At 44.6% G+C, this 288,358-nt stretch overlaps 9 protein-coding genes across 13 annotated transcripts in view; 5 read left to right on the top strand and 4 right to left on the bottom strand.

Annotated features, from left to right (window-relative positions):
- Positions 1-9,974: 9,974 nt before the first annotated feature.
- Positions 9,975-19,610, bottom strand: suds3 (SDS3 homolog, SIN3A corepressor complex component). Its single transcript, XM_056419283.1, has 12 exons — positions 19,212-19,610; positions 17,594-17,663; positions 17,443-17,498; positions 16,890-16,961; positions 15,872-15,891; positions 15,613-15,769; positions 15,299-15,394; positions 15,109-15,170; positions 14,987-15,008; positions 12,367-12,490; positions 11,346-11,430; positions 9,975-10,722 (listed from the first exon to the last, which is right to left on the bottom strand). Exons 1-12 carry the CDS (start codon positions 19,321-19,323, stop codon positions 10,624-10,626), a joined length of 975 nt encoding a protein of 324 aa, XP_056275258.1. The 5' UTR covers positions 19,324-19,610; the 3' UTR covers positions 9,975-10,623.
- Positions 19,611-21,413: 1,803 nt separating this feature from the next.
- taok3a (TAO kinase 3a) lies at positions 21,414-101,737 on the top strand. 5 transcript variants are annotated; one of them, XM_056418189.1, is made up of 21 exons: positions 21,414-21,599; positions 56,723-56,838; positions 68,126-68,371; positions 71,179-71,250; positions 72,515-72,616; positions 72,878-72,923; positions 74,190-74,286; positions 74,651-74,764; positions 75,848-75,939; positions 76,102-76,195; positions 78,484-78,565; positions 81,349-81,516; positions 81,861-82,049; positions 82,985-83,104; positions 90,533-90,769; positions 96,072-96,200; positions 96,958-97,161; positions 97,748-97,987; positions 98,598-98,810; positions 99,155-99,337; positions 100,470-101,737. In XM_056418189.1, exons 3-21 carry the CDS (start codon positions 68,237-68,239, stop codon positions 100,629-100,631), a joined length of 2,679 nt encoding a protein of 892 aa, XP_056274164.1. In that variant the 5' UTR covers positions 21,414-21,599; positions 56,723-56,838; positions 68,126-68,236; the 3' UTR covers positions 100,632-101,737. The 5 variants fall into 5 exon arrangements, with proteins under 5 accessions (XP_056274164.1, XP_056274169.1, XP_056274166.1 ...); XM_056418191.1 differs by lacking the exon at positions 21,414-21,599 and adding an exon at positions 21,672-21,894; XM_056418193.1 differs by lacking the exon at positions 21,414-21,599 and adding an exon at positions 21,963-22,311.
- Positions 101,738-103,897: 2,160 nt separating this feature from the next.
- Positions 103,898-105,914, bottom strand: LOC130196835 (phosphatidylethanolamine-binding protein 1-like). Its single transcript, XM_056419222.1, has 4 exons — positions 105,722-105,914; positions 105,333-105,442; positions 104,794-104,894; positions 103,898-104,254 (listed from the first exon to the last, which is right to left on the bottom strand). Exons 1-4 carry the CDS (start codon positions 105,854-105,856, stop codon positions 104,037-104,039), a joined length of 564 nt encoding a protein of 187 aa, XP_056275197.1. The 5' UTR covers positions 105,857-105,914; the 3' UTR covers positions 103,898-104,036.
- A 4,055-nt stretch (positions 105,915-109,969) lies between these two features.
- On the bottom strand, positions 109,970-113,360 carry LOC130197033 (kelch-like protein 10). Its single transcript, XM_056419492.1, has 5 exons — positions 113,212-113,360; positions 112,015-112,498; positions 111,292-111,909; positions 110,580-110,729; positions 109,970-110,474 (listed from the first exon to the last, which is right to left on the bottom strand). Exons 1-5 carry the CDS (start codon positions 113,358-113,360, stop codon positions 110,121-110,123), a joined length of 1,755 nt encoding a protein of 584 aa, XP_056275467.1. The 3' UTR covers positions 109,970-110,120.
- Positions 113,361-116,067: 2,707 nt separating this feature from the next.
- On the top strand, positions 116,068-124,882 carry vsig10 (V-set and immunoglobulin domain containing 10). Its single transcript, XM_056418539.1, has 9 exons — positions 116,068-116,346; positions 116,425-116,736; positions 118,499-118,804; positions 120,075-120,350; positions 121,571-121,855; positions 122,498-122,611; positions 122,845-122,857; positions 123,888-124,024; positions 124,108-124,882. Exons 1-9 carry the CDS (start codon positions 116,295-116,297, stop codon positions 124,206-124,208), a joined length of 1,596 nt encoding a protein of 531 aa, XP_056274514.1. The 5' UTR covers positions 116,068-116,294; the 3' UTR covers positions 124,209-124,882.
- A 420-nt stretch (positions 124,883-125,302) lies between these two features.
- wsb2 (WD repeat and SOCS box containing 2) lies at positions 125,303-135,419 on the top strand. The gene is made up of 9 exons (XM_056418540.1): positions 125,303-125,650; positions 125,746-125,914; positions 127,111-127,313; positions 127,402-127,533; positions 131,970-132,070; positions 133,485-133,681; positions 134,014-134,103; positions 134,194-134,310; positions 134,868-135,419. Exons 1-9 carry the CDS (start codon positions 125,617-125,619, stop codon positions 135,076-135,078), a joined length of 1,254 nt encoding a protein of 417 aa, XP_056274515.1. The 5' UTR covers positions 125,303-125,616; the 3' UTR covers positions 135,079-135,419.
- On the bottom strand, positions 135,385-141,388 carry rfc5 (replication factor C (activator 1) 5). Its single transcript, XM_056418542.1, has 11 exons — positions 141,260-141,388; positions 140,822-140,886; positions 139,737-139,873; positions 139,557-139,636; positions 139,393-139,466; positions 138,815-138,974; positions 136,632-136,713; positions 136,397-136,526; positions 136,140-136,217; positions 135,856-135,910; positions 135,385-135,762 (listed from the first exon to the last, which is right to left on the bottom strand). Exons 1-11 carry the CDS (start codon positions 141,304-141,306, stop codon positions 135,663-135,665), a joined length of 1,008 nt encoding a protein of 335 aa, XP_056274517.1. The 5' UTR covers positions 141,307-141,388; the 3' UTR covers positions 135,385-135,662.
- A 2,882-nt stretch (positions 141,389-144,270) lies between these two features.
- Positions 144,271-233,973, top strand: ksr2 (kinase suppressor of ras 2). Its single transcript, XM_056419209.1, has 22 exons — positions 144,271-144,456; positions 144,601-144,813; positions 164,994-165,134; positions 166,632-166,782; positions 174,231-174,266; positions 175,190-175,688; positions 190,278-190,441; positions 201,019-201,088; positions 202,721-202,804; positions 203,081-203,166; positions 205,047-205,067; positions 205,307-205,416; positions 210,365-210,533; positions 211,443-211,484; positions 213,815-213,884; positions 220,775-220,823; positions 221,649-222,013; positions 226,163-226,259; positions 226,327-226,460; positions 227,881-228,015; positions 230,049-230,178; positions 231,105-233,973. The coding sequence occupies exons 2-22, from the start codon at positions 144,637-144,639 to the stop codon at positions 231,249-231,251; spliced, it is 2,877 nt and encodes a 958-aa protein (XP_056275184.1). The 5' UTR covers positions 144,271-144,456; positions 144,601-144,636; the 3' UTR covers positions 231,252-233,973.
- Positions 233,974-259,151: 25,178 nt separating this feature from the next.
- nos1 (nitric oxide synthase 1 (neuronal)) overlaps positions 259,152-288,358 on the top strand; it is a 43,028-nt gene continuing 13,821 nt past the window's right edge. Inside the window, exons 1-18 of the mRNA XM_056417956.1 lie at positions 259,152-259,212; positions 263,706-264,440; positions 267,116-267,221; positions 269,118-269,225; positions 271,672-271,817; positions 272,776-272,938; positions 273,526-273,617; positions 276,046-276,187; positions 276,295-276,434; positions 277,600-277,774; positions 278,336-278,437; positions 278,887-279,081; positions 279,499-279,584; positions 283,426-283,570; positions 284,301-284,405; positions 284,494-284,552; positions 284,638-284,754; positions 285,473-285,647. Of these exons, the coding sequence (XP_056273931.1) occupies positions 263,749-264,440; positions 267,116-267,221; positions 269,118-269,225; positions 271,672-271,817; positions 272,776-272,938; positions 273,526-273,617; positions 276,046-276,187; positions 276,295-276,434; positions 277,600-277,774; positions 278,336-278,437; positions 278,887-279,081; positions 279,499-279,584; positions 283,426-283,570; positions 284,301-284,405; positions 284,494-284,552; positions 284,638-284,754; positions 285,473-285,647 (2,748 nt within the window). The 5' untranslated portion in view covers positions 259,152-259,212; positions 263,706-263,748. The remainder of the gene's footprint in view (positions 259,213-263,705; positions 264,441-267,115; positions 267,222-269,117; positions 269,226-271,671; positions 271,818-272,775; positions 272,939-273,525; positions 273,618-276,045; positions 276,188-276,294; positions 276,435-277,599; positions 277,775-278,335; positions 278,438-278,886; positions 279,082-279,498; positions 279,585-283,425; positions 283,571-284,300; positions 284,406-284,493; positions 284,553-284,637; positions 284,755-285,472; positions 285,648-288,358) is intronic.

Here is a 288,358-nt window from a genome sequence, read left to right on the forward strand (position 1 = left end):
CCATCCACATCCGTCAGGCTCCCACCCTACCAATACTTAAAGCCCCATGATGTAGTTTTTCCCTTTTAGCGCCCCCTTCAGTTTTTGAGGTATTTAACGTTTACTTCAGTGTCGTAAATACCCAGTTACGATAGATGCAGCCCGGTAGAAGCAATCCGGCGACTGTTTCTATTTTGGATTTATACCAACGGGCGGGATCACTAATACGAAGACTGCGCAGGAACACTGAACTGGGCCCAGCACCTACCGGACTAGGGTGAAGTAGCGCGGGGATTGAACGCGGCGCCTCGCCACGTTTCCGCCTGGTCGGTCAGCTGTTTGCCGGCTTTTGGGGGGAGGGGGGTGTGTGTGCGCATGCAGTCATTTACTTTTGTTTTGGGGGAATGCAAAGACTTTGGGGACTGTCGGGATCCGGGGATTATACGTCGTTTTGAGTGGGTTTGATTGTTTGTAGTGTATGTGTTCATTTTGGGGGCTTGCAGATGCATTGAATTTGATTTAATATAATAACATTTGGGTTTCCGCATATCGACTGTGTGTTTTTCTTTTATGACCATTTGAGCAGAGAGTTAACACCAGCATTCGCAGATCCGCCCATTCCCTTTTCCCCTTGATTGAGTTGCTAAGGGCGAATTGTTACAACATAACCAAAAGAATGACAACATTTAGTTTAGATGAAATACCGATCGCGTTTTCAGCCTATATACGTTGTTTTCTAAATGTTTGAATGTGGAGTACGTGTGATCGAATACAATATTGTTGACAACACCAAAAAGCTACATAAAAAAGCTACCCTGATACTGTAGCTGCGAGCGTGGATTGGCACTTTATGACATTGCGTAATCACTGCCAGAAAGCAGGTCGAAGTACATCCGCCCCGGAGCGGGCGGCTCCAGAATCCTACATAGCGGAGTTATTTCCCTACAGACACCCGATGACAATGGCGGAGCCGCAAATCGCCATATTAAAAGTCATTGTAGCGGCACAATTTTTTTCAAGCTGTTATTTTAAGTTACAATTGTTACATAATGTTACTTTAAGCAAGCCCTCAAAACACACCTCTTCCAACTCGCTTTCACCTGCTAACCCCTTGCCCCCGATATGACCAACACAGCTTCTCCAGTTTGCTTTCCTTTCTTATTGTTGCCTTACGTCCTGTTTGTTTGTTATGTCTGCTTTCTTTTTGTTTTGTTCTGTTTGTCTCTTGTCCCCTGTAAAGCGTCTTTGTGTACTAGAAAAGCGCTCTAGAAGTCTAAATTATTATTACTATAATTATTTAGTTCTGAGAAGAAAACAGTCAGTGAACAAGAAGAAGAAGAAGAAGAAGAACACACACACACCAGGTAGTCTTGACGGCGTTTCTCAATATGCGTACTTGTGCGTACTTTCCTCTACTTGTGTTCTCGTGACTCGTGAAACGTCATCAGTCGCAGCCCGAGTACATGTTCACATTAAAAGTTCGCTTCTCGCAAAGCACGGTCAAAATACCCGGATGTGACTTGATCCTCCCACTTTCCGGAGGATGCATCAGAGGAGACTTGTGCGTACTCTGGCAAGCCGATATCCCAGAATGCATTTCACCAGCAACCGGAAACAGTAGCGGAGGAGAAAATAAACAACTGACAGTTGACTTTTTATAAATACTACTGTTGTTGAGTCACGGAATGTAATTTTAGGATGTTTTGTTTATTTGACTGTAAAAAATAATTTACAGTGAATAATTAGAGTAAACTCAGGAGCAAGAACAGCTGATGTGGTGACGTCATCAAGTCAGCTGCTGTTCCAATCGCAGAAAGACCGTCCTCCCGTTCTCCCGTCCTCCGGAGTCTGGACTCCCAAGTCCAGACTCCAAAAGAACACAAGTCTGTACTCGTGTACTTTGAATTGAGAAACGCCGTGAGTCTCTGGAGTTTTGTGGAAAGTTTTTTCTCTTCACATTTTAAATCAACTCTTTCCTCAAAGAGAGACGAGGCCGTCATGTCCACACAACAGACGGCTTTGTCAGGATGTTCGGGAATCCTTTTCGCGCTCCACTTTCAAACCTCGTGCTTTGCCTCAGAGACTCAGTAGTGTGACCAAAGAAATGAGTTTATACTGGCGGGAGGAGGGTGGTGCTGCCTCCGTCGCTGGGCTGGGTTAAAACAGGTTCAAGAATATATATAAAAACTAACTTTTGAAATGTATTGAGGTGAAGAAGAAGAAGAAGAAGAAGAAGAACTAGAACTAGAACTCCTGTTCAACCGCTCACTTCCTCAAGTCTGGGACTATATATTTACATTAGAAATAGTTATTTTATGCCTTATTAATGCTACAATTAGTTATAACAGAAGGTTTTTGGGGGAACTCTGGGCATGCATGATGTGAGTCCCTGAAGGCATCGTTGATCATCTCTCTCTGACCTGAAGATCCCTGGTGGGGATCAGAGGGGCTCAGTTGTTCATCTTGTGCAGACTGATGGCACTGCACTTCTTTCCTCCCGATCCCCTGAACACAACACGGATGCAGAAGGATGCGGTCCTCATGCGGGCGATGCAGTTTGGTTTATCTTGAAATTCGTTTGACAGTCGACGTCATCAAAAGGTCTGCGTCCACGTCTCGGCTCTTTATTCCGCAGTTCAACGACATTTTACTTTTATTAAATATATATATATATATCTCTAAACGGGTCATAAGAGGCGTGAGAAAAGGTTGCGGCACGTTTCTATCCAGGCGCCAGATAAGAAAAGGACTCATCGTGTATTCCTCAAGTTTTCGTCTCTCATGGCCAGCAGAGGGTCTCCAGAGTTCTCAATGTCCTCATCAAACGGGACAAGATATTTCCTCTCATGTAATGAAATAAGGCAGCATTAGATGTTTACGGTCACAGCTACGGTCACAGTTACGGTCACTTGTTACGGTCACAGTTACGGTCACCTGTTACGGTCACAGTTACGGTCACCATTACGGTCACCTGTTACGGTCACCATTACGGTCACCTGTTACGGTCACAGTTACGGTCACCGTTACGGTCACCTGTTACGGTCACAGTTACGGTCACCTGTTACGGTCACCTGTTACGGTCACAGTTACGGTCACCTGTTACGGTCACAGTTACGGTCACCTGTTACAGTCACAGTTATGGTCACAGTTACTGTGAGAGTTACGGTCACCTGTTACGGTCACAGTTACGGTCACCGTTACATTCACAGTTACGGTCACCTGTTACGGTCACAGTTACGGTCACCGTTACATTCACAGTTACGGTCACCTGTTACGGTCACAGTTACGGTCACCTGTTACAGTCACAGTTATGGTCACAGTTACTGTGAGAGTTACGGTCACCTGTTACGGTCACAGTTACGGTCACCGTTACATTCACAGTTACGGTCACCTGTTACGGTCACAGTTACGGTCACCGTTACATTCACAGTTACGGTCATAGTTATGGTCACAGTTACTGTGACAGTTACGGTCACCTGTTACGGTCACAGTTACGGTCACCGTTGCATTCACAGTTACGGTCACCTGTTACGGTCATCTGTTGCGGTCATCTGTTACGGTCATAGTTACGGTCATCTGTTGTGGTGACCGTTATGGTCATAGTTACAGTCACCGGCAATACACTGCCCCTAAATCCAAAGTGTGACAGACCTACTGAGCCTAGTTACGCTCTTATTTCTTATTTCTTAGCTCCTGACGCATGATGCTGTAATCGTGTTGAATAAATAGAAGCTGCTAAACCAACAGAGTGATATGTCAGCGTTGCCTTTCCTGTGAACTCCTCACACACAACTTGAGGGCTGGATCCCAAACATCCTCAAGAGGAACCTCAGATTAAGCTCCGCTCGCTTGTAAGTTACGTGATTTGCGTTTAACTCTCCGGTGAATTGGACGTTTTTCTTTCGCCATTACTCAAAAGCGTTGGCAGACGGGACGTGAAGTCGTCATCACGTGCCGCCGCCTGAGCTCAAGTGGATGCATCCTGAGGTCTGTATGATCGGACCTGATGGAAACAGATGTCGTGGTTTCCACGGGGACGCGGCCGCACGCCGGCTGCCAGAGACGTCACGCTGCTTCTCATCTCCGTCGCATAACATAACAACAACAACGATAAATATTAAACTTCACTACAGCCTTCTCATTGTCAGAAAGGTCATATTTAACCAGACACCTGAATATTTATCCAATCAGTTTCAATATTCATGAAACAGACATGAGCCTCACACAAGGAGCTCGTCCAGGTCTCCTGATATAAACCCCAAGAACCAACCTCCTCAGACCGTATTACTCATGTGAAAGTGATGGAATGTACGACCTCATCACATCTCACACAGGTGATGATGTCATTTAAACACTATTAAAGCCACACCTCCGGCTTCACATGAATTACTAGACATGTTGCATCCCTTTTGTAACCATTTGATCTTTATTTGTATAAATTACTGCACAATATAAACATCCTAGTCCTCCACTTCATTTGTTTTATTCACTGTTTGTTTCATGTCATGTTTACATGTTTCTATGTTTTACATGTCTTAGATGTTTGTATGTTTTATATGTTTTACATGTTTGTATGTTTTACATGTTTCTATGTTTTACATGTTTCTATGTTTTACATGTTTCTATGTTTTACATGTTTACATATTTTACATGTTTCTATGTTTTACATGTTTCTATGTTTTACATGTTTACATATCTTACATTTTTCTATGTTTTACATGTTTTATAAGTTGTCCTTTCTGTGGACTCCATAAGATTAGCGGCCGCTCAGGCGTCAGCTAACTGGGACAAGTTAATAAACTAAATAACAACCGTGTGCTCGCTAACTGAAGCAAAGTGTCAAACAAGAAAGGAACCTAAACACATCACATCTAAACATCTTGTATTTTATTCTGTTTTTTCTTTTCTTCCTGCTCGGTGCAACAACACAGAAAGTAAGAAACTAAATTGCCTTCCTCAACAGGAAGTAGCTGCTCAGATGTTGCCTCTGAAAGGCCGAGAGAGGCAAAACAATTTACTGACAAGTGCAAACGCAGTGGGTGGGAATGTGTGTGCTGAGAGACAAAATAATATTACCATGCATAGCCGGCGTGTTGTTTAGGAAACTCTAATTGGGAGTAATCTTTGCACTCAGCTCAAATAAAGCTAATGGAAGCCGAGCTATCCTCTTTTCATCAGCTTCAATCTCAGGAAGCAGGGCGTGTCTCTCAGGGCTCAAATTTTAAAATGGTTATGTCCAGGCCTGTTCATTGGTCACCATGTGTATGAACCCTGTTCATTGGTCACCATGTGGATGAACCCTGTTCATTGGTCACCATGTGTATGAACCCTGTTCATTGGTCACCATGTGGATGAACCATGTTCATTGGTCACCATGTGGATGAACCCTGTTCATTGGTCATCATGTGGATGAACCATGTTCATTGGTCACCATGTGGATGAACCCTGTTCATTGGTCATGTGTATGAACCCTGTTCATTGGTCACCATGTGGATGAACCCTGTTCATTGGTCACCATGTGGATGAACCATGTTCATTGGTCATGTGTATGAACCCTGTTCATTGGTCATGTGGATGAACCCTGTTCATTGGTCATGTGGATGAACCCTGTTCATTGGTCATGTGTATGAACCCTGTTCATTGGTCATGTGTATGAACCCTGTTCATTGGTCACCATGTGTATGAACCCTGTTCATTGGTCACCATGTGGATGAACCCTGTTCATTGGTCACCATGTGTATGAACCCTGTTCATTGGTCATGTGTATGAACCCTGTTCATTGGTCACCATGTGGATGAACCCTGTTCATTGGTCACCATGTGTATGAACCATGTTCATTGGTCACTATGTGGATGAACCCTGTTCATTGGTCATGTGTATGAACCCTGTTCATTGGTCATGTGTATGAACCCTGTTCATTGGTCACCATGTGGATGAACCCTGTTCATTGGTCACCATGTGTATGAACCCTGTTCATTGGTCATGTGTATGAACCCTGTTCATTGGTCACCATGTGGATGAACCCTGTTCATTGGTCACCATGTGTATGAACCATGTTCATTGGTCACTATGTGGATGAACCCTGTTCATTGGTCATGTGTATGAACCCTGTTCATTGGTCACCATGTGGATGAACCCTGTTCATTGGTCATGTGTATGAACCCTGTTCATTGGTCATGTGTATGAACCCTGTTCATTGGTCACCATGTGGATGAACCCTGTTCATTGGTCACCATGTGTATGAACCCTGTTCATTGGTCATGTGTATGAACCCTGTTCATTGGTCACCATGTGGATGAACCCTGTTCATTGGTCATGTGGATGAACCTGTTCATTGGTCATGTGTATGAACCCTGTTCATTGGTCACCATGTGGATGAACCCTGTTCATTGGTCATGTGGATGAACCCTGTTCATTGGTCATGTGGATGAACCCTGTTCATTGGTCATGTGGATGAACCCTGTTCATTGGTCATGTGGATGAACCCTGTTCATTGGTCATGTGGATGAACCCTGTTCATTGGTCATGTGGATGAACCCTGTTCATTGGTCATGTGGATGAACCCTGTTCATTGGTCACCATGTGGATGAACCCTGTTCATTGGTCATGTGGATGAACCCTGTTCATTGGTCATGTGGATGAACCCTGTTCATTGGTCACCATGTGGATGAACCCTGTTCATTGGTCACCATGTGGATGAACCCTGTTCATTGTTCATGTGGATGAACCCTGTTCATTGGTCACCATGTGTATGAACCCTGTTCATTGGTCATGTGGATGAACCCTGTTCATTGATCACCATGTGGATGAACCCTGTTCATTGATCACCATTTTATAAACACTTTGGCAGGTTTTAAAATCAGGTGTCAAATTCATTGAGCTCATTTCAGTAGCGACTTTTTGTTTCACTCTCCGCTGAGTGGAAATTATTGATCAGAGGTCATGAATAAGCAGTGTGTAATCGATGCACTGGGGGCATTAACAGCAAGAGAGAGAGAGAGAGACATGTTGAATCTCCCTCAGCGATTCATTCATCACGTTCTTCATGTTGAGTCTCAGGCGGTTGAGGATTCTTCTTCTGTCGAATCAGGACAGACATCTTGGCAGCAGCTCGTCGTCGTTTCGCTGGACGTCTCTGACTCATCATGTTGTGTCTTCTCATCAGATAAGATGTTAAACATCTGGACACGTTGTGCTTCACGAGGAGGACGGAGACCTCTTCTCATATTGGAACTATACGCATGCTACGTCAGCTTCGCATAAAGAATGGAAACGAGGGGAATAACATGTTTCACATTTTTTATTTACACGTGTTTGATTTGTAAAAAAAAAAGTGAAAATCATTTATTTAGAAAGGATGTCATTTGAAGGCCAGAGTGAACGAAACCCTCATGAAGCAACACGAGAGTCCGGCTCATAATCCCTTCCTGCCCTGTCGTGACCCCTTTTCCCAGAATTCCCATCACCTGAACCCCCCCCCCCCACACACACACACTGGACACCCCTGCTTCCCATAATCCCCTCGTGGTATACCGGCGCGCTCCTTCCCTGCAGTGGCCTGTTCCCCCCAGCGGCTCTAAGGAGCGAGAGGATTCTCCACAAGATGCTCTCACCTTGAACAACAAGCCAAGGTCATGGTTGTCTCCAGTGGCTCTCGACCTGAGGAGCGATGCGTGGAGACGCGTCACCACGTCAGTTAATCAAAGCAGAACGCACAAACGCTGTCGCACACACGTCCTCTGTCGTGCGGTTATGAAGGTCATGAAGGTCATGAACTCTCTCGCTCAACTCTTCGTCGCTCTGTTTTTAGACTCTGGCACATTTACAGAAATGTGTTTATGAATGTTCTCCGTCCCGTATCAAATACAGCAAATAAGTCTTTAAACTAATGAAGCCCCAGGGGCCACGCCCCAGAGGCCCCGTCCCCTCGTTGGGAAACTAAGAGTAGAACCCTAAAGCAAGGCAGTCTGGTTAATCACATGTATGTAGACAGTATGTTGTGTGTTAAAATACCTCAAAATCCCTTTAAGGTCAGATTTGAGTAGACATGACACGACATTAACAGTGGATTAAGACCAGGTGTTGTCTGCTTTGACATCGTGTGATTGGGCGGCGCCTTGTGAGAGAAAATTAAATCGTGCCGACTCTGCCGAGTTAGCGCCGCATCACACTGTGACGGAGAAGACGTGCAAAGAAATGCCTAACATAGACGCTAAAGGAGAGCATCACCATTAAGACCTCTTTGAGCCAGCAGGGGGGCAGAGACACACACACACACGAGAGAGATGGGTAGAATGAGGGAGGGAGGGGTAGAATTAGGGATGGGTAGAATTAGAGAGAGGAGTAAAATGAGAGAGATAGAGGGGTAGAATGACACACACACACACACACAGGTTTTCTCTCCTCAGAACCACCGGAGTCTGGACGCCACTCGGCTCCACCAGATCGCGGTGTCTCCGCCCACTGCGGCCACACCCCCTGCTGCTACCATGCAGTGGAGGAATGCTCCATGATGTGAGGGACAGAGGATGAAAGAAGGAAGTCGGGTTGGTGGAAGATAGCAAGTTTTTTTTATTGACGCTCCGGGTGAATTTATATTTTTTTCTTTTTTTTTAATGCACACAAGCAATAAGAATATAACGGCTCCACTGAGACGTACCACCGAACCCTAAACCCTCAGCCGGAGGGCCGTAAGCTTCCCTTTCTTTTCTCACCATATTGAGTCAGCAGCTGTTTCACAGACGTGGAGCACGAGGACGACTGACGACCACCAGAGAACCGCTGACATGCAGCGGGAAGCCAGAGGAGCCAGATGGGATCACTGGAAGGGGGCGTGGCCGTGGAGAAGGGGGCGTGGCCGTGAAGGAAGTTGATCGACATCATTAAAAAACTGGACTTGAGAGCCGGTGCAGCTCTTGAGGGCCCGCCGCTCTGTCCCCGCACCCCCGGGGCGGCTTTAGCTCAGTGGGGTAAGAGGGCCGTCCTGCAACCGCAGGGTTGTGGGTTCGATCCCCGCTCTCCCCATTAGTTGCAAGTCGAAGTGTCCTTGAGCAAGGCACTGAACCCCCAGTTGCTTCCCGGGCGCTTCACCGCAGCCCACTGCTCCTTAATAACTAAGGATGGGTTAAATGCAGAGAACTAATTTCCCCTTGGGGATTAATAAAAGTGTATATTCTATATTCTGACTCCAGATCCAATAAGATCGGCAGTGATGAAACACATCGAGTTAGACACAGTAAAGGACCTCACGTCCTCCAAACCCCGATGTAGACCACCATTAGGGCCTCAGGGTCTCTCATTACGGCCTCGACCCAACACAGTACCTTCGCAGGCGGGCCGAGGTGGAACCCGGCTAGAGCGAGAGGATACACAAGAGAGGGGGGGGGGGACCTGAGCTGAATGTCTAATAATGCAGCTGTTTACTAAGTGGAGGGCGGTGTGTGTGTGGCTGTGAGATGAGTCAGGTTGATTACATCCTGGTCATTGAATCCAACAGATATAAACACTGAAGTGGCAAAATACCCTTCAAATCCATTTCTTCACCCTATTATTAACATGACTATTAGAGATTTTATCATAAATATATGATCATACATGTTCCCCACAGCATCTGTGGCTTTTCGCCCCATCAGGGTCGACGTCATGTCAGTGGAAGAGCTTTTGAAGACACATTCTATACACTCAAGTTTACTCATTTAAAGCAGCTATGAGTAATATTTCTATTTTAACGATGCTTCAACAAGCGCGTACGTGATGCTTGTAATAACCGTCGTCGTAACTACCGCTGGACTCCCAGCTCAGGGTTTTGGGTTTTCTGGCCCACAGCTTTCCATCTTGAATGATTGTCAGTGAAAAACAAGAAAACTCAAGAAACTCGCTGAGCGTTTGAACCGAATCAGCAATATAAGCCCGTAACACGAGCATTATCGACTACGATGAGGACTTCAATGCCAACTTGTGTGTATGTAAGAAATCTCACAGCAACGAGTCTTCCATTCAAATTAATAAAATGCAGAAAACATTTTAATAAAATGTAACGGTACAAATCAGTCGACTCGTCAGGTCGGATCTCACAACGGCAAAAGAAATTACACTGTTTTTTCAAAATAAAAAGTCGGGTTTTATACAGAGGACTTTCAAATATGTGTTTTGAGGACAAGCCGCCTGCGCATCGAGCCGTCTGCGCATCGAGCCGTCTGCGCATCGAGCCGCCGGTTCCCGATGACGAAGAAGGCATCGTTTGGAAAAAAACGACAACTTTGTTTACGGACACTCGAGTTCTTTCGTCGAGGGATTTCTGAGAATCATCCCAAACCTGCAGCAGCTACAGCTTCATTTCCCGCTCAGCAGAGACACTTTGAAAGGTTGACAGATTGTTCCGGTGGGTCAACGCGAGGCGGTTGAACAATAATAAGTTAAAGGTGAAAGTGAAGAGCGTGGTGACCGCCGGCTGCCTTCACGAGCCACACAGTGACAAATAACGCCGGGAAGAACAGCCGGTTCCACTTTCACTGGGTATCATTTGTGGAGAGAGATTTTATTCGTGGCCACGGAAGACTGCGCTGACGATGAAGAGCAAGACGGTCTGTGTGAGACGTGGCAAAGCGGGGGAATCAGCAGATGGATAAATGAAGAGGGGGGATTTCACGCGGCCGACCGCCGGCGGATGACAAACGCTCCCCTCTGCAGCTGCCCCAGGTAGATCCTCATCTTCGTACTGTCACTCGTCTTCCTCACCCAAATCTGGAGAACAGAGATGAGACATTTAGAGACACGTCTTCCAGAAAGTAGCCGTCATCTGCTCTCCTTCCTCCTCAGTGGTGTTGAGCGAGGGTGAAACACGTCTGCGGCCTTCCACCCACACAGAACGCTACGGCGGCTACTCTTAAGCTAGCTTCTCATTTTATAATGAAAGTAGCATCAGCTCCAGAGGAGTGGACAGGCCAATCACAGTCCAGAGACACAATTTGTTTTCCCTCTCTTTTTTTTGGGGGGGGGGGGGGGGGGGGGAGTGGGGTCAGATACTTTCCTTTTTTTAACATTAGTATCCCCCGTTGGCGCTATTGTTGTAAAAATCCCTCTTGAATAACCAAACTGACAAATAGGCTCAAACAGGAGCGACTACTTCCCGTTTCCAGCTGTGGATGAAAACACAGCAGCAGGAGGACTCTTCATGAACAGTGTGTGAGTGTTCATGTGATGGAGGAACATGTCACTCATTGTGTCTTTCATGGGGACGGTAACATGCATCAAGCTCCGGCTTCACCGACGTTAGTGGGGTCAATTCATGGGATCCATTGATAATAAAGGACCATATACTAACGCAGAACACCCGGTTCTATGTGCAACCGGAGTCACAAACTCACCTCGTTGGTCCCCACTGAGCTGATTACACAGCTGATCTTTGTGTTGTCCTTTGACTCCAGATAGATGGCCTGGCTCTTGTGGTACCTGTCGGCGTAAATCACAGAAACACCAACAAAAACAGAATTAATTTGGCACTCGAGGTGAGAAGCATGAGACGGGGGAGGAGAGAGGTTCATTATACACAAGCTGAATCAACCAGCCTCCTCCTGAGACGCCACTAAATAGATAATTGGGACTGGAAAGTGTAAACAAAAGAAAAGGTCTGGGGATTTATTCTATTTTTCTTTAATGGCTCTAAAAGTGTCAAGAGGACAGAAGCAGCCCGGGGGACGGGCCGACAACCCAAAGCGTCTGATCGTTAAGGGCCCGCTGGGGGACAATGGCGCCCGCCTCCCCGAAGGCTTCCGGAGACGTTGCCTTGAAAAGAAAATTGCGCATTCACAAGCTCGCTGCTCAACTTCCTCCCGCCTGCATCAGCGGCTCACACGACAGAGCGCTGTGATGGCTCCACGTGACTCACGGTGCACACGAGTCTGATGCAGAAATAAAGGTCACCGAGCGGCGTCTGGTCAAGGACTTAAAGTCTCTGTGTCTCTGCGTCAGCCTCTCTGAATGGGTTTTTATATATTTTTATTGTGGCTTCAAGCTCCTGAAGGAAGATCTCTTTACTGAAGAAAAAACGTCTCACATCAAAGTGTCTTTGACCAAAGCAAACGCCAGACACATGGCAACGTGGCCATCTAGTGGCCTCACGAGCTGTGTGTGTGTGTGTGTGTGTGTGTGTTGGGGGGGGGGGCAGTGATGAGACGCTCTCCTGAAGGCTTCTCCCCCTTTTCCCCCCTTGAAAGGGTTTTTCCTATTTCTTGGGAGTTTTTCCTGATCCGATGTGAGGTCAAAAGTTCAAAGGTCAGAGATGTCTATGTGTACAGATTGTAAAGCCCTCTGAGGCACATTCTTAATTTGTGATATTGGGCTAAACAAAATAAACGTCACTTTTTTAGCGTGACGCCAAATACTCACCATCGCTTGTCATAGTAGAGCTTTCCCTCCTCGATGCGGGCCTCGTAGCGCTGGGAGGGGCTCTCGATGGGGGCGGAGGGGACGTGCTCTGGGGACGAGGGGGACACCGGAGAGGGCGAGACCCCTGGGGAGCAGAACACATGTACACATAGTTTCATGATTTTATGGCGCACTTCGGAGGAAAATAGGCTCATTCGCTTTATTGCTGAGCGATGAGAAGATCGACCCCCCCCCACCCCGTTTCACATGAAGCTACAACCACCAGCTGGTTAGCTTAGCTTAGCATAAAGACTGGAACCACGTGGGACCCCTCTTAGTCAATTAGTCGATGTAAAGGTCGTTTTGATCTTTTAATGACAATAAAAGACAGTATTTGACTAAATTATTCATTTCCAAAAATAATTATGAGCACAACTGATAAACAAAACGTTTAAAGTGGTGCTTTCGTGAGGCAAGTTTTAGAGATCTAGAAAGAGGCCGGCTCACTAATGAACCAGCTGCCGTTAGTATAGAAACCTCATGTTGCTCGTGATTTTGGGGATTATATGATGACCTCATTCTCTGAAGCCTCCGCTGGTCGCGGTGGAAGTTACAGACAAGAACGAGTCCATCCATCGTTTACGTTTGGACTAGGGATGGGTATCGTTTGGGTTTTTTCCGATACCGATGCTAAACCGGTACTTTTAAAACGATACCGGTGCCTAAACGGTGCCTGGACCGATACTTTTTTTTATTTAAACGCACAATGAGGACATTAAAAGCCTCTTTGGCCATATTCCCTGTAGAAGCCGTTATCATGGAGCACTGACAAACAACGGATATCAGACTGTTAACATACACAATACATGTTCTCCATTATATGATGTGTGTATATATTAGGGCTGTCAGCGTTAACGCGTTAATCTATGAGATTAATTTGGCCGCGATTAACGCACTAAAATATTTTAGCGCAATTAACGCAACTTTGTTTACTTCCGGTGTGGGTTGAAGTTGTTGCACTCCTCTGAGTGTCAAGCCGCCTCCTTCCTCCCGTCTGCTCCTCGATTCACAGAGAAGCAGAGGGCGACGTGTCGGTGACGCGGGGCGGAAGGTGCAGGTGACTTTTTTTTCTTCTCCACCCCGATGCGCGCGCAGACACGCCGGCATGGAGCTCTGCCGCGTGCGAGACGGCGAGCCGAGAAATGTTAACGCGACACGTCGAGACAGAATGACATGCTGAATATATGTTGATGGAATGGTGGGGCAAACACTGGGATGTGTCACATGCAAAAGCCTTTTAAAGGTGAATTTACATTTTTTTGTAAAATCGAGAAAATGAGCCCAGCCTCCAGAGGGTTAACATGACATATTTGTCAGTTACCAAGGCCACTGGTTCTGCTGCTGTTCAGTGTTCAAGATGACAGGACCAATGGGGTCTCAATATACACCTTTTCTTACTAATCTGATGTTTCACTGAAGAAACAATTTATCATCCACGATATTAAATACCTCGCTGGCACTTTATAGGTAGGAGCCTCTTTGAAAACACAGCTGTGTGGTTTTGTCTTTAAAAAATAATACAATTAAACAAGTGTCTGAAATACACACTGTCTGAAGGGATTACTCGTTCATTTAGAAGATTTAGTCTTTATCAGAAAAAAAACCTTTTAATCGCGATTAATGAATTTCAAAATGTGCGATTAATTAAGTTACATTTTTTTTAATCGATTGACAGCCCTAGTATATATATATATATATGTATTGTCATGTGCAGACTTTATAGGGTTAATCCTGTCACTGTTTTGATGGGCAAAGAGAACAACCAATCAGAGGGACTGAAGATGACACGTGACAAATAAAGTTTTGCTTCCGACAGCGAGAGTTACACTGAAACTAAGTGACGCCCCACGGTCTTTATTCCTCCGTCATTATATTCCCGGTAACATCGGGTATACAGCCGGGACCGCTGGACATCAACACATCTGCTAGCAGACTGTCACGCTGGTAGCTAGCGCTAGCTACGAGCTAGCTTAAACATGGTTATAATGGCTAATTTATTATTTGTTGGCCTACTTTTATGAATGCAAGACTTGCAATCAACGTTCCGGTACTAATCTGAGTTCAGGCTGCTCGTCATCATCGGTCTCCACGTGTTCAGGGGGACCGGTGACGGTCTCCCCATCGCGCCCAGCCTGACGCTGATGTGCTCGGGCTCACGCAGTCACACACCGCGCAGCCTCCGCTGTCAGAGTTCAATGAGAGGCTCGTAACCTGCTGACAGGGCGGAGTCACCAGAGAAGTTCAAAACAATAGTCTTTTTCAATTTCGATCGGCTCAGGCACCGAAAGGTGCGTTGCGTTTCGGTTCGGGTGGCACCGGTTGTATTGGAACCGGTGCCACATTGGCACCGGTTCTCGGAACCCAACCCTAGTCTGGACCGAGCCGATCCAGCAAGGCTAACCCCGTTTCAAGTCGTTATGCTAAGCTAAACTAACCAGCTGTAGCTTCATATTGAGGAAACAGAAGTGGGAGTGGTGGCCATGTTTTCATCAGACTCAGCAGAAAGGGTCATTACTATTTATGTCATTGTGCATTTCAAGAGGAGATAAACTGCAGAAGAAACACGGTGCCGTTCACTTACCTGGCCGTTTAGGTGATTTAAGCTGCAAGAGAGGAGCGTGAACATTTTAGAAGACATCATTGGAACATGAATACTAATCCGCGGGGGACATGCAGGATATGGAGACGTTCAGCAGCACGTACCTTATTAAGTATTCTTAAATCATCCATTATCTGTTCGTCTGTTAACAAATAATTGAGCTGAGGTGTGAAGAGTTAAGGAAGACTTAAACACAACACGGTGGGGAGGTGTCACCAGGTCAACAAACATATCTATCGTGAGAATATTCTACCAGTACGAGTAATGTTGAATAGAAGTGGATGTGAAGGATATCTGGTGCAGGTTTTCTCCGCTTGTCTGGTATTGGCACCGGATCGTTGGGCCGCCTCCTCAGTTTCCGAGTCATGATCGGTTTGACCTCCATCGAGTCTGTACGCAAGAAACAACAAAATGAGATCAACAACAACGTACACAACTGTGTCACAACGCTCTCAGAAAGCAAAACCTTTGTAGTCTGTGAAAAACAAACACCCTAAACAGAAAATTAAAGAACGAGTGAATCTGTCCTATTTTCAATCAGACAACGTATCATTAAAACGAGAGAGAACATGAGAGAACTCTCTCTTCCCTGATTGATGATCTCTTACCGCCCGTCAGCTCCATCGTTAACTTTTCATTCTCGATCATCTTCTTCTTCTCCTCCAACTCTGCAATCAGGTTTTCCTTCAGCTCCACCTTCTTATCGTCGAACTCTTTTACCGCCGCCTTCTTCTCCTTGATGTAGTTCCTCTCCACCTGCTCCGTCTGCAGGAGACGAGGACACAAAGAGACGCTCAGCTTGTAACGGCAACATACAAATTAAATAAATCATCTCCATAGAAACTGTATCAGAAGAAATGGACTAACCTCTAGTTGGAGGAACAGATCTGTGAAGGGAACAAACACATTAATATTGACCGAGTGCAAACAGTTCTGTCACGCACTCAAAGAAGCCGATGAGTCACCAACTATATGGAAACCAACATAATTAAAGCGGTAGAATGGTGGAAAAGAGACGGGTTGGAAGGGAGGAGAGAGAACAACTGATTAGATCTGTGAGTTCACTAAATGAGGACGTCTGGTAGACACCACGCAACGTCACTGATCCCGCATCTTGTGTTCAGTCACATCGGTTTTAGTTAAATCGACTTGTTAGAGCTCACTAACTGTTTGGTCTGTCAACAAATATTTATTAAAACAAGATGGTTTGGGTGAGTCCAATGTTTCCCTCACCATTCTACCAGGGTGGCGGCCCGCCCCCCTGAGATCTCCGCCCGCCACCCTGTAATTTTCTCTGTAGCGTCAGATTACAGCAGAAGTAATTTAAGGTTCCTTTTCTTAAAGACGTCTTTGTTCTTTTATTAAACTAAACAGCCGTCTGTTATTGATCGTCTCTACACAACAGCATGTCATTTCTGTCTCTACGTGTCGCGTTAACACTTCTCGGCTCGCCGTCTCGCGCGCCGCAGAGCTCCGATGCCGGCGTGTTTGCGCATTGCCGCTCCGGCCCGAACGTAAACCTAGGGGAAACACTGGAGTCTATAATAAAATAATTTTAAAAGGCCACGCCAAGACTAGTCATACCTCAATATGTACATTAGTACTGCAATAACACTCAAACACGTTCCCTACAGTTTATAACTCATGTTTATGAACATACTTCCATGGCCAACTCTAATATGTGATTATCCATGAGCTCTGGCATTGGGGAAAGTCTCTTCCCCTATTCCCACCTCCCAGATCGGTGTTTACCACACAGTTTATCACCAAAGTTCTTCACCGGCAAAAACAAACAAACAAACAAAAGCAGGAGGAACTCCACAGGTGTGTGTGGCGTGCTGAATGCACCAGAAGCAAAGAGAGTTCTGCCTCATTAAATACTTGCCGGCGTTTCGGAGTCTCTCTTTGTACTGCTGGTCGAGCTTCTTCATCCTCTTCTGATACTCCTGCAGCGTACCTGCAGAGAGCACACCTGTTATAACCCAACACTGAGAGCTATGGAATCAAGACTTTAGCTTTTAGAGGTTTGTGGAATTTATCTTATTGTGACTTAGTTTTTTTTGTTGGGTGAGAGCCGGTAACTTCAGAAGTTATTGAACTCTAACGCGAGTTGTTTATTTTCAATGCGTCGCCAATATGTATAGAGCACAAAATCTACGCGTCAACTCCCTGTACAGAAACAGTTTGAATCAGGAAACAGACTTCACTATTCAGAGAAGAGCAGATGAGAGCTACAGCTGAAACGGTCACATCAATAGTGGCCTGTTGATGTAATGCCAAGCCAACATTAGTCATCAGTTAAACTTAACTCAAACGAAAAACCCTAATGAAAAGGGAATTATAATGATCACTTAAAATCCCATCCAGCTAAAGGAAGAGTAGCAGTAAATTCCCAACACACTTCAGATTTAAGAAAATAAATAAATCCCATGGATTACCTTCTTGTAATTGCTGCAACTGTCTTTTCAGAGAGGCCAGTTTGTCTTGGTACATTCTGCAATGACATAAACCAGAGCTGATATCACATTCAAAACATATATGTTCTTAATGAAAAGGTAAAAACAGCTGATCCAGGATTGAAGCACTTACTGCTCTTTGATTTCCACAAAGTCATCCTCATCGTGCTTGGCAAGGTCTGTTTCACTGGCATCTTCCGTGTCTGGAGAAAGGTCATGAAATGTCACGGCAGGACAACAAATGACTCAATAGTCAAAAAGCACTTCTCAACTAAACTCTAAAGCCGATTTTATAAAAAGATTCCAAAAGGTAGATGCACGCTGTACCACGAGATGTTCATATCGTTATTTTTGTTCAGCCTTAATGCATTCGAGTATAGGCTGCAGAGCTCTGTGCCAGTCAAAGGACGTGCGTGGCACCTGTCAGGTAATGGTGCCCACCGGTTAGACCTCGCCACGGACGATCGTGCATTATTAATTCTCGCAGCAGAAGAAAAACACGAAAAGTTTAACTCGACAAAAGCTAATGCTGATGAATGTCAAAATCAGACAGGAATCGAGATATAATTCACTCATTTTGCCGCATGGTGAGATTAACCTGAGCCGGTGCCCGGCTAACTTCGTACTGTCAGCCCAACCTCTCTCTCCCTCTCTCTCCCTCTCGGGACGAAGCTAGCATGGTTGTGCTCGCGTGATGTGGCACAACTTGAGAGGCGAGTTGTTATAAAGCGCCTGTTAACCATCGGTTACCTTTTCCTTTTAAAACACACACACGAGAAAGCGAAAGAGAGGAGGACAAGGCCCCCGGCCGGGTTAAAGCTGACACAGCAGCTTTCATTTTCGGTTAGCATTCACGTGCTAGCTTAAAGTTAGCTCGCCCGTTTAAAACAGTAGGGCGATTCTTTTTTTCCCTTTTTTTTTTTAAAAAGCACAACGGAACCGCAGACGTGCACCGGGGGGAGGAGGAGGAGAGGGTGGTACACAAGTCCGGCTGGGTCCGATGTGGCGAGAGAAGCTAGCTAACCTTGCAGCGCTGTCATCGCCTGGCTTCGCTCCTCTGGTCGGGTCTCCCGTGTCTCTCTCTCGCCGCTCGCCGTCTCATCGAGGGCAGCGGACACAGCTCGACCCGTCAGTGCTCGGGGCTAACGTCACGAAGCTGGCTCTAAAAAAATGTGACGTGCCTAAAAGATTAGATAACGTCGACGAGAAAGTGTATTCCACAATAACGTGAAGCCAACGTGGTTAAAAAAGCTCCGCAGTGATGCTGCCTCGCGCGTAACGTCGGTATTCATAAATTGCCAGCTAACTTTTTAGTTAGCTTGAATATAAATGTTTCGTTGTTTGCGTTATTATCGTTAACCGCGTTTGGGCTTCAGTTGTCTATCTGCAGCGGAGCCGCGAGTTTATGTGACGGTAGTTTACGCCACCTGCTGCTCCTGGAACGTGTCCAAGAAACTCGAGTCTTCGGTAGTCGGGTTAGCTAACTTGTTATGTAGCTCGCGAGCTAAGTGCGCGTGACGGCGGTTAGCTGCCAAGTTTAAAGGGGGAGGCAGTCGAGAGTTTGGGTTTCGGAAGCGCACAATAAAAAAAAAATTCTAAAGTCGAGCGTAAATCTGAAGATCGCTTCAAAACGCGGTGTTTAAAATTAACTACATTTACGAAATAATCGCGCGCTTCCGTTCCTCGAACAGACGGAGCCAGACTGTCAGGGAGCTTTTTGTTGTTGTTGGCTCAATTCGTTTAAACGTTACCTTCTTCCGAGTCTCTTCCCCTGAAACTTCGGTCATCGTCGTCTTCCACGCTGTCCAGTTCTTCTTCGTCGTTGTAATAATCCACCATGGGCGATAACAAAGTCGTAGCCATTTGTTCGCTTGGAAAATGTAAACAAACACAAAATTAACAATCGATTTGTGTTTTGCAGCTTGCTTGGAACAGCGCCTACAACTGCCAGGACCCCCGACTAACAAGCTGCCGAACTTTATGCCTGTATACAATGTATATAATAATAACTTTTAAAGTGTGTGAAAATATATTCAATTAGATTTTTTGAATTGGAACATGGAGTAAATATATACATGTCAATAATCGGCTCGTTGTTCTTATGTGCATTGCAAAATACAGTAAAACATTTGATCAGGCATATTGCCGAACATGAGGAGTTGTGGGGTCTCTTTGTTTTGGCTCCCGGTTTTCTCGCTATCGATTTAGTTTTTCAACACCAGAGGAAAGTCGGTGGGTGGTCGTTTGTGAAATCGAGAGTTTTTCCAATTAAGCAATCTTGTATTTTCCTGCGTCCTGTCTGTACAATGCAGGCTGCATTTATAAAATACAAAGATTACTAAAACCGTAACAGATAACTCATGCAACATATCATAATTGCAACAACCATAGCTTACATTCGGTTTCAATATACATGATTTCAACATAACAATTCACAATCCAGTCTTAATACTGCTTTCTTGAGAGGCCTGGGGACACAATAAAACAAAAACTATACAAAACAACACTACATGAGAAAGCCTAAAGCCCTCCGATACAGATTGAGCTTTTCAAATAGGAAAATGGCTTTTTTCTTTTTGATATATAATTATATACATTCAGTTTTTTGGAACTGTAGACATTTTAGTTTACTTTTGCCTTTCATTTGACATATAAAAAATAAAAGGTGCAACTTTCAGGAGGCAATATACATGGAGCCTCCGAGGCCTAATGGATAAGACACTGGCCTCTTAAACCAGGCATTGCGAGTTTGAGTCCCATGAGTGTGTATCAGAGTGGTGCACCTGAAGCCCATGATCCAGAGGTAACAATGGTAGAATACAATTACACAAAGTACATTTGGGTTTTGGAAGATTTAGAATCTGTCTCTGTTTGATTGTATTAAGTCACAGAGACATTTAAGAAACTGAGCTAGCATCTACTGTATAAACAAACACAGACAACGTGCACGGCAAAATACAACATCCGGGCTACCAAGGGTACTTTCTGCCCTCGTAGTCTATTTCAGGCAGATAAGATATTTAGATCATATTTCTGACAAATATATAACCTGTGTAGGACAAATGTTGGATCAATTCCCTTCAGCCTCAGCAGCGTTATCCCTGGTTGGGTCTAAATTCCACCGATCAGATTTTAAAGACCACACTTGAGTTTTAGGTTCAGTATTTGATTTATTAAACTGAGGAATTTGGAAACATTTTAAAAATCTGAATTTTTGAAAAGCATTTATGTAAAATCTTCAAATACGAGGAATTCATTGGTATTTGAATATAACAAAAATATTCAGTTGCCTATATAATTCAACTAATGCTTATTGGTTCAATAGCTTAAGTAGTTCATAAATACTATAATGGAAAAATAATCAAATAAAATAGTGTTTTTTCACCCTAATGACCCTCCTCAAATATTTTACTTTCGTCCATAATTGCAGGTACTTCCTTGAGTTTAAAAAAGGTGTGCAGTCTATATACATTGCTGATATTGTATTAATAAACACACAGTAGCCTACATTGCTCTTATGACATTTGTAAATTTTCCCGCTGCGGGACTAATAAAGTATTATTATTATTATGACTATAGTGTCCCAGTTAAACAGCAGGTGGCAGCCTTGTATTGCCTTACATCCAAGAGACGACCTGGATTGCCAATACTGAAGTTGCAACAGAATCTGTGTGACTCAGTCCATGCATCTTTAATGATTAGCAAAGGATATAAGGGTCCGTATTGTCACTTTTACTTTTACACAAGGGCTTGTTATTTGAACATATAGTCAACGCTATATACATATGTATTTTTAATATTTGATTTGGGTTAAACAATTATGTAAAAGATGCAAAACAATACATTTGGCATTTATTATGTTAAAAAAAAAAAAAAAAAAAACACGCATCGGAAAGTGCACGTGCCTTCAAGCGCGCCTTCACCGCGCGAGACAACTTTATTTCCGCCCGTCTGTCAAGTGGAGCTGTCAAACCCGGGCGAGGGGTTGTGCTCCCGCTGTGCCGTCATTCAGGAAGTCCACACTTCACTGACAGCACCTCCGCAAAGTCACACCGACGTCCACAGACCCGGACTAAATGTTCCCGGAGAGAGGACGCTCTTCAACAACGACGACGACGGGTTTTTTTACCGAGGAAAAGGTGAGCTTCTCGTCTCCTCTGCTGTGGCGCTGTCACCGTTTGTGACCAGAACCGCCGTTAACAGCGCGCGCGCGCCTCTCTCTCTCTCTCTCTCTCTCGCTCGCGCTCTCTCTAGCGCTCTGAAATTACACTCCCTCTCGTCTCAGCGGCTAAAGCTAGCAAAGCTAACCGCAAACGCACTTATTGAGTGAATTAGTCGCGTCGGTTCGCACCTGAAGTTTTTTTAAATGAGCCCCGTCGCCTGGCTTCGCCGTTGTTTCGGCGTGTGGCTTCACCGCCGCTCCGCTCAGAGGGGGTGAGTACCCGGGGGAGGAGGAGGAGGAGGAGGAGGAGACAAGCGGCGGCCACTCGCTCGGGGTTAGAAGTGCGTAGTTTTAGCTTTTTATTGTAAAGCTCTCGAGCCAAGAAGCGCGCGCTGACGTTGATTGGCGTGTTTTGTGCACCTGCTGAAACCCCCAAACTGCGATGTGGATATTTTCGCGGCGAACTGTCAGGACAGACGCTCCAGTTGGTTTGTTCCGGTTGGGGGGTGGCACGGAGAGCAACGGATACCGCTTTTGCTTTATTTCTGGAGCCGACGAGGACGTTTGGACACTGTAAACTTCTCTTATGTGTTTTTAATTCATTAATTCATTTGTCATCGCGTTGTCATGCGGTCTACGTGAGTGTGTCACACACACAATAAGGTGGTGGTACCGTCCATTGCATTGTTGTGAGTGAGATTTTTTACTATCAACGCACAGACACAATGGCGTTGAGACGGTGTAACGTCCGCTACACACGACTCCGAACCACATCATTTATTTTGACTACATTTTACTACGTCGCTCTGCACTTGTTAATCAGTCGAGCATTGGCTGCATCCTCGACACTATTGTGTCCCCGACACACACACACACACACACAATTTCTATTGTAACACTGGCTTGCGTTCATTTTCTAATCCAAAGACAATAGTCGTCATGGATCTTTAGTCCTTCCAGGCGTGAAGGCTCCACGAGGTCATTACCTGCGTGCAGCATGGACAGAGATGTTAAATAACCAGCGTGCAAAGAAACTGCAGGATAACATGACGCGCTCCAAATGGCAGATGTAGATAGCAAGCCGAGCTCAAAAAACCCAAGCTGACCCGACATGATGTCATCTCTCGGGCACGTGTGCGCGTGTCTGTGTCTGTGTGTGTCTGTGTGTGTGTGTGGCGCATGAGTGACAGGCTGCTAGCAGACCTGTATGTTTCACTTGGTAAATGCATATTCTAAATAAGCTTGGTTGTTAAAGAGAGGATCACCATATTTTAATCTCATATTATGATGTTGCACCTGCATGTCAATCAAATCGATCAATACTACGGGCTGATTTAGTATTGCACAGTAGGTTTCATTCATTTAGATTTTTTGGCAGAATTAAGTTTGCAATAATGCTGCCACCACGAAGAGTACCTGGGTCCTTGTTACAGCTCTGCTGCAGACATGCGTTTTGTTGGAAGTGCACACTGTTGAGCAAGTCCCCTCCTTGTGTTTACATCACCCAGAGCTAGCAGGCTCATTTGCAACCTATTGACCAATAAACTGTGAGAGGGAACTGAAAAAGGAGCACACTTCCTTATTAGCGCTGGTATCTAAAGGCAGTTCAGCGTTTGTCGTGGGCCATTTTCAGGTAAATGTTTGACTGGAGCAGTCTGTTTGGACTGAGAGGGAACGGGTGTGTTTATGTCAGACGCTAGAGGTAGAGGCAGATTATACACGGGTCACTACATTTATTGTGCATCTCTTGACCCAAGAGAGGCTCGTCATGTCTGGTGAGGTAAACATCTTCTCGGACGGCATGTTGTGAGATGTGAGTAAAAAGGCCCAAAAATGTAAGCAGTTCCTTTTTATTTTTTATTTTTTTTAAATATAATATAAATAGGCACTTAAGTGTTTTTGGTGAATTATCATGCATTGATTTGTCCTTTTTGTTTAACACTGGTACAGGGCTCCATCAGGTCAACAGTCATGTATCGTTATGGAGCTGAGAGAGAGGCTGAGAGAGAGAGGCTGAGAGAGAGAGGCAGAGAGACAGGCAGAGAGGGAGAGGGAGAGAGAGCACACATGTGACCTGTTTAAATCGGGTTCAGGATCAGCCTTCAGGCCACATTTCCAGAGCATACGACGTGCTATGGAGAACATTTGTCACTTCGAAATCCTTGATCTTTACAAGGCAGATGATGTCACTCTAGCCAATTAAGGGCTCGCAGCATTTGATACCTCACTGATTCTGTGTTCACTTACAGGCGGCCTATATTGAATTATATTAGCTAAACAGGATTATGAGGCACATGTGGAATATGTTGTTGTTTTTTTATGAGGCTTGCATGTACAAGTGTTCCACGTGGAATTCACCAACCTCTCTTAACGGCACACACTTGTCATTAAGGGCTACTCGTATATTTTTAGGGGGGAGAGAGAGAGAGGGAGGAGAGGAGAGGGGAGGAGAAGAGGGGAGAGGGAGAGGAGAGAGGCAATAAGAAAACAAGTAAATGCCACACATTCTCTTAAATCACTTGAACATGTCACATTAGAACAAACCAGGTTTTATGAGGTCAATATTTTCCATTTTCTGATGACTCTTAGATTCAGTTGGGAGCTTGGTGTGCATGCCTTGGTTTAATAAAACCATTGGCCATATTCAATTAGATTGGTTATTAGTGATTAGATTAAATAATGCTATAATTAGCCACGCCAGATCCTGTGCAGTTTGATGAGCTGTGGACAGACAGTGAGCTGCTCGCGCATATGAGGTGACCGGTCACATGATCATTCTGCCGGAGATAATGATTTGTGTTTTTTAGAATTGTTACATATGATACCCAATTGTAGCTTGTTTTCTAACACCTCTAGTAATCTCTGTTTTGGCATTAAATGTGACAGAAAGTTGGCGTCTTTATCGTTTCATCCATCATGTCCAACACATTCTTTTTTTCACATTTATCCCCTCTGGAGAGCATGATCAAGATGCACCCTGTTTGGAGCATGTGACATGCTGGCTTAAGCGTGATTGGAGGGCCAAAATTAAGGAGATAAAAAAGGTAAGTATTTCAGATTTAGCCAGCTTACTGTGGCCATGACCTGACACCAGTAGACTCAACGGTGACGCGGGGAGGTTTAAAACCCCTGGCAGCAGCATGCTCTGGGAAGGGGTTTGGGTTCTCTGGGTGTAGGTAAAGTTTAAACTCTAAAGCAGAATGGGAGTGGGGTGCCACTCAGCTCAGTAGGGTTGTTTACCTTTAAACTAGCAGTTATGGCCACGATATCTAGTCCCACAGCTATGTGATCTGAACAGTGATCTGTCAATGCAGTAAATCAGTGGTCCCCAAACTACGGCCCGCGGGCCGGATCCGGCCTGCCTCCCCATTTGGACCGGCCCCCTGAACAATACTAGAGACGCGTTCCGATTTATTATTTTTTTCACCTGGCCCGCTGCCGTTGAGATTGGAGTGAGATGCGGAAAAAATGTGATGTGGTGCTCTTCGCAATAAAACATCTTTGATGGGACGTGTCGAGTCTCGGCCAATCAGCGTTCAGATGTCCACAGCGTTTGGGAAGTTAGGTTAGCTTGAATGTTAGTCCGCTACATCTGCTGCTGTCACGGTGCACGGTGTAGCGATACTAACAAAGTACCCGTACGATAAAAACGATGTGATTTAGCATATTTTTAGTATCGATACTTCATTAAAAGAGCGATCAGAGCGCACGCGCTGCTCCGCTCCGTTAAATGCTGTCTGCACGCTCAGCGCTCACAGCGAGTGGTGCGCGCATCGCTCAGCCGTGATGCGCGCACACAGGTGAGCACACTCTCATTAGCACCCCCCCCCCCGAGTTTGGGGACCCCTGCAGTAAATCCACGATAAGAAAAACTAGCATGGTATTGAATATGGTCATCTCCAAATGTAGTGACTGGATTCATACCAACGCCGTGGCAAGTATCCAACATGCTGCAAAGTGTCTCTCAGAAAGACTCTAAGTGTGGCATCTGTCTCTAATGCAGCATTCATGATGGACGCAAAGAAATGGCGTCTGGTCGACTTTCTCTGCGGGCCACAAGCACGTCTGACAAGAAAACACACTCAGAACTACACCCATAAGAAAAGTATACTTATATATATGATATGAATGAACTCATTCTCAATGAATACTACCACACTTTGAACTTCCTTCACCTAGTGTCAGCGCGGTCTGTGATTGGGCTTTTCACGTTTTTATTCCACGTCTTCGCAGAGCAAGCGCGACGAGTAAACCTACACCCCTCACAGACAGGCAGGAAGGCAGACAGGCAGACAGACATATATTTGATACAATAGCAGAGCAGCACAATGCACTTCTGGCTTGAGAGAAGCCAGGCTACTGCCTCCCCGCCCCACATGGAGCCCGGCGTAAGTTTGTCCAGTTGCTGAGCCGAACCTCTGACCACGATGAGGGAGTTTCCATGGTTACGTTCATTCACCAACACGCTTGTTCCTGCACAGAGCCTGTCCACATGTCATTGATATGCACTGAAGGCGCCGGACCTTTACCTGCACCACACATCGTGGTCGTCTGTAAAACTGGTGACGGGGAGTTACATTGCCGGCGTGACCTCTGTGTGCCTGTTTTAGCTTCCCCTCGACGGCTCTTCTGACGTGCTGCAGCGCCTAATGCTATTGAATCCAGACTTGTCTAATTTAAGAACAACCAGAAGGCGTTTGGCCTTTTTATTTATTTTTTATTGGCACTAAAAACAGTTCTTCGGACAGCCGACTATGTCTCTGTAATGACTTGGTAAGGGATGTCTTATACAGTGTGTGACTCTTCTCTTGGCAGGCGGGCTGGCCCACTGGTATAGGAATATATATATATATATTAGTGCTGTGAAAAATAACGCGTTATGATTAAATTACAGGATTAATTAGTTAATTTATTTTAACGCATGCGCAGAATGAGCTTCCATTATGTCTGTTGTTGGTCGTCTCTAACCAGCAGCATGTCATCTCTGTCTCTACGTGTCGCATTAACGCGACTCAGATCTCCGTCTCGCGCGCCGCAGAGCTTCGATGCCGGCGTGTGCGCGCACATCGGGACGAAAAAAAGTCCCTTGCCCCCCCCCCCGTCAACAACTCTTCTCGGCTCGCGCGTGGCAGAGCTCCGATGTCGGCGCGCGCACACTGGTGAGCAAGTTATGTGCACCCCTGTGTATAAATGTATATATCCGTCTTTTGTCATAAATCTTTATGTTCTCACAAAAATATACCGAGAATATCGGTAATATGTGATTAATCATGATTAATCCACAGAAACCTGTGATTAATTTGATTAAAATTTTAATCGTTTCACAGCCCTAATATATATATATATATAACCCCATAATGAGCTTACTAGCTAGGTCAGCTCTACATATCTGTGAGACAGCCATTATGATATAATCCAAAAGTTACTAAGATGGCGCGGCTGTGTCCAGACGCCGTCGAGGTAGCTCCGCGGAGATTGTGCGCTCTTTTAGTTTTTGTGTTTATTTTTAATGTTTTCTTTGCCACAAACACATCGACACTAACAGCATACGACCGCAGCACACTTTTGGACATAAACTTTTGCGCAAAACAAGGGTTTTTGTCCACTTTTTCCATCGATCCAGCGTGGCCGGCAGAGATTGTACGAGCGAACCACAACAACAACAGTGGAGCCGCTACTACGGGGAGACGACGAAAACATCGAGGGAAACGGAGCGGAATTCGGAACAGACAGAGTTCAAGCCCACCGTCCACCTCTGCCCAGCATCCTTCTTGCTAACGTCCAGTCTCTGGAAAATAAGATGGATGATGTTAGGGCAAGGATCAGATTCCAACGGGACATGAGGGACTGTAACATCTTTTGTCTGACGGAAACATGGCTGACCCCGCTGGTGCCGGATCGAGTCATATGCCCAACCGAGTCCTTCTCTGTTTTCCGTGCAGACAGAACGGAAGAGTCTGGTAAATCTAAGGGTGGAGGGGTTTGCTTCATGACTAACAACAAATGGTGCGACCCCAAGGACATTAAGACTCTTTCGTTCCTGCTGCGAACCTGGAACATCTGACGATCTCATGCCGTCCATTCTACCTTCCCGGAGTTCAGCTCGGTCATCACCACAGCCGCTACATACCACCACAAGCGGACACCGACGTAGCACTATCGGACCTACATGATGTGTTATGTCGGCATCAGAACAAGTATCCCGACGCGGCTGTGGTGGTGGCTGGGGACTTTAATAGGGCAAACCTAAAAAAAGTCATGCCGAACTTTCACCAGCACATTACGTGTGCTACCAGAGGGGAAAGAACGTTGGACCACTGCTATACGCCATTCAAGAGAGGCTACAAGGCTGTCTCTCTCCTCCGTTCAGCAAATCAGACCATGCCGCCATTTTTTTGCTTCCGGAGTACCCGCAAAAAAACGCGCGGGAAGCGGGAGTGACGAGGAACGAAGCGGTGGTCTGACCAATCAGAGGCTGAGCTACAGGACGCTCTGCGTGTCGCCGACTGGGACATGATCCAATCCAGTTCCAGTGACGTCAGCGAGTTCTTGGAAGTAGCAATGAGCCTCATAGCAACGCTTAGCGGACACCATCGCCCCACGGTAAAAGTTAGGGTCTTTCCTAACCAAAAGCCGTGGGTTGATAGATCCATCCGTGAAGCTGTGAACGCCCGTTGCTGCCTATAACTCCGGTCTTGTATCCGCAACATGGACGAGTACAAGGCAGCGGTCTATGGACTGAGGAGGCGGTGAAGGACGCCAAAAGGAGGTACCGAGACAGAGTGGAATCACAGATGGAGCAGCGCGACACCAGGCGCCTATGGCAGGGGCTACGGACTATCACAAACTACCAGAGCAGACCCGCGCAATGGTGAGTGCCGACGCATCCCTAGCGGACGACCTGAACTCATTTTATGCACGGTTTGAGGCTAGCAACAACAGCGCTAGCTCGCCGGCTAACAACAACACCGTTAAGCGTGGCCGAGGTGAGTTCTACCGCTGGGGATGAACACACACTCTCTGTGACCGAGCACAGTGTGAGGAGGGCTCTGTTGAGGGTGAACACCAGGAAAGCTGCAGGTCCAGATGGCATATCTGGGCGAGTACTGAAGACCTGTGCTAACCAGCTAGCTCCAGTGTTCACCACAATATTCAACCTCTCCTGGCTGAGTCCGTGGTCCCCGCCTGCTTCAAGAGATCCACTATTGTCCCTGTGCCCAAGAATGCTTCTCCAGCATGTATGAATGACTACCGACCGTGGCCCTCACCTCGGTGGTCATGAAATGCTTTGAGAGGCTGATAAAGGACTACATCTGCGCCTTCCTCCCTTCCTCCATGGACCCGCTGCAGTTTGCTTATCGCCCAAACAGATCCACGGATGATGCTGTCTCCCAGGTACCGTGACACCACACTCTCTCATCTGGACAGCCAGAGGGGGCTATGTGAGACTGCTGTTCATTGATTATAGTTCAGCTTTCAACACCATAGTCCCTCCAGACTGGCCGGCAAGCTGATTGAGCTGGGACTGAACACCCCTGTGTGCTTGGATCCTGGACTTCCTGACCGCCAGGCCACAGGTGGTCAGGTGGGCAGACACACCTCCAAATCCCTCACCCTGAACACAGGATCCCCAGGGTTGCGCCTCAGCCCCTACTGTACTCCCTGTACACACATGACTGTGTGGCCAGGTTCAGCTCCAACACCATCATCAAGTTTGCGGATGACACAGTGGTGGTGGGCCTGATCTCCGACAACGGCGAGAAGGCCTACCTGGAGGAAGTTGCTGATCTGTCACTCTGGTGCCGGGACAACAGCCTCATCATGAATGTCACCAAAACTAAGGAGCTGATTGTGGACTTTAGGAGGGTACAACAACAGAGGACGTACTCACCACTGGGGATTAACGGGACTACTGTGGAGAGGGTGAGCGGTATAAATACCTGGGAGTCCACATCACCGAGGATCTGACATGGTCAACGAACACAGACACTCTGGTGAGAAAGGCAAGGCAGCGCCTACCACCTCAGGCAGCTGAGGAAATTTAAAGTTTCCCAGAGGATCCTTCAGTCCTTCTACTCTGGAGCTGTAGAGAGCGTCCTGACAGGAAGCATCACAGCCTGGTTTGGCAACTGCTCCGCTCAGGACAGGAAGGTTGCAGAGAGTAGTGCTCGGCTGAACGCACTATTGGAACTACACTCCCACCCTGCAGGACTTGTACACCAGGAGGTGCAGAACCAGAGCCGCAGGATCATGAAGGATCCTCACCACCCCAACAACAGACTGTTTCAGCTGCTGCGGTCAGGCAGGCGCCTCCGTAGTCACGCTGCAAGAACAGAGAGACTGAGACGGAGTTTCTTTCCTCAGGCCATCAGGATTGTGAACTCCGACCTCACCAGGACCCCCACATAGACCCACACAACTGCCCCTCTTAGACACACACACACACACACACACACACACTTACTGTAAATATTGTGTTGTTTTTTATTGTAAATAGTGTGTACTTGTTGCCCTTGCACATTCCTGCTGAGCATTGCCACTTTCATTTCACTGCACACCCTGTGTGTGTATGTGACAAATAAAACATCTTGAATCTTGAATCTTGAAGTTGGACCCCTTGATGCCCGTGGAGATGAACCTTGGCAGGTTTTCTTCCTCATCTGTGGCGACTTGTTGAAGGCGACAGCGGGAGCCAAAACCTATATTTCTCTTCCCAGCTGACTAATCCATCTCAGCATCTCCCCAGCATCTCCCCAGTTTGGGGAGTTTATGCCACGGTGGCATCAAATATTAAAGCACTGCAGTCGGGCTTAATGTTCTGCAGCGATCTGGTTCAACATGTCTAATATGGGGATACTGTCTCCCCCCCCCACACACACACACACACCTCTTGCATATGTGTTAATGCGTACAGCTTTTAATGATTTCATAAGACAGGACAAACTCTTCAATGCTGTGAGATCATGGTGATGTGAAGCCAACGAGAGAGAGGGAGCACCAGTACATATATTTGGTAACGGGCTTAACTAGCAGTCGTTAAATTAATTGCCCCATCATGCTGAATGCGTGCCCATGTTCACAAAGGCCTTCACCTTTCTTTGGCATTGTTTGCACCCAAGACCCGACTCAACTATCTCGCATTGCGATTCAATTAAACGTGTGAAAATATTCAGTTCCACCACAAACATCTCGTCTCTGATCCACCAGAAAGGCCCAGAATGCCAAGTCATCATTGGAAGCTCTTACATCTGCATTTACTTCTGGATTTGATGGAAATTGATTATTTGCACCAATGGCCGTGATTGGTGTCACTGGGAAACATGTGAAATGGAGCCAGTCATGGCCGAGCAGCTGGGCCAGACCTGAGTCACGGCCTCAGACGACTGGAAGCCGTCTGGAAGGGGAGGAAGTCCCGGCCCAACAGATGTCTCATCAACAAATGCCTCCCTCGTGTTGGTGACACTCCGGCTGTTCACTCGCCGCCGCGCACTGCTGAGAAACGGTTGTAAAGTAGTTCTGAAACTGGGCACTTCGCAAATGATGGAAAACAGGCTTCCGGACGCGCGTGAATTAAGTTATCAAGATTTAATGGCAGGAAGTGTAAACAAACATTCAAGGCTCACGATCGTGCTCTTCATCGGCTCCTCCGCCCAGCGTCGAGAATACCTGTGGAAGAGACCCGATTTCTCTAATCCACGGAGTTTTATACTCGATGTCCCTGGCCCCGGTCAAAACGTCACTTCCGGTCAAGTCGCTAAACAAGTATTTTCACACTAAGAGTCCCGTCTTGTTATTGTCCGCATTAAAGTCACTTTCACAAAAGTCCCTTTTTATTGTAAGTCACTTGACGGAATTCAACCGGCCTCGTCAATCTATAATACTAACATAGTCACTCTCATGCAATATACATTAATTCTTGCCATTTACATTTGCATCGAGTAAACATTACCCCTATGCTTCATAATACATTAATAACAATATCAATATTCTCCCTAATATTTTCTATTATATCTTTCTATATGTATTAATTTAAAACATAAGACCTCTGCAGATGTTATCAAAATAAACTATTACAACCTAACACGGTCTTTCTCTTACCAAAAATAAACTAGGATTTTTCTCTTCACACCTTTTTATAGGCTCTCTGTTCATGTGACATCTGGCTTAACTTGTTTACCGCACGCTACACCGACACGCCAAAATGCAGAACAGATTGGCTGTTAAATGTGTCATTCTGCTCGTTCATTGCATCGGACTGCTCTTCCCTTCATTGTTTTCTCCCTCCAGCATACTACACCCTCTTGTCATGAGAGAGGCATTTTGGCAAGTCGGCCTCGCTGGGTGTAGGAGGCTAGCATGAGCCACTTGATTACAGCCCTTCATCAGCAGCGCTCCTCCAATCCTCAGGAGAGGTAGCAGCTACCCCCCCCCCCCTTTCCTTCAGACCCCCATTATGTCGGGCTACATCTGTCTCAGCTCTTCGTGTAGGTCTCTCTGCTCTTCCATGACAAGGCCAAAAGTGGAAGTGCTGGGCAATGAAGAGCCGCCGTCGTCATCATCATCATCACCCAAAGGGACAATACCAGTGCCGATGGCCACGGCCACTCGTCCTGGTTCTTGAGCTTAATTTAGCACAGCAGAATGAAGGGAAGGGCTCATGAGTATTTTTAGACCTACATGGTGCACTGTAATAATGGTCTTTAAAAAAAAGAAAGAAGAAGGAAAACCAAATTGAAAGTGTCACGTCGTACATAGCCGACAATGTGTGTCCGTTCTGCAGCCGGCTAGCTTAACCCTTGTGTTGCCTTAGGGTCATTTTGACCCGAATCAATATTACACCCTCCCCCCGCCTTAGGATTAATTTGACCCCATTCAATGTTTAATGTCGGTGTTCTTTCGGTAGTCAACAAACAAACATAAAGTGCCTAACACTTAAACTTGGAAAACAATATTAATTCAAATAATTTTCTGGAGGTTTTAATTGCTGGCGTCAAATTGAACCCAAAGGGTAAAATATGTTAGTAAATATAAAGGTAACAGGAGGGTGAAACATTGAATCGGGTCAAAATGACCCAAAGGCGGGGGGAGGGTGTAATATTGATTCGGGTCAAAATGACCCTACGGCAACACAAGGGTTAACAGAGTGGGGCATGTCAGCAAGGCTTAGCATGTGTGAATGTGATGGACACGTGGGGGGGGTAATACACTGCCCCACACGGGTCTATTTTGAGAGCTTCCTCCGCGGCCCAAAGCGCTTCTTGTGTCTCACAGTTCTACGTCATAATTTCTACTCTGCCGTTCATCTCAATACATTTGTTGTTTTTTGTGTCATTGCCCACGTCACCGGTGTGTTAATTGAGCACTTTCATAGCTTCACTTTTGCCAGTATTAGTATGTAATAGCTGCTGACGAGCTTTCAGTCTGCATAGCGCTAACAAAAGATCAAAGTCTTTTACGGGTGATGTCGCCTGGCGAGATTGTGCAGAACCTTTTCTCTGTCTGGCTGGCACAGAGCCTGACGTGAAGGCTGGATAACTCCTCGTCTGTGCAGAACCCCCCCCCCAGGTCCAAGAGAAAGTAGGCCTCTGCCCAAGCTCTACGGAGCCTTAATGCTGTGACTGGACCGCCTCCATTGGGTCAAGTGGAGCTTTGCCTCCGATGAGTCTGGGGGAGATTGTGTTGCGCTCCAGCCAGCCAGCAGTGATTCAGGCTAAATGTGACTTAGTTTATTTTGTAGTTAAGTCTGGCAACATGAAGGCGAACCAATGATGTTCAACAATTGGACAACGTGGCTACTTTCTTTATATTTCAGCCTCCTCCCATAGTGGCTTCCATTCTGTCTTTAAACTGAGCATTCAGCGGAGCCTTTGATTCCTCAGCCTGGAGGTGAAATGTGTTTTAATATTGCACACGGGAACCTAGCAGCTTCTCTGGAGGCGACTCCTGCCACCCTTCTGTTGCTTCACAGTCCACGCTGGGACCGCTTTGTGAGCCTCTTGTGAACCAACAGAGCCTCCAGGCTGAACTGAACAAATGTCCAATAAACTGTAACTCGTGGAAACGCCCCGCCCCTCTCTTTCCCCTCGCTCATTCGTGTTCTCGCTTTCCTTCTCATCACACACAAACCAACCAGATGTGCAGCGCTGCAAAGCCAGGAGGCCACAAACCCTTTGGATCGTTGCGGGGAAGATACCGTCCCAGAGGACAGGCGAAGGAAACGGTTCAGTCACCGGGCCGGAAGCGTATCAAAGACGCTGACGCGTGCACACACGCCCTGCCTGGCTTTTCATAGACGGCGGCCTTTCGTGACCCACGTCCAGCTATTGTTTCCTGGCGTGATACACACAGCGAAGGAGCAGGAAGCAGGCCAATGTCCGTTTCTAGACGCCACGGTTCAAGTGACTGTTCTCACCCATTATCGCGGGCTGGGTTTTACTGCTGGTACAATTTGTTATCGCTGTAACACGCAGCAATAACTACACTCAAAAAAATATTTAAGCCCAAAAGTTAAAATGGATGCATTTCAATTACATGACAATTTTCCATCTATTTTGATCACATAGCTCTAATGTAAAAAATCAAATTTCAATCCATGTTTCTTAATCATGTTCATTCAACATGAATAAATTAGATAACTCAACATTAAATCAATTAAATTGCACTTACTCAGGTATTATGCATAAACCCAATGTATTTGGATTAACCTAATATTTTCAATCCGTTTCTTAATCATGTTCATTCAACATGACTAAATTAGATAACTCAACATTAAATCAATTAAATTGCACTTACTCAGGTCGTATGCATAAACCCAATGTATTTGGTTAGATTACATGAACCTAATATTTTGAAAAAGCCACACATGTCAAATTAAAGTCAAACATTTATTTATTAAACATTTATTAACATCACAACTCTTCAGGTTTTTTTTTGCCTCGCCATACCACTTAAATGAACACAATTTGAAAGCTTCTGGAATAAATGGCAGGCCTCAGTGAGGGAATAATATTGACCACCGAACATTAGCACCAGGCATCAGTGAAAGGGAATGATCTTGACCCATGAACAAGATTTGTCTGAATATACCACTATCTAACACAAATAATATTGTTAATGAGCAAATGTCAATACAAATTAAAGTTTGTTTTGGTTCCTTAAGTGGGGAGAGAGAAAAAGGCAATCCTCTTTAAGATCTAAAATAAAATGTAAAACAAAACATGAGGCCTTCAGACCTATAAGTGAGTTTACTGGAGCATCTTAATTTTAAGTGCTTGAACCTTAGGAGAAAGATTGTTGCCATCCAAGTTCATCAGCACCTTCTGGAGGAACTCAAATGTGAATTTGAGCCCTTGTGGGTAGCTCATGTTGAGACAGTAAATCAGTCCAAAAAGCATGGAAAATCCAAAAGAAACGCTTCCCAGGTTGCTCAGCAGCTCCACACCCTCGATCACCACTCCGACATGTTCAGGCTCTTCCCCTGCATCAGCACCCTCTTTCCGAACGATATGAAGTCCCATGGTGGCCGACTCCCTGTCCGCTTCTTCCAAGTTGCGGTTCTATGGGCAAGAAACCACAAATTGACCCGAGTGCCGCTTAAATACTAAAAAGATTCCAACAAGTAGGATCAGTCGTCAAAGACCAGAGTGAAATAACATCGACTTACCATGTATTCCTTGATGAGAGTTTCATCATCCTCATTGAGGTAGACACAGAGGCTTCTTAGGACACGTTCTCGTCTGGAGTTTATGTCATCACACTGCAATTTAACAGAGAATATCTATGATTACTATCCCATAAAAAACAAGGCAGGTGCCAGGGCAGGTACCAGGGCAGCCAGCAAGAAGAGAAAGACCTGGGAGGCACATGGAGCTGCAGAAGGGGACAGCAGATATCAGGCTTAACCTATTATGAATTACCGACCAACATGCTGGTGAATTTCTCTCAACTCACTAAGGCCGACTTGTCTTTTGTCCAGAAGAACTGAAAGAGGACTAAGCTGGAGTGCTGTTGTTTCCTGGAGACGGTAACAACACACTGGACTGAGCTTGACTAAGAAGATATCCAACTCTACTTTTGAAGTAAACATCGCCATTTACAAAAACATTCGTTAAATATCATTTTGCGAAGAAATTAGAAGGTAGGACATACATTAGAGCGATTCAACATATTTATGAGACAACAAGGAACCATATAATCAAGGAATTTGGAAAAGAAACAAAAAACCAGTTTTGATTCATGCTCTGTTGGTTACCTTTAAGTGATTGATTATTCTTATTATTTAGATGCCTACCTGTCTTCGTGCAACAAACATATCTCGGCATTTTAACCCCGACTTTGCCTTCCGTGTTCCATGTTTGGACAGGCTAGGCTCTTACAGTGTCAACTACTAAATGGCAAAGTTCATATACCTGAGGCGTCCTCTCCATGATGCGTCTAATCTTCTTTCCAGCAGTCCCGCCTCTCTTGCTGAAGAGCTTGGTTAGGTCAGCGGAGTATCTGTCAAGTTGTGCCATGAACTTGGTTTGTAGAGGCATAGTTGTGATCCGCATGAATTCTGCATTAACCTGAGAAAAGTAACAAAGAAAAAGGCAGCATTGGAGTTATTATAATATATTGCATTAAAAAACCTTTCCATTAATAAGATGCTCAAAGCGCTGTGAGAAAGAGGTTGTGGGGGAAGAGGAAAGTGGGTACACCTTATCACAACTAAGAATGTAAACTATTCATCAGATAATGAATTGAGAACTGAAACATTTTAACTTTTGAATTGTTATATAACTTACTTACTTCGCTCATTGTAAACAGGGCAGGCCATCTGTTTTGGAATTCAGCTACCATTGGCATGTCCTGAACCACTTCCTGTCGCCTGTAGGAGAAGGTCTGATGCATTTTGCCCTTGATCACAGCCTCATTGTTCTTCTTTTCACCTCGGTCAAGAGGGCAACTCTTTCTTCCTCCAGGCTTGCAGTGGTTGCTCCTTTGGGAGGCTAGGAAGGAAGTTGACCTCTGCTTTTCGAGGTTTTTTTATGTTTGCAGCTGATTTCCCCTGACCTTTGCGCTTATTCTTGAGTGAGTTAACACTGACTTCAGGGTGTCCAAGACGGCCAAGTTTTGTGCGAAAATTAGCCATCTTGATCTTTAAATAGTGCTTCCATCCCTCATGGCCGGTGCGCGTTCCTCTCTCACTCAAGTACGGGTGGGCTTTTACCAAGGCAGCAGCAGCTTCCTCAAGCTGACGATCACTGGCATATGCCGTGTATGTTACAATCTCTTCAACCATTCCTTGAAGAATATCCGATCTGAGTTTTGGCGGAGGGATAAGAAGAGTACCATTTGTGCTGAACTCTGTATTTGCTTGTTGTAGCTGAATTTCAGCAGAATAAGAAAACGTAGGTACACTAAAGACTTCAGGCCAAGAATAGGTCCTTGACTCTGGAGAGGACATGCGTTCAACTGGAGAAGAGGACATGGGAGGAGGGGACATGTGTGCCTCTGCAAGAAAAGATGCCAATTCCCCTGGAGGAGGGCTCAGTGACTCTGGAGGAAGAATGTGTAAAATAATTGTGTCACTGCTACTATTTAATGAGCAGTCTTGGTCTTGGAGGTGAGATTCAATGTCCCAGGGGCTGTTGGCACTACTAACTGGAGTCACAGACATGGATGTCCCCGGAATGCTAGAGATAGAGTCGTCACATGAAAAGAATATCAATTTCAATGTACTTCGGTCTTGAATTTCGCTGGTGGACATCAGATTCATGAACTCGTTTCCAAAGTCCACGTCTTTATACTGGACCCTGAACTGCTCTTTCAGTCCAAATTCAGTCTTTATCTCAAGAAGAAGTTCATCCAAAGATGTTGGAATTCCTGAGGTAAGGGTTAGTTTCCTAGAGTCGTCATCCCCTCCGAAAAGGATCCTCAGGTTGACTGGACATGACATCTTTCTCTCGTTCTAGACAGCAAGGGGGGGGGGGGTGACAGCAGTTAGTAAAGAGCACAACACCATCGCTGCAGGTTCATCTGAATATCGTAAACCAACCTTATATGAGGATGTGCCTTTTCAAGGTAACCATTCGATGTGCTCCTACTGCGTAGTCAGACAGTGGATATGCATCTGTTAGCTGTTCAAGACTGACCAAGGCAACCTCTTTATCAGGAGATACAGTCAACTCAAATGCTCCAAAGTGTTCTCTATACCATGCACACAAAACTCGCACCACAAAACTCAAACTGTTGTTGACAATGCACATTTGAATGATTTCCGCAAACTCTGGCAGTCCACCAGCTGACCCATGTGCTATTAGCATGCCAACTCTGTAATTGATGCCTCCGCTTGTCACATTTTTAGCAAGATGAACCTCACTGATGTTTGGGTATTTCTGCTTTAGACTTGCCCCTACCTCCTTGTTTAGAACATCCACAGGAAGTGTGGAGACTTTTGTAACGACCAATGTGGACTTCTTAAGACTACGAGAATGGAGATGATAAGCAATCATTTGCTGATGTTTGGCTGCTAGTGTGAGTGCAATGTTCTTGAAACAGTTCGTCTGACGAGCAACTTGTTTGAAGAAGCTATGTTTAGCTTCAAACCTCATGGTCCATTGCCCCACTAAAGGACCAAAACACTGAATCATTTGAGGGTAATGTTCAATATAGTGGTGCTTTGGCCGGAGACGCTCAGGGAAGAGCTCTAGGAACCTGAGTCTGTGGTCTGCAATTTTGCAGTTCAAATATGCAACCGTCTCTTGATTATGAACAGGGGCAACAGAAAGTTCAACTATCTCTCTCAAATCAAGGAGGACAAGCCAGGCTGGCTCAGCCTCTGGTATCAAGTCTCCAATAATGAATGGAAGTAACCTCAATAAATTCCAATTTTCATGAGCATTACCTCCAATGGTCCTCTTGGAGGCATATGTGTGTGGTACAATATGAGGTCTATTAGTTCTATCCCCCCACTTATACGGGAAGTTAAGGATTGCCGTGTTCAGAGAATTGAGAGAGAGATACTTCTTGGAAATGAATACACTTACACAGAGAGCAATCTCAACTGGAACGATGCCCTCAAATAAGTCGTGCACAATGTCAGGAGGGTAGCCACGAGTAACGTGAAAATGAGATAGCTTCTCTGTCAACACACACCCTCGCTTTACTCCGAAACAAAAAGCTGCGTTTTCCTTTGCAGACTTAATGTGTGCCTCATGTATGTCTTTGGTCCGAAGGTCAAAAGAACCAGACTGAACAGATTTAGCCTTAATATCTAATCTATGACCTGTACAAAACCTACAGTAGTACTCACCCGAGAAGCTTTCCACAAAGCCTGCTATCCCGTGGGCCCCTAAGTTATCTGCTATGACAGTCTGGACTGTTCCTTTCACAAAGCACCCAAGTCCTGAAATGAAAACACCATGTTCCTCTAAAGTAATCAAATCTTGTAGAAGGGGCTCAAGAACCTTTTCGTAGCCATATGCCTTAACATCATCACTTTTGCATAAGACTGCTAGATAGATAGAAGAAAGTGCTGAATGAGACCCAGGTGGTAAATTATTCAAAATCCAGTATACACCACAAAGTTTGTGTCTTTCTCGACGTGCCTATGGGGTTGCAGACTTCAAAATCGTCAACGTACAAGGATATAGCTATTTTGAAGTCCTCCCCGGAGAAAAAACTGTTTTCCCTGAAATAAAGGCCGTCTCTGATTGACCTATACTGCTGTTCATTCGCTAATCCTGTATTTTGTGTCTTGAGGTTATCAGTAGCACTCTCTAAAATGACCCTACAATTAAAGAGCTTCTGCAGAGTAGGTAAAATAGGAATATACTGAAAGGTCCTATTTTTGGGGCGATCAAGAATGAACTCAATGGGTTCTACCACATTAAAATGTTCTTTGTAGTACTTCTTGCGCTTAAAAGCTGTAGCCAGAGGACCCTCTTTGCTTATGGCTTTGCCCAAAGGATTTGACTTGCAAACTACTTCAGCAAGCTCTTTAATGATTGACTCATCAATCTGGAGGCTGTGATCTCTAAGAATGTTTGAAATACTGTTATGGGTTACTGGAACAGATGCTGAGTTTAATAAATAGTGCAGTTCCTGAAGTAATTCGTCAATAGCTGTGGCTGGAACGTGCAAAATATTTTCCAGTTTCAATAAAACAGAGGCAATATTCTGTTCTATTGACGTAGTGAGATCTTCAACATTATTGCCATCAGTATCTTCATCTGAATCTACATCTGAATCTAAACCTACATCTGTGTCAGCAGAACAGGATGGACCATCAGCTACAGGACTGTCTGATTCTTGTAACTTAGCTGTGCCAGTGAGAACATCAGATTTAAAATCATTTAAAGTATGGGGATTGTGTTTCCTATTTTTGTGGGAGTGAAATGTACTATAAATGTTAGTTTGAAACATACATCCTTCAAACATACAAGTGACGGTTTCTTGGCTTCGTAAATGTTCATTAATATGACTAAAATAATCTCTCTCATTCAAAAGCTCATGACATGCACATAACTTACAAGAAAATGAGCATTGCTCAACTGACTTTGGAGGTGCTTCAGGACTGTGGGTTCTGTATATGTGACTTAATAACTTGCTATAGGATTTAAATGTGCAAGGACACTTAGTGTACACACAATGATGCCTCTGACTATATTGCCCGTGTTTAAGCTTATAATGTTTTAATATTTCATACCTGCTTGATACTGGTGATATGTCACAAAGTTTACACTCCCACATTCACACAAACCTGCAGAAGAAAAAAAGTGGGGAAGAGACAGATTAGCTGATCAATATTTTAGGAGAGAAAAACCAACAAAAAATGCGACTCATACTTACTATAAAGAGGTTGCCCTGGTTTTCAAGTGCTGCAAATCCAAAGAGAGAATGCCTGAATGTCAAATTTGAGGAAAAGTTGGCTATAAGTGACGTTTTCACCTCAGTTACGGTCACTGTAGATGAAAAAAGAAGAAGAAAACAATATATATAAAAACATTATAAACCAAATAATTTAAATAATAAATATACCGTGTTGACGCGCTAAATGTGTGTGGAGACAGTAAGCCCTGTCAACAACCACTTAAGTTAAATGTGACCAAAGATAATATATGCCACTCATCATCACGGAGAAGCCCCGCCCTTTACGGGCGCTGGACTAACGTGTGTACGGCTGCCTGCGGCAAGGGCGGATGAAACGTGAATCTCCGGGCGCAGAAATGTGCCCTGGCTAATGACATTGTTTTATTCTGTCACGTGCATGGACTATTCGTCGAATCAGAGACCGGTATCGTTCCCTCAGCCCAGAGAGCGCCACGGAGCTACAAGTTACAAGTTACAAGTCTTTTATTGTCAGATGCACAGAATGACACAGGGTCAGACTGGGCACTGAAATTCTTAGGACAAGGCACCACACAACAACTACCATAGCAAACATAATATAACATAACATAACATGACATACACTCTGTACAAGTACTCTGAACATAATTTACATGTAATAACATATAATAACCTTACTAAATATCCAAGATACATATACAATACAATATGCTAAAACATAAACCAACCTATACATATAATACTAACATATATACATATAACATATCATACACATATGGTAACATATAACAAACTAAACTACAGACAAATGGGAGTAGCAGGTAGTGCAATAATTCTGATAAGTATGTATTTGTCGTGTAAGAGACAGAGTCCTCTCCGAGTGCAAATCTGATCTCCATAAGTGTCTGCTGGTCATATTGAATTAACGACACTGCAACATTAACGTAACAAACTACTAACAGTAACAAAACAAACAAAACGCTAGATAGTTTTGACGGAGCTCTCGTCAGTGCGACCATTGTGCAATACTGGACTACAACGGGCTGAGGGGTCTAAAGAGCTGCAGACAAGTGTAAACGAATCTTGCCGCAGCCATCTAGCTAACAGCATGAAGCTAACGCGCTAACAACATGAAGCTAACCCTGCATCTCTTTCTGACTATTCTGCTCTGAACCTCTTTTATTCTGTAAACCTCTGAAACCCAGCCCCATGTTTCTTAAAGCTGCTCTGAACCTCTCATGCTAATGTTACAGTGTGTTGATAGTTGTTATTGGACAGTGTTGAGCACGCTGTGTTCTTGAAATAAAGCTTTGTTTTTTTACAATATTCTACTCAAAACCTCTTTTCTTCTTATTGTTGAGTGATATTTAAACCGCACAATAAATGTCACCAGCCGCCACTGGTTACGGTGCATGTCCAATAGCACAATTCACACGCGACGATCGATGTTAATCCATGGGCATGAATTCCCCCCCGTTTGTGTTCGCAACCACCGCCATTACCAACTCTCGTCAACAACTGTGTAATATGCCATGCTTTGGCAGAGCTCATTGTCGTTAACTAGTGCGAGCCACCTGACGTAAACCATGCCAAAATACTAAGGGCACAAGCCATTGCACAACATAAGCCAAGGGATTTGTGATACCATTGTGAAAGCAATGCATAGCATATTTATGGTGTTTCATGACTATTTTCCCAGCCAGGTTACCCAGCTAGTTAGCTAGCTAAATCATTCGCGCTAGCTAAATCGTTAGCTAGTGCTAGTTACAGTGCTAGATAACTCGCCTTAATGAAAAAAGAAACGCTTATATTTCAGCAAATCTATTCTAACGTTACCCATTAAGCATGTGGACATCTAATAATCGGTTTCTAGTTAACTAAAACGGATAAAAAGCTTACCAAACTCGGTCCTTCCATCAGCACGAGGTCTGTTGCTCTGCCGGTTCTGGGATGAAAGAATGGTGCCCGTGCCTGCCTCAGGTTGATCGAATTAAATCCAGTGAAACAATTAAATAGACTTAATGTGAATAAATCAAATTTCATTTCCGATTGAACTGGTTTATGTTGTATTTAATGTATATGGATGGATATAATATATGATGTATTTACTTTAAATCATTTTTTTGAGTGTAGGCAGCCGGTCATTGATTAGCTTTTAAACAGTTGATTGCCTCTTGGTCCAGAGGGTCGATGTCAAGAGGTTTATAGTTCTACAGTCGTATCAGAGACATGTACTGCATGGAGAAGGCTGCTACTTCCCCACTATAGGGATGGGCAACGTTTTTTTTCCAAATGTACCGGTGTCTAAACGGTGCCTGAACCGATGCTTTAAAAAAAAGGAAAAAAAGCACAAAACGCCGATTGACAAAGACGACCTCTTCGGCCGTCCTCCCTGGAAAAGCCGTTCACATGGAGCTCTGACAAACAACCGATATCAGACGGTCGCGCTCGTAGCTAGCTTAAACATGGCTAATTTATTATTTGCTGGCCTGCTTTTATGAATGCAAGACTTGCAATCAATGTAATGGTGCTAATCTGAGTTCAGGCTGCTCTGGTCATCACCGGTCTCCACGTGGTCAGGGGGACCGTCTCCCCATCGCACCCAGCCTGACGCTGATGTGCACGGCAGCGCTTTCAAAGCTAAGTGATAGGCTCGTAACCTGCTGACAGGGCGGAGTCACCAGAGAAGTTCAATATCTTAGTTTTTTTCTATTTCAATCGGCTCAGGCACCGAAATGTGCGTTGCGTCACGGTGCGGTCTGCACCGCTCGTATAGGTACCCAACTCTATTCCCCTCACATGACGGTTATGAGTCGAGATAATAAACATGATTGAGGGCCACAGCCAATCTGGATGAATACGTCATGTCACCTCAGCGCATCTGCATAGCACACATTCTCCCTCTCTGATTGATTGTGCTATGTGTTATAAATAAAGTGTTCCCATTATTAGAGACGCAGTATAAAGATTTACCTGATTAATTATTGATGGGCAACACACGGGACTAAGTGGTCCGTGTGAGATCAGACTGCACAGCTAAAGCTCTTTCCATTCCCAAAGAGACTGTGAGAGGCTGTAGAAGTTAATAGATCCCACCAGGATCCACCAGCAGGCCTGCAGCAACGAGGATCGTCCCAAAAGAAATGAATACAGCAGGACTGGATAAAGAACCGGCAGCAGGGCGATCTCGTTGTCGGGCTGATGCTGTCTCATTATGAAACTTGGCTCGTCCATACAGCATATTGTTTTTCTTCTGTATGCGTCTCAGAGGGAGGAACTGAACTCCTCAGCCAGTAAAGAAATTAATATCAGTGTTTCTAAGACGCCACTGTTGGCTTTCAGAACCTCATCAGAATGTACTGAAATGGAGAAAATGGAAAGGTTGGAAATGTTAAATATGGGTAAAATATAAGCAGGACTGTCATAAACACAAGAAGTGAAACAAAAGTGAATATATACACTACCGTTCAAAAGTTTGGGATCACCCAGACAATTTCGTGTTTTCCATGAAAACTCACACTTATTTATCAAATGAGTTGCAAAATGTATAGAAAATATAGTCAAGACATTTACAAGGTTAGAAATAATGATTTGTATTTGAAGTATTAATTTTTTTCTTCAAACTTTGCTTTCGTCGATGAATGCTCCTTTTGCAGCAATTACAGCATTGCAGACCTTTGGCATTCTAGCTGTTAATTTGTTGAGGTAATCTGTTGAAATGTCACCCCACGCTTCCTGAAGCACCTGCCACAAGTTGGATTGGCTTGATGGGCACTTCTTGCGGACCATACGGTCACGCTGCTCCCACAACAGCTCAATGGGGTTGAGATCTGGTGACTGTGCTGGCCACTCCATTACAGACAGCATACCAGCTGCCTGCTTCTTCCCTCAATAGTTCTTGCACAATGTGGAGGTGTGCTTTGGGTCATTGTCCTGTTGGAGGAGGAAATTGGCTCCAATCAAGCGCTGCCCACAGGGTATGGCATGGCGTTGCAAAATGGAGTGATAGCCTTCCTTATTTAAAATCCCTTTTACCTGGTACAAATCTCCCACTTTACCAGCACCAAAGCAGCCCCAGACCATCACATTACCTCCACCATGCTTGACAGATGGTGTCAGGCACTCTTCCAGCATCTTTTCACCTGTTCTGCGTCTCACAAATGTTCTTCTGTGTGATCCAAACACCTCAAACTTGGATTCATCTGTCCATAACACCTTTTCCAATCTTCCTCTGTCCAATGCCTGTGTTCTTTTGCCCATTCCAATCTTTTCTTTTATTGGCCAGTCTCAGATATGGCTTTTCTTTGCCACTCTGCCTAGAAGGCCAGCATCCAGGAGTCGCCTCTTCACTGTCGACGTTGACACTGGCGTTTGGGTACCATTTAAAGAAGCTGCCAGTTGAGGACCTGTGAGGCGTCTATTTCTCAAACTAGAGACTCTAATGTACTTGTCTTCTTGCTGAGTTGTGCACGGGGCCTCCACTTCTCTTTCTGCTCTGGTTAGAGCCCGTTTGTGCTGTTCTCTGAAGGGAGTAGTACACACCGCTGTAGGACATTTTCAGTTTCTTTGCAATTTCTCGCATGGAATAGCCTTCATTTCTAAGAACAAGAATAGACTGGCGAGTTTCACATGAAACTTCTTTTTTTCTCGCCATTTTGAGTTATCGAACCCACAAATGTGATGCTCCAGATGATCAACTAGCTCAAAGGAAGGCCAGTTTTATAGCTTCTCTCATCAGCAAAACAGTTTTCAGCTGTGCTAACATAATTGCACAAGGGTTTTCAAGGGTTTTCTAATCATCCATTAGTCTTCTAAGGCGATTAGCAAACACAATGTACCATTAGAACACTGGAGTGATAGTTGATGGAAATGGGCCTCTATACACCTATGGAGATATTTCATTAGAAACCAGACGTTTCCACCTCGAATAGTCATTTACCACATTAACAATGTATAGAGTGTATTTCTGATTGATTTAATGTTATCTTCATTGAAAAAAACAATGCTTTTCTTTGAAAAATAAGGACATTTCTAAGTGATCCCAAACTTTTGAACGGTAGTGTATAGATATATGTATATATAATACATATATATATATACATGTATATATACATATGTGTATATATATATATATATAAATACAGAGCTGTACAATGACTGTTATGGCAGCAGTGAGTATCTTGGTGTGATTGGTTCACCGGCGGGAGCAGACTGCTCTTGTGTTCGGTTGTTTTGGTGCTTTCATAATAAATAATAAATAAAAAGATATATTGACAGTTCAGTTCATCATGAAAGTAATCCTTCTCAACTCAAAACTATTTAGAAGTCTTTATCTGACAGTCTGTCCAATCCAAGTCAGCTTTGTTTCTATTGGATAGTTTCACAAACCGCTTGATGAGCAGAACTCGTCAATACTTAAGAGGCCGGGCTCTAAAGACCCAACGCTTTAGTTCAGTGGCTTATTGATGCGTATTGATCCTGTTTATGTAATTGGTCTGACTACAGAGATGTCTCGCTCTCACTCACTCAGCATGGATTTAGCAAATGTGTTGTTTTAGGTTAGTGACTAGTATTCTGACATATTACTTGTGTGTGTGTGTCAGATCTAAAAGAGCAAAAGGGGAGGCTAAGTTCTGAGCCTGAATTAATTCTCAAACTAATTGCGGGCAGACTTTACAGCGGATAAAAAGCTGAAATGCTAAGTCCTAAAACCCACGGGCCCTCTCCCCTCCGTGTAAACCTCAGTGATGATGTACATAATTTATACTGTCTGTGTATATTTGAAAAAGAAGAAGAGGAAGAGGAAGAGGCAAAAACACAAGGGAAATGACTCAGTGGCCTAGATGCATGTTTCCTTTTTGGGGTTTCCGCTGCTAACTGTCCTCCCTGTCTCTTTGGTTGGCTGGTCGTTCTCTCTTTTCTTTTCAAGAGGTTGTATGTTCGTCTTCTCAGGCTTATCCAGTGAGGAGCGACTGTTAGATTACTGCTCAGCCCTGTCTCCTATAACACAAGTTCCCATACTACTGAACTCTGTCTTCGGTAGAAGGAACCCATCATGGTCTGCTTTAATAAATGGCGTAATTCATAATGCAGTTCGGGCCGTGTGCAGGGCATCGATGATCAAACCATTTCCATGTCGACACGCCGACACTGATCACACATCCCATTTATTCTTTTTGTCTTTTCTCCACGGTCAACTGAAAGCCACTGGCGGCTCCCTCCAGAAGACGTCTCCCTGTGATACACTAGTGGTTGCAGGATGTTTTTATCGACTCTATTATGGAGCTGCTGACAGCTGTGGGAGTCCTAGCCATAAATGTATAACCCTGAATCGCATCAACATCCCCCCGCCGTCCCGCGAGGCCCCGGCCGATGAGTGCATGACATCATGGTTTTCCCTCCAAGAAAACAGCCTCCATGAAAGTCAGAGCCGGCGTTAGGCGTCTTGCATGGAATCCATTCGGCGAGAGCTTTAGAGCGGGCTCATGATCACTGCGTCGGCTTTAGTCGTCGTAGCTCTGAATCTGGCAAACCTCCAAAGGAGAAGAAGGGACGTGGAAAAGCTTCCTCAGGCGAGGAGCTCTAAATCCTTCTTCTCTGTCCGGGGCCCCAGATCACAGAATCAGGATAAACATGGCTCCTCACTGGGAACGGTGAGCACATGCAAGGCCCGTGGGAGCTGGAGCACCATTTGAGCCTCTATAATATTTAATTCCCACAAAAAAAACTCCATGTAAGTTATCGAACTGTGGAACATGCACTAGATTCATCTCTCTGCTGCTCTTGATTGGAAAATCCTGTTGGGTTAGAGTAGCACTTCATTCTCAGCCCTCCTACCTACACGCACACACACACACAGGACATGAAACCAGATCAGATGGTGTGCACCTCCCCAGTGTGTGTGGCTGCATCTCCGTGATCAATGTGCTCATATGTGTGTTTGCACATCTTTCTCTGGTGCACTATAACTCTCTCCGGTACTCTCATGCATGTTGCACGGCCTTGTGGGATTTGGGGCTTCAACAGAGAGATGACTCACGAGCCAGTGTCGGCATTTGCCCACCAGCACGAGGGTCCTCTCAGACCCCACGTGCAAAGAGTTCTTCACACAGAATGGTTGATGCTGGGGGGGTACAACCTCAGCCCAACACAGTGGGAGCAGATCCTGTTTAATTCATACTGGCTGTGGCCTTGATGTCAAGCCCCAGATCGCTCTGTGCCACTATCTGGCACCCCCCCATTTATGAGCTCATGGACGTGTGTACGAGCCTAAATATACATCGCTCAGCATTAGCGTCAGTGTATGAAATACACGAGGGCAAATCTGCCCCCAAGAAATATAATGTTGCCCCTTATATCACTAGGAGAGGAGTAAAAATATGCCCCCCATAATTTAGATAATTTAATAGCATTTTATTTGTATATATTTATATTTATATATATATGCCCATTGGCCACGTCCACCAGCTGAGGCTGGCTGGACGTGGCCAATGGGAAGTGAGCGTTACACACATTGATGGAAACACCAGCACTTATTGACATTCACATGGCAGTTTAGCACCAGCAGCAGCCGACTACGCGTTACCCAGTCGATAGAAGCCAACAGCGTCGATAGAAATCCAACGTTGTCGATAGAAATGAGAATTGTATTATGATCAAAGGGTAAATGTCATGTCTGGTGTGATGGGTGCAAATACTGATGAGGTTAAAGTCTCTTGTTGTGTATTTTTTATTTTATTCAGTCAATCATTGTAATAAAATACAAAATTATTCTATATAATATACAAAACAGAAAGACTGAAAGGGTATAGGTAGAAGCAAAACATGCTTATATTTTCTTATGCTAAATTATTACAATCAAATAAATCAGAAAATTAATTTAAAATACAGAAAATAATATATATATTTTTATTTATTTTATTATATATAATTTTTCTTTTTATCTAAGTGTTCTGTTTTATTTGATTATAATAATTTAAAATGTGTATATATATTATTTTCTTTGTTTTTCTTTATATTAATTTTCTGATTTATTTGATTATAATAATTACATTTTATTTATTTATATATATATATCCACATACATACGTTTCAATCACACTTATAACCGTCAAAATTTGTTTTATACATCTTTTCTTTGGCATTGTTGAATTCCTCCTCATGATCACGGCGATATCAATACAACGCTAACGATTGACACTGTACAGAAACGCCGTTCACCGTGGCGGTGGTGTCCTCCTCCCGTGGTTACGGTCTGCAGGTAATTGATCTGACAAAGTGCCGACAGGACACATTTTGCCACGTCATGGTAGGACGCGCTCATGCTAATAACCCTAATGAAGTCTTTCATCAAGTGTTCCTGCAGCTGGCACCGAGATGCGCTCCCGTCATTATTAATGATGTTAATTACAGCGGCGCTTGCCAGAGTAGTAATGTGAATGGAATGGCGACGTGGCGGCGTCGCTGGTAGAAAACGACGTACTCGACCGAGACGTTGCCCTCGGCGCTCTGCGTTGCCCTCTGTGGTCCTGGACACTCCCTGAAGGTCGCGCTGTAATTCCCAGTGGTCGTGAAGTCATTTAACTGGACAGAAAAGAAGAACGGAAATTGGCAAGTAAAAAAAAAATCAGTATTTAAAACAATTTGAGGACAACATGCTGTTGAGTTGAAGTCTTGTAAACACACGTGGACGCTGCTTTGTTTTACAGTGGACTCGCACTGAGATACAACCGTGTTGCATTCCACAGGTTTCATTGGGAGGAAGTGATTCTAGTGAAACGCATTTCCCCCGGTACTGTAGTGTGCACTCCATCGCTCCCACCTGCCCGATACCTCGTCTTCTCTCTTTCACCCTCGACCTCTCCTCGTGACCTTTGTCTCTCCCTTACATTTGAATCAACATTTGCATTATTGGCACCCAAACCTATGAAATCTAGGTCGCGACGTGTCTAGCAGAGGGGCAAGAAATGCCCCCATAATTTCCTCTAATTATGATAATTTAACAGCCTTTTGTTTTTGTTGTGTGTGTCCCATCTGTACACACACAAAATCAATAAATATAATTTAAAATTATAAAAAATGAAGAAATAAGTTATAATTGTTAATAGTTGTTTAAAGAACAATAAATAACTACAAAGAAATAATAATAACATTGCATATGATTTATGTTTTCTGTTTGTTTTGTGTTAAAAAAATCGAGGAAAACATTTTGAATCTGTAGACTGCCTAATAGTCTTACTGCCATTTTTATGACAATTGCTCATATACTGTAAGCCTATATAAGTATATTTATTATTTTCTAAAGTGCCCCCAATTTATTTTTCAATGTCCCTGGATTTCAGTCACTGGGTGCAAAAGTTACCCCCCCAAAAAGATGTACATTTCCTACCCTGGCCTGGACTGATTCATTTGTTATTTAAGGTTTTAAATGTTTCACATTTTAGTTTCCCCTCCTGAAAGTGACGAGGGAATTCTTTCCAAGGCGCACACGTCTGTGCAAACCTCCTCAGATTAATTCAGTGGTTTTCGGACATGATTTGCACCTGACGGCCATGTTGGTGTGTAGAACAATGACTGGTGGAGTCGTGCTTTTTAAATAACAAACAGGTTAAAAAAACTAAAATAAACTCCTACATTTGGACATGTGCTTTACTGCAGGCATGTCCAGGAGTCACATGACATGTCTCAGGAGTGTGTCTGTGTGTGTGTGTGGTTCATCAGGTACAAATATGTGTATCCTCTGATTACCTGTGTTGGCTAAGGTGCTGCTTGCCTGCTCTTCAGCTCTCTAACCTGTGTAATCTGTTGATTCTTATAACACTCGCTCCCTGCAAGTGGAACCCACAAACAACCTCCCTCCCTCCTCCTCCCTCACTTTCTCTGATGTGCAAATGGTCTGTAAAGGACGGTTGAATAATTGAGCAGCCGGGTGACGACGCTCTGTGATACTTAATGTGTTCGCTTGTCTCATTCTGTGTGTGTGTTTATATTTGAGGGGGAGGAGTTTGCAGGGCTCTCAAGTGTCACGCATTGAGCGTGAGACTCACGCATTTCGGTCTTAAGTCACGCACTCCCGCCACACATCGTATTTCTCACGCTGAAAAAAACCTCTCGGCTATTTAATGGGGGGTTCTGATGGAAATGTCACTCTTGCCTGTCTTCAAAACTTGAGAGCCCTGAGTTTGTTTGAGTGACTGTAGGTTTGGAAAAAGCAAATACAGTAGACCACACACACACACACACACACCCACCCCTCTGGATTCATGGGATTGCTCTAAAAAAAAGTTTCCACGCTAAATGAGGTGTGTGTGTGTGTGTAACTCATACTCTTTATCTTTTTAACGGTTATCTTTTTCTTATCCTCTGGAATGATCTTTCTCTGTTTTCTTTTCTCACCATTACTGATCCTCGAGGCACTGAGATGTCCAATTGGAAATCCATCTGAAAGAAACACTTTATTTGGAGTGTGTGTGTGTGTGTGTGTGACATATGACTGCTTCCTTGCAGACTCCCCAAAGGAACTGTTCAGTGTGAGGCATTCATTTACTTCATTTATTTTGCAGCTTGTGGGAGTTGCAAAAAAAATGTAAATACTTGTTTTTTGATCCTTGTATATCATAGTGTGCATTATCATCAATAAAGTATATATATATATATATATATTTAAAAAACAGTTTATATATCATTTAAAAAAAGTTTTTATGTATATATATATATAATTTTTAAAAAGTTTACAATATTTATATGTGATTTAAAAAAAAGTTTACACGGGTACTGCTTCGGCCTGTGAAGGCTCCATAATGGATGGAGGGCATCTTATCTCGGCTTCTCCTCCCAAAGAGTTTAATATTGCAGAGCTGCCTCTTTCCACATGGCCGTGTGTGAGGGTGTAAAAACGTTCCTCACGTGTGAAGGCGATCTGTCACGTGGCCGGACACACCAGCTGCTCGCTGTCTTCTGCGTGTTCTGGAGAATCAGATAGACGTTGACCTCAAGCTTTGGGGCAGAAGAGGAGCGTCGTCTGGTGCTGTGAATACTCTGACTTCAGGGTGGAGTTGGTGTGTTACTAGGCGGGTCGCTGCACCTTGCAGGTTGTCGTGGTTGGACTGTGGCGGTGCAGCAGTTCACTGCTCAGCAGCTGTTTTATGGCCGTGATGGATCTGATACTGTGGTTCATGAATTGAGCTGGACGACGTCAACACGGCTAAAACAAAGTCCAACCAATAAATACATATGATCTCATTTAACTGATTTATTAATGTATATAATAATAAATCACACTCCAGCAGCTCGGTAAAACATCTTCAACATTAACAGGAACGACAAGTGAAGCGTAAACCTTCTGAATGCAGCAACACATCGGTGACTACAACAATACAAATGCACAAAATGCAAACATGTAATGGTGACTGACCCTTGGTTACAGCTCACCCCTCAAACACAGACTAGCCAATCAAAGCGCAGCATGGGACCCCCGACCGGAGTCTGATGGCTAACCCAGAAACAGAAATAGTAAGTTATTAGAGGCAGTTCAGTGAGTTGAGGGTGTAGATAATGGTAATTTATTTGTCTGACTCCTTGGAGAACTGGGCTGGGCTTAGCCAAGGGTCAATAATGTCCCAAACAACTGCAAATACATATTTAAAATACTTCACATCTACCGCATGACGTGCTACACAGACGTGCAATCGGATGCATCTCTAAGCCGATGCGCATCAATATTTAAACATGTGAACAGCATTCCATCTTTTCTTCATCTTCAACGACGCCTTGACCGAAAGCTTTCTGCTCTGAAAAACCCAAATCGCTGAGAGCACCTGGGCAGGAGCATGACCACTGTGCAGCGCCCCGCGAGACGGCGAGCTGGTGGTCAGACTCAGATCATTGCTCATCTTTACACATCATTAGGTCTCTCTCCGGAGTTGAAGTCAGGATTGAAAGCGACGCTTCATGGCTAGCACTTCCTCCCCTCCGTGCTCCAGCAGGAGGGGACTGTAGCACCATCAAAGGCCCTTGGTCGTAGCCATTGTGAGGTTGTAGGGCTGTTTTTTCTTTTAATGCAACAAGAAGAAAATCACTTCACATAAACTCCAGATCTAGAGGCGCATAGGCCACTTCTCTGTCTCGCATTGGTCCCACCAACACCCATATTTATGTTGGCATTAGCCATAAACTAATCTGAAGATGTGTGTGTTTGTATGCATGCATGTCTCAATAGTTTCACTAAGCTGTGATGAGAGCTGCCCCCTAGTCTCCAAATCCTGTATTAGAGTGTTGTGTGTTTTTTGTGTGTGTGTGTGAATGTGTATTCTTCGCTCTGTGAAAATGAGTCACACTGCTATAATAATCCACGCCATGCGGCCCTGGCAGGGTAATCAGGACATCATGTTTAGTTCCCTTTAATCAGTTTATATTCATCCGGTGAGAATCTTTGGATATTGAGGAAATTGCCTCATATTTGGTTGTCTCAGCTTTATTTAAAGCAGCATTTCCCTAAAGGGACGTGTGCTTTTCTTTTTTAAAGCACACCTACCTCCCAGCATGACTCATCAGAAGCCTCCAGCCACCGCCGGGCTCCCTGGGAGCCACTGACTTACATCTGTGACCATCGAGTCTCATGATCAAGCATCAGATTCAGGCCGATCGAGGCTCAAAGCAATTAAAGACAAAGTCGTTCAACCAGTTGTTTGTTTAAGTGCACATTGGAACAGGTTCACGACACACTGGCGGGTCATAATCGGCTGTTTAGTGCCCTGCTCAACGGCTGCTGGTGAATAACTCCCTTCAGGAGGTCGTCACCCAGGAAGTGATGTCATCATGGATACCGGCGACAGCCTGTCTGCTGCTCGGCGTCTCGTGAACTCTTGGAAGTCCGTCTGTCTCCATGAAGAGGCCTGACTGTTCCACCCTCTGAAAGCTGCTCCAGGGGAACGTCTGAAGGATTCTGCTTTTCCAAACCGGTTGCTCGTGCCTCGGGAAAAATTGGCGGCTCATGACTCACGATTCGTGATTCATATCTCATGTGTCATCCAACGGGAGGAACGGAGAGTAGGAGTTGGATATCTAGATTTTAATTATGAGCCAAGGCGACTGACGGACTGCTGCTCCCAGAGAGGGTGTGGTGTTGATGGGGAGCCTGCAGGGCCGGACCCTGGCCCCACGGAGAGAACACCACCAATAAAACAACCACGACATCCTGATTCTTATCAAGTCCTTCACTCATTCTCACAAAGTTCTTTTGATAAGCAATCCATTGCTTTTCTTCCCCAAGTAATGCATTTCATTTAGAAACTTATCATAAACCGACATCTTGTAAACGCTTCGGCTTTGATCTCTTGTAAAGTTGTGATGGGATGTGCCATCAATCCACTGATCAGGAAATGAATTGGAAGGTTCATTGATGATGAAGAATAAGAGTGAGTTGCAGCTCTTAAAGTAGTTTATGTTCAGCTGGTACATCTGAAATAAGAAGCATGTAAAAGAGTTAAACACACAATCTCACCCGACACTCTCACTCACGCCGCTCTCTTGAGGGTTGGTCACAAATGACAGTGGGAGGTGGGAGTGACGAAGAGGTGGAGGGAGGAAGGAGGAAGGAAGAGAAAGGAGGTAAGGAAGAGGAAGAGGAAGGAAGCAGAAGGAAGGAGAAAGGAAGCAGGAGGAGGTAGGGGCAGGAGGAAGAGGAAGGAAGCAGGAGAAGGAAGGAGAAAGGAAGAGAGAGAGGAAGGAGGAAGAAAGAGGGGGGAGGAAGAGGAAGGAAGCAGGAGGAGGATAAAGGAGGGAGAGGAGGAGGAAGGAAGCAGGAGGAGGAAGGGGAAGGAAGAGAAAGGAGGTAAGGAGGAGGAAAAGGAAGAGGAAGGAAGCAGGAAGAAGGAAGGGGAAGGAGAAAGGAAGCAGGAGGAGGTAGGGGCAGGAGGAAGAGAAAGGAAGAGAGAGAGGGAGGGGGAAGAGGAAGGAAGCAGGAAGGAGGAAGGAAGCAGGAGGAGGTAGATGGAGGAGGAAGGGGAAGGAATGAGGATAAAGGAGGTAGAGGAGGAGGGAGGAGGAAGGGGAAGGAAGAGAAAGGAGGAGGATTGCAGCAACTTCCCCAGAGGCTCATGCTAGCGTCAGTTTGTGTTATAAATCATTCAGGGACACTCGGACAGGGCCCAATACATGTTTATCCTCCTTCCCTCATCCCTCCATCCTCTCTCCTTTTTTATTATTGATTGCGGTTCCGCTGAGAACTCAATCTGCCACTCGACATAATCAAAGGGAGGAGGAGGAGGAGGAGGAGGAATGTGTCTGAAAGTAAAGGTCACGGGGTCACCGTGAGGTTGAGCTGCTGGTGGTCAGCTCATGTACATGAGGGTTGGTAACGTGATGGCTGCTGCTCCACCTGCTGCTCCACCTGCTGCTCCACCTGCCTGTCAAGACATCACAACACACAGTCCAGGAGCCGACGGCGCTTTCAGAGCAACTTGCTCACAGTGTGTGTGTGTGTGTGTGTGTGTGTGTAGTTGTCCCTGCTTGTGTGTGGTGTCCTTGAACTCTTGCGTCTGTCTGTAAACATGAAGCACTTCCCTTACATGAAATGCCAAGTCATTTAATTTTGAGATAGCGTTGGCCCAATGCATTCTGGGAGAGACGTCGGGCTCCCTGCTGTCAGCCGGTGGATCAGTGAACACGGAGCGTAGCTTTGACTGTCCTCTGCTCAGGAAAGGGACTCGTGCAGCTGGAAGACATCGACACTGTTGGTAATACTTGTCAGAAGTATCACTTCCTGTTGTGGTCGTGTGATTCAATCAATGATCATCGCTGTGGATCAGAGGAGAATAACTGAGGCTCACTGGGGAGACGTTTGTTCCTCCAGCAACACATTGTGCTGTAAACACCTTATAACGTCTGAGTCTGTGGCTCGTGATGTATGTGTGTGTGTGTGTGTGTATATATATATATTAGGGCTGTGAAACTATTACAATTTTTAATCAAATTAATCACAGGTTTCTGTGGATTAATCATTAATCACATATTACCGATATTCTCAGTATATTTTTGTGAGAACATAATGACAAATTGTGAAAAAAGACAGATAAATACATTTATACATTCTTTTTTTATTCATAAAAAAAACAATGGTGCTGCACTCAGCAGTTATTTAGCAGTTCTCTTCCATATGGAACATTAATATATCTTCATCCTAAACAGAATGTTTAAACAGAACATTTTTCTCTTTTTTGTCAACCATTAACTCCACCATGACACAATCTAAAGGCCTCTAGTCTTCCTCTAGCAGCTGCTGAGGCAAACTGACTCTGGGTTTTCTTCATGAACTGGGGCCGTGATGAAAGGGACGGGGACATTCGGATTGAGCCGCTAGAGGTGACATTCTTGGACCGGCGCCAGACGGACGAAAGCGAAAGCATTTGTCAATAATGTTTTCATTAATCAAGAACGAAAGTCGGAGGTTGGAAGACGAACCTGCGGAAGGATCATTACCGATGAACAGCACGACCGTCTGCATTAGAGCGGGAAATAGTTCAGATTAAATGGGTATATTGGAAGCTCATTTTGCGCATGCGTTAAAAGCAAATAACTAATTAATCCTGTAATTTAATCATAACGCGTTATTTTTCACGGCACTAATATATATATATATATATTTATATGTATATTAATATATATTTATATGTATATTAATATATATTAATATATTTATATGTATATTAATATATATATGTGTATGTATAAATACATGTATATATAATATGTATATATATTATGTATATATATATATACATGTATATTGATATGTGTGTGTGTATATATATGTATGTGTATATATATATGAGGTTATTGCAGTGCATATTCTTGTTGTGGCTGCTCGTCTTGTGTTTGGTTGTATTTCCGAAAAAAGGCAAATATAATATACACGAAAATAGAAAAAAGGGAAGGGAACTATATTTTTGGCATTTAGTTGTTGGCAGAAGTTTCTCATCAGAGCCTAAACAAAAGGACTGAAGTTAAAGGCTCATATTTAAAATATATATTATTTCAAGTGACATTTGGCAACGAATGATGATATTTTCCGATTCTTTTATTTCCTGTCAATTTTCCATGAAATATTTATTTAAATGATCAACCAATTATCAAACAGTTGCTCATTTATTATTATTACCAGTTCAGTTCTAGTCACATTAGCACAGCTGCAACTTTCTGACCCGAATGACTCATCTGAGCCCCCTTCCTCTCTTCCTCTCTTCTCTCTTCCCCTCTTCCTCTCTTCCCCAGGTACAGTGTTTTTCCAATCACGATGGAAGTCTGAAACTAAAGAAAGAGAACGAGAAGGAGACGGAGGCTAATCTGACCATTCCCCTTTTAACATTTCCTTCTGGTGTTTCCTTCTGGTAAGACACACACACACACACACACTAATTTGTCTGATTCAAGTGAAGACGGCAGCAGTTGTGTTTGTTAAATGATTAGAAATTAAATCCTTCAGTATTCCTTGTTGTCCACGGGAAGTTGTCTTGCTCTTTGAAGAGCAGAAGGTTTGTCTGAGTCTTTTGGTCTTGGGTAACATTGTAAATCCGCCGTCGGTGAACTGCTGCTGAGTCACACCCCGGTGGGCCGGAGAGCCGGAAGGGGGGGGGGATGGTGTGTGGGGTCTTTTTGGGGAACAGTACAACCCATAGGGCAAAACAACAGTGTGCACATACATGGAATTAACCCCGGATTAACGTACGCTCTCCTCCTACATACATGGGATTTACAATATAACAGGATACATTGAAGACAGCAGAAAAGCAACATGTATGTACAATAAAACAACAGTGACCGTGAAGTAGGGCAGTGGATGTGTCTGGTTACTGTTCACCAGAGACACAGCGGGAAGAAGCTGGACTCGTCTATTTGAATGAGTACGACACATAAAATCAACCAGAGATAAAACAACAGAAATTCTGACAGAGACATTTTCATCCATCACGAGTCACTTTACTCTAGTCAGCACATTTAGAACAAAAGTCACTGACAACCAGAATAAGGAATGAAGCGTATATAATACACACGCTTGTGTGTGTGTGTGTGTGTGAATACACACGTGGATACTTGTAACCTAGTCATGCATCAGTGTGTATTTGCTTCACAAGAGGAGGAAACGCCACTTAAGCTTTTTCATTGACAAACAGCTGTGTACCTGTCATCACCGTGCAGCCTGGCACTGTGCACGTAATCAGGCTTCTATATTATTCATAACGGGGCTGACCCATTTAATGTCATGCAGGAGACACACACACACACTGCCCCTCACTATGTCTCAACGCACAGTTTAGCGGCTTTACCAGTTTTCCCGTTTCTTATTAGAGCTGGTGATTATAATCCCAGTAAGAATTCACACAGCCTAATTCCTGTTAGGGGGGCCAGTGAGCCGCTAAATATTATTAATTTAAATATATATATAATTATAAATATATTTCATTTAATTATAATTTTATATATATATACACAATTATAATTAAATTAATATATATATTTCTTATTCTTGCATATTATTGGCCGAGAGGAGACAATGGATGTCCCATTTAACTGTCTGCTGCAGCTTGATGGACTCGGTCCTGCAACATGTTGGTTCATATAGTCATAGCAGAACCAACGGGGGGCCCTGGGGGGGGGGCAGTTAGTGTGTGTCTATGTATGTGTGTGTTTGTCTGTTTCTTGCGTTAAACTTTGGCCCAATGCACGTGCTACAACTGTCAGAAGTCCCGGGAGAGGAAAATGTGTGTGTGTGTGTGTTTCCATTCACCAACATGAACATGATGTTTGCTGATTTTTTTCTCAAACGCTGCTAGAACAAAATTTACAAGAAAAGTTTATTTTAAAATTGACCAAGAATTTATCAACAAGGTGCAAAATCCTTTTTATTGTCCGTTGACTTCAGATGTTTTTTTGTGTTGCACATACGATGATCTTTACTGGTGCAAGACACTAAACGCTGTGCAGTAGCATGAGACATCCTTCAATAAAGATATGCACACATGTAGAATAGTCATAAATAAACTATACATGGTATTTAAGAGTTATGTGTCTATTCAAAGAGAAGTGTTGCAGGGATGTGTAACCGTTGTGTGTTTCTAACCCGGATTACCATAAACTGTATAATCTCTTTCAAATATCTTCTTCTTTTTAATCATGTATTGTACAAACAAACCTTTAAGCACCATTACCCCCCCCCCCCCCCCCCCCCCCCACACACACACACACAGTTACCCTCGGACACTAGTGTGTGCATGCAAGGCACACTAATGCACACTTACACATACAGTAGGTAGTGTCATGCAGTGGAGCAGTGCACTTCTATAAGAATACACACACACAGTCACAAACAGTAATATCGGTCCAAACGCCGGTCTTTGCCGGACTAGTGATGGCTTTACCAAGCTGCCCCCCCCCCCCCTTGCAACCTGTTGTTGCCACATTGCGTCACACATCTTAGTGGAGGAGGAAGAGTGAACCAGAGGGAGTGAGTGACTGAGTGTGTGTGATCTGATGTGTCAGGCTTTATTTCTAGCTATCTGTAGAGATGAGAGACGACCAGCGCTGACGTAACCAGGAGACACACACACAGCTTCACTAAACGCACTCATGGGCTGTGTCTACTACCGGACACTTTACGAAGTGCACTGCAATACAGTGCACTGACATCTGTAGTGCACTGCGTCTGATAAGTGCTGTATCAAATGGAACACTTACGTTAACCACTTGGCGGAAGTGACGGACGCAAATCTGTTCACGGCACCCGCGAAATTAAGCCGGGAGTGACGTACGCAAATCTGCTTGCGATACCCGCGAAACTTAGTGACAAAATGAATGCACTTCTTGCCCTCTTTGTGTCCCTTGTTTACCCCTTTCTCCACCCCATGTGGAAACTGCGATACCTCCACAATCGCGGCAGGAGTCTCCGTGGTCGACCGCTTGTGCTACCGTAGCCATCTCGTCCGCCATTGTTTTAGAAATAAAATGAAAAGCTGGCGAAAGGGCTCCTCATCTTCCGCCACGTAGCCAAGATGGCGCCCGTTTAGGGCCAGTAGTGTCCATCGTTTGACACTGCATGTTTTGCCCGTTTGCAGTGCGCCATCCGGGTACTTTCAGTGCACTGAATTCTGCTGGTTTTGTCAGTGTGGCGCCCGAAGCACTGAAAGTCAGTGCTCAAGTGTCCGGTAGTAGACACAGCCATGGTCACACACAAGCTCTTATTGTTGGTAAACAGCCAAAGAACACACACACACACACAAGTAATAAACAAAGACACAGAAATGTGACCTTGCTCCTAAACAAACCGACTTTCAGTGTTTTTAAAGAGGTAATTGGATCTGAAGAACCAGAAGTACACAAAGCATCTGATGAAACCCTTTAAGTACCGAGTAGCGGTATGCTAGTACCCATGAAGTGTGTGTGTGTGTGTGTGTGCGCAGAGCCAGACTGCTGCTTCTGGCCGCTGTGCACATGGATGTCATGGTAGAGAGAGAGCGCCCGCAACGAGAGAGATGGCGTGCGACTTTGTGCGTGAGCGTGTGTGCAGCGAAGCTAACGAGAGCAGGGTGTCCAGGATGCGCACACGCTTCACAGCCCGGCTGCAGCCTCGTGATGCACACACACTAAATGTTTTGTGTGTGCATGCAGGCAGGCAACTGTTACACTTAGTGTAACCTGTGGCTCAATTTCAAGAGTTAATTTCTAATATCTAAAATGTTGTCTCCAGATTCGGCTGCGGAGCTCAAGTCGTGTGTGAAAAACCACAAAATCAAATAGTTGAGGTTTAAGGCTTTTTACTGAACATAAACATAAATCCAGTAAACATATGTATAATCAAAAGAAACTTTTCACAGTGGGCATGTTATTCATCCATCTCGTGGGTAGCTCGCCATCTTCCTTGGATACAAAGTGGGTATCCCAAAAACCTGACCTGTACACAAGGTCACACAAAACAGTTGATTCAAAACACAAACAAATGTAACAGCAGTAACCAAAAGCGCTGACATAGTCAGGGAAATACAAAAGAAAAGGATAAAACCATGTAATATAACAAAATGGAGGTCTAACATTTACACAAAATATTCTCAGCACATTGCACAGACTACAACACAAAATTAACTTAAAAGTAATGGAGGTAAACTCTCGCTGCACTCACCGCTGTCTGCACCCACACGAGAACAGGAAGTGACCTCCCTTGACCCGGATATTTATCAGGACTCAGGTCCTGGATTGGCCAATTGAAAGTCTTTCCTCCCTGAGCCAATCAGTGGGTTACACTTTCCCCCCCTAATCTCATGTACGTCCCGTTACATGGAACTGGTTGGGTGTCAATTGGATGTTGTGCAACAAAGGATCTTCTAAATCTGTTAGGACATGTGAAAAAACGGTAGTTAACCCATGAAACAGTGACTGAATAGTATTCAATACTGGGTGTCCAAGTTTTGCATATTGAAGTCGCTCTGGTGGTTTCCTGGTTCTAACTGGACGTCGTATAGGAAGCTCATCATCTTCCATATCCGGAGGTTCAAGGGAAATGTTTGAATCCCTGTCGGTAGGAGAATATGCTGTTTCCTCCACAGCATCGTTCGTGGTTAGGTTTAACTCAGGGTCTAGGCTTCCTGCTGGGACTGAGCCCTCCGGGCTGTTGGCTTTATCAGGTAAAGCAGATAGATCAGCATCATTCCCACCTGCCACTTGGTTCGTATCCTCAGAGGCTGTGCACTGTGTGCTCTCTGGGGTGGTAGGAACCACGTTCAGAGGTGCCATAATAGGATCCCTTGGAATGCTAATCATAGTTTTGAATTTGGCAAGTTCTGAGCTAGGTGGACCACTGTACCAGTGATCTGGAATATTTTCTTCTTCATCCGAGAGTGGGTCCATCTCCATATGATTGTCAGGAGGGTCAAGATTTGCGGAACGGGTTTGTCTGGGGGTTCGGTTCATAGAGCGGGTAGTTTTTGGGGAAGTCAAGTACCCACAGGGTAACAGAAGGTCCCTGTGTAGTGTTCGTAGAGGCTTGTCTTTATTCTCAGGCCGGACTGTGTAGACCGGAAGATTACCAGCTCTCTTTACAACAATGTATGCATCAGATTCCCACTTGTCAGCAAGTTTGTGTTTCCCTCTGAGACGAACATTCCTGACCAACACACGATCTCCCACAGTTAGGTCCGAGGCAGTCACATGCCTGTCAAATCTGGACTTGTTTCTTTGCATGACCTTTTCAGCCTTTCCTGTTGCTATTTTATAGCTTTCTTCCAGATGAGCTTTGAGGTCTTGCACATACTGAGAATGCGATGTGCGCTGGTTTTGGGCAGATAGTCCAAAAGCTAGATCAACTGGCAGTCGTGGTTGTCGTCCAAACATGAGTTCATAAGGAGAAAATCCAGTGACATCATTTTTGGTGCAATTGTATGCATGTACAAGGGGTTTCACAAAATCCTTCCAGTGAGTTTTGTCCTGATTTGGTAAGGTTCCTAGCATGTTCAACAGAGTACGATTGAACCGCTCAACCGGGTTTCCTCTCGGGTGGTATGGAGTTGTCCTTATTTTGTGAATTCCAGCCATTTCACATAGTTCTTTTATTGTCCGTGACTCAAAGTCAGGTCCTTGATCACTGAAGTTTTTCCGGGATTCCATAGTGAATAAGGAAGTTGTCCCATAGACATTTTGCGACTGTCCTGGCTTTTTGATTGGCCGTAGGAATGGCAACTGCATATTTTGTGAAATGGTCTGTGATAACCAGAATGTCTTTTATTCTGCTTCTGTCTGGTTCCAGTGATAAGAAGTCCATACAAACAAGTTCCAAAGGTCTTGTTGTTTTTATATTCACAAGGGGTGCGGCTTTCTGAGGCAATGCTTTCCTTTTGACACACCTTTCACATGATTTGATCTTTTTGTAAACTTCAGCAGCCATTCTTGGCCAATAAAATCTGTTTCGAACAAGATCAAGGGTTCTATCAAGTCCTAGGTGACCCATATGATCATGTAGACTGGTAAGAACTTTGTCTCTAAGTTCCTGTGGCAGGACAAGTTGATAAGAGCATTGAGATCCTATTTGCCTCTTCCTCACAAGAATATTGTTCTGGAGCTCCAACCGGTTTAATTCTCGGAGGAGGAGAGGCAGATCAGGAAGCTCTTCCCTCAACGTAGGGGGCGGTGTCCTTCCATGTTCCAATTGTGATATGACATGTCTGATGGTTTGGTCTGCTCGCTGCTTTTCAGCCATTTCCACTGCTGAAAGTGGAAGAATGATTGAGGTTCCAAACTGACCGTCATTCACAAAACTGTCAGGTAGTGCATCAATGGAAGTAGAAAGTGATTGAACAAGAGCAAAAGGATAATCACAAGAATCTATATTTGCACTATAAATGAGATGTCTGTCACAGATTGCCTGAATGGTCTGTTGGTCAATAGAGACTGTTACCGGGTCAGACATATGCTGTTGAATGAATTTCCCGATTCGTTCACTCTCTTTTTGAGACTTGTGATCATCTGCCAGATCACCATGAGGTCTCCGAGAAAGACCATCGGCATCGGCATTTTGCTTGCCTGGACGATACAAGATTTTGAAGGAAAAGGTGGATAATCCAGCAAGCCACCTGTAACTGGTTGCATCCAGTTTAGCAGATGTCAAGAGGTAGGTAAGGGGGTTGTTGTCAGTTACCACCGTGAAATTGTTTCCATACAAATAGTCACTGAATTTTTCAGTCACTGACCATTTGAGAGCAAGGAATTCAAGCTTATGAGCAGGATAACGGGATTCGCTACGAGATAGCCCTCTGCTGGCATAAGCAATGACTCTGTCTGTTCCTTCTTGCTCCTGATACAACACAGCTCCAAGACCAGTGGAGCTGGCATCTGTATGCAGAAGGTAAGGCTTTTGCGGATCAGCAAAAGCAAGAATTGGTGCAGTAGTGAGTTTCTGAATAATAGTTTCAAAAGACTGCTGACAAGCAGATGACCACCGAGCACCAAGCTGCTCTTTTGGGTTCAAGTATTTCCCTGGTTTTAATGTTGGTTTCAATTTCTTCTGCGTTGGTGGATACCCAGAGGTAAGGTTATGAAGAGGTCTGACAATACCAGCATAATTCTTTACGAACCTTCGATAGTACCCAGCAAAACCAAGAAACGACCTGAGGTCTTTCAACGTTTTGGGTACTGGCCATGATGAGAGGGTAGAAATCTTTTCTGGGTCCGTTTCAACACCGTTTTGGGAAACTACGTGTCCCAGGTAACGGACTGATGGTTGGAAGAATATGCATTTTTCCAAAGACAGCTTCAGACCAAACTCTTTCAGCCGAGCCAACACCTTCATTAGCCTTGCTTCATGTTCTTCCAAGGTTGGTGCAAAAATAATCAAGTCATCAATGAAGACAAGGACTTCTTTCAGGTTCATTTCACCCATGCACTTCTCCATAAGACGTTGGAAAGTGCTTGGTGCATTCGTTATGCCTTGTGGCATGCGATTAAACTCCCAGAATCCTAAAGGACATACAAAGGCAGTTTTAGGTTTGTCTGCTTCTTCCATTTCAATTTGATAGTAACCAGACTTTAGGTCAAGTACTGAGAACCACTTAGACCCAGAGAGTGCAGTGAAAGTGTCCTCAAGCTTAGGAAGAGCATAAGCATCTTTGATGGTTTGCAAGTTCAGCTTACGATAGTCAATACAAAGTCGCACACTGCCGTTCCTTTTCCTGACCACCACAATAGGTGATGAAAAAGGAGATTCAGATTCACGAATGACTCCGCTTTCCAGGAGTTCCTGAATATGTTTACGGACAGCGTCAATGTCATGGGGATGAATAGGTCTTGGTCTGTGCTTGAACGGGGTTTCATCTGTAAGTTTGATGTGGTGAGTCACTTTCTCAGTTCTGCCGAAGTCAAGATCATGTTGTGCAAAAACCTCCGGCATACTGCCGAGTTTGGTTGCAATGCGATCTTTCCATTCGGGTGAAAGTGGGGAGTCGCCAAAATTGAAACTCACCCCTGGTTTTAGGGATGTATGCTGCGATTCGCCTGTGTCACCAACCATGTGTTCGCGGGAAATTATGTTCTGGATTGCACTCATCTCTGCAATAACAGCTCTAGCAGGGATGATAATATCATGATCAGATTCATTGGTTACAATAACCGGCAACTGACATGGCTGAGATTTGGGAATATCAACAAGACATGATTTGATTGTTAACCCGCCAGGCAAAGAAAAGGAAGACGGATGCTCAACAATGACATTTCTTTCCGATTGCCAAGATGTAGCTGTAATCCCTTCCAACACAACAGTTCTCCCAGCTGGGATAGTTTGTGGGGTTATTCCATGCATTCTGATAACGTCATGATGACTGTTAAGTGTCTGTTTATGTCTAAATTCCAGAATGTTCAAGACTGCTCTGTATCCATATGGAAGCGGGTGATGAACGGACATGTTGTCTTCCACGTACTTCTCATAAAGGACATCAAGTGTGTTCGTGCCAATAAGCACAGGAGACGGAGTCGTCTTAACATCAGGCACCACCAAGGCAAGAGTATGTACCTCAACTGATGTACCAAGGAACTCAGTTGGGAATGTGATATCAAGCTCAATGTAACCCATATAGGGCACAGCTTGGCCGTTAGCCGCCTCTACTTCAAGAATGTCATTCAAAGGCTTAATTTCCTGATCAAATAGGTTCCTACAGTAAAAAGAATGTGGGACCGTAGTCACCTGTGAACCTGTATCCAATAAACAATTGAATACGGTTCCTTTCATCTTCACTTGTGCTGTGCTTTTGGTGCCAATTAGTCCTTTTGGTAACTTGCACAGATAAGTGCACTGTGATTGAGGCCATTTTCTGGGACGTTGAGTCACTGCAGCCTCTGCCTGTCCCTCTGCAGAAGCTGCCTTCAGTTTGATGGGTTGCGGGAAGTGTTTTTTTCATCCCACATGTGTTGCTTTTGTTGCAACTCCTTTCGTTTTGACATCACCAGATCTGGGTTGGCTGCGTTGTCGCATAATGTAGAGATGTGCCCATCTTCACCACACTTAAAACAGTACCATGGTCTTGGTTTGCTAAGTTTCTTTGGTGCAAAAGTTGGAGCAGCTCCAGACCGTGATGCATTCACTTGATACGGTTCATACCGTGGCACAGAGTGCGTCTTATTCTGAGAAATCAGAGATGTTAGTTGGCTCTGCAACTTCTTCATTTGATTTCTGAGATCTTCCATCTCATTTGAATGGTGCTCTGAGTTTGCAGCACAAGTAGTTTGTGAATTCAAGTTAATTCGTTGTTTGGATGAGCTCATGTGTTTCTTCATGCGTGTCTCTTTTGAAAGCTGTCTATCTTCCTCGGTGCGCAACAAAAGTAGTAATTCAGCAAAAGATGGAGGATTTCCTTTTCTCTGTTCGAGTTGCAGATTGGAAATAACTGTGTTGTCCCAACATCCACGGCAGAATTGTTTCATTAGGTGTGTTTCCATTTCACTTACTTCAATGCCTCCTCTTTTGACAGCAGAAATTCCATTGAGCTGCAGCCGTTGTAGGTAGGCCGAGGGCTTTTCACCAGGGTCTTGAAGGGTATTCAGGAATCGAGCAAAAAGCTCCTCTCCATCTTGGACAGTAGCAAAGGCTGAGTCAAGAACCTGCAAGTACATGGTAGGCAGGGAATCAGGACCAAGACCTTTGACTACATCAGCTGCAGGAGACAGCAGGCTCTCCAGAATCCGTCTGGTGATTTGTAAAGGAGACAGACTAGGATCAGCGAGAAGTAAATCAATGTGAGAGCGCCAAGTTTCATAGACTTCATTACTGGGTTTAGGATATCTCCCAGAGAAAGAGCGAAGTCGCAGTGGAGCCAGTGAGTGAGAACTTATGTCTTCCCTCCTCACAATATGTTCAACCACAACTCTTTGCACATCAGGTGGGTACAAGTCATTTTGAGAGAGAGACAGTTCTTCTGCGATTTGGGTTTGTTTGGGGGATGGGCTGGGCAGACCCTGATGCCTGAGGTTCTGGGGAGTCCAATATTTGAACTGATGGCTCTCCAGTGTCACTGATGCTACCTTCCGGCTCATCCAGTTCCTCACTCATCCTACTAATCATGGTTTTTAATACTCCCTCAAAACTCTGTCCACCCTCCCTTGCTAGTCGTCTTAACTCATTCAGGTAGTTTGCTGTGCAGCTTCTACCAACTGTAGCGGTATACTCTTCTAAAAACGTATTGACGCTATATATGACGTTTGGCACATCACGTGAAGGATGTGTGTACGGCAACAGTGGCTCTAAAGCTGCTAAAGCAGAACTAGATTCAAATTCAACGATCAGGTTTTTGTAATATACACTGGTGGAATCATCAACTGTACATACTTTCTTAATAGACCCATATCTTTTTAAACACTCAATGATTTCATCATCTGTGCTTGTATTGGTAACACCACTAATAATCACAGAACTTCTTACATCCACCCCTAACTGCTGAATAGACTCCATCTTGGTTGCCAATATTCACCATCAAAACACACACACAAAAATTCCCACACGAATTGAGCTCCTGGCTAGCTCGCCACGTTTGTAACCTGTGGCTCAATTTCAAGAGTTAATTTCTAATATCTAAAATGTTGTCTCCAGATTCGGCTGCGGAGCTCAAGTCGTGTGTGAAAAACCACAAAATCAAATAGTTGAGGTTTAAGGCTTTTTACTGAACATAAACATAAATCCAGTAAACATATGTATAATCAAAAGAAACTTTTCACAGTGGGCATGTTATTCATCCATCTCGTGGGTAGCTCGCCATCTTCCTTGGATACAAAGTGGGTATCCCAAAACCTGACCTGTACACAAGGTCACACAAAACAGTTGATTCAAAACACAAACAAATGTAACAGCAGTAACCAAAAGCGCTGACATAGTCAGGGAAATACAAAAGAAAAGGATAAAACCATGTAATATAACAAAATGGAGGTCTAACATTTACACAAAATATTCTCAGCACATTGCACAGACTACAACACAAAATTAACTTAAAAGTAATGGAGGTAAACTCTCGCTGCACTCACCGCTGTCTGCACCCACACGAGAACAGGAAGTGACCTCCCTTGACCCGGATATTTATCAGGACTCAGGTCCTGGATTGGCCAATTGAAAGTCTTTCCTCCCTGAGCCAATCAGTGGGTTACACTTAGTGCATGTGTAGAAAAGATGATCGGTGACTCAGCGTCGGCTCTAAAGTGTGTGTACGTGTGTACGTGTGTGTGTACGTGTGTGTACGCATGTTTACGTGAGCAAGTGTGTCAATTGGATGAGCAGCAGGACCAGACGGCGAGCGCCATCCTTGAACTGTCTTTTTTTCCCATCTCGTGTCCGCACAAATGCACAGTAGAAACACACACACACACACACACACACACACACACACACACACACACAATGTAGATATTCTTCAACAGGGTGTAATATTGGATTCAAACTGTGTCTGGATGCGTCCTGGTGGCCAGCCTGGTGTAGTGTTGTCAGTGTAATTCTTGTAATTAGTAATTAATATGATACCGATGACTTGAACAGTAAATCAGTCCACACGAATTTAAATAGTTTAAATATTTGCATCCGTGCAGGTCCTGCACACAGAGTGATGTGTTCCAGTGTCTCTGTTGAAGAGGATCTCACTGCACATGTCCGTGGTTTCTCCCCAGGTCTGGCTGGCCGATGCCGGCCCCGTCGTGGACGTCAGGCGGCGGCAGCAGCAGCAGCGGTAGCGGTGTGCACGTGAGCGTCGCCCCCGGCGCCTAGCTCATGTCCAGCCCATGATGCCGTCGTCCACGCGCAAAGGAGTGCCGAAGGACCCCGAGCTGGTCGACCTCTTCTTCAAAGATGACCCCGAGGACGTCTTCTCCGACCTGCACGAGATCGGGCATGGCAGCTTCGGGGCCGTCTACTTCGTGAGTTCACCTTCTGGTTTTTGTTTTGTTGCTTTCACAAACGCTCCCGAAGGTCGTCGGAGGACCGCCATGGAACCGGAGTTCAGCCGCTGCAGACATGTCAGCCGAGGACTGTTGGGGAGGAGCTGCTGCAGCCTGTTCATACTAACTTCATCTATTTGAATATAAGACTTGGGCCCTGAACATTCGTCAAGGTATCGTCTCCTGATGAAGTGGAGATGTGTCGTCTTGTTAGAGTTCACTGTAAAGAAGAGAGACGGCATGTGACCGTTAAATATACACCATTCTGCCATTGAGCAAGGCACTCTGAGCCCTTCACTACATGCTCATTGTTAAATGCACGAGTATGGCTTTGATTTATCCGTGAGCAAGTCTCCTTGTCTCTCCTCTCCATGTCTCTCCTCGTCTCTCCTCTCCTTGTCTCTCCTCGTCTCTCCTTGTCTCTCCTCTCCTTGTCTCTCCTCTCCTTGTCTCTCCTCTCCTTATCTCCCCTCTCCTCGTCTCTCCTCGTCTCTCCTCTCCTCGTCTCTCCTCTCCTCTCCTCGTCTCTCCTTGTCTCTCCTCTCCTTGTCTCTCCTCTCCTCGTCTCTCCTTGTCTCTCCTCTCCTCGTCTCTCCTCTCCTTGTCTCTCCTTGTCTCTCCTCTCCTCGTCTCCTCTCCTCGTCTCTCCTTGTCTCTCCTCTCCTCGTCTCTCCTTGTCTCTCCTCTCCTCGTCTCTCCTTGTCTCTCCTCGTCTCTCCTCTCCTCGTCTCTCCTTACCTCTCCTCGTCTCTCCTCTCCTCGTCTCTCCTTGGCTCTCCTCTCCTCATCTCTCCTCTCCTCGTCTCTCCTCTCCTCGTCTCTCCTTACCTCTCCTCTCCTTGTCTCTCCTCTCCTCGTCTCTCCTCTCCTCGTCTCTCCTCTCCATGTCTCTCCTCTCCTCGTCTCTCCTCTTCTATTGTCTCCTCTCCTGTCCCCTCTCCTCTCCTCCAGATGCAGGGCTGGGGGGCGATAAGCCTCCTCCCTCCCTCCCTCCCTCCCTCCTAAGACAGCTGTTTCCTTGGTATAGAAACACAGAGGTTGTCCATAGTGGGGCAGGATATTCTTGGCTGGCAGGCTTTTACCATCCTCTTCCCTGCCATGACATTCACACACACACACACACACACACACAGCCTCGGTACATCACCAGTAACCCTGGTCCATGTCGAGTGTGCGTCTAAACCCTGATGTGCTCGCTGACACACTTCTGCTGTCCGCATTACAACCGGCACGCCGTTAGCCGTTAGCTGTTAGCCTGGGCAGCTTTAGTGATGATGAAACACACTTCTTGCAGAAACACATACTGACATGACTGAGCATGCACGTAGCATAATAACACCTCCTGATGACATCATACTGGTGTAACAGAACAACACCGATAAGCTGTTCTTTTAAAGCTCTTTGATCTGAAATCATCTAAAATGTTGCAATACTAAAACTATGACGGATAACAGCAGGAGAGATGCGTTTCCTCTTGTCAAGGCGTGCGTACGCACAGCCAATCACACGGACGGAGGGCTATGCATGCTACGATGAGTGAGGAACTCCATTATAGAAGAGTACAAGGGGAATCCCCCCTGCTGGGAATGCCCCCCCACACACACCCCACTATACTGTATCGTGCATGTTGAACGCATTAGCCTCTTGTAATTATCGATGCATCCCTTTTCTTCTGCTATGACAATTAGCCTGAGTGTAGTTCAATATTTCAGTGTTACACGATCCCCCCCCCCCCCATAGCCATCTATCTATAGATCACTCTAGAGGGAAGGACTATCACGCATGACCTACCTGCATCACAGGGCTGGGATGAATCTGAATGAATCTGTTGCTGTTAATTCCTTCTGAATCTCAACATTGAGATTCCCGTTCCTGTGGAAGTGGGATGAAGGCGTAGCGATGAGGGCTCAGGCTGAGCTCCCCTGAGGCCACGTGCTTTGAGGTTAACACCAGGCTTTAGCGCGGGCCTGTGTGGATCCAACACTAACAGGAGCTGGTGAACAACACCACGCATCACGTGACCTGCCGCCCCCGTGTGGAGCACGGTGATCAACCAGGAAGAGTTTTAAACTCAAAGGAGAGAATCCGTTTCTTCACTCGGACGTTACGATGCGTCACATGACCGAGTTTATCGCTCACATCTGGATCCCCTACACGAGCTGGTAGCACGTTACTTTAACCTGTTAAGCATTCACACGTGTATATATACACACTTAAAATGGTTTATCACACTCCATAACGTAGGTGTGAACAGGAATAAGTGTTTACACGTCCCATCAAAGATGTTTTATTGCGAAGAGCACCACTTCACATTTTTTCCGCGTCTCACTGCAATCTCAACGGCAGCGGGCCAGGTGAAAAAAATAATAAATCTGAACGCGTCTCTGGTATTGTTCAGGGGGCCACATGGGGACCACTGCTCAGGAGAGGAAAGCTGTCAGTCTGTTTGTGACGGTTCATCACCATGGTGACCAGTGAACAGGTTCATCTACATGCTGACCAGTGAAACTCTGTCTATACGTGACAGTGAGAAGATGTAGTATTTAAACTAACAATGAGAATTCCAAAGCATACCGTATATATACCGTGTAAATTAACATTTGAATAAAACAAATTTGCAATACTTTTCCAAATATTTTAGGATTTTATTTTTTGCAATTACTTTTCTAGGCCTGCTAAAGTAAAGCTTATAAATGCTCCATAAGGAGGTTAAAGTAAAGTGTGAGAGTTGTCATGTTTTACATGTCACATGACTACATTGAGACGTCTCTGTTCTTCTTCTCCAGGCCCGTAACGCCTTCTCCAACGAGGTGGTGGCCATCAAGAAGATGTCCTACAATGGCAAGCAGACGACTGAAGTAAGACGGGCGAATGATACCAGACTGGACCGCAGGCGCAGAACTTTAGTTTCTCTTTGTTGTCTCGCTTTGGCACCAGTCCAGTAACACTGAGGACACACGCTGCACTTTATGGGATGGTTGTGACCCTAAAGGGAAGAAAAGAAAAGTGAAAATAGTTAGAAATATACACAACCGTTAAAAATGTGGGTCACCCAGACAATTTGGTGTTTTCCATGAAAACTCACTTTTATTAATCAAATGAATATTAAATATAGCCAAGACATGGACGAGGTTATATCTAATGATTTTTATTGTAAATATTAATCTTGTTCTTCTTGTATCTCAAAGGAAGGCCAGTTTTATAGCTTCACCTGCATAACTGTTTTCAGCTGCGCTTGCATAAAAAGGGTTTTCAAGGTTTTCTACCCCTCCGTTAGTCTTCTAAGGCTATAACACAATGTACCATCAGAACACTGGAGATGGGCTTCATTAAACACCAGAGAATAGTCATGAACCACATTAACTATGTATAGAGTTTATGATTCATTTAATGAATCTTCATTGATAAAAACAGTGCTTTTACTTTGAAAAACAAGGACATTTCAAGGTGACTGCAAACCTTTGAACAGTAGTGTATAAAGTAAACATGTAAGAAACAAACCTGTTCCTCCCTGAAGCCTGGAGGAAGTTCACGCAGCAGCATGTCAGACGGCGTCACCTCAGCTTCTCTGGTTTACTTAACTTTCTTCCCTTTTATAATCATTTGGAGTGATGCTCTAGCTAACTTTTTAAATCTTTGCATTTTATTGAAGTGTTCATCGTTTACAGAGGGTATGGAAAGTATTCAGACGTTTAAAGGTTCACGCTTTGTTTCATTGCAGCCATTTGATAAAATCTAAAAAGTTCATTTTATTTCTCATTAATCACTACTAAACAAAAACTGATGTAGACTTTTTTTTTTTTACTGACATATCACATGGTCATAAGTATTCAGAGCCTTTGCTCAGTATATTTAATTTGCAAAAAATGTCTACATTTGTGTTTTTTCCTGTCAAGATGGAGCTGAGTGACATTAATGAGACATCAAATTAACTGTTTTGATTTGATCAAACGGCTGCAATGAAACAAAGAGAACATTTTAAAGGTCTGAATACTTCCCTCTGTATGTTTCTGTGCAGTTTTACAACCCTCTGTCTCTACAGCGGTGACACATGGATGACGTCCCTCTGAAGTGTGTCTCAACATCTGAGGGTCTGATTTCTGTTTTTCTCTTTCATGGCAGAAGTGGCAGGACATCATTAAGGAGGTGAAGTTCCTGGGTCAGCTGCGCCACCCGAACATCATCGAGTACAAAGGCTGCTACCTGAAGGAGAACACGGCCTGGGTTAGTGGCTCCCTGTCCCACTCTGTGTCTCTTGCGCCATGGTTTGTTCATCCTCCTCTTCCTCTTCCCTCCTCTTGGTCCTTTTATTCATGTTCATGTTCTACGTTACTGGCTGTTTTCTTACTGCTGTTCTGTACCACCTCCATCCAGACCCCCCGATGTGATGTTATCCCTCTCATGTAAAGTATTCACACGCGTGACCTGAAGCTTTGAGCTGAGGGTCACTGACGTGTTACTCAGCTGCGGCCTGTTGTGTTTCAGCTGGTGATGGAGTACTGCCTGGGCTCAGCCTCAGACCTGCTGGAGGGTAGGAGTATTACACGCACAGACACACACACACACACACACACACATACATACACACACATACACACTCGCATACACACACACGCAAGCGCACAGACACACACTCAGAGACACACACACGCACGCGCGCACACAGACAGACAGAAAGACACACCGACAGACACACACACACACACACAGACAGACAGACACACACACTCAGACACGCACACACAAACACAGACAGGAAGACACACAGACACACACACACACACAGAGACACACATGCATCAATTAAAAAATCCTTTTAAAAATAGTCATTCAAAAATATTGACTCAAACACGATTATGTGGGATCATAAACTAAATGTTCTATACTCATGTTGAATCAGACACCGATGGCACAGCGCTGGGATACAGTTTTATCTTGTCCAGCCCAAATGTTTTTGGGGTCCTTGGCCAGAGGACAGAGGGGCACGTCTCTGGAAAGAGGTAGAGAGCCGCTGCTCTGCGCCTCCTCCACCTACCGTGTTATTCTCAGCACCTCCGTGTGAGCCGTCACTGACGTAGTCACCACACTGGGCTCCGGCCTGTTTTGGGGACTTTTTGAGTCTCTGTTACTGCAGCCGTCCACAGGGAGGCGCTCCTTCTGGAGCAGCCGTCACTCCCATGTCAGAGGGACACGTTGGGATCTTCTTTTTATCACTTAAACTATTAGCTTTGGGAATTTGATCATGAAAGAAGTTTAAACTTTATTTATTCTGAATGTGTTTGTAGTGGTTAAGTTCATTATTATCAGGGTTCGTACGGTCATTGAAAACCTAACCCTGGTTATTTGCAGGCCTGGAAAAGTCATTGAAATAAATAAAATCCCAAAAGTTTTGGAAAATTCATGGAACATGTTTTTATTCATACGTGTCATATACGCTGTGTTTATATCAGGGGAGACATTTACAGATTTTTTTGGGGGGCAATTTTTGCCCCACTGACTAAAATCCAGGGTCATTTAAAAGTAAATTGGACATTTAACCTTTGTCTAAAATAATAAATACACTTATTAAGATAGGCCACGATGTTCTTGACAAGTTCATTAAATTATCATAATTATTAGAGGACATTCTGGGGGAATTTGCTGCCTCTCCTAGTGATATCAGAGGCATAATTATATTTCTTAAGAGCAGCTTTGCCCTGGTGTATTTCTGACACTGGGGTATACTGTATGCTCTGGAATTCTCATGGTTAGTATAAATATTACATCTTCTCAATTTTTCATTCATTTCTCCCACCAGTTCATAAGAAACCACTGCAAGAGATGGAAATTGCTGCCATTACCCATGGTGCCTTGCTAGGACTGGCCTACCTACATTCCCACAACATGATTCACAGGTGAGTGCGTTGGTTTCCTCGAGCGTCATCAGGAACACTGAGCGCCTGAAGCACGGCCGCGAGGAGACGAGAGGCGCTCGTTAAGCCGTAAAGCCTCACCTGTACGTTGTCTCCTCTGCTGGGAGGAGGTAACAACCCTCCTGTCCGACTCGAGGCATGATGTCATTGTTTATGTGTGAAGCTTCCAACATGGCGCCTGTTGCAGAGATGTTTTAAACCCATTGAAATCAACATATAGCATCTATAAATACAGCATGTAGTTATACACTATAGACCCTTTGGAACTAACGTGGTTCCTCTTGGTTGCCATGCCTACACATGCTCACAGTCTCCCCCCCCCCCCCCTCTCCTTCTCCTCATCCAGAGACGTAAAAGCTGGAAACATTCTGCTGACGGAGCTGGGTCAGGTCAAACTGGCCGACTTTGGCTCCGCCTCCCTCGCCTCACCTGCCAACTCCTTTGTGGGAACACCTTACTGGTGCGTGTAAAGGACACGCACACACACATGCACCACTACATGTGGCGAGAAGACGAGCTTGGACTTACATATTTTGCCTGCTTACATAACTGTTTTTCACGAGTTTGCAGCTTTCATGTCTTCATGCTCTGTTTGCATCGTGCTCCTGACGTCAGGCTGTCAGTTTTTTTTTTCTCATTTTCACACCTGAAGTCAACCTCATAAATCTCAGGAGGTTTGTTGTTCTGCGTTGGGGTTAGCGGCGTCGGCCCGGGCGTCATGTTTTCAGGTTGTCCCATTTGGTCAGGTGAATAGAAACTGCAACTTGTTTTTTAAATTATTATCTTTATTTAATAGGGACCATGTACAGCTAAATGTCTCCATTTGATGCTCTGAATCACGTTGTAGCTACACAGATAATATGCATTTGTAGCCCCCTGACAGACTATAATAAACATAAAACAATAACAAACACAAAACAATAACAAACACAAAACAATAACAAACATGAAACAATAACAAACATGAAACAATTACAAACATAAAACAATAACAAACAGTACAGGATGAGACACACAACAACAGTAAATGTGGTAGAAGAACACAAGATAAACACAATGTCAAGCTACAGTACAGCACATTAAAGTAAGTAATGAAAACTATGTAAAGTAAGTAATACATACTATTAAAAGTAAGTAATCAACACTATTAAAGTTATTACGAGCCATAATAATCTTGCTCAATGTCTCTGAGCAGCTGATTCTTTAGATTATTTCTGCTGACAGACTGCAGTTCCTCACCACGGCCAGCAGGGCGTCCGCTCCATAACACTCACACGCTTCATGTGGCGTTGATGGAGAATGAATTCATGGACCGCTGATGGATTCTCTTGAAGCCAGAAGGCAGCACACGTTTGTCTCACTTGTTAAACTCGAGTTGTCCCTTTCCACGTTTACAGAAACTCAAATGTTCCTAAAACTGAGCTATCACAGCACACCAGAGTCTGTAAAAGCTCTGAGGGGTTTAGCAGATTATAACGTCTTCATGGATCCCCCCCGCCGGCCATCCTTAATAAACTAAGCGTGTGCATCTGCATGTCCTTAGGATGGCTCCAGAAGTGATCCTCGCCATGGATGAGGGCCAGTACGAGGGGAAGGTGGACATCTGGTCCCTGGGGATCACCTGCATTGAACTGGGTGAGTACACATCGTACCTGCTGGTCAACGCATGTATAGGCCTCCATTGAAGGAGAAGCTGATTGGTGGTTGTGAACATGTGGCTCTCCTCCTCCATCCTTCTCTGACTTCTCTTCTCTGACTTCTCTTCTCTGACTTCTCGCCATCTTTTCTTATTTTTAGCGGAGCGCAAACCCCCCTTGTTCAACATGAATGCCATGAGTGCCTTATATCACATCGCACAGAACGACTCTCCCACGCTACAGTCCAATGAGTGGTAAGTTTCAAACACACCAAATATTACAGTACTTAATTTTCTTGTTATCCTTTTTTTTTTTAAAGAACTCTTTGCAGAATACTGTCCAATATTTAACACTACACACTTTTAATTGAGCTAAAAAAATCTCCGCCAACCAAGAAAATCCAGTGAAACTGCAAATACCTGCTGACCTGAAAAGAATTGATCAAACATTGTAAAGAGCAATTGATGACCCCTTATTCATTTAATTTCTATATATTTTCTACTGGTGGTAGGTCTTTTTCTTTTTACATATTTAAAAACGTATTTAAAATTATTTTTTCATCTATTTTAAATGCATTTAAATTTAATTTAATTTGTATTTTTTATATATTTTTAATCTTTTTAATTCATTTTAAATGTATTTGTAATAATTTGTGATAATTTTTTGGGATTTATTTTTAATTTCAAGAAATAATACATTTTTATTTTTTGAAATGTATTTGAAATCTTTTTTAAATTTATTTTCTATTTATTTTCTATTTTATTTAAGTTTTTCTTGTCATTGATGTTGTTTTGTTGCGTTCTGTAAAAAAAAAATCGATAAAAAAAAAAAAAAAGAACCTGCGGACACGATCTTTCCAGCTGCGAGCCTGATGCCCAATCGGATCGCGGCTCAGCCGCCGCGGTGAGACATCCCCGTGTTAATCTGCACGACCTCTGATCCCTGCCCAGCGGGCCGTGTGCAGGTCACTCTCTATAAGTCTCTTGTGTAATTACCTGGGAACCTCACCAGAGCAACGCAGTGTGAACAACACGTCGTTACACAGCTTCATGAGCATCAACACAGCAGTTTGATTATTCAGGTTTCTGCTGGTTTCTTGTGTTTGCCATCATAACGGGTGTTTCTTTGTTCTCGGGGTATTATGGGAAAACAGCCAAAGCTGATGTTGCTTTTCTCAGCATCGCAGCTTATGATGGTGGACCCTAATAGATTCTCGAGAGAGTCCTTCAAGAACCAAAACTATTTGATTTAGGCCAGCAGGTTTTTAAAAAGCTCTTTGCAACAGCATCCCACCCACGAGGCTGATGTGCAGCTTTTTAAAATTAATAAACCCTTTTAAAATATATTTATAGCATCATGGGTATTCATTGTGACTCGGAGGACTAATTTAGGAAGATTAATTATTTAATAAACAAGTTATTCCAGGTGGAACAATAATATATAAATATATATATATAAAATAATAATTCACTTATTGTATACTCTAAGTTTGCCACCATACCCAACTAATTAATGTTATTTATATATATATATATATTTATAATATTATATATATATTTTATTTATGTATATTATATATATATATATCACTCTGAATAGTCCATCTTCATCCTCATTATTACTTACATTACTTATTACTAACATGAATTGTTTGATGTTCTCCCTGCGTGTTCTTCCATCGCCGTCGCGGTATGAAAGTGAAGCTTGCAGAGTCATGTCCCTTTTGATTTGTACACACAGAACAACGAAGGTTCTTAAATGGTTCTTTAAAAGGCTTTGTGGTTCTACGAGGAACCATCACCTACTGGAGAACCATTAAGGAAATGGTGCCTTAAATAACCATGTTTAAAGGTTCTTTGGGGCACCTTTATAGGTTCTTTAAAGAACTGTTTAAGGAAATGGTTCTTTAAGGAACCCTGGTTTGAAAGGTTCTTTGAAAAACCTATAAAGGTACTTCAAAGAACCTTTATAGGTTCTTTAAAGAACCTATATAGTTATAGTTAATATAGTTCTTTGAAGAACCTCTTCAGGTTTGTGGTATTTTTGGAGGAGCTCCAGCGGCCCGAGGCGCGAGCAACAACCCGCCAGATGAGACTCGTAAGAGACGCCCACTCCGTAGTTTAACTTCAGGAGGAGGGAGGAAGAGAAAAGAAAGGAGGAGGAGGAGGAAGGAGGAAGGAAGAGAAGGATGGAGGAATAAGAGGAAGTAAGCGTTACTTCAATAATGCCACGAGGAGGATCTTACTGACCCCGACATGTTTAAATAGCACGTGTTTTACGTTAATGTTCCCCAAACATACAGGACACATCCACACTGTGTCCTGTAAGGATGTCTTTAGATCCTTTATTCTTATGTCCTTATTTACATCATCACACACGGTTGTGCATCGGGAGGTTTAGAGGATTGTTCCTGTTGATGTGAGGAAGGTAACAGAAGGTTCCTCATGGAGTTAACCCTCACTGACCGTCAGCTGGCCTATCAGAGACACAGCCCTCTAAGTGACTGTGATGACCAATGAGAGCTCCCTGTCCTCTCCTCCAGGTCGGACCCCTTCCGGAGCTTCGTGGACTACTGCCTCCTGAAACCCCCTCAGGACAGACCCTCCTCGGGGGAGCTGCTGCGAGTGAGTGGGCTTCCTCTGTCACCCTCCAGCTGTGACCTCATTTCCTGTCTCACTCAGTCTCTGAGCCATGTGGATGAGTCACACACACACACACACACACACACACACACACACACACACACACAGTGTCTTCTTCATGCGCCCCCTGCTGAAAGTTGCTTATTCTCTCTCTCTCTCTCTCTCTCTCTCTCTCTCTCTCTCTTGTCGCTCTAGTTGTTCGGGCCTGGAGGCTTGATTATGGGATGTTGTAGCTCTGCCAGGTTTAGGCAACACATCAATATGATATCAGAATAGATGATGTCATAGATGTTGGGTATCGTCACATAGCGCGAGCATTGTTGAAGTAAAGTGATGATCATTCATCAATAAATCTCTCTCTGTAAATATTTCGGGTGACCAACCCAACGACATCGTCGTAGTAACGATATCATGATATCTGGTAAACATTAAACACTTCCACATCCGCCCAGTGACACCAAATCACAACTCACGCAGCGTTGCTCCGATGTGTTCGCTGTGTTTTCATCGAGGGGGTTGATCTTTTAGTGTGTGGCTAACGGGTCATCCTATTGGCCCACAGAGTCTTTAGGGGGTCTTAGGGGGGCGTCTTCACACCGGTGTGAGGGTAGGTGGTGGTTACATAATGGGCTCTGGACTGTCGTCTGGTAGGTCAGACGTTTAGATTCTCTTGGCCCGTCACCGTCATCGTGACAACCTACATCCTGTTCAAACCCCATTAAACATCATGGATATGTACCAACTGACTTGAGATCTTTATGCTAAGCTAACCAGCTATCTCAGTTTATTTACTTACATGTCGCTGACTCTTTTATCCAGAGCGACTTACAGTCACGATACATTCACACACCGGAGACACAGCTACAGGGAGCAGCTCAGGGTTAAGGGTCTTGCTCAAGGACACATGGGCTAGGGTGGGGATTGAACCGCCAACCCCCTGACTGACAGTTTATCTCGTCTAAAAGTGTATTTCCACCAAATGTTGAGCTGTCCCTTTAATACAGCGAGCATAACCTCTGCTCCCTGAACCACAGGAGGAGTAAACAAGATGGACTCCACCCAAACAGTGAGATACAGCATCTCACAATAAACCAAATACATACGTGTCATCGGCAGGAGGCCATGTTTTGACTTAACAACTTAAATCATGGACCTAATGGTCATCACATACACACAGCTAACGGAGAGGAGGCTGCTGAAGCCTTATGGTGCGTTCAGGGACTAAAGATGATGTCTCTGGTGAAGCTTCATGGTGCGTTCAGGGACTGAAGATGCTGTCTCTAGTGAAGCTTCATGGTGCGTTCAGGGACTGAAGATGCTGTCTCTGGTGACTCTTCATGGTGCATTCAGGGACTGAAAATGCTGTCTGGTGAAGCTTCACGGTGCGTTCAGGGACTGAAAATGCTGTCTGGTGAAGCTTCACGGTGCGTTCAGGGACTGAAGATGCTGTTTCTGGTGACGCTTCATGGTGCATTCAGGGACTGAAGATGCTGTCTCTGGTGAAGCTTCATGGTGCGTTCAAGGACTGAAAATGCTGTCTCTGGTGAAGCTTCATGGTGCATTCAGGGACTGAAAATGCTGTCTGGTGAAACTTCACGGTGCGTTCAGGGACTGAAGATGCTGTTTCTGGTGACGCTTCATGGTGCGTTCAGGGACTGAAGATGCTGTCTCTGGTGAAGCTTCACGGTGCATTCAGGGACTGAAGATGCTGTCTTCGTGAGGATGGAGGCCGTATTCGCTCTGGTGGAGCCGTCAGAGCGGGACAGATCACTCCAGCTCTATTTCCAGGGATGATGTCATCGCCGTGTCCCGAATAACCCGAAACAGCAGCACCCGTCACGTGGGGCGTGGAAATAGAATAACAGAGTTTTATACACTATCTATAGTTCAGGCCTGGACTAGATGTTTTATGAATGAGAGTGACGCATGAAGAAGACACTGTGTGTGTGCGTGTGCGTGTGCGTGCGTGTGCGTGCGTGCGTGCGTGCGTGCGTGTGCGTAATTTCTTGCTGTTGGACTTTCTTCAAATACATTTTAAAATTCTTTATTCATTGAGGTTTTAGAGACTATTTAATCCCACCGATTATGCTATTAAATTACAACTGTTCCCTTCAGTAGTTTCTCTCAGAGGTGAAGAACATCGTAACGTAAAGACTGAAACACGTCCGTAACCAGGGTTACTAGACGTTCATTAATCTGAAGTTTAACTCGAACACAGTTCACACTTCATATGTTCAAATGAAATGATTTGGAGTGTGAGTGGAACTCGATGTTCATGGACTGCACAGCTCCCCATGTGCTGAGTGAAGAGGAGGAGGAAGAGTGGCTCCCAGGGTGGCACAGCAACCCACAGGCGCCCTCTAGTGGTGGACACGGCTGGTGCTCTGAGATGATTGGATTGGATTTTGTTTATTTTTTCAAAGAAATGTTTATTTTTTGCCATTAATATCATGTCTGTCATAGATTTAATGTGTTTAAATGGTAACGTGTAGTGTGTAACATTATCTTCAGGTGAAGTACACAAATACAGAACAACACAGAGACATAGTAGCTATCCAGGTGTTTTGGGGGGAAAACGGACATTAGCATACTGTAGTAAAAAAACTTAAAATAAAAACCTACCAACCCTGCTAACGATCTCTCCCTCCCTCCCTCAACCCCCCGCTTTCTCTCCCTCTCTCTCTCTGTCTCTCCCTATATCCCTCCATCTCTCCACCCCTCTCTCTCTCTCTCCCTCTCTCTCTGTCTCTCTCTCTCTTTTCCAGCATGACTTTGTGCGGCGGGACCGCTCTCCTCGTATCCTCCTCGAGCTCATCCAGAGGACGAAGGACGCGGTGCGCGAGCTGGACAACCTGCAGTACCGCAAGATGAAGAAGATCCTCTACCAGGAGAAGCACAATGGACCAATGGGAGAGAGCCAGGACGAAGAGGAGGTGGGAGGAAGAGGAGGGAGAGGTTGATGTTTGAACTCCATCAGGAGAACAAGGGGTTGAATACATGAACTCCTACATGAGCTCTATTTAAAGTCTTAGTCATTATTTTTTACATTTGTTTATGAATTTTGTGTAAAAAAAACCAACAACTTTAGTATCAACACACACATTACGAGTTAAAGTAGATTCACTTTATATAATGTTAAGCAGCATAAATCATCATATCTTCACATCGGAGATGCTGGAACGACCAAGTTGACCCAAACAATCAGTGATGAACATCAACTTTTCAAACTTTATTTGGTTGACTCTAATAATCATCCGGATGCCCCCCCCCCCTGCAGGACAGCGAGGCCGCCAGCTGTAAGATGAACAGCCTGGGCAGCAACCACTCCGTCCCCAGCACCTCGGTGAGCAGCCAGAGCAGCAGCGTGAGCAGCATGCAGGAGGTGCTGGACGACAGCCTCTCCGACATGACGGCCACGCAGCCGCTGGACTACGGCTCGCTGGAGTCCTGCGCGCACGCCAAGAAGGTCAGAGGTCAAGGGGGGTCACGATATACCAAACCAGAGCCTTCCCAGAATCATTTGCGGGCCACGTCGTCCACACCACTCACAGTCCATGAGGATGTCACACCTTTTAAAGTGTTTGAAAATGAGCGAGTATAATCAGCACGTGCTGTTACTCCAGTATTATAAAAGTCTCGATAACTCTCACTACGGGCACGCTGCTGCAAACATCAGCTGGGTCTCTCTTCCTGTTTACAAGCATATGGGTAACCCCACACACACACACACACACACACACACTGCCCTGTAACCATGGAAACCATCAACACAGTCCTCGCTGTTCGGCAGATTGCTTCAAGTCCATAACAAACACCCAGAGAACAAAGACTGTACATGTCGACACACACACACATTCAGTACACACACACACACACACACATTCAGTACACACACACATTCAGTACATACACACATTCAGTACATACACACACACACACACACACATTCAGTACACACACAAATTCAATACACACACATTCCGTACACACACAAATTCAATACACACACATTCAGTACACACACAAACCAGGTCCACAGCATGTGTGTGTGTTAACCCTCTGCTTGACGTCTGCTGTGTGTCATGAACACGTCTTCATGACAGCGTGTTGCTGAGCGGAGAACAATAGGAAGTGACACGCATTGTTTCAGCTGTGAAGTTCCCTCCTCACACGGGGGGGGTCATCATCATCATCATGTTCTGTAAGGTTACAGCTGACACACATTTTAGCAAACGCTGAACATTCGATAGCTGAAGGTTTCCTTTAGAAGTTTAGACATCGTACGCCTTTTAAGTCAAGAGAAAATGTAGTTATTCAAAATATAAGTGAAGAGTTTAAACACTAGTGTTAAAGTGTACGTTCATTATTAACCACTGCTGTGTGTGTGTGTGTGTGTCACAGGACCACGGGATCCACAGGGACCACCTTCAAGGGCTGCGGCCGTCGTCCTCCGACAAGAGCAGCCAGGCCCAGAACTACAAGAACCAGAGCCGCTTCGCCACCATCAAGTCGGCCTCGCTGGTACGTCAGAGCGTCTGCTCTCCTTCAGTCACCGGCCGTCTGCTCCTCAGTCACCACGTGTTCATGTTTCAGGGGTTTCAGGATCAATATGTTCATTCAGCTCGGAGAGGAAAGCTTTCTGCAGAAGAATGTCTCCGTGCTAACGACGTGGCAGCGTGGCCTGGTTGTTGTTGTTGTTTCTATTGTCATGGCGTCTGAGTGACGTAGCGTCTCCTTCGGTGGGGAACGTGATGTGCCTCCATATTGGAACCACCTGATGTTTCAGACACTTAAAGAAGCAGCAGCTGCTCTTTGAGGAGGTGTGTTCACCTGTCTGGGCTTCCTTTGTTTACATATCTGTTTTCCTCCGTCTGGCTCTGTGTCCTTATTATCTCTCTTTCTCTGCTTCTCTTCCACTCTTTCACCTCTCCCTCTTTTTTGTTTTCTCCACTACACCTCCTCCTTTGTTTCTTCCTCTCACCTCATCATCCATCATTCTTACATCTGACTCTATAACCTTGGATAAAGGGTTGGAATTCTCTCTCTCTCTCTCTCTCTCTCTCTCCCCGTCTGTTGTCATGGAAACCAGCTCTAGTAACTAGTAAGGTGTGTGTGTCCATCCATGTCGGGTCTTAAACATGAGCGTCTTTGTCCTTGAGTTAAATAGTATTAATGATGTCCTTGAGAGAACCAATGAGAGTCCAGCACTGTTTTTTAAAATATATATATATTTATTTTTAATGCGAACAGGTAGTTTTTATCTGTTTTCATTACTACGGGATGATTCAGTGTTAGTCTGACAGGCTTTGTCCTCCAGAGGAGATTCAGTGCAGTTCTAGCGTGTATCTTTTTTTACTTCATTTTGAGGCATAGATAAAGAAACGGATACCTGAAGTGAGACAATGAACACAAATAATTTACCCATAATGCATCTGTGGTGATGAACCTCATCTCATGGTTATCCTTTTGTGAGGAACACGTTCCTATGGTTATCAGCTGGCCTGTAAGCCTCCTGCCTCCTCCGTCTCCACTCACTGCATATTCATGGTGAGAAGCTCCCTGGTCTCAAACCTCATGTCAACAGGAAGTCTGGTGTTCCTACCAGAGAGAAGGGATGGGGCACATCCCGTTGCTTCACTGGCGTACAGTTATACGCATGCACGACCTTAACTAACGAGTTCCTCCAATCGGACTTTGCATCTTCCGTCAGATATCTGAGCAGAGAAAGGATTCCATTAAATCCCACCTGACCGTTTCCAGCTGAAGTTTAGCTAAGTTAGCTACCAGCTACGTCCCTAGAGCGGGAACCAAGTTCTGCCAAACGTTGTGAAACTCTAACGAGACTGTTTATGTTCAGCTTTGATCCGGTAGTGGCTGAGGTTAGGACGGGTCGTCAGTGGCTTACGATGCACAAACAATACACAAACACATACACAAACATATATAACAATATACAATAATATATACAAATATATATACAAACATATACATAAATATATACATAAATATATACATAAAATATATACATAACATATACATATACACAAATATATATAAATATATACATAAATATTTATAAATATATACATATACAAATATATACATAAATATATATCTATACATATATATATAAATATAATAAATATATATATAAATAATACAAAATATATATATAATAAATATATAAAATATATAAATATATATATAATATATATATATAAATATATATATAAATATATACATATAAATAATATATAAATATATATACAAATATATACATAAATAATATAAAATATATATAAATAATATATAAATATATATATAAATATATACATAAATATATATAAATATACATACATAAATATATACACACATATATATAAATAATATATAAACATATACACAAACATATACACAAACAATATAAACATATACACAAACATATACACAAACATATACACAAACAATACACAAACATATACACAAACATATACACAAACATATACACAAACAATACACAAACATATACACAAACAATATACAAACATATACACAAACATATACACAAACATACACAAACATATACACAAACAATACACAAACAATACACAAACATATACACAAACATATACACAAACAATACACAAACATATACACAAACATATACACAAACATATACACAAACTAGAACGGGCACTCGGTAGAGCACATACCTTGGCATATCACAAGATTTGGCATTGAATTATGAACATGTTGGCATTAGTTGCATGCCAATTGGATAAAAATTGACCGTGCTATGGTAAAAAGAAGATGTTGACCTTTTGATGACCTTGACCTTTGACCCGATCGATCCCAAAATCTAATCAAATGGTCCCCGGATAATAACCAATCATCCCACCAAATTTCATGCGATTCGGTTTAAAACTTTTTTTGTTATGCGAGGAACACGCATACAAATAAATTAATAATTAATAACAAATTAAACAACACCACCTCATAAGTGAAGTAAATTCTGGAGCGACGCCTTTATTTGGTCACACTTCCAAAAGACAAAGGAGTTGATCATCGAGATGGAGGGAGATGAAAGAGGGAAGGAATGAAAGAGTTCATGGTGGCAGCAGGAGGTAAAGTCGAGGTGGACGCCCGACGGCAGATAACAGGGGGATGAGAAGGACAGAGAAACAAACAGAGGAGAGACGAGAGAGCAGATTGAAATCTAGAACGGGACAGGGGAAGAGAGAGGAAGGGAGATCGAGAGAGAGGGAGAGAGAGCTGATGTCGAGGAGGGAAAACATGGAAAGAGAGAGGACGCCAACAAAGCCGATTGAATTGAAAAGGATGGAATTAAAGGAGAGCTGAACGATGATGGTCAAGAAAAGGGGAAATAAAGAGGAGAGCAGGAAGAAAAATCAAGAGAGATGGAAGGAAAAAGGAGGACCGGGGGGGGTGGGTAAATGGCAGAAAGAGATGGATGTGGAGTGAGAAGGAGAACACGTGTGAGAAATAACTAGTGGATGAGTGGGGGGGAGGGGCGGGGGCGGGGCTTATTTTAGGTCAGACGAACCGACTGAAGACATTTCACCTCGTCTGCCGTCTGACTCGTCAACAGCAGAGCTTCTTATTCTCCTTCTTTTTCTTCTTCTTCTCCTTCTTCTTTTTCTTCTTCTTCTCCTTCTTCTTCTTCTTCTCGTTCTTCTATCTCAGAGTTCAGGCTTTAAACATGGTGCAGAGCAGTAAAGAAGTAGAACTTCTCTCGCTCATATCGTTGTCCTGAGTTCATTCAGTGAACATTCTGTTCTCAAAGGTTGATGCTCAAATCAGAACCACAGGAGTATAACATCGTACGACCTTGAAGCCGTTCATGAGGATCAGCTTCAGCACCAGACCCCTGCTGGTCACGAGCGGGATGACGTTATTCATCTGACGAGAACAGAAAGACGCTGATTGGTTCTTACAGCACGGAGATTCCTCTGCTGAGCCACATGAAGACCATGAAGATGTTGAGCTGCAACACAAGAGTTACTCAAGTTCATCTGATCTCACTGGATTATTGACCTGTAGCCTCCATCACCCCTCCCCCCTCCCCCTCTTTTCGCCCTGAATATGATCTCCTTTCCCTTGCTGAGCCTTGTGTGAAAGAGGTCGTCACATGACGTGACTTGGCCCTTTGTGGCAGCGAGGGGGTGGGGGGGGAGACTGGGATTGGGAGCTGCTGTTACAGTGGGGTATTGATTCAGCACAGATTAAGGAGGAGGAGGAGAGGGGGGGGCTCAACCTCCACCTGTTCCCACGTCAAGTGATCCAGATTCTTATCCAGATTATCTTATTTTTACTTCTCATTCTTTAAATGTTTCCCTCTCACTCGTTCCCACTCTCTCTATTTGCTGTTTCTCTTCTGCAATGCCCCCCCCCCCCCCCCCAAAGTTCTCTGACTCCTTCTCAATGAGGTATTCATGTGACCCACCTGCTGTCCGCCGCTTACCGTTAGCGCCACTGAAGAGGCGCTCTGTGCTCGTGTTGGCCCGCGGCCGCCTGCCTCATTCACAGTTCACACGCCTGCCTCGGCCCCACCGGGGGGGGTGGGGGGGGTCATCCAGTGAGGGTGGGTCTCGGGGTGCCGTCGGCAGCGCAGGGCGTTCTGCCGGGCATGGGGTGCTGCACGAGGCTCCTGGATGCTGCTGCGCTTGGCTAAAGTTGCCATCATGTTTGGCCTCCGGAGTTCAGGTGGAAGTTATGAGAAGATGCGGAGCGAGTACTACCTGAACGTGGAGAACCCGTTCTGCCCTCAGGTTGGTGGGAGAGAAGAAGAGATGGATGGCATGCTGCTAAGACATGAGTTTGGTCTTCGTCTTGGATTAAATTATGTAACTATTTGATATAGTTTTTGTAATTTGACTCTAACACACTGTGTGTGTGTGTGTGTGTGTGTGTGTGTGTGTGTGTGTGTGTGTGTGTGTGTGTGTGTGTGTGTGTGTGTGTGTGTGTGTGTGTGTGTGTGTGTGTGTGTGTGTGTGTGTGTGTGTGTGTGTGTGTGTGTGTGTGTGTGTGTGTGTGTGTGTGTGGAGCTTTTGTTCCTCTAAAGCAGGGGTACTCAACTTCGGAGGCCAAGAGGGCCACATTTAAACCACAACAGGTGCAAAGGGCCACAAATTATTATTAACATATATTTGTACCATTTTATTCACTACTGCTGTTTAATATGCTGTCTTGCTAGTCATTTTTAATGCATTCCAAAGCATCATGGAATATTTAACAAATATTCTCAATTTCAGGAACAAATGTAGTGTAGCGACTGCGTTTCCAAGGATGACAAGTGTTGGTCAAGCTGATGTTTTATTAACACTGGAGTGAATAGCTTTGCATTGATGACATTGATAAAGTTTGCAATTGCTACTTTTCCTATTGAGAGCTCTGAGTCTGCATTTCACAAATATGAATAACAATATAACAAACAACTGTTTACTTATTCCTAGTGAGAGCTCTGAGTCTGCATTCTTTTCACAAGTTCTTTCAGATCTGGTTGTTGCTCAGTTGTAGCTGCTCTGAGAGTCTGCCAAATGTCTGTCAATTAGACGGGAACGCTGCTTTGATTTTATTATTCCCATGGCAGAGAAGGAGCTTTCACACACATAAGTAGATCCAAAACAGGTCAGGATTTTCTGAGCACAGGATTAATGCAGGGTTTGTGTTCCTCAGAACACAGGATATCCAGAATGTGTCAATGCTCTCCTCCTTGTGTCTTTCTTTGAGGATGTTGTTGTGCTGCAGCTCTATGAGTTGTTCCTCAAACGCAGCCCTTTCGACTCCAAATTGCCCAGATGTGACTGAGACTGAAGTAGCCTGTACGTCACAAGCAAAGGGATTCTCTGTGAATGCCAGCACGGGTTCCAAGGATTTAACGTCCGCGAACCGGGAGGAAAACTCCTCTTTCAATTCCATGAGGTAGGCGCAGTAAGGGGTGGGTGAAAATGAACCTGGTTGTGACACTTGGGCCTGTAGAACAGGAAAGTGTGTGAAATTGACTGTTCGTGTCACAGAGTCCATTGTCACTTTGAGCTCTCCACCTCTCAGCTTGCTGCACAATTGCTCTTGATGCAAAATGCAGTGATATGAGAAGAAGTCCGGCGTTTCAGGATCTTTTCTGAGCAAAGCAATTAATCCTTTCTCCTTTCCTACCATGGAAGGAGCCCCATCAGTAGTCAGAGAAACCAGCTTTTTTAAGTTGATGTTTTTGCCTGGTCCGTGAAAAAAGCTCATCATTGCAGAATAAATATCCTCTCCCCGTGTTTGCCCTGTTAGCGGTAGCAAAGCCAGCATTTCCTCGGCAAATGTGTCCCCTTTGAGAAAGCGCACCCAGACTATAAGCTGCGCGATGTCTGTGCGGTCGATGGATTCATCGAATGCTAGACTAAAGTACTTGGCACTTTCAATGTCTTTGAGCAACTTTGATAAAAGATCGTCTGAAATGACTTCCACTCTCCTGGTCACGGTAGAATCAGACAACTGCAGCTTTGAGATTTGTCTGATGATGTCGTCCTTGTTGTTAAATTCCGAAAACAGTGATTCCGCACAGTCCGCAAATGTATTTTTAAGAAATTCTCCCTCTGTAGCTGGCTTCTTGGCTTTCGCAATATTCCAGGCGATGTTGAGCGAGGCCTCTGTAACGTTGTCGCTGCTTTTAACAACGCTGCGGAACATGGATTGCTGGGCTTGAAACCCACTGAGCAACGTTTGTATTTTGTTTCTCCTCAGGTCGCTGCCAGGTGGATAGGCATCTTTAAACTCCGGGTGAAGCTGTTCGTGATGGCGTTGTAAATTTGCTCGCTTTGAGACAGATTGTTTTTTGACAGAGGAGACACATTGGTTTCCCGTGTATCTCCGCAAAAGCAAATTCACTTTTCCATGCAGAGTTGAAAACCCTGTTTTCGTCATCCACTTTCCTTTTCTTTTTCGCCATCATTAATTAAGGTGCAAAATATTTTAACAGATGAGCTGGCGCGATAAAAAGGCGGGAACTTAAATTAAAGGCGCACTACCTAATTTTCACATGATTTTGGTTGACTAATTATAATTATTATGCATTTATTTTAAGAGGGCCACTGCTCCTTAATAACTAAGGATGGGTTAAATGCAGAGAACTAATTTCCCCTTGGGGATTAATAAAAGTGTATTAAAAAAAATAAAAATAAACTAGGCATGTCGGAGGCCACAAAATAAGCGTCCGCGGGCCGCCTGTTGAGTAAGTCTGCTCTGAAGGATGTGGAAACATCTCTCAGTATGTGTTGTTCTTCCGGTCGTATAGTTTTCTGGGTGAAGGTGTTTGATTGACCGTTGAGCTGCGACGCTTCAGTGTCGAGTGTTTGTCTCTGAACAGATGAATCGATGCATCAAATTAAAAAAGGACGGGTGCCATGTTGAAAAGATGCTTTTTTGGATGTAAACTTTTTTTTCTGTTTTTGCTAATATTGACGGGTACATAACACGTGAACTGACATCTACATTGTTTTTCATATTGTTGTTGACATATACTACCAGATAAAAAAAACTCCCACGGTCCACCTAGAGGACAGGAACAAAAAGACATACGGATACAGAGAGGTCATGAGAGGTCACCTCATGTCACCAGACGTCTACACATGCAGCTACACAAACACACACACACCTGTACACCTGTGTGTAGACACACCTGCATCCCTCTCCAGAGTAAACACAGTCATCACATGACACAAGTACAATAAACCCATCACATGACAACAGGACGGCCAGTAGGCAGAAACCAGAGCGCCAAATGGTCTTTATCAGTCGGATTAATACAGGAATGAAAAAATAGGAAAAAAAATTGCCTATTGTGCGCCTCGTGATTTCAGGACTAGACCAAGAAACACTGCACACTATATTTGAATAACTCTTTGTGTTCAATCACATCTCCTAACTCCTCGTCCTCCACAGGTGACCAAGCAGATCCAGGAGCATGAGCAGGAGAGCGAGCTGCGCGAGCAGATGTCGGGCTACAAGCGCATGCGGCGGCAGCACCAGAAGCAGCTCATCGCCCTGGAGAACAAGCTGAAGGCCGAGATGGACGAGCACCGGCTCAAGCTGCAGAAGGAGGTGGAGACGCAGGCCAACAACGCCTACATCGAGCTGGAGAAGCTGGCTAAGCGCCACGCCGCGCACGCCGACAAGGAGGTGGGGCTCCGCAATGGGGGGTCGCCGGGGGGTCCAGGGCGTGAGATGGATGAGGGACCTGATGCTACAGTTATGGAGGGAAGTGAGTTCCCTCTGATAATGAAGGGTTCCCCTTTAACCCCGCGGTCCTGCATCCAATGCCAGGGGAAGTTTGCTCAGACTTTAAGCTCCGCCCACTTGTATTTTATTTTATTTGCAGAACATCAACAGCAACATAAATTAAACTCCACATTAAACAGAAAATCATTGATTAAATGCTGGTTTAACATGCGGTTCTTTACATGCGGTTCTTTACATGCGGTTCTTTACATGCGGTTCTTTACATGCGGTTCTTTACATGTGGTTCTTTACATGTGGTTCTTTACATGCGGTTCTTTACATGCGGTTCTTTACATGTGGTTCTTTACATGTGGTTCTGTACATGCGGTTCTTTACATGCGGTTCTTTACATGTGGTTCTTTAAAATGCGGTTTTTAACATGAGGTTCTTTACATGCGGTTCTTTACATGTGGTTCTTTACATGCGGTTCTTTAACATGCAGTTCTTTACATGCGGTTCTTCACATGTGGTTCTTCACATGCATTTTTTAACATGCGGTTCTTTAACATGCGGTTCTTTAAATGTGGTTCTTTAAATGTGGTTCTTTACATGCGGTTCTTTACATGCAGTTCTTTACATGCAGTTCTTTACATGCGGTTCTTTACATGTGGTTCTTTACATGTGGTTCTTAACATGCAGTTCTTTACATGCGGTTCTTTAACATGCGGTTCTTTACATGCGGTTCTTCACATGCGCTTTTTAACATGCGGTTCTTTACATGCGGTTCTTCACATGCGCTTTTTAACATGTGGTTCTTTACATGCTGTTCTTCACATGTGGCTCTTCACATGCATTTTTAACATGCGGTTCTTTAACATGCGGTTCTTTAAATGCGGTTCTTTACATACGGTTCGTTACATGCGTTTTTTTACATGTGGTTCTTTACATGCGGTTCTTTAACATGCGGTTCTTCACATGTGGTTCTTCACATGCGTTTTTTAACATGCGGTTCTTTAAATGCGGTTCTTTACATGCGGTTCATTACATGCGTTTTTTACATGTGGTTCTTTAAATGCGGTTCTTTACATGCAGTTCTTTACATGCGTTTTTTACATGTGGTTATTTACATGCGATTCTTTAACATGCGGTTCTTTACATGCGGTTCTTTAACATGCAATTCTTTACATGCGGTTCTTCACATGTGGTTCTTCACATGCGTTTTTTAACATGCGGTTCTTTACATGCGGTTCTTTACATGCTGTTCTTTACATTCATTACATCTTTACATGCGGTTCTTCACATGTGTTTTTAACATGCGGTTCTTTACATGCGGTTCTTTAACATGCGGTTCTTTAACATGCGGTTTTTTAACATACGGTTCTTTAAATGCGGTTCTTTATATGCGTTTTTTACATGCGGTTCTTTAAATGCGGTTCTTTATATGCGGTTCTTTATATGCATTTTTTACATGCGGTTCTTTAAATGTGGTTCTTTACATGCGTTTTATAACATGCAGTTTTTTACATGCGGTTCTTTACATGCTGTTCTTTACATTCTTTACATGTGGTTCTTTAACATGAGGTTCTCTACATGCGGTTCTTTACATGCGGTTCTTTACATGCGGTTCTTTACATGCAGTTCTTTACATGCGGTTCTTTAACATGTGGTTCTTTACATGCGGTTCTTCACATGCGCTTTTTAATATGCAGTTCTTTACATGCGGTTCGTTACATGCGTTTTTTTACATGTGGTTCTTTACATGCGGTTTTGTAACATACGGTTCTTTACATGCGGTTCTTTAACATGCGGTTCTTTACATACGGTTCGTTACATGCGTTTTTTACATGTGGTTCTTTACATGCGGTTCTTTACATGCGGTTCTTTAACATGCGGTTCTTCACATGTGGTTCTTCACATGCGTTTTTTAACACGCGGTTCTTTAACATGCAGTTCTTTACATGCGGTTCGTTACATGCGTTTTTTTACATGTGGTTCTTTAAATGCGGTTCTTTACATGCAGTTCTTTACTTGCATGTTTTACATGTGGTTCTTTACATGCGGTTCTTTAACATGCGGTTCTTTAACATGCAATTCTTTACATGCGGTTCTTCACATGCGTTCTTTAACATGCGGTTCTTCACATGTGGTTCTTCACATGCGTTTTTTAACATGCGGTTCTTTAAATGCGGTTCTTTACATGCGGTTCATTACATGCGTTTTTTTACATGTGGTTCTTTAAATGCGGTTCTTTACATGCAGTTCTTTACATGCGTTTTTTTACATGTGGTTCTTTACATGCGATTCTTTAACATGCGGTTCTTTACATGCGGTTCTTTAACATGCAATTCTTTACATGCGGTTCTTCACATGTGGTTCTTCACATGCGTTTTTTAACATGCGGTTCTTTACATGCGGTTCTTTACATGCTGTTCTTTACATTCATTACATCTTTACATGCGGTTCTTCACATGCGTTTTTAACATGCGGTTCTTTAACATGCGGTTCTTTAACATGCGATTCTTTAACATGCGGTTTTTTAACATACGGTTCTTTACATGAGGTTCTTTAAATGCGGTTCTTTATATGCGTTTTTTACATGCGGTTCTTTAAATGCGGTTCTTTATATGCATTTTTACATGCGGTTCTTTAAATGTGGTTCTTTACATGCGTTTTATAACATGCAGTTTTTTACATGCGGTTCTTTACATGCTGTTCTTTACATTCTTTACATGTGGTTCTTTAACATGAGGTTCTCTACATGCGGTTCTTTACATGCGGTTCTTTACATGCAGTTCTTTACATGCGGTTCTTTACATGCAGTTCTTTACATGCGGTTCTTTAACATGTGGTTCTTTACATGCGGTTCTTCACATGCGCTTTTTAATATGCAGTTCTTTACATGCGGTTCTTTACATTCTTTACATGCGTTTTATAACATGCAGTTTTTTTACATGCGGTTCTTTACATGCTGTTCTTTACATTCTTTACATGTGGTTCTTTAACATGAGGTTCTCTACATGCGGTTCTTTACATGCGGTTCTTTACATGCAGTTCTTTACATGCGGTTCTTTACATGCAGTTCTTTACATGCGGTTCTTTAACATGTGGTTCTTTACATGCGGTTCTTCACATGCGCTTTTTAATATGCAGTTCTTTACATGCGGTTCGTTACATGCGTTTTTTTACATGTGGTTCTTTACATGCGGTTTTGTAACATGCAGTTCTTTACATGCGGTTCTTTACATACGGTTCGTTACATGCGTTTTTTACATGTGGTTCTTTACATGCGGTTCTTTACATGCGGTTCTTTAACATGCGGTTCTTCACATGTGGTTCTTCACATGCGTTTTTTAACACGCGGTTCTTTAACATGCAGTTCTTTACATGCGGTTCGTTACATGCGTTTTTTTACATGTGGTTCTTTAAATGCGGTTCTTTACATGCAGTTCTTTACTTGCATTTTTTACATGTGGTTCTTTACATGCGGTTCTTTATATGCGTTTTTTACATGCGGTTCTTTAAATGCGGTTCTTTATATGCATTTTTTACATGCGGTTCTTTAAATGTGGTTCTTTACATGCGTTTTATAACATGCAGTTTTTTACATGCGGTTCTTTACATGCTGTTCTTTACATTCTTTACATGTGGTTCTTTAACATGAGGTTCTCTACATGCGGTTCTTTACATGCGGTTCTTTACATGCAGTTCTTTACATGCGGTTCTTTACATGCAGTTCTTTACATGCGGTTCTTTAACATGTGGTTCTTTACATGCGGTTCTTCACATGCGCTTTTTAATATGCAGTTCTTTACATGCGGTTCTTTACATGCTGTTCTTTACATTCTTTACATGCGTTTTATAACATGCAGTTTTTTACATGCGGTTCTTTACATGCTGTTCTTTACATTCTTTACATGTGGTTCTTTAACATGAGGTTCTCTACATGCGGTTCTTTACATGCGGTTCTTTACATGCAGTTATTTACATGCGGTTCTTTACATGCAGTTCTTTACATGCGGTTCTTTAACATGTGGTTCTTTACATGCGGTTCTTCACATGCGCTTTTTAATATGCAGTTCTTTACATGCGGTTCGTTACATGCGTTTTTTTACATGTGGTTCTTTACATGCGGTTTTGTAACATACGGTTCTTTACATGCGGTTCTTTAACATGCGGTTCTTCACATGCATTTTTTAACATGCAGTTCTTTAAATGCGGTTCTTTACATACGGTTCGTTACATGCGTTTTTTACATGTGGTTCTTTACATGCGGTTCTTTACATGCGGTTCTTTAACATGCGGTTCTTCACATGTGGTTCTTCACATGCGTTTTTTAACACGCGGTTCTTTAACATGCAGTTCTTTACATGCGGTTCGTTACATGCGTTTTTTTACATGTGGTTCTTTAAATGCGGTTCTTTACATGCAGTTCTTTACTTGAATTTTTTTACATGTGGTTCTTTACATGCGGTTCTTTAACATGCGGTTCTTTAACATGCAATTCTTTACATGCGGTTCTTCACATGCGTTTTTTAACATGCGGTTCTTTACATCTTTTCATGCGGTTCTTTACATGCTGTTCTTTACATTCTTTACATATTTACATGCAGTTCTTTACATGCGGTTCTTTACATGCGGTTCTTTAACATGTGGTTCTTTACATGCGGTTCTTCACATGCGTTTTGTAACATGCGGTTCTTTACATGCGGTTCTTTAACATGCGGTTTTTTAACATACGGTTCTTTACATGAGGTTCTTTACATGAGGTTCTTTAAATGCGGTTCTTTATATGCATTTTTAACATGCGGTTCTTTAAATGTGGTTCTTTAAATGCGGTTCTTTATATGCATTTTTTACATGCAGTTCTTTAAATGCGGTTCTTTACATGCGTTTTATAACATGCAGTTTTTTTACATGCGGTTCTTTACATGCGGTTCTTTAACATGCGGTTTTCTACATGCGGTTCTTTATATGCGGTTCTTGATGTGTTTTTTCTACATGCGGTTCTTTACATGCTGTTCTTTACATCTTTACATGCGGTTCATAACATGCAGTTCTTTAACATGCGGTTCTTAACATACGGTTCATTGTTAGTTTAAATAGAAAATGTTCTCACTTTTTCATGTTTACAATGAGATTTCACAAAATGTTTGTTCATGTGAATGTGGTTTAAGGTCCTGGAACCGCCAGGTCACCTTGAGCCCCGTCAGAGGGTCACCAACGTGCTACGCTAACAGCTAACAGCTCGTCTCCGTTGTCCCAGATGAAGACGGCGCTGACCGATGAGAAGAAGTTCCAGCAGCAGATCGCGGCGCAGCAGAAGAAGGAGCTGACCACCTTCCTGGACAACCAGAAGAAGCAGTACAAGCTCTGCAAGGAGAAGATCAAGGAGGTGGGCCTTGTTGGGTTGGTTACCCTGGTGACTCCGCCCTCCTCCACACACACGCACACACAGACAGAAAGACACACCGACAGACAGCACCACCACCCAAAGCTGTGTGGAGTCACTCGCTGCAGGGTTCAACGGTCATGGAATGTGTGTGTCATTATGACGCTGTGTGTGTCATTATGACGCTGTGTGTGTGTGTGTGTGTGGCGCCACAGAGAACGAGGGTCATGTTGAGTGGAGGTGTAGAACCGTAAAGCCCATGAAAGAGAGGGAGGAGGATGTTAATTGTTAATGTTAATTTTCACATTCTAAATATACACGACTGTTCAAAAGTTTGGGGTCATCCAGACAAAGTTGTGTTTTCCATGAAAACTCAAACTTTTATTTATCAAATGAATATAAAATCTAGTCAAGACATTGATGAGGTTATAAATAATGATGTTTATTGTAAATATTAATGTACCATCAGAACACTGGAGATGGGCCTCTATACACCTCTGTAGAGACTTCATTAAACACCAGAGAACAGTCATTTACACAATAACCATGTAGAGAGTTCATGATTCATTTCATGTGATCTTCCTTGGTAAAAACAGTGCTTTTACTTTGAAAAATAAGGAAATTTCTACGTGATCCCAAACTTTTGAAGAGCAGTGTATATTCATACATGAAGAGACATGAAGCTCGTCATGTCTCTGGTTCTAATATCTCCTCACACCATCAAGTCCCATAACAGCATCTCTCCCCCCCCCCCCCTCAGGAGATGAACGAGGACTACAGCACACCCAAGAAGGAGAAGCAGGAGCACCTGTCCAAGCACAAGGAGAACATGCAGCACTCCCAGGCCGAGGAGGAGGCGCAGCTCCTGGCCCAGCAGAGGGACTTCTACGACAGGAACTGCCGTGCCTTCAAGCGCAAAGTCACCATGAAGCGTCACGACCTGGAGCAGGAGCAGATCAGAGAGGTCCTCACAACACCGACACGACGCTTAGCTGTTAGAGGCTCCTGGAGTTCACCAGAGAGACGTCATGATGCTCCCGTTACTCCCACGTGTTCTTAGAAAAGATTACTACAGAGTATAAGAAGCCAGCTATGTCGCAATCTGAAAAGATGTTGCGTAACTCTGGATGTCTTGGAAAGAAGAAGAAGCTCAAAACTCAAGTCACTCGATGAGTTTTAATGTTTTGGTTAATGGAAAAAACAAATAAGTGTTTAAATGATGGAAAGCTGAGCTAACAATGTTCATCAATAGCATCCAAGTCCAGCCACAGGGTTCGTATGGAAAAGCTGGAAAAGTCCTGGAATTAAAAAATATATTTTTCAAGGCCTGGAAAAGTCCGTAAAAAATTAAATTCCAAAAGTTTTGGAAAAGTGATGAAAATAATTTATATTCATATGTTCATTCACGCTGAGTTTGATTAAAAGAATAAACATTTATATATAAATATTATTTAACCAACATGTTGGTCATGGATATTTGGTTTAAAGTCCTGTAAATCCAACATGGCCGACGTGGTTATGAAGCCCCGCCTCCTCCTCCATCCTCCCAGGAGCTGAACAAGAAGAAGACCCAGAAGGAGATGGAGCACGCCATGCTGACCCGCCACGACGAGTCCATGCAGGAGCTGGAGTACCGGCAGCTGAAGGTCCTGCAGAAGCTGCGCATGGACCTGATCCGCCTGCAGCACCAGACGGAGCTGGACAACCAGATCGAGTACAACAACCGGCGCGAGCGAGAGCTGCGCCGCAAACACGTGCTGGAGCTGCGGCAGCAGCCCAAGAACCTCAAGGTGAGTCGCCGTGGACGAACATCAGGCGTCACCGAGGGGGCGTGGAACAAAGGTCTTGATGAAGCAGTGATGCAACGTGGAGGTAACACATTAATCTGGAAGAAACGGTGCGAGAACAACGGGCCTCCTCCTGACCTTTGACCCCTCTCACAGGGTTCAGTCATGGAAAACCTGGAAAAGTCCTGGAATTTTAAAATGGTTATTTCCAGACCTGAAAATGTTGTTTTATCCATATGTTCATTCACGCTGAGTTTTAAATAATTTACTTGCTGTTAAAAGAAAGACGCTCAAAATATAATCCGCCTTTCACTCTTTCATACTCGCACATTTTTCCGCGCTGCAAGTGAACGCACCTTAACTGAAAGACAAATATGTTTCTTCTTTTAATCTAAACTATTGTCTCATTCATTTGAGTCATTTAAGGTTTTATACTGTATGCTTTGGAATTTTAATACGATATCTTCTCACTTTTTCATGGATACACTGAGATAAAAAAAAAAAAGTTTGGTCATGGAAATGTGTTTTCAACTCCTGGAAACCAATCACCATGTGTATGAACCCTGTTCATTGGTCTCTCTTTCTCTCTCTCTCGCTCCCTCTCTCCCTCCAGGCCTTGGAGCTGCAGATCAAGAAGCAGTTCCAGGACACGTGCAAGGTGCAGACCAAGCAGTACAAGGCGCTGCGCCACCACCAGATGGAGGTCACGCCCAAGGCGGAGCACAAGGCGGTGCTCAAGGCCTTGAAGGACGAGCAGACCCGCAAGCTGGCCATCCTGGCGGAGCAGTACGAGCAGAGCATCAACGAGATGATGGCGTCGCAGGCGGTGAGTGGAGGGGCCCCGTGAGGCCCCAGGAGGCCCCGTATGGAGGCCTCATCCTGAGAGGAGGAGTTATTATCTAGCTTTGGAGACGACCACAAGGTCTTTCTCTCTCGATCATGAATTAACTTTTTTTCTTCTCCCTTGTTTGTCCTCCTCTACTCTTTTTTTTGTGTTGCCCTTCCATTTTCTTTCATCCCTTCACCGCTCCTCCCCTACTTTCTACCTCTTTCCTCCCTCTCATCTCTTCTGGGTGTCTTATCACCTCCACCCTCCCCCATTCTACCCATCACTCTCTCTCCCTCATTCTCCCCATCTCTCTCTCTCCTCATTCTCTCCCCCTCCCTCAGCTGCGTCTGGATGAGTCCCAGGAGGCCGAGTGCCAGGCCCTGAGGCAGCAGCTGCAGCAGGAGATGGAGCTGCTGCACGCCTACCAGAGCAAGATCCAGCTGCAGACGCAGGCGCAGCACGAGCGGGAGCAGCTGAAGCTGGAGCAGAAGGTGTCGCTGCGCCGCGCGCACCTGGAGCAGAAGGTGAGCACGACCACCGGGAGCACCGGACCGCTCCACGGGGTGAGGGGGTCTGAGGTGATGAACACCGACCACTTCAAGGAGACGACGTGAGGGAAGGAACACGTCCTGGAGGCCGTCTGCTCCTGAACAGGACTCATCATGTGGTGTTCAGGAACCCGTTAATCAGAGAACTTCTCCCCTCAGTGTGAACACTTCTGATCTTCACAGTTTGACTGTTTACCTTTTTAAATAGTAACTTCTCCGTGATGATACGGGAACAGAACTACGTTTAAAGAGTCGTAATGTTTCCTCTTCCAGATCTTCACAACCTTCATTTATTGATCAGTTTTATTGAAACACAACTCAGATCATCAAACGACTAAAGAAGGAAAACATTCAAATATCACTCATTCTGACCAGTAGACAGATGAACACAGACGTGACGTCATGGACACAGTTCAGGGCCAGTGACTCATCGTGTGTAGATGTCGTCGGTCCATTCGGTGACATCATCACTCACAGGTAACACCCCTTACTTGTTGTTTGCGTACACAACAACACACAAACAAAGAGCTTCAGATTATCGCCAGAATAAAACGTTATGAATCCGACTTACTGCCCAGAAAAAGCAACGACGTGAATGACTGCCACGAGTTATTATTAAACCCCTAGAAATGTTTTCCATATTAAATGCTCCCATAAGACCCGTAAAGGACCCAGTCAGTCCTGATCCGTATGAAATCCTCATGGTGACGCACTTCAGACTCTTCACACTAGTGTTTCACATTTCTCCGAGCGCGTTCCTTCAGCTCCGGACTAAGCGAGCTGCTGTAGAGCGCGACGTCATCGCCACGGTCTCGTAGACAGCACTCCGACAACAAAGAGAGATGTTTGAAATGTAGCCCCCCCCCCATATGATCCAGTTCTGCTGGGGCCCAGTGGAGCTCCGCGGTGGTCTGTCGCCATCTCCTGGCCGCGTCCGGGATCAGACGCTGACGGAGATGATGTCATGTTTAGAAGCTCTGTTGTCCTCCGGCTCGGAGGGTTTTCAGTGCTCAGGAGTCGGCCAGATGTGTGTGTGTGTGTGTGTGTGGGGGGGTGTGTGTGTGTGTGACCATGCTAAAGTAAAGTAAACCCCCCTCCTCCTCTTCAGATTGAAGAGGAGCTGGTTTCCGTCCAGAAGGAGCGGACCGAGCGTATCAAACATCTTCTGGAGCGTCAGGAGCGCGAGACGGACGGCTTCGACATGGAGAGCATGCGGCTGGGCTTCTGCAACCTGGGCTCCCTGGACCTCCCCAAGGAGGACTACAGATGAGGCCCAGCCTCAGCACCTCCCCAAGGAGGACTACAGATGAGGCCCAGCCTCAGCACCTCCCCAAGGAGGACTACAGATGAGCCCCAGCCTCAGCACCTCCTCCTCTCACCTGCTGCTGGACCCTCAGTCACACTCAACTGGATGAGAAATGAGCGTCTCCCGGCCGGTCAGAGGCAGGCGATGGCGCCATGGGTTTTAGTAACTCTCCCTCCTCCCACCGCCCCCCCGACACCCATCACAAAAACCGCCTCCCCCGCCTTGCCTCTTGTGGTGTCACAACAACAACATGCCGGATAACTTCCTGTTGTCATGTTTTTTGTGTGTAAGAATAACGATGACGTAATCACAGTGTTTGTTGCGCAATGATCTCGTGATGAGAGGAGGGAGAGAGAATGCGTGTGTGTGTGTGTGTCTGAGTGTGTCTGTGTTTGTGTGTGTGTCTGTATCTGTGTGTGTCTGTACATGTGTGTGTATGGAGCGATAAATCAAACAGCCAATCAGATCGTCTCAGCTTTTAGTTTCTGAGCTGTAATCTTTTGGTATTTATTCATCAGGACATTTTTATGAACCATTTGAATACTTAATAGTTTGATACTTTGAGATACAAACCAGCTGTTCACACAGGTACGATACCACAGGTGTGGGGGGTGATTTGATTACTGGGGGGGGGGGGTGACCACGGTACTGATTCCTCTGCACTGGCAGCCAATGTGAATAATAGACACGTGAAGTCTCCAGCAGGCGAGCACAAAGGGCTTCATGGGGGGGGGGGGGGGGGGGGGCTTGTGTATAGATGGATTTATGGAGAGCTTTTACTTATTTTCGTATTGTATTTTAACTTGTCACTTCGAATCAAAAGATAATTTTTTAAAAGGCGCTTGTCCCCCCCGCCCTCAGATGGTATCTAAGGGTCCGTCATGTTTCGATGGGTTTTTCATCTGATCTTTTTTTGGGGCTCTACACGACGCTGTGTGTCGTCTCCAGTGTGACGCGTCATCGTTGCATGCACTTTAATTTATTTTCTTTTTTTCCAGATTAAGAGAAAGCATGAATCTGTCAGAGCTTTTAAATATATTTGAAAATAAAGTGCTTGTCACACAAAGTAAGGGCGTGTCTTAATATACATATATATATATGTCTAATATTAATCGTCATATTCAGTGTGAACTACGGTAAAAATCAGATACGATTCACAAACTATGAGATTAAAGAAGTTTGAGCTTTGATTTAAATGTTTTACAAACTCTAACGTCACACTAAAGATCTCTGACCTTTGACCTCTTATCGAATCACTTAAACTGTGATGACGTGGCAAACTTAAACCAGCGGCAACTACTTATATTACTAATATGTCGTGTGACAGATCCTCGTCTCGTCTCCAGCTGGTAGACAAGCTGAGATCCAACGATGGCAAAGGTCAAAACTAAATAATTTGGATATATATATTTATTTATATATGTATATATTTATATATATGTGTATATATTTAGATATGTGTATATATATATATATTTGTGTGTATATATATATATGCATATTTATTTATATATATTTATATTGCACCTTGAAAGGTGCTTTATTTTCATTGGTTGCTGGATTAAATCTTACCCAGATACGGGTTTTTTTCTGATTGGCTATTGTGTAGCCCATTTCTTCTTTTTGATTGGCTGATAAGTGGCTCCTCACAGCAGAACTCCAGGGGAGCGCTTGATTCCTCCACGGTGAGGGCAGCGCGGCCAGCTCATGTTTGCGTGCTGCGGCACATTAAAACATTAAAGCCGAGTTTTTTTCCGCGTGAGAAATACGATGTGTGGCGGGAGTACGTGACTTAAGACCGAAATGCGTGAGTCTCACGCTCAATGCGTGACACTTGATTGCCCTGCGTTTGTCACCTGTAAAGACCTGACAAACTCGCATCAACAGCTGCGTCACTGTCTGACATGCTGGTCTAACTTGTTTGTTTAAGACGGACAATAATTACGGCACCAGTCATGGCAAAACCCGCTACTGCCCCCTATTGGCGAACATGAGTATAACATTTAAAAATCATTCAAATTAGGAAAAATGGAAAAGCAGCACATGTTCTAATTTAAGAAGCTGGAACCATAAAATATATATTTTTAATTATTTAAAAGTGAAATTATTAGGGCTGTCAGCGTTAACGCGTTAATCTATGCGATTAATTTGGCCGCGTTAACGCACTAAAATATTTTAACGCAATTAACGCAATTTTTTTTTAAACCGCGGCAGTACGGTTTGACACTGTTTCCGTTTTTAAAACAATCATTTCTCCGCGAAAATAAGGAGCAGAAATCAGTTTAAACTCGTGGATGAATCAGTCGGGTTTCCTCCTGCTCCTCCTTCCTCCCGTCTCCCCCTCTGATACACAGAGGAACGGAGGGGCGACGTGTCGGGTGACGCGGCGCGGAAAGAACTCGTCACACGAAACCTTCAACGTGATTTGTCAATCCGTTTGTCTGTCAACATTTCGGGGAAAAAAAACCCAATGAACACTCAGTAAATCACAAAGGACCTCCCACCTCACAGGTTAGGCTCATTTAGCAGCCTGTCAGTCAGAGAGCAGAGACCACAGCGCGAGGACAATGAGCCTTATTACAGAGCTGAGATTGTTCTGGAATGTTTGATGTATAACACGTGGGGGTGTGTCACATGCAAAAGGCTTTAAACGGTGAATTTAATTTATTTTGTAAAATGTATAAAATGCCCCCAGCCTCCAGAAGGTTAACGTGACATATTTGAATGTCAGTCAGTTACCAAGGCCACTGGTTCTGCTGTGTTCAATGTTAAAGATAACAGGACCAATGGGGTCTCAATATACTTCTTTTTTTTTACTAATCTGATGTTTCACTGAAGAAACAATTTATCATCCACGATATTAAATACCTCGCTGGCACTGTATATGTAGGAGCCTCTTTGAAAACACAGCTCTGTGTGAAGTTTTGTTTTTAAAAAGAAGGAAAAAACTTTTAAACGCGATTAATTAATCGCAATTTCAAAATGTGCGATTAATTAGTTACATTTTTTAAATCGATTGACAGCCCTAGAAATTATTATCAAAATGTATTTTATTTTTTTCTCTTAAGCAACTAATTGATTAATAATATTTTTAGCTGAACTTTGGTAGTTTTAAAACTAAATGTATAAAGTAGAACTATTATTCATCAGTGTAGTTTGATTAACAATGAGCCGTTGTGAACGGTCTCTGATCTTCTACCGGCCACCACAGGAGCAGAGAGACTCAGTCAGAGTTTTGACTCATTTATTGCAGACGAGTGGGTGACGTCATCGAGAGGAGCCGTTTGCACCGCGATGAAAGGCAACGGTGGGAAAAATAATATTCAGCGCCACAGAAATAAGTTGCCGGGAGTCGGTGGGTCCTCTGGTTTACTTCCCGGCGAGCTGCTCGTAGAGTTTGGGCACGTAGACGTCCCATTCTGCCTGGTAGCAGGTCCCGGCCCTCGGGGGCCCCAGGCCGTACTTCTGCCTGAAACTCTGGATCTTGAACTGTCCACGGCCGTCTCCGGACCGGTTGGTGAGGACGGGCTCGCTGCAGGACAGGAGGCCCGGCTGCTCGTACACCAGCCACACGTACCGGTGCAGACCTGCAGGGGGCGAGCAGCGGTTAAAGGAGTTGCACAGATTCTTTAGGGGGCACTGCAGGGGCATTTAGAAGAAATTGGGGCACCTGGGGCATTTAACCTTTCTTCAAAAATAAATATACTTATTTAGGCTCATAGTATATGAGCCAGTCATACAAATGGTAATAATAAGACTATTAGGGAGTCGTCTACAGATTCAAAGTTTTCTTAGATTTTTTTGAATAATCATATTCAATTGTATTAATTTTGGTTATTTATTGTTATATCAAAAAAACCTTAACAATTATAAGTTATTTCTTTTTTTAAATAATTCTAACATTTATTGTTTTTTTGTGTACAGGCAATACAGGAAATGCTGGGGGCATTTTCTGCCTCTCCTGGTGATATCAGGGGCAACATTATCTTTCTTAGGGGCAGTGTTGCCCTGGTGTATTCCTGACAGTGCAGAAATCCACCTTCAGTTCTGGAGGTTTATCAGAACATGGACACAAATCCATCCAATTAAATGGGTTTCGCTGGTCCCACTAAAGACGTGGTCTCACCTGTGCCCTTTGGAGGACCCGAGCCCACGTAGTCCGAGAGCACGCAGCCGGAGGACACGTCGTTCCCCTTCATGTTGACCACCAGAAAGTGGTGCCACTCCCTACAATGACAGGTAAACACAACAACAACAACACAAACTTGAATGCAGCCGTGTCAATGCACAGAAGCTGGGTGGGAGGCAGATAAATGGGGCCCAATATGAGGTTCCCCTGAAACCTGCACAGCATTGAGTCCACCAAGGGGCCGACGTCCCCATACGACCACAGAACCAGGCCCTTATGGTTCCTCACAATGTAGTGATGGTTCTCTTAGCAGATGGGAACAACAAAGACTGGACTACCCTTCATATACTATTATAATATGGGGAGAAGAAATCAAGCATTCTGATTGGTTGAGACTGAGCCTGTTCGAGGGTTTGCCTAACACCCTTACAGGACATTATTGACGATACAGTGCTGCCTCTTATCTTTTTCTTAACCTTCATTTTAACAACAATATTTAATAAATAAATAATAATGGGACTATCCTGCCTTCTCACCTGAATTTGGGGTCCTTCCTGCTGGGAGCATCCGGGTCGGTCAGGGCCAATGTGTACAGCTTACTGGAGTCGCATCCTTCCCACTCGACACAGGTGGGTCGACTCTGCACCTGCAGGCGTTGACATGTTTGACAACCGGTTGACGGCTGCGCTGTCACCTCCCACCGCGAGGGGCGTGAATATCCACCTCTTAAAAACTACAGACACGCTGGAGACATTATTTAAAACCCGATTCATTGTTTGTAGAACAGGCAGAACCCAAAATATGAATTGCAAAAGCAGTGCTTCATAATAATAATGAAATATAAATAATAGTGATGGCCGCAAGGTATTTTAAGATAACAAAGAAACGAGGCTAATGTTCGCTTAGCTAGCGCTAGCTGACGAACCTGTGTCGGCGTGAGCACTTTCCCGAGTTCTTCTACTTCCACGGACTCGTATCTAACAGTCAGCGGCTCCGCCGGCTGCTCGTCGACCTCCTGCAGGGCGAGAGGCCCGCTCCACCGGCTCACATCGGCCGGCATGTTGACAGTCCGGTGTCAGACGCTGCTTGAAGAAAACCTAAATAAACCGCAGAAAGTGCTGCGTTCACTGACTGCTGGGAGATTACAGAGACGGGCGAATAATGTGTGCGATGAGCGAACAAGTTCTTCTTCTTCTTCTTCTTCTTTTTAAGTTTTTAGGCGGATGGCATCCAGTGAACGGTGCATTTCCGCCACCTGCTGTAGTGCAGTGTGGACCAGAGTACCCTATCCCCTTACAAAACCAAACAAACAAAACCAAACTCAAAACAAAACAAAAACCACAAAACCAATAAAACAAACAAAACAAAAGGGAGATTCAAAAATGTCAGTGCTTTAAATTCTATTACTTAATCCTGTTTCTTTCAAATATTGTAATACCTGTCCTGCCCCCAATAACGCATCTGTTAGATTTAGTTCCTCCACTCCCAGCTTCCTCTTCAACCTGTGTCTCTCAAGCGTGTATTTCTGACAATGACAAATTATATGCTCTACAGATTCTGGTACTTGACAGTCTCACATAGTCCTGTTGGGTGTTTATTTACGAGATGCATTGTTTTGTTCAGCCTTGTGTGCCCGATCCTCAGCCTGGTTACTATGTGTTCTTCTGCGGTGCTTCTTCTAGCTGGCCTCCCTTTGCCAACTTCCCTCTGCACAGCATACAGATGTCTTCCTGTTTCCCCTACATCCCAACTATGCTGCCATTCCTTAATAATGTTTCTTTTGATAATTGTTTTAACTTCAGCTTTACTGTGTAAAATGTCCATCTTGTGCTGCCTTTCTAACGCTTGTTTTGCTTGTGTATCTGCTCTTTCGTTTCCTTGCACCCCCCTGTGTGCTGGTACCATGGACGGATTAAGAAACCACGGGCCCCTGGGCCTGGACGTGTCAAGGGCCCCCCCCCCCACCCGCAAAAAAAAAAAAAGTCAACCAAAAAAAGTCACATTTTTTTTATATAATTTTTTTTTTTTTTACATCGCTAACAAAACAGTCCGTATGGAACAACGATACCGGAGCTGAGCAGACAACATAACGCGAATTATATGACCATGACATGAATGACTTAAGCCTAGCATATACCGGCTATGGCGCATCGTGTCATATCATCATATCAATACAAAGTTAATAACAGCTACTTCACGCAGAGGCTCTGGATTAGGGGCCCCCTGAGCTCATGGGCCCCTGGTGCCGGTAGGCTCGTTCGGTAATCCATCCTCAGTAGGACTATTGGGGCCCTGTTACTGACATGAATGACTTAAGCCCAGCATATACCGCCACGGCGCATCGTGTCATATCATCATATTCATATCAATACAATGTTAATCACAGCGACGTCACACGAGGAGGCTCAGGCCAGGGGCCCTGAGCTCATGGGCCCCCTGAGCTCATGGGCCCTTGAGCTCATGGGCCCCCTGGGCTCACGGGCCCCCTGAACTCACGGGCCCCTGAGCTCATGGGCCCCTGGGCTCACGGGCCCCTGGTGCCGGTAGGCTCGTTCGGTAATCCATCCCTCAGTAGGACTATTGGGGCCCTGTTACTGACATGAATGACTTAAGCCTAGCATATACCGGCTACGGCGCATCGTGTCATATCATCATATTCATATCAATACAATGTTAATAACAGCGACGTCACGCGCGGAGGCTCAGGCCCAGGGGCCCCCTGAGCTCATGGGCCCCTGGGCCTGGGCCCGGTAGGCCCGTTGGTTAATCCATCCCTGGCTGGTACCCACATAAATGCTACGACAATACCCATATCCTTTAGACGGAACAGTGTTTCATATATTTCATTAATTAAATCCTGCCTGCTATGTGAAGTGAATGATTGTAATGAGGATAGTGCTGAACTAGAGTCTGAACAGACAATGACTTTTTCGACCCGAACCTCCTCTACCCACTGCAGTGCTGTTAAAATGGCCAACGTCTCCACTGTATACACAGACAGATGCTCTGAGGTTCTCTTTTTAACTTCATATCTTAGGGATGGTATGGTGACTGCAAACCCAGTTCTCCCTGTATCAGGGTCTTTTGATCCATCTGTAAATGCTGGAATAAATGATAAGTATGTCGTCTCCAGTCTATCCTCCACCATTCCTGCCATGTTATTATTGTCTTTAAATGCTTGGGCTTTGTCTAAAAAATAAAGATCAACTGACACTGAGGGAAATAGCCATGGTGGTGTAATTGATAGCGGTATTGCAGGGGTGAATGTTATCTGATCCAATGACATATCTTTGGCTAATTTTTCACTGCTCCATGCGAAACACTCCTGCTTGGCCCCGTCTCTTTCCCAACATGGCAGAAGCACTTTTTTTGTTGGATGATTATCTCCAGAATGCCCTTGCAGGTTGGCGAGCGAACAAGTTGGGTCTCTGAAGCCAAAATATCGTTTTAGATTACCATTAAACAAACGTAAGTGATACTAGTGTTTTGAAAGTTAATTCCATACTGTAGTTAGTGGCTAGTTTTGATCTAAACTCCCGACTAGATAATAACCACGTTTGTTTTCAACGTAAACAATCATATTATTTGGTAATAATACGCTCCTAGTAATGTATGCTTATATATAAGGCCTGTGTCTGATAGTCCTTTGTCAATAAGTGGGAGGTAGATTAACTCATTCTTCTTGTGTGTTCATGTGTTGTACAATAAATATAATTTCCGAGCAATCCGACGACCCGTGAACGACTCAAACGCCAGGCGCTGCAGATGGCCGCCAGAGGGCACCTCCTGTGGATTGTGATTGGATTGGATTCAATTTATTGTCATTGCTAGAGTCCAGGTACAGAGGCAACGAAATGGCAATTGGCTGAAATTCCCGTCAATCATACCACAGCGCGTCTCTCCTCCGTTGACACAGAAGCCGTTTCTCAATTCAAAGTCCACTGAGTCCAGACTTGTGTTCTTTTGGAGTCTGGTCTTCGGAGTCCAGACTCCAAAGGACGAGAGAACGGGAGGAGAGTCTTTCTGCGATTGAACAGCAGCTTACTTGATGACGTCACCAAATCAGCTGTTCTTGCTCCTGAGTTTACTCCAATTGTTCACAGTAAATTATTTTTTACAGTCAAACAAAATATGACAACCCTGATTTTCTCATTATTCTTTAAATATAATTATTTTATTTTGAATTGTGTGTGTGGATATATATATATATATACTTAAAAATAAAATAATCATACATATATAATTGTATTAATATTTTGTACAAAATAAAAACATTTATATATATTGTTTATAAATAGAGATTATATATAAATATGTATATATATATTATAAATATGTTATATACATATATATATATATATGTATATATAGCTATATTACACATGTAATTGCAAACAATTCGGTCTGAAAGAAAAAGACAGCACTATAGTTCAACGTTAAAGTTTAATTAAAATATTAAGTTATGAATCTTAACCCTCAGTCAAACTAATGTAACGTTATCTGTGAATAAATAATAAGCTCTTTGTGCTCGTTAGATCCTTCAAACCAAATTATATCTCATGTTAAACCGCTACGGAGACGTCAGAGCCAGCGGAGCATTTCAAAAAGTCCTGCCGAGATCAGGCTGCTGTCGGCGGCCACACAGCGCGCTGACCGCCCGGCGCTGTGGAGTAGAGCCTCAAATCTACGGCGCAGATCTTTATTGGGCTGAATCATAACAAACCGACCACAGATTTGATTTTTAAACTACTAACTTCTCACCTGAAAACATCATAAAATTACATTCCGTGACTCAACAGTAGTATTTAGAAAAAGTCATCAAGTCTCCTCTGATGCATCCTCCGGAAAGTGGGAGGATCAAGTCACATCCGGGCATTTTGACCGTGCTTTGCGAGAAGCGAACATTGAATGTGAACATGTACTCGGGCTGCGACTGATGACGTTTCACGAGCCCACGAGGACACAAGTAGAGGAAAGTACGCACAAGAACGCATATTGAGAAACGCCGACCTTCTGTCTCTACTTATTAGAGCAGCCTGATAATAAAGAGTTGCAGTTTTCTAAATCCTGACTGAAACTCCTCAAATGAACTAATATGATGAAGAAAGTCACACAACTGGTGTGAGACCACTTCCTCAAGGACCTTAGAGAGGAAGGGGGGTTAGAGGTCTGAAATGAGCCAACACCTCTGGATGTGTGTTTTCTTTGTATTTGCCGGCAGCTAGCAGCCGGGTTATCTGGAGTGACAGCAGATTAACGCACAAAGACATTTTATTTCTCTTTTGTAGTTTTAGGTCCTAAAACCGTGTGGATGATGGCACGGTTCAGGAGTGTTCGTCCGAGTCTGCATCCTCGTGTATCAGCAGCAGGACGTCCCGGGGAACAGCGTAGTCGGCCATGTTGGGGAGCCCGGACACCACGCTGCAGCTCAGGGCACTGCGGGAAATGTCCATGTCACAAGCCTCGGTCCACTCAGCGGTCATCTCGTCGTAGCTCTCCACGTTGTAGCAGGTGGTGTTGCCGTTGTCGCCCCCGACAACAAAGAGACGATCGTCCAGCACTTCGATGCCGAAGTTGCTGCGGGGCGTCACCATGGGCGTCACTTCCTGCCAGCTGTTGTTCACGGGGTCGTACGCCTCGGCAGTGTTCAGAAGGTTGTTGTCATCAAAGCCGCCAACCTTTGGGGCAGAAAGTGACATATATGTGAAAGAAAAGAAACTCACACTCAACTCCTTCTGATTCATCTGTTGACTGAACGTCAAACGAGTTTCATGTGAACTTACTGCATACACGAGACCTGCATATGCAGCGGTGCCAGTTCCGCTGCGTGGGATGCTCATGGGGGCGATCATCGTCCACTGGTCGGCCTCCGGGAGGTAGCATTCAGCCGTCTGCAGGTACTCTCTTCCATTGAAGCCCCCACAGATGTAAAGCTGGAAAGAACAGGAGGGGTTAAGTAAAGAATCACTTCCTTTGGCTTCAACTCCTTATAAATTATACCGAGATCTTTCTACTCTAGCAGGATGATTCCCATCGCCCAACTATTGGTGTTGGTCTCTAATATCTAATACGTTGCATCATCTTACTAAAGTTTCTTTAAATCATGATTACAAACCTGAGACAAGCTACAAACAAACTGTCTAAAAAAGAAAGGGGATTCTTGTTTATGTCAGTGCCATCCAGATAATAAGTGTTTACATGTTTTTCTACTTGACCATCCACATACAAATTAACCACAGTGTGCAATAGTGACACACACACACACACACTAACTCACACATGCACCTCTTTTCACTTCCATGCACACAACATCACAGATTCTCTAGAGCCCATAGGTCTCTGAAGACCTTCCGTCTGACACACTTCCCTCTGGCCAATTACTCAATGCACCTCAAGACATCTGCATCAGGTCCCATGGAAACAAGGTAAACAACAGGTACACATTTACTCTGTTGCCCTTAAATAACTCCCAGACACTTTCCCCCTCCACACCACCTTGTTGTCCAGCGTCGTGCTGCTGGCGTCGCTCCGGCGCTCTTGCATCGGCGCGATGAGACTCCACTGGTTGGCCTCGGGCCTGTAGCGCTCGGCGGTGCAGAGCCACGAGTTCCCATCGAAGCCTCCCATGGCGTAGATGCATCCGTCCAGCGCGGTGACGCTCACGGAGCAGCGGCGGTGGCACATGGGGGCGGCCTCGTGCCAGACGCGCGTCCTCAGGTCGAACCTGCGCACGCTGTTAAAATACTCCGCCCGGTCGAAGCCGCCGATGCAGTAGAGGCTCCCGTTGAGGACGGCGGTGCCGTGGTTGGCGCGGGGACGCTCGCAATTGTCTGTCATGTTCATCCAGTGGTCGGCGCGGAAGTCGTACGCCTCGATGCCGTTGGTTGGATTGCTGCTGCTCCAGCCTCCGATGGCCAACAGGACGGCGTTCGGGAGGCGAGGGCGGAGGAGAGGGTTGCTGAGCTGAGCAACAGAGGGCCTGCTGGTCCGGATGTGACCGATGGCCTCAAGGACACTCTGGACCATTGACTGGCACTCAGTGCTGGTGCTCACCAGCTCATTGGACAGAACCTTGAGCCGCATGTAGTTCAAACTCGTCAAGGCCAGTCGCACCTACGCAGAGAGAAAGGGACAGGAGTGTTGAATTGAATCTGGTCAACACCATCAGCCAAATGCTGAAGGTGCAAGTCCAAACGAAGTGACCGAAGGTTATCATACCTTTGAAAAGAGCACCGCTACGTGTGCTTTCCGTGTTTCGGGCGTGTGGTCGATCCAGCGAAGGACGGCCTCGAAGGCGACGCTCTCGTTCCTCACGTTGAGGTCGTCTCTTTCGAGGAGGTCGATGAGTCGCTGCAGGGGCAGCTGCAGGAACTCTTCGTGGTGAGCCACCTCCTCGAAGTGCTCCACCACGTAGCTGTAGGCCCTGCGCTGCAGTTCGGGGCAGAAGACGATGTCGGTGAACTCAAAGATGCCGATGCAGTTCTCCGCTCTGAGCCGCTCCCCGAGGAAGTCGCAGCAAGTCTGCACGACGTCCATCACGTTGAGCTGGTCAGCCGCCAGCAGCAGCTCCCGCACGTGTTCTTCAGTCACTGAAACGGAGCCGGTGTACGCAAACTCAATGATGAGCCGCATGGCGTCGGGAGACACTCCCGGTATGACGAAGACCTTCTTGTCTGCTGGGCACCAGCGTCCGAAGAGAGCACTGAGGGTGATACATAGAAGCAAAGAGTTGGAAACAGACTTCAGATCTTTGAATTTTTTATTTTATTTTAAATTTATTTAACCAGGAAATGCCTCATTGAGATTAAAAATCTCCTTTACAAGAGTGTCCTGGCCAAGACAGCAGCACGTCACACAAAGTTCCAGACAATACAACATAAAACAGTGACAGACAATATTTAAAAAAAGAAGAAAAAAAATCACAGCATGAATAAAACCAAAACTAAGACTCAAGTCAACACAACCCAGCTTACACAGGAGCACATACCTCCGTCATATAAAACATCTACAGCTAGATGAATTTCCCTCCAATAAAATCGACACACGACCCCATTTAGTATTAAAGGGTTAGGGTATGTCTCAAATATTTCATGTTACATTTTGTATTTAATTTTGTTTTGTGATCTCAATTCATCTCCGTGTTGTGCAGCTTCTCCGTTGTGCGTTGAGTCGAGCATCTCAAGTTGCATTAAAGTAATCTGGTCACTTTTCTGAACACACAAAATACTCAATGCTACTGTGTTGATCTGCAAATCTAGTTGCTATGGAACTGAGGGAGCACTGTAGCATTCAAATAATAATAATACAATAATAATCATAAATAACTGCACTCTGCAATCAATGTAGCATACAACACTTCATGGAAGTTTATAATTATTGTTGATTAGACGTTCACAAGCTTCAGATACAACTCACATGAAGTATTCGCTGCATTTACACAGGATGACCCTGTGGACGTCAAACGCCACGTTCTCCACGTTGATGACCGCGTCGCAAAACTGTCCCTCCAGACGGAGGTCGTTGAACACGGAGCGCCTGAGCGAAGATTCGGCCTTGTTGCTCATCTCGAGTTCCTGGAGTACGAGAGTTTCTTGAAGGTCGACTGGTCTCTTGGGTCCCGAGAGGTGTTTTGAGTCCATGGAGATAATGTGAAGGAGCAAGAATTCTAGAATGGATTCATATCTCAACGACCAACTGACGTCGTCCAATTCAACCGGTAGACTGGAGAACACTTTACTCATTTAAATATTGAAGCCACAGGGGGCGCACGGGAGAACATGTTGGGACGCGCGTTGAATACAATTGCAAAACATTACACACAACACAGGATCCTGTCGACCACGTCAACACGGCCACGGTCCAAAGCGGTAGGCCTCCCATCCACACCTGTTCTCATCAGAGAACTTACCTGAAGGCCTTTTTAATGTCACCGTGTCATCCTGTGTTCAATTCAATTCAATTCAGTTTATTTGTATAGCCCAATTTCACAAATTACAAATTTGTCTCGGAGTGCTTTACAATCTGTACATATAGACCTCCCTGCCCCAAAACCTCACATCGGACCAGGAAAAACTCACAAATAACCCTTCAGGGGGAGAAAAATGGAAGAAACCTTCAGGAGAGCAACAGAGGAGGATCCCTCTCCAGGATGGACAGATGCAATAGATCAGCGATTCCCAAAGTGTGGGCCGCGGCCCACTGGTGGGCCGTGAAGGTACTGCAGGTGGGCCGCGAGAGGTTATCTGACCTATTTTTCTGACCGCCAAACAAAACAATGTCAAATGGGGCGCCCTCTTGTAGTATTAAAGTAAATATATATGAGCTCCGGAGAAAATGGAATACAAAACATACATTGTCGGTTAATACATTTTTAATCGGTTAAATTCTGAAGGTCATTTAATCATCCCTAGTTTATGTTTTGATCAGAGTTGTGATCAGCGCCGCCGCTCCCATAACGCTCACGACGCGCTGCGCGTAGGGCACCAAGTCCTGAGGGGGCACCACAAAATAGGCAATTAAAAAAATCCTCATAGTTATAAAAATTATAATGCCGATATAATTTCAGTCTAGAAATATTAGGCGCCTATTAGGCATGTATATCACAAAACAGGCAGAACAAGAGATATATTTAATCGCTCAGCACCCCCCCCCTTAACACTTCTCGGGTCGCATCGCTCTGCCGTGATGCGCGCCGACACATCCGCGCACACAGGTGAACACACTCTCACTAGCACCCCCCGTCGACAACGCTGGTTGTGATTAAAGGTTTGGGTGGGCCGCAGAAGATTTTCAGATTTCAAATTGGGCCGCGGCATTCTTGAGTTTGGGAACCGCTGCAATAGATGTAATGTGTACAGAAGGACAGATTCAAATGTAGGAACTTCATGTCCCAGTTCACCCGGTGTTTCCCTCAAAGATAGCAGAAAACAACAGAACTACCTTTAGGCTCCAACACACCGGCCCCCGAATGTTAATGTCAGGAGGGCAAAAACAATTCAATCCATACAGGTAGACCCCGAGTGGTGCTCAAGCTCCTCCCCTTTTCCCCTGGATGAGGAGTGCCCTTTCTGCTGGAGACACATTGTTTCTTCATTAATAAGTATTTAAGGATAAAAGTTACTCTCTCTGTCATCAATTCCCCCCAAATGTGTTTTGATATCTGACGGGGAATTTATTTGAGTTCTTGTGAGAATATCGCCCGACATGCTCCGCGGCGCTCACAAGCCCAAAACCCAAGGATAGGAAGTTGCGTATGTGTCCGCTTCTTATAGAAGACGTTTGCTCACTGCTCTGCCCAGCGTGATAGACTTAGTTTGCACATGTGCAGATCGCACCAGTCCTTCCAGAAAGGTCTTGAGGACTCTTCCTAGTTACCAGGATCTTTGTGACGCTGGAGCATTTACAACAAGTCCAATGTCTCCATGAACGAGACTTTCTTTCCATCCTCCACCTTTACCGCTCCTTTAGCAAAGGCAAGTATTCTTTTAGCCAGAGCTTCCAGAAGAGGTTGGAGATGTCCTGAACTTGTTTCCATCTTCTTTTGATATTGAGACCTCTCAAACAGTCCAGTGTTTTTACTGTTAACCCTGGTGGCAGTAGCGGCGGGTAGTCTCTCCCACACAGCGGGCGTTCACCAACACACTCCAACTGCATCAGGCGGGATGGCTGATAATCGGAGGTAAGCATGTCATTTGGTTTTTAAATTGAATGTATTATTGGATTATTTTTTACTAAACACACTAAACACTCACACGAAAACAGTCCTGTGGTCCACATGCTCTACAATTTAGTCAAAATAATGTTTCAATTGTAAAATGTTTATTTAACAAAATAAGTAGGAAATCACAAAAAAATAAGAAGTTGAAATACACTATGTTCTATCAGTTCCCAGGAGTATATATATATATTTGTATGTTTATATATACATATATATGTGTATATATGTATGCATATATATATACATATATATGTATGCAAATATATACATATGTATATATATATGTGTATATATGTATGCATATATATACATATATATATATATGTATGCATTTATTATTATTATTATATACATATATATATGTATGCATATATATATATATATTTATGTATGCATATATATATATATATCCTGCTATGGTGATGAGAAATATCCTTGCAGTGTACCTGAAGGGTGTAACTGTCCCTTTAACAAGGTGAGGTCGGGGTGTGGTTTATTCCTGCCAAAGTTTCCACATTAGCATGCTCTAGTAAACAAAGCCTCACATCCTCAGCGCAGAGCCCGAAGCCACACCATGTCCGACTGGTCACCTGTGTAGTGTGTGTGTGCGTTTGTGTGTGTGCTGTGGTTTAGAATGGGCGGACTGGTGTCGCTGTGCGCTGCAGACAGGCTCACACAGGTGGAACAGGTGGACTAGTCGGACAGGTTTCACAAACCCTCTTGTTTCCTTTCCTTCCTCCTGTTCCGTCCGTGAGGCCATGTAGACGGAGGAACACCTGTAATGGCGGCCGTGACCGCCGCGGCGTTTCTACACCTTTGTCTGTGCGCCACAGGTGAGTTGTCGATTGTGTGCGTGCGCAGGTAACACAGGTGAGAACTTAACCCTCCCTTCTTCCCCTCTGGTCTCAAAGCGGTGGTTTCGGACACCGGCCCCACGGACACGGCCGTGGCGGCGACCCCGGGCGACGTCGTTATACTTCCGTGTTACACCGACGGTGACGTCACACCGACCCTCACGACGTGGGAGAAAGATGGACGCGAGGTGGCGAGAGGCGACGCCTTCTCCCCGAGCCCCCCGCCCGCGGGGCGGCGCGTCGCGGTGACGTCAGACGGCAGCCTGAACTTCGGAGGGGTCGCGCGCGGGGACGAGGGCGCGTACCTGTGCAGCTCCACGCTGCCGGGCAACAACGTCTTCCACGCACGCGTCTCGCTGCAAGTGACCAGTGAGTGACCACGTGGTCCACGTAGACCACGTGACCCGACCAGTTTGAACATCCTCCATTCATTCACTTTTTATTCATATTAAGTAAACTACAAACTGGTTGTGCAACTCGGGGACAGGTGATGCAGGACCGTGTTCTGTTCAGGGTTTAAACTGTATTTAATACTAAAGAACATTATTCAACATGATGTACTTGAAGTGAATAGTGTTACTGTTCCCTTAATGGGAGGTGGGGTGCACACCTGTACGTGAGTATTTACATCTTAATGTTATTTTATACTCTTCTGCATTTACTTTCCCTGATGTATGCTGCATATTTAGATTATTATGACACAATACATGATTATTATTATTATTGTGGATTAAGCTGCCAAGCAGTATAAAGTACATTGTTATTGTTGCCTCATGAATTATAATTCAGTTATAAAACTATAATTTCCATTCTGCATCCTGAGTACTTTATGTTTAGTACTAGAAGTAGAATGTCATGCTTTTTGGTGAGTAACATTTTACATGTTACATTCATCCACCTGTCTACTGGGAAAAACTCAGGGTTAAGTGTGTAGCTCAAGGACACATCGACTAGAGTGGGGATTGAACCGCCAACCCCCTGATTGAAAATTAATCAACTATATATATATATATATAAACTGCAAGCTGACCTCATAAACACATCTCACTCCCGGTAATTTTATACATGCTTATAATATACATGTACACTACCGTTCAAAAGTTTGGGGTCATCCAGACAATTTAGTGTCTTCCATGAAAACTCACTTTTATTTATCAAATGAATTGAAAATTGAATAGAAAATATAGTCAAGACATTGACAAGGTTAGAAATAATGATTAATATTTGAAGTATACATTTTGTTCTTAAAACTTCAAGCTCAAAGGAAGGCCAGTTGTATAGCTTATATCACCAGCATAACTGTTTTCAGCTGTGCTAACATAATTGCACAAGGGTTTTCGAATCAGATATTAGTCTTCTAAGGCGATTAGCAAACACAATGTACCATTAGAACACTGGAGTGATAGTTGATGGAAATGGGCCTCTATACACCTATGGAGATATTTCATTAGAAACCAGACACTTCCACCTAGAATAGTCATTTACCACATTAACAATGTATAGAGTGTATTTTCGATTAATGTTATCTTTATTGAAAAAACAGTGCTTTTCTTTGAAAAATAAAGACATTTCTAAGTGACCCCAAACTTTTGAACGGTAGTGTATATAAACACCTCTCGGTAGAAGCCACACCATATACATTTCTTGTGAAATTTTCTAGTTTCTCAATGTCCTTTTGAAATTAAAGCATAGAACAAATAAACAATTGGAGATAAAACATAAATGATGTAATCATTTAGTTTTGATGTGATTACGTGTTTGACTCATTGTGCAGATGAAACATCTGAACTCGCCCGTAGAGCCTCTTTATCGTATAAAGTTTATACAATGGAAACCAGATATACTTCATACAGTTCCTCCAGCTGTTGTTAGTTATCACTTGTTCCCCGAAGAAGGACTTTAGTATAACTGACACGTTCATTATTTGACAGTTTTTGCTAACCTAACTTTTTAGTTTGACCTCTGGCAGTTGGCCGCTGACCTCTGGGCCACTTCCGGTTCTTCACTTCGACTCCTTACGCTTCAATAACACTGTTAAGATGGGGAAGAGTTCTAAAGCTTCTGACCGGTGGTGGAGTAGAAGTATAAAACGGGGCGTGAGTTGTTTGTGAACACTGGTTCTCCTCTTCAGGCGGTCCAGATAACGTGTCGGCGTCCATCAGCCCGGCCACGGCGCTGGCCAACGGGTCGCTCGTGGTGGTCCGGGGTTCCAGCGTCTCCCTCCGCTGCTCCGGCTCCTCCTACCCGGCCCAGCAGCTCACCTGGAGCTTCAGAGGAGCGGCGGCCGTCGACCGGTCGCTGGCGTCCTCCTCCGGGCCCCGGCTGGACTTCAGCATCCAACACGTGCAGCCCGCCGCTCAGGGCCTCTACAGCTGCACGGCCCGCAACCCGGCCTCGGGTCAGGAGGTCAACACCAGCACTCAGCTGCTGGTGTACTGTAAGTACCGCGCGGAGCACAATACCCAGAATGCTCCTCTCCGACTCGAGGGAGGATGTTTGAAAAGGTATGTTTAGAGCTGGAGTCAGTCTGGATTTTATAACGCCATGAAGATAATAATAATGTATAGAGAGAATATACCTTCTATATATTTCTTATTATTTATCAGTTTATTTATCAACACATGTTTTGCTACCTCATGCCCCTTCCTATGAGTGAGAAGTGAGACGGCTCACTCGTTACGTATATTATTATATCGAAATTTTGTTAGGAAAATGATGTCGCCTCGATTTGAATTATGCACTTGAGATAATCTTTCAGCAGCAGCAGATCTCTCCAAAAACAAAACCTGTCAAGACTGAAGCCAACACTCAATACAAACGAGTGAATGGATTCCAGTCGTGTAGTTAAACAGTAATATTGATAACCTTGTCGCGATGTTTTCACTTTGGCATCAATGGATCTTTTTCCCTTCTGGCCGAACTGAAAAAAATCACGTTTAATACCCTTTAAAAAAAATGTAACCAACATTTTGGACGTTTCATTTGGTGGAATATGGGAGTTTAGATGTTAAAATAAACTCCGTTAACGGGTGCATCAAAGGACAATGAGCCCGCAGATGAGGGTTAATAATACTCGTGAAATGGATTATTACTTAAAACCGACACTGTTCACGATGTTTTTATCGTTATTCCTTCTGTCTCCTTTGTTTAAATACTACAGAGCAGGCACGTGCACACACATTACGGGGGGGCAGGTGCTCAAACCACAAAAGATGGCACCCATCGCCCCCAAAATTGTAAACATTTCAAGTTGAAACATAAGCAGCTTTACACTAGTGATGCTGTCCTCGACCTGTGTCTCCTTTGGGCAGGATTACACAGCTAGCTTACATTTTCCTTATGAATAAATATGAATTATTACATGGCAACGACAGTACAAGCATTCTGATTGGCTAACGGGTACTCATGTTAAAAAAAAAAAAGCCCCGTCAGATATCAAAACACATTTGGAGGGAATTGATGACGGAGAAAGTCGTTTTTATTAAATACTGATGAATGAGGAAAAAATGTGTCTCCAGAAAAAGGGGCAGTTTTCTCATCCAGGGCAAAAGGGGAGGAGCTTGAGCACCACTAGGGGTCTACCTGTGCAGGTGCCTGCTAAAGAGAGGGTTCACCTGAGTCCCAGAGTACTAACACACCGATGGAGCCTGATGTGGCTCTATGTTCAGCTTCCTGTAACCGGTTCCTCTCTGACGTTTCTCCTCTAGACGTCCCGGACCGGCACCCTGAGTGCATGTGGGCGCCGGCACAGGACCCCTCCCACACCCAGTTCAACTGCAGCTGGTTGGGCGCGTACCCCCCCCCGACGCTCCGCTGGTTGGGGGGCGAGGGGAGCCAGGGAGGCGTGTACGCATCGGACTCCACGGAGAGCCTGTCGGTGACGCTGAACCGCTCCGTGCTGGCGGACGGGCAGACGCTGAGGTGCGCCGCCCGGCACCAGGCGCTGGCCCCGGGGACGGCGCCGTCGTGCTCCTTCACCCTCAGTAAGAACCCTGAGAGCTGAGCCTCCATGTGCTTCCACTCGCAGTCACTGACGCTCTTCAGTCAGACTGTTGTTCACTTGTACTCGGCATTCTGAGCATTGATCTTAATTTGATTTTAAGGGTTCATCCAAATACAAAACCAATATGTTTTGCAATAACCACAAGTCGAATATAATTTGTGCCTCCTCACCAGTGTTTGGTGTTCTCATCATTGCAGACTTAACATTGGAAGACATATCTTAAACAGAGACATGCTGTATCTGACCATGGAGCTAGTTCACGACGCTCGGGGTTGATGTGACTTCATCTGCCGAGGCTTCATGATGACCGTCTGCTTTATATATATATATCTATATATATCTCAAAAGCTTCAAAGCAGATCCCCGTGTTAACTGTCGGCTGCATATCAAACAATATTTACACCAACAGAAACATTGAGAGTAATTGATCCGGTGCAGCGTCCCGTCATCCTTTGCTACTGGTTGTCGGTTCCATTTCCCCCAATCGGCTCCGGCTAAACGCCACGACTCCCCAGAGGTGATTGGTTCTTCAGACCACCTGCTGTGCAGGATGTGAGGACCAGCTCCTCATTAGGAACCGAGAGCAGCTTGGTGCATTTCCAATCTCGACCAATCAGTGTGTCGACTCCTTTCCTTTAGGGCTTAGAGAAGTGGTGCAGGACGTCCTCGTCCTCGCTCCATGTAACAAAGACCTGATCTAAGCAGATTCACACGTAGACTCTGGTCTGCTTTCAGGAAACGCTGCTGTCCTAACTCTTCTGATTGAGGTGGTTTTGGACTTTCTTAAACCAAGTGTGAATATTTGAGCAGACCTTCAGATTAAAAAATATATATATATATTTATTTATTTATATATATTTATTTTTCATATGTATATATTTATTTATTCATATATACATATATATATATGTAATCATATATTAATACAGTATATATTTTAAAAGATATATATATATATGTGTGTGTGTGTGTGTACATATACTTAGAACGTACCGATGTTAGAGAAATGTTATTGGATTATTATACTTCCTGTCTCATGGGTGTGGACGACTTAGTTCCTCCTCTGAAGGAAACACTGAGTCGAAACTCTCACATGTCCCAGCTCTTAATCATCACACACACACACACACACTGATGACTCGAAAGAGCGTTGAAGCCGAGTCTCGTCTCTGACCGTGAGTTCGATGTCCTCTCTCTCAGAGTCTCCGTACCCTGAAGGCGAGCCGCTGGTCACGGCGCTGGAGGCGACCAGCGTCACGCTGACATGCATCGAGGCCGCCTCCCTCCCACCCGCCAGCACCACGTGGAGGCGGGGCCTCGGGCAGGACGCCGTGGTCGCCGGGCAGAAGTACGTCCTGTGGGAGGACGGCGCCGCCCTGAAGCTGCAAATCCTCAACGTCAGCCGAGCCGACGAGGGCGTCTACTTCTGCCGCGCCGAGAACCTGCTGGCTGTCCGCGAGCTGGAGGTCTACCTCACCGTGAGGAGTGAGTGTCGGCCAATCACATTGCTGCTTTAGTTATTTAATATATCATATTAATTAACATAATATTAGTTATTTAGTATATCATATTAATTAAGATAATATCATAAATTAAATAACTAATATTAATTAATATAATATTAGTTATTTGATATATGATATTAATTAATATACTATTAGTTATTTAATATTCACACGGGGAGGAACCAAAGAGTTAAACCATTACTCTGCCTCTGGAATGCTGATAAACCCTCCTCTTCTTCGTCTTCTCTTATTTTTCTTCTCCATCTTCTTCCCCTTTTTTCCTTCCTCCTTTTTCTCCTTTTCCTTCCCTTCCCCTCCTCTCCTCTTCTACTTCTTTTTCTCATTCTTTTTTTAATTATTCTTCCTCCTCCTCTTCTTCTTCATCATCTTCCCTTTCTCCTCCTTTTTCTTCCTCCATCTTCTTCTTCCTCCTTCTTTTTCTCTTGATTCTCCTCTTCTTCTTACCCTCTTCTTCTTTTCCTCCTTCCCCTCCTCTTCTTCGTCTTCATCCTCCTTCCCTCTTCTTCTTCTCCTCCTCCCTGTTCCCCATCCTCCCCGTTTCTCGTCGTGTCCCCTCTGCCTCCTCCCTCTCCACCCCCCCCCCCCTCCTCCTCCTCCTCAGCCTCTTCTCCGTACACAGGAGTGATCCTTGGCATCTTCATCGCCGCTCTGATCGTGGGGTTGGTCGTCATCGTGGCCAAAACTCTTTACGTCCAGCGCCATCGGTTCTGCCTCGGTAACTTTGTCTTATTATTTATTAATTTATTCTTCTTGTTTATTATATTCAACATAATCTCAGACGTCTTTAAGCGTCTCCACTGAACTTGAGTTCTAAATCATTCTTTGCACACGTCTATAATCTGATATCCTTACGATGTCTGTAGTGTTGCATCATGGGAACAAAGTAGGAAACAGAAAAATACACTTTTACTAACTAAACACTTTCTGTTCCTGTGTGTTTGTTGCTAGGCGACGGCTTTGGGTGAGTACCTGCTCGACTCCTCCAACACTGCACGCTCACTTCACTTCATATTTGGGTTTAAAAACTACATCTGGCTCTACAGACATAGACCTCTGGGTCTACAGACGTGGACTTTCTCACATCTCATTGGAGCTCATATCTAAATTAATTAGATTTGTTACAGTCGTGAACGTTTGAATCCACTCGAAGAAGCAAAGAATCCCAATTCCTGCATTTATTGTGGCCTCCATAGACCAGAATGCAATGCAGCTGCAAGGCACGTTGTGTTAAAAGGATGAGTTTAATGTTTTGTGGACTATCTTTAGATGATGCCTCTCTCATTGTTTTCGTACGCGCCGGAATTTTTGCATGAATGTGTCAAAATAAGTAATTTTCACATCTTTTAGTCGACTTCAAGGCTCCTCTTTGTTCTGAGTAAACGAACAAACAGGAAGTTGTTTACATTCACATATATGTGATTATCCTTGAGGCCTTTTATTATTGTCATTTTGCTTTCCTTCAACGTGGATTTTGAGATACTCATTTGCATACAACGACACATAAATGTCACGCATAAATAAATTAAGAAATACAGAAATGTAGAAATAGATTTATTTAATGATATCCTGTTTAGGTATAACTTATTTATTTGTTTATTCAAACATTTATTTTAAGCATTTATTCATACGTTTATTTATTTATTCTTGTATTTATTTATAAGCATTCATTTATTTATTCCTGTCCTTATTCCTGCCTTTATTTATTTATACTAAATATATTTTATGTCCTCCATATACTCTGTGTTACCCAACTAGCAAACAAAAGTCTAAATATATCTCAACAACAACAAACTAAACTAAAAAACTATCACAAGAACAAGCTATTCTAATCAATCAAAACATCTAACCTAAATAACCAATACTACTTCTCAATAAAATGACTAAATACGAATATTAATAAAAATCTCCAACAGTGGCGTTATCAGGTGTCATAACAGGTGCTGGCCAGCAGGTGTCACTCTGACGTCAGCATGATGTTTCTGCTCCTCTAGGCGCATGGAGGAGGACCAGGGAGACGTGCTGAGTCTGGTGGAGTCGGACGATGACCAGGTCTTCCAGGACGCCGTCCCCCGGCTCGCCCCGCTGGCCAACCAGACCACGCTGGTCCAGATCCACCAGATCCCATCGAGTATGACATCATCGCGCCGGGCTGCCGCCGGATGTTTCAAGAAAAGCGTTTTGTTATGTACGATTTATTCTTCTTTCTTTCAGATGATCATGAGGATGCAGAGACGGACACCAGCCTGCAGGGGGACACTGTGCTAGAGGAGGAGGAGGAAGGGGAGGAGCCAGTGGATCTTGTAACATTTTAAGGTTTCGGGGTGTTTTTAGAGACGTGTTTTTTTTTACTTCAGTGAATATAATTACTATCCATGAGAATGTGAACAGAATTGGTGGAAAAGTCATTTTAAAAGAAATGTGTAAATTTTTTTTTTTTAACGGGGTTTTTTGTAATTTTTTGTGATCTTATTTGTATGAAGTGTTCGTGCAGCGTTGAGAATGTGTTGCTCTGAGATGTGTGCGGTGCATTAAGCTGTGATGTCACACCTAGTCTGTGCTTACACCCCCACCCTGGGATCATCATCAGAGGACGATGACGACCCAGAATGCAATGCAACTCTAGCCTTAACCATTTAAAGAATGCAGTGCAGTGAGTTGGCTCGTCGTCGTGTGTGCGTAGGTGTGATGGAGGTTCACTCCCATGAAGCCACGTCACAGCCAGGTGGACGTGAGGTCTGGCGCATAGAGAGCCTTACATATTTTGTTTTTTTACTCCGTTTAACAATATTTTGAGATGATTTTGTTCTGTGTAAATATTTTAGTCTACAATCTAAAAAGTGAAATCACTGACAATGAAATATGTCGTCATAGGATACATCTGTAACCTCTTCAATTGAAAATGTTCTTTTAAAAAAATATTCCCTTTTTTAATAAATAAATGGAGCTGAAGTTATTAAACAAGTTGTTTTCAAGTCAAACATTCAAAGCCTTTGTTACTTATTCTGAGTTCATTGAAATCTGAATATTATTCATACTAAGACATGAATCCTTTCTCAAATCTATATATGTTATATGTGTATTGTTAGCATGGTAGCATACAGCCTGTGTCATTGGTTATTCATAATTACACATTTTTAATTGCTTTTAGTGTCGGGACAAACTCAAGTTAAAATAATATTGTAATAAATCGACAGTATTTGGGGGAATTATTCTCAAGCAATAAGGACGTATTAAACCTAGAGATGGATGGCCAGCGCCACAGCTCTGTCAAGATGTATCTTTTTAATATCCAACATTTAAAAAAATATAATGAAAGTAATATTGGGATCTCATGAAAAAAATTATATGACGACGTCACCGCACGACAGTTTTAATCACCAGCGGAAGCCATCGGGATCGTAACCCTTATAAGTTAATGAGGGAGGCGTGGCCTGCGGGCCTTAGAGGCTACGTCATAAAGACGTTGGGTAACGTTACAGCCAATCGTAGCGCGCGAGAAAAAAGAACTCGGGACGAACCGGAAGTGGGCTGAACGGTTTGTTTCTCCGACATTTTTCACATCGCATCGCAACACATCTCTCTCTCTCTCTCTCGCCCCCTCCCTCCTTCTCTCCCTCCTTCTCGCGCTGCGGACACAACCGTCGCCTTTTCTCGATGGACGGCCTCGCGGAGAGGACGCATTCCGGAAGTTAACGCGCAGTATGTGAAGGAGGTGTAACGATGTGCTCCACCGGAACCAACGCGGAGCAGACAGGTGAGTGACGTCATCATTTATAGATGTCAGTTGGAGCCGGACTCCAGGGATCCGAGTCCGGCTCCCGCCGCTGACTCCGTGTCGTCCTCTTCCAGCGGCCGACCCGGCTCTGGTGCTGGAGCTGAAGACCCGGCGGCCGCCGTCCCTGGAGGGCCGCGCGGGCTGCGAGACGTGGAGCGTGGACTTCTCCCCGGACGGCGCGTGGTTCGCCTGGTCCATGGGCCACGGCATCGTGTGGGTGGTCGCCTGGCCGCTGGACTCCGAGTACGTTGTTGTAGTTAATGCACCCGCGACGCGTTCACGTGTCGCTCGGACATTCCAGTGTTCACAGGGGTAAACATGGTGGCTGTTTAATCGGCGTTAAAGACGGACTTAACTACCGGACCCGTTGTAACTGAAGTTAAAGAGTGACACAGTTAACTTTATAGTTACACATTTGTCCATAATAAAATGACGCAACGACTGACGCAAATAAACAAAACATTGCGCAAACAAACAGCTGATAGATGAGTCAACGAGGTGAGTCTATTCATCCTGAAATACCAGATAAAGACATGTTTAGTCGTTATTGTCTTTGTGGTTAAAAGTGGCTTTATGAAATGGGGTCATTACATTTAGCAATATAAAGTTATTTAAAATTAACAATATATATAAACTGTTTTTAAGTGCTGGTTTAAAGCGTTAAATCACAAGGTTTCGAGTTTCAAATATATGTATTCATAATGTAATAGCTGAATTAAATATTTAATTATTTATTAATTAATTATTTAAAGTGTCTATTAATATCGAACATAATACGCTGTGCACTTTGTTCACCTTATGTCATATATTAAAACAATACTCTTTTGAACTCTTTATAAATAAATAAAAACATGCTCTGCATGAATTGTAAATAAGATAAATGTTGCTCCTGTTGAAATGAGTTATATTAAGTTGGATTTAAAAAAAAAAATGTCATAAATGAATAAGTGAGAATCAAAAGTGAATCAAATGACTGAGCTGTTTTTAATTTAAATGTAATGATGATAACTGAGATATTAAACAATAGAATAGTGATTTAATATTAAGAATGCACATGTGATTACATTGTGTGAAGAAGCCAGAGCCTCTTAAATAATTTAATATACACAATGATGTAGAATTACAAGTGATCTCTGCCTCCCTACTCTCTTATTTTAACTGAAATTAATTTGACATAAATCACATAAAATGATCAATAAAACAAAGTAGAAGATGAATTTGACTGGTGGGCATTTCATTGTAGTGTGAGTGTTGTGCAGATCTTAGTGTGTAGTGAATATATGGTGAGTGAAGCCCCGGCTGGAACCAAAGACATGAATCCCTCTGGTGGTCTTAACCTCTCTGTTGTTTACGTGGGTTTCCAGCGGCACTCAAAGGCATCATCACTCCACCACAGCTCCATCCCTCCAGCGTTCACCATGATGCTCCTCTCCCCACAGAGACAGCCAGGACGGAGACACCGACCGCGGAGACAAGAGCTTCAGCTGTGGTCACCCGGTGTGGGGCCTCGCCTTCGGACCCAGACCCCCAAAACTCGCCGCGGGGGCGCCGGCGGCTCCGAAACCCCCGAAAGGCACCACCAGCCTGCTGCTGGCCACGGGCCTGGAGAACGGGGTGATCAAGATCTGGAACGTGTTAACGGGTGAGCGCCCCATCTCCGCCGGTGAAGACGATGTCGCTGTCGCTGTGTTCAGATTGAAGAAGAAGAAACTATTTGTGTTGCGTTTCAGGCGACGCTGTGTTTGACCTCCACGGCCACGAGGGCGTCGTCAGGGACCTCGTGTTCCCCCAGAACGGGACCCTCACACTCATATCCACCTCCAGGGACAAGACGCTGAGGATCTGGGACCTGGCTCAGAAAGGTGTGTGTTTAGGTGTGTGTGTGTGTGTGTGTGGTGTTTAGGTGTGTGTGTGTGTGTGTGGTGTTTAGGTGTGTGTGTGTGGTGTTTAGGTGTGTGTGTGTGTGTGTGTGGTGTTTAGGTGTGTGTGTGTGGTTAATGTTTTTACCTCCCCTCTTGATTGAACATCATCTTGAGTGGCGTTCACAGACACTCCACAGACATGACTCTTGGGAGTTTACTCATCAAAATGCAACTCACACACACTAGTGTGTGTAGCGTCATGATGCTACACGATGCTAACCCTGACCCGACGTTGTCCTCTTGAGACCTGACGGTGATCGTCTGTCGAGCAGTCTTACACTAATGTCCTGAGAGACGTCTTTAAGCTCAGATTCTAACTCATGAAGTAACCAACGCACATCGAGCATGTGCCAGTTGTTGGTGGACCAAGCTGTCAAAGGTCCGAGCGTCCCTGAACGCACCCCGGTCAACCATTAAAGCCATTGCTGTCTCACCTGTTGCCCAACTGGTGTCACGGCTCAGCAGACCTGAGAGTGAAAGCGTGCTGTGACTGAACCGAGGCTGCTGATTGGAGGAACATCTGAACAATGGCCGACGAGCAGGTTCAGATGTTCAGACCTCATTTATTCTGCTGTGTTTTTACGTGTGTGTGTCTTTACATGGGTGTGTGTTTTTTTCATGTGTGTGTGTGTGTTTATACGTGTGTGTGTGTGTGTGTCTTTACATGTGTGTTTTTACATGTGTGTGTGTGTCTTTACATGGGTGTGTGTTTTTTTCATGTGTGTGTGTTTCAAGTTTCAAGTTTCAAGTTTTTATTGTCACATCCCCTTTTATACAAGTATAATCGGTTCGTGAAATTCTTATGTGCAAAACACCCGACAGCAGTAGCAGACTAAAAAAAGAATAAGAATGAGAATAAACTATACAATATCCACACACAAAAAAGAAGAAAGTATTAACAATATATATATAAAACAGTGTAATAGAATATACATCATGACAATATATATATATAAAACAATGTAATAAAATATACACTTTTTTGAGACTATATATATATATATATGTATATACATACAATATATATATACAATATATATATATATAAACAATGTAATAAAATATACACCATGGCCATAGATATTCACAGAATATGTTCTGGTGTGTAGTGTTAATGAGGGTCTCAGTCCTTGTTCAGCAGCCTGATGGCCTGACTGAAGAAGCTGTCCCTCAGTCTGTTTGTGCGGCACTTGATACTGCGGTATCGCCTGCCTGACGGTAGAAGGGTGAACAGTTTGTGGCGGGGTGGTTATTGTCTTTCAGCATCCGTTTGGCCCTGGCCACGCACCGCTTGGTGTATATGTCCAGGATGGAGGAAGCTCACCTCCAACGATGTACTGTGCCGACCGCACCACCCTCTGTAGTGCCCTACGCTCCAGGGCGGTGCAGTTCCCGTACCAGACGGTGATGCAACCTGTCAGAACACTCTCGATGGTACTGGTGTAGAATGTTCTGAGGATGCGGGGCCATGTTGAATTTCCTCAGTCGCCTAAGGAAATACAGGCGTTGTTGGGCCCTTTTCACCACGTGAGTGGTGTGCGTGGTCCATGTGAGGTCCTCGGAGATGTGCACGCCGAGGAACTTGAAGCTGCTGACCTCTCTACTGCAACTCCGTCTATGGAGATGGGGTGTGCTCTCCTCTCCGCTTCCTGTAGTCCACGATCAGCTCCTTGGTCTTCTTGACGTTGAGGACGAGGCTGTTCTCCTGGCCCCACTGTACCAGTGATCCAACCTCCTCCCTGTAGGCTGTCTCGTCGTGCCGGTGATCAGCCCCAACACTGTTGTGTCGTCAGCAAACTTGATGATGACGTTGGAGCTGTGCATGGCCGTGCAGTCGTGGGTGTACAGGAGAGGGCTCAACACGCATCCCTGAGGGGCTCCCGTGTTGAGGGTCAGCGGCTCTGAGGTGGTACCGCCCATCCTCACCACCTGGCGGCGCCCGACAGGAAGTCCAGTATCCAGCTGCACATGGTAGAGTGCAGGCCTAGACCTCTGAGCTTGGTGTCGAGCTTGGCGGGAACAATAGTGTTGAACGCTGAGCTGTAGTCCACAACCAGCATTCGCACAACAGTTCCTCCTCCAGGTGGGAAAGGGCGGTGTGAAGTGCCATGGCAATTGCGTCGTCGGTGGATCTGTTTTGACGATATGCAAATTGCCATGGGTCCAGCGTGGCAGGCAACATGGAACAAATGAAGTCCTTGACCAACCTCTCAAGCATTTACTGACAATCGAGGTGAGGGCTACGGGTCTCCAGTCATTCAGGCAGGTTACCTTGGGGTGTTTGGGGACAGGCACAATGGTGGACATCTTGAAGCTCTCAGGAACAACAGCCTGGGACAGGAGAGGTTGAAGATGTCTGCGAAGACTCCTGCCAACTGGTCTGCACATGCTCTGAGGCGCGCCCGGGATGTGGTCGGGACCTGCTGCCTTCCGGATGTCCACCCGCTTGAAGGGTCTGTCCACGTCAGCCTCTGAGATGATCAGCAGGCTGGTCTCCTCGGGCGGCGCTGCCTTCGGCGGGCTGCCGTTCACGTCGAACCGAGCAAAGAATGTATTTAGCTCGCCTGGGAGGAGGTAGAGGAGTTCTCTTCACCGCTGGTTCTCCTCTGAAGTCCGTGATTGTCTGTAGCCCTTCCACACACCTCTCACGTCATGGCTCTTGAGCTTCTCCTCCACCTTGTTCCTGAACTCCCGCTTGGCAGAGCCGATGGTCTTACGGAGGTCGTAGCGGGCTCTTTGTATTCCGCCATATTCCCGGAGTCAAAGGCGGTGTTACGCGTGCGTGCAGCGCGAACATCGCCATTTATCCACGGTTTCTGGTTGGGATAAATCCGAACCGACTTGGTAGGAACAACGTCATCTATGCATTTCTTGATGAACCCGGTGACTGAGGACGCGTACTCACTGACGTTGTTGTCCGACGCGACCCTGAACATATCCCAGTCCGCACGTTCAAAACAGTCCTGTAGCATAGACTCCGATTGGTCCGACCAGCGTTGCACTTCCTTCACAGCGATTGGTTGCTGCTTAAGCCTCTGCCTGTAGGCGGGAGTAGTTGGATGGAGCGGTGGTCCGATTTGCCGAACGGTGGGCGGAGGAGGCTTTGTATCCATCCGGAAGGAGTGTAGCAGTGGTCTAGAATCCGCTCCCCGCGTGTTGCTTTTATGTGTTGGTAAAACTTCGAGAACTTTCTTCAGGTTCGCTTTGTTGAAGTCCCCGCCACAATAAAAGCAGCCTCGGTGTGCGACTCCTGCTCGCTGATCGCCCCGTAGAGTTCCTTCAGCGCTATGTCCGTGTTAGCTTGAGGCGGAATGTACACAGCAGTTACGGTGACTGCTGTAAACTCCCGCGGTAGCCAGAATGGTCGACACAAGAGCATTAGGTACTCCAGGTCCGGGGAACAGAACGACTTGAGAGTATGTACATGACTTTGGTTGCACCAAGATCTGTTTATCATGAGACATACCCCCCCTCCACGATCTTTACCAGAGAGAGTCTTTGTTCTGTCCGCGCGGTGGACGGAAAATCCCGCCGGTTCGATGGCTGAGTCGGCAACATCCTCCGACATCCATGTCTCCGTAAGGCAGATGATGCAGTTGTCCTTAGTTTCCCGGTGGAATTGAATACGAGCCTGTAGCTCGCATAGCTTATTGTCCAAAGACTGTACATTTGCCAGTAAAATGGTGGGTAGTGGGGGTCGATTGGCTCGACGTCTCAGCCTAACCAGCACGCCAGCTCGCTTCCCCCTCCGTCGGCGACGTTTGCGTGAGATCGCGCCTAAAATGGACGGAGATAGTTCCGCTACTGTTCCTGGCGGGACGTCCGAGTAAGAGTTGAAAAACTCTGGTAGGCGGCGAGCAACTGCCGATCCAATCTCCAGAAGTGTGCATCTGTCGTACGTTAACCGGCTGCTAACGTTTTGTGCAAAAATAGTCGCAATAAGAAGAATAAATATAAAAAAACTGCTACAAAATCCGGGAGCTCGCAACACAGCGGCCATCACGTACGGCGCCATATCTCCTGTGTTTATACATGTGTGTTTTTACATGTGTGTGTGTGTGTTTTTACGTGTGTGTGTCTTTACATGGGTGTGTGTTTTTTTCATGTGTGTTTATACCTGTGTGTTTTTACGTGTGTGTGTTTACATGTTGACTCTCATTACTTCACTCTGTCTAGGAGGAGAACCTCACGTTATTTATTTTGATTATTTCCTTTCTTCGTAATGTTTAAGATGAATCTGAGGTTGTTGTTGTTGTTGTTTATCCCTCCACAACTAGAGTTTGTTGAACCTTGTATTTATGTCTGTTCCGTCCCGTTCCCAGTGGAGGATCTGATGATGTGAAGGTTCTGATGGTGGACTGTGTGTCTCTCCTCAGGTAAGAAGGTCCAGGTGCTCTCCGGCCATAAGGACTGGATCAGCTGCTGCTGCGTGTCGTCTGACTGCAGCATGATCGCATCCGTCGGCAGATTTGACCGAGTGAGTGTGTGTGTGTGTGTGTCTTTTGTTGAAGTGTGTTGTTTTCGTATTGAAGGTCAAAGCCCGACCTTCAAAACAGAATTTTAAACTTTATTTTATTATATTTATGTGTATTTATCTGCGTGTAGATGAATCATTCGCTCCACTGAGTCTCCGTCTGTCTGACAACACAAAACTCCTCTTTCTGTCTCCACCTCCGTCTCCACGGCAACACACGCGCAAAAGACACAAACATTTCTTTGTGTTTTTCTTGCACAACTTTGTGATTTCGTCGGACCTCGAGTGATATTCTTTAACCCTTGTGTCGCCTTCGGGTCAATTTGACCCGATTCAATGTTTAACCCTCCTGTTACCTTTATATTTACTAACATATTTTACTCATGAGGTCAATATGACCCCAGCTATTAAAATCTCCAGAAAATTATTAGAATTAATATTGTTTTCCAAGTTTAAGTGTGAGGTACTTTATGTTTGTTTGTTGACTCCCGAAAGAACACCGACATTAAACATTGAATCGGGTCAAATTGACCCGAAGGCGGCAGGAGGGTTAAATATTGAATCGGGTCAAAATGACCCGAAGGCAACACAAGGGTTAAATATAAAACAGTCACAGCAATCATTTTACTTTAAGTAGTAAAAGTTACACGTTACCAGACAACTAAAAATAAATAAAAGTTACATATCACCATAGCAACCAACTCTACGAACAATCAGACGAGGACACAAACACACAAGTCATCATCCTCCATATTAAACTATAACAATTATATGTATTCATTCTTACCACCATTTTATTCTCAACTCTTCCAGGCCACTTATCAAACATTAATTTATTTCCAGGGCAGTGATGACTCAACGGGTGTTTTATTCTCTTCCTCCTCAGCTTGACCTCGCTGATCTTTCACTTTGCAAACAGTTGTGAAGAATTTAATCCTCTGTAAGCTTCTGGTCCCACGCTGATGTTCCACAGCCTCAACCTTTCACTTAAAAAGACGATTGATCGATTAGTTCTCAGAACTGAACCTATAAAATAATAAGAACAAAAAGAAGACGCAATTTATTTTAAAATTGCAAACATGTGTGAAGAATTCAACTGACGGTCTCGATGAGTTTAACGAAGCTGCGTCTGGCTTTAAGAGCCGTTCCTTATCGCTCTCGACCCAGTACGAAGTTGATCAGTCTGATTCTGTGGCGCTCCGGGTAGCTCCGCCCACTCCCTTCAGACTGATCATGTGACACCTCACTGTGAAGACGAGCCGGCCAGCTGAGCAACAGACTTTAAGATCACGTCAACACATTAAAGTGTTGACGTTCACCGAGTCAAACACAGCGCCTGCTGTCCCCAGCGCAGGGCAGACTTAACCCTCCGTCCCACAGCCTGGCCTCCAGAAGACTCTCCTGTGGTCCTCCTCAGATGGTGTGTCTGTGGAGCCTGCGGTCCTACACGTTCATCAGGAACCTGGCGGGGGGGATCCACAAGACCCTGTACCTGCTCTCGTCCTGCGACTTCTCCCCCGACGGGGCGCTGCTCGCCACGGCGGCCTTCAGCGGCTCCAGCTGGTGGGTCGACCTCTGGGACCCGTACACGGCGGAGAAGCTGGCCACGTTCGTGTAAGTTGACATTGAAACGAATGTCCCCAACTCTGGTGGGAAATGCATCTCTGATTACACAGAAGACAGTAAACACGTCTCTGGTTCTGTAGGGCAACTATAAAAAAAAAAAAACTGTGACATAACGCATCCTACCGCATCCTACGCTGTCTCCTCCGCTCACACCTCATGCACCTGTCCTTGTGTCCTACGCCTAGTGCAGCCTGTCCTTCCTGTGTCCTAGGCCTCTTGCAGTCTGTTTCCTTGTTTCTATTTAACGTGGATCTTTTACTTAAAGCCGTCGGCGTACACAATGTTGTTCTTAAACCTCCCAATGTTTCCTTCCCTCACAGGGACTACTTTGAAGATTACGGTCAGAACCAGATCTCGGCGATCCAGTTCTCCCCCAACGGTTTGCACCTGGCGATGGTGACGGACGACCGGTGAGGAGCGGTGGCCATCTTGTTTTTGTTCTCTGTAGCGTGGTCTCGGGGTCACATGATGACAGGCGGGGGGGTGTTGGGTTCTTGCAGAGCTCTGCGGGTCTGGGAGCCGGGCCAGAAGGGGATGGAGATGCAGACCAAGGTGGACCGGGACGCCAACGGACTCTGCTGCAAATACCACCCCAAGGGGGGCGTGGTCGCCACGGGGTGAACGATGAACACACAACACTCACTGAGGTTATGTGAATATGAAACTCCTCCCACTACTCAAGGGGCTTTATACACAATGCAGTCAGTCAGAGGGGGACAGTCACAAGCTCCAAGAAACAAAAAAACACAGAACAAGACGAGTTCAAAGAAACTAAAAGTTAAGAGACGGTGACGTAACAGTTATTTTAGGAAACATTGACATTTATTTTACTGCTCAACAACTGACCATTTTGCTAATTGATTCATAATTTTTTTTATGTTCTTGTGGCTCAAAGGAAGGCCAGTTTTATAGCTTCTCTCACCAACATAACTGTTTTCAGCTGCGCTCACATAAAAAGGATTTTCAGGGTTTTCTACCCCTCCGTTAGTCTTCTGAGGCGATAACATAATGTACCATCAGAACACTGGAGATGGGCCTCTATACACCTATGTAGAGACTTCATTAAACACCAGAGTATGTCGAGTTTATGATTCATTTAATGTTAAATAAAGGACATTTCTAAGTGACCCCAAACTTTTGATCGGTAGTGTAACTAACCCCCCCCCCCCCCCAGAACCAGGGATGGCCATGTGAGGTTCTGGCGGGCTCCCCAGACGGTGCCCAGCCTGAGCCACCTGTGCCGCTCCATCCTGCGCCACTCGGTGTCCACGCACCAGATGGAGCCCCTCCCCCTCCCCAAGAGGATCCTCCAGTACCTGACCTACAGGAACATCGCCGACCGCCTCAACACCTGCTGCCACGAGGAGGAGGACTGGGAGGCGTGAGGAACAGCAACGTCTCATCATACCGTACAACACAAACCTCATTGGTTTGCCCGTAGAGCAGTCTTCACATCTTTACCTTCATATCATTTTAGATGCATTTCCTTTAAGGAGTTCCTTCTTTGCACTATTGTAAGATGATATAATAATATAATGTTCACGTGCTTATCCGACTTGAATATCACAATTTTATACTATTAATTTATTGTGTAAATATCAACTGTATACATGTTTCTAATTTGTGTTTAGCATGAATACATCCTACTACTGCACATATTAATGTTAATAGAAAAGATAACAAACTGGAAATATAGGAAATAGTTTTATTAAACATTCAAAACACGTCTGAGATGTTTTCTTTGATGTATTTTAGCCACTTGACCGGGCTCCTACAGCTACACTTTACAAGTTGCCCAAATGATCTCGTTGTCTTCGTTAGTAACAATCTTCTCATTTGTGTGAGGGACCGATGTGTTTCTTGGCGGTGCATCGTGGTGGTCAGCCCTCACGTGGCGACTTCTCTCTCATCATGAAGAGTCGTGATGAACAGCTTCTCTCCATCATGAAGGAGTGATGAGTCAGCTCCTCTAGGACGCCTCACTGACCACCAGCTCTCTGACGCTCTGGAACGCTGCCACCATGGAGCTCAGCTGGATCTTCTCATTGGTCCCTGAGGCGAGCCGGTGCCTGAGGAGAGGAGGCGGCACTCGATGAGGCTTCACGACCCGTTGCTTGTTTACCCGTTGTTTGGTTATTATTAGTTAAAGTGATCTCACGTACTCGATGTCGGCCAACTTGATGAGCAGACCAATCCGGATAGCCTGAGGAAAGTCCACTGGAAAATGAATAAATAAATAAAAAGTTCAACAAACTCAAGTGGTGGAGGGATAAACAACAACAACCACCTCAGATTCATCTTAAACATTACGAAGAGAGAGAATCAAAATAAAGAACTGGAGGTTCTCCTCCTAGAAACAGTAAAGTAATGAGTCAACATGTACACACATGTAAACACTCACACACAACCATTTAAAAACACACCGATAACCCCCCCCCCCCCCCACCTCTGTGTACGAGCAGGTGAACCTCGGTGATGATGTCGTTCAGGGCCAAACCCTTTAGCACCTTCAGCTGCAGGATTTCTGAGCACCAGGAGTTAAACAAACGTAGACAATGAAATCTGCAAAAACATCATGTGAAACCATGCAGAGCACGCGTTGCTGCAACTAGAGGGAACATAAATATAGATTATCTAAATATATATGATCTAAATACAGATTATCTAATCACAGATGATCTAAGGAGATGATGTGGAGGATACGCTTGTAGGCCGAGGTGAAGTCCTTGTTGAGGCACCAGTCCAGGATGTTGGCGATGTCGGAGCGCAATGGGTGACCCGTGCAGGTGTACACCGTCTCCTCCGTCACCTTCCCGTATGCCATGCTGGTGCTCTGACCCCACACACACACACACGTTAGTCCTCTACACGACACACTGCAGCTCTACCAGTGATGTAGGAATCAGTGTGTGTGAAACACCTCCATGAGGCAACGTACCTGTAGTATGTTGAGCGACCTCCTCATGTCGCCCGAGGACAAGGTCACGATGGCCTTCATGCCCCCGGGGTTGATGTCAATGCTGCCACACAAACATCTCTTTCAAATAGAGCCACATCAAAGGAAAAGATGAATCCATCCAGCACGAATACTTTTAATATCGTCAAATCAAGAACGTTATTAACGTCATTGATGGATTCTTCAAATTTTCGCTGATGGCAGCAAAGAAATACACGGACCAAAAGTTAGGGGTCACGTATTTATCAATGAAGATACACTACCGTTCAAAAGTTTGGGATCACCCAGACAATTTCGTGTTTTTCATGAAAACTCACTTTTATTTATCAAATGAGTTGCAAAATGTATAGAAAATATAGTCAAGACATTGACAAGGTTAGAAATAATGATTTGTATTTGAAGTATTAATTTTTTTTCTTAAAACTTTGCTTTCGTCGATGAATGCTCCTTTTGCAGCAATTACAGCATTGCAGACCTTTGGCATTCTAGCTGTTAATTTGTTGAAATTTCACCCCACGCTTCCTGAAGCACCTGCCACAGGTTGGATTGGCTTGATGGGCACTTCTTGCGGACCATACGGTCAAGCTGCTCCCACAACAGCTCAATGGGGTTGATATCTGGTGACTGTGCTGGCCACTCCATTACAGACAGCATACCAGCTGCCTGCTTCTTCCCTAAATAGTTCTTGCACAATTTGGAGGTGTGCTTTGGGTCATTGTCCTGTTGGAGGAGGAAATTGGCTCCAATCAAGCGCTGCCCACAGGGTATGGCATGGCGTTGCAAAATGGAGTGATAGCCTTCCTTATTTAAAATCCCTTTACCTGGTACAAATCTCCCACTTTACCAGCACCAAAGCAGCCCCAGACCATCACATTACCTCCACCATGCTTGACAGATGGTGTCAGGCACTCTTCCAGCATCTTTTCACCTGTTCTGCGTCTCACAAATGTTCTTCTGTGTGATCCAAACACCTCAAACTTGGATTCATCTGTCCATAACACCTTTTCCAATCTTCCTCTGTCCAATGCCTGTGTTCTTTTGCCCATACCAATCTTTTCTTTTTATTGGCCAGTCTCAGATATGGCTTTTCTTTGCCACTCTGCCTAGAAGGCCAGCATCCCGAGTCGCCTCTTCACTGTCGGCGTTGACACTGGCGTTTTGGGTACCATTTAAAGAAGCTGCCAGTTGAGGACCTGTGAGGCGTCTATTTCTCAAACTAGAGACTCTAATGTACTTGTCTTCTTGCTGAGTTGTGCACCGGGCCTCCCACTTCTCTTTCTGCTCTGGTTACAGCCCGTTTGTGCTGTTCTCTGAAGGAGTAGTACACACCGCTGTAGGAAATTTTCAGTTTCTTTGCAATTTCTCGCATGGAATAGCCTTCATTTCTAAGAACAAGAATAGACTGGCGAGTTTCACATGAAACTTCTTTTTTTCTGGCCATTTTGAGTCTTATCGAACCCACAAATGTGATGCTCCAGATAATCAACTAGCTCAAAGGAAGGCCAGTTTTATAGCTTCTCTCATCAGCAAAACAGTTTTCAGCTGTGCTAACATAATTGCACAAGGGTTTTCTAATCATCCATTAGTCTTCTAAGGCGATTAGCAAACACAATGTACCATTAGAACACTGGAGTGATAGTTGATGGAAACGGGCCTCTATACACCTATGGAGATATTTCATTAGAAACCAGACGTTTCCACCTAGAATAGTCATTTACCACATTAACAATGTATAGTGTATTTCTGATTGATTTAATGTTATCTTCATTGAAAAAAACTGCTTTTCTTCGAAAAATAAGGACATTTCTAAGTGATCCCAAACTTTTGAACGGTAGTGTACATTAAATGAATCATAAACTCTACATAGTAAATGATGTTTTTTTTAAATAAAGTCTCTACATAGGTGAATAGAGGCCCATCTCCAGTGTTCTGATGGCACATTGTGTTATCGCCTTAGTAGACTAACGGAGGGGTAGAAAACCCTCGAGAACCCTTTTTATGTGAGCAGCTGAAAACAGTTATGCTGGTGAGAGAAGCTATAAAACTGTCCGTCCTTTGAGCCACAAGAAGAACAACATTAATATTTACGATAAAAATCATTATTTATAACCTCGTCAATGTCTCGACTAGATTTGATACTATCTGATCAATAAAAGTGAGTTCACCTCTCCTGCTGCACCACGTACTCCAGACGGGGGACCATCTGGTCCGGGGTCAGCGGGCCGAACCGGAACCGGGTGCACCGGGACTGAAGAGCCGGGATGATCTTAGACAGGTAGTTACCAATCAGGCAGAAACGAGTGTTCTCTGTATACTTCTCAATCACTGAAAGAGAGAGAGGGGGGGGGGGGGGAGAGAGAGGTAGAGAGAGAGAGGGAGCAGGAGGAACGCATGTTAGAAATCAAAGCAACTCACAATGGAGAAAGATAACTTTGCGCCTCAGAACCCAAAATGAAAAGGCTCTGACGCTCTCAAAGTCTTCTTTTAAAACCTAGAGACACTTGACCCTTGAGTTATGGTGGAGAACATCCACTTCTCATCCTCACCTCATCCTCACCTCTCTCATGTTGCTTCACCAGGACACTCCACGTCCGAGTGTGTGAACGCAATCGTATAAATGTAAAACAAAGCGTCTCAACGATCCTTCAGACCTCGTGGTCTCACCGTCCTGAGCAGCCAGGCTGCGCTCGCCGTCTGGCTGCTCCTCACAGGCGGCACCACCCGGGGTGAGCAGATGGCTTACCTCGCCGCAATGCATTCTGGGCATCCTGGGTCATGGCATCGGCCTCGTCCAGTATCACCAGCTTGAAGCCCCTCCTGGAGGGCGGACAGGGGTTCAAGTCAACGTCTAACGGCTGCACTGGGTCACAACAGAGCCTCAGGGGGTCACGTGGTCTGGGGTCTTACTTGAAGATGGTCCTGGTGCTGGCGAAGCTCAGAATGGGACCTCGGACCACATCGATGCCTCTGTCGTCTGATGCGTTGAGCTGCAAACCAACAAGTAATCCAATCAGAAGAGCCGCGTGTTGTCGTGGTTACAATAACGCCCAAAGAGACTGGACCCTGGACCCGGAGCCCTGAGCGTACCTCCAGCACCATGGAGTTGAACTCCTTCTCTTGGTACAGCTGCTTGGCACAGGCCAGGATGGTGGAGGTCTTGCCGGTCCCGGGCGGCCCGTAGAACAGCAGGTGGGGAAGCTTCTCCTCGCTGATGAACTTCTGGACTGGAAGAAACACGCAGATCGGTCGATGATGAACACGAGGAACCGTCTGAAAACCACCTGCTGGTGGCGCTACTCACTTAAAAACAACGAGGACGAGAGCAACATTAAGGGAGATAATAATAAATAATAATGATTACAACCGTATTAAATACATATGTACATTAAGGGTTACTGAACCTCCTTTAATAGCTATTTATTTAATATTACTATTTAGTTATTTTATTGACAATATTTGCTTGTTTAGGTTAAATGTTTTGATATATTAGAATAGCCTTTTCTTGTTAGTTTTTAGTTAAATTCATCTTTGTTGTTTAGATATTTAGTCTTTTAATTGTTAATTTGTTCACGAATTGGGTAACACTGTTAGGTACTGGTACAGGACCAGCATGTATGGAGGACTTCAAATGTCTTAAGTATAAATAAATAAATAAATGAATAAATATAGGAATAAATAAATAAATAAATAAATGCTTAAATAAATAAATACAAGAATAAATAAATAAATGTATAAATAAATACAATAAATGCTTAAATGTATAAATAAATACAGGAATAAATAAATAAATGCTTAAATGTATAAGTAAATACAAGAATAAATAAATAAATGTTTAAACAAATACAGGAATAAATGAATAAATATAAAAATAAATACAATAATAAGTACATGTATAGATAAATACAATAATAAATAAATAAATGCTTAAATAAATACAGGAATGAATACATAAATGCTTAAATAAATGTATAAATAAATAAATAATTACAAGAATAAATCAATTTAATACCTAAACAGGACATCATTAAATAAATCTAATTCTACATTTCTGTATTTCTTCATTTATTTATGTGTCCACACGTGTTTCTTCACACCAACATATATGTGACATTTATGTAAGCGTGACATGTATGTGTCCTCATTTGTAGTGAGCTGGGCGGTCTCGTACTTACTGGTGGTCAGAATATCTTTGTGTGAGATCAGGTCTTCAAGTTTCTGCGGTCGGTATTTTTCAACCCTGCAACCCGGAGAAGAAAGACATCAATAGACCATCAATTATGGAAACAAATGATTAATGACTGCAACATTGGTGTAGTATCTTCACTACTTCCGGTTCAGGTAACTGTATTGTTGTGATGATGTCACCAAAGTACGCGAATTACTAGTATGTGAAACGATAACGTTTGACGGTATACACAAACTAATACAACAACTAGGGTGTTACCGTCAGCATAGTAAAGGTTACATTAACTTGTTAACCCTCAACTGTCTCGGTTTACTGGTAGAAGTTACATTACACGCCTGAACACAGCGGCGAGCATCACGGTGTAGTTAGCTAACTATAGCGCTAACTTCATTCAACCCGTGTTTGAGGAAGTCTTTGAACTCACCACGGTAAGTTCCTGGCCTGTAACGGCACTTTATTCGTGGACGCCATGTGTGTCCCGTACCCAGTGACTGTAGCTCAACGATGGGCTAAAGACGAGCGGGGTGTCGAGCACTTCCACTGGGGCACTTTGGCGCGCTCCACAACAAAAGCCTACGTCATACGTCACGGCGTACAGCCAATCGGATCACTTTGCCAGTTCGTATGGGCGGAGTCTCAGGGACAACACTGTCAAACGTGTGTGAGACGACAGAAAGAAGCTAAACTATCACACAGTTCTAGTTTAAAAGAAGAAGCGTATGGAGGACTTAAGTATAAATAAATAAATAAATGAATGCATGAATAAATACAAGAATAAATAAATAAATGCTTAAATAAATGTATAAATGAATAAATAAATGCTTAAATAAATGTATAAATAAATAAATAAATACAGGAATGAATGAATATAAGTTATAAATCAACAAGACATCTTTAAATAAATCACGTATTTCTTCATTTATTTATGTGTGGCATTTACGTGTCCGTATATTCAAATGAGCTGGGGCGGTCCGAACCTCTGTCTCAAGCATGATTGGTCACAGGAGTGTGATGCACCTGGTGTGTTGTGCTCTACTACTTCTGCCTGGCACATGAAGCTGAAGTTGACTCGCTCAGCTCACCGTTAGCAGAAGTTAGCCTAGACAGCTTTTTGACTTCAGCCGTTTATCAATTCCAAGAACACTGAGTACAGACTCGTGTTCTTTTGGAGTCTGGTCTTTGGAATCTGGTCTTGTGAGTCTGGTTTTGGGAGTCCAGACTCGAGGACGCAGGACGGTCTTTCTGGTCTTGTGACGTCACCACATCAACTGTTCTTGCGCATGAATTTACTCCAATTATTCACTGTAAAATACTTTACAGTGGAGTAGAATGTGTTGCGGTGTTCACTGTTGTTTGGCGTAGGCTACGAATAAACGATAATAAATATACAACGTCTCGTAGCTGTCCTGACCCAGGGTCGCTACAATATGAAGTTATGAATCTTAACCCTCAGTCAAATTGACGTAACGTTATCTTTTAGGAAATAATAAACTCGTTGTGCTCTTTAGATCCTCCAAAACCTAATTATATCTCATGTTTAGCCGCTACGGAGACGTCAGAGCCAGCGGAGCATTTCAAAAAGTCCTGCCGAGATCAGGCTTCTCTCGGCGGCCACACAGCGCGCTGAGGGCCCGGAGCTCACTGGTCCCGCGAGCAGGACCTCAAATCTCCGTCGCATATCCTTATTAGGCTGAATCTCTATAAACCGACCACAAATTTGATGCTTAAACTACTAACTCCTCGGCTGAAAATATCCTTAAATTACATTCCGTGACTCAACAACAGTAGTATTTAGAATGTACAGACAAGAATGCATAATACACGCTGTTCGTCTACAGGTCCAAGTGCTAGGGATCGATTGCTTCTGTCTTGCTCTCCAACTTGACCAATCCTGTTCAACAATGAGGTTGGGACCGCCCAGCTCATTTGAATATACGGACACATAAATGTCACACATAAATAAATGAAGAAATACGTGTGGACACATAAATAGAGATATAAATAAATGTAGAAATACATTTATTTAATGATGTCCTGTTGAGTTATAACTTATATTTATTAATTTCTGTATTTATTTCTGTATTTATACATGTATTCTTGTATTTATTTATACATTTATTTAAGCATTTATTTATACATTTATTTAAGCATTTATTTATTTATTCTTGTATTTATTCATGCATTCATTTATTTATTTATTTATACTTAAGTCATTTTGAGTCCTCCATAGCAACTCTGACCCACAATCATTGTAAAGTCCAAATTGAGTGCATATATAGTATATATTACTTTATATATATATATAATATATATAATATATATATATAATATATATATATATACATAATGTAATATAAAGTAATATATACTATATATGCACTCAATTTGGACTTTACAATGATTGTGGGTCAGAGTTGCCGTAAAAGTAGACGCTGACATTGCATTACTGCAACAAACATGTTTTAGTATACTGCATATGAAACATCTTAGTCTATTCTGAATCATTCTGGTATACAACGTATGGTATTTCGGGGTATTGGAACACTATTTATATTGCTAAGGTGAGTTTGTCTTTTTTGATTTTGTCCTTGCAGTGATTTTTGAATTTATTGATAATCATATTTAGATGAATTTTAACCTTTAATTTTTAAAAAACTTTTTAGAGGGGAATGAATGGGCTTTATTTCTTAAATGTAAGATATATGTTGGAGGTGTGTGTCGAACCGATGGCCAAGAAAGCCTACTGACTTTTCTTATTGTTTGATTATTTGCCACTGCCATAACTAACGAATCACAACAGTATCTTATTCTATAGGACTTTAAATATATTCCTCTGGTTCTGCTACATGTTCTGTCGTTCCCCAGGAAGCCGTGTGGGTTATTTATTTATACTTAAGTCATTTTAAGTCCTCCATAAGTTGCCGTAAAAGTAGACGTAATAGATAGATATAATATATAATATATATTATATATATGTATATATATATACATACACACATATATCCTGCAAGTTAGAGTACACACTTTGTAAGGGCATGTACTTGAAGTAAAAGAAAAAGTATGCTATGTGGAGCGCAGTGTTTGTATAGCCTACGCATGTGGTCCCCCCCCCCCCCCCCCCCCCCGCCACATCTTTCAACAAAAAAAAGTGTTTAATTTTTGGAGCCTTGAGTGAGCCCCACCGCACACTTGGACGCTGATCCCTTGCCTGAGCAATGCGATGCCGCAACTGGTTGCTGTGGGCTGTGATTGACAGGACACATGTCGCTGTGGTGGGAGCGAACCGGGATGCACCTGGTTGCTGCCAAGGGAGACCGGGAGTACCTGCACCCAACCCTCCCATCAGCACCTTTAAAACCACCAGGCTTCCCCCTCCTCCTCCCTCTCTCCATCCCTCCCTCCTCCCCCGATACGTCTGCTTATGATGCGCTGAACTGCTTCTCTTTTCTTTTTTCCTTCTTCTAAACATCCATTTGAAAGGACGGGGGCTCCCACTGGCTGCTGCGGCCTGCGCAGCTCCATGTTGTGTTCGACCCTCGAGGAGGAGTTGTTGTCGCAATGGAGTCTCCTCTCTCCCGGCTGCAGCCCGGTCTGTAGCCTGCACCTCTTCCTCTCTGCTCGGTGTGTTCATGGCGGCTCGCAGGCGGCTCTGCTCCCGGGGCTTCTCCACCTTTATTTTCTGAATTCTTAATTTTTTTTGTTGCGCTTTTAATTTTTTTTCTTCCTTTTCATACATTTTTCCTTTTGAATTTTTTTTTGTTGAAGTGCAAAGGAGGAAATAAGGAAACACTGCTCAAAACTATGAACGAGGAGATGACCAGAGGCGAGGAGCAGCAGCATCTCAGCGCGCAGACAGCCCTGCAGCAGTGCGAGCTGGTGCAGAACATGATCGACATCAGCATCTCCAGCCTGGAGGGCTTGCGGACCAAGTGTGCCACGTCCAACGACCTGACGCAGAAAGAGATCCGCACGCTGGAGGTGAGGACCAAGAGCGGGAGGACTGTGTCTGTGTGTCTCCATCTAGAATCAATACGGGGGGGGGGGGCTGTCACCGTCTGCCATGTACTGCTAGGCCACTGTGCATATGTTCTGGTTCTACCTTCTCACCGATACCCCCCCCCCCCTGTTCGTGCATAAAGATGTGCAAATACAAACACATCATCTTCCCGCTGGAGCCCGTATGATGTGCTGCTGTGTGTGTTGTGTGCAGTAACGAAGCTGTAGGGGGGCTGCAGTCTGGGGGGTGGGGGGGGGACTGGCGCATTCTGCAGGGGGGGGGCGGGCAGAGAGGAAGGTGGAGGCTCCTCTTCATCAGGAAGAGCCGCCGAGGCCTTTAGAGGCTGCACCGTGTTTACAAAACATTAACAATATATAATATAAATATGTATACAAATACATTTATATATATATTTATGCGTGCCCCCCGCTGTTACGCAACCGCAGATTAACTGAACGTTGTTATAGAATCTCGTTATCCGGTGTGATTGGCTCGCGGTTCCTTTAAACGCGTTACGTCATGGCTGCCGTGTTTGCGAGGGACCAGACGGGCCGCTTCTCTTCTCTTGTAGACCACTTAAGTGTGTGTGTGTGTGTGTGTGTGTGTGTGTGTGTGTGTGAACCCCCCCCCCCCCCCCCGCTACGGGACATGGACAAAATGTGCCATACGGTGCGATAAGGGGGCCTCTGCGCGTGCGCGGTGACGCCTCTGGAGATCTAAACAAATAGCATTAAGTGCTGATAAGGTTGCCATAAACTCAGCACTTTAAACCCCATGAGAGGGAATATAATTGAGATATTATATACAAAATAAAGCCACTTGTAATGTCCACGCCCCGCCCCCCCCCCACACACACACACAAGGCTGTATTACACAACATATTCTCATATAGGGGTTCATATCGGACCATGACGCTCTGCATTGAGCCATTTAAGTGAAGTTTGTGAGTGTTGCACAGGAGGAGACTCATGGGCCCACATGTCCCCTGAATGACTTGCAAAGCATTGTGGGTACTGGGTTATTTTAGTTTTAAGCGTGACAGAAATATTGGTTAATGTTGCGACATATTGATGTTAGCTTCTTGTGGATGGATTATTATTGGATTGAGGTGGGTTACGATGTGATGTTGTTATTTAAGTAAGTAAAGTGTATTTATCTTTCACTCATCACAGACAACAACAGGGGCCACAACACACTTAGAAGAGTAAAGTAAAATACACAGTAAAGAACACAATTAAACAAATATACAAAATAAATGAACTAAGAAGATGAAGCAGGCCAAAGAATATTTAATGTGAGCGGATGCCGTGTGACAGGTTTGATTTGAAGGAGTCGGCCGTGAGTTCACCTGTGATCTGATCTTTTAAGTCTTATCGTCTGCTCCAAAAAAATAAAGGAACACTTTTTTATCAGGGTATGGCATGAATTCAATTGCACTTCTTTGATAATTATCTGATCAGTTAAGTAGCAGAGGGGGTTGTTAATCAGTTTCAGCTGCATTGGTGTTGATGGAATTAACAACAGGTGCACTAGAGGGGCAACAATGAGACGACCCCCAAAATAGGACTGGTTTTGCATGTGGAGGCCATTTCAAGTTTCTCCCTCTTGATCGCTTTGACTGGTTTTTCCATTAGTGTTGGCTTTAGCTAGAGTCATTATCTCTACTGGGAGCATGAGGCGATTTCTTAACCCTACAGAAGTTGCACAGATTGTCCAACTCCTCCAGGATGGCACAGCCACGCGTGCCGTTGCAAGGAGATTTGATGTGTCTCCCAGCACAATCTCCAGAACATGGAGGAGATTCCAGGAGACAGGCAGTTACTCTAGGAGGGCTGGACAGGGCGGTAGAAGGTCCTCAACCCATCAGCAGGACCGATATCTGCTGCTTTGTGCAAGGTGGAACAGGTTGAGCACTGCCCAAGCCCTACAGAATGATCTCCAGCAGGCCACTGGTGTGAATGTTTCTGCCCAAACAGTCAGAAACAGACTTCATGAGGGTGGCCTCAGGGCGCGACGTCCTGTAGTGTGCCCTGTGCTCACTGCCCAGCACCGTGGAGCTCGATTGGCATTTGCTATAGAACACCAGAATTGGCATGTCCGCCACTGGCGCCCTGTGCTTTTCACAGATGAGAGCAGGTTCACCCTGAGCACCTGTGATAGACGTGAAAGGGTCTGGAGAAGCCAAGGAGAATGCTATGCTGCCTGCAACATTGTTCAGCATGATCGGTTTGGTGGTGGGTCAGTGATGGTCTGGGGAGGCATATCCACGGAGGGACGCACAGACCTCTACAGGCTAGAGAACGGCAGTCTAACTGCCATTAGGTATCGGGATGAAATCCTTGAACCCATGGTCAGACCCTACGCTGGTGCAGTAGGTCCTGGGTTCCTCCTGATGCACGACAATGCCCGGTCCCGTGTGGCAAGGGTATGCAGGCAGTACCTGGAGGATGAAGAGATTGATACAATTGAATGGCCTCACAATCACCTGACCTAAACCCGATAGAACACCTCTGGGACATTATTCAAGATTCAAGATGTTTTATTTGTCACATACACACACAGGGTGTGCAGTGAAATGAAAGTGGCAATGCTCAGCAGGAATGTGCAAGGGCAACAAGTACACACTATTTACAATAAAAAACAACACAATATTTACAGTAAGTGTGTGTGTGTGTGTGTGTGTGTGTGTGTGCCTAAGAGGGGCAGTTGTGTGGGTCTATGTGGGGGTCCTGGTGAGGTCGGAGTTCACAGTCCTGATGGCCTGAGGAAAGAAACTCCGTCTCAGTCTCTCTGTTCTTGCAGCGTGACTACGGAGGCGCCTGCCTGACCGCAGCAGCTGAAACAGTCTGTTGTTGGGGTGGTGAGGATCCTTCATGATCCTGCCGGCTCTGGTTCTGCACCTCCTGGTGTACAAGTCCTGCAGGGTGCGGAGTGTAGTTCCAATAGTGCGTTCAGCCGAACGCACTACTCTCTGCAGAGCCTTCCTGTCCCGAGCGGAGCAGTTGCCAAACCAGGCTGTGATGCTTCCTGTCAGGACGCTCTCTACAGCTCCAGAGTAGAAGGACTGAAGGATCCTCTGGGAAACTTTAAATTTCCTCAGCTGCCTGAGGTGCTGCCTTGCCTTTCTCACCAGAGTGTCTGTGTTCGTTGACCATGTCAGATCCTCGGTGATGTGGACTCCCAGGTATTTATACCCGCTCACCCTCTCCACAGTAGTCCCGTTAATCCCCAGTGGTGAGTACGTCCTCTGTTGTTGTACCCTCCTAAAGTCCACAATCAGCTCCTTAGTTTTGGTGACATTCATGATGAGGCTGTTGTCCTGGCACCAGAGTGACAGATCAGCAACTTCCTCCAGGTAGGCCTTCTCGTCGTTGTCGGAGATCAGGCCCACCACCACTGTGTCATCCGCAAACTTCAGAAATCAGAAACAGAATCAGAAACAGGTTTATTGCCAAAGAATGTTTTCACAAACAAACGAGGAACTTTTTTTGGCGGAAGGTGCAAGAATCGCGCACCAAGACACCGAGGCGCCGTCCGCGGCGCCATCTAGGAAAGGGTGGATGAAAGATGACAGCATAACATGAGGGAAGATGATCTGAGAGCACCATCTCCAACACCATCTTGATGATGGTGTTGGAGCTGAACCTGGCCACACAGTCATGTGTGTACAGGGAGTACAGTAGGGGGCTGAGGACGCAACCCTGGGGGGATCCTGTGTTCAGGGTGAGGGATTTGGAGGTGTGTCTGCCCACCCTGACCACCTGTGGCCTGGCGGTCAGGAAGTCCAGGATCCAAGCACACAGGGGGGTGTTCAGTCCCAGCTCAATCAGCTTGCCGGCCAGTCTGGAGGGGACTATGGTGTTGAAAGCTGAACTATAATCAATGAACAGCAGTCTCACATAGCCCCCTCTGGCTGTCCAGATGAGAGAGTGTGGTGTGCAGTACCTGGGAGACAGCATCATCCGTGGATCTGTTTGGGCGATAAGCAAACTGCAGCGGGTCCATGGAGGAAGGGAGGAAGGCGCAGATGTAGTCCTTTATCAGCCTCTCAAAGCATTTCATGACCACCGAGGTGAGGGCCATCGATCGGTAGTCATTCATACATGCTGGAGAAGCATTCTTGGGCACAGGGACAATAGTGGATCTCTTGAAGCAGGCGGGGACCACGGACTCAGCCAGGGAGAGGTTGAATATTGTGGTGAACACTGGAGCTAGCTGGTTAGCACAGGTCTTCAGTACTCGCCCAGATATGCCATCTGGACCTGCAGCTTTCCTGGTGTTCACCCTCAACAGAGCCCTCCTCACACTGTGCTCGGTCACAGAGAGTGTGTGTTCATCCCCAGCGGTAGAACTCACCTCGGCTACGCTTAACGGTGTTGTTGTCAGCAGTCGAGCTAGCGCAGTTGTGGCTAGCCGCAGACCGTGCATACAATGATTTCAGGTCGTCCGCTAGGGATGCGACGGCACTCACCATTGCGCGGGTCTGCTCTGGTAGTCTGTGATAGTCCGTAGCCCCTGCCATAGGCGCCTGGTGTCGCGCTGCTCCATCTGTGATTCCACTCTGTCTCGGTACCTCCTCTTGGCTTCCTTCACCGCCCTCCTCAGTCCATAGACCGCTGCCTTGTACTCGTCCATGTTGCCGGATACAAGACCGGAGTTATAGGCAGCAGCACGGGCGTTCACAGCTTCACGGATGGATCTATCAACCCACGGCTTTTGGTTAGGAAAGACCCTAACTTTTACCGTGGGGACGATGGTGTCCGCTAGCGTTGCTATGAGGCTCATTGCAACTTCCGCAAACTCGCTGACGTCACTGGAACTGGATTGGATCATGTCCCAGTCGACGACACGCAGAGCGTCCTGTAGCTCAGCCTCTGATTGGTCAGACCACCGCTTTACGTTCCTCGTCACTACCGCTTCCTGCGCGATCTTTTGCCGGTACTCCGGAAGCAGAAAAATGGCGGCATGGTCTGATTTGCCGAACGGAGGGAGAGAGACAGCCTTGTAGCCTCTCTTGAATGGCGTATAGCAGTGGTCCAACGTTCTTTCCCCTCTGGTAGCACACATAATGTGCTGGTGAAAGTTCGGCATGACTTTTTTTAGGTTTGCCCTATTAAAGTCCCCAGCCACCACCACAGCCGTCGGGATACTTGTTCTGATGCCGACATAACACATCATGTAGGTCCGATAGTGCTACGTCGGTGTCCGCTTGTGGTGGAATGTAGACGGCTGTGGTGATGACCGAGCTGAACTCCGGGAAGGTAGAATGGACGGCATGAGATCGTCAGATGTTCCAGGTTCATGAGCAGGAACGAGAAAGAGTCTTAATGTTCTTGGGGTTGCACCACTTGTTGTTAGTCATGAAGCAAACCCCTCCACCCTTAGATTTACCAGACTCTTCCGTTCTGTCTGCACGGAAAACAGAGAAGGACTCGGTTGGGCATATGACTCGATCCGGCACCAGCGGGGTCAGCCATGTTTCCGTCAGACAAAAGATGTTACAGTCCCTCATGTCCCGTTGGAATCTGATCCTTGCCATTATGTTTCGGTCCATCCGCCAGCTCACTTAGACAGATCTGGGAGGACATCCCACAAGACACCATCTGTCGTCTCATTAGGAGCATGCCGCAACGTTGACAAGCATGCATACAAGCACGTGGGGGCCACACAAGACATTGAGAAGCATTTCGAGTTGCAGAAATTTAATTTTGGCAAAATGGACTAGACTGCCACATCATTTTTTCACTTTGATTTTCGGGGTGTCTATAAAATTGAGCCCTCTAAACTTTTATTTCCATCAAAGATGTGGCATCCTTTCATTCCTAAGACATTAAACTGTCTATCAGTATAGATATCAACATAATTTTTTTGCACATTGAGATCTGATATGTTTTCAAAGTGTTCCTTTAATTTTTTTGAGCAGTACTTATATATACTTATATACCCAGTATGTATTACCTGTTGTACTGAGGGGTTGATGCGATCACGGTATCAGAAAGAAGTGGTTGAACGTGTGGATGAACTCCAAAACATCAGAAACTATTCGTAACATTATTTATGTCTAATGAATTTAATGCAGTAAATAAAGTGCACATAATGAGGGTTTAGTGGTATTTATTATGAACCACAACATGGGGACGTCCGGCGTTACGTTTCATGCGTTCTTGTCCTTCAAAGTGGACGACAAATCTTTCGTGAACACGTAAGTTTCAGTTTGATGGCGCCTGCAGAAATAATCAGTCCCATTGTCATCAGGAGGACGTTGAACAGCATCAACACTGCGGTGGCTCTTGGACGTGGGTCATGTGATCATCTGTTTCTCCATTAGCAGTTTGCTAAGTGAAGTCGTTTATATTATTAACTGCAGACAATTATTCAAAGAGCTTATTTTTTAAGTCACTTGAGGTTAGAATAACTCACAACACGATGACACACAACACACAACTCAGCTGAGTAATGGAGGACGTAACAAGTTTAATATTGACTATTATCATCATTTATTTGCTCTGTTTGAAGTCGATCAATACAACGTCCAATATTCACTTTCCCTTTGCTTCAAAAGGTGGAAACGTGTGTGTGTGTGTGTGTTTTAAGCTTTAGAAGGTTGATCACTGTCGCCCGTGTGTACCCGTGACTCGGAGGTTTCTGAAGTCCATGAAGTCTCAGGAGGTCAAACCCGACTTACCTTCACACCTGTGGGCATCATCCGAAGTTGTTCGGCGTTTCTCAATATGCGTACTTGTGCGTACTTTCCTCTACTTGTGTTCTCGTGACTCGTGAAACGTCACCAGTCGCAGCCCGAGTACATGTTCACATTCAAAGTTCGCTTCTCGCAAAGCACGGTCAAAATGCCCGGATGTGACTTGATCCTCCCACTTAAGGAGGATGCATCAGAGGAGACTTGTGCGTACTCTGGCCAGCCGATATCCCAGAATGCATTTCACCAGCAAACGGAAACAGTAGCGGAGGAGAAAATAAACAACTGACAGTTGACTTTTTATAAATACTACTGTTGTTGAGTCACGGAATGTAATTTTTAGGATGTTTTGGTTATTTGACTGTAAAAAATAATTTACAGTGAATAATTGGAGTAAACTCAGGAGCAAGAACAGCTGATGTGGTGACGTCATCAAGTAAGCTGCTGTTCCAATCGCAGAAAGACCGTCCTCCCGTCCTCCCGTTCTCCCGTCCTCCGGAGTCTGGACTCCCAAGTCCAGACTCCAAAAGAACACAAGTCTGTACTCGTGTACTTTGAATTGAGAAACGGCGTGTCCTCTGTTTCCTGCTCTTCCTGTCCCTGATTGTCTGCCCTGTCCCTGTTTGGTTCCTCCTGTGTGATTGCTAGCCCCGCCCTCATTGTGTCCACCTGTGTCTCGTTCCCCGGTATCCAATCACCTCCCTGTGTATTTAAACCTGTTGGTTTCATTCGCCTCCGGTGTGGTGTCCTACCGGTTAGTTCATGTCTGACCTGGTTTCTGTAAAAGGAATACATCTTCTGTGTAAACTTTGTTGGCATTTGGGTCCAATCTCTCTCTGGCTATGACACACTGACACCTGTGGACACCTGTGGGCACGTTTAGACATGACTGTCCCTCTGATGCCCGTTCTTCTATTTTTAAAAAGTGGAAATGGCACCAAAAATAATAATTGTGTGGCTAATTTACACGGAGTGACGTTCTAGTTGATCCGCCGAGCGTCGTTATTCTGGCCTCTTTGCCTCGTGTGAGTCCTTCAGTCTCCTGAGGGAAGCGAGCTTCTGTTAGTTGGTAGTTTTCTAAACATACAGGTCAGGTCATATTGGGGTGAAGGAAATGATGTTTCAGTACAGCTGAGGGTCAGTGGTCATTAGGTCCTTCAATCGGGGGCTTGGCGGTTCAAGCCCCGCCCTTGTCGATGTGTCCTTGAGTTGCTCCCTGTAGCCGTGTATCAATGTAACGTGACTGTAAAGCGTCAGCTAACGATAAAAATCCTGATCTACGACATCCAGACACAGCAGGACATGTTTAGGCTCCAGGACTTTTAGTTTAGGTGTTATTGGAGCTGAAGTCACAAGATGCTGACAGACTCTGGACCAGCTCGAGGAAGCTGGAAGTCTCCTGTTCACTCGCTCAGTGTTCCAGTTTATCTGCGCGTTATGTCGCATTTCAGTCAAAAGTAAAATATTTAAACTTGTAACCAGAGGAAGCTCTGTGCTGTTTCTCAATCATCTGAGTGAGTTAGTCACTCCTCCTCCTCATGTTTACTTTTTTTAATTGGAATAAATTCTGTCTTTATGACCATTTTTGCCCACTTACCTTTTCTTACCGTGATACATTTGAGGCGGTTTAATAAAAATATATAATGTTTCTCTCTTAAAAAATATAATGTTGTGCATTGATTGCTTTTGTAACTTAAAACAAATTAAAATAAATAAATACAGGTAATATTATCACACGGATTCAGTTCAGAGACGGAAGGTAAAACTAAAAGTGTTAAAAGCATGGAGACCTTTACCCTGCTACTGTTACCCTGCTATTGCTACCCTGCTATTGTTACCCTGCTACTGTTACCCTGCGACTGCTACCCTGCTATTGTTACCCTGCTACTGCTACCCTGCTATTGTTACCCTGCTACTGTTACCATGCTATTGTTACCCTGCTACTGTTACCATGCTATTGTTACCCTGCTATTGCTACCCTGCTATTGTTACCCTGCTACTGTTACCATGCTATTGTTACCCTGCTACTGTTACCATGCTACTGCTACCCTGCTATTGTTACCCTGCTACTGTTACCCTGCGACTGCTACCCTGCTATTGTTACCCTGCTACTGCTACCCTGCTATTGTTACCCTGCTACTGTTACCCTGCTATTGCTACCCTGCTATTGCTACCCTGCTATTGCTACCCTGCTATTGCTACCCTGCTACTGCTACCCTGCTATTGTTACCCTGCTACTGTTACCATGCTACTGCTACCCTGCTACTGTTACCCTGCTATTGCTACCCTGCTATTGCTACCCTGCTATTGTTACCCTGCTACTGTTACCATGCTATTGTTACCCTGCTACTGCTACCATGCTACTGTTACCATGCTATTGTTACCCTGCTACTGTTACCATGCTACTGTTACCATGCTACTGTTACCATGCTATTGTTACCCTGCTACTGTTACCATGCTATTGCTACCCTGCTATTGCTACCCTGCTATTGCTACCCTGCTACTGCTACCCTGCTATTGTTACCCTGCTACTGTTACCATGCTACTGCTACCCTGCTACTGTTACCCTGCTATTGCTACCCTGCTATTGCTACCCTGCTACTGTTACCATGCTATTGTTACCCTGCTACTGCTACCATGCTATTGTTACCATGCTACTGTTACCATGCTATTGTTACCCTGCTACTGTTACCATGCTACTGTTACCATGCTATTGTTACCCTGCTATTGCTACCCTGCTACTGCTACCCTGCTATTGTTACCCTGCTATTGTTACCATGCTACTGCTACCCTGCTACTGCTACCCTGCTATTGCTACCCTGCTATTGTTACCCTGCTACTGTTACCATGCTATTGTTACCCTGCTACTGCTACCCTGCTATTGCTACCCTGCTATTGTTACCCTGCTACTGTTACCATGCTATTGTTACCCTGCTACTGTTACCCTGCTATTGCTACCCTGCTACTGCTACCCTGCTATTGTTACCCTGCTACTGTTACCATGCTACTGCTACCCTGCTACTGTTACCCTGCTATTGCTACCCTGCTACTGCTACCCTGCTACTGTTACCCTGCTATTGCTACCCTGCTATTGTTACCCTGCTACTGTTACCATGCTACTGCTACCCTGCTACTGTTACCCTGCTATTGCTACCCTGCTACTGCTACCCTGCTATTGTTACCCTGCTACTGCAAATGGCGCCGTGCCAACGGCTGCTTGTTTCAGTAGTGGCGTTTTGCTTTTATTTTATTGTCTTTTTTTGCACTTTTCCTCTCTTTTTCTTTTTCTTTTCTTTCACGTTTGTCTTAGTTACGGTCGGACACTGGACCATAACTACTTTTTTCGTAACTTCTACTGTGGCTTTTGTTCACTTTGTCGTGAGTATCGGAGAGCCACAGCAAAACAATGACGGGGACTGTCGTCTACTCGCGTGCTCAGCTGATCGCGCTGTGCAGGCCGCAGCTTCTGCCTGGAGACAGACCTGTGATCCCGCTGGAGCTACGGAGAAGGGCTCGCGGCTGCAGATCGGGTGTCAAGCGGAGGGCTAAAACGAGGAGATACAAACCCTCGGTACCGTCGATCATAACGGGGAACGTGAGGTCTTTGGCGAATAAGACGGATGAGCTCGGCGCTGGTAATGACTGAGAGGATCTTCCGTGAGAGCAGTCTCTTGTGTTTCACTGAGACGTGGCTGCACGCGGACTTTCCGGATCACAGCGCGTCTGTGCCCGGCTTCAGGACTGTTCGGGCTGACAGAGACGCTACACAGAGCGGTAAGAAGAGGGGGGGCGGGATCGCTGTTTATGTGAATGAACGGTGGTGCCATCCGGACCATGTGTGCGTGAAGGAGCGCTTCTGTAGCGAACATTGAACTGTTGGCCGTGGGGATGCGCCCGTACTATTTGCCGAGAGAGTTCACGTCCGCCATTGTGGTTGTCGGTACGTGCCACCATCAGCTGACGCTGAGGAAGCTGTGGACACCATCCACTCCACTGTGTCTGCTCTGCTGAATCATCAGCCTGGAGCATTCATGGCTATCACTGGTGACTTTAACCACACCACATTGGATAAAGCTCTGCCAACCTTCCATCAATACATAGACTGCCCAACAAGGAACAATAAAACTCTGGACTTGCTGTATGCTAATACTAAGGACGCATACAGTGCCACTGCCCTTCCCCCCCTCGGCAGGTCTGATCATGACCTGGTCCGGCTGACACCCAGGTATGTTCCTCTGGTGAAGAGGCTGCCGGTGACCACCAGGACTGTGAGGAGGTGGTCTCTGGAGGCTAACGACGCTCTACAGGACTGCTTTGAGTCAACGGACTGGGATGTGTTGTGTGGACCGCATGGGGAGGACATCAACAGTATGACCGACTGCATCACGGAATACATCAAGTTCTGTGAACACACCACCATCCCATCACGGACTGTGCGCTGCTTCCCCAACAACAAGCCCTGGATCACCAGGGACCTGAAGGCACTTCTTAACATGAAGAAAGCTGCTTTCAGGTCTGGAGACAGGGATGAGCTGAGGAAAGCCCAGCGCAACCTAAAGGTGAAGCTCAGGGAGGGCAAGGACTCCTACAGGAGGAAGCTGGAGGCCAAACTCCAGCTGAACAACACAAAGGAGGTGTGGACTGGAATGAAGCAGATAACTGGCTTCAAGGTGGGAGGTAGACAGCCAGGGGGCTCCCTGGTGAGGGCCAACGAGCTGAACTGTTTTTTCAATAGGTTCAGTTCACAGCCCTCTCCTGTCTCCTCCACACATCACACCTCCCAAACACCTCCCCCTCTGTCCCCCCTGCTGAGCTGCACATCCACCGAGCCCTCAATAACAATGGGCTCCTCCACCCTCCCCCCTCTCTCTGTGACGACTGACCAGGTGAGAAGACAGCTGGAGAAACTACTCCAGCGCAGAGCTGAAGGTCCTGATGGCATCAGCCCCAGGTTCCTAAAGACCTGCGCCACCCAGCTGTCTGGTGTCCTGCAGCGCCTCTTCAACCTCAGCCTGAGGCAGGGGGAAGTCCCGGTGCTGTGGAAGACGTCGTGCCTGGTCCCTGTCCCAAAGAAGTCAACACCATCTGGCCTCAATGACTACCGACCGGTCGCCCTCACCTCCCATGTGATGAAGGTGCTGGAGAGGCTGGTCTTGGCCCACCTCCGGCCACAGGTGAAATCGTCGCTGGACCCTCTGCAATTTGCTTACCAGCCTCATGTGGGAGTGGACGACGCCATCATCTACCTGCTGCAACGAGCTCAGTCGCACCTGGATGGAACCGGTGTCTCTGTGAGAGTCACTTTCTTTGACTTCTCCAGTGCATTTAACACCATCCAGCCACTGCTGCTGAGTGAGAAGCTGCGGTGGTCGGTGTGGACGCGTCCACCATCTCCTGGATCACTGACTACCTCACAGGCAGACCACAGTTTGTCAGAATGGGCGTGTGCTGTCTGGAACGGTGGTCAGTGATGTTGAGCCCACAGGGAACTGTTCTGTCTCCCTCCCTCTTCACCCTGTACACCAGTGACTTCCAGTACAACACGGAGTCATGCCATCTGCAGAAGTACTCTGATGACTCTGCAGTGGTCGGGTGTATTAGGGATGGACGGGAGGAGGAGTACAGGGCAGTGGTGAGCGACTTTGTAAAGTGGGCCGATGAGAACCACCTGCGGCTGAACGTGGCCAAGACCAGAGAGATGTTGGTGGACTTCAGGAGGAAGGCGACAGCTCCTCCACCTCTGAGTGTCCTGGGCGTGGACGTGGACATGGTGGAGGAGTACAAGTACCTGGACGTCTCCATCCACAGCCGACTGAACTGGAAGGCCAACATCAACGCTGTGTACAAGAAGGGGATGAGTCGACTCTTTTTCCTGAGAAAGCTTCGATCCTTCAACGTGTGCAGCAAGATGCTGGAGTTATTCTACCAGTCGGTTGTGGCCAGTGTGCTGCACTTTGCCATTGTCTGCTGGGGGAGCAGCATCGGAGCCGGTGACACCAGCCGTCTTAACAAACTGGTTAGGAAGGCTGGCTCCATCATCGGCTGCCAGCTGGAGCACCTGGAACAGGTGGTGGAGAGGAGGACGTTGAAGAAACTTGTGTCCATATTGGACAACCCGGACCACCCTCTCCACCACCTCCTACAGGGACAGAGGAGTACTTTCTCCAGACGTCTCCTCACGCTCCGCTGCCACAAGGACAGATACAGGAGAACATTCCTGCCGACGGCTATGAGGCTCTATAACAGATCACCTCTTGCCAGATCATAGTGCAATAACTGAATACTTACACTATGTTGATCTGCACTTCACACATCTCATTTGTTTGCACTACACATACACACACATTTCATTTCATTTGCTCTGCACTCATACACACACTTTGCTTTTTGCACTCTGTCTATATTTAATATTTTTGTATTTGATTTGTCAGTGTTGTTGTGTGTTGTGTATGCATGTGTGTTGTATATTTACATATATATTTTGTTTTGTATTTTACTTTATTTTACTTGTATACTTCTATATCTTTCATCCCTGTTTCTTATATTTTGTGTTTTATTTTTTATTCTTGTGTGTTGCTGCTACTGTCACGACAAATTTCCCCTTGGGGATTAATAAAGTATATATCTATCTATCTATCTATCTATCTATCTACCCTGCTATTGTTACCCTGCTACTGTTACCCTGCTATTGTTACCATGCTATTGTTACCCTGCTATTGCTACCCTGCTACTGCTACCCTGCTATTGTTACCCTGCTACTGTTACCATGCTACTGCTACCCTGCTACTGCTACCCTGCTATTGTTACCCTGCTACTGCTACCCTGCTATTGTTACCCTGCTACTGTTACCCTGCTATTGTTAGCCTGCTATTGTTACCATGCTATTGTTACCCTGCTATTGTTACCCTGCTACTGCTACCCTGCTATTGTTACCCTGCTACTGTTACCATGCTACTGCTACCCTGCTACTGCTACCCTGCTATTGTTACCCTGCTACTGCTACCCTGCTATTGTTGCCTGCTGTTACCTGCTATTGTTACCTGCTATTGTTACCCTGCTATTGTTAGCCTGCTATTGTTACCATGCTATTGTTACCCTGCTATTGTTACCCTGCTATTGTTACCCTGCTACTGCTACCCTGCTATTGTTACCCTGCTACTGTTACCCTGCTATTGTTACCATGCTATTGTTACCCTGCTATTGCTACCCTGCTACTGCTACCCTGCTATTGTTACCTGCTACCTGCTATTGTTGCCCTGCTACTGTTGCTACTGCTGCTGCCTATTGTTACCCTGCTATTGTTACCCTGCTACTGCTCCTGCTATTGTTGCCTGCTACTGTTACCTGCTATTGTTACCCTGCTCTTGTTACCCTGCTATTGTTACTCTGCTACTGTTGCCTGCTGCTGCTGCCTGCTACTGCTACCCTGCTATTGTTGCCTGCTGCTGTTACCCTGCTATTGTTGCCCTGCTACTGTTACCTGCTATTGTTACCCTGCTATTGTTACCCTGCTATTGTTGCCTGCTATTGTTACCTGCTATTGTTGCCCTGCTGCTGCTACCCTGCTATTGTTAGCCTGCTATTGTTACCATGCTATTGTTACCCTGCTATTGTTAGCCTGCTACTGCTACCCTGCTATTGTTAGCCTGCTATTGTTACCCTGCTACTGTTACCCTGCTATTGTTAGCCTGCTATTGTTACCATGCTATTGTTACCCTGCTATTGTTACCCTGCTACTGCTACCCTGCTATTGTTACCCTGCTACTGTTACCATGCTACTGCTACTGTTCCTGCTATTGTTACTGCTTGCCTGCTGTTGCTATTGTTACCCTGCTACTGTTACCCTGCTATTGTTAGCCTGCTATTGTTACCATGCTATTGTTACCCTGCTACTGTTACCCTGCTATTGTTACCCTGCTGCTACTGCTACCCTGCTATTGTTACCCTGCTACTGTTAGCCTGCTATTGTTAGCCTGCTATTGTTACCATGCTATTGTTACCCTGCTACTGTTACCATGCTATTGTTACCCTGCTATTGCTACCCTGCTATTGTTACCCTGCTACTGCTACCCTGCTATTGTTACCCTGCTGCTGCTATTGTTACCTGCTATGTTGCCCTGCTATTGTTACCTGCTATTACCCTGCTATTGTTACCTGCTACTGCTACTGTTACCTGCTATTGTTAGCCTGCTATTGTTACCTGCTGTTAGCCTGCTATTGTTACCCTGCTACTGTTAGCCTGCTATTGTTACCCTGCTATTGTTACCCTGCTACTGTTAGCCTGCTATTGTTACCCTGCTATTGTTACCCTGCTATTGTTACCCTGCTATTGTTACCCTGCTACTGTTACCATGCTATTGTTACCCTGCTACTGTTAGCCTGCTATTGTTACCCTGCTATTGTTACCCTGCTACTGCTACCCTGTTATTGTTACCCTGCTACTGTTAGCCTGCTATTGTTACCCTGCTACTGTTAGCCTGCTATTGTTACCCTGCTACTGTTAGCCTGCTATTGTTACCATGCTATTGTTACCCTGCTACTGTTACCCTGCTATTGTTACCATGCTATTGTTACCCTGCTACTGTTACCATGCTATTGTTACCCTGCTACTGTTAGCCTGCTATTGTTACCCTGCTACTGTTAGCCTGCTATTGTTACCCTGCTACTGTTACCATGCTATTGTTACCCTGCTACTGTTAGCCTGCTATTGTTACCCTGCTATTGTTACCCTGCTATTGTTAGCCTGCTATTGTTACCCTGCTATTGTTACCCTGCTATTGTTACCCTGCTACTGTTAGCCTGCTATTGTTACCCTGCTACTGTTAGCCTGCTACTGTTACCCTGCTATTGTTACCATGCTATTGTTACCCTGCTACTGCTACCCTGTTATTGTTACCCTGCTACTGTTAGCCTGCTATTGTTACCCTGCTACTGTTAGCCTGCTATTGTTACCCTGCTACTGTTACCATGCTATTGTTACCCTGCTATTGTTAGCCTGCTATTGTTACCCTGCTATTGTTACCCTGCTATTGTTACCCTGCTACTGTTACCCTGCTATTGTTACTGTTACTGCTATTACCCTGCTATTGTTATTGTTAGCCTGCTATTGTTACCCTGCTATTGTTACCTGCTATTGTTACCCTGCTACTGTTACTGCTATTGTTGCCTGCTATTGTTAGCCTGCTATTGTTACCCTGCTATTGCTACCCTGCTATTGTTACCCTGCTACTGTTACCATGCTATTGTTACCCTGCTACTGTTAGCCTGCTATTGTTACCCTGCTATTGTTACCCTGCTATTGTTAGCCTGCTACTGTTAGCCTGCTACTGTTACCCTGCTATTGTTACCCTGCTATTGCTACCCTGCTATTGCTACCCTGCTATTGTTACCCTGCTATTGTTAGCCTGCTACTGTTACCCTGCTATTGTTACCCTGCTATTGCTACCCTGTTATTATTACCCTGCTATTGTTACCCTGCTACTGTTACCCTGCTATTCCTACCCTGCTACTGCTACCATGCTATTGTTACCCTGCTATTGTTAGCCTGCTAGCCCTCGCAGCGTATGCACCCCCAGCATGTTCAGTTAAAGTTTGGCTTCCAGTTTGCTCTGAGTGGAGTTTCAGGACTGCGATGCCTCTCGTGGATCAGGGTCATTAAGCTCATTACCAAGAATGCTTCTGGCCACATGGTTCTCAGTGAGCCAGGCTCCTTAAGTGCTCAGTGTAAACATAACTTTCTTTCCAACAATACATTTCAAGTATACACACTGTAAAGATTATAAACTCCCATTGTTGTTGTTCTCTTACCTACTGTAGTACATTTCTACACGATCCTAATGACATGTGAGCTTGTCTTGGCGACTGCTTCCTCCTCCCAGAGGAGATACTTCACATTAATAAGCTTGTTACCATCAGTCCACCTCTCTGGTATCAGAGCTCCAGCTCAACCTCTGTTTAGGTTTAGAGGCGTTTTAGTGTCGGGTGAACAGTGGTAAATCAGAGTTGCATGTTTTGTGTCTCTTTGAATCTCTTTGTAGTTGTTTTGTCTCTTTGTAGTTATTTTGAGTCTTTGTAGTTGTTTCGCATCTCTTTGCATCTCTTGGTAGTTGTTTAGCATCTCTGTGTCTCTTTGTAGTGGTTTTGCATCTCTTTGTAGTTGTTTTGTGTCTCTTTGTAGTTGTTTAGCATCTCTTTGTGTGTCTTTGTAGTGGTTTTGCATCTCTTTGTGTCTCTGTAGTTGTTTTGAGTATCTTTGTAGTTGTCTTGCATCTCTTTGTAGTCGTTTCATGTTTGAGGTTATTTTGAGCCTCCTCTTGGAGGTTATACGTATCTTAGAGGTACATTTAGTCTGAAGGCCGGGGGGTTCGTGCCTCTTTAGAGACAACATGTTGTCCACACTCAGTGCGTTTACATGATGGTATAATTCGAATCTTGCTTTAGTCGGACTATGCTATCTTTTGGGGGATCAGCTGTTATCCCAATATACATGGCAGTGAGTAATTCGAATCATTGGCCTTTGAAAGCATGTCATATCCGATACGATAGGTGGCGCTGTTTTCATTACAACTCGTGGTGATACAGCCATTTCCGCTTGACCTCTTCACCACCACCAACAACAACTAACAACAACAACATCAACATTTCGAGAAAGAACCATGAACTTTAGTATGTTCAACTCCTTCAATACATTAAGCATAAATTCTGTCTGCTCTTCGGTCCAGAGATGTGTGGTGGCTCTTGTGTTCTCCATAGCGTTGTTTGTTTGTTTTCTGCCGGCCAGGCTCCCGGCAGTGACAACTTATCGTCTCTTTCGACTTCCGGGTCACGACATGGGAGGGAGGGGGGAGGAGGGCGACGGGATCTCAAGCATGCGCAAAGACGCAAAGTCCAGTTCCTAATCCAATTCACCGTTACATGCCGCGATAGTCGAATTATCAACCGGATCGGATTGAGTTATTCCAGTTATTCTAATGCATGTAAACACGGTCAGTAACAAGTCAGCACATTCAGCCATGAGGGTGAGCGTGCTCCTCTGTAGGTGTTGATGAGCAGCCACCTGATTGGTCAGAGCGCTGGTGGGCAGCTGCTGGAGGGTTTTCTGCATTCAGAGGTGACTGGCGGGTCCCTCCTCCACTGGTTTCTATTCGGGATGATGTGGGCCAGCGCCGGTCCCCTGGTAGGCGTGTGTGTTGGAACCATCGCAATGCATCACCCTGAAGTCTTCAAGCGCCACTCACCCACTGCGGGCCGGACGCTCCTCCATCAGACAGGATGCTTTTTGCTTTAAAATGTCTGTGAATTCTGCTTGACAGATTACAATCATTCATGCTTCATTGTCATTGAAAAGATGTAAAATCATATCTGACGTAGTTTTTGCAGCTATCTTATTATTCAAAACATTGGCAATATAATTTTTTTACATGTTGACAGTGTTGGATGTTTTTTTATATATATACTTTGATAATTCACGATATGATATACAGGAATCAAAGAATAAGTATTTTTATTTGTTGTGCATGTGTCAATCAGATTACAATAGTAAAGAATACAAATAACAACATAGGCAAAATAACAAAAAAGTATAGTGTTGTTTTGACAAAGACGATCAACACGTTTTGAGTGAGCAACATATACACAGTTGTCACGTCACAGGCTGTCCCTAGTGCCGGCTAGGGTGGGGCAGTGCAAGGGAGGAGTAAAAAGAGTCAAAATGGTAAGGTTTAAAAATGAACGGGAATGTTTATTCATTTAAACAAATCAAAAAAAGTCTTCACAATTCTTCTCAAGTGAAGAAATAGTTTATTAAAAGTAAAAGTGTTGAAATACAATGTATTATAGTATTATCTGCAACATAAACCACATTGTCAAAAGTGGAAGTACTCATAATTAAATAAAAAGGTTGTTGTGGGCGTCAGATGATCACATTATGTTATTACATTAATGTGCAGTAACATTAGTGCAGAATGAGGTGGAGCGACATGCTGCTCACAATGTGGTAGTTTAATCTACAACAAAAGAATATAATAGTAATTTAAAAACTGTCAAAAGAATTTAGAGGAGAGAAAAGTGTTCTCCCTTAAATGTAGTGGAGTAGCAGTATAATATAAATCATACATAAAAGGAAATACTGAAAAGTACAAGTCCTGAACAAGTGTACTTAAGTACAGCAGCTGAGGTTAGTTCACTGAGCACGTTAGTGATGTCATTCATCAAGACACGTTGGTGATGATGTCATTCATCAAGACACGTTGGTGATGATGTCATTCATCAAGACACGTTGGTGATGATGTCATTCATCAAGACACGTTGGTGATGATGTCATTCGTCAAGACACGTTGGTGATGATGTCATTCGTCAAGACACGTTGGTGATGATGTCATTCATCACGTGTCTGGTGATTCATGAATGAGTCCACATTGAAGAAGAAGACATGAGGCTCTCTAGGTTAAAACGTTCAGCGGCCTTGTTTCCAAAAATGTATTTAAAATAAGTGAGTTGGATATTATTGTGCATTGTCCCTCTGATGTATATGTGCCAATATATTACATCATAATGAGAGAGAGAGAGAGGGACGAGAGAGGGAGAAAGAGAGAGAGACTAGAGAGGGAGAGAGAGAGGGATGAGAGAGGGTGAGAGGGAGAGAGAGGGACGAGAGAGAGAGACACACACACACTCACACGCACTGGCTACACTCAAACTCTCACACAACACACCCAAGCAGCACTAATCGTGATTATTTGGGTAATGCATATATGAAGAGAAAAAAGAAAATAAACGTTGCGTGCTGATTTCACGTTGGTCACCATGGCAACGCTTTGAGCATACAGGTCACTTGTAATCTTTCCTTCGCCAACAGCTGCTCGCCATGTTATCTGTGTAAAGAGAAACATGTGACCTCTTCACGCCACGTGACCTCTTCACCCCATGTGACCTCTTCACCCCACGCCATGTGACCTCTTCACCCCACGCCATGTGACCTCTTCACCCCATGTGACCTCTTCAACCCATGCGACCTCTTCACGCCATGTGACGCCTTCACCCCACGCCATGTGACCTCTTCACCCCACATGACCTTCACCCCACGCCACGTGACCTCTTCACCCCGTGTGTGTGTGTGTGTTGTGTGTGTTTAGCGAGTGTCTGTGTGTTGTGTTTAGCAAGTGGGTGTGTTGTGTATATATATATATATATATACATATATATACTTATATCCAACTAGTTATACAGTAAAAACTAATATAAATTACCAATAATTTCATGTGGAAAGGTGACAAAGGGAGAAAAGGATTCATCAGCATTAAATAACATCTATTTCAGGTATAATAAAGTGTAATAAGGTGTAAAAAGTGTAATAAAGTGTATTAAAGCTGTAAAAAAGGTGTAATAAAGGTATACAGTAGTATCAAGGTATAATACAGGTGTATTAAGGTGTAATAAGTGTGTGTTTACCCCCTGTGCTCTCAGGGGAAGTTGGTGAAGTACTTCAGCCGCCAGCTGTCCTGTAAGTGCAAAGTGGCCTTAGAGGAGCGCAGCGAGGAGCTACAGGATTTCCCTCGCCTCGGACACTGGTTCCGCATCGTGAACCTGAGGAAGGAGGTCACGCAGGTACGACACATCCCATAATACACTGTGAGGATGTAAGATGAGCAGCTCCAACTATAAACCCTGGTGTCTTTATAATCAGAAACATCTCATGACTTTGAAGGCCACACATTCACATCATGTTCATAATCAAACATCCACTGTCCTTCATTTTAATGTTTCACTTTTCACATTATTTGCTACAAAGTGATCATTAAGGAGTAAATGCTACATGTGTGATATGTTTTTTCTCCGTTTAGAATATTCTAAAGCTGGTGGTTTATTTAGGAAAACATGCAAATCACATGACTGAGGACTTTTATCTCTTCATCATGTCGTCTGTTATTGTCTCAGCAGTAAGAACTCTAGAAGAGTTTAACTGCACTTCCTCTCATGGCCACGAGAGGCTTCAAGAAAATGATTCACCTTTATCCACAAGAGTGTATGCTCTCAAAAAGTGTGTGTGTAAAGAGTGTGTGTGTTGTGTGTAGAGAGTGTGTTTGTTGTATGTAGAGAGAGTGTGTTGTGTGTTGAGAGAGTGTGTGTCTGTGTATCTGTTTGTAGAGAGAGAGAGAGCGGGTGTGTTGTGTGTGTAGAGAGAGTGTCTTGTGTATAGAGTGTGTGTTATGTAGATATAGTGTGTGTTGTGTGTAGAGATAATGTGTGTGTTGTGTGTTTATAGAGAGTGTGTGTGTTGTGTGTGTAGAGTGTGCATGTTGTGTGTAGAGAGTGTGTGTTGTGTGTAGAGAGTATGCGTGTAGAGTGTGTGTTGTGTATGTGTTGTTTGTAGAGAGAGTGTGTTGTGTGTTGAGAGAGTGTGTGTTGTGTGTTGAGAGTGTGAGTCTGTGTATGTGTTTTTTGTAGAGAGAGAGGGTGTGTTGTGTGTAGAGAGTGTGTGTTGTGTGTAGAGTGTGTGTTGTGTGTAGTGTGTGTTGTGTGTAGAGTGCGTGTTGTGTGTAGAGAGCGTGTGTGTTGTGTGTAGTGTATTGAGAGTGTGTGTCTGTGTATGTGCTGTTTGTCGAGAGAGTGTGTGTTGTGTTTATAGAGTGTGCGTTGTGTATAGTGTGTTGTGTATAGAGAGTGTGTGTTGTGTATAGAGAGTATGTTGTGTGTAGAGAGTTTGTGTGTTTATAGAGTGTGTGTGTGTTGTGTGTGTAGAGTTTGCATGTTGTGCAGTGTGTTGTGTGTAGAGTGTGTGTTGTGTGTAGTGTGTAGAGAGTGTGTGTTGTGTGTAGAGAGTGTGTGTTGTGTGTAGAGTGTGTGTGTTCTGTGTTTAGAGTTTATGTGTAGAGTGTGTTGTGTGTAGTGTGTAGAGAGTGTGTAGAGTGTGTGTGTGTTGTGTGTATAGTGTAGAGAGTGTGTGTGTGTTGTGTGTAGAGAATGTGTATCTTTTTGTCAGCGTTCTCCACACCATCCCCCACAATGCATCTCTCCATCCCCCACCATGCACCTCACTGTGCACCCTAATGTTCCTCGTGGTCGCGTGGTGTAAGTACCGTGTGCTCTGTTGCGCCTGCGCAGGAAATGAGCCCGGGCCAGCTAACCCTGGAGGGGCTGCTGGAGCAGAGCGAGGAGCAGGTGCGCGAGCTGCTGCACAAGTTTGGCGCCAACGAGGAGGAGAGCGCGCGCCTCAACGCCTCCCTGTCCTGCCTCAGGAACGCCCACCGGCTCGGTAAGGGTCCTCCCAAAATACACGAGAGAGGTCCATGGAGATGCCTGCTTATAAATATCTTTATACGATTGTAGAAGCTCATTCCTTCTTCATTTAAAATGTCCACCCAAAACAGAGGAGTCCACAGAAATGCCTGCTTTTAAATCAACTTAAAGAAAAATACGAGTTTTACCACCACTATGTGTAAAAGCACATTGCTTATTCATTTAAAATGTAGTTTTTTTCAAATAACCGTGTATTTAGCTTAATATCAATGCCAACATAAACATTATTTATATACGATGTTTTAAAATGCTTTTTGTTCGGGTTTTTAAGTGATTAAAAGGAAGTGGATTAAGTTATGAAGTAATTTCTTTGTTGGGTACAAAAGAAAATACCAGCAGTCATGTAAAAAAAAAAAAAAAATCTACAATTATCCCTAAAATAAAAAATCATATCATATTTAAATTCAATTTTGACCCTTTATTTCCAGGCTTGATGCTGCCATTGATTGTCATTAATTTATTGTTACGAGATTATTAAAAAGAAACAAGGACTCAGGGAAACAGTCTGAAGGGCTCTTATTTTTGTAAAATATTTTTTTATTGGGGGTATCTTATTACATATATTCTAAAGTAGAGAGCTGATGACAGATCTCCAGCTGTACTCAAACTACAGACGTTATTAAATTGCTTCTTAAAAGTGGAGTTATCGGTTTTGCAATTGATAGCAACATAAAAATCTAAAGTAAATTCTTAAAAATGTTTTTTCGCAACAGGTGCGTTAACTTATTGTTGGTCCTCTGGCTCTGATTTACAAACACCACAGCTTATGAGTTATTTCTCATTACTTCTCAATATCTTTAAACTTTAAAAAGTCTGAAATCAATCTGAAAAGACTTATAAACATATGTACCACTCATAGTTAACGAGCCAAAACTGACACACTTTGTTGTGACGCTTGTTTACTACACATCCCGTTGTATCCATGACAACAACAAACAATGACCTCATCAAACGATGACCTCATCACCCTGCTCTCCACGAGGCCGCCGGTACACACGATGTGAGAGATTACATCATCGCAATGAATTCAGAATTTTGTTTTGTTTTTGATACCGAGATTTATGATTCGAAATAGAACAGGAGAGTTTTATTATTATTATTATTATTATTAATAATAATATGTGTTAGGTATCAAGACCAGGTTCAACAGCAATATGTAGGGTGCATAAAATCAATGATATTTAATGTCCGTTAACTTATGCATGATCGGATCATTAGGCGTTCATAAACTATCATATCATAAATTTAGTATATATTATACAAGGTTATACAAGTAATACAGAGTTCAGATTGTGTTTGTGTCATGCAGATATTAAATGAAAGCTTTGTTAGGACTCTTATACATTTATACATATTTAACTATGTGTAATTGTTGCAGTTGATTGTTTCATCATGACACAAAGAACCACATGTATTAGTGACCTGTGACCCTCATTAAAACATTTCGTATATTCCTCTTTGTTTACGGGCTGTAGTTCGATGCATATTATATTTATTTATGGGATTTAACACCACATGTCTGATCTGAGTCATTAAACTTTGCCTCAGCATTTTAAAATAAATAAAAAACACTTCCACCTGTTTGACAATTAGACCGTCTGAGTGGAGATACATTAAATCCACAGGACGCCCAGTGCTGTGGGTGTGTCTGTAGGTGGCGCTGTTGTCTTCTCATGTTCAGCCACAGAGGTTAAGCGCTGCTCGTTATGTTTTTTATTCTCTTTATTCTCTTTTTGCTCTTTATACTCTTTCTTCTCTTTCTTCTCAACAATCTGTTGATGAAAGATTTTTCTATCAGAAACAAAGCAGCGGCGTTGTTGTTCCTATACCGCATGCTGTTAAAGGAGATTAACCCTCACCCTGCTTCTCTATGACATGAAGAGGATTTCACACTGCACGTCAACATGCACACGTTGAGCCCCCCTCTCTCCCTCTCCCCCCCTCTTCTTTTCTCTCTGTCTTGCCCTCTCCCTCTCTTTCTCTCTCTCTCCCTCTCCATCTCTCTCGCCCTCTCTTCCTCTCTCTCCCTCTCCCTCTTTTTCTGCCTATCTCCCTCTTTCTCTAGCTCGCCCTCTCTCTCTCTCCCTTTCCATCTCTCTCCCTCTCTCTCCGTCCCTCTCCATCTCTCTCCCTTTCTCTCCCTTCCCCTCCATCTCTCTCCCTCTCTCTCCCTCCCCCTCTCCCTCTCTCTCTTTCTCTCCCTCCCTCTCCATCTCTCTCTAGCTCGCCCTCTCTCTCTCTCCCTCTTCATCTCTCTCCCTCTCTCTCCCTTCCCCTCCTTCTCTCTCCCTTCCCCTCCCTCTCTCTCCCTTCCCCTCCCTCTCTCCCTCTCTCTCTCATCTTGTTAATATGCACACGTTGAGTTCCAATGTAAAGATATTTATTTTGTTACTGATCGTTTACATGACGGTTAATGACCAGGGACCACACACACACACACACAGACACACACAGACACACACACACACACACACACACAGACACACACACACACACGCACAGACACACACACACACACACACACACACAGACACACACACACACAGACACATGCATGCTGCTGACGTGACCATTTAGGGTTCAGTGCCTTGCTCAAAGACACTTTGGTATGTGGTGGTTAGCAGCTGGGGATTGAACCTCTACCCCTGTGACTAGTGGACCACTGTGTGCACATCATGGTGGTGTTCTCGTCATGTGACTCGTTTCCTTTCCGTCTTTGTTCCTCTTTTACACTCTTATGTTCATAATAATTCATTCATGTATTTTTGTGATATTTTGTGGCTTTAACAAGACAGTGTGGAGCACTGCTGTTTTATGGTTGCCCACCAGGTGGCGCTCCAGACCCGCACAGTGTTTTCAGCCGGGGGCTTTTTTGTTGCAATGACACAAATGAACCAGTAGGGGGCAGTAGAACACTCCCACCACTGGGCTCTGTCGAAGTTTGGTAACAACCTTTAGTAAACCCGTTGATAACATATCTGTTTCTCCTCTCCTCCCACACACACACACACACACACACACACACACACACACACACACACACACACACACACACACACACACACACACACCCACACACACACACACACACACAAACACACAAAGCTCTGCTGAATAATCAACCAGATTAACTCAATGAGTAGTTTTTCTTCGACGTGCCCTGAACGCAACTGTATTTATTAAAGTGTTATATGAGGTTCATTCACTCGGCTGTTTTCTCAACGCATTTTTTAAATATATTATTTGAATGCGTTGAAGGATTCAGGCCTCCAGCCAACGGGGGTTCTCGAGGCTCTGCAGACGCTCCTCTTCCGAGGGGGGGGGGGGGGGGGTCGATTACCTTTCTGGAGCTGTTAACTGACCTATGGATGGAACAGGGTAGCCCCCCCCCCCTCAGGCGCTGTCCGTGGTCCTGACCCTGAAGTGTCTCTTACATGTCATACTCCGGTTTTCCTCCAGGGGAGCTGTTGTCGTTAAAGCGATGAAGGTCTCACCAGGATGTGTCGGGCTCCCCCCCCCAAAAAAACTGATGAACTGCTTGCTGATTGGTTGAAGACGCTCACATGATTCTGAGCTGTGTTGATACTGATGATGAGTATGATCTGTCTCTCTGAATGGGTCAACGGGTTGAAGGAAAAGGGGCGGAGTCACATCCCAACCCCAAAACTTCTTTTAATAGAAATGTGCCACCACGTTTCTTCTTCACCTCCGTCTGACTATTTCACACCCTCTTTCTCTAATTATGCATCCTTCTTCCCCCCCACATGCCTCCCTCACTTCCCTCTACCCTGCTCTCTCTCCCTCTGCATCTCTTCATCTCTCTCCCTCTCACTCTTTCTTTCCTCTCTCTCTCCCTCTCGCCCTCTCTTCCTCTGCATCTCTTCATCTCTCTCCCTCTCACTCTTTCTTTCCTCTCTCTCTCCCTCTCGCCCTCTCTTCCTCTGCATCTCTTCATCTTTCTCCCTCTCACTCTTTCTTTCCTCTCTCTCTCCCTCTCTCCCTCTCTTCCTCTCTCTCTATCTCCCCCTCTCCCTCCCTCTTCTCAGCCTTTCTTCATCTCCTCTCTCCCCTGCGCTCTCTCTCTCTCTCCCCTTATGTACCTGGTGCCACATGACCAAAATGAAAATAAAAGGTCATGAGATGTATTTAAAGCTTCTTTTGTGTTTCTGTGTTTCATTTGGTTCCTCTCCTCTTCTCCTCTTCTCATCTTCCCTTCTCCCGTCCTTACGTGTATTGTTTATCGTTCCCTCTCTCTCTTTCTCTCTCTGGCTTCTCTCTCTCTCTCTCTCTCTTTCTCTCTCTCTCTCTGGCTTCTCTTTCTCTCTCTCTTAATAAAGCCAGAGGTCTGTCCACAAAGAGCCACTAATGGGTTTCTCTGCACGAGGGGCAGTGAACGCACCACGGCCACACGGAGCGCTGAGAGGTTCTTTCAGCCAGTGTGTGTGTGTGTGTGTGTGTGTGTATATGTGTGTGTGTGTGAGAGAGGGAGAGGAAAGTGAAGAAGGCATTTGGGGGAAGGACTCAGAATATCATGAGAGAGAATGATGGCGTGAGAGAGTGAGTGACGACGGGAGGTGAAGAAGAAATGTGGCGGACACGTCGAGAAGAAGAGAGTAGCTGCATCAGGGGAGAACATCATCAGCCTGAACACCCCTGGGTGCTACCCAATGAGCAGAGTCTAGCGTTGAGTCCCATCGATCAGCCTGCAAGACCCTCTTCAAATAAACAACTTAAAAGAGTCCAGAGGTTTATTTAAAGAGACTCAGAGACTGCCGAGGTCCCCGTGACACGCAGGGCCGTTGATCACTGGTTGCTCATTGGTTGATCAAGAGTTCTTCAAAGAACCTATAAAGGTTCCTCAAAGAACCTTCTACAAATAGAGCTGTTGCTAGGAGAACAGATGAATATATATATATATATATATATATATATATATATACAGGACTGTCTCAGAAAATTAGAATATTGTGATGAAGTTCTTTATTTTCTGTAATGCAATTCAAAAAACAAAAATGTCATGCATTCTGGATTCATTACAAATCAACTGAAATATTGCAAGCCTTTTATTCTTTTAATATTGCTGATTATGGCTTACAGCTTAAGAAAACTCAAATATCCTATTTCTAAATATTAGAATATCATGAAAAAGTATACTAGTAGGGTATTAAACAAATCACTTGAATTGTCTAATTAACTCGAAACACCTGCAAGGGTTTCCTGAGCCTTGACAAACACTCAGCTGTTATAAATCTTTTTTTTTACTTGGTCTGAGGAAATATTAAAATTTTATGAGATAGGATTTTAGAGTTTTCTTAAGCTGTAAGCCATAATCAGCAATATTAAAAGAATAAAAGGCTTGCAATATTTCAGTTGATTTGTAATGAATCCAGAATGCATGACATTTTTGTTTTTTTAATTGCATTACAGAAAATAAAGAACTTTATCACAATATTCTAATTTTCTGAGACAGTCCTGTATATGCAGTAGTGAAGTCTCATGGATATTATATATATATATATATATATATATATATATATATATATATATATATATATACACATATTAAAAAAAAGAAGCTGTGCATGAAAGTAATTCTGAACTTTCTCTCATAGACACATTAAGTTTCAGGATCTCCTGAAACGTCTTTTTGCTCTTTCACTGGAGCTGTTGCTAGGAGACCAGATGAATTGATCATTACTGAGGTTATTCTGCACAGACACATCTCACCACAGAGCCTTTCTGTTTTAAAGAGTGGCAGGAATGTGATTACCAACGGCAGGAAGATCATCTCTTAAGTCAGCAGCTGATTGGTCTGAGGATTCAGCGACGCCGACGGGTAAAGACGAGTCGTCCGTCTCCTTCGTTTCACCAACTTTAAACTGATTACTTCCCATTACATTACATTACATGTCATTTAGCAGACGCTTTTATCCAAAGCGACTTACAATAATTAATGATTTTTTATCAATTTATTCACACACAAATTCATGTTGTAATATCGGTTGACATTCACACGTCTTTCTTCTTAAACATTAAAAATGTCAACTTTTTTTCATGCTCCGAATTATTTCCTTATGATAGTTCCCAGAATTCAATTGGGCAGCGATATTGCTGCAGAACGGTGATATTCATCACTGTGAATAATCACTTTGACCTGTTGTTGATCTATAGATGTTCTTTATCTTAAAGTAACTCTATAAAGTGTTTTCTGTAGCTTCTGTTCCATTCTGCATGAAACTCATCTTTAAGATGAATGTTTATGTGTTTATATTATAACTCAAGAAGAATTAAAGTGGCCTCAGAAGTTGATGTGCACAGTCCTCACACGTAGATATTATATTCATGAAACACAACATCAGAAACATGTGACGTCACTTTTAGGAGCGCTAAGGTTCAGGAGCGCTAACGTAACCTTTAGGGTAGGAAAATCTTTTTTGGGGGGATTTTAATAAGAATTTTATTTTAAACAGAGACCGTTGAAACCCTGCATTTGACGTCCCTCGTGCGTCTTCGTCATCGCTCCTCGAGGCCTCTTCACCACATTATATTATATATTAGAGAAGAAAAGGCCGCTGGCTTTTTAAACATTTATTTATAATGTTTTTTATTTATCAAGTTTAGCGACTCCACCGGGAGCTCTATGGGAGATGTGTTCTCCGCTTCGTTTGATGTCTGTGGTGTTGATGTGTTTTCAGTCCGTGGCGCTCAGAGACGTCACAGGGGAAGAAAAGTGGAAATAATGACTTGAAATCTGCATTAAACATGTGACTCGCAGGTCGGTGGCTCAGTGGTTAGCACTGTGGCCTCACAGCAAGAAGGCCCTGGGTTCGAATCCCGGTCGTCCCGGTCGTTCCAGGTCCTTTCTATGTGGAGTTTGCATGTTCTCCTCGTGCCTCGTGGGTTTCTTCCGGGTAATCAGGTTTCCCCCACCATCATAAAGACATGCACCGCAGCCTCACCCCGGTTCGTATGGATGTGAATGAATGATGGTGGTGGGGGAGGGGCCGTAGGCGCTGATTGGCTGCCACGCTTCCGTCAGTCTGCCCCAGGGCAGCTGTGGCTACTGATGTAGCTTACCACCACCGGGATGACTGTGTGTATGACTACTGGACTCTGGACTCTGTAAGCGACTTTGGGTACTTAGAGAAGCGCTATATAAGACTAAGGATTATTAAGAGTTATTGTTAACAGTTTTATTAAGCTTGTGAGGTGAACGTGTCCCAGAGGTCTGAGAGGCTGCAGCACCGTGTTGTGTTTGCAGCCTCGTGGACACACACACACACACACCTACACACACACACCACTGCAGCTGGAAACAACGAGAAGCTGCAGACTAGCTTAGCATGTGTCTCTGACGGCTCAATAAACTCATTCTTTATTTTATCTTTTGTCTCTTTCCTGAAGAACAACTGGAGGAGGACAAGCTGCACAGCAACGGAGGTAAAGTACGAAACTTAATTCTTAATTACAGATAAGCAAGGAAGTTGAGTATATTTATTGCTGTATTAAAAAATATATATATACACTACCGTTCAAAAGTTTGGGGTCATCCAGACAATTTCGTGTCTTCCATGAAAACTCACTTTTATTTATCAAATGAATTGAAAATTGAATAGAAAATATAGTCAAGACATTGACAAGGTTAGAAATAATGATTAATATTTGAAGTATTAATTTTGTTCTTCAAACTTCAAGCTCAAAGGAAGGCCAGTTGTATAGCTTATATCACCAGCATAACTGTTTTCAGCTGTGCTAACATAATTTCACAAGGGTTTTCTAATCAGATATTGGTCTTCTAAGGCGATTAGCAAACACAATGTACCATTAGAACACTGGAGTGATAGTTGATGGAAATGGGCCTCTATACACCTATGGAGATATTTCATTAGAAACCAGACACTTCCACCTTAAATATTAATTTACCACATTAACAATGTATAGAGTGTATTTTTGATTAATGTTATCTTTATTGAAAAAACAGTGCTTTTCTTTGAAAAATAAAGACATTTCTAAGTGACCCCAAACTTTTGAACGGTAGTGTATATATATATTTTATTTTCCAAATATTTTATTTTCCCAATGCAAAGAACATGCAGAGCATCCAGAGCACCAGTAGATACAATAATATTAATTAATTAAATAAAGTAAATAGATAATCCCCCACCCAACGAGGTGTGTAGGATGAGGACAGCGAGCAGAACTCAGAGCTCCAGATAGTTCTGGTCCTCTGGACCCTGAGTGGTGTGTGTTTTACACACAAGTCTCCAGATACTCAAACATAACCTGTAATCCTTCGAGAGGGACACAGCTGTTCACTTCCACTGCTATCGGTGCGTGTGTGTAATTATCCCTCTCTCCACCAGGGAGCCAGGCCAAGCTGCAGGACTGGTCCATCCAGTGGCCCACCTCCGAGTCGGGCAAGGAGAACACCCCGGTGTGCCAGCCGGAGGCCAGCCAGTGGATCCGGTACCAGCTGTCCCAGAGCCCCATCGTGCAGTCCAAGTACCAGCAGCACACGTGCCACAGCCCCGGGGCCCCGGCCCCCCCTCTGTACGCCGACCGGCTGACGGTCGACGCCCCGGCCCTCTTCCCCCCCCTGGACTTCGGCCACCGCTCCCTGCCCCCGTCGCCCCGCCAGAGACACTACGGCCACACGGCTCCTCGGACCCCCCTGGTGGTGAACACCATGACGCCGCCCGGCACGCCGCCCATGAGGCGAAGGAACAGAGGGAAGGCCCCCGGCACGCCGCCGCCGCCCAGCCGCAAGCTCATCCACCTGCTGCCGGGCTTCACCACGCTGCACCGCAGCAAGTCCCACGAGTTCCAGCTGGGGAACCGGCTGGAGGACCCACAGACGCCAAAGTAAGTGTAAAACCCCCACGGCAAATGAACTAAGGTCAAAGGTCACGAAGGTCAAAATCACCGCCATAAGTTAGAGCACAGCATCTGGAGCTGCTCTGGCTCTCACTTTGATTGACAGGTCTCTCAAAGCAACATTCTGATGTTGTGTTATCCTGTTGAGATGAACAACACACACAATATTTATTTATGTATGTTTGTTAGTTCCATACAAAGTCTTCAGTAAAAGCTTTTATTTTGAAAATGAGCTGGGGAACCGGCTGCAGGACGCACACACACCACAGTAAGTGTTGAACTCTGGACAATGTGTGTTTACTTCATAGCCCTGAGCCCTGGGACAAAGGAACGAAGGTCAAAGGTCACGACAACAATACAAAGTCTTCAGTAAAAGATATTATTTTGAAAATGTTGCATTTTCCTCAGCAGTTTTTACTTTGCATAATCCGGATAGATGATGAGTGTCGTTTACCCGTTTGGTAACATATCAAATAATATTTGATGTATTTGAAAAATTGATAAAGACAATAATGATAATAACAACAATAACGATGATAATAATAACAATGATAATGGTAATAATAATAATAATGATAGTCAATGGTGGAAATCTGCGGTTCCTTCACTGGAGTTAAATGAGCGATTCCGCGTTATCGAACTACTCAATATAAATGGCACTAAAGGTCATAAATATTATAAGCACATCAAAACTCAAAGTTCTGATCATGTATAAGACGTGTTTCGGGGTTCATTGCTGCTCCATCTGTTCGGTCATCATCTTGTCACGGGGAGTGTAACGGGGTGAGGCTCAGGCGCAGAGAGACAAGCTGGACGAAATATAAATAACAAGAAGCACTCTTTAATGAGGCAAAACAGTTGCAAAATAAACAAGGTCCAAAAGGGGCAGGCAGAGGATCATCGGTCAGGGCAGGCAGGGTCGGATCGGCCAGGGCAGGCAGGCAAGCAGGATCGAAGCAGGCAGGATCAGGAACACAGACAGGACGACGGGAAAAGGACACGGAACAAGAGACGACAATCGGACAGCAGACAAGGGAACGACTGACACAATATATAGGGGGGGAAACAGGTGTACGACATCAGACTAACGAGACAAGAGTGGCTGAGGGCAGGTGCAGGGAATTAAACGAGAGAGAAGACACAGGAGACATGGAACATAGGAGACACGGAACCGGGTGTTACACATCTTGTTCATGAAGGTGTTTCAGACTTTATTCAGAGTTACAGTCGGTCAGTTTTCCGTCCGAAGCTGAACGGTGAGAGACGTCGTCTTCGCCCGGCGACGTAATTCCATCTGACTGCGAGTAGAAAGGAAGTCGAGCCCCCCCCCCCACACACACACACAAATCGGATTAATCGGAGGACATCATTGCCCATAAAGCCCTGCCGGCCTGCCGGTGGAGATAAGGGGGCCTCGGGGCCCGGTGTCTGCTGCTATGCTGATCAGATTCATCCACTGAACCGGGTCCAGTACCACAGCCAGGTAATCAGGAAGTCCAAGCCTCGGGAGAGCTCATCATATTGCCATTAGACGACAGCGTTTCGTTGGTTTGGCTCATGTTGATGGCAGCGCTGCGTTCAGCGCGGCCATCTGGGTTCACATGTGATCACTGGACTGCATCCACACCGACAGGACCAGATCAGCGCCGCAGCCCACAACGGCATTAGAGGATTGATTACCGGTCCCCGAGCGCTGATGGACTCGCAGGCTGGCCACTTGAGCCCTTCTAATCAATGGCGTCTGTGTGTGTGTGTGTGTGTGTGTTTGTGTACAGTGGTGTAGGATGCTGCAGGCGAGCATCAGGCTGGTGGTTTAGTTCTTCTGGTCCTTGTTTCTGCTTCTTCTCAATGACAAGCTTCATCCAGCTTCATGGAGCACACACACACACACACACACACTAAAGACCTTCTCTGATGGGGACGTTCACGGTATCAAGGTATCCTTCAAACCCTGGAGTAAATATCTTAATTATCATGGAAGACGGTTTATCTGGAGCATTTCCATGTTTCCATGTCTTCATATTTTCATATTTCCATATCTTCATATTTCCATATTTCCATATCTTCATATTTTCATAAGCTCCCGGCGCTCCGTTCCGTCTTCATCTTCTCGGCTTAATTGCGGGGCTCTGTGGCCGGGAGGCAATAACCAGGGGTCATGACCTCTGACCCCAGAGAACACGTTGTCTCCCTTTTTCTTAATGAGCTTTAATAATATAACAATATGGGGACAAAGTCTCTGAACGTGCAGGACGTCTTGTCACTACGCTGAAGGGAAACTTTTTATTTTATGTCATGAAATAATTCCCCATCTTCCTTTTTTCCCTTTGGAAATATTCCACTAAATCCATAAACTCGGTCTGAACTTGTCTACTTCTACTGTTTTTTATTTTCTTTGTTTTTTGTTCTTTTTTTATTTGAACAAAACTTGAATTTTAAATGTTTCTTGTAAAAATAAGTAACTTAAATGTAAATATAAATGGCACGTTTTAGCTGCTTTAAAAAACAAACAAGAAAACATAAAGTCCATGTTTGAGCTGTTTTTAAAAATTTATAAATAAACATAAAGTCCATGTTTGAGCTGTCTCCTGAACAATGAGCTCATCAGATGATGTTCCTCATTGTCTCTGCTATCGCGGCCCAACAGCTGCTTCCAGACACAGTGCAGACCCTCGTCTTCCTCTTTCTGTCCTTCTCTAACGCTCGTCTGTGAGAGGAAGAGTTCTCCTTCCAGAGACGATGAGACTCCTCCTCACCTCCAGGTGTTCGCTCAAATCCACGATTACAAGAAATAAAATAAACCCCTGACGAGTGCAAAAGAGCCGACGTCCACCTGTGTGGAGACGATTCATCTTCTTCACCTGCAGAGCCGAATATCACCACGTGTTCCACCGAGGACGATCTGTGTGTCTGTCGAGCTCTCAATGGACTCGGGTCTGTTCAGACACTTCTGGACCGAGCTGTCGACTCTGGCTGACCCTCTTAAGAGTTCTGAGTTCTGAGTTCTGAGCTGATTCTCAGGAGGACAACTGAATGTAAACGTGTCTCAGACAGAGAGAAACTGCTGTGAGAATTATGTATAGAGCCTCGTGTCCCTCGTCTTCATTTCCTCTTCCAAAGGTACAGTTTAATCTCCATTGAAATTTATTTTTTCTATATAGAAATAAAGTTAGTTTTTTTCTTCTTTCACAAATAGACTCTGAAACAAACAATCAATCAATCAATCAATTAATCAATCAATCAATCTCATATTTCAGACTCACGGTCCAGATAAAATAATACAGAATCGCAAATAGATACACAGAAGTAGATCTTCATCGACATCGTAGCAGCGTCTCTTGAGTTGGAGGACTGAACTCTATGATGATGATGTCATGTTTTCATGATGTCATGTTTTCATCTCATCCAGCCGTCAGATATACGTGGACATAAAGTTTATTCAAACAGTTTTAAAGTATTAACTCAAAACACAAACAATCGTTACTCAATGGAAATGGACATTTTTTTCTATTTTATCCAAATAAAATATAACTCTTATGACTTATAAAATAATAATAGATGTAAATAAAATGACCCGAAATAATCTGACTCACTGTCAACAGACCAATCAGAGCCTTTCAGGAGGAGGAGGAGGAGGAGGAAGAGGAGGAGGAGCTGCATCGATGACACGATAACAGCTTCAGCACAAAGCGTCTGTGACGGAGGAAACAGATCGAACAACGGGTCAACGGGTCAACGGGTCAATGGGTTCTTATCTACATCCCTCCTCCTCCTCCTCCTCAAACACAGAGTCACAACACTCACAGGAACTTCTTTACATCCCTCCTTCTCCTCCTTTCTTCTTTCTCTCAACACATCCGGTTCCTCCCAGACGGGTTGAGGAGCGCACATGTATGGCTCAATACTTTGCCAATATGGCCGCCATGGCGTTGGAGTGACGACTGAAGCGCCGTCAGCTTGTCGTCGACCCGGCCCGGCGTGATTGATTACGTGATTGATTACGTGATTGATTACGTGATTGATGACTTCCATAACGTCCACGTTGAGACGGAGGTCGAGCTCGCCGATGGGTCAGATCTCGTTGTGTTTACGTTTCCGCGAGAGACAGAACATCGTCTGGATTGAACATCTTGTGATTAACGTCTTCTTAGCGAGACGCTCGTCTGACTTTGTGTAATCAATACGATTCCCCGTCCCTCTCTGCACCTGCAGACACTCACAACCACAATGCACACACACCATCAGCCAATCAGAGCCATGTTGGTGCTTCGTGATCGACCAATCACACTTCACCTGTGAGGACTGTCTGTAAACACCAGACACATAAATGATGACGGTAAAAGTCAAATATTAAAAGAAATGTCGCTCAAAAAGACAAAAATATGTGGAAATAAGATGAAAACAACATATCCAATAAAATCATAGAATAGAAGTTATCAAAGCATTTAAATAAAATTATAATGTGTTTCCTGATCATTTGAATGGTTTGTTTTCATATTAAAAACCAACAGAGGGGGCAGAAACTCAGTTAAAAAAGATTTTTTACTCTGACTACTCTTGGTTGAGATTATTTTTCGGCCTTCATGTTAATTATGATCTGACTCTGCAGGTCAGACTTCTGAAAAAGCTCGTCAAAAGACAAGAACATCTCTAAAAACACAAAACATCTGGAGTTGTCACTTCAGCGTTTCCTCTTGAACGCAAACAGAAAGCTCTGCTTTCTCCGGAGTCCTTTTGACTTCCGCCTCTCAGGGGTCCGACCCCCTATGAGACAGCATCCATCTCTCTCTGCCCTGATCATCGAGGTCTGGGTCGTGGAATTCCTGCTACCGATGACGCCACTGTCCTGTTTAGACTCCGCCCACTGTTGAGACTCCGCCCACTGTTGAGACTCCGTCCACTCCGCCTCTCTACTGCCATCTGCCTAATTGATCGTGGAGGTCTCCATTGTGGAATATGCCTACTATGAACTATTCATACACTCTGTCATATTCATTGAATGTATTTTAACTCTAAATCTGTCCTTCTGTACACATTACATCTATTGCATCTGTCCATCCTGGAGAGGGATCCTCCTCTGTTGCTCTCCTCCAGGTTTCTTCCCTTTTTTCCCCCTGAAGGGTTATTTGGGAGTTTTTCCTGATCCGATGTGAGGTTTTGGGGCAGGGATGTCTATGTGTACAGATTGTAAAGCACTCCGAGACTAATTTGTAATTTGTGAAATTGGGCTATACAAATAAACTGAATTGAATTGAAAGAAACTCTTAAAGGTGTGTAGTTCTCGAAGGAGCTCCCCCTAGTGGACAGTTCCAAAAACACCTATTTCTACCTTCCGACATGCGTTCACGCCCCTCGGTGGCTCTTCGGCGAAGAGGCGCATGTGGCTGGAATCATTCCTCGAGACCTCCGATAGTGTGTTGGTAGTTTTACTTATAAAACAGCGTTCGCTGCACAGCGAGCACCTCTTAAACTTTCATTCCCAGGAGAGCAGCCGTAATTTAATTTGGTTTCTGTGGCGGCGCTCCGTCCTCTCGCTCTCCGCCGCTGCCCTTTTCAAACGGAGAGGCTCTTTGGGACGGAGAGGTAATAAACGGACCTTGTCTATGTTAATGAGCGGTCACACGAGGCGCCTGGAAAAGGTCAAGCGGGTCTCTCTCTCTCTCTCTCTCCCTCCCTCCCTCTCTCTCCGCCAGTGGAAGCGTTCACATCGTATAGTCGGGTCCACCTCACATCTTTCTGAATGTTAAGCACTTTCTTATTGAACTGGATGTTTTGTGAGTAAATCACACCGGAGGGCGTCGTGACTCACGGGGGGGGGGGGGGGGGGGGGGGGGCACATTTGCATCCATCCCATGTCTAGTTTAGCTGTTTGCTTTCACTAAGTTCTCTAAATGTTCTCTCCCCCCTTTCCCCTCTTCCTTTCCCCCTTTTCCTTCTCTTGTTTCCTTTCCTTCGTGTCCTCACCGCTCTCGTCCTCATTTCTCGTCCTCGTCTCTCGTCCTCATCTCCTTTGAGGACCCGTCAATCGGTTATTTCATAATTTATTTCACCATCTTCCAGAACATTGATCGCTTCACGCGGAAAATAGGTTTCCAGTTTTCTCAGTGGTGCGAAGACAGAGTTGAACATCAGAGAGAGAACGAAGGGGGGGGGGGGAGGGGGGGGGTACGAGGAGTTTCATTCTTAAAGATTAAGTCTTTGATCTAAATTTAGAACTCTTCGGGGTGAACCTCCAACACCTTTAAACAGGTATTTTTAATACAAAGGACAAATAACTAAATATGGACATTCAGGTTTCTTATCGACGCTTTGAAAGTTTTGTTGACATCAACTCGTTGAGGACGATGATTCTATCTGAACTCTGATTGATTGGCTGACACAAGACAGGCTAACACACCTGGGACGTGGGCGATGGAGGTCTGGAGGTCTGGAAACGGGCTGATCCGGTACTTGGTGCCCATGGCAACATGCAGCCTGACACACCTGTCGGCTGTATGGCGACACCTGAGCTGCCAGGGGATCGGACAGACGTCTGACAACCAATCAGACGCAAGCATTTCCTGCGACAGCGGGATCATTTATATTTAATGATCTGTGTTTTGGTTTGTTCTTTTCTCACCGTTGTCCCCGGCAACATCACAACATCCGCAAAACAATCTTTAAAACTTCTCAAATACAATAAAATAAGTAAAATAAAGACTCCTCATGCTGCAGAGCGACAGACGATCCGCCGAGATACGGGTCTGCCGTCACATTAGCCTGGCGACCTCTGACCCCCCCCCCCCCCTGGAGGATTATTGGTAGCACATGCTCATCCATGCAGCTACGCTGAGTGTTCTTACTCAAAGGTCCTCGATGTCCATCAGGCTTGTTTTCTCCCATTAATGACGAGTCAGGTGTCAATACCAGGCCCTTACCCCCCCCCCCAGCCCCCACCACCCATCTATCGGCCTTAATGAGTTGCTGGTCGCGGCTCCGCCGGCGGCCCAGAGATTAGAGTCATGAGTATGAATTTATATGAGTGTTTATGGTGGTTCGCTCAGACACCATCGCCGCTCGCCGGAGGAGGATTTATGAGGCTGATGGTTTCTCTGTGGTAGTATGTGGACCAGTGGGGGCGGGGAGTTCGGGGGGGGGGGAGGTTACATTTGAGTGGGTAATTAAAAATTAACCTTAAAAGTTGTGTTATTCTTCTTTAACCCTTGTGTTGCCTTCGGGTCATTTTGACCCGATTCAATATTTAAGAAGATGTTAGACCTGGTCCGACCACATGAACAGAGTTATTACATCGCTCATCACCGGAGGCGTTTCCCTCTCAGCGCCTCTCTTGATGTTAGAAGAGAAGATAACATCTGCTTCGGGTCCATATTGTCCATGACCCCCCCTGCTCGGGTCAGAGAGCTTCAGGGTTTGAGCTTCAGGGTTTGATCTACGGCTTCATTTTGAAAAGACTTGTTATTGAATCTTCCGCCGCTGAGCCGCCGGCGGGCAGCTGGAACACGGTGAGCGGTGATGCTCTCGGGGAAATACGTTGTGTTTCTGTTCAATAATATCTTATTAAGTTTGGTAGAACTCTGCCGTGTTCACCTCTCCGTGAGCAGCTTCTACTTTTATACATTAGAATGCAGTTAAGTTTAAATATTGGTAAATGTAGGTTATAAAAAGAAGAAAATCCTCCTCACATTTAGAAGGAGACGCTCAGGACAGACGTGTCTAGACTCATGAGAAATGATCACATATCAACACTAAGTATAATTATAAACGCTCCTCCATCAGTAGCTTCACATGTTGAGTTAAAGTCTAATTGTCATCTTGTTGTGAATCAACAGGCGAATAAAGTTTGACCGATCTCTCTCCAGCGTTGTTGGAGTAACTTAGTAATAATTAATATGTATTTAAATGTGATTCTTCTCCTCAAAGACGTCTCACATGTTCTGAAGAGGACTTCCTCTCTGCGTCTCGGTCAGCGTGAGACTCGGTCGTCTGATATATTCACCCGTGGATAAGCCCCGCCCCCCCCGCTGCTCCTCCTTCAAGCCGTCGGATATCCGGTGGGCCACGCTCATAAAATATGAAACGGGGGATAACAAATCAATAAAAAGGCGATATCAGAGAGAAAGTCGACAGCAGGCTTTTTATCCAGGACGTTACACTTATTCAGGAGAAAAAAAACAAGATGGACGGACGCAGAATCGTCTTGAGTCTATTCTGAAGTGTCTTAGTGGAGCTGTGTGGACATCTCCTGACTCGTCTCACAGAGCAGGAACGTCTTCTTAACTAGCTGGTGTTCTTTGGATAAACACATCAAATGTTGTGAATCTAAATTGTTACTTTCAGGCCTGAAATCTTCAAATCAGCTATTTTATATTGATTTGTTTGTCCTGTAGAGGTTAATGAAGGAGGATTTATCTGTTTGCTTGTTTGAGACACATTATAATTTAACTTTAATCCACACGCCGTAACTCGCCTGACGACTCGCAGTCTAAGAAATGTGCCCAAACAATCTGTTTAGTTGTTGGACCACCTGTGAAAGCCTCAGAGAGGAGTGACTGTGGTCATCCATCCCAGAATGCTCAGCGGGCAGATGAAGGCTCTCGGAGGCGCTGAGTCGTGTTATTTGGACCCCCCCCCAGAGCCGAGCTATCACTTAGATACAGACTAATCTCTTGAAATGAGGAGTGATCACCAGGTGGAGGAGGAGGACACAAAGGAGTCCTGAGGACTCTGTCCCAGAACAAAGAGCTTCAGGACTCAGTGCTCCGGTTCTTTTGGATAAGTCGCTGCTCCTCAAACCCGAAAAGAAGAAAAGTCTTGAGTTCATCGTCTTGGCCTCAAGGATCCAGACCTGGACTCAGACAATGAGGACGAGAGACGAATTGGCGAGAGTAGACGGGACGAAAGACGACGGGACGAGAGACGAGAGAAAACGGGACGAGAGAAAACGGGACGAGAGACGACACGACGGGGCGAGAGAAAACGGAAAGAGAGACGACGGGACAAGAGACAAGAGAAGACGGAACGAGAGACGAGAGAAAACGGGATGAGAGACGAGAGAAGACAGGACGAGAGACTGAGGACCACCGGGCTCGTTTCTCATCTGGTCATCAGCTTCTTTACCTCCTCTTTGTCCTTCTCATCTTCTGTCTCCCACACCGGCTTCACCCTTCTTCAAAATGTTGTTTCACTCTCCACCTTCAGTGTCTCGCTGTCTCCTCAGCATCACTCCACACACACACACACACACACACACACACACACACACACACACACACACACACACACACACACACACACACACACACACACACACACACACACACACCTCCCTCGGCCTCTGACAGCGCTCTGACACCCGCCCGTCTCCCAGTGGGAGACGCTGACACTTAAAAAGGACAGAACTAGAAATAAGAGGACGAAAAATCCTTCTTCTTCTTCTTCTTCTTCTTCTTCTTCTTCTTCTTCTTCTTCTTCTTCTTCTTCTTCTTCTTCTTCTTCTTCTTCTTCACACCAGTTTTGGACTCACAGGTTCATCTCATCATGTGATCAGCGGACGAACAAAACCCATATGGCCACGTACACGCCTCTGCACGTTGATTGACAGACAGGCCACGCCCCCTTTCTCTGAGCCCCTGAACGACGTGTGATGGCGTTGATGTCTGCAGTGTCTCGTGGTTGTGACTTTCAACATGTGTGTGTGTGTGTGTGTGTCAGCGTGGGCTGGAAGGCTCTGCAGCGTCGTGCTGGAGATCCGGCTAATGAGCAATGAGACCACCTGACTGGTTCAAATCCTCTTGATCTGTCAGAATGTGAATCTGCCTCTTGAAGTGTTGCGCTCTCCTCCGTCTCATGTGATTCTGCTCCAAGGTTCCACTTTAATTAGCGTCTGTGCAGGAGGCTTTGAGAAGGGTCGATGATGAAGGCTTTGAGAAGGGTTGATGACGAAGGCTTTATGAAGGGTCGATGACAAAGGCTTTATGAAGGGTTGATGACGAAGGCTTTATGAAGGGTCGATGACGAAGGCTTTGAGAAGGGTCGATGATGAAGGCTTTGAGAAGGGTCGATGATGAAGGCTTTATGAAGGGTCGATGGCGAAGGCTTTATGAAGGGTCGATGGCGAAGGCTTTGAGAAGAGTTAATGCCAAAGGCTTTGATAAGGGTTGATGACGACGGCTTTATGATGGGTTGATGACGAAGGCTTAATGAAGAGTTGATGACGAAGGTTTTATGAAGGGTCGATGACGAAGGCTTTGAGAAGAGTTAATGACAAAGGCTTTGATAAGGCTTGATGATGAAGGCTTTATGAAGGGTTGATGACGAAGGCATTGCCCCCCCCCCTTGTCTATAGCTACCAGCAGGGGACAGCGATTGGCCTGAAGCCATATGACCCCGCCCCCCTTTGCTTGCGTGCCATTGGCTGATATATGTGTGAATGTCTATGATTCACAGTCTTTTATATCTCTCTTTTTTAACCTCTTTGAATTGTATCTTCTTTAAACCCTTTACAACTACTTTCTGTATTTTAGTTCACAATGACTCTGATGAGGAAGACTCTGATGAAGAAGACTGATGAGTCAGAAGTGACTCTTCTCTAGATGCCGTTGGACTTTAATCTGAGGACATGAGGATGTAACTCTGGTTTCAAGTTTTTTTCCTCGGTGCCTGTATGAATCTCCATAAGCAGTCCGGAGTTCCTTCTGCATATTTCCAGTGTGTTTACCTCCCGGGGGAAAGAAAACATCTCAAACTGAGGATCCTCCGGCGGGATGAACAGGTTGTGTGAGGGGAATGAGTAAAAATACATAAACCTCCTCCCCCTCTGAGTCACATTCAAGACATGAAACTCATATTAATATCATCTCCTCTGGCTCTGAGAAACATTCATGAATAGACGGTTCAGTTTATAAAGCTCAGAACCAATCATAATCCTTGGTTTTGGTGGAAGAAGAAATCGGTTTCACAAATACAAGAAGAAGTCGGTTTCACAAATACAAACTGTGGTTTAATGCTTTAAAATATTCTTTTAAAAACATTGTGCTGCGCATTACGGCCTGAAACGCATATCACGTAATTTTAAAATAACGGTCGGTAACGGTTCACAGAGGGTACGTAAAGTATTCAGACTAGGGCTGCAACTAACGATTATTTTGATAATCGATTAAGCGGATAAAAAAACAAAAAAACTTTAATTTTCAACCCTTTATTCAAAACAGGGTCCGTATGGTCATGGAAAACCTGGAAAAGTCATGGAATTTATAAATGGCTATTAGCAGGCCTAGAAAAGTAATTGAAAAAAATAAAATCCCAAAATATTTGGAAAAGTAATGCAAATTTGTTTTATTCAAATTTTAATTTACACGGTATATATACGGTATGCTTTGGAATTCTCATTGTTAGTTTAAATACTACATCTTCTCACTTTATCACGTATAAACAGAGTTTTCACAAAATGTTTAATCATGGAAATTTGGTTTAAAGTCATGGAAATGTCCTGGAGACCCACTGGTCAGCATGTGTATGAACCTGTTCACTGGTCAGCATGTTTATGAACCGTCACAAACAGACTGACAGTGGTTTACTCTCCTGAGCAGTGGTCCCCATGTGGCCCCCTGAACAATATCAGAGATGCATTCCGATTTATTATTTTTTCACCTGGCCCGCTGCCGTTGAGATTGCAGTGAGACGCGGAAAAAATGTGAAGTGGTGCTCTTCGCAATAAAACATCTTTGATGGGACGTGCCGAGTCTCGGCCAATCAGCGTTCAGATGTCCACAGCGTTTGGGAAGTTAGGTTAGCTTGAATGTTAGTCCGCTACATCTGCTGCTGTCACGCTGCACGGTGTAGCGATACTAACAAAGTACCCGTACGTTAAAAACGATGTGATTTAGCATATTTTTGGTATCGATACTTCATGAAAAGAGCGCCCGATCAGAGCTCACGCGCTGCTCCGCTCCGTTAAATGATGTCTGCACGCGCAGCCACAGCGAGTGGCGTCGTGACTTATCTCCGTTGCCTTTCTCCGTGGAAAAATATTTTCCGCTCTCCGCCACGGAATAAATAACCACGTTTTCTACGTTATACTCTTGTGGAAATGCCACACACGTCGTGACATGTAGCGCCCTGGTGTCTGGGTTCATAACGTCACCCGGAGGCGCACTTAGCTCCGTGAATGTCTCCGACGACGTGAATGACTTCCGCATCCAGCGCCACGTGAGCAGCAGCAGCCAATTAGATTCATCAACAGAGGAGCAGCTCAGCGCTGATTGGCTCTCACAACGCAGCGTTCAGTCTCTCCTCTCCCTCTCCCTCGCTCTTGTTTCTCCTGCGCCGCTCTACGCTCAACTCTACTTTGTTTATACTCCGCGACTTATTGAGCGCCGTAATAATCGCGCGACACAACGAATCGATAATGAAATTCGTTGCCAACTATTTTAATAATCGATTTTTATCGATTTTATCAATTCGTTGTTGCAGCCCTAATTCAGACCTTTAAATGTTCTTTGACTGGAGACATCGCGGCTGTCTTTTAAAATCATGCTGTTATTATTAATTTACAATTGAAATTTTAAGACGTGGAGCTCATGAGGAGCTCCACACGTCATAACTCTCCAATCGATGTTTTCATATTGCTGCGAAAACATCTTCAAACTATTGTATTGAAGGTCACACAGGTGACTTTATTCCTTTCAACCATTTTATTTAAAGTTACAACTTACACATTAACTCACATGACTAGACAAACAACAACAAACTAAAACTACACCAACCATCAGACAGAAATTCTCCTTCAACATATTCAACGATATCAATTGTATTCATAACTTTCTTACCAAGATTTTAGTTTCAATTCATGCAGGCTACCTGTGCCCCCCCCCCCCCCTCCAACAACACATCGACAACCCATAGGAATAACTTTATAGAGTACTGTATATATATCCTGGACTCAGTTTCATCTACATATATCATTTCAGAATCAGAATCATTTTGTTCGCTCGGTGTGTTCGACACACGGAGAATGTGACTTGGCTGCTGTGTGTGTGTGTGTGTGTGTACAGACAAACAAAAACAACAACATTCAACAACCAGTGGCGTGCCATGGGCCTGGGGCCTGGACCTTCAGTGAGGTCCTACACAGTCCCACCCAAATTAATCCACCTCTTATTACTATCATTATAATGCCATGGCTCTAGACACTATACAGTTAGACAGAGACACAGGATAACCAGGCGTTGCGTCACCTTGAAATTGACATTTTTATTCAGAGAATTGCAGGGGAAGAGTACAATACAGTTCAACTAATAGGCAAGAACATAGTCGAGTGCAACAGAGTTATATTAATATTCTTCTTCTATCCATTTCTGGTCCACAAACTTTGAGCTTTAGTCCAACTTTTTTTTACAGTGTGTTCACTAAACAGTGCATTGTCGCACCCAAAGCAGTTTCACCGAGATGATGAAGATGAAAGTTCCTGTTTACCCAAACACATGACACAATTAATGAGTCTTTTCAATATTTCCCTATTTTTCTTCACGTTTCCGTTGTGCAGTTCCGTTGCCCTGCGCGCTTGTTCGTTGATTTGTAGATTCGCTCGGGTGTTCCCAAAAGTTTTCAAAGCACCATTGCTTGTAGGTGCCGAGCCGTACTTTGGTGTCTCGTTGCTGCCTCGGTTAGACAACTCAAGTTTGCAAAGCCAGTGTGGCTCCAAACACCAAATCGATCACTTGCAAATAATAGGCATTCCCAGCAGTCCGGTGTGCAGAGCTTCTCGGAGCCTGTGAGCCATTGATAGCGCTCGTAGTTGGAACTTAGAAAGTGGCGAACGAACCTCTTCCCCGCCTGTGACGGGCTTTGTAGTGTCGGCGTCAGTCTTAAAGTTCGTCTTGAGAATGGCGTTATAATTATATCCTCGACCAAATCGATATCTTCTCCTCCTTCCGCCATTGTGGGTTGAAAAAACAGCTTAGTAGTACGTGAATTAATTAGTTTATCAAATTCAGTTTCTTAGTTCTGAGGTTCTGCATATACCTGCCCATAGGCCCCGCCTCTCAATATTGGTAATCCAATCAAAAGACGTGCACGCACTACGCCTGCTAGCTGCTCCTGTGCCGGTTCCGGGGCCTTCTAGAAGGCCTAGAGGAGCCAACTCTAAAGCTGATTGGTTGACACAACATTTTCATTTACATTCACTTTAAACTACCAGCGCCCGCAATGTTGATTCTGAAGGCCTAAGGGCAGATTTTAAACCCCTAGCAACACATGATGGCTGAATATGATTGGATAAAAGATCTAACATAAAGACCAGCCCTCCAAATCTCAACCTGGGGCTGGAAGCAGCGCAACCAAGAGGAATGCTATGAAATTAAGAGAATAACTCTTATGCTGGGGAATAATTGAATAGATATTTGTGGGAAAATATATTTAGATTTTAAAAAATATTCTGATGATGTTTAAACCAGCAGAGAAGGCCTTGCTGGCCCTGACGGCCCACCACTGTCAACAACACACACACACATTCCGTGTGTCCGCCTCTTATCTGTCAGCCTTAACCTTCTCTCTCTTCCTCTTCCTCTCCCCCCTCAGAGACAAGAAGAAGACCAAGCCCCTGAACCTGAAGATCCCCAGCAGCGTGGGCAGCTGTGAGAACCTTCCCACGCAGCTCCACGCCGAGCGCTCGCTGCGCTCCTTCTTCTTCCCGTCCTTCATCCCTTCCACACCGCCCGTCTACGCCGAAACACCTTTTGCAAGTACGAGAACTCTTCCTCCTCCTTCTTTTAAACGTTTTAATCCGCTTGTATATATAAATGAATATATATTTATTATTATTATCATCAATATATATATATTCATAAATAAATATATATATTCATATATATATAACAATATATATATATAATATTATATATGTATATACATATATATATATTCATTTATATGTCCATATATTTTGTTGGTGGGGTCGCTATATATATATATATATGAAATGAGAGTTTCATGAGCATTTCAATGTCTTTCTTAATACATCTCTTATTCAGATTCCTTCTGCACTGCTAATTCAGTTCTCAGGTAATATCTCTCATTCTGCTCTTGGCTTAAAAAAAAAAATCAATGAAACGATAATAAATTTTTTCACCCCCCAAATTCATCTTTTGTCTTCACAACAATTGTCTCCGCTTTCTGGTATCAGCCTCCTGCTGCCGGCTTCATTATCCTTCTTACCAGAATATACTGAAGCACAAAGGAACCATCAGGGTGTGGTGTGTGTGGGTGTGTGTGTTGCTGCACATCGGGCCGTCTTATTGGCTGTCGCGTTATGTGAATATTGCGGAAGCCAACATCAGAGCGAGGGGGACATGGGGGTGATGCAGGTTGAGTGATGGAGGTTGGGTGATGGTGTAGGTATCCTGGGTGTTGGTGAATATTTTAGGACTAACGGCTATGTGGCGGCACGGCGGCGATCGTGTTTGTGGTTTAGAGACATCACGACGAATAATCACACACGTCTACACTAAGAGGACATTAAGAAGACATTAGGAAGACAATGAGATGTTAGAAGGAAAAGATGGAGGTCCTACCCTCACACGCTCACAGCTTCAGCTAAATGCACCCACAGATATACAGATTATGTATATATTAGGGCTGTGAAACGATTAACAATTTTAATCAAATTAATCACAGGTTTCTGTGGATTAATCATGATTAATTACATATTACCGATATTACCACGCCCCTGTGGCTGGTTTTCCCCCGAGATCCCACGAAGAAGACTTTTATTTGTGGACTAAATCCTTGTGTCCTCGTGAGTCTGTCCAGACACTTCTACCAAACAGCAGCTTGTTATTGTTTCTGAGATCGACCGCAAAGCGACTGATTCACAACAGATCAACAATGGCCGCCGCCATTGAACGGTGGACGACCGCCTCGAAGGCGAATATCAGCCGATGGGCGATGTTCAGCAGAGACGAGCAGAAAGCTGCTCACCTGCAGACACTGAAGTAACTCAGGAGGAAACACACTGACAGACACTAAACATGAGTACGGCATACGTCACTACATCTACGGGACTGGAGAGAACTGCAGGAATAAATCCTAAATTCTCTCTTTCTGTTCCCTCGTCTCGAGGTAAGTGAGTTTTTGGTCAGATGCCCGAAAACAGACATTTTGACTGAATTGCGAACCTTTTAAGGGTCTTGAAAAAACAGGTGATTGCAAACAAGTGTGATGTCATTTCTGTAATCATCCAATAGAACGATCCCGTTGGAATGTAATCGAGGGAACCAGTGTGAGGCTGACTTCAGGTTTGCCTACGACAATACTTCATCCCAGCATCACTCCACTATCCACAGTCCCACTCATGGACGCCTGTGTCCTCTCATGTTATTCACTCTGATGCTCATTCTGTTGGATTTTGCCCAAGTACTGTATATGTAACATTTTAGATAACAATGTAGGTTTATGCAAGAAAGGAGCTTTTGTCTTTCTTTCTTCCCTCTTGGTCCACTTTCATAAATACAGGTCTCAGTTCTTCTGCTCCAGGTGTTCGGATAAACCATAGTTCCTCCAGTTTGAACAAAGTTATGGTGGCCACAGAGGGACATACTCCACGGACAGCTCAGCGCCGTGCCTCAGGCCCCCCCCCCCCAACTAGTTCTAACTGGAAGTCCAGTACACACAGAGAGAGAGAGGGAGAGAGAGAGAGAGACTGTGAGTGTGTGCTTGTGGGTATAAATTGTTAGGATTTGAGTGTTTCCTGTTTTATGTTGAAGTCCCTGTCTCGTTTCCTGTTTCCCTGCTCTTCCCTCCCTGTGCTTGTCTGTTTCTTTCCTGATTGTTCCAGCCACGCCCTGATTGTTTCCACCTGTGTCTCCACCTGTGTCTCGTTCCCCTGTGTATTTAATCTGTGTCCTTCTGTTTGTCTGGTGTCGGATCGTCTATTTTTGTTCCTGTGTGGTGTTGTCTGTGTTCCTGTACTGAGAATAAACTCTGTTTTTCGTGAAACTCCTGCTGCGTTTGGGTCCTCCACACCAAGCTTCCGTAACAATAAATGGCTTAAATGTTCCTCACAAGCTTTGCACACAACTCTCCGGATATATTTCTACTCGCGCTACGATGACGTCACCCACTCGGCCTGACTTCGCAGAGACGCTTTGCGGTTGCGTCACACGTCTCCATGGCAACCTCGCGTGGCACCACAATTGAGGTCCCTTTGAGAGTTGGCCAGTAAAGCGTGGCTCCAGATAAATGGAGTACATGGGTGGAGAGGAGTAGTAGGTTGAGGTGATAGTTTGGAGTGTCTCAGTAAAGACTCTTCTGTCACTCAGCCGGCGGTTCACAGGTTTCATGTGTCAGGACGTGGTTGTTGACGTGTTGGATGCTCAGTCATCGTCTTTCTGACAGAACACAAAGGATCATTCTCAACATGGTTTTCTGTCTTCTGAAACTACTTATTTGTACTTTCTTGTAACAATGTAAACTTTTAAGCTTCTCGATAGTTGGTTGTGTATTTGTCTGGTAAACCAAGGAAATGTCATTGAATCAGAGGTTGCAGATCTGCAACCTCTGATTCGATGACATTTTCTTGGTTTACCATACATGTGATGATGCAACATCAGGACACAGCTACAGAAAACCCTTTTCCGAGAAGGAGGTCTCACTCCAACGATTGAAACCCTGCAGAAGAAGGTCGTAACCTCCAGTCTATAGAGAGGTGGATGTTGAATAGCTACTATATTAAAACCTAGAAGAGAAGGTCAGGGGAGTCTTGGTGAGCATTGAAATGCTGTTTTGTTGCTGAAGAACTTCGAGGTCGTCGCTTGAGAACATCGGATGACCTCAACAAACGGCTTCAATAACTAGCGAAGCCGGGAAGTCAACGACCTTCAGCCGGCCTCCAGAGCTCTGTGCCTCCAGCCACAGAGATAACTCATTGGACGTGGTCACGCTCTTATTCAAACGTTCCCGAGATGGCAGTGCTTGGACTTGCGTTGCATTGAATGCCGCGTGTATCTTTGAGCTCCCCCATCTTTCGCCACCACGTCCAGTTCACTTCTGGGATCTTTCATGGAGACGCTTTTTTGAATTGGATAGAGGGAACACAAACGGGAGGGTATCAGAGGGAGTTGAGAAGGAGCCCAGATGATGACAGTACACTTGTATATTTTGCTAAACCAATTAGCTGTCGGTAATCTGCTTTGTCCAAGAGGGCCGCAGGGTGCGCTCGGTTCTGCGTGGACGTCAGACTGTCTGTCGGCACTCGTCTGCTTGCCGCCAAGTCACGAGGCCCACTGGCATCATCTGTTCCCCCTCGTCCCCCTTCCCCCACCCCTCATCCCTCGTCCCCCTTCCCTCGGCTCCACCGGCTCAATTACACCTCCAGTCTTAAAGTCTGTGAAGCCGTGCACAAAGATTTCTGGTTTCATCCAACAAAATTGGTATTTTTCCAACACTGTGATTGCTATTGCAGTCAGGTTATTGCAATGATGTTATGTGTGTGTGTGTGTGTGTGTTATGTGTGTGTGTGATATGTGCAGACATGTGTGTACGTGCTCGTCAAATACATGGCAGCACAATATTCTGCAAAAAGGCTTTTCAGCGTGTCGCTGTTGCCATAGCAACTGAGCCACCTGGCAGTCAGTGCGTTTACATGCAATCGAATTATTGGCTTAGTCGGACTGAAATCAAATTATCCGTTTCATGTAAACACCTTAGTCGGACTATGTGCGGTCCGACTTCGGTCCGATTAACACCCCTGGATAGCTCGGTCCGATCCAGTTGATAATTCGACTCTCGCGGCATGTAACTCTGAATTTGATTCGGAACTGGACTTTGCGTCTTTGCGCATGCTCGAGATCCCGCCGCCCTCCTCCCTCCCTCCCTCCCATGTCGTGACCCGGAAGTCGAAAGAGACGATAAATTAAATTCTCCGCGTACCTTCAGCGACGGCGTCTTCTCTCCGTTATCAACTCAGCCAATAGCGCCATTTGCATTCGCTGTACTCCTATAAACACCATGGAAGAATAGTAGAGGGATGTAGCTTCGCCTCGCTCTCTGTTCGCCATCTTTCTCGAAATGTTGTTGTTGGTGGTGGTGAAGAGGTCAAGCAGAAATGGCTGTTTCACCACGAGTTGTAATGAAAACAGCGCCGCCTATCGTATCGGATATGACATGCTTTCAAAGGCCAATGATTCGAATTACTCACTGCCATGTATATTGGGATAACAGCAGATCCCCCAAAAGATAGCATCGTCCGACTAAAGCAAGATTCGAATTATACCATCATGTAAACGCACTGAGTGTCTCTTGTTCATCAGAGGGTTTTGACTTCTTCTTTTTCTCACAATAAGACGGCAAAAAAACTATTTCCTCCTCTCACAGTTCATTTGTTGCTGCTCCTAACCAAAGTCCTGAAACAGACACTTCTGAACCTTAAGGAAGAAGTCTCAACGCGTGGACGAGGAACGCCTCGCCTGTAGCACGCTGCGCCCGTAGCACGCTGCTCCCGTAGCACGCTGCTCCCGTAGCACGCTGCTCCCGTAGCGCCTCAGTCCTGTTCTTCTGCCACAACGAGCCGCATCTCGTCCAACAGGTTCTCGGCTCCTTTAATAGTTTGAGTTTCTTCCTCCTCTAACCCCATAATTACACTTCATTGGTTTCATGGAGGTGCGACACGGAACTGGAGGAGCGTGATGACACGAGCGTGATGACACGAGGAACACCTCCTGTGGAGAGGCCTCGGTGACTTAGGTTGGGCAGATGATAGGAATGTGATCCCCCCCCCCTCCTTATTCCATTTTTATATGAATATCATGTTCCTTTTCTCTAATCTATTTAATCTACACACACACACCCCAATGGGCTTCTGTGTGTCATGTGACTGGCCGCTGGAGGAGGTGGATGGAGGGCTCGGCTTAATTGGGCTAAGGCCATTCAAGATGGAGGAGGACACTGTTGTCTGGCGCCTTGGGAGTCTCTCAGCTCCTGGAGGCCCATCCGTCTCACACACACACACACACACACGCAACCCATTTACATTGAACTACACTTTTCACCTTGCGTATCAGTCTATGGCCCTGTGTATGTGTATGTGGCTGGGTCTGTATTGTTCTGTCACTGTAGGCCTCACGCTGGTCTCATGGTGATGAAGATTACCATCATGCTGAAGTATGAACCAACATCGTGTGTAATCTTATGTTTTTGGGTTTGTTTTATGACGTCTGCCTCTCGGGACTACCGATGGAAAACATCCTCTTGGCTATAATTAATTAATGTGCACCGTATCAAATCACCCCCCCAAACAGCTGCTGCCCTCTCAGTCCTGGTTTAGATGAATTCAATTCAATTCAATTCAGTTTATTTGTATAGCCCAATTTCACAAATTACAAATTTGTCTCGGAGTGCTTTACAATCTGTACACATAGACATCCCTGCCCCAAAACCTCACATCGGACCAGGAAAAACTCCCAAATAACCCTTCAGGGGGAAAAAAAGGGAAGAAACCTTCAGGAGAGCAACAGAGGAGGATCCCTCTCCAGGATGGACAGATGCAATTGATGTAATGTGTACAGAAGGACAGATTTAGAGTTAAAATACATTCAATGAATATGACAGAGTGTATGAATAGTTCATAGTAGGCATATTCCACGATGGAGACCTCCACGATCCATCAGGCAGATGGCGGTGGGGAGGAGGAGTGGGCGGAGTCTCAACAGTGGGCGGAGTCTCAACAGGACAGTGGCGTAGTCAGGAGCAGGAATTCCACGACCCAGACCTCAATGATCCATCAGGCAGATGGGATCTATGCCGTCTCAAAGGGTCCGATGACCCCATGTGACGTGAAGTCAAAAGCACTCCATGGAGAAAGCAGAGCTAGTAACGTGTGATTGAGAGATGAACATTCATCCTTAAGGAGAAAAAAGAGGAGATAGGTACTCAGTGCATCCTAAAACGTCCTCCGGCAGCTATAAGCCTATAGCAGCATATCAAGGGGCTGGACCAGGTGAACCTGATTCAGCCCTAACTATAAGCTCTGTCAAAGAGGAAAGTCTTAAGTCTACTCTTAAACGAGGTGACTGTGTCTGCCTCCCGGACTGAAATTGGAAGCTGGTTCCATAAAAGAGGAGCTTGATAACTAAAGGCTCTGGCTCCCATTCTACTTTTTAAGACTCTAGGAACTACAAGTAGTACCGCATTTAGTGAGCGTAGCTCTCTAGTGGGGCAATATGGTACTACAAGCTCCTTAAGATATGATGGTGCATCACCAATCAAGGCTTTGTACGTTAAGAGAAGAATTTTAAAAGTGATTTTTGATTTTACTGGGAGCCAGTGCAGAGCAGCTAGTGCAGGAGTGATGTGATCTCTTTTCTTAGTTTTAGTGAGAACACGAGCTGCAGCATTCTGGATCAACTGGAGGGACCTAAGAGATTTATTAGAGCAGCCTGATAATAAGGAGTTGCAGTAATCCAGTCTCGAAGTAACGAACGCGTGAATCAATTTTTCTGCATCTTTTTGAGACAAGATGTGCCTGATATTTGAAATATTACGTAGATGAAAGAATGCAGTCCTTGAGATTTGCTTTACGTGGGAGTTAAAGGACAAGTCCCGATCAAAGATAACGCCAAGATTCTTTACAGTGGTGTTGGATGCTAGGGCAATGCCGTCTACAGAAACCACATCACCAGATAATTGATCTCTGAGGTGTTCAGGGCCGATTAAAATTACTTCGGTTTTGTCTGAGTTTAACATCAAGAAGTTGCAGGTCATCCATGTTTTAATGTCTTTAAGACATGCTTGAATTTTACCGAGTTGGTTGCTCTCCTCTGGTTTTATCGATAAATATAGTTGAGTATCATCTGCATAACAATGAAAGTTTATGGAGTGTTTCCTGATAATATTGCCCAAAGGAAGCATGTATAAAGTAAATAAAATTGGTCCAAGCACAGAACCTTGTGGAACTCCGTGATTAACGTTGGTGGTTATCGAGGCGTCATCGTTTACAAATACAAACTGAGATCGATCTGATAAATAGGATTTAAACCAAATTAGTGCCGTGCCTGAAATGCCAATCGACTGCTCCAGTCTCTGTAACAGGATGTCATGGTCAATGGTGTCGAATGCAGCACTAAGGTCTAACAAGACCAGGACAGAGAGGAGTCCTTTATCTGCTGCCATTAAGAGGTCATTTGTAATTTTCACCAGTGCCGTCTCGGTGCTGTGGTGTTTGCTAAATCCTGATTGAAATTTCTCAAATAAACTATTATGATGTAGAAAGTCGCACAACTGATTTGCGACCACTTTCTCAAGGATCTTGGAGAGGAAGGGAGGTTAGAGATCGGTCTGTAGTTAGCCAACACCTCTGGATCCAGAGTGGGCTTCTTCAGGAGAGGTTTAATAACAGCCACTTTGAAGGAGTGTGGTACGTGGCCTGTTAGCAGAGACACATTGATAATATCTAATAGAGAGCCGCCAATTAAAGGCAAAACGTCTTTAAGCAGCCTCGTCGGGATGGGGTCCAAGAGACAGGTAGACGTGTTCAAGTAGAAACCGTTGAAGATAATTGGTCACGGTTGATGGGAGAAAAGCCTCCAAATATACACCAGGGCATACAGCGGTTTCCAAGGCCATTCCACTTGAGGACAGATTGGCACTGGTTATGGGCAAGAGAATATTAATCTTGTCCCTAATAGTTAAAATCTTTTCATTAAAGAAGTTCATAAAGTCATTACCACTGAGGTTTATAGGAATGCTCGGCTCCACAGAGCTGTGACTCTCTGTCAGCCTGGCTACAGTGCTGAAGAGAAACCTGGGGTTGTTCTTATTTTTTTCTATTACTGATGAGTAATAGGCTGCTCTGGCATTACGGAGGGCCTTCTTATATGTTTTAAGACTATCTCGCCAAACTAAGCGGGAATGTTGTGAAGATGTTTAACAAACACCACGAGAATGTCCCATGACCCTCAGTAATAATTAATAATCATCTAATTGTGGTTGGAGGACATGAACCTGAGGCTGGACACATAACTACAGGCACACTAAGTTTTTACGTCCTGGCACTGAACATTTATTTAAAGCGGCTCCGCCCACACAGGTGACTAAACGAGTTAATCGTTTTAGACTCACTGTCATATGAAGAGCTTATTTGAGCTCACGATGACCTTCAGACACCCGAGAAGAAGCTTTGGGCCTTTTGGGTTCTATGAAGTTCCTTTCATTGTTTAGTAAACTGCATTTACTTTTAACTCTGCAAAGATATGAATGAGATGTAATATAGGATCATGCTTGTTGAGGTACGAATACAAACAGAATATACATAGAGATGCACTCCCTGAGATGTCAGTGGTGGTTGATACAACAGCATCTGTGGTTACCATGTTGACGAGTGGTATCATACACAGCTAATCTTCACTTTATTAGCACACGTCAGTCACAGATAATTGCTGCGTGACGAACGTTCCTCGCCCAGAGAGGCGGTTGACAGAAGGTTGTTCCCCTGGTTGAGGAGCCGCCTGCAGAGCTTCACCTCACGGCGGCTCGCTAAATATTCAAAACGCCAGTTGTCTGTTCGGCAGGTGAATGATACTCAATGAAATCCACCCCTTGATTAGGTCATTGGAATTCTTTAATGTGGAGTAACAGCAGCAGGCGGTGGTGTGTACGTCAGCCACCTCAGATACTGGAGGGACTATATTAATCCATATTAATCCATATTAATCCATATTAATCTATATTAATCCATATTAATAATTATTAATCTATATTAATCATTATTAATCTATATTTATCAATATTAATCTATATTGATCATTCTTAATCTATATTAATCTTAAAACTAAATCAAAGAAAACCACCTAACACAGCTAAATACACCAAAAGCAGATTAAAAGCTTCATAAACTTGTATTCCTCATTACACATGTGAACCCTGAGCCGACCTGGCAGTGAACTCCCCCCCCCCCCCCCCCCCGGTGTGTCTGTGTGGAGTGTTTGTGGTGTAACCCTAACCTAACCCTAAACTAACGCTAACCCTAACCCCCTAACCTAACCTTAACCCATGTCTGCATCTCTTCCACTCTGCATTGATGTTGCACACTTGTTCCATGATTACTTATAGCGGTAGTCTCTCTCTCTTCATCCCTCTCTTCCCTTTGTATTTAAATATGCATTCATGTCTTTTCCCCCCCGTTCATATTTGTTGTGTGTGAAGCCCATTGTATTAAACGTGTCATAAACTATGTTTGAGTTGCCTCGAGGACATTAAGGATGAAAAGGCCAAAACTAAACGTCCTCTCTCAGAACCTCTCGCTCTCTTTGATTCAAGCCACTGACACAAAAACTACAAGACAGACGTTGACTCTCTTTTCTGAAGCTCATGTTTTACATTGTTTTCAATGAAGACTGCTGAGTGAAACCTCAACCCCCATTTTCTGGGGACAAACCCTGTTTAAAACTGGACGAAGACAGAAAGAGACTAAACTCTCATGAGTGATTACTGACATACACACACACACACACATACACACACACAAAGACACAAACACACACACCATGATAAACAGCCCACGCCGCTGACATTTCAAATCATCAGTCGCCAACGAGGCCGACAAGAAGCAGACGACGTCAGCTCCTCCTCTGGATCCAGTTACCGGCCTGATGGAGGATAATGGAGAGATGCATCGGCGTGTGGAGGGAGGAGGAAGAGGAGAAGGTTCACTGTATTTATTTATTTATAAATGTTCCAAAGTGCAACAGAACATCTAAAAAACTTCGATATGTGAGCGCTCACAAAAACCTGAATAAAAGCACAAAGAACCAGAGTTGTCTCTGGATAGAAGCTCCATTGTCCCGCCAGCGTTGTATTTAATATATATTTATTTATTACATCATCACGGCTCTTTTCATCGTTGTTATCATCATCATCATCGTGTGCTGCCACCGGTGCAGCACATGAGGCGGTGCATTCAGTGTGGTGGTTCCATCGCTAATGGAGCGAGTGGTGGAACATCCAGAGAGTTCCTCACAGGGAGGTGGAGGCGGCGGTGGAGGTGGAGGTGCGGTACACCTGCAGTGGAGCACACACACACTCACTGTGTTGGAGACGGGTTGTGTCTCTAGAACAAGAGCTCCTCACAGTGGGGGGGGGGGGGGGGTCACGGGGAGTCACGCCTACCTGAGTGTGTGATTACCTCCAACACCTGAATGCAGCAGAATGAGTCCGAAAGGCCAGATGCCCGAAATCAATGTTCATGGAGACGTTTCGTCCATTCTGAACGACGTCCTGTCAGCGTCACGTCGACCAATAACAATCGTCTTTGTGCTGTCGCCCCCTCCAGACACCCTCTCAGTGCCTCGCTGGTCCCCCCAGATCCCCCGGAGAGACCTGGGAAACTCCATCAAACACAGGTGAGGAGAGAGTGTATGTGTGTGTGTGTTTAGAAAGTAGTGTCCCCACGCGACATCTCCTAGTTAAGGTCCTCACGGGGATGCGATTACAAGTATTCATGTGTGTGTGTGTGTGTGTGTGTGTGTGTGTGAGAGAGCTTCACTCGTACTTCTCTGATAGAATGTCAGTCCAATTAAAAGAGGAGAATAAAGAAGGTCCTCTTCGTAACTCCTTGAGTCTCCTCCTCTCATCCGGCTCGATGGCTCTAAAGAATTAAACTATGTGCTGTTAGCTGTTAGCTGTTAGCTGTGGGTTCAGAACTCGGCGCTGGAAAGAGAAGCTTTCAAATAAAATAATAAAAATACATCATACACAGCAAAAAAGTGTGTCAATGAAACTTGAAAGAGAGAAAGAGGGAGAAAGAGAGAGAGAGATAGAGAGGGAGATATGTTATTGGAGGGTTACGGTTATGTGGGAAATGAGTTAATTCCGTCCAACATGTCATTAAACGCATCGTTGGCCCGTTACGATGCGTTGGCATCGCCGTGACAACGCAGGGCCGTTGTCACGTAATCTTGTGTATGTGCATCAGCGTGCTTTACCACCTGTACACATACGACATCCCTGACATTTGACCTTTGACCTCACATCGGATCAGGAACAACTCCCAAGAAATAGAAAAAAAACCTTTCAGGGAAAAAAGAAGAAGGGAAGAATCCCAGAAACCAGAACAGAAGCGAGTCCACCCCACAGCAGCTACCAGGAGTCCGGTAACCGGCTTCATTGCATTTTCTTTGCCCTCTCAATTTGAGGCAAAGGGGGAGGGGCCTAACAAAGAGAGCAGAACAGGAGGTAAACACCGCTAACGGAAGAACAGGAGGTTGTGGCAGCTGTCTCAAATCTGGCCTCGGCTGCTGGCTGGTTGACAATCAGTCAGCAGCTTTTATATCAGCAGCCGATGCTGCTGATATAAAAGGGCAGCAGAGCTGGAGGTAGAGAGAAGAGTGAGCAGACGCGTGCGGTCTGCTCTGTGTTGTGCGTGTGATATAAATAAAGAAATGTTTCTAAACGGAACCTTGGTCTCTCTGGTCATGGCTGATCCTTGGAGCTTTTGGGGGAAACCCGCGGGTAGCGGCGTGAGACCTGCTACAGAGGTACACACAGCTAACGGAAGAACAGGAGGTAAACACCGCTAACGGAAGAACAGGAGGCAAACGCTGCTAACGGAAGAATAGGAGGTAAATGCAGCTCATGGAAAAACAGGAGGTAAACGCTGATAACGGAATAACAGAAGGTAAACGCAGCTAACGGAAGAAGAGGAGTTAAACACCGCTAATGGAAGAACAGGAGGTAAACACCGCTAACGGAAGAACAGGAGGTAAACACCGCTAACGGAAGAACAGGAGGTAAACACAGCTAACGGAAGAACAGGAGGTAAACACAGCTAACGGAAGAACATTCTCCGGGCAGCCATTATCACTAAAGGTCACGCAGCCAATGCGGCGTCTTCTCTGAGTGACTGTCACGAGAAGGTGAGAAGGTCAGACGGGGTGCTTGTCGCCACGGTAACAGCTCTCACACACCGTGTATCTGAAGCCGTGTCCTCATGTCTTATTTTTAAGCGTCCTCGGCTCTTTTCTTGCCGCCTGCAGGTTCTCCACAAAGTATTGGATGTCCCAGACGTGCATCGTGTGTGGGAAGGGGATGCTGTTCGGACTGAAATGTAAAAACTGCAAGTAGGTATCAGGATGATTTCTTTTTAGTGTGGTCTTAGAGGTTGCATCAGAGGTTTGTGTCTGATCACATGTAATCATATGTATTATTTATTTTAAGTTTATTTTACTTGTTGTCATGTTGACGCTACTATGAGCTCTTTTAGTTTTCACCTCTCTTGACTGAGTAGCTGGTTGCCTCTCTTGTCTGTCACGTTAGTAAAGCTCCGCTCCGCACGTCTTTGTGTAGATGAACTAATAACAACAAGCAACACTCAAGTCTTCTCTGTTTTTCTTTAGGCTGAAGTGCCACAACAAATGCACCAAAGAAGCTCCGCCGTGCCACTTACTGATCATCCAGCGAGGAGGACGAGAGAACCTGAAAGGTATTTCAGACACAAGAGATATTAATCTTGAACCCAGGCTCTTTTTCTTCTTTCTTTTAAACATCGAGGAAGACTGTTTTCCAGTCGAGGACTTTGATGAAGGGATGAATGGTTTATACATCTGAAGGGTTTTGGGCAAATTTCACAACTGGACTGGACAATGAAGATTACCACTGAACATGTATACGGTCCAAACATATACCCTACATATACTATATGACAGCTGATATATATATAGTTTTATATTTATCTATATAAATATATATATACATTTATATATATATATAAATATATATATAAATATTTTGTTTTATGTTTGTATATATATAGTTGTATATATTTATATATATATTTTGTTATATTTATATATATATCTTTATATACAAATATATATTATATTTTCTTTTTTAGGTAAATTAACTTCCCAAGTAGGAAAGCTTTTATTTAAATATAATAACAATTAAGAAAAAGAAAAAAAAGAAAATATATATATATATTTTTTTTGGTTTGTTGTTGTAGGTAAATTAAATTCCCAAGTAATAATAATAATAATAATTCATTATATTTGTAAAGCGCTTTTCAATGACCCAAAGACGCTGACAGAAAATGCAAAGCAAAAGAACAGACAAGAATGGACAACATATAGAGACAAAATAGAACAGAACAACAAAACACAGTAGTCAGGGAAAAATAGAAGCAAAGCGGAGGGGGGGGGTTGGGGAGAGGAGGTGGTTAAGGGTAGGGGAGGTCATACGCTCGGGAGAAGAGGTAGGTTTTAAGGCGGGATTTGAAGGTGGTAAGTGAAGGTGAGTCTCTGACAGGCTGGGGGAGGGAGTTCCAGAGACGAGGTGCAACTCGAGAGAAGGCTCGATCACCAAAGTGTTTGAGTTTGGACGGAGGAACAATGAGGGGGAGTGGACGAGGATCGGAGGGTTAGGGTAGGGCGATGGAGAAGAAGGAGGTCAGTCAGGTAAGGGGGGGCCAGGCAGTGAAGTGCTTTGTAGGTGAGGAGGAGCACTTTAAAGTTGATGCGGTCTTTGATGGGGAGCCAGTGGAGAGATTGGAGGACAGGAGTGATATGATCACGGAACCGGGTGGTAGTGAGCAGGCGGGCGGCAGAGTTCTGTACCATCTGTAGTCGATGGAGGGAGCGGGAAGTGATGCCCGTGAGGAGGGAGTTGCAATAGTCCAGGCGGGAGGAGACAAAGGCGTGAATGAGGCATTCAGCGGCAGTGGGAGAGAGGCAGTGTCTGATTTTGGCAATGTTGCGGAGATGGAAGTAGGAGGTCTTAATAATGGAGCTAACATGAGGGTCGAATGAGAGGGTGGGGTCCAGGATGAAGCCAAGGTTGCGAGCCAGGGGGGAGGGGGTGATGGTTGTGTCGTCAATGGTAAGAGTGATGGGTCCGGTCTTGTTGAGAGTTGATTTAGTGCCAATGAGGAGAAGTTCAGTTTTGTCACAGTTAAGTTTGAGGAAGTTATGGGTCAGCCAGGTTTTTATTGCGGATATACAGGTTTCAATGTGGGAGAGGGGTGGGTTCTTTGTGGATTTTGTGTTTATGTAAATCTGTGTATCATCGGCATAACAGTGAAAGTCCAGGTTGAAGTTGCGAATAATTTGGCCAAGGGGGAGTATGTAGCAGATGAAAAGCAGGGGGCCAAGGACTGAACCTTGGGGGACCCCCTGCGTGACAGAGGAAAGGGTGGAGGTATGACCATTGAGGGAGATGAACTGTTTTCTGTCGGTGAGGTAGGAGGTGAACCAGTCCAGTGCAGTAGGATTCCTTTTATTCAAATCATTAGATCTTGAAAGTTGTGAAATGCACTAACAGTCAAATCCAGTGTTGATTTTTGGTCTTTTTCTTTTCCTCCAACAAAAGATCAACAAGGAACAACTCAAGGTAAAGAACTCTTCTTTAGACTTCTTCTTCTTCTTCCTTTCTATCTTCCCTTTCTTCTTCTTCATCTTCTTCCTCTTCGTGTCTGTGTGATATTAAATGTCCACCAGAAGGCAGCTGCTTCATCTTCTTCACTTTCTCTCGGCCCCATAACGAGTTTTCCCTCCCTGTCCCAGAAGCCATTAGTGAGTATAGCTTCATGTCTCACAGTGTGTGCGTCATGGTGTCCTTTTCTTCCTCAGTGGCGCGTCTGGTCCGGACGGAGTCGGTTCCGTGTGACATCAACAACCCGCTCAGGTACAGCGACCTGCACATCAGCCAGACGCTGCCCAAGACCAACCGGATCAACAAGGTGAGGCTGACCGGTCCACCAGAACCCCCATCACAGCTACTCTGTTGTGTGTGTGTGTGGGGGGGGGGGGGGGGGACACGCATTCAATTCAGTTTATTTGTATAGCCCATTTTCACAAATTACAAATTTGTCTCAGAGTGCTTTACAATCTGTACATATAGACATCCCAGTCACATCGGATCAGGAAAAACTCCCAAACAACCCTTCACGGGAAAAAAAGGGAAGAAACCTTCAGGAGAGCAACAGAGGAGGATCCCTCTCCAGGGTCGACAGGTGCAATAGATGCCATGTGTACAGAAGGAATCATAATACACAAATTAAAACACAGGAACAACACAATCAATGAATATGACAGAGTGTATGAATAGTTGGTAGTAGCCATATTCCACGATCCAGACCTCGATGATCCATCAAGCAGATGGAGGTAGAGAGGAGGAGTGGGTGGAGTCTCAGCAGAGCCATGGCATAGTTGGTAGTAGGCATATTCCACGATCCAGACCTCGATGATCCATCAGGCAGATAGGATCTATGACGTCTCATGGTCCATCGTATCCTATGAGACGAGTAGTCAAAAGGACTCCGGGGAGAAAGCAGAGTTAGTAATGTGCAATGGAGAGATGAAAATTCATTCACAAGGAGAGAGAGAAGAGGAGAGAGGTGCTCAGTGCATCCTAAAACGTCCCCCAGCAGCTATAAGCCTATGGCAGCATATCAAGGGGCTGGACCAGGTGAACCTGATTCAGCCCTAACTATAAGCTCTGTCAAAGAGGAAAGTCTTGAGTCTACTCTACATGAGGTGACTGTGTCTGCCTCCAGGACTGAAGGTGGAAGCTGGTTCCATAAAAGAGGAGCTTGATAACTAAAGGCTCTGCCTCCCATCCTACTTTTTAAGACTCCAGGAACTACAAGTAGCCCCACATTTAGTGAGCGCAGCTCTCTAGTGGGGCAATATGGTACTACAAGCTCCTTAAGATATGATGGAGCATCACCAATCAAGGCTTTGTAGGTTAAGAGAAGAATTTTAAAAGTGATTCTTGATTTTACAGGGAGCCAGTGCAGAGCAGCTAGTGCAGGAGTGATGTGATCTCTTTTCTTTATTTGAGTGAGAACACGAGCTGCAGCATTCTGGATCAACTGGAGGGACCTAGGAGACTTACAGTTTTTATCGATTGATTACACACAAAAACTGGAACTTATAACACAATGACCACAACCTGTAACTCATGTGCCAACTCCCTAAACCAATTCTGCTAAACTATAAGCACAAGTATCTGCTTTAGACACAGATTTCAATTGTTAGCCACACTTTCTTCAAAATACTAAACACCATCCTCTCTACTTTGCACACTTCATCAATGCCAAAGCCTCCTCGTGTTCAGACAGAACATACTGCTATTCAATTGGCAAAACTTCCTTTTCCACGGCTGTTGTGCAATTTGGAATTAAGGCTTTAGCAATATAAGGGCCACAGGTGACCTCCTGATTTGAAGAAGAATGGATGAAAACATGGAAGGTAGAGGAGACCAGAGAGGCAGAGGAGTATTTTTGTTGTCCTTTTTTATTTACACTTTTCTTTCTTTTTTTGTTGACTGTACTGGTCTATTTTCTATTGTTTGTTCTGTGAAAAAATTTGAAAAAAGAAAGAAACATTTTTTTTGTATTGTTTTATATTTTGAGTTAAAACATTATACATTTACAATATTTTACAACAGGAGAAAGCGTACAGTACCACTGGACATGAAAAGGCATGCTTCTGATAAGGCCTTCATACTGGTGTTTTCCCATTTCATCGTAGTGTTTTCCATTGAGCACATCAGTGTTCAATCGATGCTCAGAATGTCTACTCATATAATGGGCTGTGTTTGTCATTTGAAAACAAAATACCCTTTTGAGGTGACATAACACTGTTTTGAAAGCAAAGTTGCATTTTGCAGGAGATATAAAGGGTTTTGTATTTTGTGTGAGTGGTTTTGGGATTTGTGTTTAGAGTTTTGAGAAAACGAGGCATGCTTTCAAAAAATGTGTTTAAGCAATCGAGAAAAACTGTATTAGAGCAGCCTGATAATATGGAGTTGCAATAATCCAGTCTAGAAGTAATGAACGCGTGAACCAATTTTCTGCATCTTTTTGAGACAAGATGTGCCTGATTTTTGAAATATTACGTAGATGAATAAATGCAGTCATTGAGATTTGCTTCACGTGGGAGTTAAAGGACAAGTCACAGCTACTCTATTGGGGGGGGGGGGGACACACACACATCACAGCTACTCTGTTGGGAGGGGGGGGGCACATCATAGCTACTCTGTTGGGAGGGGGGACACACATCATCTCTGTTGGGAGGGGGGACACACATCATAGCTACTCTGTTGGTGGGGGGGGCACACATCACAGCTACTTTGTTGGGGGGGACACATCATAGCTTCTCTGTTGGGGGGGGGGGGGAGTCATGGCGTCTTTCTCAGGGGGATCATGGCAGCACCAAGAGCACCGAGACGTCTTCGATGAACATGTTGCCACAATGTGTCAAATCCAGAGGAAATAAGTTTAACATCAACACTCCTGTAACACAATAATGGACATGTCTGTGTGTGTGTATGTGTGTGTTTATGTATGTCTGTGCAGGGCTCTCAAGTTTTGAAGACAGGCAAGCGTGAGATTTCCATCAGCACCCGATACAGCTAACCGTTGCACGCGCCGGCATCGAGCCGAAAAGAGTTGTTGACGTGCTAGTGACTATTTTTTTGCTCCATCCCAATGCGCGCAGACCGGCGTCGGAGCTCTGCAGCGGAACAATCGATCGGCGTATTGAGCACCCCTGCATTCAAACATTAAATAGCCGAGAGGTTTTTTCAGCGTGAGGAATTCGATGTGTGGCGGGAGTGCGTGAGATAAGACCGAAATGCGTGAGTCTCACGCTCAATGCGTGAGACTTGAGAGCCCTGCTGTGTGTCTGTGTGTTTATGTATGTCTGTGTGTGTATGTGTCTGTGTGTGTCTGTGTGTGTGTGTATCTGTGTATGTGTGTGTGTCTGTGTGTATGTGTGTATCTGTGTATGTGTGTGTGTGTGTGTGTCTGTGTGTGTATGTATGTGTCTGTGTGTGTGTGTCTGTGTGTGTGGGTGTGTGTCTGTGTGACCATAACTCTAGATCATGTAAACTTTTCTTCGTGCAGACAACATTTATATTTGTATAAACTTTAATTGTTGTTTAAACTATTTGACATTTTGCCAAATACCATGACAACACCATGTATTCATATTCTGGGCTGACCACAGGAAGATGATGAACTGTGAAGGTAGAAGTAGTGACACCGAGGTTCACAGACATCACAGCGTTCAGAGGAGGACGTTAAGCGGTGACTTTGATTTCCTGAACCCATGATGAGGTTCATCCAGAGTTACCATCACGCTAACACGCAGGAATACACAACGCTGGGAAACACTGGCAGGTTCAAACTAAACTATAGTTCTCTGTTCTCATGATACATGATCCATTTAACATCTGCAGCTTCTAAAAAAACACTTTTGATTTTGCTCCAGATGAAACTCAAAGTGCTGAAGCTGAGCAGTAAATTGATTATTCCTCCATTGTGGAAGGAAACAGATGTCTGAGTTGACTAAAAGATGAAGTTATTGTTCCAATGAAAAGTTATTGTTCCGGTGCTCCCCCTTCCTGAACTTCTACATTCACATTTCAGGAAAAACTAAATATTCTGATGGAGATATATATGTATATGTATATAAATATGTGTATATGTATGTATGTATGTATGTATATATATATATATACCGAGCTTCAAAACTATACTGTGATATTTGCTTGTTTTATCTTTTGGGGTTAAATGTTCAGACTTTGTATTTAGTTGTAAGTGTGTTATTCATCATAGTGTGTCTACAATCAGTGGAGATTTATTGAATAAATGTGATTAATTATTTCTAACTACTGTGAACCAACAGCCCTCCGGCATACTCGACATGATATTCAGCTATTGTTTCAATTTAAATACCTGGAGAGTCCAGACACAGAGACGTCTGAGAAGAAGTTGAATCACTGAACAGATGTGTCATGGGGGGGTCACCGAGGAGCTCATTGGCAGTGGTGAACGTCGGAGGAGGAGACGGCACAACGAGCTCGGAACAAAAAATCACTTTATTACATCCTCGAGATTAAAAAGAAAAACTAATTAACGAAGGTCACGGGGAGGTCAAATAGGAGGGAGAGAGAGAGAGACAGAAAGAGAGAGAGAGATAGAGTATACGTTTTCGGGGTTTCTCCGGCTGTGAGAGCGTCCTTGAACACACCACTGAGGGGAGTTTTTCTTTTCCTCCACACTGAGCTTAAGTCAGAAAGTGGGAGGCGGCCTCTCACGGCGGTTTCACGTCTCTGAAGTTAGATATTAATATCGTTCTGGAAATGAATGAAAGTTTCCCGGAAGGTAGAAAATAAATGTAGAAAGTAGCCGGACGATGAAGTGGAGAGTTTGTGATTAACAGACTTAAACTGTGGAACAATCCCCCATAGTGAAAGCTTCTCATGGCCATGGCCCTGTTGAGACTCCGCCCACTCCTCCTCTCTACCTCCATCTGCCTGATGGATCGTGGAGGTCTGGATCGTGGAATATGCTTACGACCAACTATTCATACACTCTGTCATTTTCATTGATTGTGTCGTTACTGTGTTTTAATTTGTGTGTAATGATTCCTTCTGTACACATTACATCTATTGCATCTGTCCATCCTGGAGAGGGATCCTCTTCCATTGCTCTCCTGAAGGTGTCTTCCCTTTTTTCCCTGTGAAGGGTTGTTTGGGAGTTTTTCCTGATCCGATGTGAGGTTTTGGGACAGGGATGTCTATGTGTACAGATTGTAAAGCACTCTGAGACAAATTTATAATTTGTGAAAATGGGCTTTACAAATAAACTGAATTGAATTGAATTCTCTCTCTCTCAGGACCACATCGCGGCCCCCTACCAACCGGACTCCAGCAGCAACCCCTCCTCCACCACCTCCTCCACCCCGTCCTCCCCGGCTCCGCCTCTGCCCAGCAGTGCCACGCCCCCCTCGCCCCTACATCCCTCCCCGCAGTCGGCGCGTCAACAGAAGCAGTTCAACCTGACAGGTATCAGACTGGGGGGAAACTACGCCCCCCACCCTTCACCTGCACAGAGACACCACCTGTCCACCAATAAGCCAAAAGAACCAAAACATTTTGTACCAAAAGTTTTCGCCTCCTCTTTTCTTCAGGGTCGAAAGGTAACATGCATGTAGTTCCTGTTTCCACGGTTACAGCACAAACAGGAACTATTTATAGCTAATTATATATTATTAGTTTTACTCTAATCACCTCTAGTCTCCTTTAATTATGGGGGTGGGGGGGGGGGGCGTGCCCAGCTGATTCCTGTTGTGACTTTACTAAAAGACAACAAATAGAGGGGAAGAAAAGAGAGTTGAAGGGAGTTCAACTTAGTGTCAAACTTAAAATTAGTTTGAAAGAAAAACGTGACTCAAAATCTGTATTTGAAGTAATTTGACTGTAAAGACTGTATCCACCAAAAGTGAAGCTGCGTTAACAGAAACAGAGTTGAGAATCGTTTATGAGAGCAGAGCCCATGAGCAACGTCAACGTGCATGAGAGTCGGAGCAATTGATGAGAATTTTCGACGGGCGGCACGAATGATGCGAATGACGTGAACGACTCGAACGACGTGAATTGTGCGGCATGAAAAATTTGCCTCAAGTTAAAATATTTGTTGAAAAATTCACCGGACGCCGAGTTGTGAAAGACAATCAGAGTTGAGCTGCTCAGACGTGTGTGTGATGTCCTCAACAGGTATGAAGCAGAACTAGTGGTTAGTTCTTCATGGTGGATGAAGGAGATGATAACTGTTTCCATGGAGATAGGCCACAGAGATAAGCCCCGCCCCCTCTGAGGCGCGAATGAAGCGAAAAGCCACAAATAGTCAGCAAGTGATTTAACGCAGCACAAGATGGCCGACTCAACGTGGCTCTCCTCTGTTCTCTCCTGCAGCCTCCAGTTATTTCAAATACAAGCAGCAGTTCATCTTCCCCGGTGAGTACTTTTATAATTGCTCATTACCACTACCCATAATGCACTACAACCAGCCCAAGTCAAAACATGTGCGGAGGAGAAGAAAGGTGCTCTTTTGATGTTGTTGATGATTGCCATCTCCACCTCCTCCACCTCGGCTTTAAGACTCTTGGCCGCCTCCACCCACGCGCTGCTTGTCTCACTTGGCCACCTAATGACTCGTCAGTGCCGCACGCCGTCGTGTTCTCCCACCGGCGCCACGCAGCCGCCTCTGGCAGCTCGTTCAGGCCGAGGCAGCCGGCGTGGGGCGCCGACCACAATGAGGCGTAATTGACGTCTGGGCAAAAGGTTTTTGTTGTGCACAGCTTTACACACACACACACACACACATACTGTCAAGTGACATCTTTCGGCAACGTGGTCCAGCTCTGCCCGTTGGTGCCCATCAACCTTGTTGCTGTAAGTGGAGATAATGCAATATTCAGGTCATTATTTGTTTTTATTTATTTATACCTTTCTTTATTTATTTTCTTCCTCGACTTTGTAACGACCTCCTGGAGGGGATAAGGCTGCAGAATCAGTAACTTCGTTTAAATCACTTCTTAAAACCCATTTTTATAGAACAGCTTTTAAGTGATGTCGTCCTTTTATGCAGATCTTTGGTTCCCCTAATTTAGTCTGTTTTTAATGAAATTGTTTTTATTTTAATTTAATTTTATCTTTGTATTTTACTATTCTATTTGTTTTATAATGAGTTTTTCTTTGTTGAGCACTTTGTAAACTTAGTTTTTATATAAATAAAGTTATTATTATTATTATTTAACCAGGTGAGTCACATTGACCTGGACGCGACGGCGACGTAAGAAACGCATAGTTACAAACGAAGAAATACAGAACAAGTTAAAATAAACTAAAAGTGAACATAACCGAGTTAATTGAAGAAACATTGACGTGTTTGGGAACCTGCCTCCATTTCTTTCATTTTATATTTCGCAGTAAGGGTTTTTAATTATTCTGCAACATATTTTTTCTGCAAATTTCCCTTTACATCAGGGGCAATTAAAGTAGGATTACATGTATTCATGGCCTGGTGCTTACAGGTGTCACAAAAGGGCTCCAGCGTATATATCCCAGGGTGCATTTCACTCAGTCAGACCGACTCGGATTCACACACGTTGTCCAATCATGAGCCTCCTATCCTTCTGGCGCGCTGGTCTTTGGAATAAATCCATCAAACCTCCGTGCAGACGCCACACAGAAAAACAGAAAAACAAAATAACCAGGTCCTTTACTCGCTGACAGGCGCCAGCTGCTAATGCACCGTGACACAAAGAGGATGCTTGTTTTCTACTTCACTGTCACAAATTGTCAGCATTGCCAAAGAATCGTCCGATGTCTCTCAGAGGCGATCGCTAAACCACTGCTCAGCTCGCCAGCGTGCAGCAGAAAGAGCTTCCAGAAACAGAGGAAAGAGCTTTAACCATCCTTCAGAATGAATTCAAATGACACGTTCAGGGAGCTAATTCACGTTGAAGTACCGACAAATCTCGTGAGGACGTTTTCTGCATTGATTTGATATTTCCATGCAAATTATGGCAAAGACATACATCACATGTTTATTATGGAGAGTAGATGTGAGGGTTTCCATTTTCTATACCAAGCATACAGTCCATAGAAAATACACTGAACACATGGTGGGTTCATATTTGATTTAAGTAATAGATTAGATATGAATAACCTTAAATCACATTTTATTTTAATTATTTGCTCAATTTGATGCTTGACAAATGACTTAACACACTAGTGTCTGATAATTAAATACCAAGCTAGCAAAATAAGAGAATGTGTTGTTGTTTACTTAACAACAAATGTGCCAAAGTGGTTGTTAAAAGAAAGTGTGAAGAAAGAAAGAAATGCTCTGGGAGTGAAATGAAAATCGCAAAGGTTTCAAACGAAAGGACTTCCAACTCGATAGAGACGCGTCTCCGTCCTCGAGCCTTCTCAAGAGACAAGGAAAGCAAAACCAATGACGTTAGGAATGATTTACTATTGAATGAATTTTTATTCTGACTTGTTTCCGTGACTCCTAACATTTTGACTTGTTTCCGTGACTCCTTATATTCTTACTTGTTTCCGTGACTCCTAATAATCTGACTTGTTTCCGTGACTCCTAATATTCTGATTTGTTCCCGTGACTCCTAATAATCTGACTTGTTTCCGTGACTCCTTATATTCTGACTTGTTTCCGTGACTCCTAACATTTTGACTTGTTTCCGTGACTCCTTATACTCTTACTTGTTTCCGTGACTTCTAATTCTCTGACTTGTTTCCGTGACTCCTGATATCCCCAGATGTTGCTCCGGAGGCTCCTCCGAGCCGAGCCCCGCAGGTCATCCTGCACCCCGTCCTGGCTGAACCGGGGTGAGTAGATCCTTCTACCGAAGTCTTCCCTTCAATGAAATCAGGAAGGTTTCTTCTAACCAAGATCATCGGTGTCCTCTCGGTTATCGACCTCTCCTCCGCCTCGTGTCCTCTCTCCTCGCCTCCCTTCTCCTCGCCTCCTTCTCCTCGCCTCCTTCTCCTCGCCTCCTTCTCTCTCTGTGGGTCAGAAGGCCAAGTCAAAGTTATTGGAGCGCAGATATTTGTGGGGGGGGACGACGATTTCAATGCGAGCGCCGTACACGACGAGTACTTGGCGTGGGCCTTCAGTTCACGCTACACTTGGTGATGCCAACTGGATTTCACGGGCTCTTTGAGGAAGCCAGTGGTCACGAGGGGGGGGGGGGGGCAGGAAGAGGAGGAGGAGGAGGAGGAGGAGTGATGTGATTCCTTTCGACCCCCTTTCGATGTTAATTAGATCAGAATCTCAATCTATCACCAGAAACGGGGCAGGAGAACCTCCATCTATAGGGGGAGGGTCAATATGGAGTGTAGCCGGGGATTTTTTTATTGATTAATAGCAAATATTGTTATTAATTGTATTTTGTAAATGTCAACATAGGTCTTGAAAAGGTCCCAGACGGTGGGAGGCTGATGGTTTGAGTTGTTTAATTGATGGGAAAGGGCACATGGCCGTACTTGTTAGTGATGTATATGAATAGGAAAAAAAATCTCTTCATGACGTATATTTCCTGAAGCAAATGTGAGATAAAGAATCAGAAGCAACATCTGGAAACAATGAGAACCAGAAGGAAATAGAGGATCGTAAATGATGTTGTTTTAAATAGACAGTGTATGTTTTAGGTCAAGAGCAACCTTCACTAACAGGGTCATGATGTGTTCTGTATGTTCAGATGATATACACACATATATCCAAGTTTCATTCTTTCTACCTCCTCTGAGTCCGACTGTGTAGACGTCTGTGAGGAAATGACCCAACTTCCCAATTTAATAACTCAGTAAACATTGAAAACACGAGTACATTTACAGAGTGAATGACGGTCTCATTTAGGCCACATTTACACATAGCCGGGTATTTACAGAAACTAATATTTCTGCCCCTCCGTTTTCAAAAATAACGTCGTACACACAAGGTCGTTTTCAAAAAAGTTTCTGTTTATATGAACCCGCATAAATACGCCCCCGGGCGCCATCATAACTATGCCAAACCTGTAGTCGGCAGTGTAACAAGAAGGATAAAGACATGCAAACCAATGAGAATTCTCAAAACCAACAACAACTACGAAAAACACGATCAACTTCCTTTTCCTTTAGAGAGTAAATATGGCGCGAGGTTCATTTGTATGGACAGACAGCGAAGTGGAGCTGCTGCTTCGAGTCGCCTTAGATTATAAGGCAAATAAAGCACTCGATAATGTGGATTGGGAATCATGCCAAACTAAATATAGGGATATGTTGGCATTGTTCTTAGAACAGTACCCGTCCGAGACCTCCGAGGAGTATCCTCCTGTCAAGGAGGAAATAACTCGGGCGCACCTAAGCAAACTAACTGTAAACATAGGACGCTCACATGACGTGAAGCATTTTTAGTCGCATACTGTGACGTTTGACAACCTAAAACTCAGTTTGACCTAGTTCACACGCAAACACAAAAACTGAGTTTTCAGAAATCTCCACTTTGGCCGGAGTTTTTAGAAATGATCGTTTTCCGTGATAAAACCTCCGTTTCTGTGTAAATGAAAGGCCAAAACGCATGAAAATATATGCGTTTTCCCATCGTGTAAACGGGGTCTTAGAGTGAACTAGATGAAGCCGGTTTACTTTAGGGCGTGGCCAACACGGGTGTCCTCGTCCAGCTTTAACCATTTCAGTGTGTTCTCAGTTCCTGAAAGTTTAAGTTTGTAACTTATTTGGGACGGTTAAAAATGTCTTACGCAACTTTCGTCTGTCCTTGGCTCCGCCCTCTCATGTCAAATGTGTTATTGCTATCTTCTCTATTCTGCACTCTTTGACAACTCATTTGATTTTACTGTATAGGTTTCATTTTAAGGAGATTAAACCTACATATTTTATTAAGTGGCAGAATCATACAGATTTCTCCTTTTTATTCTTCTTTTTTTTTCCCCCCTTGTGTTCTTGTAAAAGATTTGACTTATTTTTAACAGTTAGGGATCTATTACAATTCTATTTATGTGTTTATCTTTAAACGGGCATATATATAAGCACACAAATGTGACATTTTAATCCGTATATGCTTGGAGACATAGTGTCTCTTGTCATTTTGTTTGAAGTGCAAATGGAAATGTGATTGGAATATAATCAAGAGTTATATGAGTAATTTATAAAGTTAGAATAAATTGATTAAGGGCCACATGATGCTATTTGCCAAACACTGGAAGACAGATTGGTGTCCGGGCAAACTGCTCAGCAGGAACAAGTCATTTGTTTCAAGCCTTCAACAATTACAACTCCCATGTGGTGCTAACAGCTAAACCCCTGGATGTAATTGAGTTGTTGCTAACGTAATAATGTTCAACCTTTATCATAATGAGTGAATAAACGTGTACAGCCGGACTAAACACCCGTTAAAGGGGACGTTGTGCGTGGAGATACTCTGATTGGGGGGGGGGGGGCAAATTCAGTTGTGGCTCTTTTTTATTTTGTGGACAAATATTCACTGGGCTATTTTTATTTTTTTGGTCACATTTTTGTTTATAAAACCAAAAATATAGATTTTCGGCTCGTAAAAAAATTGATTTTAGGGCTTACTTATTACCCAGTAAACTACGACAAGTGCTATGAAAGTCTTACAGTTTGTCACCAGTAAATAAAGAGACATATTTAAAATCCGTCTCATTCTGAAAGCTAACCTTGCACAGAGGTGAATGAAACTCAAATGTCCCCACAAGGATCAGTCAATACAATAGTCTTTACTTCACAAGAGACAATGAAATACATCCCAGTGTAAATCTACATGGAGATAGTCACATTTACAGATAAGATCATGAAGAAATGCCCTGGACAGTTGGATAGAGACAGACATGAAACCAAACGCTCATCTTGAACCTCTCTTTCACTTCCTGCTCGTTACGAGATCTCCTCGTACTCTCGCTGCCTTTTGGCCAATGTGAATACATTAGCGGGGTTATGAAACCCATATTCCTCTGATTTAATTAAAGCTATTTTTCCTCCGTCCCCCACATCGCTGTATGCTCTTGCAGCGGCTGCTGCCAGGTTTCTGTGGCCTTAATGGCCTCATCCGAGGGTTAATGAGGGCCTGACTCAGACCGCAACACCCGGCAGGTACCCCTCATTAGAGCGGAGATCGAACCGCTCGCCGTGGCCCTCGGCGCCACGGGAATCGCATTATTTTCTACGCTGCCTCACCTGCAGTCTCTGCAAACTGTTAATATACCAGAGAAAGGTCGCGAGAGGTTACACACTGATGTTACGCCGCCAGTTATGTGGACGGAGGAGAAGGCGGGTAATGTGGGTTCCTCTGTGTCGCGTCCTTGACACCCGTGGTGATCGCGGCCACGTACAACACAGGGTCAGATATTAATAGGGGAGAAGGGTGCACTTGAAGGTTCAAGATGTTAAGTGACTTTGAGATTGAGAATTAGGGCCAGAAAATGTAGTCGGTAATAAGGACGGCCCCTTTCTTCACTTTTTGTTCATATATCTGTCAAATAGTTTTGACAGACACAGGTGAGAAGTCAGTTAATTTAAATGATAATACATCTATCAGGTCACTCAGCGTGCAACCACCAAGGTGCATATTGTTGTGTTTCAAGAATCTTCGAGTGCAGAACCGAGGAAGAATGTCTGGACAGTGGCAAATTATAAGAAAAAGTATTTAATTGAAAATATTACCAATGGTCAATAACGGTTGCGATACAGAGTATAACTCAGCTGAGGGAGCATGAATCACTGCATCCACAGACCGCCAAGCAGTTAACTGTCAAACAGTAAATCAAGCTCACTAAATCTAATCCTCAGCTGAGGGCTTCTCAAGGATCACGTCTTACATGCAGCTAACCTGCATGCAGTGCTTCTCTATGGAGGACTCAAAATGACTTAAGTATCAATAAATAAATAAATAAATGCATGAATAAATATAGGAATAAATAAATAAATGTATAAATAAATAAATAAATGTATAAATAAATAAGTAAAAACAGGAATAAATAAATAAATGTATAAATAAATACAATAATAAATGTATAAATAAATACAGAAATGAATAAATATAAGTTATAACTCAACAGGACATCATTAAATACATTTATTTCTACATTTCTGTATTCCTTCATTTATTTATATCTCTATTTATGTGTCTACACGTATTTCTTTTATTTGTGTGTGACATTTACGTGTGCGTATATTCAAATGAGCTGGGGCGGTCCGAACCTCATTGTTAAACAGGATTGGTCAAGTCAGGGAGCAAGACAGAAGCAATCGATCCCTAGCACTTGGACCTGGAGACGAACAGCGTTTATTATGCATTCTTGTCTGTACATTCTAAATACTACTGTTGTTGAGTCACGGAATGTAATTTAAGGATGTTTTCAGCCGAGAAGTTAGTAGTTTAAGCATCAAATCTGTGGTCGGTTTATCGAGATTCAGACTAATAAGGATATGCGACGGAGATTTAAGGTCCTGCTCGCGGGACCTCTGAGCTCCGGGCGCCGGGCGCTCAGCGCGTTGTGTGGCCGCCGAGAGAAGCCTGATCTCGGCAGGACTTTTTGAAATGCTCCGCTGGCTCTGACGTCTCCGTAGCGGCTAAACATGAGATATAAATAGGTTTTGGAGGATCTAAAGAGCACAAAGAGTTTATTATTTATTACAAGATAACGTTACGTCAATTTGACTGAGGGTTAAGATTCATAACTTCATATTGTAGCGACCCTGGGTCAGGAAAGCTACGAGACGTTGTATCGTTATTACCGTTTATTCGTAGCCTACACCAAACGACAGGGAACACCGCAACATATTCTACTCCACTGTAAAGTATTTTACAGTGAATAATTGGAGTAAATTCATGAGCAAGAACAGTTGATGTGGTGACGTCACAAGACCAAAAAGACCGTCCTGCGTCCTCGAGAGTCTGGACTCCCAAGACCAGACTCCAAAAGAATACGATTCTGTACTCAGTGTACATGGAAATGATAAACGGCTGAAGTCAAAAATCTGTCTCGGCTAACTTCTGCTAACGGTGAGCTGAGCGAGCCAACTTCAGCTTCATGTGCCAGGCAGAAGTAGTAGAGCACAACACACCAGGTGCATCACACTCCTGTGACCAATCATGCTTTAGACAGAGGTTCGGACCGCCCAGCTCATTTGAATATACGGACACGTAAATGTCACACATATAAAAGAAATACGTGTGGACACATAAATAGAGTAATAAATAAATGAAGAAATACAGAAATGTAGAAATATATTTATTTAATGATGTCCTCTTGATTTATAACTTATATTTATTCATTCCTGTATTTATTTATACATTTATTTAAGCATTTATTTATACATTTATTTAAGCATTTATTTATTTATTCTTATATTTATTCATGTATTTATTTATTTATACTTAAGTCATTTTGAGTCCTCCATACTTCTCTGCCGTCATCCAAAAGGTCAAAAAGCCTTGTCTCTCTGGTCAAAATCTGTTTTATACCTTCCGGGCGTCCCGGCCCCAGGGGAAGATATTCACTTCTCATTGGTAGGTAACACCTTTCCTCAATTCGCTCATTGGCCGAGCCGTCTGACTGTTGGTAGATTCACATATCCACATGTCATCATTCCGGCCACCATTTACCCTTTGACATGCGGCGCATTGCATGAATGGGGTCTCTTCCAGGGGCTCCCCAGGGGTCCGTCTCTCCATGTCGGGGGAAGGAGATCCTTTGCTGCCAGTGATCTGTTTCTTGGCACACAAAGAGATTCATCTTACCAGTGTGTTACAGTAATCCATTAAATAATAATCCACCAAACAATATTGTAAATTATTAAACAATAACACACATTCTATAACAAAATGTATGACGTTATGGTATATTAGTAAATCCCAATTTACATATTGCTTTAGTAAATTGTCTAATTCAACACTATGTAGAGTTGTTTAATTACATCATCTGTTAGAAGTGGGACAAATAAATGCGACAGAATTCGGTTCACGTACGCGTCTCTCTTAACACATCATATCTACACGATTCACCCTAACAATGCAAACGGCAGTTATCAGCTAACGGCGCTAACAACGCAAACGCCAGTTATCAGCTAACGGCGCTAACAACGCAAACGGCAGTTATCAGCTAACGGCGCTAACAACGCAAACTCCAGTAAGCAGCTAATGACCCTAACAACGCAAACTCCAGTTAGCAGCTAACAGCGCTAACAATGCCAACATTGCAGACAGAGTGAACAGTGTTCTCAGCGCTAACTGCTGGAAGAATGGAAGGGGAACACATAGCTGTCTGAGAACACTGCTGCACGTGTAACAATAGCCCCAAATCTGACCTCCGTAGCCCACTTATCCTCTCTGCTTGAGACTAGCGGCTTGAGGCTAACACTCGCTGCACACACCTGAATCTCCAAGCCAAACGTAGACGGTCGCATTGCATTGTTCTCAATCTAGGTGTTAGGTTTTGACAAGCAAGAGACGTGCGGGTAATATAAAAAAGGATGATGTCTCTGGTTCTCCTGCATTTCATTTGTCTTATTTTAAATTAACTGTCTCTTGTGAATCCGACCGTGTTTCAGGAGGGCGATGTATATCGTTTGAGTAGCTTTTTGTACAATAATACACAAATAATCATCACAAGATGTCATCAATAAATATAGTTACAGTAAAGAAGTATAATTTACACATTGCATCGATTTTGTCCAACATGTGTTCTTCTTGCTTGTAGGATTGAGGGGAACCCTTTACTTCAGATCGAAGTCGACCAAACGTCAGACGTGAGTCTTTCCGTTGACCTTGTTGCGATGCATCTGAAGCATCTGAATGTCGTGTTTTGTCATTATGTCGTGTGAAATAACTTGAGAATGCAAAGTGAAGACAAATGACATGAACAGAAGAAGCAGATGCAACTCTACGTTGTTGATGTAACAATGATATATCTTGAGAAAATATGATGCAGATTGCCTCCAATAATATTCCAGCAGGCATCGTTGAGTAGGTCATTTCCACTCCTGCAGTACATTAGATTTAAAATCAAATCAGAATGAATAAGTCAGTTTTTCGCCCCTGGCTGTTTTCCCATTTCACAACTCTATTTTTGTATTTATTGGTAATGGCCTAAACAGCCATTAGTATTTCAAAGGCACTTGAAAAATGATTTTATATAGAGGCCACATGAAGGTATAAATGTCAGAGTCTATTTAGGATTCAAACAGCACGGAGTACATAAATATACCTTGGAAAGAAAATGAAAGCATTTATTTTCTCTTGACTAAACCGCCATGCAATATTGGAGGTTAGAAAATTAACTAAAACTAATGGAGAATCATTGCATATGAGGCAATGCACACAAATAACGCAACACCTTGAGACATGGCATCAGCAGATAAAAACACTATATATGTTTCTTTTGACTGAAACTCCTACTTCGTTAGGGGGAGGTCGTCGTCCTCCAGCTGCTGAATGATAATTGTCAGAATAAAACAGCACGGTAGAATATTTTAACACCACCTCTTCGTGCCGGGTAACGGTATCTTAATCATCATATTTGAATATCTGTGAAATGCAGCTACCAATAGACGTTTTCCAATGTCGCTTCTCAGGAGAACGAGGAGGGCAACGACGAGGACTCCGGCGACGAGTTCGAGGAGATGAACCTGTCGCTCCTGTCGGCTCGAAACTTTCCCCGCAAGGCAAGCCAGACCAGCATCTTCCTGCAGGAGTGGGACATCCCCTTCGAGCAGCTGGAGATCGGCGAGATTATCGGAAAGGGCCGCTTCGGCAAAGTGTTCCACGGACGCTGGCACGGCGAGGTGGCCATCCGCTTGATCGACATTGAGCGCGACAACGAGGACCAGCTCAAGGCCTTCAAGCGCGAGGTGATGGCCTACCGCAACACTCGCCACGAGAACGTGGTGCTGTTCATGGGCGCCTGCATGAGCCCACCACACCTGGCCATCATCACCAGGTGAGGATGAAGACGTGGCAGGAATATCTCGTAGAAAACTGTTTCCAGGCGGGATCACGACCGCACAATCTTATCCCGTTTGAGTATGACTCAACAGAATAGCCCAACAAGATAACCTTCAAGTTTCTGTGGATATGGAATACAACATGTTCAAAACAAAAGAATGACGAGTGGTGCTGTAACTACATGCCAATCCAACCAGGGCCGACCGGGCCACAGCACTGCATCCATCAGCACACCAGGAAACGCTCGCTTTCAGACGACCGCGGCAGGCTTTTAAAAGTGGGGGAAATGTCTGGGGGCGGGTCCATGACGTGTAATCCTGGATTTTAGGCGACTTAAAGTAGAGACGACAAGGTTACTGCTGTTCGGAGAGATCGTTTTATGGTACGTGGTGCAATGCGTGAAGCAGCGGTGCACGGCTGTGGGCACCGTAAAGATGTAATATCCTCATAACGTACGTTGTCTTGTGCACTCTTCTTTCTTTTGGGTTACAGGTCTGATGTCTAATGCAACTCCATTTCCTTTGTCGATTGCAGTAACAATGCGCTCCAAAAACATCCAGCACATTTTAGTATGCATGCATATTTTTTTCCGTTTTTCAAGGGTGAACAAATGAGTCACAGCCGGCTCACGTATGGAATTAGGATGCAGCTTTCGTTTTCTGCACAGTGCACGAATAACATATTTATGAACATTAGAACGAGTGTCATGCAGAGAAGGCAATACAAGCAAATATAACATTAACAAACATGTGTTGAGTACGATTATAAAAAGCTAAAATACAGCAGGGATTTATTTTAATATATATGAATATTGTCTGGTTAATTGGATTTTTACATTACATTTATATAAATAAATATATAAAGTGTATGCAAACAATATCGTAATCGCTAAGAAATCTGAGCATGCCTGCCGTATGAAAAACTGCAGCCTGACACATACACACTATGGTATGACAGGGGACAGCCCAACGCTGCAATGTTACCTTCACTCTGCATTCTGAACCTCGGTGTTTGTCATTTTAGATCAGGCACATATCAGGCCCCCTCTGGGAGCACGGGCTCGAGAGAGGCTGACACTGTTCAGAGGTTATGATGAGCCGCCCACGCCCACATCGCCTGCTGCCTCCAGCTCCTCTGCAGCGGCTGACGGGGCTGTGTGTTTTTTGAAGGGACGTCACAAGGAATCTTGTTTAATTAATTAGCTAATAAGGTTGAGAGGAAATTGTTGTGTGTGTTCTACACGGCCGGAGAACAAAGACGGATTCCTCACATCTCACCGAGAAATATGATTTAACCCTTTTTCGTTTCTCCTCTTTTCTGCTTTTTGTTCCACACAAAGAGTTTTTTGTTCCTTTATTAAATATAGTATAAAGGGAAGAACAAACATTTCCATGTTGGATTCGCAGCTTTGTTAAAGAACGATTCAAGAAACCAAAACACACGTAGAAAAACACATCTGCACCTCATTACGTTCACCGCGGTCGTGAATATTCCAATAAGGAATTGACTGGCTGGTTGATTGAGATGCCTGATTGCATTTTAAATTGTCACGCGTGCCGATGAGCCGACAGACGAGCCGGCCGCTCCTCCTGGAAGCTTGATTGCAGAAAGTAATACAAATGTCATCGAGCAGGTGTCTTTGTCGGCTTCTCCTGCCAAGCCATCAAGGGGAACTTCAGTTCCTGGAGCTTGTGCAGCCCCAAAGAGCAACATGAATACTGTGTAGAGCAAAGTGTGTTCCTTCTTGGTGTATTGAGGAAGAGAGTTTTCAGGTTGCATCAGTAAAACAATATTAAAATCGATTAGTTCCGGTGGATCGATGTTGAACGGGACACGGGGTCACGAGGTCATCCGTGACATCACTGCTGTGTTTTCATCTATGCGTGTGACACACATCTATGCGTGTGACACTGCTTGTCTCACTGGGATTTCCCAGCTGCTCCTGAACTCATCATCTCACTCTTCCGGTAAGCTCCGGTTGCCAGCTCAGCAGCGAGCATGACTTCTTCTTCTCTCCCTCCCGGTCCCTCTTGCTCAGTGTGTCTCATGTATAGTTATCCCTCTGCCTCCCTTAATGATAACGATACATGCAACAAGTGTAGTTTATTTGCTAGGTTGGAGGCAGGTCTAAGTGGGTTAGATGCACGGCTCCGCGCCATCGAAGCTCAGACAGCTATGCTAGTTAGCCCGCCCTCTCCCGTAGTCGGCGCGGAGCTACAGTCAGCTGATAGCTGTTCTCCAGCAGTCCTCGAACAGCCGGGAGGGTGGGTAACTGTTCGCAGGAGAAGTAAGTCTATACAGAAACTCGCTGTGCACCAACCACTTCACGTTTCGAACCAGTTTTCCCTGCTCAGTAACACACCCGCTGAGGAACACACCCTGGTTATCGGGAAGCTCTTTAGTCAGGAACGTGAAAATAGCGAAGCCGCGGACCACAGTCGCGTGCCTCCCGGGGGCCAGAGCGGGCCACGTGGAGTCTTGTTTGAAACTGCTGGCTAAGGACAAGCGGAGATACAGTCAGATTGTAATACACGCCGGTGGTAATGACGCCCGAGCCCGCCGGTCGGAAGTCACTAAAATTATCGTGGAGGTCTCCATCGTGGAATATGCCGACTATGAACTATTCATACACTCTGTCATATTCATTGAATGTATTTTAACTCTAAATCTGTCCTTCTGTACACATGACATCTATTGCATCTGTCCATCCTGGAGAGGGATCCTCCTCTGTTCTCTCCTGAAGGTTTCTTCCCTTTTTTTCCCCCTGAAGGGTTATTTGGGAGTTTTTCCTGATCCGATGTGAGGTTTTGGGGGAGGGATGTCTATGTGTACAGATTGTAAAGCACTCTGAGACAAATTTGTAATTTGTGAAATTGGGCTATACAAATAAACTGAATTGAATTGAATTGACGTCATTAGGAAGGCCTCATCGGCTTCTCCTCGTCCGACAACAACCATGAAGTGCCGCCTGTGCGTCTTTAGCGATGCGTCGTCACGTTTCTTGTCTTCATGTGTTGGGGCCTTTAGGGGAATGAAAGCGACCAACACGCCACCTGGAGACTTGACCCTCAAGAAATATAAGCTTAACCCAAATATATAAAATTAGAAGGGCTGAAGACACAGATTCATTACCGATATTTGGCCAGAGACGTGTTTAGTCAAATAAACCAGAAGTTTATTGCAGGAACGAAAAATAATCCAACACAAAATGAACAAATCACAACGGCCAAGCAGAAGTAAAGAGAAGCATAATGGAGGCAGCCGGTGAAGAGCCACCACCGGGCGAGGACCCGGGCCAAAGGGACTGAGGCAATGACAACAGGTGCCTTTATATAGTGGCGCTGATTGGGGGGCGGAGCCAGCCTCAGGGCTGCATTCAAACCCCTCCCTTCCTTTCCTGGGGGGCGTTCCCCACGACTATCGGTGTGGCAGTAATTGTCGTAGGACTGAAGCCGTGACACCGAAGTCGTCAGCTAACGCGTCTGCCTGAGCAAGAGGAGAGCCTGAGGAGCGAGAGACACCCAGAAGTGCAGCTGCTGTCGGGGTCAACGTCGGGAATGAATATGCATGAAGTGTCGGCTCCAGGTGCTCTGCTGCCGGTGACCTGTGGCTCAGTCGGGGTTGAGGGCTTCTGGTGTGACGCAGGGGGATGAGGGGCTGGAGAGCTCGTCTAATGCGGTGGCGGTATGCCCAGGTCTCATCCTGAAGCTGCTGCACCTCACCGGCACACACCTGATCATCCCTTTGCTTTAACGGCCTCCTGCGCTGACAGGAGTCATCAGCGCACGGATCCACAAAATATATAAACGTCTGAAAAATATGCAAAAAAGCTTCCTGTAGCAGTGGCTGTCTCCTCTGATGAGGTTTAATACGTCCACACACAGAGAAGCTGCATTAGCATTATGCTAATCAACTCTGAATAATGCGTGCTAACAATGGGACATTTCTTCCATTCTGCTGTCAGCCTTGAACGCAGCATTACACGAGACGTGTCGAGTGCTTTCAGCAACAAGCTGAACTACAATGCAAATAATTAGAGTTTAAAATGTGTCCAATGGGATAAAGAAGGTCCAAAAGTGAATAAACTGTGTTTTCAGAAGTCGAAGCGAGGCCCTTAAACTTGGTCTCTGCCCGTCTCTCTCAGCTTGTGCAAAGGCCGGACTCTTTACTCCGTGGTGCGGGATGCCAAGGTGGTCCTGGATTTCAACAAGACCAGACAGATCGCTCAGGAGATGGTCAAGGTGAGACAACTTGACTCCACAGAGCACTCACAGGACAGAGAAGTCACGCCTCTGCTTGTGTCCTCAGGGGATGGGCTACCTGCACGCCAAAGGGATTCTACACAAAGACATGAAGTCCAAGAACGTGTTTTATGACAACGGCAAAATCGTCATCACGGACTTTGGACTCTTCACCATATCGGGGGTGTTGCAGGCTGGCAGGTAATTATGTTCCTTACTTTATTACCTTTGGTATTTCATCTAATACAAACCTGCTTTTCTTCAGTCATTTTTAAGGATAATGACAGATTCAAATACATGTGGCATCCAAACTCAACTCGTCGAGTTCATATGTAAAGTTTTATTCTGAAGGAACTTCCTGTCCTTCACCGGAAGTCTGACGTTTGACTCCGCCATCTTGGAAAATACAATTAGCTTAGCAAAACAGAACATCTGCATTGTTTAAACTAGCCGATCATTATGTGTGAAATATTAAGTCTGGGCAGTACCGCGTCGAACCTCTAGGGGTGTAAATCACACACTTCAACGGGGATACGATCTAACATGGATTTTATGGACACGCAACAATATTTGCTGATGTCACAAAGAGTTCGGGTCCTGCAATGTATCAGTTGCATTTATATCCTACATCTTAAAAGATATAAAAATGCACATTCAGTGTATTTCTTAAAGATGAAAAATCAGGATGGATATTTTCACTTTGCATGGAAGATATTGGCTACTTGAATTGACATGTTGACCCAGGTCTTTGAGTGTGATTATACACCTGAGTCGGAGTGTCCTCTGTCTGTCTTCACCCTTGTCTCCACTCAAGGACACAAACAATGTTAATGAAGGTTTGCAGAGCAATAAAAAAAGGAGTAGCCAGGTCAAGTATGAGCAGAGATTCCACAGATGAGGGACGCTTTCCTATAAAAATGTGCAAACTACATCCATGAATGAGTCTAAAACGTTACAATACTTTAACATCGGCTGACGTTTTGCAATCAAAAGAAGTTCATGCTATTACATTTGACCGTTTTTAAAGTGAAGAAGACACTGGCTGCGTGAGAGCTAACATGATGCACACTTTCATGGCCCGCTTTGATATTTGAAGATGTAATATGTATTTCATGAGTATCAACCTATCCCACACAAATGTTTCTCACATGTTCTTCATTTTAAAGGAGTAGGCCAACACACTGAAGCCCTTGTCCACGTGCTTGTGTATTTTTGCACAAACATTTACCACAGGTTGTGAATAATAAACATATTTATTTATTTAGACCGAAGCAGTGTGAAGCCTATTAGCTGTACCAGAGTTCGCTGGCAAATGTGCAGTACCTTCCCCAAAAGATAGGGCTCCCTTAAAAAGAACATTGCATACGTCTCTTTTCAAACCGAAAAGTATTTTCTTATGTTTCTCTTTGCGTATGTATTAAACAACCGAGTTAAAGGAAGTTAAATACATTGGAAACTGCAACAATATGCAAAGCTGGAGGGCCTCATAGAAAGCTCCACCTTCCACTCTTCTTTCAACGGCTACCGCTATGCGATGTTCCATCTTTACTGTGGTTTGGCAGCACGATACCCGAGAAGCAATAACGTTCTGACGAGTCTCCAACGTTGTCTCGCTCTGCAGCCGGAGAGAAGACAAGCTGAGGATCCCTAACGGCTGGCTGTGTCACCTGGCCCCCGAAATCATCCAGCAGCTGTCTCCAGACACGGAGGAGGACAAGCTTCCCTTCTGCAAACAGTCAGACGTCTTTGCTTTCGGGTGAGTGTTTGGGGTGAAACCCACGGGTGACGGCATGGAAGCCGCTACACATAGTTTCTTCCTTGTTCCCAGAGCATTGTCCTCGACTCCGGCATCGCATCGGTAAAGAGGAAGCTCTCATCAACGGGGTTTCAGATCTCATCATAGATGTTCACTGCTGTACAAAGACAGAGATAATCATGAGTCTGAAGGACAATTTTGCTTCTGTTCTTGTCAGACTTTAGGGATTCAAGTTTTTACCATTTACTGAAAGAAGGATTTAGAATTTGAAGACTCAATTGCTTAAATTGTGTCGTATTCTGACCACGACTCCCGCGTGGTTGGATATGTCTGATTATGGGGAATATCCAATAGACATAGAGGACCCACTGGGCACATATGCTTATCCTCTTCATGGACCTTTGGTAATGTGGTGCAATGGGAAGTCAAGGGTAAACCAGAGAAGCTGATTGGAGTAGATGAAGTTACAGTTCTTTCCTTCGTCAAGAACGAGTAGAGCCTAGAGAAAGAAATACTAATAACGCAGCTGTGAGCCTGATTGGTTGGTATAATGGTCTTACAGTCACTAAAGGGAAGGTTCTACTTTAATTTGACCAAATGATTGGTAACCATGCATTTATTATATCCAATAAACTCATCAGTGATTGGCTGCTCGACATCCAGAGGGTTCACTAAGTAACATCATATTATCTTGTTGGATTATGAACCTCATCTAGATTGCGGTTCTTTGGGGAGGTGGAGCAGTCGCTTCATGACGTCCTGGTGTCGCTGTGCGGATCCAACAAAAGAAAAACACACACTCACATTTAAATGAGTGCGTTTCAGGGACGCTCGGGGCAAATCACGTTATATTTAGAAAACGACATGACGGGAGTTTCCTGCTGGCTTCACGATCGACATACAACGTGAGCATCAACCGTCTCATCAGACTGAAGATGATGAGGGGATTCACTGGGCTTCCAAAATGTCAAACTATTCTTTTTCATACATGACACACAACCAGGGGGGGGGGGGTATGTTGGGCTGGTTTTCTTCAGTATTTTTTTATTTGTAAACATTGACAGGTACATAACACAGTGAACATGAACTTTAACTGATATCTCCATTGTTTTTTAAAATCTAACAGTCAGATTAATACATGAATAAAAAAAACAATTACGTCGTTGAATCATTTTGATACGAATCATCTCACCGACGCTTTCTGAGCGTCAACCTGGTTTCCTCAAAGTGTTCTCTCTCTCTCTCTCTTTCTAAGCTGGGTCCTGTTCTCCCTCCCTCACTGATTCATGTGTGGAGGTGGACCCTGCTTTATTGACTCCCAGCACCATGGCGGTCTCAGATGGTGCCCCATATGGAGGTTCTGACGTGGTATCATTATTAAAGTAAAATTAGTGCCGTGCCGGCCCACGACGTCCATCTGCTCTGCTAGCTCCTGCGTTAGCTAGAAGTGACCCCCGCGACAATTTTACATATGCATTGACAATCGGATGCCCCCCCACACACACACTCCTGGAGAAGAGCTATTTTTATGCTCCTCAGACTTGACGGCAGGAGCAAAGTAAAGAGGAGGGCGGTGTGGTCGTGTTGGATGAGCAGTCATTGAGAAGTGTGTTGTTTGAACTTCTGGATTCAAACTCTTCTTTCAAACTTCAAGATTCCTCCACATCATCCGTGTGTGACTGCTGCTTCAACATATAGTTCTTAACCTTTAAATGATATGTTGTCTAAATGTTCTTTGTTGTTGTTGTTAACTGTTTGCGCTTCATTACCATTATTATTTCTCACTTGACGTTGGACAAGAGACAAACATACTTTAGATCTTCTGTTCCACAAATATAAAAAATTGACAATGAAGATGACTTTGACTTTGCAGAAACCCGATCCAGCTTCTTCTCCAGCGTAATGCTTTACAGTTGTTGCGAGCCTGGTAGCGTTAGCTCCGGCAGGACACGAACCTCCACAAGTGTTTTCATGAGTGTTCTGAAGGCGTCGTTTAGCTCACAACCCAAAGCTCTGCTCCTCTGTCCTCACAGCACCATCTGGTACGAGCTACATGCACGCGAGTGGCCTTCCAAGAGTCAGCCAGCAGAGGTGATCATCTGGCAGGTCGGCAGCGGGATGAAGCCCAACCTCGCCCAGACCGGCATGGCCAAGGAGATATCAGTAAGGGCTCTTCTCTTTCTTCATCTGGCACAGTTCATGGGTCACTCTGTCCCATCCAACTGGAGTGCATTGCTCCACCGTTTTCATCCCAGTGGAGTTTCTAACTGGTGATTATTACTTTGAAAATGGATTTGCATGATTAGCACAAGAAGCAATCGGGTGTTTTAAAGTATTTTTAAGACGACAACCAGGAACAGAGAAAGATTTTAGAATGTTCACTAGAGGTACTTCAACTGAAAGATTTACAAGGACGGTAAAATCCGTTTTAACCACCTTTATCGGGACCGGTTGGGCTCAGCCTGAAGAAACAACATGGGGCCTCAACCCTGTGGACCCATCATCCCCAGGGGCAAACATTGGGGTCGTGTGCAGTGCCGACCGGGCCAGGGGACCGGGCAGCGAGCCGGGCCAGGGGGGCGAGCCGGCCAGCGGACCGGGCGGCAGGCCAATCTGAACCCGAACAGGTGTTTGGTTATTGGGCTTCTGCGCTAGCCTCGGTTTGGTTATAACAAGTATGTTACACGACCCCAATGCTTGCCCCTGAGATGAGGGGGACACAGGGTGGCACAGGGTGGCTGCCCCATGTTGTTTCTTGCGGCTGAGCCCAACCAATCCCCATAAGTGTGGTTAAAACGTATTTTACTTGTACCTGGACCATGTCTGTTCCATGTCTGGTCGCTCATGAGGTGATCTGGTACCAGAACCCCCTGAGGTCGGACATCAATGGTCAACTTTGTAATCATCATCTGATCTGCGGCCCGGGTCTCGGGCACTCGGTCGCCTCACCTGTAAACATTCACCTCATGCAGGTTCTGTGCATCGTGTCCCTCCTTGTACACCGTCACAGTTTTAGAAGCTCTAACTAAACTTGTTTTCAGTATTTATCACAAGCTAAAAGCCCCCCCGTCGCCCCCGTCTTTTCCCAGGACATCCTGCTGCTGTGCTGGGCCTTCAAGCAGGACGAGCGGCCCAGCTTCTCCAAGCTCGTCGATTTACTGGAAAAGTTACCCAAACGGAATCGTCGCCTTTCCCACCCGGGGCACTTCTGGAAGTCAGCTGAGTATGTCAAATGAGTTAGGGACACCACCACCACCACCACTACCACAACAACAACAACAACAAACAATCGGCCAACTTTAGACAAGAATAAATAAAAATAAACAGCCCGCCATAGCTCTCCATAAATATCCCACGTCCTTAAAGAATGCAGTGAACCCTCCAGTGATGCAACCGGCCCCCCGCTGGGCGTGTCTCATGGTCGTGTGTGTCCAGGTGAAGTCCACCAGCTTCTCACAGCAGGCGGGACTCAGATTTTCTTTGGTTTGATTTGAAACCATACAGGATATTTCTCCTTTATCTTTTGTTGTGTTGACTCGATCCCTTCATGATATTTTAATTATTTCCTGGATGTATTTTGCTTGTAACTTTCGACTGATTACATCATTCTGGACTTTAAAAAAACAAACAGTGTTAGGAAACAACTGTGGGTTCCTTTGTCCCCTCATGTCTTATTATTTCTTTGTTTTGAATGTTACTGTTGAACATCACCGTTGTATATTTTCAAAGCTATTTTCTTGCCATTCCTTATGTCTGTCAGCTGTGTCGACCATGTTGTGTCAGTGTTACCTCTCAAGTGTGGACGTCTGTACAGAAAGCTATATTTATCTTTAAGAAACAAGATGTCCTCTTGTTGACACTGTACCATTTGAATGTGAAGAAGACGTCCCTGTTGTGTGGGGACACGCGTCTGCTCTGTGATGGGAGAATGTTCTCTAGCCTGTGAACATGAGCGAGAACATTTGAACAATAACCTTGGGGGGGGGGGGGGGGTGGTCAGACCGGGACTCCCTCTCTTGATGCTGTTCTGTGACACTTGAAATGTATATCGTCAACTGTTGAGAGAACTAATTCAGAAATGCTGTCACTGAGCCCCAAATTACCATAAATAAATGTAGAATATTGTCTTTAAATATCTTACAATCGATACAGAATACAGTAGAAACACAAATCTACTGCATACTCTGTACTTTCTGGTTATTCTCTCCGATCGATATATGAACTGACGCGCTAGTTTTTTGTAGAGAAGTGTGTGAAGGTGTTTTATAAAATAGTTCAATGGAAACTAAGGTCCTGTTGCTCATGGGCCCGGGTCGGAGGCAGGAATGTGACTGTTAGGCGTCCGAGGGGAAGCACGCGGACTCTAGAGAGGCACACGAACACTTTGAGAACAAGAGTTTAACGAAGGAGTTCAACAAGTCAACCAGTGTTTAGTCACTTCTCTCAACTTGTAATTGTTCCCCATTTGTTATTTGTGTACTTATTTATAATTAGAACGACAGCGTACGGACCTTTTTAAATACAGGACGCCCGAAAGTAAAACAAGTAATCTCTTCTAACCATTGATGTGTTACTTCAATTGATCATTTTAATATATTTGTTCGTTAATTAGTTAAATTACAGCTGGATAAAAGGAGTTACACTACGTAGCTAACCATTGATAGTTATGAAACTTGCGCTCTGTTTTTGCCACCGGGGGCATCAGAAGGAACATTTAGTCCATTTATGGAGGCTGTGAAGCGCTATAACTAAAATTGTATCATGAATCGCTGGAATGAACATCTCTCCGGAGTATTTCACAATAACTCGTCCTTTTGGGGGCATTTTTGCCTTTATTTGCCCCATGACTGGAGCAAGAGGTGTCATGGCGCTCCATGCCGGCTGCTCCCGAATACAACGCTGCTGAAAAATGTGACACATTTATTTAAAACTTTTGTTGTTGTTGTTTTCTTTTTTTCTTCTTTTTAAGTAACAAGTAAGTAACTTAAATCTGGCTGAACCTTCCCTTTAACATATCATGAACACGACATATCAGGATGATAAAGACACCGGGACGTTTGGTTCCTGCTTCATACGTCACAGCATACTTTAAGTGTGTTTTAAAGATATACTGTAAGTCTGGATGGAAGCCGCGGGTCATCCAGCTGTTCACTGCTTCTTGAGTCTCTGGCCCCGTGAACAGAGACGTCCTTGTCATGTTGAGTAGATGTTCCACCTCGTGATATATTCATATCTGCCAGTGATGAAAATGCAAACTAAACAATCTGCTGCTGTTTTTTTGGAGTTTGTCTGTTTTGGAATTGCTGGGATTCAAATATTGTAAGTGGATCATTTATATTTGTACTGTTTACAACTTTCAAGTGCATGAGATGGACTATCAAAGATTCTTGTTATGAAAAAAATATCCTTCTAAAATATATATAATAATATATATATATAATGATGATGTGAGCATTTTTATGATGACCTCGTGAAGTTTTACGTCAGAACTTTTCAACGGCTTTGTTTGAGAGATTGTTTCAGGATATTTATAAATCATATGAATAATTAGACTGGCATTGAAATAAAATTTAAAAAAGTTGCGACATGTGCACATGAGTTTAAACCACAAGGATCTGACATTAGTGCCAAGTGTACAGACTAGACATGTTTTATCCTCACTTGCCGTATTATCAATATTGCTTGTGAATTCTTTTGACTTATTTCTGTTTGAGTGTACAGATTGTTTTCTTTCTGTGGTGTTTTCTGTTCCTTTGACTTCGTTTCCTCCATTTCCTCCTGATGCATTGATGCCGTGTTGTTTCTTTCCCGTGTTGTAGACGCTCCAACAGAAAGCTTGTGTTTCATGATGCCTAATGGTCCATGGCTTAGTGATGAGTAGATGTTGATCACAAGCACTCTTTCATTTGCACTCATCCTTCACAAATTGTATAACAATAAAAAGATGTTTTCATTTTGGACGTTTTCCGTTTCTTTTCTGTCTTTTCTCCTAACCCGTCTTCATGTTTTACTTTGGTTGTTTCACGATGTCTTTAAAGAGTAAATGTAGAGTTGAGTTTCTAATTTCAGAGATTTGGTTGCTTGTTGACAGCTAGGAGAAGCTCCCTGTTTTTAATGCTAAGCTAAGCTAACGGGCAGCTGGCTGGAGCCCTGTCGTCTCCAGAGGGTCAGAGCAATGTTCTCACATTTCCCAAAACGTTGAAGAATTCTTTTAAACATTTCTTGCAAAATAAGTACAAACTAACAAGTTCTTTGATGGATCAACATCGTCCGTTCTTCCTACGCAGGAAACGAGGAAAACAGAAATAATTGGTTTGAATTGATTTCCCTTTTTTAAAATGTCAACTATTTATTCTTGTAGTCAATCAAACAAATCACAAAAAAACACGTAAAACCACTTTCACTGTTACACTTAGTTCTCTTTGGGTCGGATAAACAGATATAATGCGTCTATTTTTCTAATTTCTGAGATTTGGTTGCCTGTTTGGTTGCCAGAAGCTCCCTGTTTCTAATGCTAAGCTAAGCTAACAGGCAGCTGGCTGGAGCCTCGCAGTCTCCACAGGGTCAGAGATATGTTCTCAAATTTTCCCTAAACGTTCCTTGCAGGAAAATGAGGAGAAACTAAAATTGGTATGGTACCCCCCGTTACGGTACAGCCTGTTGCGGTACCCCCCGTTACGGTACAGCCTGTTGCGGTACCCCCCGTTACGGTACAGCCTGTTGCGGTACCCCCCGTTACGGTACCCCCTCGTTACGGTACCAACCGTCACGGTACAGCCTGTTGCGGTACCCCCCGTTACGGTACCCCCTCGTTACGGTACCCCTTGTTACGGTACCACCCGTTATGTTTTTTAATGTCCCCCCCCCCACCCCCTCTCATTCGGGGCACCCACATTGTTGGATAACCCCTCCATCGCCTAAGGCTGGCCCTGGTGATCAGAGCGGGTTCTGGTGGACAGTTCTGAGGCTGAAATGTTGCGGAGAGGATCTGTCTGTGTGGGTGTGTGTGTGTGCGCGTGTGTGTGGGGGGGGGGGGGGGGAGTGGGTGTGTCGGTGTGTGTGTGTGGCATACAGTCTCGGACCTGTGACTCACTGGTGGAAGAGAGAAGGAGTTAGTGAGGGTGTGTGTGTGTGTGTGTGTAAAGGAGTTAGTGAGGGAAGGTAAGATAAGTGGATGGATAAGAGCTTCAGTCCTCCGTGTTCTCTCCATCTTCCCCTCTGAAGTCCACCAGACCGTAGAGAATCCACATCGCCCAATCTCAAGGAGTCTGAGTCCATCGGAGCGAGAGGACATTTGGGTTCTGTCGGGTTCCTTAAAGTGTGAAACCTCCGAGGCTCGGAGCTTTATGTTAAAATATAACCGACGAGGGATTCAAGAAACAAAACAGAAACTACATGTTCTGTTTCTAGAGGGACGTTCATGTGATGAGTACCATGTGTGGATCAGAGTCTCTCCTGTGATCTATGAGGATCTAGAAGCTGCCACCAGCCCATGAGCAACCTGAGCCAGACGATGGAGCTCTGTTTATAGTCACGCTGTGATGGGAAGTGAAGTGGAGATGAATCCACTGATGGGGCTCACGCAGAGAACAATACATCACGACAATTCATCTGAATATTTTACTTTCTGTTTGTTACTTTTAGGATTTTGTGATATTTTATTCATCTTCACATAATTAATTTTTGTTGTTTTTGCGTCTGACCTGAAAATAAATCTGAAACAACGAAGCTGCCGGTACGAACACCTTGTTTATGTATTTATGAAGCTCTGCAGGACGTCGTCCTCGTGCAGCACAGAAACTAGAACATGAACTTATTCTCACAAGAGGATCATTAAAACAGCCGTAACCATCTGATCTGTGTGGTTCTAGTGTTTGTGCAGAAGGTAAAGAGCAGGAATGTTCCGTATAAAGAAAATAACTGGAGACGATCTCATTGGAGGAAAAGTTTAGCGAGCCAATACCCTGTAATCACAGTGTGGTCACCAGGCGCCGCTTTAAAAGCTAACATTCTAACACCAGAGCGTCTAAATAAACCTTGGTCAACTAATGTCCGTCACAGCGTTCAGCCGACACAATGCGTACCAAGATTCTGGTGAACTTGTATTGTTGCTGCAGTACTGCATCTGGCCACTGGGTCAACATGGCGGCTCTCCTGATGGACCCAATGAGGAGACTCGCGCTCCTGCTGAGCAGCGTGTCGCTCTCCACCTGCGTGTCCCGTAACATGTGCCACCAGGTCACCAGACGTTCAATGAGGCATTCTGGGAAACGTAGGAAATCCCAAAATGATGTCAATTGCATAACCTCTGCGTGGTCACACATTGAAGACGTGAGAACCTCTGGAAAGTTCTCCTCTCGACATCAGAGAGCCGGTGTTCTCCTTCACATGACGATGGTCTCCATCACGCTGTGTACGTCTTTGGAAAAAAGCAAATTTGAGAGCAGCCGATTGGCTCTACCATGTAGCCTCTGGGGACCGTGACTTCTTTTTACTGAACACATTATTCAGCTTGAGATGTGTTCCAGTTACCTTCGGTCTCGCATAGCGGGCCGTCAGAGGGATGTCCTACAGGCCAGTGAGGGAACCTCGGGAGCTTTCAGCCGAGCAGCTGCACGTCTCAATGAAGCAGCAGCTGTGGACGAGTCAGGTCCAATGTCACAGAAACATTGTCTCATTAAAGTCCTGTGAACGTGTTACTGAGGGAATCATTACAACCCGCAGCCCGTCGGCATATTCAGCAGGAAGAAGAAGTCAAACTGCAGATGTGTCTTCAGGCTGCAGGAGCCTGAGAGTCCGACTGTCCGACAACCAGTTAGCCAACCGCTCCACCTCCAGAAAAAATCCCAACAGATCAAATTCGTTCAGGTCAAAACGTTGATGCATTTGACAATTATAAATATTAATAACAACGAAATGTTAAAAAACACGTTTTAGTTTTATATTTTATTCTTCAGGACAGTTTTCTGGACCTTTACCTCACGGAGCTGAAACATTTGCAGCTGCTTCTCTTCTTTCTGTCTCTTGAGAAATGAGAGAACGCGTGAACCTCTTGAACCTCGGTGTGAGCGTGTCCGTTGACGGAGCTTCACCTCCTCACCTCCTCACCTCCTCACTCCTTACCTCCTCACCTCCTCTGTAACGTGTCTCTGTCTCCTTCTCGTTTCCAGGCTGTGACGGAGGCGTCGACGGGAAGCGCGGCCCCGGCTCGGCTCATTTCGGCTCCACCGCCGTCTCACGCCCCCCCCCTGCTTCCACAACCCCCCCCACACACACACACCTTATCTGCCCTTCCTTCTCGACCCCTCCCCCCCAGCCCGGTCTGAACCCTTTAGCACCACCATTGAGCCCCTTTGCCTGGACTTTGAAACAGAGAGGTCTTTCTGCGCTCTGTGCATGGAGACCCCCCCAGTCACCTTGAGCTGCAGACGTGTTGTTTTTTCTTAAACCCTGTGATGATTGTGCAACTTATCATTCTCCACTTTTTAAGGAAGCAACTGAGGTAAAAAATGTTTACAACCGCTGAGAAACTTTTAAGACAACATCCACAAGGGTCGTGGACACATGATGAAGTGGTGATGTTGATCTGATGCTCGACTTGTGGTGTGTTTTTGGGACATTGTTGTTATCCACTTCTCTTTGTACAGGATGCCCGTGAAGTCGTGAACTTTCTTTCAGCCTGAGGGTAACGTTGCATCTTTGAGGTTGTCCAATAACTTTAGGGTCACCCGATATGGAGGCTCACTGTTTGTGCTTTACTCTGTGTTTCTGTTCTCTTCCTGATGCTGGTTCCGTCTGTCTTTCCTTTTTTATTGATGAAGAAACCTTCCCATCATGTGACCCCGCCTCTTACAAATTACAATAGTGTACAGCTACTTTTCAACATGATTGATGAGCTTAAAATAACACAATCCAAGACATAAAACCAGTACATCGGTTTGTGGACGACAGTTTTTAAAACCTTGAGTTTGCTTGACGCCAACTTGTTTTTTGGCCGTACCGGAGGTTGAGAAACAGATTATATTTCACCAAAAATATTACAAATAACTTTATTTATCGATTGTAAGCACACTAGTGAAAGGATTAAAGTTGTAAGACGAAAAAACACAGACGACTCCGAGACCTCGTCAGTCTCCAGGTCGACGTCCCCGTAAAGCACAATCGGCTTTATGGTCTATTTAATAAACATATTTACAGAGGTTCACTGAGGTTATGAGTCAAATGAGAGAAAGATCATATTCTTATAGACTTGGGGTACAATCTCACTTTTTTCTTTTGCAACCAGAGGAGTCGCCCCCTGCTGGCCGGTAGAGGGGATGCAATTTTACGGCAAATACAACAAATGCGTGTATGGCTTCAGTTTGTAAAAGGAGTTAGTGGTATATAAAAAGTAACTTCTAGAGGGCGGGGTCAACCCATGGTGGCCAATACGCAGTGGTGTCTGTGCAGTCAGGAGGTCAAGTGCCTTGCTCAACGGCACTTCAGCAGTGATTCTTTACTTTTATTATTTAAATAAAAGAAATCATAATTCTGAATGCAGACAGATGAAAGGATCTGCTGCCACGAGGATACCGACTGATACAAGACCAGCTGACACTTGTTTGTGTTATCTGTGCACACTGACAGTCAGTCACTGGTTTATTTATTTATCTTTAGAAATAGTTTATTCTCCCAATGGAGCATCACATGCCGGTGGAGGGAATCAAACCTCCCTATGAGAACATCACAGAGTAATTGATTCTATTACATGCTCTGCTTACTTAGAAATCTGCACAGCAATTTAATTTGTGTGCACTGGCAAATGATTCTGTGAGGAAGATGAAATTAATTCCCAAAACCCAGCAGACGAATGTTCAAACGTGTCCATTGATATTCACGTCCAGGGGAGATGAATTATTCTCTTCTTTCTTCTTAAAGAGGAATTTGCTTTCAAAATATGAACAAGAGATTTCTGTGTGCAGAAAGATAACTGGAAGTGTTTCTATGAATGTGTGTTGGTGAGCTAATAGGCTATTTACCCCCCCCCCCCCCCCCACTGTTAAGTAATGACCTCACGGCTATGCAATGAAGATAAACACAACATGCAGTTCAATATTTTGAAAATACTTTTTATTAAAGTGATAATTTAATAGACTGAACTGCTCATTCCTCACATTTTTTATGATGAATGTAACATTTAAGGATGATTATCTGGATGTGACTCTCAACCTGCCTGTACGTGTGGACTTCCCTCCTGAGAATGAGATGAAGTCTACGAAGGAAACGACTTCATGGCGACTCAGAGTTGGTCTGCAGCTCGATATTAAAACCACATCTCCAGATAATAGAAGGTTAACACGTATGAAGAGCGGCTTCTCTTACACGATGCGACCATAATGTGAGTCTGGATAAACCGTGTGTGGCGCAGCTCCCTTTAATAGAACCATGTCCCTGAGTGATGCCATTTTTGTGATTCCAGAGGATCGACGAGGGCTATTCTCTCCAGTCGTTCACCGTTGTCTTGCAGCTTTTCAATTTCCCAAAACAATGTCTACGTAGTAAAAGGTGCTTTTCCCTTTCAGGAAGCCCAATATTTAAAATGTGTGCCGCCTGAAGCCGGCCTCTCACAAGAACTACGAGGCTCCGCCATGTGTTGTGGCACGATAAGGATGAGGCTGATTCTATTAAACTTTATGTTTTTTACTTCTTATCAATAAATCCCACCAAAACAGAGCAAAGTGAGCCGTGGTGTTTATTCGCCTCCCTCCCGCCTGAGCACTCCCAGCCCATTGGTACTGACTGGGAACATGGAGATGTATCTTCATTTATTAAAACATTTGCATATGGTGGTGCAGAGTAATATGACTCACTACTTCAACCCTCTCCACCTCCCAGCATGCACTGGGATAAAAGGAACGCTGAGATTGTTAGGTTGTAATAGTTTATTTTGATAACATCTGCAGAGGTCTTATGTTTTAAATGAATACATATAGAAAGATATTATAATAGAAAATATTAGGGAGAATATTGATATTGTTTTTAATGTATTATGAAGTATAGGGGTAATGTTTACTCTATGCAAATGTAAATGGCAAGAATTAATGTATATTGCATGAGAGTGACTGTATGTTAGTATTATAGATTGACGGGGCCGGTTGAATTCCGTGAAGTGACTTAAAATAACAGGGACTTTTATTGTGAAACTGACTTTAATGCGGACAATAACAAGACGGGACTCTTATTGTGAAAATACTTGTTTAGCGACTGGACCGGAAGTGACATTTTGACCGGGGCCAGTGAGATTGAGTATGAAACTCCGTGGTTTAGAGAAATCGGGTCTCTTCTACAGGTATCCCCGAGGCCGCAAGGCTGAGGGCCCGGAGGCGCCGGGAGCCGAGGAAGAGCGCCTTGAATGTTTGTTTTACACTTCCTGCCATTAAATATTGATAACTTAATCCATGCGCGTCCGGAAGCCTGTTTTCCATCATCTGCGAAGTGCCCAGTTTCAGAATACTTTACAGTTCAAACACAGTGGCAGGACATGAAACTACAAATATATCTCACAGGAGAAGAAGAAAGCAGCTCCAGCTCGACACACACACACACACACACACACACACACACACACACACACACACACACACACACACACACACCACACACATACACACACACACACACATTTGTTTCTCCTACTGTGGGAACTTCACGTCTCTTCGTGTGACAGCAGCAGTTTGAATAAACTGCATTTGTATGAGCTTTAAACGCGATGGTGAAACGTTTTGGTGAAAACATGTTTGAGTCTTTATGAGGAAGGTTAGATGAGAAGGTCGATGAACTCACGCTGAATAAAGCTAAATACAGCTAACTACAGCTACATAAAGCTTAATAAAGGTAAATAAAGCTTAATAAAGGTAAATAAAGCTAAACAAAGCTAAACAAAGCTTAATAAAGCTAAATACAGCTAATTAAAGGTAAATAAAGCTAAACAAAGCTAAATACAGCTAAATAAAGCTTAATACATCTAAATACAGCTAAATACAGCTTATTAAATGTAAATATAGCTAAACAAAGCTAAATACAGCTAAATAAAGCTTAATAAATCTAAATACAGCTAAATACAGCTTATTAAATGTAAATAAAGCTAAACAAAGCTAAATACAGGTAAATAAAGCTAAATACAGCTAAATAAAGCTGAATACAGCTAAATAAAGCTTAATACAGCTAAATAAAGCTTAATAAAGGTAAATACAGCTAAATATAGTTAAATACAGCTAAATAAAGCTTAATAAAGGTAAATACAGCTAAATAAAGCTTAATAAAGGTAAATACAGCTAAATACAGCTGAATACAGCTAAATAAAGGTAAATACAGCTAAATAAAGCTTAATAAAGGTAAATACAGCTAAATAAAGCTTAATAAAGGTAAATGCAGCTAAATAAAGCTTAATAAAGGTAAATACAGCTAAATACAGCTGAATACAGCTAAATAAAGGTAAATACAGCTAAATAAAGCTTAATAAAGGTAAATACAGCTAAATAAAGCTTAATAAAGGTAAATACAGCTAAATAAAGCTTAATAAAGGTAAATGCAGCTAAATACAGCTAAATACAGCTTAATAAAGGTAAATACAGCTAAATAAAGCTGAATACAGCTAAATAAAGGTAAATGCAGCTAAATACAGCTAAATACAGCTTAATAAAGGTAAATACAGCTAAATAAAGCTAAATAAGTCCTGAAACGCATTATTGCACCTTGTCTTATAGTCGATGTTTTGAATAAAAGCCTTGAAGTGATGCTCATGTTGTCTGTTTCTTGTTCTGACCACATGTCCACTTGACAGAGGACGCGTCCTTGTGACCTCCGTCAACTGTCACATGACTTTGTTGTGCTTCCAGAAAAAGATTTGTTTTCTTCTTCATTATAAAAACAGGAGTCTGACTCATGTTCTGCCCAGAGACATCAATAATGTCGCTCGACATTAATACGTTTAGAGCCCGAACTCATTATTCTTATTGATATTGACCGACTGAACTCATTGGATGTGAATCCATTAGCGCTGCTGCGTTGAGGTCCAGAGGACGAGGAGCTGCATCTCAATCCTATGGCTCGGATCTGTTAAACGTGTAGCATTAAATAAAAGAAGGTAACTTTATCCATGAAGCCAAAAAAACAAGACGCGGAGCCGGTTGCCAGGCAATCGCACGGCTCCCTCGTCACCATGCAGTCAATTCAGAGGCTCCCGGTAACCCGGTAAGCCGGTGATTCGGTAAGCCGGTGACCCGCTGTGATCTACACAGAACAGGTTGTGGCGTCGCTGCCGTGAGGCGGCTGACCACGTCGTCCCTGAATGCATCCATAACTTCATAAAACCCGACGCGAGTCAAACACTTCGAGCCTCATGCTGAAATAAATACGCTTAATGAAGCGTTGCAGGATTATTACACGGCTTTATACTCTATTCTGATTGGTCGGTTAGAACAGTGGTTCTCAACCTTTTTTCAGCCGTGTCCCCCTGACCAGTGCAAAGCATTTTGGGTTGAAAAAAAAGATGTAATATGCAGCATTTTGCATATAATATATACAATTCAGTTTATGAACTTACACATATATATTTTATTGAATATTTATTAAATAACTATTTTCAAAAGGCATTTTAATGAATGCTCATATTAAATATATTTATAACAAATCTCACACAAATCTCAGGGGTACACGTACCTCCGGGGAAACACGTACCTCCGGTAGTACATGTACTTCCGGGGGTACACCTACCTCCAGGGGTATGCCTACCTTCAGGGTACTCGTACCTCTAGGGGTACGCCTACCTTCAGGGTACTCGTACCTCCAGGGGTACACCTACCTCCAGGGGTATGCCTACCTTCAGAAGTACTTGTACCTCCAGGGTTACACCTACCTCCAGGGGTATGCCTACCTTCAGAAGTACTTGTACCTCCAGGGGTACACGTACCTCCGGGGGTATACGTACCTCCAGGGTTACACCTACCTCCAGGGGTACGCCTACCTTCAGGGGTACTCGTCCCTCCAGGGGTTCACCTACCTCCAGGGGTACATGTACCTCCGGGGGTACTCCTACTTCCGGGGGTACACCTACCTCCAGGGGTACTCGTACCTCCGGGGGTACACGTACCTCCGCGGGTACTCGTACCTCCATTTGAGAATCACTGAGCACTCGGCTTGATTTCTTGAGTAAGAAGCAGAATAATATCCAGCGAGTTGGGGTATTATTGCACACCTGGTCGGGTTAGGACAAATTACAGCTGAAGGTGATGAGGAAATCTCATTACTGTTCACAGGTGTTTGGTAATAAGCTGTAAAGCTACTTGCATATTGATGAACACTGTACCCAGAGATGAGATGGAAATGTGATTCTCAATTTCCAATCATCCTCGGCTTTACTTTGTGTTTCGTGCTAATTAGTCACTAAGATATGAACATGCGAAACATTATACACATTAGCATGTTAGCATGCTGCTGTGCCTCACAAAGCTGTAGATGTTTTGTGTGGTGATACTAGGTGTATTCAGAATGTACTTAAACAACAATATAAAGGTAAGAAACTGCTAACATTAAGATAGTGAATATGCAACACATTATACACGTTAAACATTAGCATGTTAGCATCTTAGTATATTAGCATGTTGCTGTGCCTCACTTAGCTGTGGATGTTTTGTCTTTTTACTTGAATAATGAAGTGATACTATATGTATTTATAGTGTACTTAAATAACCATGTAAAACAGTAAGAAACTGCTAACACTGAGTTGGTGAACATGCAAAACATGATACATGTTAAACACATTAGCATGTTAGCATTTTAGCATGCTGCTGTGCCTCACAAAGTCACTTAGCTGTAGATCTTTTGTCTTCTTACTTGAATAACAAAGAGATAATAGAAGTATTCAGAATAACAATATAAAAAAGGTAAGAAACTGCACTTGTGTATTTTATGTAACACACATTTGACAATAAAAAGTCTTGCGTAACACAAATATGTTAACTTCTTTACATATTTTTGAATGGTCACGCTAAATGGTAAATAGAGTTTGTACTTTCACTTCTCTAGTCTTAACACGACATGTTGAACACCATTCATACGCTGCTCATCAGGACTATTCACACCAATTCATATGCAGGATTCAGAAATAAAATGAAAATAACATGCAATCAATTAAAATGGAGGAAAAAACAAAATGTTGCTTCTGGTGCTGCGTTCAGAACCACCGTGGTCAATGAAAAGATGCTGAACGTTAAACATGTTCTTTCTCAGTTTGCCTTTCACCCCAGTCCTAAACATTTAAACTCTCAGCGACTCTTTATTTACCCCGGAGCTCTGGAGCAGCTCTGGAGCTTCAGCCGGATCGTTTAACCTCAGTCAGAACGCGGCGCCCGAGAGGCGAGTGGCCACATGTCAGCTGGAGACGTTTTTAACTCATTAAACTGCCTGTTGGATACAATCAGTGTAATGTCAGACCTCAGGGGGGGGGGGGGGATCAGTGGACATGAAAAGAGGAAAAAAATGAGACGGCCTCCCTGCCCGTGTGAATTCTTAATTTCATTTTAAGTAAACTTTCATTTGCCGTCCGACCACCAGCTTCTGACAGGCAAATTGCCCGAGTATAAATAGGAAATATAAATTCCATTTGATTTCACATATTGGGCTTTGAATAATAATAAAACCGCCTGTGCAGTGTGTGTGCAGGAGGCTACCTTAATACAAAATGAATCCGTCTTATAGGCTCGATCCTCTATAGAATAACACAGGACTCGGTACCTACTTTAAATGATATAGTCCTCTATGTGTAAGCGGAGGCTGTGAGATGTTCTGTCTGCTTTATGCTCCTTTAATTACAATCTGTTGTCTGAGTGACTGTCAGCATCCATTCTGTGTGAATGAGGAACTCAATACGTAGAAACTGCACCTCCCCCCCCACATGAGGAATGATTGGAAAAGGACAAAACAAAGTCTGATGAACATCGATCCAAAGGGTCGAAGGTCTATAAGTTGTAGTTATACGATGATGATAAAGTGTTGTGTGTGTGGAGTGGCTGTTGCTACTCTTACTGAGACTAAAAGAGTAGAAACCAGCAGCTTTTAAAAAACTGTCCCCTGGTTACCGCTGGTCTTCTGGCCTTTCACTCAATTACAGTAAATTACCGTTAATTGCAATTATTTGAGTTCACCTTCAGTTCACCTTGGGTTCACCTTGAGTTCACCTTGGGTTCATCTTGAGTACACCTTGAGTTCACCTTGGGTTCACCTTGAGTTCACCTTCAGTTCACCTTGGGTTCATCTTGGGTTACCTTGGGTTCACCTTGAGTTCACCTTGGGTTCATCTTGGGTTACCTTGGGTTCACCTTGAGGTCACCTTGGGTTCACCTTGGGTACATCGCTCCCTGATGATATTATTTAACCGACAGTGACTCTCAACACTTGTTGAGCTGCAGTTTGCCGATTTGCTTCTTACTGAGGAGAGATGCTACTTTCACGAACTGATACCTGATGAGAAGAATAAGTAGTGCATCAGTGGAGTGAGACCTACATTTAGTAGACATTAAAGTAACACATAAGTAATACCATGAGTAATACCATGAGTAACACCATGAGTAATACCATAAGTAATACCATGAGTAATACAATGAGTAACACCATGAGTAATACCATAAGTAATACCATGAGTAATACAATGAGTAACACCATGAGTAATACCATAAGTAATACCATCAGTAAAACCATAAGTAATACCATGAGTAATACCATGAGTAACACCATGAGTAACACCATGAGTAATACCATAAGTAATACCATCAGTAAAACCATAAGTAATACCATGAGTAATACAATGAGTAACACCATGAGTAATACCATAAGTAATACCATGAGTAATACAATGAGTAACACCATGAGTAATACCATAAGTAATACCATGAGTAATACAATGAGTAACACCATGAGTAATACCATAAGTAATACCATGAGTAACACCATGAGTAACACCATGAGTAATACCATAAGTAATTCCATCAGTAAAACCATCAGTAATACCATGAGTAACACCATGAGCAATACTATAAGTAATACCATGAAAAATACTATGAGTAAGTGTCATTCACATATAATCATAATTCTGTGTATATTATGATGCACGTGTGATAATAGAGTCTTGATGAAATATGGAAGAGTCTTAGACGTTGTGTTCTGCTTCCTGAACTCCTGCAGCCCCGTCCTCAGCAGGGGTCCTCTGGTCATGTGACACGAAGCAGCTACTGGCAACTTTGACCATTTGTGGTGATGGAGGCGTCTGCAGGAGAGCTGCAGGAGGTTCTGCCTGGCAGCATCTTGTTGAAAGGAAGGCGGCAGACAGGAATCTGGTCCAATCCACTGACTTCAACTCTAAGTATCCACATCACCAGGGGACCATGGGGCCAGGGTGCTTTCCTTCTATGGAGGGGGGCTGTGGCCATGTGCAGGCTATCAAGAGTACAGTGTCACAATATGATGATGGAGCATTCACTGGCATGGTCTCAATCATTTGTGTTGTTGTTGTTGTGGTTTTCCCATTCTAACATAAGTATTCATGTTGAGTCTCATGGCTGCACACCAGTTGTTTGAGCCCGTTCCAGAACAAAAACTCATTTAAAGTTCCAGACATCGAGGCACCAGTGGGCTCGTGCTCCAGTTTATAGATTATGATTTTTGGATTATTTGCCACTCCCATGGAGCTCATTATTGCCAGTCATTTCCGCGCCTAACGCCGTTTTAAAGCTGTAAACTTCTTGTAGGTCAAAGCGAGCCTCGTGTGGACGATAATGACTCGCCATCGTCTCTGGAGGGGGGACAGACCTCCAGCTCTCTCATCGTCAAGGACAGCAGTAAAAGGTTTCCCTCCTAAAGTATTATAATGTTCGGCAATTTCAATTTCAAGAGAATTTCACAGTCTGTGCTCAGACTCGTTCTTTTGAATGAGTCTGAGGGCTCCAGAGGCCAATAAGACGACGCAGCTCTGGTATTAAAGGAACTCCCACGCACCTCGCTGTGAACTTAAATATAAAAGTTGAGTTGGCCCTTAACTTTTTTTCTCTCGCATCAACCAAACAAATGTTTCTGGTTCCCGTTTCTGGTCCAGTTAGATTTTGACCCCCCTGTAGCAGGAACATCAAATACCGATGGATGCTACTTGCTTCTGGGGTGCTGGTGGAGGACCTTTTCCACAGGGGATCCGAACCAGATCTGAACCACAAGTGGCCCACAGGTCGCGGTCTTCAACGCCCCCTGCTCTCGTCCACTTTCCAGGTGAAGCCCCTCCCCCTTTCTGCCCTCACATGTCTCTTTGTGCAGGAGTCTGAGATCAGGAGGGTCGTTACCCTTATTTGGTGGGTACCTTTTTTAAGGCCCTATACTACTCATCAGCCAGTCCCTTCCTGTCCTCGTCTTCTTCTTCTCTCCTATACACAGAACCATGAAGGTGCCAACCCGGAACCCAAAGGGGTTCTTCAGAGTGATGCCAGAGAAGAACCATTTTTGGTTCCACAAAGAACCTTTCAAACCAGGGTTCTGTACTTAAATGGTTCTTAAAATAACCTATAAAGGTGTCTCAAAGAACCTTAAACAATAGTTCTTTAAGGCACCGTTTCTGGTTCCACGAAGAACCTTTCAAACCAGGGTTCTGTACTTAAATGGTTCTTAAAATAACCTATAAAGGTGTCTCAAAGAACCTTAAACAATAGTTCTTTAAGGCACCGTTTCTGGTTCCACGAAGAACCTTTCAAACCAGGGTTCTTAAAAGAACAATGTCCATAAATAGTTCTTAAAAGAACCTATAAAGGTGTCTCAAAAAATCTTTAAAAATGGTTCTTTAAGGCACCATTTCTGGTTCCACAAAGAACCTTTCAAACCAGGGTTCTTTAGAGAACCATTTCCTTAAAGATTTCTTCAAATAACCAATAATGGTGCCTCAAACGAAAGAATGGTTCTTCAGTAGGTGATGGTTCTTGGTAGAACTACAAAGCCTTTTAAAGAACCCTTTAAGAACCTTTATTCCTCTGTGTGTAGGATCAGGACATTTGCTGCGTACACCACCTGATCACGCAACATTCCTCACACATCACCACGGTTGCGTTTACTTCCCCCCCTCGGCCCCCGGTGGCTTCAGAGTGAAATACTTAGCACTCGACTGGTTTCCTTCCTCGTCACATGGAGCTGGTTGTTCAGCTGAATACCTGAAGCACGGCACAGCACATCAAATATTACGAGCTCGTCTTTGGAGAATAATTTATTCACATCAGAATTTTAGCCCCGTGTGAACCTCCTGTGAAACATCTCTTTATCCCCTGATAGATGTTCTCACATGTGAGTATACACCTTGAACATGTTCCTTCATTATGAAGTGTGCTCGTTAGCCCCTTGACTTCAGGAGACTTTCATATCACCTTCCTCACAGGAACACGTCAAACAAACACAAACCAGATTTACTTTCTTCTTTTTTACATAGTTTTTCACAGTTTGAGTTTCAGCCAATCCCCTCCCTCTGGACACAGACCGGCCAATCACTGGGCAGCTCCGACCAGGCTTCTCCAGAGACGGAGAGTGAAGGGTCAGTTACGTCATCTTGAGGACACAGCTTCGTAATTTGCGGTGGCTGTGGGTCAGTGGTCAGCAAGTACGTCTTTCAGTCAGGGGGTTGACGTTTCAACCCCCACCCTAGTCTATGTATCCTTGAGCAAGACACCATGAATTGCTCCCCGGTGTATGAAATGTAAATTTGTCTTTGAGTACCATATAAATGAAATGGTTATTAATAAAGTGCACGGCTAAAGGGACGGGTTTGTACTCATGCAGGATGTATATTAAATGTGTTTAAAAAGTAAAATGTTTGTAAAATAAAGAACATTTCAGGTTAAACTCTTTGTGCCTATAATAATCATTTTAAAGGAGCTCAGTGAAATAGGACATGGTGTGGATACGAGGCTTCCCACCAGCATTTTGGGACCGACGCCACATATTTTACTATTATCGGACTCAGAAGTCTGTTTAGTGAGCTGAGGAGACAGAGTGGAGCTCCTCTGAGTCGTGCTGCTTTTGCCCCAATGACCTTGATGACCTCAATGACCTTGAGAAAGTGCAAGCGGAACATTTCCCTGCTTCACCCTCGGCTCTTCACAACCCTCTGCAGCAAGTTGTTACGAGAACCTCTCAATGCTAAGAGTGGGATTTCTTCTTCTTCAAGCGAGATACTTTTTGCATAAACGCCGCCTCACAGAGACCTGCCTCACAACGACCCGCCTCGCAACGACCCACCTCGTAACGACCCGCCTCAAAACGACAACCGTGAGAGATCGTCAGGTGTGCCGTGGGAAATTATCTAATATCACCTAATTAACCATTGTCGGTAAGGCTGCAACAACGAATCGATAAAATCGATTATTAAAATAGTTGGCAACGAATTTCATTATCGATTCGTTGTGTCGTGCGATTATTACGGCACTCAATATGTCGCGGAGTATAAAAAAAGAGTTGAGCGCAGAGCGGCGCAGGAGAAACAAGAGCGGAGCGGAGGGAGAGGACAGACAGAACGCTGCGTTGTGAGAGCCAATCAGCGCTGAGCTGCTCCGCTGTTGGTGAATCTAATTGGCTGCTGCTGCTCTCGTGGGGCTGGAAGCGGAAGTCATTCCCGTCGTCGGAGTGACATTCACGGAGCTGTGTGCGCCTACGGGTGATGTTATGAACCCAGACACCAGGGCGTTACATGTTACCACGTGTGTGGCATTTCCACAAGAAGTATAACTTTAAAAAAGTGGTTAATTATTCCGTGGCGGATGGCGGAAAATATTTTTCCACAGAGAAAGGCAACGGAGATAAGCCCCGCCCCCTCACCGACACGTATGACGCGTTTAACCCACAAATAGCCGGCTGAGTAAACTCAGGTGAGTAAAGCGCTGTCAGATCTGTTCGTGACGGGTTCATACACATGCTGACCAATGATTAGGGTTCATACACATGCTGACCAGTGGATCTCCAGGACCTTTCCATGACTTTAAACCAAATTTCCATGATTAAACATTTTTTGAAAACTCTGTCTATACATGAACAAGTAAGAAGATGCAGTATTTAAACTTACAATGACAATTCCAAAGCATACAGTATATATTCCGTGTAAATTAACATTAGAATATAAACACATTTGCATTACTTTTCCAAAAATGTTGGCATTTTATTTTTTCCAATTACTTTTCTAGGCCTAGAAATAGCCATTAAATAGTCCATGACCTTTCCAGGTTTTCCATGACCGTATGAACCCTGTTTTGAATAAAGGGCCGAAAATTTCATTTTTTGTTTTTTTATCCGATTTATCGATTAATCGAAAAAATAATCAACAGATTAATCGATTATCAAAATAATCGTTAGTTGCAGCCCTAATTGTTACGCACTGTTTTTTGCACCGTGAGGCCCTCGTTGCAAAGACCTTGCCAGCAGATCTAGCTCCTGTGTTGGATGATGTTGTGCGCATAGTGAACTTTGTGAAGACACAACCTTTGAAATGTCGCTTATTTGCGTCTTTGTGTGAGGAAATGGGAGCGAAACATAAAGTCTTACTGCTCCACACGGAGGTCCGGTGGCTGTCGCACAGCAAAGTGCTGACCCGTGTGTACGAGCTGCGAGAGGAACTTAAAGTTTTTCTGACAGACGAGAGGTCCGATTACTCAAAGCTGCGTGCAAGTGATGAGTGGTGTGCAAAGCTGGCATACCTGGCTGATATATTTCATCATCTGAATGAACTAACACGGATGCAACGCCGAAATGAAAACCTGCTTACAATCACTGATAAAATGAAGGGATTCCATTTAAAGGTGCAGCTCTGGCAACAACAGGTGCAGCGTGGCAACCTTGAAATGTTCCCACTCACCGAGAAACTGCATGATGGCAACACTGCTGCAATGTGCGAGGTGATTGGCACACATTTGAAAACTCTTGAGGAGAAGTTGTTATTTTATTTGTCTTAAGCCTTCACAGAATGCCTTGACTGGGTTAGGGACCCATACAGCTCAGCATCCGTTCCTGGAAAGGACATGACTTTAAAGAGCAAGAGGAACTCATTGAACTGAAACAAGATCATGGTTTAAAGCTAAACTTTGCTGATATTCCTTTGGACAGTTTTTGGTTATCTGTTGCTAAGGAGTTCCCCATTCTGGCCAACAAAGCTATTTTGACATTGCTCCCGTTTTCAACCACATATCTGTGTGAGCTGAGCTTCTCAAGTTTGACTGCGATAAAAACTAAAATCAGAGAGAGACTGATAGCTGTTGAGGAAGAGCTTTGTGTGTGTCTTTCTACCATTAGTGCCAGGATATCCATTTTGTGTTCATCGAAACAGGCCCAGGTTTCACACTAAGTGAGTATAAATACATCTAGAAACTATATTATTAACTATATGTATTATATGTACTGTGTTGAGTGTCATTTTCTGTCATTTTGGTTAGTTGGTTGGTTGTAAATGTAAAAAATGTGCCGCGGCTCAAAAAAGGTTGAAAATCACTGTTCTATAGATGTCATTAAGCCACACCCTGAGCCCCAGTGAGGACTAACTTCTGTTTGTTTCCTTCGCCCTTTGTCCTCTGTCTCCATGTCCATAACCACATAAGTTCTGTGAGGAAGCAGCTTGAGGCTGAATGATGAGATTAAAGAGCAGCTGTACATTGAAGAGGCCGTCTCTGTGCTCTGTGATGGTATCAAACGTCCATAATCATACAGAGCTCACGCACATCGAGGGGCAGGACATGTACCTTCAGTCATAAATCCGTTGCGTCGGGAACAAATTAAATAAGCTGGTGATGTATCTGGTGTTTACAGCTACAGGTACACAAGTAGCCCAGAGACATTGAACTTCTCCAGCGGCATTGTTTCCTGTTTCAATCAAAGTTTCTCCAGTCTCTGTCATCTTCATGTTTTAGTTCTTTTGGTGGCACTTCATGGAAGAAAAAATGTTTATACAAAAAGGTTTAAAGATGATGGAAAAAGATATAAACTCAAATAAAATGTAAAAAATAAAAAGATGAGAGACATATTATGGGTTTGGACCAAGAAGAATACAAACATTGCATAGATGATTTAATGTGTATGCATTAGCTCTTAAAGGTGCACATAAGCATGTAATCGTCATCAGTCACTTTAGATGAGTGTTGTGATTTTAATCATGTGTTCATTTCACCTCAGACTGATACAATCACAACTGTGAACAGAGTGATTAATAAACCCTCATTTTAAGATCACGAAGCCTTCTCTGAGCAGAACGCTGTTGAATCGTCTCCATCGATTCAAAGGAGCTTAAACATGAAGGGGGCGGGGAAATGTTTAATCAAGTGTTGCCATAGAAACAAAAGACAAAGCACGAGCCTTCAAACATGACCACCGAGAGTCTGGTTCTCATGTGTCGGAGCAGAAGAGCTGTGAAGGCGGAGCAGAAGAGCTGTGAAGGCGGAGCAGAAGTCACAACACAGATTCACCAAGCACCTCAGATACGCTGAGAGGATGTTAATGATCCACTGAATATAAAGAAACACCGTCTGAGGCCCACCGCATGCCGGATAACGACCTGCGACACGTAACTAGGGACGACTCGACGGGGAACAACTCGACGGGAACAACTCGACGGGAACGACTCCGTGGGGAACAACTCCATGGGAACGACTCCATGGGGAACAACTCCATGGGAACGACTCGACGGAAACGACTCGATGGGAAACGACTCAATGGGAACGACTCCATTGGAACGACTCGACGGGAACAACTCGATGGGAATGACTCGACGGGGAACGACTCCATGGAAATGACTCAATGGGGAACGACTCGATGGGAACAACTCAATGAGAACGACTCGATGAGAACGTCTTGACGGGGACGACTCTACGGGAACGACTCAATGGGAACAACTCGATGAGAGCGACTCGACGGGAACGACTCGACGGGGAATGACTCGACGGGAACAACTCAATGGGGAATGACGGCGCTTCTGGATCACGTTGGAGTCGCACGCGGCATGCGTTCATACGGCCGTGAACATGCAGCCATGCAAACAAAAAGGCCTCCTATATACACACACTGTTTCTTTAATGCAATGTTTTTTTAAAGGGCTAAAGGTCAAACAGGAAGCAGGGAAGAAGTGAAGGAAAGCAACGAACCACGGCGTTAAGGCGGGAGTCTTCAGTCAAGCAATGTGCAGCGTAACGGGGCTCAGGGGGGCTTTGCACTGATCCACATGGTAGGGCTTTATGAGGGCAGATGGTACCACTCAAGCAGGAAGTGATTGACATAATGACATGGCCGAGCATGGAATATGCGCCTGTATGTGTGTGTGTGTGTGTGTTCTGAATGAATGAATGCGTGTGTCTAAAGATACATCCTAAAAGTGGATTCGAAGAAATCTCTCTCTCTTTTTTCTTCTTCGGTAAACCCTGCTATTTTTACGAGTATGTGTGTGTGCGTGTGTGTGTGTGCGTGTGTGTGCGTGTGTGTGTGTGATGTCCAGAGATTGCACTCTGTCTTGTCTGCATGTCGAGACATCAAGTGGAGGCTGATCTGGTGTCGCTGGATAACAACGCACGCGTTGAACTGCAGCTCAATCAATGTAAACACTCCCTTCCCCCGGTCGATGTACAGCTCCGTCTGTAACTACCTCCATGTGTGTGTGTGTGTGTGCGTCATCTGCTCGATAACGGAGAACACAAGGAGGAGGGCTCCACTTTCAGGCCTTGTGATAAATGGAAGTCATTATTTTGTCTTCTATTCGGGGAGAACCTTAAAACCCAGTAAGCGGTCGCATGGCCGCGACGCCCAGTGGCATCGATTATGATCACTTGGCTCCCAAAGCGGGCCGGGCTCGGTGAGGAAGACTCGAGCCACATTGTCATACTCTGTGATTAAGTTGAGAGGAACGCTTTCATCCCCTCGAGGGTTTTACACAAAGTGTTCTGCAACCAAAAGGTCGCGCGACCTGAAATGGCCTGAAGTGTGTCCATCAGCAGCGACACGTCTGAGTGTCATTGAGCATGAGATACCCCCCCCCCCCACCCCTTTGTGCATTTTTAAGAGATTGTCAATTCATTGTATTTTATTTCACAATATTAATTACATGAAGTGATCCGTTGCCAGTCGAACTAACCAAAGAGCTCATGATGCTCTCACTAGTATCTGTACAATTCAGCCCACAATAATATATATTATACATTATGAAGAAAACTGGACTATTTGGAGCGTTCTGGTGAGGAGCATTAGCTCGATGTCTAACATGATAATTGAGTGAGCTTCAGAGTGTTGTTGCATTTGCAGTTTGAGGATCACGCTCATCTGTTAAATATTCAAAAAGTCTCTGTGGATCCCAGTTAAAGGTCATTACTAATCAAACAGAGGTTGTAACTTTGCATTTATTTAAGGGGGAGGGGCTATGTCATCATATGCAGTATGTAATGACAACATTCAGAAATAAATGACATAAACAGATTTCATTGTTGTAACTTCAAAGTGAGAGTCACTTGGGCTTGGTCCGTTGCACTCTGGAGGAAAAAGAACATTTTATATGAGCTCATCATATAAAATGCCTCCTGAATTTCTCTGTGAAGTAATGGATGTGACTGTGCTTTGGTTGCTCTCAATCATTACCAGTTATTCATCCTCTAGCTGCATCTCAGAATATTTAAAACTGTGTGTGTTCAACCACTCATGAGAATCCAGCCTCGATCCATCAGAATGCAGTAATCAACAGACCTGTTTCTAAATGACTTCCCATTGCAGCCCTCCGACTCCACAACAAGTGGAGACAACATTCATCAACAACATCATAAATGTTGTTTTGTCTCAACTCTTCTTTTTCTTTTTTTCTTTCTTTAAAAAAAAAGTTGAACACCAAACTTTGATTGAGAGGCTGCGGCCCTAAAAGCTCGCTATATTTGAGATGGTTTTGAACTGGATTTGTTCTTATTTCATTAATCTGAATTGTTTTAGTTCCTATCGGTGACTCTGTAGTAAACAGTGGAGTACCTCAGGGATCCATAAAGGGACATCTTCTATTCACACCACATATGTGACTCTGTAGTAAATGGTGGAGTACCTCAGGGATCCACACTGGGACATCTTCTATTCACATTACATACTGTATGCTCCCACATTGTAACAACCTGTTCCATCTCTCCTGTTTCTTTTGTCTCCTCTGTGTTTCCTCTGTCTTGATTGGTTCATTCCCTTCACCTTCCCTCAGCCACTCCTCTGTCTCTTGATTGGTTCATTCCCTTCACCTGCCCTCAGCCACTCCTGTCTCCCTGATTGTCTCATGCCGTTCACCTGTTGTCCCTCTATATATTGTGCCAGTCTTTACCGTGTCTCCTGTCTGTTTGTTGTCTCTGTCTCTAGTGTCTCTGTCGCATTCTCAGTCTTTGTTCCCATGCTGATTCCTAGTTTTTTTTTTGCAGTTTCTTTCATGCCAGAGATTTTATGTTTTACCTTTTCCCAAAGTAAAGTGTTTTTTGTGTGACTCTAACCTGGAGTCCAGCCTGTCTCTGCACCTGAGCCTCACCCCGGGACAAACCCGAGACACACATGGCCACCACACAACGTAGGCATGATGTTCACTCCACCGTTACGCTGACGACACACTGGTGTATAAACCCAACTGAAACTCTAAAACCGATCCAACCTAACAGATTGCCAAGCAGATATAACACAACCGATGTCAGCTAATTATCTTTAAACACACGTACAACTCCTTTATCATGACGATCTACATTTTGAGAAGCACACTAAGGAGATCATGTTATCGCCATCTGAGGAAGACTGCTAGGATACGGGGTAAGTTGTAATGACACTCAAACTATTGTTCAGGCTTTCCTTTCCCCGCAGTTAGACTACTATAGTTGTATTTTAACAAGTTTATCAGTATCATAAATCAATTAATAATCTCTAATCTCCATGGAGCGACTCGGAAGACAAATGGAGAAAAAGAAAACATCGCTCCAGTTTTAATGATGTTACACTGGCTGCCCATTGGTTTTAGAGTTATTATGAAGACTTATTATGAAGACTTACTTATTACTTGCTCCAGAACATATATCTGAACTAGTTTTGTAAAACTGAAGACGTACTGCCTCGACATCAAAGCAAGGCAGTCCGGTCCCCCCCCCCACCACCACTGTTGTTCAGCTATTGTTCTTAATTCATCCTTTTACCCTTCACTGTTCTGGCCATGCCGCGTCTCAACGCATGCTGCAGCCGCTTGTTTACATGGCTGGTTTCTATTGTAGAATAAAGTTGAGTTCATGAGCGATAAACTTCCCTCCTTCTATTTGAGGATCCTCGCATAGTTATTTAAAGTAGGGATTACCTGAGGGCACAAACACCCTGTAAAGGTAAGCGCTCAATAAACTTCTTTTTCAGGCTATTGTTCCGCACTCGGTCTTTTTAAGAAGAGTTTTAATCTCAATGTGATGCTGTTGTGTAGATGAAGGCTAAACACAATGAATAGAATCTCTAAGGAGACCGGCGGCTTGATTGCTTTTGTTTTCAGCCTCTTACATTATGGGGTTTATGGTCTTCGGGGAGTTGTGGACATGGATTCTTCTCATGCCATTAACTGTTTGTTTGTTTTTTACTTTCATTTGTAAAGTAAGATGAGACGGCTGGTGTGACACACATCAAGAAGGTTTTTTAGTTTTTGCCCTTTTAGTCAAATATCATGCTCTTCAACCTTTTCCTTACATTTATTGTCACACCATTAAAACGTTGATTTACAATCGGAAAAGAAAAGTGTTTAGCACATCAACATGTCTCAAACAAACTCGATGTCTGAACATGTTTGATGCTCACTTGTATTTCACTTGTATGTCCTTTTAATGTTTCATAATAAAATATAAGAAATATGGACCTCCAACAGGACATCATGAGAGCATCCATGAAGAACCAGGGAGCACATAGAACTGGCAGAGCAGTTAAAGGTGGAATAAAATATGGTAGAGTCCGCTTTCCCGGACCAGTCCATGTAGGGGAGGTGTGCTGCAGCGACACATTCCTTTCTGTCGGATCGTCGTCTGCAGGTAACTTTCCTTGGGCCTGTAGCCGTGACGACTGTCAGCATTCTTTATGCCTTCCACCCACTTCATGGCTTGATGGTCAGTTTCCAAGAAGAACTCCCCTCCTCACACAAAGTGCTTGAGGGAGTCCAGGGCCACACGCTCCTGTTCCACTGTGGAACAGCGAGTCTCTCTGGGAACAACGTCCTGCTGCTGGAGGCCACTGGGCGACGGTGGTCGGCCTCTCCTGCAGAAAGCACAGCTCCCAAACCTCCGAGGCCTGCAACACAAGGTCTTTAGTCAGGACTACCCAAAACCGGGTTCTTACTCGGTGCGTCCTTGAGGTCCTTGAAGGCATTGCCTCCTTACTCCAGATGAGTAGGAGCTCATGTGCCGGGTCATATCCGTGAGGGCCGCAGCACCAGAGGAATAGTTGGGAAGAAATCTTCTGTACCAAGCTGACCGACTCCAGCTGGGTCTTCGTCTGTGGACGTGGACTGGATGGCTTGGAGTTTGTGGGTTTAGGGATTGATTACCTCATTGCCAAGATATAGATAGCCAAGATATTCAGTCTCGATCCGGACAAACAGGCACTTTGAGAGGTTGACAGTCAGTCCGGCCTCCTGGAGCCTCCTGGAGCCTTTAGGTCAGTGGTCCCCAAACTACGGCCCGCGGGCCGGATCCGGCCTGCCTCCACATTTGGTCCGGCCCCCTGAACAATACCAGAGATGCGTTCCGATTTATTATTTTTTTCTCCTGGCCCGCTGCCGTTGAGATTGCAGTCAGACGCGGAGAAAATGTGAAGTGGTGCTCTTCGCAATAAAACATCTTTGATGGGACGTGTCGAGTCTCGGCCAATCAGCGTTCAGATGTCCACAGCATTTGGGAAGTTAGGTTAGCTTGAATGTTAGTCCGCTACATCTACTGCTGTCAAGCTGCACGGTGTAGCGATACTAACAAAGTACCCGTACGTTAAAAACAATGTGATTTAGCATATTTTTTGTATCGATACGGACCGCAGATCCAGCAACACCTGCCAGTAACTTTACAGAGATGAATAGTGATTAGAAACGTTGCTTTATCCCAGCCGGTCGATGAGGTCGTCGATGAGGTCGTCGATGTGAGGACCTGGATAGGAATCAAACTCAGAGATTGGATTCAGAAAGTGAAAACCTTATGGCACCATCTTTTCTTCTGGAAACATCATGTGCAGCTTTGGGATCGGACCAGACTGCTTCTACAACGTTAAAAGTGGCCGACTGAGGGTCAGTGGTCAGCAGGTCCTTGTCTTCCAATCAGGGGGTTGGTGGTTCAATCCCCGCCCTCGTCCATGTGTCCTTGAGCAAGACCCTTAACCCTGAGTGGCTCCCTGTGTCTACGGTGTGTGAATGTAACGTGACACATGATGTACATAAAGTACATTATAGTCAGTATAGAACTGTGAGGACTGAGCTGTTGTTGTCATGGAGATGACGACCACATCACCTACATGTCAACCTTTATCTAATAGTCGTCTTTTTAAACGTCTTCCCAACTGCAACTTCCAGAGCTCACAATCAACAGCCTCCCAGGCTGTGGAAGTGACACACGTTGCCCTCCCCTGCCCCCCCCCCCATCATGAGGCCCCCAGCAGCCTCGGGAGGAGTGTGGTTGTGAGGAGGCTGTTTGCATGCTGAGTGATGACGACGTCCACAACTAAAACCCACCCACACTTTCATTGAAATGCCCGCACAGCTCTCTCTCTCTCTCCTGTCTTTCTCCTCCCTCTCTCTCTCTCTCCTCCCTCTCTCTGTTTCTCTCTCTCTCTCTCTCCTCCCTCTCTCTGTTTCTGTCTCTCTCTCTCTCTCTCTCTCTCTCTCTCTCTCTCTCTCTCTCGGTGTCTCCCGCTGCTCTGCATAAATATAAGGCTCCCCACAGTGCGCGAGCAAAGGCTCCAGTGTGCCTCGTCTCCAGAGGCAGAGCAGCGCGTCGCTGCGACTTGGAAGGAAGAATAAAAGGTTTATAGCTTCTTCTTCTTCTTCTTCTTCTTCTTCTTCTCCTCTGGTGAGAGGCTCGCGCTCCGGCTGCCGAGGCGACGCGACGCGGCAGGACTTTGACCCCAAGTTGTCTGCAGCAGGTCGTTGTGACCGCGACCTCGTTCTCAGGGGTGAGCGGTGCGTTTGTTGTTGTTGTTGTTCTGTCCACTCTGCCTCCTTGTTTTGTGTTATTTGTGTCCGTGGTGTAAATGAAGCTGCGCATTCCCCTGGTGAATGAGGATGTAGAAGCCCCCCTCTTTATAAACGGACTGTTTAAAACGAGCTCGGACCTCGTGACATTCCGCAGCCTCTACCACCTTGGAGCCCAAACCAGGTCTGCGCTCTCCTGATGGAGCCTATGGAGCTCTACATGTGAACCTGTAATCCTCCTCTTCATCGGTGGAAACAGTTTTAATCGTGTTTAAAAACTTTAAAATGTCTTTTTATATCCTGACCTACAGGACACAACTAGTTAATTAATTACAATCAGCACAATGTTCTTTATTTGTAATGACAAGGAAATAGAAAACATAATCGATGATTGACAACAACAATAACAACATGTCATGTTCCTTCTTCCAATGTTGCTCACAGCCGCCGTAGAGTCTGTTTGAGGTGCATCATGTGGAGGGTTAATAAACTACCAGACATGTCATTATTAAGAGTTATATCATTATTAAGAGTTATATTATCATTTAGAGTTATGTCAATATTAAGAGTTATATCATCATGAATAGTTATGTCATTTCGCTAAACTTCAGTTTTACATAAACATATGCAGCCCCTCGATATTACACAGCTCTACGTGGTTTGTGTTCATTCATAGTCTCACTTTGTTTTATGTTATGATGCAAAATGTCATAAAACGACAACAATGACACACACACACACACACACACACACACACACATATATATATATATCTACAGCAGCAGCCTGGAGGCCGGTCCATGAGCAAGGCACCATTACACCCAGAGAGGTGCTGTCCGGCATTCTGTTGATGCTCCAGGGCCACACTGTGTTACCCATACAGGCCTATTCAACCCCCCCGCCCCCCCCCCCCCCCCCCCCCGTCAACAACTCTTTTCGGCTCGATGCCGGCGCGCGCAACGGTCAGCTGTATCGGGTGCTGATGGAAATCTCACGCTTGCCTGTCTTCAAAACTTGAGAGCCCTGGTATATATATGCTTTTTTAATGTTTGCGTAAAACACGAATTCATTGAAATTAATTAGTTGTTCAAATAAAATTTTAGCTGGTAATTTTTTTTTGAATTATAAAAGATGTCTTGGACGTCTATGCAACATCACCGTGTTTTTACTGATCCATAGTTCCTTATAGCGTCACACCTGAGGCTCGGACCGGATGTACCTGGTCACACAGATAGACCCGCGTGAGCATGATGGACAGAGGGATTATTATTATGGGATTGGTTTATTATTATGGGATGGGTTTATTATTATGCGATTGGTTTATTACTATGGGATGGGTTTATTATTATGGGATGGGTTTATTATTATGCGATTGGTTTATTACTATGGGATGGGTTTATTATTATGCGATTGGTTTATTACTATGGGATGGGTTTATTATTATGGGATGGGTTTATTATTATGGGATTGGTACATATATATATATATATATACATATATATTAGGGCTGTCAGCGTTAACGCGTTAATCTATGCGATTAATTTGGCCGCGTTAACGCACTAAAATATTTTAACGCAATTAACGCAACTTTGTTGACTTCCGGTGTGCGTTGAAGTTGTTGCACTCCTCTAAGTGTCAAGCGGCGGCAGTCCGCCTCCTTCCTCCCGTCTGCTCCTCCATATTCACAGAGAAGCAGAGGGCGACGTGTCGGTGACGCGGGGCGGAAGGTGCAGGGGACTTTTCTTTTTTTCTCCGCCCCGATGCGCGCGCAGACACGCCGGCATGGAGCTCTGCGGCGCGCGGGACGGAGAGCCGAGAAGAGTGAACGACACGTCGAGACAGAATGACATGCTGCTGTAGAGACGACCAACAACAGACGTTTAGTTTAATAAAAGAACAAAGACGTCTTTAAGAAAATAACCGTACATTACTTCTGCTGTAATCTGGAGCGATAGAGAACATGACAGGGGGGCGGGGCCTCACCCTGATAGAATGGTGGGGGAAACACTGGGATGTGTCACATGCAAAATACTTTAAAAGGTGAATTTACATGTTTTTGTAAAATCGAGAAAATGAGCCCAGACTCCAGAGGGTTAACATGACATATTTGTCAGTTTACCAAGGCCACTGGTTCTGCTGCTGTTCAGTGTTAAAGATGACAGGACCAATCTCTAATACACCTTTTCTTACTAATCTGAATGTTTCACTGAAGAAACAATTTATCATCCACGATATAAAATACCTCACTGACACTTTATAGGTAGGAGCCTCTTTGAAAACACAGCTCTGTGTGAAGTTTGGTCTTTAAAAAGAATACAATTAAACAAGTGTCTAAAATACACGCTGTCTGGAGGGATTACTCGTTCATTTAGAAGATTTAGTCTTTCGAAGAAAAAAACCCTTTTAATCGTGATTAATCGCGATTAATTAATCGCGATTAATTAATCGCAATTTCAAAATGTGCGATTAATTAGTTAAATTTTTTTAATCGATTGACAGCCCTAATATATATATATATATATATATTTGTGTTTGCCTCAAGTCGGCGGCAGAACTTATTGCTCTGGGAAATCCTAACAATGAAAACCTGGGAACATCTTGTGTGTGTGTTGCATTGCGTAGAGCAGCCCCCCCCCCCCCCCCCATTGTTGTCTTTGCATCTTGTGATTGATTATTAATGTTTTGTTGTCTACCGGTTTAGCAAGACGCACATTTGTGACACGCTCACGTGCCGCGTGCGCGCGGACGTCTCCTTATAGAGCATTGTTTTATTGGCTGCGGCGTCATCATTAAATGATATATAAAGACAACACGAGCCCCACCTGTCGATTCAGGACCGGATCTATCTGTTAGTGGCGCGCGCTCCTCCAGAAGGGAACCACGTAATACACGCATCTGTATTCTTCTGACGAGAAACACGTGAGCTCAATGTAACATAATGTAGCTCAATGTAACACAATGTAACACAATGTAACAACACAGCTGGTTATATTGTTCATGGTCGGTGTTTTTGTTCCCTCTAATTAAAAAAAAACCACGTACTTCAATCTTTAGAACAAAAGAACATCTCTAACACATATACCCGGTCATTCCTCTGTGCCTGCTCTGAACATCCGTTTAACTCTGGCATAATATAAGATAGTCACGTCCAGGTCAGACATGTATTCATATTCATAGTTTCCATCAATAGTCACATCATTATCTGTCCTCTCTCCGTGGGGTGCCCAACAGAAAGAGGACGAACGGGCTGCGCGCGCAGGTTACCCCGCAGCTCGGACGGCTCGGTCGTGTAACCCTGTCGCCACTCACACCAACGGAAAGTGCTAAAAAGTGACTCTGTAGCAAAGTGTGCGGCGCGCGTACCGTGGCGGGGCGCTGACCTTGGTGCTGAAGCGCGCCACTCTGGCTGAGCGGCCACGCGCTCTGTTGAGACTGAGCTCTGTAACCTCAGATGAGTTATGACACGGGAGCATGTCGCTCATCATAAACTGTTCTCACGGTACATTCAGAAAAGGGGTGTGGCTATTGTGTGCGTAACGGTGCCATATGTGACGTGAGGGTTGTGGCACCCAAGGGTGCTATGCCGTTTGAGATCATCAAACATCTGTAGAAAGAACCTGAATGATCTGGAGACAGATGATGGAAACAGTGATCCCCCTCACGCATGAACGGCTATCACAAATCTATCGCACGCTGCAAATATCCAACTTTATTTATTTGTAGTGAATGAGATGTTCATTAAGGGATAGGTTTGGGACACAGCACTGTTGTGTCTCTCCTCTCTTTCTCCTATGACTCGCTCAGCTTCATTCATAAATAAATCCTCTCGTCCTTCATTTGTATTGCCTTACGTTACATTTCTCAAAGCCTGGTGGAATTGCATGTTTATTATTTATTCGTATTTTTACGTAGCCTGTAGCTTCAGCCACATGCCAGATGCTACGTCAGAGAACAACGATGTTAGAAACTAAAACCTTGTCTAGTCGCGTGTGGAGCTTCTGGTTCTCTTGAAGGACAAATATTAAGTAGCAAACCCAACATGTACAAATTAGTATTTTACAAAGAGGCGAAAATCAGTCAATATCATGAATGCTCAGTAATCCATACCATGGGATCGGTGTAGGCTGCAACTGCAGCTGTTAAATAAGTGAAAGTATAATGTTTCCTTTAATTTTGATGTTGGGTGTAATAGAGGTGAAGAGAAAAACCACAAAACCCAACAAACATGTGCCGTCAGTGAAGTTCCATGAACCTGTTTTCATTGAGAGTCTCCTGGGTTCATTTAGCTGACCCTTTGACCCCAAGTTTAGTGACGTGATGCCGACGTCGAGGAGCTCGAGCAGCTCTGACCGTCAAGAGAAGAGATGTTTCATCTGAATGACGTGTCACATCCTGGGAACCACAACGCTCTGCTCTGGTTTCCTCTAAAACTGACTGAACTTCTATTTCCCCTCTTCCTTCTTTTGCTTTTCAGAAACATCCCTGGACATACACACACACACACACACACCGGCGCCATGCAGGAGTCGGAGCCCACGGTGTGCCAGCTGCAGCCCAACATCATCTCGGTGCGTCTCTTCAAGCGTAAGGTGGGCGGTCTGGGCTTCCTGGTGAAGCAGAGGGCGTCCAAGCCGCCCGTCATCGTGTCGGACCTCATCCGGGGCGGCGCCGCCGAGGAGTGCGGCCTGGTGCAGGTGGGCGACATCGTCCTGGCCGTCAACAACAAGGCTCTGGTGGACCTGTCCTACGAGCGCGCCCTGGAGACGCTGAAGAACGTGTCGCCCGAGAGCCATGCCGTGCTCATCCTGCGCGGGCCCGAGGGCTTCGCCACCCACCTGGAGACCACGCTGTCCGGAGACGGCCACCAGCGCACCGTGAGGGTCACGCGGCCCTCCAAGTCCTACGAGCGCTGCTCCCCCCTCGGCCCAATCGGCCCCGCCGGGCAGCAGGGCCACAAGGAGCCCCAGCTCCGGGCCATCGAGAACCTGTCCTCCCCCATCAGCCAGTCCGCGCTGCAGAAGGGCGGCGGGCAGGCCCACCAGGACCCCCTGCTGGCGAGGGACGGTAGTCGCGGAGGCCTCCTGTGCAACGGGATAGAGGAGAACAACGAGCTGCTGAAGGAGATCGAGCCCGTGCTGCGCCTCCTCAAGAACAGCAAGAAAGAGGTCAACGGAGACGGCCAGAGGAGCGCGGCGAGGAGGGACAACGGGTGAGTCACGACGCCTCGGTGCTGGGGCCGGTCGGGTCATAGAGCCTTCATAGAGTCTTTGTAGAGCCTTCGTAGAGCCTTCATAAAGCCTTTGTAGAGCCTTTGTAGAGCCTTCATAGAGCCTAGAGCCTTTGTAGAGCCTTTGTAGAGCCTTCATACAGCCTTCGTAGAGCCTTTGTAGAGCCTTTGTAGAGCGTTCATACAACCTTCGTAGAGCCTTCGTAGAGCCTTCATAGAGCCTTTGTAGAGTCTTTGTAGAGCATTCATAAAGCCTTCGTAGAGCCTTCATAGAGCCTTTGTAGAGCCTTTGTAGAGCCTTCATAGAGCCTTCATAGAGCCTTTGTAGAGCCTAGAGCCTTTGTAGAGCCTTCATAGAGCCTTCATAGAGCCTTTGTAGAGCCTTCATTCAGCCTTCGTAGAGCCTTTGTAGAGCGTTCATACAACCTTCGTAGAGCCTTCATAGAGCCTTTGTAGAGCCTTCATAGAGCATTCATAGAGCCTTCGTAGAGCCTTCATAGAGCCTTCGTAGAGCCTTCGTAGAGCCTTTGTAGAGCCTTCATAGAGCCTTTGTAGAGCATTCATACAGCCTTCATAGAGCCTTCATAGAGCGTTCGTAGAGCCTTCATAGAGCCTTTGTAGAGCATTTGTAGAGCATTCATACAGCCTTCGTAGAGCCTTCATAGAGCCTTCATAGAGCCTTCATAGAGCCTTTGTAGAGCATTCATAGAGCCTTTGTAGAGCCTTCGTAGAGTGTTCGTAGAGCCTTCATAGAGCCTTTGTAGAGCATTCATACAGCCTTCGTAGAGCCTTCATAGAGCCTTCGTAGAGCCTTTGTAGAGCCTTTGTAGAGCATTCATAGAGCCTTCGTAGAGCCTTCATAGAGCCTTCGTAGAGCCTTCATAGAGCCTTCGTAGAGCTTTCAAAGAGCCTTCATAGAGCCTTCGTAGAGGCGTATCACTGGCTCTCTGAAGCCCCCCACTCACTTGACCCGCTGCCCCTAAACCACCTGCCCCAGCTGGAGTTCATTAGCGTCTTGATCTTGTGGTATATTCCACTAGAGGGGGAGAACCACATGATGAGCTGAGGATGGAGGCGCTAGGAAGGTGACGATGTGTTCAGAATAACTTCCTCTCTGGGATCAGCCCATATTGGAGCTGCAATATGTTAGGATGGAGTTGAGTTCACTTCATTAGGGATGACGTTCAACTTCAGAGAATAATAACGTGACAGGGCAGACCCCGAGAGAGAGAGAGAGAGAGAGAGAGAGAGAGAGAGAGAGAGAGAGAGAGAGAGAGAGAGAGAGAGAGAGAGAGAGAGAGAGAGAGAGAGAGAGAGAGAGAGAGAGAGAGAGAGAGCGCGCATTTCAATGAAAGTGTGGGTGGGTTTTAGTTGTGGACTCCTTTTCATTATTTAATGATGAAAAACTACAAAAGGTGGCTTAGAATGCATCGAGTGTGCCTTCAGTCTTAATCCTGGGCACGCTTTTACAAGCTGATAACCCCCCCCCCCCAATTTGGTTCTCGACCTCGTCTTCTTCCTTGAAGCCTCTCTCACATATTCATTAATTCTAGAGACGTCGTGAGCGGGGAAGACGGGGAAGTCTTACAATGAAAGTTTAAACTCAGACTAGATTTATTTATAGATATACAAATATATCTATAAATATATCTATATATATATATATATACGGTGTGACGTTGAGTGTGTCATGAGGTGTCACGGATGTCGCAGCGAGAGAGGACCCAAATGCCGATATAACTGCACAAACTAATATTTAATTCCACGAACCAGACAGGACGACAAAACGCGGACCAAACGGTATGAAGCCAAACTGGGAATGAGAGGAACAGGGTTTACATACACAGGCAGGCGGAGGTGATTGGACAACGGGGAACGAGACACAGGTGAACACAATGAGGGCGGGGCCAGCAATCACACAGAAGGAAACAATCAGGACCAGGGCAGAAAATCACAGGGAGACAGACGACACAAGGACTTCAAAACAAGACACAAAACGAGACACAAACTCCGGGTCTTGACAGAGTGTGAAAGAAAGAAAGAAGGGATGAAAGAAGGGATGCCTGTGAGGATTTACAATTTGCACGCGTTCCCGAGAAAGATTGGGCGGCGGGTGGGGGGTGCGAAGGACGGAAGATGGCGATGTGTGTGAGGGGTGCGTGTGCGTGTGCGTGTGCGTGTGCGTGTGCGTCGCAATCTCCCCTCTAGGATTATTTCCTATCTTTCCCACTTCCTTTCCTGTTCTTTTAATCTTTCCTGGTTGAGTTCACAGCTGCTGCTGTGTATGTGTGTGTGTGTGTGTCTGTGAGTATGTTTGTGTGTGTATATAAACCTTCTGCAATGAACTCGTCAGCAGGTTTTATTGTGTTGAGTTGCTCGTCTCTGTCATGTGAGGTCGTCCCACTGCAGCAACAGGTGCATCAGGAGCTGATGGACGCCGGGGGGGGGGGGGGGGCTCTGGGACTCCTGATAGAATCTCATTTTGAGTGTTCTGTTTACTCGTATAAGATGAAGGAAGAAGGCTTGTTTACCACCTGAGAGTCTGTTTGCATGCAAGATTGTGTTTAACAAACAAAGAGCTCAAACACACACACACACACACACACTCACTCATTCACTCACACACTCACCTGACAGACGTTGTGTGTGGCCTTCAGGGACCTCGCCGTGGGGCACGGCGTGCCTCCCCAGCCGGCGTCTGATGACAATAGGAAGCTGGAGAACGTGCCGCTGGTGGAGCTCCACGACGCCGACGCCGACAAGGTAAAATCCATCTTATGCCTTCCCACACAGAAGAGTCTCATCTCAGAGAGCCTAGCATAGCGTTAGCGTAGCGTTATAATTGCTCCACGCTATTCACCCAACTCGCTCCAGCCCCCATCAATAGGACCTGATGGGGGGGGGGGGAGTGATACCGGGAGGCCAAATTAATGAATGAATGAATGCAGCTGCCGATGATCCTTCTCTCTCCATCCGAATGGATGCAGCCCCTCAGACCTGCAGAGAAGAGAGAGAGTTAACGTGAGTGTGTTTAAAGGAGTGTGTGTGTGTGTGTGTGTGACACTGATGAAACTCTAAGGGCTCATCACTGAGTGTTTAAGTGGACAGACACTTAATAAAATATAACTCTGTAATATTTAAATACTGATGGCTGCATGAGGGTGGAGCACCCTGACTCTAACCCATGAGGGTGTAGCACCCTGACTCTAACCCATGAGGGTGTAGCACCCTGACTCTAACCCATGAGGGTGGAGCACCCTGACCCTAACCCATGAGGGTGGAGCACCCTGATCCTAACCCATGAGGGTGGAGCACCCTGACCCTAACCCATGAGGGTGGAGCACCCTGATCCTAACCCATGAGGGTGTAGCACCCTGACCCTAACCCATGAGGGTGGAGCACCCTGACCCTAACCCATGAGGGTGGAGCACCCTGACCCTAACCCATGAGGGTGGAGCACCCTGATCCTCTCCGGCCTGTACGTTCATGTTTAATAAGCCGGTTGCAGATGAAGGTGTCAGAATGCTCAACATGCCTCCTGTGTTGTTGTTGTTGTTGTTGTTGTTGTTGTACATGCAACAGCTTCATCACTGAATAAGATGCCAGAGACTGAACCACAGGAATCTGTTACCAACATCATCAACGTCCCTGCTGAGGCCGTCAGTCTCACATCTCCTCACATCATCACCAGTCAAATGACGTTGGTTCTTGAGTTGCTAGCTAACGAGAGAACGAGGGACTGATTGTTGACGTCAGAGCTGCTCCTTGCTGCAACCTGTGATTGGGCGATCTCTGCTGGAGGGGGAGGAGCTTAGCAAAAGGTCATTGCGCTGCTCGTGTAGCCCTCGTCTCTCTGCGGGAGCAATAACGCTGACGTCCTAGATTCAGTCGCTACGCGTGAATAGAGATGAAAGAGTAAAGTGACATTTTCTGACCGAGTTGTTTTCATAAACATGTGTCACTCCGTCCGCTCATGTTAAACACACAACCTTTAATCCCCCCGCTGCCCGGTTGGGGGGGGGGGGGGGGTACACAGGAACTAAGCTCGTTGCCCTCTGTGTAAAATCATTCCTCTCTCTCGGCGGTTCTGAGACGATGCAAAAAGACAAAGAGACCCGGCGTGACGCCGTTGGCATCGCCTCCCCACCCCCCCCGGCGAGGAGGACCATTGTGGCGCCGTGGTTTGAGGAGACGCTCCGCTGGGCGGTTCACAAGGCGAGGCGATGAAGAGGGCGTCTGAGGTTTGGCATCGATTACACTCGTGCCATTTCCTCGCAGTGGGCTTCTGGGCCAGTCGATAGCTTCGTCGGGGACGAAGCCGGTGATCCTGGAGGTAGCTCGCCATTAACCCGCCGTTAAATGTTGATTGCTTTTATCCTGAGAAATAAAACGGAGGCGGAGAGCGGAGACGATGGAAGTGGTTTCTGAGCGTCTCGCTGCTCCAGAGAGACTCAAGGACGATGACGAAGGGTTTCTACTTGAGAATAAAAAGCCGTTACTCCACAGAGACTCTCAGAGGTCGTATAACTCCATATGACTCGTCATGTGTGGTGCTCGTATCCACAGTAGGACTTCAGTCATGAACGGCTTCAAGGTCGTCTGAAAGGTCGTGTGAGAGGTCAGAGGCGTAGAGACTGACTGTGTTTGTGCTCCTTGCAGCCGGCCCTGCAGAACGGAAGCCCCTCCAAATGCCCTCGCTTCATCAAGATCAAGAACTGGGAGACCGGCACCGTCTACAGCGACACGCTCCACCTGAGCTCCAGCAAGGTGAGTGGAGACGAGGGGGGTCCACGGGGGGAGCCGCCGGCAAAGAGGATACAGACGTCGTGACTCGAGTCGTTTCTATAGCCGAGAATCTTCTGCCAGAGCTGAAGCGTCGCTGTGGGGACGAACGTTTGAGGCGACTGGCGCCGAGTCACGACAACTTTGGGAAACGCCTGAATGTGTTTGTGATGCAAAGAAACAACTTTAAATAGAATGAAGTTGAACCCACGTTGCGGATGGTTCTCCTCACTTCTGTAAAAATATCAAAGAAATAGAAAGAGTAAATAGTGAGAGGACCTTTGGGATCGGAGATGATCGGCAGCGAGAAGCCAGCGTTGCATGTTAGTTAGAGGATTGAGAAAAACAGCTGTTTATAGTTATGGGGACATTTCAATAAAAAACTAAATGTCACCTCATGAAGGAGTTACACGCGAGGCCGGTTTCATCAAAACATCAACCAGTCAATATGTGACCGGGTGGAGTCGCGTCTAGATTTAAGAAACTACACCTGAGGCTCCACCTAGTCCAAACAGGAGCCAGTCTTTCTGTCCGTACCTTTTAAAATAAAAGCCCTCAACTAACAGGGCTCTCAAGTTTTGAAGACAGGCAAGCGTGACATTTCCATCAGCACCCGATGCTCACCTGTGCGCGCATCGCAGCTGAGCGTTGAATTGTTGACGGGGGTCCGCTAGTGACCCTTTCTTTGCTCCGTCCCGATGCGCGCAGACCGGCGTCGGAGCTCTGCAGCGATCGATCACGATCGGCGTATTGAGCACCCCTGCATTTAAACATTAAATAGCCGAGAGTTTTTTTCAGCGTGAGAAATACGATGTGTGGCGGGAGTGCGTGACTTAAGACCGAAATGCGTGAGACTTGAGAGCCCTGAACTAATAATATTCTCAGGAGAGTATTTGGCATTTTCATGTTGCTTATTTGACTGATTCTATTTTTTTGTTCTTCTTCTGAGGACTGTCTCCGACCCTCCCCCCCAGCGAGGCCTCTCGTCTCGTTAGTGAGCACGAGGTGAAACCCCACAACACGCCGCCGCCGCCATCCCTGCCAGCCTGAGCGGCGTCCTGGTGACTCGGGCGGCGACCCAACGGACGCCCTGATGGCGTCTTCAGATTTATATATACATCACAGATGATCTTTTTTCTTTCTCTCCCTCCAAAAGGACAGCTGGCTGGCATGAATGGCCTCGAGCGACGTGACGAGCGGACGTGCTGGAGCACGAGTGATTCCCTTTTGTTTTATTTTTAACACTTCCCTCCTCGCCCACTTCCTCTCGCTCACGCCGTCACCTCCTTACTCCTCGTGTCCTCCGCTTTGTTGTCAATTATCTTTTCCTTTCGCGTCTTCGAAAATATATATTTTTTTAATTTCCGTCTTCATGTGCAGTTTATTTCTGGACGGGCTTCCGGTCCCCGCCCTGACTGTTTGGACAGTGTGTGTGTGTGTGTGTGGTTCAGGCGTAGCGAGACCGTTTTAGCAGCGAACGGGGTCCGTGTCACACTTCCTGTTCGTTCCCGCCGTCCGCTCTCGCTCGCTCGATCTCTCTCTCCGAGCCGGTGAAGACGTCCAGGCAAATCGAAGTGACGGCTAGCTTCGACTCATCGGATTAAAAGTGACCGTGCAAAGGTCGCCCACGGCCCATGAGCAATTCCTCCCGCTGCATCCGACCCGCGAAAGAGAATCAGTGACTCAGAGACTCGCTCGTTCACACGTGGGCCGGCCACGTGCGAGAGACACCGAAACACCAGCCACGGTCTCTTGTGGTCCCGTTCGCATTCGAGGGGGAGGGGGGGTAAAGGTGTGTGTGTGTGTGTGTGTGTGTGTGTCCGTCCAAAAGGAGAAAAATTGTTTTAAAAACAGGCAAACTAAAATAAAGAACAATAAAAATGGAAAACACGCCAAAAACAACATATATGTAAGTAGTAAAACATTTGATACTACAAAATACTAAATATAGTAGTAGCACTAAAACTAACATGTGTTCAGTGAGGAAATACAATAAAATAACTAGGATCAAAACACATTCAGATATTATGTGGTAGCCTGTTGGTTCAGGTATAAAACTCTGGAACAGTTTGATGTTGTCATCATCATCCTGAGCATAACGGGACGTTTATCCGTTCACATCAGAAACTTTGATTGTTTTGTTTTTTCTTCTTTTGAAGTCTTAACTCCAGCGTGTTTCTGTTCCACGTGGAGTCTGTTGATCCAAAGTGAACTGAGAGGAAAGGGTTAATGACGGTGCTGCCTTCACGGTGCGTTGAGGGGTGGCCACGCCTCTTTCACCTCTCAGCCAATCACAGCACAGCTCGTCTCCTGCAGTGAATCCTGAAGGCCGACGTTCAGATGCAATCTGGCATTGAAGAAGAAAAACAAACATTTTAAATCCCCCTCATCTAACATATATATATATATATTATATATATTTTATCTCCAGTTTCCGATTTGCTCCGACAACGTGTGCCTGGGCTCCATCATGATGCCCAGCCAGCCCGTCCGCAAGCAGGACGAGCCCCGCACCCGAGAGGAGCTGCTCCCCCTGGCCACCGACTTCATGGACCAGTACTACACCTCCATCAAGAGGTGAGGCCCCGATGGAGCGCCACCACCAGGTTGAACATCTGATGTGTGCGATGAGGAGGTTTTACTCACAGAATGAGAGCGACAGGGTGAGAAGTGGACGACGTTCACGTGTCAACGATCACACAAGATAAGATCCTGGAATGTTCCTCAGGATTCATCTTTATCTTCTGAGAGGACAGACCACACCCCTTTGTGTTCTCGCTTGTTTTTAATGTCTGTCTATCTGTGGAGAAAAGACACAAATAAAGTGTTTTAAAGAAAGGGTGATCCCGGCCTGTAATGCCCCGGCAGAGAGAACCGTGAGGTTTGTTAGGGTCCGAGCGACCCGAGGCCGTGCTGGTTGAGGAAGCCGAAAGCAGATAAGATTGGGATAGTTTGGTCTTGCAAGTAGCTGCATTCAATTTGCGCAACTACTATCCCTCCATTTTCTTCACATTTTCCAATAGGTTTTCAAATCGATTCGGGCAGCCTTAGGGGGCTTTTAACAGCTGTCACTGTTTCATTAATTTTCCGATAAGCCAGGGCAGCGCCAAATCCAAACAGCAGAAATCTTGTAATCATAGTTCCGAATAGGTAGATGTCTTCTACGTCGTCCACGGAAAGGGCCGCTAGGAACACGACACGCCAACGCTCCCACGCGTCCATCGTGTAACCGGCCGCCAACGTCCCGGCGGGACGGGCAGGTTCCCCCGAACCCGAGCTTCTCGTCGAGAAGATGGTGTCAATTGCGTTGAGAGTCCAGTTGATCAAATCCATGGTTTTTAGTTCGATGAGCGATGCGGAGAGAGTCTCAAGTATAGGACAAGGCAAGACATGACGATAGGAGCCAAGCAGGGAAGGTCATGGGGAGGAGAGGGAGAGAAAAATGCAACCGCCTTCGGAGAGAGCCAAACGAGAGCCAAACGAGAGCCAAACGAGAGGTTTCTTCACAAACAAATAAGAATAAACGTGTCTGCAGGTTTGGGTCGAAGGCCCACGAGGACCGGCTTGAAGAGGTGAACAAGGAGATCGAAGCTTCCGGAACGTACCAGCTGAAAGACACGGAGCTGATCTACGGGGCCAAGCATGCCTGGAGGAACGCCGCCCGCTGCGTGGGGAGGATCCAGTGGTCCAAGCTGCAGGTGAGCACGTCCACTCCGTACACCTCGGGGTGCACCTTTTGACCAGAGGAGATGGATTCTGCACATCGTGTAGATCCTCTCCTCGTGGTCCTGACCCCCTCGAGTGAACCTCCCCCACTCTCAGAGTAACGTGAAACACGTCATGTGATTCTACCCCTCTAGTAGAATATACCACAATATACATATGATCAATATGTCGTCACGCTTCGTGTTTTCTGAAGAAAAACCTGTAGAAATGACGTTGGCCATTATCTTAGGAAAGCGACGCCGCTCCACCGTCACCACGACCGTCATGGGAAATGTTACGCAACGTTTCTCATGAAAATTCTATTTAAAATTCCCGATTTCCTGTAGCTACCGTCTCCCTGAAAAGAAAGGACGACATGCTACGTGCTACGTGTTGCTTCATTCACCACGGCCCTCAAACAGCAGCGTGGGCTGAATGGAGGCACTCATGGCCTCTTCATCCCTTTACACAATCTTCCTCTTCATCGTTGGTGGAAGCCCCCCCCCCCCCCCCTGGTGGGATCGCTGGGCGTAGAACAACCTGCCCCCCGAGGCTTCATCCTCTCTGTTTGTCTCTGCAGGTGTTCGATGCCAGAGACTGCGCCACGACTCACGGGATGTACAACTCCATCTGCAACCACGTCAAGTACGCCACCAACAAAGGAAACCTGAGGTAAGAGCGACCAATCACAGACCAGCAGCGTCCTGCTCCCTTACAATGGTTCACACACACGCCCCCCCCCTCCATCTGTCCCCCCCCCCCCCCCATCTCCCCTCTCTACCCTGACTGACCCTCTGTCCCAGCTGTCAGCGAGCGCTCCGTCTCTCTTCTCTCTAACGCCCTGGTTGGCTGACATGTTGGCTAACGGGGGGGGGGGGGGGGGGACGACCTGCTCTGTCACGTTCTGCCAAGTCCATAATCTCATATTTATTTACCTCTTAGAAGACGGATAGCTTCTGACTCACGAGCCGACGGCCCAGGTACATCCAGCAGGACGTCCTCGCTCGGCCTGAACATAAACCAGCATATTGAGACATGTCTGCTTATTTAAAGCCAACTGTCAATATTACCAGTTGTTTTTGACTAAATATACATATGTTAGGAGGGTCAAGCACACAGGAGTGGTTTCAAAGGGGATTCCACGGTGCAGTGAATGTGTGTTGGAGATTATCAATACAGGCAAATACCAAAATATGACCAGATGTCCTTTTGAATTGGTTCCCAGTCATCAATGTGGTGATGTCGCAGCACTTTGTTTTAGAAGCTCATGAATATGTTTTAACAGCATTGTCGGTGCATACCGGACCGTCTGGTGAAGAGGGGCTCAGCCTAAAGGAGAAGCTCTCAATGTACTGGTCTACGTTCAGACCCTCAACCCTAGGGCTCAGCCTTAGAGATAGAGTAAGGAGATGAGTTTCCTCTGTAGGGCTCAGCCTTACAGATAGAGTAAGGAGATGAGTTTCCTCTGTAGGGCTCAGCCTTAGAGATAGAGTAAGGAGCTCGGACATCAGGAGTTGAGCCGGTACTCCTTTGCGTCTAAAGGAGTCAGCTGAGGTGGTTCAGGCCTCCTGGTCCCTTTAGAGGTTTTCCAGGCTCGTCCAATGGGAGGAGACCCGGGAAGACCAGCACACCTGGAGGGAGTATATCTCCCAGCTGGCCTGAATGCCTCGTGATCCGCCTGAATGATATGGAACATGATGCGCGTGAGAGGGAAGTCTGGCTCAGCCTGCTGGGTCTGCTGCCTGAGACCAGACCAGGACTAAGAGGATGAGGATGGATAGATGGATGGATGGATTGATAGATAGATGGATGGAAGAGAGAAACGTACTTTCAGATCTTCTGTTTGCACTAATAGAAGAAGTGACCATAAAGAGGACTTTGACTTTGACCTTGATATTCAGACCATGGAATGCACGCAGCCTCCTGGACACATCATGCCTCCTTTGACCTCCTCTGACCTTTGAGACCACACCACGGTTTGGTTTTTTATCGATTCCAACCAGCAGATGTTGCCTGGAATTCTCTCTGCCTCCACACGGTGACTTCCACCCAGCTGAGCAGTATCAACTCTTCTTCTTCTTCTCAGCATTAGCACAGAGAACGTAGAACAGACTAAAGCAGAACCTGAGTCCTCTGACGCGGCTCCACTGAACACATAAAGTCCTCCGGGCTGGATCCCGTGTTGACAGCCTTCTGTTAGCAGCTGATTGATGAGCTTCGGTATTCATACGCTTGGTTTCATGCTCCGCTGCACAGCTCTCTCTCCCTGGAGGCGGCACACTCCAGGTGAACAGGGTACGCTTCTGAGCTGATAGATGGTAATTACTTACATTAAGGCAATTATTGTTTTTTGGATTACAAGTTTTCTGAAATGTTATGTTTAAATATGCAAATGAGCCATTCTCTTCATTACATACCTGCTCATTTGCATATATTTCAAGAGCATCTGAACATCAGATAAAGCCAGACTCAATATTATTAATAATAATGTCATTTTGCTGGCATATTATATTAGACTCAAATGTTTGTTTGTTTTAACAAGAGGGAATTTTGTCAAATCATTTTAATATCACTCCTCAAATCAGACAATATTGGACATTTTTTGCCATGTTTTGAAGATGGAACTGCTCTATAAATCTATGAAACCGCCTCAATTTGTAAAAAATGTTTATATACGTATATATATATATAATTATATAGATGGGAAGGAAAATGGAAAGTGAGTCCGAGCTACTGAAGTAGAGAATTCTCTCTGTCTGAGAAAATTTGTTTAAAGATATATCATTTACAATCCCATACATTATGCAACAAACTATAGCTGAAAAGGTTTAGAAATCTTTAACGAATAAATCTTATTATTATTTTGTGTGTTTCCTTTTCCCTCCAGTCTGAAAGAAGATGTGTTCTGGAAGCCAAATAACCCTAAATCTGTATTGATGAGTGCATGTAAAACTCTGTGTGGCTCAGCTTTGAAGCGTTTATACCGATATCAACAAGCTATTGATCACAGTTCAGATATCTAAAGATGTCATTACCAATGTTTTTTCAAGACATGGGGTTCTTATGATTCAGAGACTTCTTTTTGTCATTTCTTCCACAGGTCAGCCATCACCATCTTTCCTCAGAGGACAGATGGCAAGCATGACTTCCGAGTGTGGAACAGTCAGCTGATCCGTTACGCCGGCTACAGGCAGCCTGAAGGCGACGTCCACGGAGACCCGGCTAACGTTGAGTTCACTGAAGTACGCCAAAGGAGCTCTTAAGTCTACGTGTCAAACCTAAAGCTATCGGCCTATTAGACCTAAAGCTATCGGCGCTCAGCTGTTTGCTGCCTTCTCCTCACACACAGATCTGCATTAAGCTCGGCTGGAAAGCTCCGAAGGGACGCTTCGACGTGCTCCCCCTCCTGCTTCAGGCCAGCGGGAACGACCCCGAGCTGTTCGAGATTTCCGAAGACCTCATCCTGGAGGTGCCGTTCACACACCCAAAGTGAGCGCCGCCTTCCCCTCTAAAGAAGAGACAGACTGGAGCGAGTGACGCTCCAAAAACATACAAAATAAAGAAGACATCCACCCACTCGCACATCTCCTAACAACACTTCTTAGACAATGGGGTACTTTTTTCTGATTGGGGTTATTGTCACATTCCAACTGTGATGCATGTTCCCAGAGAGCACAGCTAGCCCGTTGCTTCATCTGTTGCTATGCCGGCTTTCTGTAACCATGGGGGCTTTGTTGAGATTTAAGCTCCTTTTTCATCCTTATGCGTTCGCTTCCCTTCACAGGAGAACCTTTCTCACATCGGTTCCTACACACAGAAAAATAATGGTTCTTCAAAAGGCTTTGTGGTTCTACGAAGAACCATCATGTTTGAGACACCTTTATAGGTTCTTTGAAGAACTCTTTAAGGACAATGTTCTCTAAAGAACCCTGGTTTGAAAGGTTCATTGTAGAACCAGAAATGGGGCCTTAAAGAACCATTTCTTGAAGGTTCTTTGAGACACCTTTATAGGTTCTTTGAAGAACTATTTAATGGTTCTTTAAAGAACCCTGGTTGGAAAGGTTCTTTATCCAGAAATAGGTATTCTATGGCATCACTCTGAAGAACCATTTTCAGTTCCAGATGGCACCTTCATGTGTATGTACTGAATGATGCCCTTGATGTTTTAAGCATTAAGCTGCTGCACCGAATGCCCATAATCAGGTTAAAGAATTGAGTGTTCACACATACAGATGCACACAGAGCGCTTCAGAATGCCTTGACTCACTGATCTCCCTGCCAAACACCCCCGCCCCCCTAAACAATTGGCATCTCCTGCTCCGCACCCTCCATCAACTGGTCCTCAGCTCTGGCAGCAGCTTTGGCACATGCTGAGACCCCCGACAGCGCCTCGTCATTATGAGATTAGTCAACCCCTCCAGAGGGTCAGAGGACTGAGCTCTGGGAGGAAGATTGAGGTCCTAGCCGCAACTGAAAAGCTGTCAAAAGTGGTGTTAATGTTGATTTTGGCTGCATTTCAATGCCACGCATTGTTATGGTTAATTATCATGCGTATTGCAAAGATGTTGGACGTGTTCCCGGCTTCAGTCAGGAGCAGAGTGAACTAGTTCCAGATCCCTGCAGATCATCACTCCCCCTGTTGGTGTCTTTCCAGGTACGAGTGGTTCAAGGACCTGGACCTGAAGTGGTACAGCCTGCCGGCGGTCTCCAATATGCTGCTGGAGATCGGGGGTCTGGAGTTCACCTGCTGCCCCTTCAGCGGCTGGTACATGGGCACGGAGATCGGCGTGAGGGACTTCTGTGACAGCTCGCGCTACAACCTTCTGGAGGTAGTGCGTTGTGCCAAAGGGTTAGGTGTTTAGGGGTTAGGGACTGGTGGTTATGGGTTAGTGGGTTGGTGGTTGGAGTTAGGGAGTTAGGGGTTAGGGACTGGTGGTTAGGGGGTTGGTGGTTAGGGGTTGGAGTTAGTGGTTAGGAGTTAGGGACTGGTGGTTAGGGGTTAGAGTTAGGGGGTTAGGTAGTCAGGGGTTAGGTAGTTAGGGGTTAGGTAGTTAGGGGGTTGGAGTTAGGGGGTTAGGGGGTTGGAGTTAGGGGTTAGGTAGTTGGGGGTTAGGGTTAGTTAAAGTACAGAAACGGGTGTTTCATTTGTCTTATCTGCTCATTTATCTGTGCGATTATAAACTTTATGTTGATGTGTTTTGGAGAGGCAAATGGAAATGAGCTATTCGGCAATGTTGTTGTCGAAAGACAAAGAAAATATTCCCTGAGGCACAAAACAAAGTATTGTTTTCATCAATGAACTTCTCTGAGTGACATGAAACATGCGTGAGAGTCACAGAGACATTCATGTGCAGACCGTCATCTCACATTTCTCTTTCTATCTCTTGTAGGAGGTTGCTAACCGGATGGCTTTGGACACCAGGAAGACCTCCTCCCTTTGGAAGGACCAGGCGCTGGTGGAGATCAACATTGCGATTCTCTTCAGCTTCCAGGTACAAGCACACCGGTGACCTGTTGGTGTCACATGGGAAACAAACACCCGCCATGAGACAGACATATCATGACAAATGAAATGGATGTTGAGCGATGGGACAGTGTGGACGTCTGATCACAAACAAATAGATTGTCATCCTACACAATGTGCATTATTTATTTATTTTCAGAACAATACGATTAATATTTACTGCTTTTTAAGAGAAGCTCTGATTGGACCGTTTTTGGACGTGGGAACAAAATCCCCCCGGTGTCTGCTGGGACTCCTCCGTCCATTTGTGTAGTCAATAGGTTCCAAACACTCCAAAATATGACTAAATATGATTTCCTCTCGGGCAGTTAGACCCTCGTGTCTGATGTCGTGATGAAGGATTCACTTCGGTGTGAAATGAAGCCGTCTTTGATCCAGGAAACAGAAACTGAAATGAGTCCCTCCGTGTTTCTCCAGTTGTGCAAAGTGACCATCGTGGACCACCACTCGGCCACCGAGTCCTTCATGAAGCACATGGAGAACGAGTACCGGGTGCGGGGCGGCTGCCCCGGGGACTGGGTGTGGATCGTGCCCCCCATGTCGGGAAGCATCACGCCGGTGTTCCACCAGGAGATGCTCAACTACCACCTCACCCCGTCCTTTGAGTACCAGGTGAGAGGGCAGGGCCGAGGCCACATCCAGCGCCACCTTCCTTTGCCTCCGGTTGAATTCACCATGAAACGGAAAGCAGATAATAATATATCTGCACCGGCATTAACTTCAATGGTCTGGAACGCAATTCACGGGATGTTTGTCAGAGGGCGCCACCGCAATTATAGACTTGCACTTGTGTTTGGCGCCCGGTGGCTGCGAGCTATATTAGGAAGGCATTAAGTAAATTAAAGCTGGAGCTCATTACCTTGACGGTACAGCACGTTAAAGGGAAAAAGGTTGTACAGCAAATTTGTGAAAATGCAACTTCTTTATAAGCAAATGGAATCTCAGCCGATGCCTCAGCATGTTGGACAGACCTTTAACATTAGACAACGATGACCTTTGACCTCTAACTTCCTTCCCCATACGCAACAGTCCGACCCCTGGAATACATACGTGTGGAAAGGAGTCAACGGGACGCCCACCAAGAAAAGAGCCATCGGCTTCAAGAAGCTCGCCAAGTGAGTGTGCAGGCGCCACGTGTTCTTCTTGTTCTTCTTGTTCTTCTTCTGTATTTCTTCCGTTCTTGTTCTGTTCTTCTTATGTTCTTCTTCTGTTCTTCTTGTTCTCCTTCTTCTGTTATTTTTCTTCTCTTCTTCTGTTCATGGAATCGAGGTTCATGCCACAGATAATTCCATGTTTGACGTGTTGTGAGATGATCTTAAGAACAGATATTAATAATCACTTAGCACAGATCGAGGTGTAACACAGGGAGGAAGCCGGTTCCTCAGCGGTGAACTTACCTTCCATCAGCCCCTTGGGGAGTAATCAGACTGATGTACGCTCTGTTAATATATAATTGCCTCGAGGGTTTTGACAAGCTAGGTAAACAATTGCCATCCATCCCTCCCTGACATGTCAGCCGCCTGCTGACGTGATGCTCAGACCTGCTGGGTTCCTGCGCCCTGAAGAACAGAGTGGATGCAATTAGATGAGTCAACAAGTATGAATACAAGGGAAAGACTATATATATATATATATAAATATTTAAAAATATATATACAACATTTAAAATATATATATACAAAAAAAGTGTGTTAACAAAAAAAAGGGCTTCATTCATAGTTTTTCATATTCTTCAAACTTTTGGCCAGCAGCAATAGTTTTAAAGTAAGAAATCAACATATGGATTAAAATGAGGATAAACAATGTCACCCAAACAGTTTAAGATGGGGACTGGGGGGAGGATTGGGATAGGGAAATAAAATGAAAATCAACTGGGGAGGCAGGGAGGAGGGGGGCTCTTATGTATATATATATTAGGGCTGTCAATCGATTAAAAAAAAGTAACTAATTAATCGCACATTTTGAAATTCATTAATTGCGATTAAAAGTTTTTTTTTCTTCTAAAGACTAAATCTTCTAAATGAACGAGTAATCCCTTCAGACAGCGTGTATTTCAGACACTTGTTTAATTGTATTCTTTTTTTAAAGACAAAACTTCACACAGCTGTGTTTTCAAAGAGGCTCCTACCTATAAAGTGCCAGTGAGGTATTTAATATCGTGGATGATAAATTGTTTCTTCAGTAAAACATTCAGATTAGTAAACAAAGGTGTATTAGAGACCCCATTGGTCCTGTCATCTTTAACATTGAACAGCAGCAGAACCAGTGGCCTTGGTAAACTGACAAATATGTAATGTTAACCCTCTGGAGGCTGGGCTCATTTTCTCGATTTTACAAAAAAATGTAAATTCACCTTTTAAAGTCTTTTGCATGTGACACATCCCAGTGTTTCCCCCACCATTCTATCAGGGTGAGGCCCCGCCCCCCTGTAATGTTCTCTATCGCGCCAGATTACAGCAGAAGTAATGTACGGTTCTTTCTTTCAAGACGTCTTTGTTCTTTTATTAAACTAAACGTCTGTTGGTCGTCTCTACAGCAGCATGTCATTCTGTCTCGACGTGTCGGTCACTCTTCTCGGCTCTCCGTCTCGCGCACCGCAGAGCTCCATGCCGGCGTGTCTGCGCGCGCATCGGGGCGGAGCAACAACAAAAGTCACCTGCACCTTCCGCCCCGCGTCACCGACACGTCGCCCTCTGCTTCTCTGTGAATATCGAGGAGCAGACGGGAGGAAGGAGGCGGACTGCCGAGGTTTGACACTCACAGGAGTGCAAAAACTTCAACGCACACCGGAAGTAAACAAAGTTGCGTTAATTGCGCTAAAATATTTTAGTGCGTTAATCGCGGCCAAATTAATCGCATAGATTAACGCGTTAACGCTGACAGCCCTAATATATATATATCATATAATATATATATATATATACTAGGGCTGGGCACGTTAACGCGTTAATCTTGCGTTAACGCAGCACTTAATTAACGCCGACAATTATTTTATCGCGCATTAACGCATGTTTTTTTCCCATTTTTTTTACATTTTTTATTTTTTTAATAAATTTTTTAGACAAAAGATAATACATAGACATAACACCTAGAGGACTATAAACAATGCAGACGACAAAACAATGGACATAACATCATAAAGTCAGAGTATTTGTGGGGGAAAAAGAATCTCAACAAATGACGGCAGGTATGAGACGCCCTCAAGACACACATCACACGGAGAATACACGAGTTGTATGAAAAGGAGAGGACTGCAAAGCGACAGCTTCACAACGTGCACCCTGTTGCTCTCACTGGGGACGACTGGACATCGGGTGACCAGACGTCCAGTTTTCCCCGGACATGTCCTGCTTTTGAGCCCTAAAAAATGCGTCCGGCAGGGATTCCAAAGACGTCCGGGATTTTGCTTCGTCGGATATTTGTTTTTCTCTGGGTTTTCATAAACTCGTATTTACCCCTGACAAGTTTTGGAAATGGTATCTCCCTTCTTACGTGAGCTCTGACGGTTTAGAGGACAGTCATTGGTCGACCGATCTCAGGGTTGCCAGATACACGATAATTATCCTCCAAATACAACCATTTTGAGCCTTTGGTACGATACTTCACCATCTCCAATCTGGCAACACGGAGCACCTCGCCGCCTCCACTAGTTCATTGTTGTTTGTGCGGCATGCTGTACACTACAACCAGCGCCGCCGCTCCCATAGCGCACTACGCGGGGCACAAAGTCCTGAGGGGGCTCCACAAAATAGGCAACTAAAAAATCCTCATAGTTATAATAATTATAATGCCGATATTATTTCAGTCTAGAAATATTAGGCACCTTTAGGCATGTATATCACAAAACAGGCAGAACAAGAGAGATGTTTAATCTCAGCCCCCCAGACGAAGTGTCCTCTCTTTCACAAACTCAAATCTGGTCACCCTACTGGACATCACTCGGTAACCACAATGACCTCGGAGTGACTGTGCATTATATTGATGAGAAGTGGGCGCTGCATTCACATGCCCTGACTGATGAAAACAGAGGAGACACATGATGCTGAAACGTGCGCGGGACACTTTACTGAAGTTGCACAGCAGTGGAATGTGTCAGATAAAGTCACCACACTGAGCAGATAAAGCACCAGAGATGATCGCTGCTGCGAGACGACTGCCTTTGATCACGTCCCTGCTTCAGTCTCCAGCGTTCTGTCACAGTGTTTCTGCATAACAGTGCATTTGACAATGTCCTGACAGATTTTATGGCACTTTAGTTCATATGGCAGAACATTTAAAATAAGTGTCAAGTTCTAGGAATTGACAAACTGCACTGAAAGTGTTTTCTGGTGTCTCACTCTAACAGGGACAACACATGTTATGGCACTTTCATTCATATGGCAGAACATTTCAAATAGAAGTGCGCTATACACTACTTTAGAATTAATTATTGGATTTTGCGTATACAAATGCGATTAATCAGGGAAATCATGCGATTAATCGCGATTAAAATTTTTACTCGTTGCCCAGCCCTAATATATACATAAAAAATGTGTTTCCAGATTATATATATATAATCTGGAAACACATTTTCTTTATGCATTTTTTAAAATGTATATATATAGATACAAAAGAAGACTAAATATATACATTAAAATATATCTATATATTTAAAGATGATTGCCCACATTCTGGTTTTTTTAAATATAAAAATCCAACATTTCTAAAACTAAACTGACTAAACTTTAGTTCTCTTAGTTTCTTTGTAATTTGCCCTTAAACATCTATTATAGCACTGTAGGGTTTGATGGTATACAGCTATTAAAATGTACTCTATTTTATGACTGCAACTGGGATGAAGTGCCGTGCATTGTTCCTCTTGTCTTGTTTGGTGTTGATCATCAATACTTACGATCATCTTCAATGTGTCTTTTGGTTTTAACTGTTTCATTCTCCCCGTCTCTTCCATCTCTGCAGGGCGGTGAAGTTTTCGGCCAAGCTCATGGGCCAGGCCATGGCCCGGAGGGTGAAGGCCATCGTCCTGTTCGCCACGGAGACGGGAAAATCACAAGATTATGCCCAAACCCTCTGTGAAATCTTCCAGCACGCTTTTGACGCAAAGGTACACTTTCCTCCACCTTGCATCATATCATCCGGAAAAAGTTGGACACAAGCTTGAAAAAAAGAAAAAGGGAAATAATGCATGTTTAAAGAGAGACATCCTCCCCCTCACCCCTCCTGACGAGGGGAGAAGGAGGAAGTGTGTCTGCTGTCACATCTCCTCCTCCTCTCATGCAGCAGAGCGCCGCGGGGCCGGAGGCGAGCTTTAAGCCACCGGAGCGTGGCGCGGTGGTTTAGAGACGAGATCCCCCACAACACCCCTGGCTGTGCAAATCAGTTCAGAGATCACATGCAGCTCTCACCCGTACGCGGTGCGTTGCTCCGGGTCACTTCCTGACTTCCTGCTCCACAAGAACAGAGCCGCATAATAGTGTGTGTGTCATGAGAGTGGGAGTCTGCTCAGGGATCGCAGGGCAGATGCGAGAGCTCGGGGAAAATCTCCGTTGTCGTGGGGTTAAAGCCTGTTTCCTCTTCACGCCTTTGTGGCAGGCAAAGGCATTCATGCCGATTGGTGTTCCTCATGGATGCTCGTGGTGCGGCAGCAGCATGTTATCATCTCGTGAGAGGCGAGGACAGAGCGGTCGTTACGCCCCCCCCCTTCGATTTGACACGCTCGGGTCATCTCTCCTGTGGAGTGTGTGTGTGTCTCGAAACGTGTAAATGTGAGCTCAGATTCCCTCCACCCACGATGCTTCTTCTTCTTCTTCTTTTTCTTGCCGCGGCGTCCGCAGGTCATGTCGATGGACGAGTACGACGTGGTGGACCTGGAGCACGAGACGCTGGTGCTGATGGTGACCAGCACCTTTGGCAACGGGGACCCGCCAGAAAATGGAGAGGTACGTTTAAGAAATGACCCACTACAAGTTTATTAAGTGTTAATCACCTGAGCGGGTTGCTTACCCCCCCCTCCTCTGGCTGACGTAGAAATTCGGAACTGCCTTAATGGACATGCGCCACCCGACGTCCAACATGGAAGACAGGAAGTGAGTTCAGACCCGCCTGGCTGATCCTGTTACCCCCCCCCCCCCCCCCCGGTCTCACCTCTCTGCTTTGCCCTTCCCCCACCAGGAGCTACAAGGTCCGGTTCAACAGCGTATCCTCCTACTCCGACACACGCAAGTCCTCCAGCGACGAGCCAGAGGTCAAGGTCAACTTCGAGAGCACCGGACCCCTCGCCAACGTCAGGTACACTAAACCCAAAGTAACCCAAAGAGACATAACATGAAAAGAAGTTCTTTGATGATTTGCTTAAGGATCTCTGGACGTCAAGATAAAGTTCAGGTGATTGATGTCATTGACCTTGAAGTCCTCCTAGTCCTTGAAAGGCCTCTGATATAGTGACTACAAGGACCCTCCATGTCTCAAACACATTCATGTTTCAGGTAAGACCAGTTCAAATAAACCAAGACACAAAATAGATACTTGGGCACGTCTCCACCGTCTGCTGGACAAGAAGCAGATTCACCTCAAAGGCTGAAGCCATCGACTGCAGACGATCTCCAATGAAAATAGTAATTGGATGTGAATCCGCATTCGGATGACTCCTTTACGACCTAAAGTTAAATCCACTTTGTCAAACCTCTTTTGGGGATTACGAATCTTATTGCAGTGGAAAGTTCACGGACCTGTTGAAGGAGAAGGATCCACGAGGCCTGTCCAAACTGAGGTGAGTCGCTGCTTCACCACGAGGCCGTGGGACGGAATTTCTCTCAACAACGATGCTTTTCTGGAGGGAAGGCGGTGCAGACGGTGCAGACGGTGCAGACGGTGCAGGCGGTGCAGACGGTGGCGGTGCTTTGCGGATGTTTGTGTGTGTTGCATTGTTCCCACTACCTCCTCTCTCACTGCCTCTCTCTCCATGTGTGTGTGATTGTGTGTGTGTGCGTGCGTGTGTGTCTCTCAGGTTCTCGGTGTTCGGCCTCGGCTCCAGGGCCTACCCACACTTCTGCGCCTTTGCCCACGCCGTGGACACGCTGTTTGAGGAGCTCGGGGGGGAGCGCATCCTCCGCATGGGGGAAGGAGACGAGCTGTGTGGCCAGGAGGAGTCGTTCAGAACCTGGGCCAAGAAGGTTTTTAAGGTCTGTTTTAAGGCTTTGGTTCTGTTTGTCGACGGTGTTCCTGGAATAGGCTCGTCTGGTTTTTGGTGGTATTTTTTTATTTATTTTTATTTATATTTTTATTAGTGTTCAGAATCTCACATACACATATAAAAAAATTTCAGATTCTTTGTATAAAGAGAAGTTAAAAAATAAACACATATGCAAATAAAGACACAAAAACAATACCATGGTAACAAAACTATAAATAAACTAGAACGGGCACTCGGTAGAGCGCATACCTTCGCATATCACAAGATTGGGCATTGAATTATGAACATGTTGGCATTAGTTGCATGCCAATTGGATACAAATTGACCATGCTATGGTAAAAAGAAGATTTTGACCTTTTCATGACCTTGACCTTTGACCCGATCGATCCCAAAATCTAATCAAATGGTCCCCGGATAATAACCAATCATCCCACCAAATTTCATGCGTTTCAAAGAAGATTTTGACCTTTTCATGACCTTGACCTTTGACTCGATCGATCCCAAAATCTAATCAAATGGTCCCCGGATAATAACCAATCATCCCACCAAATATCATGCGATTCGGTTTAATACTTTTGGACTTATGCGAATAACATGCATACAAATAAATACACGGCGATCAAAACATTACCTTCCGCATTTTCAATGCGAAAGTAATAAAGCAGGGAGAATTTCTATAGAGTAAAGAAATAGTCAGGCCATTTATCTGTGACATAGTTGCACCACTTTTGCCAGTGCTTAAGAAATGTTTCCATTCTTTGGTTAACATGGGCTGTAATCTGCTCCATTCTGTAGATCTCTGTTCCGATGTCTCTCCATGATGTAATTGTAGGACACTCTGGTAATAACCATTTTCTGGTAAAATACTTTTTACTGGCCACCAGCATTGCATTTATCAAGAGTCTGTCCCCTTTCGGCCAGCTTTGAGGTATATTTCCAAGGTACAGAATCTTAAAGTCCAAAGGGATGTCCTTGTGAAAGATGTCCTGTAAATCATTGTGTACCGCCTTCCAAAAGTTTTTAATGATGGGACAGTCCCAGAAGATGTGGTAATGGTTTGCGCTTTGGTGTCCACACTTTCTCCAGCAAACAGGAATGTTATCGCTATAATGAGATGTCTGAGATGGTGTAATGAAGTATCTTATGCAATTTTTCCAGTTAAACTCTCGCCAGCTCATTGAACTGGTACATTTCCATTGATACCCCCATATTAATGTCCATTCTTCCTCAGAAATATCTATCCCAGATTCCTTTTCCCATTTTGCTTTAATGTATGCTGTTGAATGAGTTTTAAGCTCTAGAAAGTGTTTATATATGGCTGATATTGCCCCTTTATTGCAATTTGACTTGTATGCTCTTTTAAACAGTTCTGTGAGACTGGAGTTTGCCTCTGTTACCTTTTTAACATTTTCATTGACAAAATGCCGCAACTGTAGGTATCTAAAGAAGTCCTGTTTCTCTAAAAGATAATTTTCTTTAATCATTTCAAAACTAAACAGTTTGTTTCCCTTCATAATATTGCATAAAGCTGTTATTCCATTATCTCTCCATTTTTTGAATCTGGTGTCCATTTTATTTGGTGTGAAGTCTGAGTCATATCCACACCATTTAAGGCACAGTAGATCTCCTTCAAGTTTGTATTCTCTAATGTATTCTTCCACACTTTAAGGGTCAATTTGACCCATGGATTATCAGAACTGTTTATGTAGTGTTGCAGTTTAGAGTCAGCTATGATTGCTTGTATTGGAATGGGAAATATTTTTTCTTCAATGTCTTTCCACTGTGCATCATATGAAGGATTGCACCAGCATATTATAGCTCTTGTCTGGGCGGCATAGTCGTATTCCTTGAGGGATGGCAGACCCCATCCTCCCTTCTCCTTTACTAACTGCAGTGTTTTAAGGCGAACCGTTGGTCTCTTGCCTTGCCACACGTATCTCGACAACATTTTGTCCCATTCATTAAGCTGGACCTGAGAAACTTCTATTGATAGGGTTTGAAATAGATATAACAATCTGGGTAATACGTTCATTTTAATAGATTGTATTCTTGAGCTGAAACTAAAGAAAGGTACGAGGTTCCATCTTGTGATATCTTCTTTGATTTTTTTGTTTAAAGGTGAGTAGTTATATTCTGATAGTTTTGACAGATCTTTTGGAATATTTATGCCTCGGTACTTAAGGGATTTTGCTTGCCATGACCATGGGTATTTGCTTTCCATTTCTGATGTTGGATTATAGTTATACGATAGCACTTGGGTTTTACCCACATTAACCTTATATCCTGATAATTGCCCATATTTCTCAAGTGCCAGCATCAGCTGGGGCAAAGAGTGTGTTGGCTGGCTAAGATAAACTAGTACATCATCTGCATAGCAAGCTAGCTTATGCTCTCTTTCCGCCAGTTGAATGCCTCTTATTTCTCTGTTTTGTCTTAAATATTGGGCTAGTGGTTCAAGGAAAAGTGCAAATAATATTGGTGACCATGTCTTGTACCCCTTTCCAGGGTAAACCTATTTGATAAATAACCATTCACCTTGACCCTTGCAGTAGGAGTATTGTATAATGATTGTAAGGTTTTAATAATCCTGGCATGGAAACCAAATCTATGAAGAGTTCTGTAAAGAAAATTCCAATTGACGGAGTCAAATGCCTTCTCAGCATCTATACTAATTACTATTGCTTCCAATTTGTTTTTTGC

The sequence above is a fragment of the Pseudoliparis swirei genome, chromosome 7 (genome assembly GCF_029220125.1).
Source record: "Pseudoliparis swirei isolate HS2019 ecotype Mariana Trench chromosome 7, NWPU_hadal_v1, whole genome shotgun sequence".
NCBI classification, from domain to species: domain Eukaryota; kingdom Metazoa; phylum Chordata; class Actinopteri; order Perciformes; family Liparidae; genus Pseudoliparis; species Pseudoliparis swirei.

Excerpts from the sequence above, each read along its gene's own strand:
- LOC130196835 (XM_056419222.1), bottom strand. The coding sequence starts at position 105,856 with ATGCCGGCCGATGTGAGCCGGTGGAGCGGGCCTCTCGCCCTGCAGGAG. Across the intron at positions 105,443-105,721 it reads AAGTGCTCACGCCGACACAG|GTGCAGAGTCGACCCACCTG; the intron begins GTTCGTCAGCTA and ends CAACGCCTGCAG. Across the intron at positions 104,255-104,793 it reads GGGTCCTCCAAAGGGCACAG|GTCTGCACCGGTACGTGTGG; the intron begins GTGAGACCACGT and ends CGCCCCCTGCAG.
- wsb2 (XM_056418540.1), top strand. The coding sequence starts at position 125,617 with ATGTGCTCCACCGGAACCAACGCGGAGCAGACAG. Across the intron at positions 125,651-125,745 it reads AACCAACGCGGAGCAGACAG|CGGCCGACCCGGCTCTGGTG; the intron begins GTGAGTGACGTC and ends GTCCTCTTCCAG. Across the intron at positions 133,682-134,013 it reads GAGAAGCTGGCCACGTTCGT|GGACTACTTTGAAGATTACG; the intron begins GTAAGTTGACAT and ends CTTCCCTCACAG.
- taok3a (XM_056418189.1), top strand. The coding sequence starts at position 68,237 with ATGATGCCGTCGTCCACGCGCAAAGGAGTGCCGAAGGACCCCGAGCTG. Across the intron at positions 72,924-74,189 it reads AGCCTCAGACCTGCTGGAGG|TTCATAAGAAACCACTGCAA; the intron begins GTAGGAGTATTA and ends TTCTCCCACCAG. Across the intron at positions 98,811-99,154 it reads AGATGATGGCGTCGCAGGCG|CTGCGTCTGGATGAGTCCCA; the intron begins GTGAGTGGAGGG and ends CCCCTCCCTCAG.
- suds3 (XM_056419283.1), bottom strand. The coding sequence starts at position 19,323 with ATGGCTACGACTTTGTTATCGCCCATGGTGGATTATTACAACGACGAA. Across the intron at positions 15,892-16,889 it reads AGAGAGACTCCGAAACGCCG|ATCTGTTCCTCCAACTAGAG; the intron begins GCAAGTATTTAA and ends TTCCCTTCACAG. Across the intron at positions 11,431-12,366 it reads CTCTACTATGACAAGCGATG|GTACCACAAGAGCCAGGCCA; the intron begins GTGAGTATTTGG and ends TTACGCCGACAG.
- rfc5 (XM_056418542.1), bottom strand. The coding sequence starts at position 141,306 with ATGGCGTCCACGAATAAAGTGCCGTTACAGGCCAGGAACTTACCGTG. Across the intron at positions 136,714-138,814 it reads TACGTGGTGCAGCAGGAGAG|CATTGACATCAACCCCGGGG; the intron begins GTGAACTCACTT and ends TTTGTGTGGCAG. Across the intron at positions 136,218-136,396 it reads CTTCACCTCGGCCTACAAGC|AAATCCTGCAGCTGAAGGTG; the intron begins GTATCCTCCACA and ends CCTGGTGCTCAG.
- LOC130197033 (XM_056419492.1), bottom strand. The coding sequence starts at position 113,360 with ATGAGCAACAAGGCCGAATCTTCGCTCAGGCGCTCCGTGTTCAACGAC. Across the intron at positions 111,910-112,014 it reads TAGCGGTGCTCTTTTCAAAG|GTGCGACTGGCCTTGACGAG; the intron begins GTATGATAACCT and ends CTCTCTGCGTAG. Across the intron at positions 110,475-110,579 it reads ATGCAGGTCTCGTGTATGCA|GTTGGCGGCTTTGATGACAA; the intron begins GTAAGTTCACAT and ends TCTGCCCCAAAG.
- ksr2 (XM_056419209.1), top strand. The coding sequence starts at position 144,637 with ATGAACGAGGAGATGACCAGAGGCGAGGAGCAGCAGCATCTCAGCGCG. Across the intron at positions 144,814-164,993 it reads AAGAGATCCGCACGCTGGAG|GGGAAGTTGGTGAAGTACTT; the intron begins GTGAGGACCAAG and ends CTGTGCTCTCAG. Across the intron at positions 228,016-230,048 it reads TCAGACGTCTTTGCTTTCGG|CACCATCTGGTACGAGCTAC; the intron begins GTGAGTGTTTGG and ends CTGTCCTCACAG.
- vsig10 (XM_056418539.1), top strand. The coding sequence starts at position 116,295 with ATGGCGGCCGTGACCGCCGCGGCGTTTCTACACCTTTGTCTGTGCGCC. Across the intron at positions 116,737-118,498 it reads CGTCTCGCTGCAAGTGACCA|GCGGTCCAGATAACGTGTCG; the intron begins GTGAGTGACCAC and ends TCTCCTCTTCAG. Across the intron at positions 121,856-122,497 it reads GGTCTACCTCACCGTGAGGA|CCTCTTCTCCGTACACAGGA; the intron begins GTGAGTGTCGGC and ends CCTCCTCCTCAG.